Here is a 210,950-nt window from a genome sequence, read left to right as displayed (position 1 = left end):
GGGTTTGAACACAAACCCTTGGATTACAAATCCTGTGCTTGAGACAGAGAATTGCGGAAAAAGAAGGAGGAAGAAAGGGAGAAACATGGGAGAAGGGGGTGTCAGAAAAATAAAGTAACAACTTTCTCCAGGAATTCAGACCTGGGTCTGTCCTGCTGCGGGGCTGGGAGGAAGAGGAAGCTGGGGTAGGAATAAGAAGGGATGTTGCCGGCAGAGGCTAGGCGAAAGGAGGGTGCCACTGGGCGTGCATTTGGCTAGTAGGGAAATGAAGGGAACAGTGGCAGACATAGTTGGAAAGTGGATTCAACTGGATGAGCTTCAAATGCAAACCTTAGGCCTTGACGCTGAGTCCCAGGTCTCCATGGCAACTGTCAGTGGAGTCTGAGCTGCCTGGAATGGGAGGGGAGGATCAGGTGCAGAGGTTTGAACATGTCCCTCCAAGATCCCAGTGTTGAAAGTTACTAGCCAAGGTGAAGGTTTGCAGAGATGAGGTGTTTAATGGTGATTCAGTCAGGACTCCTCCCTTTGCACGTGGGGTTGAAGCCACAGTGTCCAGCCAGCTTGCTCTTTCACCTTCTGCCACAGGAAGATGCAGTTCACAAGGTACCATCTGGGAAGCAAAGAGCAGCCCTTTCCCAACCACTGACCCTGCTGGCACCTTGACCTTGGACATCCCTATCTCCAGATTATGAGCCATTAATTTCTTCTCATTATAAAGTGCCCAGCCTTGGATAGTTCACTGTAGCAGCACGAATGGACTAAGACATATGGCAGCGCAGAATCTGCTGCCCTTCACAGACACTTGGCCATTTGGCCCTGGTGTGGATCTGTTGATTCTTTGGCCCAGTTATCTTCTTTCCAGCTGCCCCTGCCCCTGCTGAGACAGCAGCTCCACTTGCCCACACAGCCACACTCACCTGCTCTCTGCCTCCACCCGGCCCCCTCCCAAGTGATCTTGTTCATGGCACAGTCGGGCCCCAGCATGCTCCTGCTCAAAACCCTCCAAGGCTTCCCAGTGCCTGGCGAATGCTCTTTCCCAACTCTTTCTCCCGGTGCCTTTACCAGATTTACCTCACCTCATAGTTCAATCAGGCATTAACCCTTCACGGAAAACTTCCTAAGCCCAGTGAGATTCCAGGTCTCTTCTGGGCCTCCACAGGGCCCCTCCTCTCCATCTGCTCAGCCTTCCCTGCCACCTGTAGGCAAAGTCGAGATCTCATCTTTCCACAATGCCATTGCTGCCTGGCTTAAAGTCCCCAGTGGATGTTTGTTGAATGACTATGTGACCAACTGATTGAGTTTTGGTGGGAAAGAGGTGGCCACAGCCTTTGGCTTTGATCATCCCTGATCTAGGAGCTGACTGAGTCCCAAAGCACCCAGGGAAGTTCTTTCTACTGTGGCCCCTGTGCGGGCTCCTGGGACTCATCTCACCTCCTTTACCTCAGTCACAGAAGGTAGCACAAGACCCTTATTGCAAAACAGTTCTCTCTTCTAGAACATACTCTGCCTGGAATCCCTCCTCTAAGCCCTGATAGCAGGAGGCTCCCAAAGGCTGCCAGCTACCGGGCACGAGAAGCCTTGCAGTGGGCCTCGAAGGCGGGTACCCCTGGGAGACCATCATGCAGAACACAGCACACTTGCCATCCACACTGAGAACTCTGGCCCAGCACCGAAGCCTGGGAGTCAGGAAATGTGGGGCCAGATCTGGGCCAGGGCAGGTTTGACCAGGGATCCCTGTGGGGCCTGTGGCCTTCTCCAGCCCCCTGGAGCCACCATAGCTCATTCCCAATTCTCCTCAGTGGGTAGAGGCCATTCCAAGATCACCAGCTCCTTATGGCTCTCTAACCACTAGCCCCAAGTCAGACCCTATGACTCTGCTTTGTCCCCAGGAAAATGTCCCAGGAGCTGAGTGGGAGTGAAAATGGGCTGACCACAATAGTGGCAGCCAGTGGGAAGCAGGTGGCCCTCTTACCACCTGAAACCCCAAATATAGGGTGCAGCTTCTACCAGACCATAGCAGTGGACACCAATAAGCAAAACCCCTTGGTAATGAGCAAGTCACCAAACCTAGTCAGTGCATCCATGATGATAAGTGCTGAGAGGGCAAATGAAGCAGGGAGGGCATCCTTGAGGAAGTGGCCATTGGACAAAGCCCTGAAGGAGTAAGGGATGAGCCATGTGAATGTCGGAAGGAGATTTCCAAGCAAAGGCCCTGGGGTGGGAGCACAGCACAGTGGAGCTGGAGGCTGGGAACTGGGTGAGTTTGACAGCTTGTAGAGACAGGGCTGAGTAACTGGAAGCACTTGGCTTTTATCTGAGTAAGGAGAGCATGGGGCAGAGGGGGTGCTGCCCAGAGGAGCAATGTGACCAGCTGGGTATCACAGGCTCTCTGACTGCCCAGCAGAGCAAGCTGGGACTGAGACGGTGGTTCGCATGTGTGGAAGCTCGAGCCCATAGGGTCTGAGGTGGAGAAGGACCCCAGTGTTTGGAAGGATGGAGATAGGGCTCCTGATGGGGAGGGCGGCCAGAACTGGGTTTTGTTTAAGGCCAGGAGAGATGCCCAGTGAGTGTCACCTGACAAAGAGGGCTGCTGTGGCTGCCTGCTGCAGGTCCCGCCCCACCCTGTCACTCCACAGGCAGGGGAGGCTTCTGGAAAACAGACGCATTAACGGGACTGTCAGCTAACATGAAGGTGTCAGAAATGAGCACACAACACCCCCCACTAAGCCAGAGCCGAGGGGCGGGCCCCTACCCTCGCTGCCCTGTGGGCCAGGTGGGCAGGGAGGGCTCTCACCTCACTGGGGTTCTCAAGCAGTGCTTCCAGCTGCATTGATAGCTGCAGACACGCCCCATTCTCTGCCCAGCCTCCCATTACTCCAGTGCCTGGTACATGCTACCCTGCCTATAGTGGTGCTTTTTAAAAGATTTATTTATTGAAGATGAATTTATTTGAAAGGCAGAGAGGGAGAAACAGAAGAAGGTCTTTGATCCACTAGTTCGCTCCCCCAAATAGCTTCAGTGGCCAGGACTGGGCCAGGCTGAAGCCAAGGCCCAAGTACTTGGGCCATGCTCTGCTGCCTTCCCAGGCACATCAGCAAAGCTTTGAGGGACTGAAACCAGCACTGTGATACAGAATGCTGACCTTGCAGTGGGTGGGTTAATCTGCCACAGCACTGCCCTCTCTAGCACCCCTTTGACGTGCTCGCCTCCCATACTGCTGGGGCGGGAGGAGGGCTAGTCTCCAGCTCAGAGCCTCCTGGGAGAGACAGTGTGTGCCTAGAACTTGGCAGTATAGCTTGTTGTCCAGCCTGTTGGGCAGTGACCTTGAGTTTGTAGCACAACATAGCGATAATAGGAAGAACACATCTGAGCTGAATTACAGATGGGCTGAGTGAAAGATGTCCAGTGAGTTAGCAGAGGAGGTGAACGATGTCATGGTGATGCGGAAACACTCCCAGGGTCACATGTCTGTGGGGTGCTGTGAGGCTTAGCTCGTGTTGGTCGTTTGGGTGGGGTCCCTTGCTGTGCCTGCTCCACTCCTCCTTTTCATCCACACACTTCCCCATAGAGTCGGGGGAGCAGATACATCCAAAGTCCCCACCCACCTGAGTCTGGTTCCAAGAACTCACCTGCCCTGGCTCCCATCCACTGGGGCGTGTTTACACTGGCTGGATCCGTCCAGACGGGCAGCAGCCATCTGGGCACACTGTCTCCTCCTCATCTCCCACAGTGGCTCCCAGGCCTTGGAAATAGCAGCAGAATTAGCTGTCTGTCTGACAGAGCTGTCCGTGCCCACCTCTTCCAGGATCCCTATGACACGGGCACTAGCCCCGTTCCCACTTTACAGTGGGGAAAGCAGAGATGTTCATGCAGGCTGATGTCGATGGGCAAACGTGTGGCTCAGCTGGGACAGTGGTTGCTAACCAGGCCTCTGAGCTCCATCAAATAGCCCCTTGGGAAGGAATGGGTAGGAGAAAGGGGACCGACAGGGGAATGAGGCCTCAGGTCTGGGCCTCTTCCCAAATGTGAGGGACAAAGTCAGATCCCCGCAAGTTGATGGTCTGCTCCTCCTATCCAGGGGTTTATGACCCCAATGCTGCCACTTGTGCCGTAAGGTGGAGGCTGCTGTGTGGAGCCTCTGGGTCACCATGTCCTCCTCCTCCATGCAGAGGTCAAGGCCCCATGCCAAACCCACTGTAGCTGTTAGCTCGCTGATTCTGCCTAGTGCTCCCCCCGTCGCCCGCCGACCCTAGGTGCCTTATCTCATTCCTCTGTGACGTTCCACAGCACATCAGTGACAGAGCCAAAAGTCAAACTCAGGGGATTCTGGTTAACCCTATCCAAAGCCACAGGCCAGGCCCACATAGACAGAAGCACCAAGACCACCAAAGACTTCTACAACTGCCAACACAGAAGGGCCACCCCCTCCTTACTAGCTGGGGTCATGGTCACAGTCACAAAGGCTCAGAAGAGCCCTGTTGGCACTACATCTCGCTTGATGCTGGCAGACCCTGCTAACTGCTCTGGTGGCATACTTGCATTCTGTGTTTGCACCCCTCCAGTGACAAGCACACATTCTCTCCCAGCCACTGGGGCCCTTCCTTCTCAGGGGAATCCCTCATAGCCCTCAGAATCCAGCCCCCAGTGGGGACCTGGAGCAACTTGGAGGATTCAGATGAAGGCAGTGCTGGGGGGAGATGGTGAGGGGGATGGGAAGTGTGTGTGTGTGTGTGTGTGTGTGTGTGTGTGTGTGTGTGTGTGTGTGTAAGAGGGACAGGGCTGCTGGGCAGGTGGATGCTTTGGGCTCCAGCCTTTCCCCTTTTGTCCTCAGTGAGGCCAGCACAGCACACTGACTCCAGGCTCAGGTCCTTTTAAATTTAGCTGCAGGAAAAAGCAGTTTGTGCAAGCCTGGAACGTGGAGACAATCAGCAACAGGAAAAAGTCATCCAAAGGGAGTTTTCAATGAATTATGGAGGCATTGTTCCTGTGGGTACTGCTGGCCCCCCAGGCCTCTCTGAGCCAGCTCAGAGGCTGCTGGGGCAAAACACTGCCTGGAGCTGCGTCAGGACAACACAATGTGGATGTCTGAAGGCCAAGAAAAAAAAAAAAAAAAGAGAGGGCCCAGAGAGGGAAAAAAATACTGGAAAGTCCCGTGTCCCAGTGATGGAAGTGCTTTCTTGAAAATCAACAGCCAGGGAAGGTTACTGCCCGGCCAGGCGGGGGCCTCAGGGAGTGCGAGGAAGCCACAAGCGATATTTTGAGATATTTTCAGTCTGGAGTGATGCCGGTTGGTTTTCCAAAACACGAGGCCTTCATGCCCGAGGGTGGGGCTGGGGTGCAGGAGGAGCCAGCGCAGAAACAGCAGTGACCCAAGTGGATAGCTCTGTAGTGCCAGATGGTGGGGGCCAGCTTGAGGCCCCTGCAACCCTGGAAGACTCAGGGGGTCTCCTGTTGGTCCAAAGACCCTTCTAGCCCCCCGCCTCCCCCCGCAGGGAGCTATCAGTGACTAGTGGGCTGGGCAGCTTTTGCTTGCCAGCCTCCCTAGCAGGCTGCTCCCTCCCTGTGAATAGCTGCTTCCACGGCTGCACTGCTGACAGAGAGACACAGCAGCAATGTGGATGGAAAGGATCCAGCCATGAACACAGCGAGAACCCCCGCCTGTTCCTGTGGAGGTGACATTCCAGCAGAGTGACATAGATGGCGTGCAAGATTAATCTAATGTGTAGTGAGCTGGAAGTTGCAGACACTATGAGAAGATTAAACAGGGAAATGGGGTAGAGGCAGGGAGCTGGTGGTGTGGCACGTGGGTTAAGCCACTGTCTGTAATGTCATCCTCCCCTATGGATTCAGGTACGAGTCCCAGCTGCTCCACTTCTGATCCAGTTCCCTGTTGGAAGTGCCTAGGCAAGCAGTAGGGGATGGCCCAAGTGTTTCGGCCCCTGTACCCACATGGGACAACTTGTTGGAGTTTCAGGCTCCTGGCCCAGTCCCAGCTCCAGCTATTATAACCATTTGGGGAGTGAAAGAGGAGATGGAACATTTCTCTCTCCTTCTCCTTCCTCGCTCTCCCCACCCCCCCAACTCTGCCTTTCTAATAGATAAATCTTTAAAAAGTTACCATAACAGGGAAGGGGGCAGGATGCATTTCAGATGTGGCTGTAAAAGAAGTGCTTATGGAGAAAACTCCTCTCCACTCCCAGCTGAGAATCACCCCGCTAAGATATCTCCTGGCCCCCTCCATCCTCTGGCCACACAGGCCCATCTGCTGCCTTGGGTCACACCTGCTCTGTTCCAGCCTGGTCTGGCCCAGATCCACTTGGGAAGGGGTTCCAGCCTTCTCAGATTTCAAGAGAGACCCACAAAACTCACCCCCTGTTTCTGTGAATGCCCCCTCCATTCTGGTGGCTGCATCCCTCCACTGCCTCCCACTGAACAGCCTCAGCTCACCTGTATGATCTCCATGCTCCCCTCCCTACCTACCCCAGGACAGGCATCTACAGGGAGCTGTGCTGTCACACAGCTGGCAGAGCCTGACACAAAGGCAGCCTATACAAGAGCAGACAGGGTTAATATTCTCAGCATGCAGAGGGTGCCCCAAAACCAACAAGACAAATACAAAGCAAAAGGAAACGCTCAGGGAGCTCACGGATGCAAATGGGCCGAGAACACAGGAGAAGATGCTCAACAGCTCTGCTGCCCCGGGGAAATGCAAATAAAGAGAACAGTGTGCCCGTTTTCTCCTATCAGATCAGAGGAACTATGAAATATGGATGATACCCAACAGCCGCACAGAGCCGGCCCTGAGCAGTTTTAAGGGACTGGAGGGAGGGTGAGCTACTTCAGTCTTTTGGGACAATATTCTGTAAATTTCGTATTAAAATTTAAAACACACATACCCTTTGATTCAGCAACTCCACTATGGAGAATTTGTCCTGAAAAATCACACATATAGACACAGAGGAGGATGCTTCTAAGGATGTTTGTGGCCTAAAGATTCAAATATGCTAAATGCTGATCAGTAGGACAATGAATGAGTTGCAGACATTTTCAAAAATGCCAGGCAGTAGATAAATATAATTACATATGTATGTGCAAAGGGACATCAGAAAGTTCATGGAAAATGAACTTAAAACATAAGCGTATTCTGGTGCAAAAACTTTTTTGAACTCCCAAAATATGAGGTCTGTTCTGTTTTGTGGAGAAAATGTATCTTGGAAAAGTATGAATTGATTTCAATAATTTTTAAAGTTATTTGAGAGGCAGAGAGACAGACCAGCTCCCTCCTGCTGGTTCACTTCCCAGCTGCCTGTAGTGGCTGCAACTGGACCAGGACCCGATCCAGGGCTCCCCTGAGCGTGGGAACATCACTTGCTGCCCCCCAGAGGCTGCGTTAGCAATCAGCTGCAGTGAGGCACTGGAGCCTGGACTCCTCTGTGGCATGCTGGTCTCTTACACAGTCTGCCCCTCCACGAACCTCCTGAAGCATCCTTAGTTACACACATGCATGTAGGAGACTAGAATGGCATTTAGCCAGCTGCAAAATCAGGCAGACCATGTGATCGTGTCTTTGTGAACACCTTTGAAAGCAAAGAGTGAACTGGGAAGAGAGCTTCCAGTAACTGCTGGCATTCGTGACTCCAGCGGGCCAGGCTCAAGCAGGAGATTGCTTCCATTTCCCCAGGTGCTCTCGTCTGACTTTGACCCGGACAACTTCAGGGGCAAATAGTCTTCCTTAAAAGTTATGTGTGAGCAGTTCTTACAGAGACTTGCTCATTGTGCCTTTATACCAAGCAGAGGCAGGGACCAGCTAATGTGTGGGAGGACAGCCTATCCTCTCTCTGTGGGGCTTGGGGGTCCCCCTCAGCTTAGACCTACCAGGCCTTATAGAGGCTCTTCAAGTACCTGTCCCTTCTCACCCTCACACCAGCAGAAACCCCACTGCTCTCTGAGTCTCCTGGGCTCAGTCTTGGTTTCCCATTTTTCTCTCGCATGTCTGTTTTTAAGATGTATTTATTTATTTGAAAGGCATAGCAACAGAGGTGGGGCAGGAGAGAATGAGAGAGAGACCTTCCATTTGCTGCATTTACTGGTGCACTTTCCACATGGCTGTGACTACCAGAGCTGTTCCATGTGAAAGCTAGAAGAGAGGAACTCCATGCACATCTCCCACATAGATGGCAAAGACCCAAGGACTTGAGCCATCATCTGCTCTTGTCCAAGCACATTATCAGCAAGCTGGCTCGAAAGGGCATTGCACTATATGGGGGCATCCCAGGTGGCAGCCTAACTCACCCCCTTCTCCCACGTCTTGCTCCAGCTTTTCTGTTCAGTGATTGATCTCTGTCCTAGAAACTATGTAGGAGGGGATCAATGATGTGGGGATAGTGATAACGCAGGCCCAGGACAGTAACCAGTCACTGTCCTGCAGTGGCAGAGGCAGCCAGTGGTACTTGGCAGAAAAAGGATTCTGAGCCATTTCCAGGCTCCCGCGGCAGGAGTGCAGTGATCGATGGCCATGTCCACGCTGGGCAGGGGCTTGTTTGCAGGAGTGTCCCCATTACTGATTCACTGTGCGCTGAGTCCCAGCCTGATATACGCACGGAATCCCTGGGGACCTCACTGGCATACAAATTTGGGTCCAACAAGTTGGGGCAGGGCCTCAGAGTCTCCTTCCATCTCTCCCTCCTCTGCTGAGAAGGCCAATGCAGCTGCTCCTAGGGACACCCTGGAGAAGCTGGGCTGGTGGGGATTAGGGATTGGGGTTGGGGGGCAAGGATCTTCTGTGGGTGCCCTCCATTCACAGCTCTTCTTCCTGGGCTGCTCACATGCTTGCCAATAGAAGTGACTGACCCTCCCCGACAGCCCAGCACTCCTTCAATGTGTCTCCCAGACTGCTGCTTGAAACAGCCCAGATTCTTATCTTCCTTGACAGAGGAAGTGAAGGGAAGAGACTCAAACCATCTCCCCTAGCCGTGGCTGGCAGACAGAGCCCCAGCCGCTGTCACACCCATCATTGGATCCAGAAACCAGCTAGGAGTGTCCTGCCGCTGCCCCAACTTGTGCCGCACTTGTGCCATCAAGAAGGCATCCTCAGCACTGCCATGGGCTGCCTCCCAGCTGGGGGTCTGGGAAGCCACGGAGGGAAGGGGAGCTCGGCCGACAGTGTGAGTTATGGGCTTGGGGAAGCCCATTAGTCATGAAGCGAGAGAAGCAAAGTCGAGCTTATTAACTCAAAACGTTTATTATTCACATTGATCACGCAGCCGACAGCCCTCATCCTGCCGCTCCCTCCCCCGGAGCTGGCCAGGGCAGTGTGAGTAAGAAGGAGGCCACATAGGCTGCCTGGGGAGTGTAAGCTGAGCACAGACAGGCTGCAGGGACCCAAAAAGGGCTTCTGGGCTGCCGCCCTGACGCAGATTTGTCACATGGTCGCTCAACCCTGTTCCAGCCAGACCCCAAGCAGGAACCAGGGGACCAAATCAAACACCATCTCTCCAGTCACAGGCTAAGTGTTGGGCAGGCTAGTGCTTAGCAGCCCAACCTCCAGGTCTGCCTAATTGGATTGCAGGCCTTGCCCCTCAGCAGGGCATCTGGTGTGTGTAGTCATAGGACTTCTCAGAGACTGAGGTTTGTCTTCTACAAACTGGGGATGCGGTTATTCAATGAACAAAGATTTTGGGCATTTGCTTCTTGCTGAGTAGGCCCTACGATGCTGCAATGAACAGCTAGGGAAGCCTGTGGTCCTGCTGGCCTTTAGATGCTGCAGGTGGGACCTGGCAGAAAGCCATGGAAGAAGATAAGCAGGCAGAGTGGTTCCAGACAGTGGCGAGACAGGCCTAAGTCTTGTGCCCAAGCGTGACTAGAACCATGGAGACTACATCAACAGGCAGCCCAGGATGGCCTCTCCAGGGAGGAATGTTCTAACGGAGGCCTCAGGCACGGGAGTCTGGGCTGGGACAGGGGCAGTCAGCTCCGGGCCCCAGGATGAAGGTTGTGAGTCGGGTGAGCATGGCGCAGGTAAGTGGAGATGGGATGGGAGATTGCAGACTGCTCCTGTGATCCAGCCTTAGTGCCATTGCCTGTTCACAGCTTCCAGCCACCCTTTTCTCTGAGCGCTGCTCTCGCTACCAGCAGGTAACGATGCTGGAGTTACACTTCCCTTCTGGTTTAGAGGGGAGGGGAACCTCACTTCTAGGCAGACTCACCCCCTGGCACTCCCCTGGCTCAGGCACTCCTGCACACTTTCTTCAGTAGCTCCATCACACCCATGTCCCAGCCTTGAGTTCTGCTTCTGCAGCTGACCCAAGTCACATGACTCAGATCACATGATGACGCTGCAGGCCAAACCCACACAGGCCACACAGTGTGTCCAGCATGTTCCTGTCATTGGGATGCTGGACCTCCCCAGAGAATGGCCTGATAAGATGCATTTGTTCACCCATTTACCAACTACCCCTTTATCCCAGGCTCTATCAATGCAGCCATGGGGCCTGTGCTCACTGGAGCCACAGTTTCATGGCAAAGTTATGTGTCATGAGATGATCCCCACAGCCTGTAGGGGAACTGACCCTGGCCTTTGGATCAGGACTGCCAGCTGGGGCTGGTGCCTTTGGGATGTCCCTTATAACAAGGAGGGATGCTTTAGACTGAACTCCCACCATGGGAAACTGAGGATGAGGAGGCCCCAAGCTCTGAACTCTCAGATGCAGAGGGAAGCTGTGAGAAGTGGTGCCAGGTCATCCCAGTGGCCATGCCCTGAGCTTCTGCAGACCCTATGGTCCCCACCAGGACTGGTCTCTGCAGCTCCCTCAGAAAACCCAAGACATCTGCCAAGACAAAGAGCTCTGTTGGGGGGACCCTCTGAGGCAGTCTCAGAGGCAATTGGGAATAATTTTAATAAAATACATTAAAGATAAATTGTTAGGGCTAGAGTTAGATTGTCTCTGAGGCAGCCAAGATGACCATGAAGATGATTAAGATTGCAGGGAAGCTCGCATAAGTCAGCAGGCCATGCAGTCCCACAAGGACCCACACATGAAGGTCTGTTGCTTCCATTTTACAGACAAGCAGACTGAGGCTTAGTGACTTTCCCAACATCATGCAGTCAATGGTTGGCATAGCAGAAGTGGGATCCCCAGGGGCCCCCTCTCCACAGTCACTGAGCCCTTCACCTAACTATGGAAAGGAAGACAGGCGGTTATTACTTCCCTCCTATTCCCTTCTCTGTGCCTACCCTTCTGTCCACTTTCCTACTTCCACAATCATCCTGCCTAAGCTGGACTCCACCATCCAGGAACTATGGGACATCTGTGTCATGAACTCCTCATCTTTCAAGATCATAAAATCACCCTCCTCAAACAGCTGTTGTGAAGATTATATGGATTTATGTGCCTGAAAAGCTTGTATCTTGACACATTGTAAATATCAGCTATTGGTTTTTTATTACTGTGACTAAGTGTAATGCAAGCCATAATAATAAAACACTGGAAACAACCCAAGTATCAAGCAGACGGGACATGATGCACCAACCAGGATTTATTTCAACAGACACAGCAGTCATGAAGACTCTGGTCTTGGTGCTCAAGAGACCAAGGGCACAGAAGGAAGAGTCTACAACTGGACCCCTGTGTGAGGAAGGACCAGATTTATGACAGTGAGATGCTGCAGCACAGTAGGAAAAGGGTGATGCCCTAAAGGAATGATGCTAGATCATCCAAAGATTCACTTGACAGAGAAAAATTCTCAATCCCTACCTCACATCATCCCGGCAGTTCTGTTCCTGTGACCACCTCAGCCACCTCAACCAGAACAGGGTCGATGTATCCAGTTACCCAGGCTGTGCATTTGAAGAAAGCAAGGTCGTGAGGAAATATGAGAACTTGAAATAACAGGAGCTCTTCAACTACGCACGCAGACCAAAGACACCAAGGAGAATTTCGGCGGTATACGTGACTCCAGGTGAGTGAAAACTTTTGGTGGGTACATCTGTCCTGCTCATAAAGCAAAGGCCATTTCTTTATTTGGAAACCTCTTCAACACATCTCACTCAATCCAAGATAATAGGGAGAAGGAAGATGGATCTAAGCAACAAGTCGTCAATAAGAAAGTTCCAATTTCCTGTAGAGAAAAAGGAAAACATGTTTTGTTGTCTCCAGACAGTGAGATGGAAAAAGAAAAATAAAATAACCAAGGGAAAAGTCACCCCCCACGCTTTCCTCGCAGTCATGGGCCGCCACCACCGTGGCGCCAAGAGGAAGCCAAAGGTGGAAGAAGCAAAACATGTTTTCCTTCAGCAGGACGCCTGTAGACCCATTGCAATCAATTATTGGAAAACACAAAAATAAACTTTGGCCCATGGTAAACACTCTGCTTCTTTCTGGGGCAAAAAACAAAGGCCAGGCCTGGGATCAGCATAGGAAGGCAAGTAGGCTAGTGGATGAGAGTGCGAGGCTGGAGGCAGGGACTGAAACACGCTGCAGGTGCTGCCATGCAACACAAGTGCCTACTTCACCGAGCAAAGCGTCAGACGTTGGTACAGTCTCATGTATCTAGCCATGCTTTCAGCCTCAGGACAAGAAATCATTGGCAGAACTGATGCCTTGAAGTGTTTCCCCTCTGGTTTCTTTCCCCCTAGCAATCTCAAGGTTCCAAGTCTTAGTCTTTCATGCTGCTTTTTGTCATAAGAGGCAGGGATCTGACTTAGTTCTCTGTATGTATGTGCAGTTTTGTCAGCACCATTTGTTGGGGGACCATCCTTTCTCCCACACATGTTCTTGGCACCACTGTCAAAAAGCAGCTGTCTGGATGGGTGGATTCATTTCTGGGGTTCTCTAAGGACAGTATATAGACACAGTCTTTAAAAAGCATGGCCTGTCATCTGCAGTACAGTGGATAGTACTGCAAGATGTCAAGTGCAGTGCAGTAAGCCTGACGAGGAAATACAAATACACATGTTTTCCCTCCCGTGAGGGGATCGAGGGAGTCGGCTCAGTGAGGCAGAAGGAGTACGTCCCTAGTGCAGCCTGCCGAGACGACACCATTCACAGATCACAGTACAAATCACAGTGCCCAGTACAGATCACAGGAGCAAATGGGAGAAGCCCGAACCTCCAGTCATGAGTGACATCAAAGGAGAGAAATGTTCGTTGCCCTGCTCAGCCAGTGCACAGTGTACGCATGGGCACAAGTGTCACACCATAGCCAGCAAACGTGCATGACTGTTAACTCAGCAGTTCTTGAGGAGTGGGGGTTGGCATTATGGCATAGCACATAAAGCTGCTGCCCACAGTGTTGGTGTCCCATGTGGCATCCCAGCTGCTCTGGTTCCCATTCAACTCCCTGCTAATGACCTGGGAAAGCAGCAGGAGATGGCCCAAGGGCTGGGACCCTGCCCCCACGCGGGAGACCTGGAAGAAGTTTCTCGGTCCTGACTTTGGCTTCATCCAGTCCCGCCCATCTGTTGTAGCCGTTTGAAGAGTGGACCAGCATTGGAAGAACACTCTCTCTGGCTCTCCCTCTCTCTTTGTAACTCTGCCTTCCAAGTGAGTGAAGGAAGGAATGAATGAATGAATCTTTTTTAAAAAACAATGATGTATTTTTATTCAAAAGGCAGATATTTCAGAAAGAAAAGGAGAAATAGAGATCTTCCATCCACTGGGTCATTCCCCAAACAGCGATGGATGGACTTAAGCTGATCTGAAGCCAGGACCAGCCTCTTCCAGGTCTTCCATGTGGGCCATCCTTCATTGCCTTTCCCAGGCTATAAGCAGGGAGCTGGATCAGAAGTAGAGCAACTGGACGTGAATTGGTGTCCTTAGGGGATGCTGATGCTTGCAGATGGAGGATTAGCTTACTATGCTACCACGCTGGTCCCCAAAATCAGTCAATCTGTAAGTACCTCACAAGTGGTACTGAGCAACACACTCCAGCACTGTTAACAGAAAGGACTGCATGCCAGCCACCTGGGCTTTTAGGTCATAGTAGGAGGCATGTGCAGTAGGTGCTAGAACTATCTCTTTATTTTACAGGTTAAAAAGGGGCCCCTGGAAGGGAAAGGGACTGTGCTGATGGGGCTCAAACCCCAGTAGCCATGCATGCCAGCAGAGCCCTGTGCTGTGCTAACACAGCAGGATTCATCTGTGTGGGCACGGGCTCCTGCCACCAGAAGATACTTCCCACACACTCCGGCTCTCACCAGGGAGCTACAGAGTTGCAAAGGATCGGGCCTCCATCCTGTGCCCCTCCTCCCATGCCACAAGGAAGCTTAGATGGAGGCTGCTGCTGCAGGACAGGTCCCCTGGGACTGCTATGAGCCACTGAGTGTTTTAATTCAGTTCCTAAGCTGGGCCCTGATTCATTACCCTGAGTGTCTGGGTTGGGGAAAGTTTCTCTCCCAGCAATTGATGGTGCCTTGACAGGGGGTCACACTTGCCTCCAGGGTCTTTCTCTGTGCGCAAGTGCCATGGCGGGACATGTGCTTATTAAGCTAATGAATACGGTCTTTCCAGAGCTGTCATCTCCTTTACTCCCTGTGCTGGGCCCCCAAGGAGACACCATCCCCCACGGGAGTGGAGGGGGTGCTATATTGTGCAAAATAAATCAAGCTGGCTCTGGAGGACTCACCAAATACTTCTGTATACATTACCACTTCCCTGATGCTTCTGGGAAGGTGATGTCGCAAAGCCAGCCCACCAGGGAGGGACCAGCCCATGAAAGACAGGAACTCCACTGCAGAGAAACTGACACACCTGTGGCTGTCCCAGGTGGGACGCAGAAGGGCCTGTTAGGCTCCCTGGCCACATGGCCACCCAGCTTAGCCTTGGACACAACTGATGGCCCACTTCCACATGGATGGGCCAATTGCCGCTTGGGCCCTTGGGCCAGAACAGCACTCCTGTGTTCCTCCCACCCCAGCCCCTGGGCATCTCCCCTAGGCCTCTGAGTGCCATGACCTGGGCCTGGGGATATGCTGGGACTTGTATCTGAAGCCACCCAGAAAAAGCTACAGATCTAGGAGTTTGGTTCCCTTGCTGGAACCACAAGTGAGGCCAGCTATGGTGATCCCATCAAGGCCTCTGAAAGCCAAATCAAGATGGGCACTTCGCTTGGTGGTGAGCAGCCAGTTGAGATGCCCACGCCCCACATCACAGTGCCTGGGTTCAAGTCCCCACTCTGCTTCCCATCCAACTTCCTGCTGCTGTGTGCCCTGGGAGGCAGCAGATGATGGCCCAGGGTTTGGGTCCCTGCCACTCACCAGAGAGGCCTGGCTTACTTTCTTCATCACTGGCTTTGGCCTGACCCAGGCCAGGCTGCTACAGGAAGCTGCGGGAAAGAACCAGCAGATGGAAGATCTCTGCTTCGTTCTCTCTGCCTTTCAAATCAAATGAAAATAGATTTTAAAACATTTTTAAGATGGAATTAAACGAAAGTTAAATCACCCTTGTCATGCTCTGCCTCTCATTCTGGCCTAGTGGGAGAGTGAGGGGAAAGGCACGGTTCTGGGCTTCTCTCCTGCACCTCAGGCACCAGACTTTGTTTTTCTGAGCCTCTGTTTGCTCGTCTGAAAGATGGGCCTTTCTTGGTGCCCATGTGTGGCAAGAAATGTCAATCCTTTTCTAGGGCAAAGGTTGCCGCCTCGCTCCCCTCACCCTGGCTGAGCTGGTTTCCTGCCTGTAGCAGATGCTGTTGTGCTGAGCACCTACCGGGCACCAGGCTCTGCGCACTACCCTTTCAGGGCTGGCACTGGAGCTGGAGGTGTGGGGGACCAACAACACGTAGGCACCATAGCCCCCTCCCACAGCAAGGAGCTGGAGGCTTCTCTCTCTGTGGGTTTGAACACGTCCTGGAAATAGTATGGGATGAATTCCAGAGATAAGCCACTCTTGCACATTAAACAAACAAAGATGTACTCATTTTTATTGGAAAGGAAGAGTTGAAAGAAAAGAGATCTCTCACCTGCTGGTTCATTCCCCAAATGGTCACAATGAATGGAGCTGGGTCGGTCAAAGCCAGGAGCTTCTTCTAGGGCTCCCACATGGGTACAGGGGCTCAAGGACTTGAGGCAGCCTCTGCTGCTTTCCCAGGCCACACGCAGTGAGCTGGATCAGAAGTGGAGCAGCCGCTACTCAAACTGATGCCTGCATGGCATGCTGGCACCCCAGGCGGAGGCTAGGCCAGATGCACCACTGCACCAGCCCCTGCAATGTGCACATTTTAAGTAGTGTTCATTACAGCTTAGGGTTAGAATTTTTCTACTTGCTTATCTGTTACTGTTTTCACTTCTAACAGTGCCGCATGCAATAAACATTGTCATGGGCATGTTTAGAAAACAAACCAGTGTACAAGGCACCTTCAAAGACTCCACGCAAAATGCCGTTTACAGAAAGCTGAGGCATGGGTGTCAAAAGTCCACTGCATCAAAAGAGGACTTTTCATAACATGAGTGACAAAGCAAGCTCCTGGCCACCAGTTGACTCCCTAAGTGCCCAAACTTTTTGGCAGGCCAAAGCTTGGAGCTGGAGATAAAGTACGGGTCTCTCACGGAGGGGGCAGGACCCCATGACCTGGGCCTTCACCATTGCCTCCCAGGAGTGCAGAGGCTGAGGCCAGGGAGGGAAAGCAGCTATTTGGGACACGGGCTGTGGAGGTCTGAACCAACACAAGGAAGGGCTACCTCACAGCTGATCTGTTAGCAACACAGCCCCTGTGTGAGGGCCCACTCATAGTGTGAGACTCTGAGAAGCATCTTAGAATGCATCCCCCGACTTGCCCCATTGTGGTTAAGGGGGAGACTGCCATATGTGGATAAACAGGTGTTGCCAGACACGGATGAGTGAGAGAAGGAGAGAAAGGAGGCAGGCAGCCAGGGAGGATCTTGGGGGGCAGGATTGGGGAGGTGTGACGAGGCATCTGTGGCAGACTGGGAGGCTGGGGACCAGCCCAGCCAGGTGAGCATGTAGGAGGGAGTGCTCTAGGGATGGTATGAGGATGGCAGATGCTGAGTCCCTGGAGCCAGAAAAGCAAGGCCAGGAGCCAAGCAGGGAGGCTGTGAGGAACGGGGAGCCCCCGTGAGCCTCCACCACATGGGAGCCAGTGCTGGCAGCTCTGTCTGGGGTATGCTGCACAGGTCTGGGGGACAGGCTGTGTCCTGGTGGGTCAGGGAGAAGTCAGAACTCCCGGCCAGTGGATGGGAACAAGGTCTCCATCTCCCTCAACATGCACACCTGCACAACAGCAGAGGGCGACCTTTCTCCTGAGGTTTGGGGGTCTCTCCTGGTCCCCCCAAAAAATCACTCTGTCACCATTCCCTGTCACTCTGAGTTGAAGTCCTCTCCCCCTCCCAGCACCCATAGCAGAGGGAACTCATTGAAAATGCAAAGCAGAACCTATCCCTCTGTGCTTTAGCCCTTCCCTGGGGCTGAACTGCTCCGAGAAACGGAGCTAAGCGCCTGTGTAGTGCGGTCCAGCCGGGAATGCAGGCCTTGGCCTCCACTGCCCATCCAGACCTCTGCACCTGCTGCTCCTCCTGGCTCTGGTGCCTCACCCCCAGAGCTCTGCAGGACAAGCTCCTTCCTGGTCCCAGGGGCCTCGCTGCGGGCTTTCCTAGACCCCCAAGCTGGAGAATGCCCTCTGTCTTCAGAGTTGGGGTGATGCCCAGAAAGCATTGCAGCTGGCTGCACCTGGGGGCTGGCTTTCTGCCCCCCCCATCCCGCTGCAGTACTGCTTGGCCTCAGTTTCTCTGCAGTACCATTGGGCCTGCAGTGCTCAGCGCTGCACTGGGTAGATCCATGCTGGCTGTATGCAAGACCCTAGTCAGTGCCATAACCACCCATTTCACAGGTAGAGTAACCGAGGCCTGAGGCAAGGAAGCTGTCTGCCTGAGGTACACAGCCAGGAGCCAAGAGTTCAGTGGATAGTCCAAGCCCCATACTTGTGCCCACCACCCCTGACCTACTGTGAGTTTAGGCCTTTGCTTTTCTTTGTTTCCCTCAGTATTCTCATCCATCCAATGGATCCAAAACCCAACCTCATCTTCCACCTTGGAATGGTAGAGAGACTTGGGGAGTGTCACTGAGAATGAATCCCTGTCACCTGCATTGTGTCACAGCCACTCTCTCCCTAGGGCTTGGCAAGACATGGCCCTGGGCCAGGCCTGTCCTGCAAAGGGTTAATGCAGCCTCATTGTCCTGTGGTTGCCATGGGGACAGTTCCTGTCCTTCAGGAAGCAGGGAGAGCAGTTTCCTGTTTTGAAGAAGGCTTGAGGGCTGTTTTCCTCCAATCCGCCTGCCCAGAGAGGGGCAGGAAGCCCAGGGCCAGCCGCCCCTGCTGCTGGGTGTGTGGCAGAGCCGTGCCCACGCCCAGCCAGTCAGGAGGGGCCCTGGGGTGGAAATGCAGCCTGGGGAAAAGCCAACCGGGCCAGCACAAGGAAGAAAAAAAAAAAAATGCCTGGCCGGAAGAGGGTGGCCGCTTCCTCCACAGAGCTCGAGTCCCACCCAGTGATAAAAGCTCCAGGCTCGCCAGGCCCAGCCCAGGCTCCCCTCCCCCAGAGCTCAGCCCTTCCCTGGAGCACCAGACAGCTGTTGGGCAAAGGCCCTGAGTGGTCCCAGGTTGCCCCCTTACCTAAACACAGCCCCACACTGCACACTGGAGGCCTGGTTCCACGGTGGGCAGTGAGCCAGTGCCTGCCCTGCCTGGCATGCTCTTCCTGCTTCTGGATGGGATACAGGCAAAGCCCACCTGCTCCTGGAAGCCCTGCTGGCATGCATAGGAGGCCCTGCAAGTACAGGTCAAGGACACTCTTGAATTCAACCCTCATCTTCTCATGGCACCTTCACCTGTCACATACCACAACTGTGTTATTCCCTTCTTGCTTGCTCATGCTGTGTGGTTCTGCAGCATCAAGCATCAAGTCCAAACTCTGGCCCAGCCACCCTGGAAGAATTTTTCCTCATGAATATCTGTGGGTGGTCACATAGTACCATGCCCATGCTTCTCTGCCCTTCCACCCTCCAGGCACCTGCTCAGGGTCTTCTCCAATCTCAGAATGGCCATGCCTACTCCTTCTCCTGGAACCCTGGCCCTGAGACCCAGCCCAGTGCTGCCGCCTCTCCCTTAGCACCCTCAGGTGTCCCACTTGCAACCCAGCCCCCACAGTGACCCCCAGCCCCTCATTCTGACCACAGTGGAATTCCAGGATGGGAAGATGGAGAGGGAGGAGAGCCAATGGTCATTTGAGTCCTCATGGTGGCCTGCAGAGATGCCTCACTTTCCCCATTTCACAGGGAAGAAAACCAAGGAGCAAAGAGATGCAACAAGTTGCCCATGGCACCTGAGCCAGGACAGAAGGAGCTGTGGCTCTCCGGGTGACTTGTTCCTCTCAGCTCTGGTGAGTGTTGTGCAGGAGGGCAAGGGTTAAACTGAAATTGCCTGATGTTCCTGTACCCAATGTTTGGTATCCCGGGAAGGATAGAGGCTTAGCAGAGGCTGTCTGCCCCAGCCAGCAGGTGTCAGCTTAAACTGGCCTCCCTGGAGCCAACTCAGCTCGATTCCAGGGCACAGGAAGCCCATAAGGCTAATGATGTCACAGCAGCAGGTGCACAGCCAGGGCTGCAAGGCCTGGGGGCTGTCCTTTCTGTTTAAATGCATTTTATCCCTGAGAACTCAGTGTAGGGATGCCTCATGGAAGGGGGACATGGCCTTAGGACTGGGCACCAGCATGGTGGGCAGCAGGGCCCTTGGTGGAAGGTCCTTGTGTCTTGGCTTAGAACAAAACGCTGGCTGTCACAGCCTTCTGACTGAGGTAGGCCCCGTGAGTGCCTCCCATTGCACTCAGCCCAGTATACAGAGGATGCTCAATAAGTGCTCCCTCCTGCTCTGAGCGGTCTGTGTGCCTTGGTTTCTGTTGCCCTGAGCTTTCAAACACTGAGCCTCAACTGCACCCCGGGCAAGTGTACGACAGTGCTGCCCTGCTGAGCACCTGCTGTGTTGGGCGTAGGCTCGCACAGGCAGGCGCTGGGTTTCCCACCGGAGAGGGCTGCAGACACAGACCAGGGCCCAGTGTGGAGCAGGCAAGAGAGCCAGTCCAGAGTCAAGGTCCAGGCCCCATGCTTGTGAGATCTGTGTTCCTGGGCAAGTGTTTGGGGTCCTCTGTACTGAGGTAGCCTTGGCAGACCCCTGTGCGTGTTACCGATGTCCATCTAGCTCATCCAAGAGTTTGTTTAGGAGGGGGTTAGCTGAGTCAGGGAATGTAAAACACAGTGTCAGCCTGGTGTGACTAGAGGGTTGGATCTCAATGACTTGGAGCTCAGCTAGAGCGAGAGGTGTGATGGCCAGAGCTGGGATTGGGGAGAAGGGGAGCCGGGGAGGGTTGGCTGGTTCTAGAACCCATCAGCACCGCACAGGGACAAGAAGGCACCTAAGGAGCTGGCAAGCTAGCACTCTCAGCAAGTATGTGACCAAGTGCCCACTGAGAGGCCTGCGTCTTCAACCTGCCTGGGGCTTGGGGAGGTGGGTGGTGAGCCAGTGCCTGGCCTGTGCTGGGCCTTGTGCATCTTTGGAGTACTGAGGAAGGATTGAAGTGAGCCAGATTCAGATCCTGAGTCGGCCTTGGTGTCTCAGGCGGATTCAGGGTCACACTTATCTCACAGTTGTGGGGACACACGCTAGGACCAGTGGGGGGTGGCACCTCACCTCCCTGACTCCCAATCTCCTCATCACCAATGCAAGGACCGAGTCAGAAACACAAAACTCCCTGGTGCTGTCAGGAGGAGCCCGCCAAGGCTCCGTCACAGGCAGCTGCTCCCTAGCCTCCGTGACTGTCACTGTCATTATTGCTGCTGTCACTGCCACAGCCCAGGGCTGATGCATCACTCCATCCAGTGTCTTTGATTCCAAGTCTCTGAGCTCTGGGGCTGCAAGGGGCTACTGCCTGGGTGCATCAGATCGGGTAAGATCAGGGCGAGAATGGTGGCTGTACCTCAGCCAGCCCCACCCCTGCTTCTACAGACATACAGGAAGGTGCTGCATTCTCACAAGTGGGTGCTGGTGGCTGCTCCCACTGTGTCCCTGTCACTCTCCCCCGCTGCTGAAGGAGCTGGGGAGAATGAGAGAGAGGAAGGGGACAAGGTGTCCTCAATGGCAAAGCAAGGGACTGCAGCCAATTCAGGAATGATGCAGGGATGACTGGGCTGGGAGACCTGCCTGGGCTCTCGGGCCATGTCCCTTCTCTCTTTGGGCCTTGCTGTTCCCATCTGTGACATGGGCATATGATTCTAAGCAACATGTGCTGTTGGTCACTCAGAACAGCTGTACCAATGATTCTCCCTGCCCTGTCACCCCCTGTCATGTCCTGTGTGGGTGCCAATGGTCATCCTGAATACACTGAATGGCTATGGCTCAGCTGATGCCACCAGCAGCGACAGCACCACACTTAAAAAACTCCACAGGCTTTAATATCCTTTCCCCCTATTGGGCACACTCTGGGTTCAGTTTGTGGCTGCAGCTACACACATGCAGGCCTGGGCTTGTCGCCTGCTGGCCCCGCCACCACAAGCTCTATACATGTGCTGGGCTCAGCCTCAAACCCCAAAACTACAGACACAGGAAGGGCTTCAGGTGCAGGAAGGTGGCACACGGAGGGCCCCACCTGACCTCTCGTCACCCACGGGAAGGGCAGCACCCGCCCCTTTCCTCACATGCTTTCTCCTGGGAGTCCTCTGGAGTCTGATTCTATGGCTAGTTCCCAGAAACAAGCTGCATTTAAGAACTCTTTTTTATTAACTATTGAAATGGTTTATCTGTTCATTTGTACTCATGTCCACACACAGGCTTCCCCCTCACCCCTCACCCTCTCTAGCACCAACTCTCCTGCCACACTCTCCACCTCCCCCACCTGCTTCACCTTTCCTGTCACTCCTTCACCTGACTCAGTCCATCACCCCCTCTCCTCTATCGCCACCCCATACTACTGCTACCTGCTCTTCCTCCCTTCTCCCACTTTCCCATCCCTGTCTCCCTCAGGCATACATCCATCAAGTTCCCTGCGTAAGGAACTCAGGGTTCAGCCACGGACTCTCAGTCACAATTCATTCTCCTTGAAAGCCTGGAGACGCGAGTCTGCCGCAGCTCAGGGTGGGCAGGCCCTCAGAGAGGGCTACCATTCCCTCCATCTCTGACATAACAGTCAGGCACCCTGAGGTGGCTCTGGGCCCAGCCAGCGCCCTCCCCCTCCCACCTGGAAGGCCCCTTTGCATGTGCCCTATTCAGTGTGGCCTGTGTGTGCCCGCCCCCGGCACCTGTCACAGACTAGCAGAACCATCAGACTAGAAACTCCCTGAGGACACAGGCTTGGCCTGGGTGGGGGGATGTTGAGGGCTGGGTGACAGGCACTGAGTCACACAGAAAGGCTTCTGAACCACCAGGCTGCCCTTTCAATGCCCCCTCCTCAGGGAGGCCCAGCAGGATCACCTACCTTCTGGGGTATTCAAACGTTAGCATGTATCAGAAGGGCTGGTGTGTGTGTGTTGGTGGGGCGCGGGGATGGACAGGGCGGATTCCAGTAAGCCTGTGGCGGGTCAACAAATGGCCACTTCCTACCTTCTGCTCGCTGGGATGCCCTGCTGTGCCCCAGCCCCGGGTGTTTTCTCACTCAGGGCTCCTGCAATGCACTGTTTGGCCCCACCTGTGACTCTTGTGGCCGCCCCTCCCATCCAAGCTGCCCAGTGCCAGGACTCAGGTCTGTCAGTTTGGGGCTCAGCGAGGATCCCAGGGCACGACTGAAGGAATGCCCAGAGATGGAACAGAAAGAAGGTCCCCTGGGCAAAGGGTCCCAAATCGTTGGGTCCTTGTCCCTTCAGCTTTGCCACAGCCCCTTTAAACGTGCACAGGGACACCTCGACCCTGGGCTCCCGATCCCTGACTGAGCAGGAAAAAAAAAAAAAAAAAAACCTTTCCTCTCCGGAGCGGGAGGAAACGTCTAGGAGGGGGCGGTGGCAGTGGCAGCGGTGGCGGCGGCGCGGCGGCCAGAGCGCAGCGCAGCCCCCTCTGAGCCCGGATCCCGGATCCCGGAGCGGACACGACGGCCCCCTCGCCCCCTCCCGGCCCTCGGCCTCGCCGGCGCCGCCCCGCCCCGCCCCGCGCCCCGGTGCCCCGCGCACTGCCCCCGGCCGCCTCCCCCGCGCGCCCCGCGCTCGCGCCCCCTCCCCTGCGCTCCCCGGCCCCGCCCAGGCCCGAGGCTCGCGCCCCGCGCCCCCACTTGCCCTGCGCGCCGCGCAGAGTCCGGCGCTCGCCGGGGGTGTGGCGGCCGCCGAGGGGTGCGGGCCCCGAGGGGCGGCCATGGAGTGAGGCGGCGGCGCGCGGGCTGGCGCTGGACCCGACAGAGCAGTGGACGCACCCGACGGACGGCCCCGGGCTCTGCGCTCTGGAAGATGAACAGAGCAGGTAGGAAGCTTGGCGCGGGCTCGGGCGTGAGGGACGCGCGCCAGGGGTCCCGGCCAGGCGCTCCAAGTTGGAAACCGCCGGGCGTCGCAAAATTGTTGCTGGGGATCCCGAGCCGGGAGGGGTTCGTGATCTCCTCACGGAGAAGGCTGGGATTCGGGGGTCTGACTCCGAGGTGTCCCTCCTCAGCCTCAGCGAGACCGCGCCCTGCCCACGTCCGTCTTTTTCCCACCTTGGTCCAGGGAGTGAGGGGCTTTTTTGCGCTGACGGGACTTGGTCGCACCCCCCGAACCCTCTCCTCTGCACCTCGAGATCCCCCGACGGGCCCTCACTCGCCCCTCAAGGGCCCCATCTGGCCAGCGTGCTGCGGCCGGAGCCCTCCCCTACACCGGGACCCAGCGTGCTCTTAGGACCGTTCCGACCCGAGACTCGGGATTGCTCTTCCACCTGAGGGACCAGAACCTCTTTAGAGTCTTGCAGTGCCCTGGCCCGAGGCCCCGCCTTTGTGCCTCCCTGGGGGCGCCCAGCCGCCCAGGGCCAGTTCTGGCTGAGGCATAGCGGCAGCACCTTCCTGGTGCCCACCCCCATTACCTCGCCCCAGGCCCTGTGGGTGGGACTCCCCTGGTTCGTGCCCCAGAAAGAGGGGTTCCGGACAATCCAAGCGTGTGTACGGAGGTTCCCGGAGGTTCCCCGGGTGAGTTTCTGGGATACCCATGAGCAGCTACGGCAAGTGAGCTGCAGGCGGGCAGTGCCTGGGTCCTGGCCCTCGGGATGCGGGGCTGGGTCAGGGGTGCTGAAAGTTCCCTTTGAGGTGGGAGGCGCCAGGGCGCAGGTCCCGCAGATCTCAGTACCTGCCCAGCGCGAGGCTCCACCCTGTTGGCTTGATCCTGCGGAACTGAGCCCAGGGCAACCCCCTGCCTGAGCAGTATCCTCATCCAAAGCCATACTCCCAAACACACGTCCCTAAAGAAACAGGAAGCCACCATTTTGGCTGGTCTTGGAACCATATCCTGCTAATGTGTGAGTGTGGTTACGGGTGGGGTGGGGGAGCGAGTGTTTTCATCTCATGAAACAGGAATCCTTGTCCTGGGAGTGGGGTGTGCTGGGATGTACTGCTCTGTCCCAGCCTTGGGTGGTGGGCAGCCACTGCCGTGTCTAGGAACCCACTGTGGCTCTGTATGGGGACACCTGGGTGTTCAGTGGGAGTCACAAAATTGGGGGGGGGGGAGGGGCAGGAACTAAAGCTGCTCCTGCTGCTTTGGGGCAGGGAGAGTCTGAACAGGGACCCCGCACCCAGCCATCCACCCATGAGAGGGAGAGGGTTGCCTCCTGCCACGCTGGCCAGGCCTGGACCCAGCTGAGCTAGCTTTTTCCTATGCTGCTAATAAAACTTGCTTGTAACAATGGTGAGAGCGTTTCCAGTTTTCCCACGTTTTCCTGCGTGAGGCTTGAGCAGGCCCTCCCTTCCCGGAGAAGCCGGGGATTGGAATGATCTGGAATCAGCTTAGGGGCAGGTGTAGTCCCAGGGAACTTTGCAGAAGCTGCTCCTGGCTTCTGCTGACCTGTGATTTGTCTCCAGTGTCTACCTGCTTGCTTTGTCCATGTGGTGGGTGTGACAGCAACCTGATGTGGTGACTTCTGGGTCCCCAGTGGCTCACAGATTCAGTGGGGCTGGACCTCAGAACCAGCAGGTCCTTGGTTCTGGAACCTTGGGTAGCCTCTTTCACCTCTCTGTGATTCTTTATCTGAGAAGTGGGATCGAATCATCTTTGTCACTGAGTACTCATGATTAAGTGACATCAAATGCAGAAGGTGCCTAGAGTGACGTCTGTCACATTATAAGAGGGCAGTAAACACCAGCTAATATTTATTGGATCCTTGTCATGAATCAGATAAGGCATTTAAGTACTGGACTTGCATTGTTTATTTAGTGTTTGCGGTGACCCTGAGGGGCGTGGTCTCCTGCTTGCTCCTGTTTTATGGATAGGAAAATGGAGGAGCAGATGATGCCCAGGGGCCAAAATGAATGGGAACACAGACTGTCCAGCATCAGTACCTGCTGTGCCCAGTGTCCAACACATCAAGGGATGTAATCTGGCCATGGATTCCGTTATTTCCCCTGGCCTGATGCGTATGAGGAAAGGAGGTGTTTTTACCCATTTTACTCCAAAGGAAAGTGGTATGTTCAGGATCACACAGATGACATGTGACTGAGCCAGATCTAGAGCCTGGGTCTGAGCCAACAACGCTGGTTCTTCTTGCTCTGTGCGTGGCCATCCTGTTAGGACGTGCCCTGTCATGGATCACTGGACTGGCTTCATTGCCGACTCATTAGGAGTCCTTGGACTATGCCTGGACATTCCAGCAGGCACCCGGGAATGAAGTTAAATTAAGATGCAATTGAAAGGTGAAATTGGAAGATAATTACTCCCATAGCATCTGGTTACCAGGGTTCCAGGGGGAGTGTAGTGAAGTGCAGTGGAGATGGCCTTGGGGGTGGCAGAGGGCATCATCAGAGAAGACTGCTGTCAGCCACGCAGCCCAGGCTGTGACTGCCTGGTCCCCTCCTCTCCTGCTAAAGGTGGGGAAACCAAGTTTGGGGAGAGGGAAGGGACTTGCCTAAGGTTGCTGCTCCGTGGGCGGCAGGGCTGGGAGAGCAGTTGGTCCAGCTTGTGCCTCCCTGTGTAGCGCTTCTCCTGACACTGTGCTGAGATGGAGCTTCTGCAGGCAGCCAACAGAGACGTGTGAGTGACAGAGGAAGGGAAAATAGAAACCATGCCAGGGGGCTGGCTGGGGGTGACATCCATCACCAGGAGCTGCATCCCTCATCGCTGGGGTACCCCCCCGCCCTGGTTGACTCATCCCACCTGGGCTCAGCCACCCACCATGAGCCCTGGGTGCTGAGAACGTTGTGTGGGCAGGGTGTGCCCCAGACTGTGATGTCAAGAAAGAGGAGGGCCATTTGGTGCCAGAAGCATATGGGTGAGGACAGAGGCCACCAGCTGTGACTGGCTGGGCCCTGATGACCAGAAATCCAAGCCTTGCCTTGGAGGAGATCCTGGCTCGAACATGTCCTTTGGCCCTCGCTAAAGAGCTGCTGGGCAAGCTGTAGGACAGCCCAGAAGGCTTGCGTTGCTGGTGCCTGGCTGCAGACCCGTCCCTTCTGTCTACAGTGCTGTAGCCCTCACATCTGTCCTTCTATGTTCTGTCCTTGTATGCTTCAGTGCTCTCTGTGGCCTTGGCCTTGGTGGAGGGGTCCCATGGTTCCTTTCGGAAGAGGGGCAGGGCCGGCTGCTCTCACACTCTGCTCTGATTGCATTCCCCTGGGCCTCCTGCCCCAGCTAGTGCCCCACCCTGGCCCCCTCCTGGCCCTGCCCTCTTCTCTGGCTGTTCCCGTTCGCTGTAATCTCACCTGGCTCATGCTTTAGGTGCCATCCCCAGCTGTATCTCTTTGACAGCTCCCCCGGGCACGTGACAGGTGATTTGTGCTTGACATCAGCAAGCTGAAGTGCAGGTTTCCTCCCAAACACCTGCAGCCTTTTCCCATTTGGTTGGATGGCTCAAGTTCACCTTCCCCATTACTCGGGCTCAAAACTTGGTGTTGTCCTTGGCTTTTCCTGTTAGGTTTGGTGTCTCAGCCATCAGCAGGTCCCCTCTGTCCAGTCTTCATGCAGGCATTCTGCTTTTCATCCCATCTTGCACTGAGCTGCCCTCATCTCCCACCTGGATCTCGATAGAGCCTCCCCACTGGGCTCCCGGTTGGCTCCTCTGTGCTTCAGTTCATTTCCACGTGTGAGAGTGCACCTGTGCATCTTCTCGGAAGCCCACAGTGGCTCCCATTCCTCCCTGGGAGGCCCCACAAGGTGCCCCTTGTGATCTGCTCGTCCTGTTGCCCTCCTGGCCTTTCTTTGCTCTTGCCCGGCTTTCTCACGCCCTGCCAGCCTTGCTGGCTTCTTTGCTGTTGCCTGGACTGGCCCTCACTTCTTGCGTGTCTTTGCTCTGAGGTTCTCTCAGTGAGTCCTGTCTCCATCCTTCTGTTCATAATGGCATACACCCTCCCCATCCCTCACTGCCAGCCTTTTGTTCTGTTGTGTATTGTACAGTATGCTTACCCTTAGCCTGCGGTGTCCCTCACCACCCCCCAAGACGTGGTCCCAAGCAGACAAGGGTTGGTGATTCCTGTATAAATGTGTCCTGAGCCTGTGGCAGGTGCACAGGACATAGTTACTTCTTGGAACTGGGCCAGTGGACGTAGGGTAGAAGGGAGTTAAAGTCAGTCATACAGCCCACTGTCAGTCAGTATTCTGAGCTCGGACCCAGCCTTCTCTCTGGCTCACCTGCCTACCTGTGGCTTCAGTTCCCCTGCATTTAACTCTTCTCTGCCTTACAAAGTGCTAGGACCCTTAAGTCTGCACTAGCGGGGAGAAAGGTCAATGGCAAAAAAGTAAAGGCAGAGGGTCAGGCACTGGACCATGAAGCCAGAAGCCCAGGGTCCCCACAGGGCCTGCCGAACTCGCTGGATGACTTCATGGCAACCGCTTGCATTTTCTGTGCCTCTCAGTGTCCTTTTCTTCCAGAGAGGGCTCAGCCTGGATGTCAGATGTAAACAAGACAAGCTCTGTGCTTTACAGAACTAGGAGAGCAGGTGGGCCTGGTACCTGCCATCTGCAGGGGCTCCAGTGCAGGAGGCATTTTCTTGCAGAATCACGTCTCAGCTGTCCACTGTAACCTTTCCTGTGGACACAGTGCCCGAAGATCAATAGCTTGAGTGGATGAAATACAGGATGAGGAGGAGGGCCATGTGGCCAAGGTGATGGTTATTTTTCATGGCCTATCTGTCCCTCTGTCACGTCTCCTGGCCTCTAAAATGCCACCTGTTAGAGATGAGCCATGAGAGGCTCCACCTCTGGTCAATGAGTCCGTGCTAATGCCCGAGCCCAGTGCTGGATGCTGGCTGTTGGCCACTGGTACTGTGTAGTAGTTGGTCAGCATGGAGCAAGACTTGCACCAGGGCAGCACGTGGCTGGCAAAGATTGGCTTTGGCTGCATGGGGCACAGCTGCTGCCCACTGCGTAGCTTAGAGTGTTCCCAAGTGAAGACCTCTAGATACTTCAGATACCAGGGCCGATGAATGGGGCTAGTCTGCCTGTAAGTGCATTGCAAATGGAAGATAGATTTTTTTGAGACTCAGCATGAAAACAAAATGCCAAAATCCGTGAATAAATACTATGTCTTGGTTACAGATGTGCCTTGAATGACAATGGGATGACACCCCAATGAACTCATCCTACTAGAAAATGCATTCAATGCAGCTGACCTGCACCTTGATATGCAGCCTCACCTCCCTTCAGGATGCTTAGAACACTCCCATTAGCTTCCAGTCAGGCTGAGCTATGCAGCCCAAAGCCCACTTGCTATGAAGTGTTGAATGTCTTGTGGAGTTGGTTGACTCCTGTTTTGAAAGTGGAAGCAGAACGATTGTAGGGTGTGCTTTTGTACCATCATAAAGCACAAGTTGAACTGTATCAACATGTTAACATTTGGATATACTGAGCTGGGCAAAATATGGTGTTAAAGTTATTCTACTTTTTTATTTTTATTTTATTTTGCCCAAGATTTATTTATTTATTTATTTATTTATTTGAAACCCAGAGTTACAGAGAAGGACACAGAGAGAGGTCTTCTACTGGCTGGTGCACTCCCCAGTAGCCACAGTAGCCACAGTAGCCAAGACTGAGCCAGGCTGAAGTCAGAGACCAGGAGCTTCTTCTTGATATACTGTATGGGTGGCAGAAGCTCAAGCCCTTGGGCTATCTTCTGCTGCTTTTCTCCAGTCATCAGCTGAGAGCTGGACTAGAAGTGAAGCAGCCAGGACTTGAACCAGTACCTGCATGGGATGCCTGAGTCATCAGCATTGGCTTATCCTGCTGTGCCATAGCACTGGCACCTTTTTTTTTTTTTACTTTTTAATATGTGTGCCTCTGAGAAAATCAGACATCACACACGTATAATTGTTTGCATGGCCCCTGTGATAATCCTGTGGCAGTGTTGGATGGGGTGCAACACAAGTGCTGTCAGAGGCTGCAGGGGCAGAATTGGGTGGAGGTGCAGGGGAAGAGGAGGGCTTGCTGGCATTCTGAGGCTGCTTTGTCACATCCAGGTGTTGATGGGGATGAAGCTGGGAGATGCAGCCAAGCAGAAGGGGAAACGTAGGTCTCCTGATGCTTGGGCAGTGGCATTCAGGCAGTGCTTTAGAAGCAGACATGTAAGACTGATTGGTCACCCTATGTCTGGGGAGCAGAGGAACCTTAGAGGCCAAGAGGCGGAAAGTCAAGCAGGCAAAGGCATGGGCTGGCTCATGCCAGGAGATGTGGTACTTGACAGTCATTCTCTTGGCCCTTCCTCCATTAGGATTCTTCCCATCCTGCAACACCTAGCTGAAGCTTGACTTCCATGGGATCTGTGGACATCTCCCCACCCAGACCTCTCTAGTTCATGTAACATATACAGCCTGCACTACATCTGGTCCCACTGTTTTGTAGTCCTCAACATCCCCAGGCAAAGAGACTTTGCACAGTAGCCCATGTTGGCAAATAACCATGTGGTTTCTGCCATGAGATTGGGGTTCTGGGCTGGTCAGATATCAGTGTGCCAATTTCAGACATGACCCTCAGCAGACTCATCCAGCGTTCTCAGACACCTTTAGCGTGTCATTCCCGGGGCCAAGGAGACCACGGCTGTCCCATTCTAACACTGTAGGGATCTGGCTCTATCCTTTGGTTGTTCTAACTTACCTGTGAACTCTGAGCAGAGGTATTCTGACCTGGACCCTGGAAGACCCCACTGTCAACAACTCTGTGCATCAGTGAAAGGCATCTGGTGTAGGCTCGTGTCCTAGCTTCTCCACTTGCTATCCAGATCCCTGCGGATGCACTTAGGAAAGCAGCAACAGATGGTTTGAGTCCTTGGGCCCCTGCCACCTGTGTGGGAAATCCTGGTAGAGTTCTAGGCTCCAGAACTCCACCTGTTCCAACTGTGACTTGACCCAACCTCAGCTGTTTAGGCGACCATCTGAGGCATGGAGCAGTAAATGAAATAGTTCTTTCTTTCTCCCTTCCTCTGTAAGTTGTTTTTCAAATAAATAACCACCAAATATTAAAAAAAAAAAATGAATAGTCATCAGATGAGTGAATGCAATGAGGGAGGTAGGGGTGGGGGATGGGATTTCATTGGGTTGATTTTTGTCTGCTGGATAGTTTATGGAGACACAGTCTGTTCATTTAGTTTATGAGTGAATCATCAATGGAAGGTCAGGGACAGAGAATCCCGAGCCGGAGCATAGCCCAGGTCAGATTTATTGGGGTTGAGGAACCCATCTGCAGAGTTCCCTTACCATGAAAAATAGGAGACTCTGAGTGGAAACCGAGTTAATTGTACTTTCTTTGTCCTTTCCAGATTCTCCAAAACCACCAGTTGCTCCCAAGCCAAAGACCACCCGTACCCTCCCTCCAGTGACCGCACCCAAGCTCCCTTCATCACCCAGACCCGACGGTCTTCACAGTCCGAACTTCATGTCCAGGGGACCAAAACCTCCCATCGCCCCCAAGCCCAAGCTGGCTGCCCCGAATGAGTGGCGAGCCAGCGTGTCTGTGAACAACAGCCTCAACAAGTGCAGCAATGGGAGGCTGCTCTGTGTAGACAGGGGGCTCTGTGAGGGCTTCCGGCCCAGCCTGGAGTGTTCCGAATCAGAGACAGACGAGGATTATATCGTGGCCCCCAGGGCTCCACCAAAAGAGAACAAGCCCGAGGATGGGTCCTGTGGAGAGGATGTGGTCACAGTGGCCCTGAGTGCCACTGGGGAAGAGGCACACGAGGAGGTAACCCAGGCATGCGGCGAGGAGGGGTTGCCGGCTGCTGACGACTCAGCAGGTGGAGCACTGAGCGGAGAGGATGAGGAAGGTGCAAATGATGAGGAAGACATAGACCACACCCCCGAAGACGAGGACAGCCCCCAGGACCTGGGGACCAGGGAGGAGAATGAGGAGCTGGCAGCCGAGCAGAACCTGGGCAGCCCAGAGGACAATGTGCTGTGGGACGGGGAGGGTGTCTCTGAGGGCGACATCATCCTAACTCCGGTAGACCCTGACGAGGAGCCCAGGCCCCCTGAGGCCCTCGGGGAGGTAGAGGAGGACGATAGAACCAGCTGTGCCAATATGGAGCCCGGGGGGCCAGGTGAAGACAACGCATGGTGTGCTGAAGATGACACGGAGGCACTGCCTGAGAATGAGGACTTGGCCACGGGCATCCAGGAGGCAGAGGTGACCAGGGAGAACTCCGAAGTCTCCGAGCAGGAGTGTGACGCCACTGAGGACCCAGCAGACGAGGCTGCTGGCCCTGACCCGGATGAGCAAACTGAACAGGAAGAAATGGTGGCCACCCCCACGGAGGCACAAGAGGACCTGCGGGAAGGGGAGGACGGGGAGCTGGCAGAGGATGAAGCTTCCGAGGAGAGCTGCCACATTGTCCCTTTTGAGAATGAATGTGTGGACGACTTCCCACCGTCACTCGCACAAAGTCCCTATGAGTTCTTCCCGACAGAGAGCACCTCGTTTTGTGGAGAGAGCTCCTCTCCTCTCCCTGAGCCAGCCAAAAGCTCCAACCCCGAGTGTGAACCGAGGTCAGGGCCCTGTATGGAGGAGGACCTTGTGGCTGGGGAGGGACTCTGTGTCCCTGACGTGGTTGTTGTGCCAGAGGAGGAGGGGGAGGACACCACGGACGATGCTCTTGCCAACCCCTACGTGATGGGAGTCATTCCAACATGCCAGGCTGACCCTGGAGAGGGCGGGCAGGAGGAGATCTCCGCTGATGGAGACACCCTAACTAGCTGTGGCTTGAGAGAGGAGTTGGATGCTGATGGTGGTTCACTCTCCATGGACAGGAAAAACCTTGTTGCCAGGGCCCGGCCCCACTCTGGGAAGGTGGCTGGCTCCGTGCCAGAAACTGTTCCTGAAGAAACTGGACCGGAAGCTGGCACATTAGCCAACAACATTGAAGAATGCCCTGAGCAGGTAGGGAAGACAGCGCTGTCATCGTTGTTTTCCGAGGGGAAGCCCATGGAGGTGGGCAGGGCTTTGCCGGCCAAGCCACGAGCCTTCACGCTGTACCCGCGGTCCTTCTCCGTGGAAGGCCGAGAGGTTCCTGCCTGCATGTCCAGGGAACCCGATGGCTTAGACAACCTCCGGATCAAGAGGAAGGATGACAACCTGTCCCTGCCTTGTGTCATCGGCTCCTCTGGGAGCTTCTCCCAGCGGAACCACCTGCCGTCCAGCGGCACCTCCACGCCGTCGTCCATGGTCGACATCCCACCCCCCTTCGACCTGGCCTGCATCACCAAGAAACCCATCACTAAGAGCTCCCCATCGCTGCTGACCGAGAGCGACTCCCCGGACAAGCACCCCAAGAAGAAGAAGTCGTCCTTCAAGCGGTTCTTAGAGCTGACATTCAGAAAGAAGACGGAGAATAAAGTGCACGTGGACGTCAATGTGTCCTCCTCCAGATCCTCCTCGGAGTCCAGCTACCATGGGCCCGCCAGGATCCTGGAGCTGGACCGCAGGAGCCTCAGCAACTCCCCTCAGCTCAAGGCCCGGCCTGGCAAGCTGCGGGCCTCGGACTCCCCCTCCTCGCTCATCTTCTATCGTGACAGCAAGAGGAGAGGCGTGCCCTTCAGCAGGACCGTGTCCAGGGTGGAGTCCTTCGAAGACCGTTCCCGGCCACCCTTTCTGCCCCTGCCGCTGACCAAGCCCCGGTCCATTTCATTCCCCAACGCAGACACATCTGACTATGAGAACATCCCGGCCATGAACTCGGACTACGAGAACATCCAGATCCCGCCCCGGAGGCCTGCCAGGGCCGGCACGTTCACGAAGCTGTTTGAGGATCAGAGCCGAGCCCTGTCCACGGCCAACGAGAATGACGGCTATGTGGACATGAGCAGCTTCAACGCCTTCGAGAGCAAGCAGCAGAACGCTGAGCAGGACGCAGAAAGGTACCGTGTGAGCTCGCTGGCCACCCCCTGCGTGGAAAGGAGGTGGAGGCAGTGGGCAGGGGGACTGGGTGGACTGGTCTCCATGTGACCTGGAGTGGACAGCTCTCCCAACCCCAAGCGTCATATGGGGAATGGGACTTGTGTCACCTCTGGGTACAAGTGCTGAGAAAGAATGGAGTAAGTCTTTAGGGTGAGGGAACTCCCCAAAATGCCAAATGCAGCACAGGAGGAAGCATAGGAGAGATCTTCCTCACATCTCCCAGATGGCTTTGCTGCTCCCCTGTGGGAAAGTCACCAGAAGAGAAGGTCCTGGAATCTAACCAAACTAAACATCTTTCACCATCAGGAAAATACCCTGAATTGAGATGGATACCCTTTACATTGTGTAAGCATACTCTGGGAGGTAGAAAAGATGGTTTATTTAAATTGTTTAAAGAAGTTGTCTTGCCCTGAGCTAAATTTCTGAATGGAAGTCTTTAAGCGGAGATATTTAAGCTGACATGTTTTTGCTGCACTGATTGACTTTGGAAGTTAGAGGAGGCAGAGCACTGAAGCTGTTGCACGATCGTGGAGATTTTTGTGACCCCACCTTGACTGAGTGGTCCTCCTGAGGAAGTTGTTGCCAGACCTCCCTGTCGCTCACGCTTTGTGGAGGCAACTTAGAGGCGATGAAGATCAGCCTCCACCATTTGCAGTTTTGGGTGTGTTGGGTCTAAATTCAGGAAAGGCCAAACTGGAGATGTTTCATTCTCCTCTCCCACTATGTGCAGGGACTTAGAACAGCCCTGCACAGCAGCTTTGCTGGATATTCCCAGGGGAGCCTGCCAGGACTGAAGGGTGCACCCAGCTCCCCAGCCTCACTCCACCTTCTCCCTGCCCCAGGCTGCGGCAGGGCTATCTGTGGGAGTCCTCGCAATGGTGCAAACCTCTGCTTTCAGAGCCAAAGTAAACGCCCATCCCGCTTGAGGACTGGAGTCAGGTTTAGAGAACGTGGGCTTGTGGGAACTGCGAGAGGGACATGGCTGCAGGGCACCCAGCCCCAGCCCACTGCCCCCTTTGCCCCAGTGCCCACAGAGCCACTCTGGGAAGCTGTCAGGTCTCCATGCTGGCAGCCACCTCCAACCTGTTGCCTCCAGCAGGTAGTCGCCCAGTCTGTGCTCCACTCCCTCAGGCTACAGCGAGCTCAGCACCTCTCAGGAGCTAGTGGAGAAATCAGAGTTAGGAACTCAGGTGGCCTGACTCCCGTTTCAGGAATTCGCAGTGACATGTGCTAGGGTGCCAGGTCTGATCAGTGGGTTGTGTGCTGGGCAGTCAACATCAAGGGTGGCTCTTACGTTTTCAGTCTGTATGTGCTACCCCCTGGAGTTGTGCCAGTGCCTTGATCTGTACGGAGTCTGTGAAGTAACAGGGTCTGGTTTCTTTATCCAAGTTTGCATGACAACCGGGTGAATAATATACCCAGCCTCCGTATCCTGTCCAGCATTCGGTGCCGCAGCCCAGTGAGTGGTGGAGGGCCCTGACCTGTCAGACCCCAAGTTCCAGCAGCACAGCGGCTGCTGTGATGCCACTCACCGAAGGGCAGGCGAGTGGGATCAGTCTCCCACGCAGGAACCACATCCCCTTGGACATCAATCAGTGGGGAAAGTTTTTTTCCACTTTCCTACGTGAAGCAGGTAGAGGCAAAAGGGAAGAAAATTCCCCACTTGGGGCTGGAACAGGTCTGGGCAGGGCAGATTTGAAACCTGTCAGAGTGAGAGGCACAGGTGACTGCCCTAGGGCGGTGGGGCGGAGCGGGTCCCTACTGTTCTTAGAGTGGGCGCTTTGCATCCCGGGTAGATGGAGGGTTGCTGCCGGTCTCAGACATGTGTGCACCAGACCTCGTGGTGGAGGGGGTGAGAGGGTAGGAAAACAGTTCCTTCCGGCCTCCGCTGCTTGTCCTCCCCCACACCTTGCTTCAATGCGAGGATCAGAGGCCAGGGCCAAAGCAAACATCAGCAGATCAAAAGAGGGCAGGACACAGAGCAACATGGGATAAGGATCCCTGTCGCTGGAGCCCCAGCCTGACCACAGGGTCCAAGACCAGCCGGGCCGGGGCTGCTCATATGGGAAACGGTGCTGTTGGCTTCTCCTCTGTCACCTCTTGTGTATCTGTTAGGCTCCTTATGCTATGCTTTTTTCTGTAAATCAGGCTTAAAAAAATGGGCAGGAAGATACTTTGTGTCATCAGTGACCATAAATAAAAGGTGATTGAGGGCTGGGTATTTGGCACAGCAAATAGGACATTTTCTGGGACCCCCTATCCCGTGTTAGAGGGCCTGGGTAGTTCACACTTGCTCCACTTCTGATCTCTGCTTTCTGGGACACAGTAGGTGATGGCTCAAATGCATGGGTGTCAGCCACCCACGGGGGAGGCTGTAGTCTTAAGTTCTTGGCCTCAACCTGGTTTACACATGGGTATTTGTGAAGTGAATCTGTGAATGAATGGAAATTCATTTTCACTCCCTTTCTCGGTCCCCATCTCTCACCTCTTTCTCTCTCTTCTCTCTGTCTTTCAAATGAATTTTTAAAAATGTAAGAAAAGAAGGCAATGGAAAAATAAGGTGGAAAGAAAAATAAAGTGACATAGATGAAGTCTGCTCAGAGGCCATGGCTTGCCGAGGTCAGAGCTAGAAGCCTGGTCCTCTTGTTGAACAGGGAGACGTGTTGAGGGTGTCGGACCACCAAAGACCTTGTCCTCGAGGTGATTGGAAGGACTCCAAAGGTTGAGGATGAAGCAGTTCTCCTGTGCTGGAATTCATTGTTATTTATTCCCCAGCAGTAAGAGGACTGTGAAACAGGGCTCTGTCATCTGTTATTCCTCATGTGGAGGCAAATCCAATTGAATCAGCAATACACATCAGCACCAACCCTGAGGCCACTTCTACCAAACATTGTGTCACAAAAATGTCCAAACTGGCTTGAAAAGTTAGCTTTGCAATGAGCGTCCATTGTCCACTGTTGGAATCACACCACTCACGTGTGCTGCCTGTTCTCTCTGCCTGTCTCCAGCCACTCATGCCTGCTGTCCTTGATGAGTTACAGGAGCTGTTTGTGCTGACAGATGAGGCAGGCTGGGAGCAGGTGCAGTGCATGTGGCCTTGTGGCCTGGATTTCAGGATGTGCTCTACCACCATGTAACCTGGGACAAGTATCTTACCTGCCGGTGCTTCGTAGTGTGTATCTGTAAAAGGGGGAGGGATAATTACACCTGACTCATTAAATCATTAAGAATAAACGCGTTAATACAGCAGACAGTGAAATGATTAGTAATTGCTGTTACAGATGACACAGCAGTCATGCAGTAGTGGATGCCAGATTTGAATTTGATTCCAAAGTTGTACAATCTTGGCTGGCATGAATCTGGTCCCTTTTATTGTAGGGTCTCTGTCCTCTCTCCTACTTCCTTTCCTTCCTTTTTCCTGTCTCTCTCTCTCTCTCTCTCTCTCTCTCTCTCTCTCTCTCTCTCTCTGACACACAGACGTGCATACACAGTTGTTCTGCCCTGGTTTCACTCATGGATTGGGAACGTCAGCTGTAGGATGAGATGAGAACAGGGCGGCTGACAGCAGCCTGAGCTACACCAGTGAGCAGTCCTTGGTTGTCTCTTACCCAGACAGCAGCCAGAGCTTGGTTGTAACTCTGCCTGTCTCTCTTGATGATTACAACTCACAGTTATGCAAGCAGGAGTTCCTGAGCTGTATTTGAAAGAGTTACTGAGACAGGGAGAGACAGAGATTTTCAACCCACCTTCTCACTCCCCAAATGGCTGGGAGTGGCTGAAGTTAGAAGCCTGGAACTTCATTTGGGTCTTCATGTCAGTGGCAGGGGGCCATCTTCCACTGCTTCCCCAGGCACTTCAGCAGGGAGCAGGATTGGAAGTGGAGCAGCTGGGAGTCAAGTCAGTGCTCTGTGGCATGCTTTCTCATAGGCAGAGACTCAGTCCCCTGCACAGTGGCTCAGTGGAAGTCACAGGACACCTGTCTCTATTTGCTGGTGGCTGGCTGGCTTTTCACTCTGCTGACCACATCTCTATAAGACCAGATTTCCTGGAATAGGCTCAGGAGGTGCTGGGTACCTTTCCCTGCCTGGGACCCCTGTGGAGACCTTTCGCTGCTGTGGTCAGCAGTGCCTGAGCTGCAGCCTGGAGTTCTGGGGGCCACCTCATGAGGTGAGGCTGCTTAGTAGGTGCAGCCAATGAGCCAGCCCACTCGGGAGCTGCTGCAGATGTCCCAGGTGGCAGGGGTCCCAGGTGCCTCATTTCACAGTGTTCTTCCTCAGCTCGGGCCGGGGAGAACTCGGGCCCTAGCTCAGGCTGCACCTGTCAGAATGCAGCTAGAAGTCAGTGCTCCAGTGACCTCACAAATCGGCATGCTTGCAAGGAGTCGTAGGAAGGAGACACCAGGGCAGTGAATGTGTGGTGGCAGTGATCATCCTGGGCAAGGCACAGGGCGGTGTCAAGTCAGGAAGGAGCAGGGAGCAGGGTGAGGCAAGCAGGTACCATCTCTGACCTGAGAGGAATTAGAGTCGCTGAGGGAGGATCGGAAATGATCAGGCTGGCTTCTGGGGCTTAGTGGGACCAGTGCGGGCAGGGACCCTGCAGGGAAGGCAGGGTTCCTAGAGACCCATGGAGGAGATTGGTATGCAGATGAAGCGAAGCAGGACTGTGATGACAGTGGCTAGAAAGTGCAGTGGGGCTGAAGGGTTCTGCGACCCACCACACTGTGCCCTTGTGTCTTAGTGCAGGACCACATGGCACCAGTTCCGTCAGCACACTCTGCTTACATGCCTTCCACGTCCTGTTCTTGGCAAAGAGGGATGTGGGGCAGCCCAGGAGTGCTGTCTGGATGGGTGGATGTACAAGCAAGCAGTCGGGCAGGTCCTCAGAGCCTTGGTTCCCAGCGCTGCCAAAAGCCCCCACTGCTGGGGAGATGTCTGCAGTGGCTCTGGTAGAGGAGCAGGAGTTGATGATGGAAGTGAGCAGACACAGGTGGGAGGAAAGCTGAGCCTGCGCGCGAGGTGGGTGTGAGAAGCAACCCAAGGGGTACATGGAAGGAGCTCATTGTGTGCAGGGTGATAGGAAGGCCAGCGGGGTGGGGTTGGTGTGTAGAGGAGGGGCATGCTGTGCTAAAGATGGGGGTGGATGGGGGGACATGGTTCAGAAGGCATCACAGTGGTCCCCCTGAGAGGTGATGAGTGATCTGGGGACCATGGCTGCCAAGGGACAGGAGGGCAGCTCCATCCCAGAGTGTGTGCAGTGCCCCTAGGCTTGTGTTGAGGAACCCTAGGGCCAGGTGGCATCTGCCTTTGCCTATCTCTTCTCATTTTTCCATTCCTCTCCCACAATCCTGGCTCAAATAAACATGAGTCAAGTTGGTACAACCAGAGATAGTAACTCAGTCTTTGAAACCCATGATCCAGGAGACAAGGCACATGGTTGAGCTGGGTGGGTGGTAATCTGCTCCAAGGCCCGGGACTATGTTCTTACTCTCTGCCACCATCTGGGCAGATGCCCCTTGAGTCCCCAGAGTGTCCCTTAGAGTGACAGCCACCTCCTTGGATAACACAGTGACTGGCAACTCTCCTGCAGCCGCCCTGTCATAACCCGGCCTCCTGCTGCCACCGGACTCCACGGAGCTGGGTGTGAGGCCCACCTGGTGTGGGTTTCCTGGCATCCTCGTGTCTGCCTGCAAGCCAGGAGCTTTCCTGGTATGACGATGTTTTTGACAAATGAACTCACGCAGAGCTTTCATTAAGTTTCACTTAAAAGAACCTGGAAATGCCATAAAAATTATTAGAATCTCCAAACCATCACATCCTAATGCATGTGGCTGTGCTGCTTGTTGAAATTGACTGATGAGAACATCCAGTTTTTAATTTTCCAACTTAAAATAAGACCGTCTGCAGCTGTTTCTTTTAGCAATAATTTTTAATTAAATGCAATAAAATTTTACAGGGAGGGGCCCTAATAAGAAAACAGTGTCAGGCAGGCACTCACTGAGATGTTACTGGCGCGATGTTAAGACCCCCCGACTACTTTTTTTTCTTTCGCTTGGGGAGCTATAACGAAGACAGAATTATGACTGAGAGTTCATCACAGTCAGGCTTTGCCTTCATAAAGTTAGCATTCTCTGCCCCTCCCTGCCATGGGAAGTGTGGAAATAATTCTCGCTAATAGGAGGCCATCTCGTCGTACGGGGGTCTTTGGTGCAGTGTTAGCAGTAAATCTCCCTGGCCGGCCTAGCCCCAAAAGAGGGCAGAGGCCTTTGCTCCAGCTGGCGACTGTGTAGGCCTCACCGCGTCCCACCTGTCAAGCGGGGAGGCACGTGTCTCACCTGGAATGCAGCCCTCCATCCGTGCGTGTCCCAGGCTGGTGCTGGGCGTGGCTGTGGCAGCTGATGTGCCACCATCGGGAGGAGAGGCAGCCAGGGAATGAGTGAGCCGGAGCTGTCAGTGGGGTAGTGCCAGACCAAGGGCCAGTGGAAGGAGCAACTTCTCTGAAGAGGCAACCAGTTTATTGTCTGAAAGATGAATTCTTTTATGGGAAAGTCAGAGACACCTGCCCAGATGGCCACTACTGCCAGGTCAGAGCCAGGAGTCATTATATCAGTGAGCTGTCATGAGGGGGGTGGGATGAGTGAGGTGTCACATCCACTGAGGGACTTGCTGAGTTTCCAGAAATCTTGTGCTTTACTGCCAGGAGCTGGGACACATGTGGCACCATGCCAGGTGCTGCCTTGCATGCCTCTGCTTTGGCCTGGCAACCCTGAGACACAGGTGGTGTTTTTTTCACCTGTCAACAGATGAGGAAACCAAGGTGGAAAGAGGCTAGTAAGGAAAGAGCCCAGGGTCGCAGAAATGGTCACAGGCAGAGCTGGGTTTTTTTTTTTTTTTAAAGATTTATTTTTATTATTTTTTTATTGGAAAGGCGGATATACAGAGAGGAGAGACAGAGAGGAAGATCTTCCGTCCGATGATTCACTCCCCAAGTGAGCGCAACGGGCCGATACTATGCCGATCCGAAGCCAGGAGCCTCTTGCGGGTCTCCCACGCAGGTGCAGGGTCCCAAAGCTTTGGGCCATCCTCGACTGCTTTCCCAGGCCACAGGCAGGGAGCTGGAAGGGAAGCGGCGCTGCCGGGATTAGAACCGGCGCCCATATGGGATCCCGGGCGTGCAAGGCGAGGACCTTTAACCACTTGCGCCACCGCGCCGGGCCTGAGCTGGGTTTTTAAGCCATGGGGTTCCTAGCACCTGTGCTGGAAACTGTGCTCTGAGAGTCCTTCTCTCTTTACCTCAGTATTTCCCTTAATTTGCTGTCTGTCTGGGGGTGTTTAGCCAGTTTTTAACTTAATCCTTTATGTTTTGAATTATGTAAAAGGCAGAGAGAGAGAAAGGATCTCTACAGCGGCTGCAGTTGGAGTGCATCAAGGCCAGAAGCCTGAAGCTCCGTCCGGGCTCTCATGTGGCTGGCAGGGACTCATACAGTTAATGAACCCTAACCTGCCACCTGCCGCGATATATGTTAGCAGGAAGAGGGAATTAGAAGCAGAGCCAGGACCCAAAACAGGCAGTCTATGGGATCTGGGCATCCCATTTAGGGTTAACCCCTGTGCCAAATGACTGCCCCTAGTTTTTATTTTTTCGTAATATTTTAAAAATTTTATCTGTTTGAATGGCATAGAAAAAGAGGAAAGTGAGAAACCTCCCATCTATTGGTTTTCTTCTCAGCTGCCTACAGTGGTCAGGTTTGAGCCAGACCAAAACCAGGTACTAGGAACTCCGGGTCTCGCATGTAGGGGACAGGGGCCCCATTACCTGAGCCCTGCCTGCTGCCTCCCAGAGTGTGAGAGGGCAGAGCTGGGCCTTGAAGCCAAGCCTTCCGATATGGAATGACGGCATCCCAAGTGGGGACATAACTGCTGCCCCAAACACCTGCCCCTCTCCTGCCTCCACCGCCCAGTTTAGTTTTCAAAAAGAAGAAACTAGTGAGGGATGGTGGCTTGGCTTAGAAGCTGGGGAATAACAGAGCCAGGAGCAGAAGGAAGGTCCCCTCTCTGGGTCAGCTCCTTTGACAGATTTCCCGAGGACACCGACCCCGCAGGTGTCACAAGTAAGGACACGCAGAGTGTGGCTATTCAGAATAGAGGTGTGCCTCTGATGGGTGTTCAGAATTGGGTGGCTTCTGGGGACCGCTTGCTTAGGTCTAGGAGCCCAGGAATGATACAGAAAATGTATACAGGCAGAAAGGCTCCCAGGCAGGTAGAATGGCACTCATGCAAGTGCCACGGCACCCACAGAGCCACCACAAGCAAGATGTTTTGCAGCAGGCCAGGGTTCCCTTTAAATCAGAATTTATCATCTGTGCCCCCAGTCCTGCAGGTCTACAGGACAGAAAACCCATCATCATTTCTGAGTGGTGAATTTACTGTGTTTCATATGGTAGAGAACATCTCCCAGGCTGTCCCGTGGAAGGCGGCTGCCCGAGCCCTGGCGTCGGGGAGATCTGAGACTGTAGTTGCTTTGCCGACTGGGAGAGGCCAGGTCTCTGGCTGCTTTCTGACATGGAGTTTTGGGATGACGTGGCCGGTCTCTGTGTAAACACTCCTGTTCTCTACACACAGAACCCCAAGGGAAGTTGCTCCAGGTCAGGGCACGGCCCGGGCACTTGCAATCTTGAGCTTGCTTGCATGATTTTAATTAAGAAAATAAGACAGACAGACAGACAGACACACACACACACACACACACAAACACGATCCTGCCTTGCAGCGTCTGCTCAGGGACCTCCATCAAGTTCTGCTGTGTTCTGGAGAGGCTTCCTGACCCTAAGTGGTGTGAACAGCAGGGGCCTCCTGTGAGGTGGTGAGCTCCCCATCATTGTCAGTCATTGAAAGCAAAGGGAGGTGATAGCAGATCTTGTGTCTCTGAGCTCCTGGAGTCCCCGAGAGGTTTCCAGGCCCCACGGCAGTGCAGAGGCCAAGGGAGACTCTAGTATATCTTGGTTCCGAAGGGGGCTTCTGAGGTGCCGACAGACTCACCCGCCACTGCCGAAGGACCACAGGCAGCACCCTGGGCTGCAGGCCGCCCCAGTGAGTGCAGAAGCGCATGTGGAGTCAAGGCCCAGGTGGATTGAAGGGAGTGACCAGGTGGTCATTTGGTACCCATCATGCCCCCTGGGGTCCCTCACACACTGGGACTTGGTTCTCAAACAACCTGCTGATGTGCAGGCTCCTTTCTCCAGTGAACTCTCACTTGGAACCCCAACAACTCTCTCTCTGTTCTAAGTTCAAATTTTCAGCAACGAATAGGGAGTCAGTCCCTGAGGTGGTCGTGATGAGTAGGAATGCCCGGGACCTGGTTGTGGGTTGTAATTCTACTTGAGCAGCCTCGTGAGGCGGGGTGCAGAGGTGTCCTGTGGCAGCCCAGAGTTGCCCTCTAGAGTCAGACAGCCCAGTTCAAGCCCTAGCTGTAGCGTATGCCAGCTCTGTGTCCTTGGAAATGCATCTCAGCACCTCCGTTGCTTAGAAAACATGGAACTGGGGGCGGATGCGTGACACATTGGTCATGACCTTCCTTGGGATGCCACTTTCACATCACAGTGCCTGGCTGCATCCTGGCTCTGTTTCTGGTTCCAGCATTCTACTAACATGTGGCAACAAGTGATGGCTCAACTACCTGGGCCTCTGCCACCCACATGGGAAACCTAGATTGTTCTCTGCGCTCCTGGCTTGGGCCTCATACTCCTGGCTTTGTGGATATTTAGGGAGTGAACCAACAGATGAAAGATCGCCCTTTTCCTTCTTCTGCCACTCTCCCTTTTCCTTTGCCTTTAAGATAAGTTTTTTTTTTTAAGGAAACCTCTAAGATTTATTCAATTATTTATTTTGAAAGAATCACAGAGAAGGAATGTGCGTGCAGAAACACTTCCATCTACTGATTCACAACCCTGCCCTGCCAAAGTGGCCAAAATGGCCAGGGCTGGGCCAGGCTGAGGCCAAGAGCTTCATCCAGGTCTCCAAGTGACTATCAGGGACCCAAAGCCTTGGGCCATCTTCCGTTTATTTTCACAGACCATCAGCAGGGAGCTGGATCAGAACTGGAGCAGCTGGGACATGACCTGGCACATACATGGGATGCCTTCATGTAAGCAGTGGCTTTATCAGTTACTCTACAATGCTGGCTGTTCAAATAAATCAAATTTATTTGATTTATTTATTAAGGGGGGGAGGAAATTGCATCAGCTCCCTCTAGGAGTTGTGAGGACAGAATGAGTCGATAGCCTTTAGGGAGAGGTTGGTGCTAGATGCATTTCAGCTGACACTAAAGCCGTAGTTGTGTCTGTACCTGTGATGGGTCTTGGCGAGTCCTCACTCACAGGAAGATGTGGATTTAGGGGTTATTGTTTTATTTAAAAGGCAGAGTGACAAGAAAAGAGATCTTCTATCCATTGGTTCACTCCCCAAATGACCACAATATCCAGACTTGGGCCAGGCAAACGCCTGGAGGCAGGAGTTTTATCCACATCTCCCGGGTGAACAGCAGGGACTCAAGTATTGGATCCATCCTCTGCTGCTTCTCCAGCATGGTAGCACGGAGTTGGACTGGAAGCAGAGTGGCCAGGACCAGAGTCAGCGCTCTGATCTGGGAGTCAGGGTTCTAAGTGACCCTTCCCCAGGAGCCTGTGGTTTGTGAGGAATGCAGGTCGACAATCCCACCTCACCTCGTATCATCTATCTTCTGTTAGTGAGAGCCACCTGTCAGGAAGCATATTTACATTTTTATCACTGGTACTATAATCACAGCTTTGTAGAACCCCATACTAGATCCCACAGGGAAGGAAGGAGAAGTGGCCATGCCTGTCTATCTTTCAGAAACAGGGCTTTTATTCTGTTGAGGCAGAGAAGCAGATGATGGAGGAAGTAACTATTGGGTCAGGGGCTCCTGGACTGTAGCCCCCTACCTCCCCAGCTAACAAGATGCTCATGATGCAGTGGGACAAAGGAAGCAGCACTGGGTGCCATGTTCACAGCGCTCATCCTCTCAGTTGCCATGCAAGACCAGGATCTTCAGCCCCATTTTGCAGATCAGAAAGCGAGGCTTCCAGACCTCACATGGCAGGGAAGGCAGGCACAGTCTGAGAGTCCAGCACGAGGCATGGCATGCCCACAGGACTAAGCAGTGCATCTCCTGCCACAGTTGACCCTGCTGTAGAAGCTGAGTGTCATCCTCAGGGGCATCTGGGTTGTAGGAGCTGAGGGGCACCCTGGTCAGAGAGGCTGTCCAGCAGGTGTCTCTTAGGGTCACAGAACTGAATTGGGAAGCCCAAAGAGTTCAGGAACTCACGGAATTCCTTGAGCCCCATGTTTTACAGCTGCAAGATTTATCTCTTTGAAACACAAAAAGGGAGAGAGAGAAATTGCTCTTCCATCTGCTGGTTTGCACCCCAGATTCCTGCAGTGGCTGAGTCGGGCCAGGCTGAGGGGAAGCCAAAAGCCTGGAGCTCCACCCGGGTCTCCCACATGGGCGGGAGCCAGGACACGAGCTTGGAAACTCTGATGTGGGGTGCAGGTGCCCCAAACTGCGACTCAACCCTGTGCTTCACAGTTTACAAAGCCTGTCTGTCATCTCCAGTGATTCTCAGTACTGCTCTTTGGAGTAGGCAAGACACCAATTGAAAAACGCATTGAAGCCAAGACCTGAAGAAGTGTGGGATAGGCAGTCGTTTGTCCAGTGAGGCCTTGGGGAAGCTATTTTCTTGGAATATTTCTGTTCCATCAGCTGCAAAATGGAGGTAACAGAGCAGCAGGCATCTCAGGGTTCAGAGGAACCCTTGCTGGGGTGCCTGTTGTGGGGCTCCAGGTTAGGCTGCTGCTTGATACCCCAACACCTCACATCAGCGTGACGGTCTGAGTCCTAACTAATCCATGTCTGATCCAGATCCCTGCCAAATGCACCTGGGTAGGCAGCAGAAAATAGTCCATGTACTCGGGTCCCTGCCGCCCCTGTGGGAGCACCAGATGAAGTTCCTGGCTCCTGCCTTAGGCCTGGTCCAGCCAGGATGAGCCAGTAAATAGAAAATCTCTTATCTGTATCCCCCTTCCTCTGTTGCAATCTCTCTGCTGTTCAGATGGAAACAACAACAAATAAACCCAAAAATCCATGCCGAGTGCTTGGTGTGTGAACTTGGGTTCTCAGTGACTGTGGTGATAGTGGTGGCTGGGACTGCATTGGAAGTGAAGAAGGGATGGGGGAGGGGTGCCTGTAAGGCTGAGCGCTTGGGAAGCCCCTGAGGAAGAGGAGGGATGAAGAGCAGAATGAACTGAGGGCTCTGGGAGTGCAGTGCAGGAATAACAGCTGAAAACAGCGAAGATGGACACATACCCCAGCGACGCCTGTTGTGAGAGGCTGCGACAAGAGCCATGTCCCTGGTACTACCCTGGGAACCACTGTGGCAGGTCACGGGTCACACCTGCCCTCCCACCCTGGGTGCAAACAGGGAAGAGTGATGTCATCTTCTTGGGATTGTTCTAGGCCAAGCTCCCCACCCCGGGAAGCTCCTTGTGGATGCTACATCTGGTTTCCAGGGAGGTCCCTGGTCCGAACCCAAGTTTCCTTACTGGCCTGAGGCCCGAGGCCCGAGGTCAAGGCCAGGTCTGAAGCCTCAGGCTGAGTCAGTAAGGCTCAGGAGTTGAGGCAGCTGCTCAGGCTGCAGGAGAGGACGCCTGCCCTGACCACAGTGCTGGGGGCTCCCGTAGGCACTGCCAGGGCAGACCCTGTGTCCTGCAGCCGTCTGCCTCGGCTCAGGGCTCTCTCTGTCTCCACCCTGACCCCCAGGCTCAAGGAGGAGGCTTATGTTCTACTCAGCCCATGGGAACCCCTTCACCTCACAGAGCCAGGCCTGGAGAGGAGTGCTGGTATTCAGCTGCTTGGTCAGGCAGGCTGCTGGGGGGCAGTGAGGACAGAGAAGAGGGCAGGCCACCCCAACAAAAGCATTCAGATGCCAGCAGGTCAGCACCGCCTGGTAGACCCCCAGGAGACAGATGCTGTTTGATGTGACTTCTTCCCCAGGGTTCCCGCCAAGGGCATCACCCCAGACAGATGGTCCTTGTGTACCCAGAATCAGACTTGGGGGACACAGCTAACACTCAGCATCTGTAGCATCAGCAGGTGTTTTCTGGAGGCTAAATCTCACAGGGTATACCCTGCAGGTGCGGAGCTGTCACTCCTGCAAAGAGAAGCAGGCAGCTACGGGTCCTGCCTCATGGACTCTGCCCAGAGGCAGGCATGAGCTACCCAGTTGCACAGGTTCTCAGCGTAGGTTCTGCTAGGTGCTGGACATGTCAGAGTAGCACAGGGAGTTTGAAGAGCTGCTTACAGGGGCCCGCAAGTTCTTTGCAGTCCAAGAAAAGAAGGCTTGGGCCTGGTCCTAAAATATGATGAGAGAGTCGGGGATAAAGTGCTTGGCCAGGGGAACACATCACGCACAATGACCCTGCAGGAAAGCTATGGTCACTGTGCCTGTTTTTGGAAGGAGGGAAGCTGGATTGGATGCAGGGGGGTGATGTTTCTGAGGCACCTGCGTAGCCAGAGGAGAAGCTGCAGTTGGGGTGCAGCCTTAGGAGCTTTCTCTTGCAGCTCTGTCCTGAGACCAGTGCTGGCTGTGGGACTTCTGGCATGCTTGACCAAGGCCCTAGCTTCCTGCTGGCCAGGGCAGGTCAGAGCCCACCTTGTCCCTTCCCCTAGGGGCTTCTCTATCCCCAGCTGCTTCTTCTGCTCATCTGCTCTGAACCCTGATCCTCTGCCGACATCTCTGACCTATGGAACCCCGGGACTCTGTTTCCCTGGCCACACACACACAGTGCAGGAGGACAGAATTTCTCAGACTCCAGACTCCTTGGCTCTGAAAGGCGAATTTAGGTAAGGAGCCTTCACTGGGCATCTAGTCCGTGCCAGGCCCCAAAAGATGAGAGTTTTCAGGATGAAGAAGGACAGGGACCTCTGTGTGGGAAGTCGAGGCAGAGGCCGAGAGCATTGGTCAGCAGGTCAGTCAGTTGGTGGCAGTCCCAGCTCGCCCTGCTCTCATTGCCTTCATTGGACAGCCTCTGACCCTTTTCTAAGCCTCCATGTAAACTGTCACAGACCATTGTCCCCCACACTTGGACAAGGGAAGGTGTGAAAGGAATCGGGTCTTCTGAGGCTGGAGTCTGGTCTATCTGTCACTTGTGCCTGGAAAGGTCACTCCTCAGCCCATTCCCCAGGGCTTCCTTCTCATGTGGCCTAGAAGACAGGCGTCAGCTAGCTTCCTTTGGAACTAGGAGCTGGAAGGAGTATGCTTCATGGACACAACTGCAGGGCTAGGTAGTCACATCACGTAAACCTGATGGAAAGCCTGTCTGCCCAGCCCATCAGCCCTCTCCCCTTCTCGGGCTTTTGCATGAAGTCCAGCCCTTTGTAGACAGAGAGGGAAGCCAGTGGGAAGCTTTTTCAGGCTCTGTGAGCCACCACGTCCAAAGTCATTACCTGTGGTTATTTGCATAGGTGATGCTGTGCTTGCTGGTTTGGTGTGTAGTCCTGGCTCTGAGCGTGAGCCGGTCCAGAAGGGGCCTGCATTTTACCCTGGAGTTCTCAGGCTCCCTGCCCCTCATCCCTTTTTGACTCTGTTTTGCTTCCTGGGTCTTGATTTTCCATTTAGAAAGCTGAGGCTTGAGCAGATTGATTTCTGAGATCTATCCCGTGTCTAACGCGATATCATCATTTTTGATTGCTCTAATTTCCCCAGAATTCTGTAGGCTGAGAACAAAATCAGAAGTCCAGTGAGCTCAATCAGGTTCTCTGCTTAAGGCAGAACAAGGTGCAAAATCAAGGTGTTGTCCGGCTGTGTGGGAGAGCTCACTCCTGGGGTCATGGAGCTGTCGGGTGATGGCCCTTCTCTGCGGGACTGAGACCCCATGTCCTTGCTGTCAGCCCCGGGCTGGCTTTGGCCCCTGTAGGCCAGCTTTGGACCCTGTAGGTCGTCCTCGGCCCTTGCAGGCCACCCCTTATGCCTTCCACACGGTAGCAGGAAGCTGAGTCTTCTGCATGGAATCTGTCTGATTGTCACCAGAGAGCTCTCTCTACTTGTCAGGTCTGGGTGACACCACTGGGCCTACCCAGACAATAGGATGATCTCCCCCATCTTACCAACCTTACACCACACCTGCAGATGCCTGTGTCATGGAGTGCAGAACAGGCTCCAGGGTCTGGGCTTGGGGCGATACTATTTTTGAGGGCCATTATCCTGCCTTAAGAGAGTCTGACCTCCAGTGAGTCAGGTCCATGCCCAGGGTGAAATGCAACTGGTCTCATCCTGTGACAGCGTCAGCTGACATCTTGCCAGTGCTGAAGTCCTGGCCGCCTTCCACACAAGTCATCTAAATCTGAGTGAGTATGACCTTCCTAGGGGTACAGTTCTCTGTTGGGGAAAAACTAAAGATAGCATGATGAGACCAGCTGTGGACATCTCTGTTCAAACAGGGAGAAAGTGGAGGTAGGCATTCCAGGGTCTCACTTCTCTCCCGCAAAACTGTGGGGAAAGCACAATGGAACCAACAAGTGGGTTTCCCACTCTCTTGACCTTCCTACCTCTGTAGGCAAAGGCTGGCTACGAGCCAGCTGCTTATCTCCTGGCCCTGCCTTTGGGGTCTCAGGAGAATAATGATGTCAGTGGATTAGAAATGATAAGAACTCTCATAATGTAGCAGAAGGATGTGGGTGAGGAGGCTTGCTAACACCAGCCTCCCCTTCCTTAACTCTGGGCAGTGCAACCCAAGGGCTTCAGCAGCACTTGCTCCATGGCTTCCTGAGTGGGTTGTGGCACGGAATCTGCCTCTCTGAGCTGTAGACGGCCTCCTCAGCTGTCAGATGAGGGGACATTGTTGACCTCACAAACGAGGGAAGACCAGAGAATAGCACGTTGAGTTTTGTAGACCTTAAGCTGTTTGCAGCTAGAAGCTGTAACTGAACATAGCCTTGGTTTGTCACCTTTGTGTATGTTGGGAAACAGGAGACCTCAGGAGTATGGGTGCCTTGGGGCTGCCTCCTCCTCCTTTGGGATGATCCCCTGCTGTTCCCCATGTGATCATCTGGTAAGTTTTAGAGGCCAGGAGGTGAAGTTTATGTTGTTTTGGGTGGCCCTATCCAAGGTCACAGAGGTGTCAGCAGTGGCCACATCTCTAGCCAGGGGGAGGCAGCAGCCCACCAGGAAAGACTGAGCCAGTCCACTGGGGTTCAGAAACTATAAAATGCATTAGAAAAGGCAATACATACTCCAAAACTTCCAAGTATTAAGAGAAAACTCACCTCTCATGCTGCTGAGCCCCCTCTTCCCCAGCCCCCCTCCCCACCCCAGATGTGACATGCATCTACCTACATCCTGTATCCATCTGAACGTCAGAACTGAAGCAAATATCCCCTCTCGCTATGCTGCCCCTCTTACTGTTTGCACTGGGTTGCATCTTGTTCTAGTGGTTTGAGCCCATGGTGCTGTCGCACATAAAATCTCTTACCTTGCTTATTTCATTTAGTTTTGTGTTGCGTCTGGTAGCCTGTATTATGCAGTGGCTTACTTAGTAACACTCGCCGAGAGAGTCCTAGGTAGGTAGGAACTACAGATCATGACAGAAGCAATTGTGCGTTGACTCGGACTTCAGCCATTGTGCTGAGTAGATGCGTGTGTACCCCTTGATGGTGAGTTTAGAGGGCTGGTGGTGCTTTTGGTGTTTTCCAAGGACCATCAAAGTGAATATTTACAACCAAAGCCTTGCTAGCAGTTGGGTTTATCACAGTGGTAGAGAAGTCAGGTGGAAGGATGTTACACGGAGCGGCCAGAATGTCGTGCCCAGGGGCTGCCTCGGTAGTCGTCCAGCCTGCCCAGCTGGCCCACATGAGCTGTGGCATTGCTGTGCTACCACCACAGGCAGTGAAGAATTCTTACAAAACCAATCGTTCGAAGCGCAGATGGTGGGTATTAACCTCGCTAGGCACTGCCATGGGACCGGGCATTGAGTTTCCGAGCCTCCCCTACGATGGTCAGGCTCGTGTGTTCTCCAGGATGAACACTGCCCTTTCCTAGTTTGTATCGGATCATGGGGGCGGGGGAGGGGGGCTGATGAGCAGAGATCCGTGGGTGTGAATAATTCAAGACTCTGTGTCGGAAGAGTTACTGGAAGGAGGAAGGAGATGGACAGGCTTGGTTAAGGAGTGAGATTTCAGGAAGATAGCAGAGAAGTCACCTCCAGAGCATGACTATCGCTGACAGTTGTCCTTTCTTATCCAGAAAGGACACAGGTTGGGGGAAGGGGCCCAAGCCGTCTCTCCCAGGAGAATGGGAGCAGAAGAAAGCAGTGTCACTGGACAGGATGACCGAGGGGTTCTTGTCCCCTCTCCTTCCTCCCCACACGGTCCCAGGGCTCCCGGGGTTTAGGCGTTCCCAGCCCCTCCGGCAGTGTTCCCAGGTCCCAGCCCCTGACTTTTCTGGTCTTTTCTTCCCGAGGAGGACTCAGGCAGTTTCTGAGACCCAGATGTTTGGCTTGCATCTCTGCTTGGCACAGCGTCCAGCCCGACAGTTAATTCTGGGTGTGCTTTTGTCCTAGAAAGGCATCCCGGCTTGGGCAGCTGCAGCCTTGGGGACCCGGCGAAATAGAACTACACCTCCCCATGTCAAAATGCCAAATTGTCCTTAAAGCAACTCGTGGGACTCCCAGCCAAGCCCTTCCACCACCACCTCCCTCCAGGGAGAGGAGGCCACAACCTCAGACCTCAGGACCATAGCCATGTCCCTCACCCTCACTATACCGCCAGGTACCTGGGGCTGGGAAGGACTTCACGGGGGAACCAGGAGTTTCCACATGCAGCCAGCCCTTCTGCCCAGGGAGCAAAGCACAGACACAGCCATGTTCACAGAGGCCAACCCAGTGTGACATCTGTACCCCTACCTGCTCCTGCCCGGGCTGCATTCCCTCAACCCCAGCTCTTCCTGGGTGAGGTGTCTGCACCTACTCCTACTCTTTCATCTTCTCTGCTCCCCTCTGTGGCCCCAAGGACCAGTGGTGAGGTGGAGTCCCTTACAGGTCCTAAGCTCCCCACTTCTTTGTGCTTGTTGGTGCTGTGCCCCATGCCCAGAAACCCCCAGTGGCCCAGCCTGGCCTGTTTGGAGCAAGATATCTAAACATCTTATGGCAGCTGGAGATACATCCTGGGTTTTCCTAGCACTTTAGCCATCTTCCTCAGGTATACTTGCATAGCTTTTGGAATTTCCTTCCAGTCTTCCTTGTTGTCATATTAGAGTGGTCCCTACGGGATCATAAACTGCTGGGGAGCGAGCACTTATCTCCCACTTCCTCCAGCATCTGGCAAGTGTCTCATCTGTGCTGGATTCGGGGTGGCGGGCAAGAGCACAGGTATTCAGACGCCAACCCCTCTGACCCGGGGTCGTCCTGGCTGAGACAGGCTCCGAACTGTGCCTTTACCCCACCATGAAAACAGAAAACCGAAAAAGAAAGAAAACAGAAAACCAGAGCCCACTTCCAAGTGTTGGATTTATCAGGTGGAGTTCTTGTTCTTAATTTTGTAAATCTTGTGAACTGGATGCTTTCATCATCCAGAAGAGAATCTAAATCAAGTTGCCTTCCCCTACCCCCACGTTTGGAACTTCACTCGTTTATTTTAGACTGTGGTCCCTGTCCCCAGCTCAGCACATCATTGGGTACTGGGCAGAGCCTCCCCAAGTGGGGGCCAGCAGTGACGGATGCCCCAAGCCATGTTAGCTGGGGAGGGAAGCCAGGCTGCTCTTTTTTATTTTTTTTTTAGACTCCCTACTGCCATCTTTTCCTTTTAGACTCAAAACTTGGGCCTGGGTTCCCCTGCTTCCCTCCCTAGGCACTCTCCAGGGGGTGCAGAAGCTGCCATCAGCCCTGGCTGCAGAGGGCCCCGCCTCAGGCCCGGCCCACAGAGCACCATCTGGATGCCAGGCAACCCCACTTGGATCCCCCGTGCCTTCCCTTCCCGCCTGCTGAAGGCGATGAAGTCAGAGCCAGCCCCTCCCAGCCAGCATAGTGTTGCCATGGGCAAGGCTGCAGTTTGGTGGCCATAAGGAGGCAAGGTGTGTTTGGGCTCTGCACATGTTCAGACAGCTTGTCCAGCCTCCTTGGATCTTCACAGCAACTCTGTGGGCTGGGGCAGGAGGGGGAGGGGAAAACTGGGGCTCAGAGATGAGGCAAGGCCCACCGGGGTTGCACATCTGACGGGACTGGGACTTACATTCAACTCCCCTTGCCTGTCCAGCTGTGGCATTCCACAAATCTTCACGTGCCTGAAACCAGAAAATAAGCCGGACCCCCTGAGAACACACATTTCCAGACCCTATGCCTAGGAGTGACTGATCCAGTGATCTGGAGTTCTCTGGCTCAGAAAACTGTGTGTGTGGCAAGCTGCCCCCTTCCCCCAGTGCTCCCAAGGGACAATTGCCTGTGGCAGGTGCCTCCTCCTCTGCACCTCAGCCAGGGGTCAACGGCCACGTGCGTTCCAGGGACTGTGGGGCCCCACTGAGGGCAGTGGCCACAGCCAGCAGTGCACAAAGTCTTGTTGTAGACTGCTGGGTCATGCGGGTTCGGGTTCCTTGCTTCGCAGGCTGACTGGGAGAGCCGGGGCATACCATATGAGGAGCCCCAGCACCACACTGCCAGGGTAAGGAAGCCTGGTTTTGACTCCACACCTGTCCCTGAGCCATGCTCTGTGCCCTCTGCTCTTCGGGAAACTCTCCAAGAACTGGCAGTCTCCTGAGGGGCAGCAGCTTATGGCTGCCATCTCCTCGCCTCCCAGGGTAGGCGAGGCAGCCCCTAGCCCTGAGAAGGGAGGGTTCCTCCATGCACAGGCCCTCTGTGCCTCCTCGAATGTCCTGAGTATCTCAGCTCACTTAGAGAATGCCCAGAGCTTCTGCGTTCCGGGATCTTGTTTTGTTTTCTTCTTTGGGTCTCTCGCACTTGTCTATATGCAGCAGCCCAGGGCATTTCCCATCTTAAGGGTCCAGAAGACAGATCGGGTGACTCTTCCATTGGAACGGCCTGCAGAAGAGGCTTCCCCCAAGCCCACTGGAGTTGCAAGAAAGGGCTTGGAAGGTTGGGGATGACCAGCCCTACCCCTTGCTGCCTCCTTGGAGTTTTATCTTTAATTCCGTTTCCTGCTCTGAAGAACTCAGGAAGTTTCTTCCTACCAGGAAATTGAGGAGTGAGTGGTGCAGGAATCTTAGAGGTAGCAGGAGCGAGCCTGGGATGGAAGGTGAGTTGGTTAAAGCAGAGCCCGGTAACACCCGAGGGTGGGCCCTGGCTTGGGTCAGAAGCAGCCTCCCTGCTGCCTCGGGCTGCCAAGTAGAGCTGTCCAGTGCCCCTGACTAGGAACATAGTAGCTGATAGCCTCTGAGGGGAGGCTCGACCCTAGAGAGAAGCATGGAAGGGGGCACATTGACCAAGGGTACACAGTCCGATCTTCATGACGAGCTGGGGGCTCCTCTGGGTGGGCTAAGGGATGAGGGAGGCAGGAAGGCCCTCCCGGGTTTCAGTCTCTGGCGTGTTCTATCCTGGCGTGTTTTGTCCCAGGCCAGCGTGCTCTGTGTGATGGGCGGTTTTCTCAGCCTTTCCTTGTCCCGTTTTCTGTCCTGGCCATGTGGAAGGAGGCATTGCCAGCTGGCGTTGCAGCCGAACTCTCAAAACCCATATTTCAAAGCAGTTACTGACCAAAAAAAAAAAACAGGCTCAGCCTCCAGCTTGTAAGTGTTTCCAGATACCCTACCCCGGGCCCCAGAAACTGCTCGCACGGCACCCTAGTCCGCCGGGGAATTACCCTACATGCCCCACCACCGCCTTGCTGGGGACTCCGGGGAACCTCCCAGCCCTGGAGCCAGAGGCCCTGGTCGGCCCAATGGCCTCCGTGGAACTGTGGTATACCCAGGCAGGCCTCATTCTTTCTCTTCCTGGGCGTAGCTAAGCCTGCTGCACATGGTTGTGGGAAGCCTTTGTGGTGTGGAAATGTGCGAAGTGTTTAGAGACTTCAGAGTGCTTCCCCAACCTCAGCCTCAGCCTAAGGCCTGCCCGCCCCCAACAGAGCCTCAGACAGTATGTGTAAGGTACATCAAAGGAATATGAAACATGGGAAGTCACATCCCCCCACCCGGTGGGCCCTCGGGTTTGTCACTCTGAGGGTCTCGACAGGCAGGATGCTCTCAGTGGACCCTGGCCCCTGGTCACAGACTGTAAGACTGCCTGCTGGCTTGTGTGGGAATGCCAGCCCCTCCCCTGAGACAGAGGCTGTGTGACCTAGAGGCCCAAGTTCAGGTCAGGGGCGGGTGGAAGGAGGGAACCGCGTCACGTCCGGTCTGTGTTCCCGGTGCTTTGTGTCTGACGCCTCGTTGAATCCTGGCAGGAGCCCTGTGCGATTGGTGCCGTCTTTATCTCCATTTTACAGATGAGAAAACCGAGGCACTCAGACAGCTCACCCAAGTCTGTACAGCTTGAAAACCCATCTTAGGAACCCACCTGGGCTGATTTCTCAAGCCTAAGCCACTAGCCGTGCACCATTGGGGCCCCATGTGTGGCAGCTGGGGGCCAGGCATGGACCTGCCTTGTGACATGCATGCTGTGTGCCCTGGGTCTGGTCCCCTCTCCTCTGCTCCCCCACCAGCCTTGTGCCGATCCAAAGCCAGGAGCTCTTCCAGGTCTCCCATGCTGGTGCAGGGCCTCAAGGATTTGAGCCATTCTTGACTGCTTTTCCAGGCCACAGGCAAGGAGCTGGATGGGAAGTGGGGCCACCGGAATTAGAACTGTCGTCCATATGGGATCCAAGCATGCAAAGCAAAGACTTTAGTCGCTAGGCTGCCCACGCGGGCCCTGGCTGTTCAGTTTTAGTGAGATGTGATTCTTATTCTCTGGTTGTGGGCAGACCTGGGGTGTGGAGAGGCCAGCCATTGTGTGCCGGGCCTGTCTGTCGGCCCTGCGGGTGGGGCTGCGGCCCTGCCAGGCCCTCCCCAGGGAGGAAGTGTCCGTGTTTACAGGAAATGCAGGACAAGGCCTAGGAGGTGGGTGGAGGCAGGGAAGCTGACCACCCCGAGCCCTGAAGACGTGTCTGGCTCTGCGGGGGCCAAGGGCGGGTGCCCCTCAGACCATCCGAGGGACGAGGCTGCCTGTTGTTGTGGAAGGGAAAAGTCCTGCTTCCAGGCAGCCCTGCCCCTGCTCGCACCGCTCCCCTCTGAGACTGCCCCACCCCAATGCCTCTGAGAGCCCCAGGACAGAGCGCCTGTCCTCTGAGGCAGCTCCCCCACCTCGCTCCAGTCACCCTGGTCTCTGCCTTTGTCCTGCCCCTGCTGGGGCTGCCAGCACACTGTTGCCTTGTGCACTGAGCTGAGGCCTCACCATGTTCTCATGGGCTGCTGTGCTGTGGGCCTTACTGGCCCAACTTGGGTCTATCTGCTCTCCTATTAGGCTGAGTACCTTCAGAGGGTTCTCGCCTTCTGGATGTCCCCAATGCTAGCCATGGGCCTGTGTCCAGTGGCTGCACCCACACCTGCTATGTCCTGGTGGGTACCCAGAGTAGGTATGGTAACCTCTGACCCAAGTCGCATATCTGTGTCTGCTCCCAGGGGTGACAGGGATGCCTCCGGAGCACACTCCTCACTGTGACTTTCATCAAGTCCCTGCTACATGCAGAGGGCTTTGCAAGTTAAACATGGTAGGCTGGCGAGAAGGAACTTGCACTTTGGCCAGGAAGAAATAAAACCTGTTTTGGAAAAAGCTAAAACCATGACCAGTGAAAGGTGCTACCTCTGGGAACATGAGCTTACAAAGGGAAGCAGGACCTCACAAGCAGGTGTGTGGGGGCAGGGATAGGATCAACAGCCCCTGCAGGCTGGGGAGCTTCTTTCCAAAGGACATCAGAGTGTCCAGGGCTGCTGCCAGCCTCCAGCTCGTTGTGACTGCAGCTTCCTGCTGGTGCAGACCCTGCTGGGCAGCAGTGATGGCATCAGCTGAGTGTCTGGCTTCCAGCTCCTGCTTCCCAGCCATTGTGGGCATCTACGGAGCAAACTACCAGATGAGAACCTATCGGTCTCTCTCTGCCTCTCCAAAATATAAATAAATAGGACCCATCATGATGACTTAGTGGCTAAATCCTTTCCTTGCAAGCGCCAGGATCCCATATGAGCGTCGATTCATGTCCCAGCAGCTCCACTTCCCATCCAGCTCCCTGCTTGTGGCCTTGGAAAGCAATCGAGGATGGCCCAAAGCCTTGGGACCCAGCACCCACATGGCAGATCCAGAGGAAGCTCCTGGCTTTGGACCGACTCACCTCCAGCTGTTCTGGCCACTTGGGGAACAAACCAGCAGATGAATATCTCTCTGTGTATCTGTCCTTTGGTCTGTACATCTACCTTTCCAATAATAAAATCTTTAGAAAAACATATATATATAAATTAAAAGATATATGACTAACAAAATAAATGAATCTACAGAGGAGGTAGAGTTTGAGCCAGGCCTCAAAAGAGAATTCTTCAGGTAGAGGAGCCTGGGCACGGGGAAACAGTAAAATCAGGAGCAGGGTGGGATAACAGAATCTTAAAGTCCCTTGGCAAAAAGTGGTGTTTTCTGACAATGCTTTCTCCCCACTTGGAACTAAAGGAGGTGGATGGAGTTGGGCAGACCCCCTCATAACCGGTATGGCGAGGGTGTATGTGTGTGTGTGTTACAGGGTTTCTCGGTCCAGGTCTACAGCCATTGGCTGGCTCTCAGCTCAGTGTGTGTATGTCTGACTGGCCCTCTGTGTCCCCCATTGGGCACCCTTCTCTGGCCACATGTGCTCACTCACCTGCCTGCCTATCACCAGTCACTCGTGTTCTGACATCTCTCACTTCATTCCAAGCCTGCCCCACTCATCTCTGTCCTCACCCTGCCCAGCACAGGGAAAGCAACAGAGAAGCACAGGAATGGATGCCTCTATTGAGGGCGGTCCAGCTGTAGAAAACAGGGACAGTGATTGAAGGCTCCCCTAGGATGGTCATGGGTCATACGCAACTCAGTGCCTGGTAGATGCTAACTGCTGCTGGCAGAAACAATGTAGCCTTGGCAGGTGGGAGGGTGGGCCTGAAGTTGCATTCAGATCTCAGCTCTTGAGTGTACTGTCCCTGATTGTCCATCTATAAGGCTGTGAGCTCCTCTGAGATGCAGGGGAGAGTCGCAAAGCACCTGCCATACTGCAAGGACTTGGCAATGCCTTTGCAATCTTGGTCTGCTATTGCTGTTGACTGCTGTGTCTGTGCAAACCGGAGGAATGGGAGAAGGGGATTGGTTTCAGGCCACCACACATGGAAACCACCAGCCCCCCTGCTGGCAGCCCTGGCAGCCTCTGATGTGGTGAGTAAATGAGAGCGGCCTGTGTAACTCTCTAGCTGCCCGAGGCCAAAGCCGCAGCTTCTCTGCCCTTCCTGCTTCCCCTGTGGTCCGGGTTGCTCTGCATCCCAGAGAGAGAGAAAGGCATGTCTGTGTACATCGCGGGAGGGGTCAGGGCCTGGGGCCCACAGGTATGGACACCATGTTGCAAATGAGGAAGGTGAGGCAGTGCTGGCCTTAAACTGTTGGCTGTCCCCAAGATAAGAGGGAGATGTAGAAGTTCAGGTGCCTGGGGAGATATAGTCACTGTGTAGTCGCTGATGGCAACACCTGCTGATGCCACCTTAGCTAAATGTACTGAATGCCTCTGAGCCTGTCAAGCCCTGCCACAGGAGGGAGAACCCAGGAGAGGACAGTTGTCCAACTTGTGTTATCATAGAGAACACAGACAGGTTCCTCAAGGGGCATAAGCAACCATGGTCACAGAATATAGTGAGAGCCCCTCCGCGGGGAATGACAAGGAAGAGGTGGTGTTTGGCTCAGACTGGGGACAGGGGCAGAGGGCAGTAAGTATGGAACAGGCAGAGAGGTGAGTCAGGTGAGGATTCTGGAAGGGTCTGTGACAGAGATGGGCCAGTGCAGCCATGAGCACAGCTGCCCAGGGTGCCTGGGGGTGCCAGAGGTGGCAGGGCTCACCGGCATAGATCCCTTTGTTTTCAGCATAAAACAAGAGACCCTCCCATCAGCTGCTTTCCAGGTGGTGAAGCAGACAGGGCAGTCTAGCAGCCTGCTCAGGGTCAGTGGGCAGAGAGGTGTCAGAGGCATGGGGGCATTGGGCAGTCAGACTCTGGAGCTATGCCTCTCATAGCATACTCTTCTGCAATCCCAGGAAAGAGATCCCAGTGAGGCCAGGCCCATGTGCCGAAAGGCAGACACTGCCCAGGCTACCCATACCCCTGCCCTGAGCTGGACCAGGGGCAGTCACTGTTGGCCCAAGCCGGAGTGCCCCACCCCCCGTCAGTTCCTGGTGGGTCAGACTTTGCAAAGTTTTCTTGCACATTCCCTCCTTGCCTTAGACTGTTGTTTTATGAGGTTTCTAATGATCTACAAGTTGTTTCCTCTGTCCCCCATATCAGGCCCCTGACCTTTCAAACCACACTTGATGAGCTTCTTAGTCACAATTTGTTTCTCCTTTTTTCTTTGACTGGAGGGAAATGGCAGCCTTTGCTTGGGATGGGAGGAGGTGGAACTGGGAATCGGTAAGCACAGACCTTTGAAAATCCCTGTAAAACCACTTCTGACCCACGAGGATGGCTGAGATAAAGACCTACAGTGTTGTCAAGGATACGTGGTCGTTGGCACAGGCAGGCACCGTTAGTGGGAAGTTAAGATGACGCAGCTGCTTTGGGACACAGCCGGCTGGCAGCTCCTCAGAATGTTCACATAGACTCACCCTGTGACTCAGCAGGTCCACTTGTCAGTGTCTGCCCAAGAGACATGAAGGCGCACGTGAGCACATGTACACCCATGTTCGTGGCCGCGTGATTCCTGCGGGTCAGGAACTGCCCACCCGCAGGGGAAGGAGTAAAGTGGGGTCTGTCCACATGGTGGAATAGTATTCGGCCATAAAAAGGGCACAATAAACTTTGAAAACACCTGCTGGAACTGGCACAGTCACAGAAGGAGGAAGTAGATTCCTGTTTTCCAGGTGCTCGTGGGTCTGGTAGGAATGTGAAGCCACTGCTGGAGTCTCTGGGGTCTGTTTCTGGGGCGAGGAAAATGTTCTGAACTTGTGCTAGTTGGACAACCCTCTGTGTTAAAAAGCTCTGAGTGGTGACTCGTACCTCTGCTATAGAAAGAACAACCCCTGTGACAACTGTGGACCCCGTTACAGTGGAGGGTGGAAGTTGGGGAAGGGAGTGGCGTCATGTCAGGAGTGCAAGGATGAACACCTGTTTCGGCTCAGGGGAAGATGGAAATTGAATGTTCCGTCTCCATGCTGTGTCTGAGAACCATGACAAGGCTCTTCCCTGACTGACCCTGGCTCTACGGTGTGCTCCGCTCCAGCCCGGCCTGGGTGCACCTGCTGTCCGCCTGCAGCATGCAACAGCTCCTCCATGCTTTGGCCCAGGGGTCCAGCCTGCACCCTCTAGTGTCTGGAGAGGGAAACTGAGACCCACTAGGGCAGCCACATCACCAAGGTCTTGCAGGAGGTGGGCTGACTGGCAGTGAGTCCAATGATCCCCAGACTCTTTGTGCTCTTCGCACCATCACATTTCCTCTGTGCCTCAACATCAAAGGTTCCTAGTATGGTACAAGTGACATTTATGAACACCAGGATAGTGTCGCCTTAAGGAGGTGGTACATGGGAGGGGTCAACATTGAGCACCAGGAAGTCATCAGGTATAGTAGGGGCTGCCTTGGAAGCCTGGAGGGCTTGCTTGGAGTGCTGCTGGATGCTGGGGTGGGGAAAGTGGGCAGGGCAGGAGGGAGTATCTGCAGGGTTGGAAGCCCCTGATTTTGTACCCAGCCCTCCCCTCTGCACCAACAAGCACCTCAGCTGCTCTGCCGGCCATGGTGTTCCTGTTCACCAGTCTCCGCTATTGTAAACTTTCCATTTCTCAGAAAGCCCAGCCCCAAAGCCCCTTCCCATGGGCAGCTGTGTTCCTTCTAAATGAGTTTACTGAGCTCTTTTGGATTAGTTTGCGGTCATGGCTCCCAGCGAGTGTTGCATAGGACGGAATTTCACAGTCAGAGTTGGACAGCTCTGGCCGGGTCATCCAGCACTGCTCTCCCCAAGTGGGGGCCCTTTCTTTTTACAAGTCACGGCTCCTCAAACAGGAGGATCATTTAAAGTGACCAGCTCTGGCAGCTTTACTTTCAGTTCCCTTTCAATTGCAGCTCCACTCCAGAAAGACCTGGGGGTTGGAAAATGGGCCTTCTACAGGCTCTCCTGGACTGGCCAGCAAAGACCTGCTCCATGCCAGGCAGTGGCCACTTCCACCATCACATTCTCATGGAGTCCCACAGTGAGCCCATATGATTATCTCTGCTCTACAGGGAAGAGATGGGGAGGTTGAGTGAGTTGCCTGAGGTCACACAATGCCTCTCCTCTAGCTAATAACTAAGTTCCAGACCATTTCCATTTGGTCACTCAGCTTGCAGTACTGACCCCCTGGTCCATCTGCCAGTTTTCCCTAGCAGTGATTCCCCAGTTGAATTCCTTGGATACCAGGACTAGCGACCATAAATCCAGGACTCTCTAGAAAGCCCCTGTTCAAGGCACAACAGCCTGTTTGTCCTTAAGATTGTTGAAAGGGTGCCCAGGAATTCGTCTCTGGCATCCACACTGTAACTCCCAGATGTCCTTTCTCACCTCCTGTTCGGTCAAGTGGCAGCTCTTGGTCCTAGTGTGACGCTTGGGAAGGCGTGGAGGCTGCAGTGAGGGAGCAGGCATGAAGGAGCCTGTAGTGTGTAAGGCCATGAGGAGGTGGCTGGGTTTTAAGCCACTCTCAGCACCAGCCAGCTGCAAGGGAGCAGCTGATGGCAGGATAAGGCCACCTGCAGTCTCACCATTCCAGCGAGCTAATCCCATCAGCTTATCCCATCTAATGCCGCCAGGCTATGGAAACACCATCACTAGCTAATGTCTTAGAGTATGACTCTCCATCTCTCTGTCTCTCTTTCACTATAGCTCCGACTTGCAAGTAAATTGGTAAATCAAAAAAAAAAAAAAAGCTGAGGCATGGAAGGGTTAAATTATTTGCTTGCAGTAGCAGAGTTGGCTATCAATAAAGCAGTCTGACTTCCGAGCCTACCTTCTTAATGAACCTTGGCACTGTTTGCCTTTTTTGAAGCCAGAGGTGCTCACGTCATCTCTCAACTGTTCCCTGTGTCAGCTCCATGAAGTGGGTGCTAATCCCTTTGAGTGGAGTTAGTGGAGGAATGTGTGGACAGCAGGATGGAGATGTGGGTGAGTGGGTAGGAAATGGACGAGTGGATGAATGGACACATGGCTGGATGAGGTGTAGATGGATCGTACACATGGAGATAAATGGATGAGTGGATGAATGGTTGCATGGCTGGAGAGTGTGTGACCATGTAGAAGGATGACCAGATGTGTACATGGATGAATGGATGAGTGAGTAGATGGGTAGGTGGAGGGTTGGATGGATTCGAGAGTGGACATCTGAGTGGATGGTTAATTGGATGGATAGATTGGTGAGTGAGTGGCTGAATGAGTGTGTAATGGGTGAAGTTAAGTGGATGAACAGGTGGTTGGGTTAGGGGACCTTCTTATGTATAATGTAGCATTGTGCTCAGAGAATCCAGCTGGAGATAACACCTGTAGGTATCACTATTGTGAGCATTTTTGCTAGTGAGGCCTGGGAACAAAGGGTCTGTTTGCTTATGATTGTGTTCCCAGGGCAGCCTGTAATAGAGAGGGCTCCTAATAGGGTTTGTTTTTTTTTTAATGGATGAAAAAGTAGATAGGTACCAGATAGAAAAAAACACTGTTCCCTGTGAGCTTCCTTAGACTGTATTAAGCAGCGGACCCTGCTTGAAGATTCACATTGACAAACTGGGGGGGCTGGAAACAAAATGTGTGTATGGGTCCCCCCGGGGTGTTTCCCCAAGGGAGGGTGACTACTTCCTGGGAGAAATTCTGCCAGAGGCTGTCAGAGCATTTGGGAAGAAGTTGCTAAGGAGACATTTCTCAGAGCTGCTTCTCTCTGAATTTGAAGACCAACAAGGTAGCCACACTCTGAGATCTGCAGGTGCAGCCCGTGGGGTCTTCACTACCATCAGCGTTTTGGTTTGTTTATTCAATTATGCCTTCCTCTAAGATAGGGCTTGTTGCTACAACTTTCTCCTTGAATGTGCAGACATTGATTAAACTTGCTCTTTTTTGCTATTTTACATTGTGACAGAATTGTATTTCTTTATTCATTCATTCATTTTGAGAGGCAGAGTTGGAGAGATTTAGAGAGAGAGAGGGAGAGAAAGAAAGAGAGAGAGATCCTATCTATTGGCTAATCCATTACTCAAATGTCCAAAACAGCCAGTGGCTGGAACTGAGAGCTGGGAACTCAACCCTGGCCTCCCACATGGGTGGCAGGAATGCAAATACTTGAATTACATTGCTGTCTCCCCTGTTACTCCCCCTAGCAGGAAGCTGGTGCCAGGCCCTCGGAGGTGAGATGTAGGCGTCCTACCTACCTGAAAGTGTGTTTTCAATCGGTGATTTCTCCCCATTGGTTGGGCTCACAGACCCCAAATAGTACAGTGAAATAAATGAGCAGCTGTTTTAGTGATCTTCATTATATATAAAAAAAAAAACCAGATGGCATAAACAGAAATATGCTAAGAGGAATGCCGTTGGCCTGGGCCACACTTCTGACCACGGCTGAAGTTGGGTTGAGCCAGGTGGCGAGTGGTTCAGAGCTAACCAGGTTTGTCTCTGAGAGGTCTATGTGTCTTCAGTGGCAAGCAAGGTAATGTAGTCACCCACACTGTTGGCGTTTGCTGTCTTCAAACTGCTAGAAGAACATAGACCTATGACCTTACCAGTCTTTTTTTTAACTTGGTGTGCATCCGAGTAAGTAGTCAGTGTTAAAAATTAGTTGATTTGGGAGCTAGCATTATAGTACCTTGGGTTAAGCCAGCATTGCATAGTGGGGCCCTGACCCCAGCTGTTCTGCTTCCGTTGAGCTTCCTGCTAATGGTCTGGGAAAGGAATGGAGAATGGCCCAAGTGCCTGGGCCCCTGCCACCCATGTGGGCATTCTGGGCTGTTAGCTTCAGCCTGGACTAGCCTCAGCCATTGTACGCGTTTGAGAAGTGAGCCAGTGGATGGAAGATCTCTCTCTCTCTGCCTGTCAAATAAATAAATAAATAGATGAACCTTTTAAGTAAAACAGTGGTGTGACTTAGGCAGCCATGGGTGAGCAGTGGTGGCAGGAGGAGCTGGCCCCAGCCGGGAGGCAGCCACACAGGACAGAGGGGGAAGGGGCCGGTGCTGACTGAGTCACAAGGTGGCAGATGCTGCTGAGCCTCCCGCGTGCACTCCCTGACTCCCTCAGCTGCCCTGTGCATTAGTTCCTGCAGAGGACTGCCTGAGGAGGTTCAGCAGGAGCCAACCAGGAGGAACCCTTGCAGCCCAGCTTGCCAACGTGGACCCTGTCCTGAAAGTCAGCTAACGACACACAGGATCCCAGTGCTCCTGTTTGCCTTTACAACCTGTGACCCAGAACCACATGTTCGTGCGCCAACAGAACCCTCCTATGCCTATTCCCTAGCATTTAAAATGAAACCAGGTAGCCCCAGTGCCCTAGCCAAGTGGCTAAATCCTTACCTTACATGTACTGGGGTCCCATAGAGGCACCAGTTGGTGTCTCAGCTGCTCCACTTCCCTTCCAGCTTCCTGCCTGTGACCTGGGAAGGCACTTGAGGACAGCCCACAGCCTTGGCACCCTGTACCCGTGTGGGAGACCTGGGAGAAGCTCCAGGCTCCTGGCTTTGGATTGGCTCAGCCCTGTGGCTGTTGTGGCCAGCTGGGGAGAAAAGCAGTGGATGGGGAATTTTTCTCTCTGTATCTCCTTTCTGTAGATCTGCCTTTCCAATGAAAATAAAGAAATCTTTTAAAAAGACAAAAAATGGAATCCGGTATGAGAAACAGCATGTGTTGGCCTGAACTTGGCACATGACCTTGAGCCAGCCTCTTCACACTTCAGGAAGTTGCTTCCAGGAGCTTCCTCTCCAGTGTCACCCACAGCTCTGCTCAGTGGCAACTACCCCTTCCCCCGACACACACTTGGCATGAGGCCTCAAGTCTGGCACTGTGATGCCCAGGGGCACCTGGGCCTGAGGAGATTTTTTTTAATCCATGCAAGTCAAGGACTTTGAGTACCAGGCTGCTATGCCAGGCCCTCCTGGGGAGAGTGTTAGAGCAACAGCAGGAGCCAAAGGTGCCCACCTTCTTCCCAAGCTCATACCAAGCTTTGTCCAGCAGGCTGAGCTATTGAGGCTGGATTCCTACAGCCCCAAGGTAGCCCCAGACAGTCTTCAGCAAGGATGGGAGGGCACATGGGCACGGTGGGTTTGGGTATAGTTACCCTGGCCTCAGATGGAGAGCAGGTTGGAGGCCAGCCTGGAAGAGAGGCCAGCCAGAGGGGAAGAGCAGCAGGGAGCTTCTGTGGCCCTCCAGGTGGACCTCAGGGGCCACTGGTGGTGGAGGTGTGAGTGGAGCTGGGAGATCCTGAAAGGTACCTTTGGGAGGAAGCAGGCACTCTGGCAATGTGTGTGGAGGCACAGGCTTCTGGCGTGCCGCCTGGGAGGCTTGGCTGGAAAGCACTTCCTCCCCCACAGCACACTCTAGGAAAGGCCTGGCACACACCTTTCTTTCCTGGATGAAGAGAAGGAGGGCCCAGGGTGCGGGCAGCGGCCGCATCCCTCACTGTGGCTCACTTTCAGACAGAGCGCAGCAGGCCCCAGGTCCACTCCTTCCCTGCCTGCAGGACAAAACCACGCTTTCAGGGGAGTTGGGGCTTTGGAAGCCTGGTCTGGGCAGTCACTTTGCCGAGTAGCTCCAAACTCTACCAAGCAAATGAGGAAGGATGAACCACCCTCCTCCTCGACCCCTGTGTGGTGCTGAGTGGCCCTCTAGCCAGCCCTAAACCCTGCATGAAGCAGGGGATTCGTACCTACGCCCTGAATGCATGTTCAGTGCTTAATGACCAGCAGTGCAGTGCCTGCATCCAGTCCCAGTTCCTTGGAGATGCAACAGCACACCTGCATTGGCTGTACCTCTCGCAACACCTTCAAGAAAGCGAGACAGGAGTCAGCATCAGCTGATGACAAGCCCTATCCAGAACCTGCAACCCATGCTTTGCCTGTCGCATGCTGCGTCCCTTGTCCAGGTCTGGAGGACACGGCAGCCCTGACTAGGTGGCCAATTGGACATCTCTCACCCTCCTTCCTTCACCCCTACAGCCTGCCTTAATCTATCAGGGAGTCATGTCTGTGTAAGCTTGTGTCAGGGCACTGAGGCAGCAACAGCCTGGCATGTGGAGGGCACTAAAAAGAGGCCAGTATGTTGGTGGGGGGACAGGGCCAGGAGAAAAGTGAGGTTTGTTCCTGGCCTGCTCACATCTGGTCCCTGCAGAGGGACATAGCTTTACCTGCCCAGCACTCATTGAGGTCCATAGCCGGGCCTCTGCTGGACAAGATCTGCTGACCCTTCCCTCCCTTCTTTGATGCAGCGCCTACACGGAACCCTACAAAGTCTGTCCCATCTCGGTGGTGGCACCCAGAGAGGACCTCACGTCAGACGAAGAGCAGAGAAGCTCGGAGGAGGAGGAGGAAGGTGCTCCCAGCCTCACCCACAAGGTAGGATGCCCCCCAGGATGTGGGTATTAGGAAGGTGAGGGTGGGAGAGGAAGAAGAGGCTGCTCTGCCGGTTGGTCCGTCAACATGAAGGGGTTGTTTGCACGCAGACTTAGGGTCCATGGTGGGTGAGTCCTGCATTCATGGTCACAGGGTCCCTGTTCCTCCTGGGTGTTCTTGGCTTGGAGTAGGGGGAGGGGCTGGGGCATCCCAGGATCTTTGAAAAAGGCAGAATAGAGCTACCTGACTGAGCCTAGATGGACCTTGTTCTAATGCCCTTGGATCCCTAGGCCTCAGCCTTGCCATGTTTATGAAGTGGGGATCATGAGAGTGGGGCGTCCTAAAGGATGGAAGCGAGTTTTGTTTGCTGGAAACAGAGTCTCAGAGTCAAAGCTGCCTTTCCCTGGCCTGCCCGAGGGCTGGGATCTTCAGGGTGGAGGTGGCCAGTGACACCCCCATGGCGGCGAGAACCCTGAGCTCCTCGCTGAACATGGGCGTGTCAGCACTGGTGCTGGGATGCCAGTGTTCCGCCAGGCTGCACCTGTTCCTTGATGCTCTCAGCCCTTCCGCACACACCTTCCAGGAGCTGGAGATTGCTTCCCAGGTGTCAGACTTGCCTGGGTGCTCCTGGCTGACAAGTCCCAGAAAGTACCACTGCTGCAGGGGACAGGCTAGGAAGGCTGAGGCCAGCTTGAAATTCTCCATTCCCCTCCTCAGCTTACCTCAACCTGTCCTCTAGACCTCTCCTGGAGGTAGCCAGGGAGACAGGGAGTGTGGCTGTCCACCCTTGTCCCCACAGCCTCCCTTAGGCCCCTTTCTCTGTGTCTCTCTTCTTGTCACACTGAACAAGGGTGTAGGTATGTAGATATGGATACACCTGTTTGATAATCAATGGAAATGCCACTGGCTTATTTCCATACTTCTGACCTCTATGCTTTATGAAGTCACCTAGCTGGGACTGTTGGAGACATGGCAAGGGGGCTGCCCACATTAGCCCCTTCTGCCCCAGCTCCGTCCCTGTCATACACTGTCCTGTTCCTTGCCCCACCCTGTCCTTCCTTTGTTCTCTGGAGTCTGAGCTATCTGCTCTGCTTGTCATTGCCTCAGTCAGATCTCTGCAGCACCCTCACAGTCAGCCCCGGATTCCCTGTTTCACAGCCAGGGTGCTGAGGCTCAGAGAGGTCACATGACGGCCAGGGTCATACTGCTGGTGAAGGGCAGGCATGGGCCAAGCACAGATCCTCCAGCTCCACGCCCAGGGCCGTTTGCCTCGCCATGTCCCAGTGCTGTCCCCTGCATCAATGAAGTTATAGTGTTGGTGAGCAGCAAGCGGCAGGGCTGCCGGGATTTATCCTCCTCCTGAAGCTGGAGTAGGGTCTGGGGGCCAGCCCTGGGAGGTGGGCTGCTGGAGCTGCAGCACCCCCCCATGTGCAGCTCTGTGCCCCACTAGCTTCTCAGGGGACCCCACCCGATTCTCTGTGGTGCCTTCCACCAGGGCCACCACCTCCTCTTCGCAGCATGTCGCTGCTGCCAGGCTCCCTCACTGTTTCAGAGCCTCTGTTTTCCAGGGCCTGACCCAGGGTACTGACTGCTGGGCCTCAGCAGTCTGGAATGAGATGTCAGGTAGGGAGGGGAGGGCCCAGCACTCCTGTTGTTTGCAAATGCAAGAGACACGGGAGGACGGGAGGATGGAGAAGGATACTGGCAGAGACTGCTGAGGACCACAATGGAGTCGTGGAGTCCCAGGGCCCTGGATGATGGTGGGCATCTAGTCTCCAGTCTGCTGCTGGGACGTCCCCAGGAGTGAGGCTGAGCTTGGCCACTTGCCAGCCATATGGCTTCCCCCAGCTCTACGGCGGAGATAACAAGAACGACACCTATGACATAGATCTGTCTGAGGAGAGGAACAGCTGTGCCCGCCCCCAGGGAGGGGCACATCTGGGTCATTGATGTGGGCCAGGCCACCGGCTGGGGTCAGAGGGGCCAGCAGGAACAGTGCAATGGTCACAGAGCTGAGGTAGGGATGCCTTGTGATTCTGAGAGCACCGAGCGGGGCTTCGGGACAGGGCCCTTCTCAACCAGGTCCCTGTGCCCTGGAGCCTCTGGACTTCTACCTGCCCAGGTCTCTATACACACACTCCTGATCCTGTGCCCTGATGGGTCACTGAACTGCACAAATTGATGCAGATTCTTCTGGAACATTTTCCCTTTTTTCTGTTACTATGAGTACAAGATGGAGTATACCAGGGGTTATTTCACAAGAGTTGTTGTAAGCTTCAGGAACCTGGATAGCTTCATTGGGTTTGTTCAGTCTCAGAGGTTTTCCCACAGCGGTTCCTAGAGCCTGGAGGTGAAAACATCTTCCTGCTGCCTTGCACTTCATTGTGTGGGTGCACCGACCATTCCTTAGCCACCCCTACCTGGAACGTTGGCAGTGTTTATAGGTGTGTGTATAGGGGTCCTGTGTATAAGAAGTGTGTACAGGTGTATGTACAGGTGATGTGTGTAGGAAGTTGTGCACAGGTGTGTGTATAGGAGGTGTTCCAGTTGTACACACACCTCCTCATGCACATACCTGTAAACACTTCCTGTACACACACCTCCCCTGTACACACCTCCTATACACACGTCCCCTATACAAACACCTGTATATACCCCCTGTACACACACTTCCCATGCACACCTGTAAACACCTCCTGAAACACCTCCTTATGCACACTTCCCCTATACACACACCTGTGCACAATTTCCTATACACATATCACCTGTACATACACCTGTACACACTTCTTATACACATCACCCCTGTACACACACCTATAAACGCCTGTACACACCTCCCCTGTACACACACCTATAAACACCTGTACACACACCTGTTCATGCACACACCCACCATACACACACTGCATGCATGTATGCACTTTCTTGTCCACACACCCCTCCTCGCACCCACCCTTCCTCTTGCACTCATGGAAGCATTTCCCTGAGGTGGATCCCAGAAAGGCCCCATCCACGTGTGAGGTCCTGGGAATGGAGCCCCCACTCCGTTTCCCAGCAGAGTCTTGGGTGAAGTGGGGAGAGAGATCATTGTCTTATTCTTTTGTTCTCTTCTCCACCAGAGAGTTTCCTTTTTCTGAAAAACAGAGACCTCCCTGTGCCTCGGTCACGTCATGGGGAAGGTGGGAGCAAGGCTGCCGTTCCCATCCACCCCAAGGGCACAGGCCTAGAGACGAGGTGGGGTCATGTGCTGGCCCCTGTCGGGCCTCAGCAGGCCTGCTTGGGCGTGTGGTAGTAAACCCTGTCCTGCCCCAATAGTGGGGTAGGGGGCAGCCAAGTCAGGAGGGGAGAGGCTCTGGGAACCAAACAAGAGGCAGAGCCCAGCTGGCTCTCCCACGCGTCTGACCTCTCCCTGCTTCCCACTTAGACACAAAGGATGTAGGTTGGAGGAGAGGGAGAGAAAAAGGAAAAGCAAGGACTTCAAATAATAGCTCAGGCCAGCAAAGGGAGACATTGAGGGCTGACTGGCCAGCTGGTCTCCCCAACAATAAGCCTGCTCTTCAGATTAATGGGGACTTTTCAAGTGAAAATACCAGCTCCCTAGAGACCAGGCCAGGATCAGGCAGCCCCTCCCAGGCACTGCCTCCCTTGCCTAAGCCTGGGCTGTGTTCCTCTGACCAGTTCACTGCAGCTCAGGCGGGCATCTGGCCTGGCTTCAAGAGCTGACCTGGCCCATCCTCGGCCTTCCCCCACCCTCACCCCCTCCAAGTGGGCTGTCTCCTGCACAGCAGAGCCCACATGCCTCCCCCTCCCTCTGCCCCCATCGTTGGACCACCTGCCTCAGGTCAACTCCCTCCCAGTTGGCTTCATCTCTCCCTCTCTTCCCTGCCTTACTCCTATACCCATCTCGCTCAACAGAAGCTTCCTCACCCAGAGCCACTCTGAGGACTGACAGGGTAGCAGCTACCAGTCCAGCCCTAGAGAGTTCCCCTAATCGAGATAGAGATGAAGTGCGGCCTTGAGCTCTCATGGGGTGAGCTAGTGGCCAGAGGAATGTAAATGCAAAGAGGACAAGCCACGGGCACCAGACCGAGCCCCCAGCCTCAGGGGTGGGGCCCCAGGTGCCCACGTCCTGTATTATAGTACCCACGTGAAGTCCCAGCCATCTGCCCCATTACACTTCCTGTTCACAGGCACCCTGGGAGACCGCGGTGGGGGCTCAAGCTCTTGAGTCCCTGCCACCCGTGTGAGGCCTGGATTGAGTGCCAGCTTTTCAGTCTGGTCCAGCAGCCATTGTAGATATTGAGGAAGATGTTCTCTCTTTCTCTCTCTCTCTCTCCTCTTCATTTCTCTTTTCTCTCTCTCTCTCTGAGATAAACAATAATTTTTTTTAAGTCATGGTAAAATGTGTACAAACCCGCTGTCCTACCCCTTCTTCAGCTCAGTGACATTCAGTGCCTCCTAGGCCTGCACAACCATCAGCACTGCCCAGCTCCAGATTTCCCAGGTGGACACTCTGTCCCTGTTGGGCACCAACACCCATCCACCCTTGCCAGGGCCTGGCACCACCATCCTGCTCTCCGTCCCTGTGGCCCTCACTACTCCAAGGACCTCGTGCAAGTGGGATTGTGCACAGTATTTGTCCTTCTGTGCCTGGCCTGTGTCACCAAGCACACTGCCCTTGCGTTCCTCTGTGCTGTGCCCTGAGCCAGAATTCCCTGCCTTGTCAAGGCTGAAGAACATTCCATTGAGTGGACAGAATGCATTTAGTTTATCCATTCACCCAGTGATGGGCACCTCAGTGGCTTTTGACTGCTGTGGATGGTGCCGCCAGAAACATGGGTATGCACATCTCTCTCTCTCTCTCTCTCTCTCTCTCTCTCTCTCTCGGTTTATTTCTTTGAAAGAATTAGAGTTAGAGTGAAGCAGAGAATTTCCATTTGCTGTTTCACTCCTCAGATAGCTACAAAGGCTGGGGCTGGGCCAGACTAAACCCAGGAACTCCACATGGGTAGCAGGGACTCAATGACTTTGAAACATCTTCTGCTGCTTTACCAGGCACATTAGCAGAGAGCCAGATCAAAGTGGAATATCTGGGGCTAGAACCAGCACCCATATGGGATGTTGATATTATGGGTGGTGACTTAACCCACTGTGCCACAGTTCCAATCCCACCACATATCTCTGCTTTCAGTTCTTTTGGGTGGAAGGCCAGGAGGGCTGGAGCTCCATGCAATTGGAGAAGGGAGATAAGGGCTGGAGAGGGGATACCACGGTCACGCAGCCTCCCCACTGCCCTGCTTTCTTGCTGCTGTCATTTGTTCTCCTTGACCTCCAGGAGCCAGCCCTCTCATGCTGCCCACCACAGCCCTGGTGGCTGACCTCTGGCCTGCCCCCTCTTTGAGTTTCTAGCTGCATTTTTGGGTCCTTCTCTGAAGCCTCAGAGGCACCTCAGACTAAGCACATCCCAGACCAAGCACCCTGCCTCTCCTCTCAAGATTGCTTTTCTGCATATGGCCCCGTCTTCATTGCCACATCTTCGTTTTGGAACTAAAAGCATTGTGAAAGACACAAGAATATATTCTGTCTATTCCCCCAGGCCCTCACGAGGCATTCACACTGCTGCTCCCTCCCTGTGAAGCCCGTTCCCACTCTGCACACTGTGGCCAGCAGCCCCAGCTCAGAGAGGCCTCCCTGCCGCCTTCCACGGCTGTATCTCTCCCTGGCTGCTCTGCTCCACTTCGCATGCGGTCCACTGTCCCTGTCAGAGGCTCCCTGGGAGGACAGACCCCTTTTGTGATGAGCAAGATTGCATCCTTGCAGCTTTGCACGTTAAAAAGTGTTCAGTGAATCTCCCAAAATAAAATCAAATAGATCAGTGAACACGTTACAGTTAGTTCCTGAATTCAAGCAGGAAAAAACAAGCCTAAATGTGCGACATTGAACTGCAAGAACACTGAACTGCACCGCCCCACATGCCTCTCTGAGGACAGTGCCTGGCAGAGCTGGGGCGCAAGCCTGCATCGCTTCTGCCTGGCTCCTCCAGCAGCACAGTTCCATGTGATCCAGAAACCAGAGGTGCTCCCAGGCGGGCTGAGTAGAGGGCTTGGGCAGTCTGGCGTGGCAGTCTGGGCACTTGAGCATTGACCACACTTTGAGCAGGTCTTGGAGGTCCTGGAGGCATTCAGGGCCAGCCAGCCAGGACTGCAGATGGTAACAGCCCCCTGGCCCTGGGAGACCTTGCTCTGTAGCTGAATTTCCTCTCTGCTGAGTCAGACATGCCTAGGGCCCCAGCTGGTGGGGATTGGGGATGATGGGCAGAACTGGCCGTCACTCGCTCTCTCTCCTGTCTTCACTCTGCTGCCCGAGAGCCATGTGGGCTGGATTGATGGGGAGAATGAGCAACACCACAGCACCTGGGAACTTGTCAGATCAGCAGTGGCACAGGCCCCACCCAGAACTGTGGAATCCAGACCTGTGTGTTAGTGATCCAGACTCCCCCCAGCACCTCATAACTGCTCCCAGAAACTGATGCCAGCCACCTGGTCTGTATGGGGCACCCACCACGCCCTCAGCCACAGGGGAGGCCAGGGAAGAGCTCAGCTTCCCCCCAACCCCATGGTAATCCCTGTGTCTCTCTTTCGTGCTTTTCTGAGTATCTCACAGTGTTGAAACATAGACAAAGGCTGTCCAGGAGAGGAGACAGTGGTGCAGTGACCCCGGGGCACTCAGCTGTGGGAGTTAAAGCAGGAACAGCACAAGTGTCAGGCACGTGGAGGTGTTCTTGTCGGCCAGTGGGGCGGAGAGGAGCGGGGTTTGTAGGAGGTCAGAACGATGCAGCGAAGACCTGGCCGCTGGCCTCAGCAGTCCTGGCTGGACCTTGCTCCAGCAGGAGTAAGTCAGGGAACACAGGAGGACAGTATCCTGTAGCCCTGGGCTGGCCTTTTGCTGCCACCAAGCCCAGTCAGGGTCACAGCTGCCCTGGTGGCAGGGTGCAGGGGGCGTTCCATCACGCAGGAGGTTGCATGTTTCCGGGAAGGGAAACCAAAAGCCCTCAGCTCCATGCCTTCTTCAGCAGGGACAGAGGCAGAGCGGACAGCTGAAGTCAGGCATCCTGAGTTGGGGAGCTGCCCACACTGGCTGCCTGCAAGAGCAGGTGCTGGCAGTGGCCACTGGGCCCGTACTGGGTCCTGCCACCCCTCCCCTGCTTTGTCTAGGGACTGCTGGGGTGGCCAGGAGCCCTGTCTCCCCGAGCTGCTGTCTCCAATGTCCTACGTGGTAGACTGCCAGAGCCCCTCGCTCCCTCTCCAGGTGCCCCAGCAGCCCCCATCCCTACCACACACTTGGAGTTCATCCTAACCATGTCCCTGGGGCATGACACAGCTGAGGAAGGTCACCCTGTCTCTCTGTCCAGTTGTGGGTTTCTTAGGTTGAAGAGGCTAGCACCTGAGAGCCCCTGTGTCCTCCACCCCACCCCCGGTGAGTGTGTGTCCCAGAGGCTGGCAGGGAGTTCCTGGAAAGGGCAATTGGATAAGCCAAAGAGCCTGAAGAATGCAGGGAAGCCAGAAGGAGTAGCATTGAGTGGGAGGTTCCTGGGAAGGGCCTTCTCACGGCCCCAGCGACTTCCTTCCATGAACCACCTGGGGCTGCAGGTGGCCACAGCAGGAGGTCCATCCTGGGGTGGGATGGGTTGCATTGGGTGAAGGCCTGGAGCCTGCCTCGGGCCAGGCAGCACTTGGGTTTGTCAAGGAGGTAGGGCTGGGGATTGATCAGAGGCGCAGGGAGACAGGTGAGAAGAGGACAAGACGGAGGCACAGGGATGTGGGACTTGCTCGGAACTGGTCGGAATGAGGGTGGAAGGAAGAGGCAGCTGCCAAGAGGAAGGACAGGAGGGGAGAGGCAGGGCTTGGGGGTCCCCATAGGACAGAACAGAACTTAAACTGTAGGGAACCCACAGACTGTTGGGGCCACCTGAGGGACGGATCCATGACATGAAACCTCGCTGTCCTGTGACTCTGCTGGTCCCTTGGGCTCCCTCTCACTTGTCCTATGCCAGAAGTTCTCAGAACATCTTGATCTCATATCACTCTGCCTGCTACAGTGATTGAAGGACCCTAACCAGTTTTGTCTGTGGCTCCCATCCCGTCACGGCTTGCCATGCTGGAGAGTACAGCCAAGAGGACTTTCCAGGATTTCTATTTGTTCCAACAATGGTGAACCCACACTGCGTGTCAACATAATGATGTTTGGTGGGGGAGGGCAGTGTGTCTTCTAAAATAAGAGCAAAAGTTAGAAGTGTGACTTTTTATAAGTACTAGGAATGCAGCTGGGTGCCCTGCTCTGAGCCTTGGGTGCTGCTGCTGGTGATTTTGGTCAACTCTAAAAGAGGAATATTCAGGGGACCTCATGGGAACCCAGTTTCTCAGATGGCATCTTAGAACCTGACATTCTAGGAAGGAGGCAGAACATGCCCACTTGACAACTCGAGAGACTGAAGCATGGAGACAACACCAGGTTGTTCTATGTCCCCCTGTTTAACCCTGAGGTCCCCTGGAGGGAGGACCGCCCCCCCTCGCCCTGCCCTGGTCCCAGAATAGCCATGGGTTGAACAGCTCACTGGCCTAGGGCCTGGGGAGGAAACCCAGGGGACAGGTTCGGCCGCCGGCTGCCGGCCGTTAACACCCACAGCTGAGTCTGAGAAATGCGATAGCGCCGGGCCCCGGCCTCCCTGGCCCCATGCTCCTGGGAGGAACCCTGTTCCCAGAAGTCTGTCCTGGACACTGCCGTCAACCTCGGAGTTCATTTCCTGGTTAAACAAACATCGACGTTCAATGGCCCAGTTGGGCCACGCCCAGGAGCAGCTCCTGAGGAAAGCCCAGTGCTGGGCCTGCTGGGCCACCTCCTCAGCCGTCCGGCAGAGACACATCCATCATGGGCCGTCACTGCAGCAGAACTGCCCGCATGGCCCACCCCGAGTCTGCCCGTCTGGCAGCTGGGGCTTAGGGGACGTGCAGAGCGGCCTGTGCTCAGAGCCTACTCAATGTCTGTGCCTGCTGGCATGCAGATTGTAACAGTGGCACCACGATAGCGCCCAGAGCTCAGAGAACACGGTCGCTGCCTGCTGTCCTCCAGTTGAGCTCTGCTTTGCACCTTTGCTGAAGGGCTGGGCATTTGCTGGCCTACCTGTGCAGACAGGGAGCAGGTGCTTCTCAGAGTGACCCCCTCTATCCACCGTGAGCAAGGTGTGAATTGCTGGCTGCTGGGTGCGTGTGCTCTGCTCTGGGCTCGGACACTTCAGTAGCAATGACCTTGGACAAAGGATACTTATTGGTGCTTTAGATTCCTCATCCGTGAAATAAACATGGTGCTACAGGTGGAGTGACCAATCCCTGGGATGCTTGGGACCACAAGTGTTTCCAGTTTGGGAATCTTGGCATAGACTTCATGGGTTGAGTGTCCCTAATCTGGAAATAGCCAAATTCAAAACGCTCTGAATTGCATAACTTTCTGACTGCCAGCGTCATGCTCAGGAAATTTTAGATTTCTGAGCAGTTCAGATCAGCCCACCTATAGGGTCTTACCACAAGAGTTGTTGGGAACAGGGGAAGAGATTCAAACAAAAAAAGCACGTGTGAGCACTGGGTGCGTGTGCAGTTCAGCATACACTAACTGGTATTTCATGAAGTGGGTTCTATTCCTGTGTGCAGAGGAGGTTCCAAGGCTAGGACAGGATGGGGGTCGGACAGAACTTTTGACCCCATGAACAGAGGGCAGGCAGTCAGTTGTAATGTGGTGTTCTTGGGACCCCAAGACACACGCACGTTTGCTGGGTCTGTTGGCTTCCCGCTGCCTTGGCTGCTACTGCCAGGGGAGTGTGAGGCGGCCCTCAGTGTGCAACAGAGGCCTTTGCTTTATTCGGATCGGTCTTTTTTTTTTTTTTATGACGTCTTTGCATCAGTCAGTTGCAGGCATGAACTGCCTCTGCAGCCAACACATACTGTGGTATAAGACTGGTCCCACTGACATGATCACAGCTGAGATGGTTACAAGTGCGATGGGCTATGGTCCCATGCACAGTGCCGGGGGAGGCCTTGTGTCCTGGCTTGAAGGGAAGGGTTTGTGTCCTGACTCAAAGGATGGGTGCAGTAACAGATTCTCCTATCCAGGAGGCGTACATTGAAACCCAGTGACGTAAGTGCCGGGCCAGTATTAGTAGTAACCGGCTTAGAATGTGGCCGCTCCTTGATGTTTCTGAGTGTCTTGCGCTCTGTAATGTTACACTTGGAGTTTGAGAGTTTTGTTTGCCACAGAACTTCTTGTAAAGTGTCCCTCTGTTTTAAATCATTTGCAATATGCTAAAAACAGTCTTTGCTAATTATAGCATCCACTGCACTGCCGCTTTATGTAGCTTCAATTACATCATTGGCTTTATGACTAAAAAGCAAATGAAACCATTCTTCCTCTGGACACATGGCTCTGTCTGCCACCCTCTCAGTTATAGAGCCAGCCGTGGCAACGAAGGCTGGTTTCTGTGGCATTTATCCTGTGTCAAGCACCGTTGCAGGTTAGATTGAAATCCGTGTTTTTTTTCTGTGTACGTAGAGACATCTGCTCATTGAACTCACAGTCTGTCTGAGTGCTAGATAGCATTAGGCTTGTGCTTCTGTGCCCATTGTACGGAAGAAAATTGAGACATAGAGAAGTTAAAAGATTTTTTTTTTTCATCCAGTAACAGCTGGAGGCAGGAGACCGCTGAGAGCCTCCATATGCTAGCTCACTGCCCAACCACCTGCAGCAATCGAGGCCAGGCCAGACCAAAGACAGGTTTCCAGGGCTCAGTCTGGGTCTCCCCCAGTGGGTGGAAACCGAGTGCTGGAGCCACCACCTGCTGCCTCCCAGGGGTGCACGGGCAGGGAGCTGAAGTCAGTAAGTGCAGCAGGAACTCCAGCCCGCTGCTTTGGGGTGGAACACAGGCGTCCTAGCTGGCGCTCGACTCCCAGTGCCAGCCTGCCCTCAAGCACTTACTCGGTACAAAGAACACTGATTCATCATGCAACCAACAGAGGAGAGCTAGACAGCAAGTGCTGGCCATGCATGGTGAGGTTTGCATGCTCCCCAGGGCACACTCAGAGGGGTTGGTTAACCAGCATTCCACTGACAGGGATCTGGAGAGGCTTGCTTGGAGGAGGTGGTGCCAAGGCACAGTCTCTAAAGGATCACTGGCAGTCAGCCAGGCAGAGGAGGGAGAAGAGACCCCAAGGGAAGGGCACAGGCCCAAGCCCTCATTCAGAGAACCACAGGTGTTCAAGGGTGGCACTTGCTGTGGGGTTCTTGACGGAGCATGAGCCCAGCAGCCTTCTGGCTAGTGGCTGTTGGGAGCCATGTGGATAAGGGAAGGTGCACAGAGGTTACGGCCTCGTGGCTGACCACTCAGGAATGAGCCCAAGCTGCAGGCTGAGGAACACCAGACGCCTGCCCTGGGCAGCGTGCTGACCCCTGCTGCCTCCTCGTTATGAGCGTGGCCAGGGTCTGCTCTCTGCCACCCATATCAGTGCCGCCCCTGCTCATTGCTCTGTTTGCTTCCGCAGGTGGAAGGACACTCCAGAGCTCTTGCCATCGCACAGGAACTGCTGTCCTCGGAGAAAGCGTGAGTCCCCAGGCGGCTGCCTGTGGCCTTGAGCTTGTGAGCAGAGCCTCTTCCCCCCTCCCGGCTCCCACAGGAGGGGAGCTCATGCACACGCACCCCTCTTTGCCTCTGCAGGTATGTGGAGATGCTGCAGCACTTGCATCTGGTGAGTTTCTCATTTGGCTTGTCCGTCAGCCATCCCCTTCTTACGGGGCTAGGATCTAAGGGGCAGGATTGCCCTGGGGACACAGGCGATTTCCACTGGTGCAGGTGTGGCAGCCGCCAGGCACTCACCAGGTTCTTTCTGGGAGGTGTGTCTCCTGATCCCTGGCTTCTGCAGGTGGAGAGCAGGGGCTCTCTGTGAGGTGTAACCTGCCGGCTACGGGGGTGGGGTGGGAGGAGACCAGCTGTTTCTAGGAGATTGGAGGTTTCCTCAGCCCTGTTGGTGAGGAAGGCAAAAAGACCCGGACCTGGGTCTGGGTGCTGCCGAGAGTATAGGTTCACGTGCGTGTGTGTGTGTGTGTGTGTGTGTGTGTGTGTGTGTGTGTGTGTGAGGTTGCAAGAAGATAATGGAACAGCCGTGGGAACTCAGAGCTTTCCCGGTCATCCCAGCACAGGAATAATTATTCCCAGCCATCCTTTGGTCTCTCAGAGGAGTGGGGGGGGGGCACAGATTTGGGGGCCGCATGGCTGAAGGGACTGCCCTGTCACGGCTCACAGGGCTGCGTTCGGGCTGACAGGCGTGTCTTCCAACCCTTGCTGTAGGAGGGGAGTAAGGAGGGAGAGGCAGGACCCACTGGGCTGTGGCCTAGTCAGGACTGAAGGCTTGTCTGGAGCACAAGAAGTAACTCCCATGTGGGGGCAGGCCGCCCCGAGGGACACCCTGAGTTCAGCCGTCCTGCTGAGCTGAATGCTGGCTTGGCACTGCTGTGTGTCACTCTCCATCCTAAGACGGCCCGGGGCCCAGCGTACACCCCTGACTCAATTCACTGTTGTCGTGAACTAGCTGGGTTCCCCCACCTACCCTAGGAGCACGTCAGGGCAGGGTCATGTGAGCTCCCTGCCCCAAACAGGCCTTAGTCAACAACAGGCGCCACTGACCTGGTGTCGCCATGAGGGCAGGGGCAGCCGCGTCTGTGGGGGCAGGGCGGGCACAGACTCCAGAGGTCTGGTGTGCACAGCCACTCATGCCCACACTCACGTGGCAGCTTTTTTCTCTGCCAACCCATGGCCCCCAGGTGAGATCCCCCCACAATGCCAGGGCAGCCAGGGGCCTCCTCCCATCCTCCTCTCTGTCTCCCTCACTCCTGGGCTGGCAGCATGGCCACCAGGCTGGGTGTTTTATCTGATGACTTGGTAAGAGTTTTTTCTGGAAAATGCTATCCACTATGAAAACCTTCCATAATAATTCTCTGTCAGTGAAGTACTGTTATGTGAGTACTGGAGACAAAAACTACTGTGGTGGTTTAAGTAGCTTGGGAGTCATTCTTTCACATAAAATAACTCCAGAAATAAGAGAGCAGCAGGGTCAGATGTAACAGTTCTGCCAGGTCTCAGGACCAAGATAACATCTGGATTTGTGCTGCCTCTGGTCCTAGGGTTCCTCACAAGCACAGAATGGCTTCGAGCCCCACAGTCGCATGACCCCTTCTTCCCCAGCCCTCAGGACCCTCATAGGAAGAGGGGTGAGGGTAGAGGAGTGGGGGCTCCCAGCACAGTGGAGGCCAGGTGGGTCCAAGTGGGGACCCCCGCCCAGCAGCCTCAATATCACCTGGGAGAATTGGTGAGGGATTTACCCCCTGGACTCCAGCCTGGAACATCTACACCAACATCTGCCCTCTCCTTGGTTGCGAGGAAGATGCCTGAGCAGGCAACTCCCTGGGACCCAGTGCCAGGTACACAGCAGGTGGCTGATCCTGTGGGAGGCCGAGTTTCCAAGGGCCTTGTCTTGCTCCAGATACATATGTTAAATAAATTAAGTCAGAGTAACCTGTGATTTGGAGTCCACTGTTAAATATGCATCATGTTTGAAGTATTTTAATTATGCATGCTAATTTAGGACTTCAAAGGCATTTCTGAGCTCTGTTGGTTCCCCACCCCAGGCTCCAGGTATCTGGAGGCTGCCTGGACTGACTGCTGGAGCAAAGCTGGAGGCCATCACCGCTAAGATTTTTTTTAACAGTCCCATCACCCCATGGACCCTTGCGTCCTGCTCTGCCCCTCCTCTCCTCCATCCTCCACGCCTCTTCCCTGTACCAGACCACCACCTGTCTTGTATTTTGCCAACTCTGAGTGTCTCACATAAGCAAACTGATGCATATTATGGTCTGTCATGATGGACCTCCTGTATGCGAGCGTGATCTGCAGCCACGGCCACGGCCAGGCCCTTCCTGTTCCCGGCTGAGTAAGATTTCCTTGCATCACTGCGTCTCCGCTCGTTTATCCATTTGTCACCTCGAGAATATTTGGCTTCTTCTCACTTTCTGGCTGATTTGAAAACACAGTAGTGAACACCGTGTGTGAATGTTTTCCATTCTCTTGGGTGTCTGCGGGGGTGTAGGTGCTAGGTCGTGTCTTTAGCCTTTACAGGAACTGTACCTACGTCATGTTACAGTCAGAGGTCCTGGGGTCTCTGCTTCCTGTGAGGCCCATTACTGCCTCTCTGGGTGGATGGAAGTGGATTCTTGTGTGTGTTAAGATTTATTTTTTAAAGGTGGAGTTAAAGAGAGGAGAGACAGCGATCTTCTATCCGTTGGCTTATTCCTCAAATGGCCACAGTTGCTGGGCCAGGCCAAAGCCGCAGGCTTCCCATGCAGGTGCTGGGCCCAAGGACTATCCTTTGCTGCTTTCCCAGGCTGTATTGGAAGTGGAGTAGCTGGGCCTGGAACTGGCGAACGTGTGGGATGCCGGCACCACAGGCAGTGGCTTTACCGGCTACAGCGCAGTGCTGGTGCCTCTCTGTGGTTCTGACTTTGGATTTTCCTGATGATTGACAACAGCAAGCATCTTCTCCTTCTTGGTTGCTTGCACAGTTTATCTCTGGAGATGTTTGTTTCCCAGATTGGAGGTGGGTTGTTTGTCCTTTCATTGTAATTCTGTACCAGGGGCCTGTCAGATACATGATTTGCAAGGGTTTTTTTTTTTCCCTTAACTTTAGGCTGTCCTTATTTTCTGGATATGATTATTTGAAGCACAGAAGTTGTTCATTTCAGGGAAGTTTGTTTTTTTTTCTTTTGCTATTTGTGCTATCAATGTCGTATTTAAGAACATCTTACCCCAAGTCACAAAAATTAATGTCTGTGCTTTCTCCTAAAAGCTTTATAGTGTCAGTACTTACATTTATATCTCTGATCAATTTTGAGTTAATTTTTAATATTGTCTGCATGATTGAGAGGGACGCATACCCTTGTGGGCCTTTAATTAGGGTGTGAGGATCAGGTATGGAGGAAGATGGGTGGGACGCGTGTTTCAATATTTCTTTTTCTCCTGTTTCTGCAGGGGAGGAGGGAGAGAAGGCTGCTCTTTGCTGTCAAACTACATCAGCAGCCCTGGATGAAGGGTGGTCCTTTGATGGTGCCCTAGAGACCCTGTCATAGGGAAGAGTGCTTCAGGGGTGTTACTTAAGTGGTTTTAACAACCCTAAGACAATATTGGTTTTGTTGCTCCAGGGTTGAGAAAATCTTTCCAAGGTGTACTAGTTAACGGAGTCCACCCTAGTGCATCCACAGGCCTAGGAACATGCTGCAAAGCTTGGCCAGGAGACTTGCTCGTCCAACCTGTTCTACTTTCCATCCTCTGGCGAGGCAGTTGAGAGGCAGATATAACCACTGGTTCACTTCCTAAATGTTTGCTTGGGCTGGACCAAGCCAAAGCTAGGAGCCTGAAACTCCGTCTGCATTTCCCACATGGGTATAGTCTTCCAGATGTACCCACCCACTTAAGCCGTTTTCCACTGCTTTCTCAGGCATTGGAACCAATGTTCATATGGGATGCCAGTATTACAGGTGGTGGTTCAACCCTCTGCAACGCCACACTGCCCTCACCATGTGAATCTTTTAACATGAAGTCCAGTCCATTACCTGTTTATTTCACATGATTAGTACTTGTTGTAGTCCCTGCCTGCCCTGCAGAGAATAATTTTCAATATTCCAAAGGACCCTCCAGTGAGTTGCCAAGCCAAGTGAGGTCATGCCTCTGAGTCAGCCTGTGACCTGCCAAGGCAAGATGGTGACGTGAATGGGTCATGGCCAGGGTTGGCCAGCCTGTGGCCAAATGGAATCTCAGTAAGTCCAATTTATCTTGGCCACAACATTGGCAGTTTGACCACTTATTGGAAGGATATCCTGGCCACCTTGCAGCTCAGCCCAGGAAAGGGAGGTGTGATGTGACCCAAGACACTCAGCAGAGGGTTTAGGGGAGCATTATGGTTCCAGGAAGTGCAAGGTACCTACTTCCTCTGCAAGTACCCTAGCTCCTCAACCTCAAACAAGTCATCTCCCTTTTCTAGAAAGACAACATCAGCCCACTGGCTGTGTAAGGCCTGAGAAATCAGCAGGTCTAGCCCTGCCGAAGCAACTGCAAGTGGGACTTGGCGTTCAGCAAGCCTATAGCAAGCTTGTTTTTAATTTGATAGTTTTGTGTGGCTCACAAGTGATGTGGAGTATTCAAACAGCCCTTGGGAGAAAGCAGGTTCCCCACTCTGGTGCAGAGTGATGGAGAGGGCTGAGACTTCCAAGTCTGGCAGCCCTGGGCTCACGTCCTGCTGCTCTGATGACCTTGACAAGTTCCTTGCCACCCCTAGACCCAGGCCCCTGGTTGGAAAGTGGACATAACCAGCCCAGTAGTACTGCTGCAAGGACAAAATGAGACACAAATGTAAGCGTCGTGTATGTGTGCTCAGCCACAGAAAACATTGTGGTTCTGGAGTGCCCCCTGGCCTGGTGCTGGGAAACAGAGATGAGGGAAAGAAGTATTGCTTAGCTCGCAAAGAAAATTGAACTCCCTTAAAGGTGAAAGTTGACCCAAGGTCCCATCAGTACCCCTACAGGAAGACAAGGGTTGTGCATTCTCCAGGCCTTGGCCTGTACAGGGCAGGCCTGTGAGGTTGAAGCAGGGACTCAGCAAAGTGTTGGGGAAGAACCAGGTACTCATATGCAGGCTTCAGCCTGGCCCTCTGGCATCATCCTGCTCCAGTCCTGCACTTCCTATGTGGGGCTCTGTGTACACACACACACACACACACATACACATGTTGTGCACTTCCTATAGGGGGCCTCTGTGTACACACACACACACACACACATAGTGCCCCCCAGCCTCTCTGTTTTCTTCTAGTATAGACTTACCCCCTGCTGGATTGCTCTCGCCTTGAGTCCATGTATCCATGGTCTCCATGTGGCTTTCCCAGGCCTGACCCAGGGCTCTCCTCTGCTTTGCCACACACCCTGTGCTTTTTCCTGTCTCAGCACAGGCTCTTTTGCTGAGATTGCCTGTTGCTCCCCCTGTGTCCCAGGACATCCCTGCTGATCCCACATTCCCCTTGTGGTTTGTGCAGAGCAGGCACTGAGTCTATAAACCACGGTGGGGGCTGAGGGCTTCTGTGAGGATGCCCCTGGGACCTCTGGGGGTGGCGGATGGTGCCCCCTGCACTTGGCACCTGCAGCTGGTGGAGTTGAGGCATGGGTGATTGTGGCAGTTCTGATTCTGCTCCTGCATCTGAAAGGAGTAACCTTGGTGATGGCCATCCACCCGGCAGGGCTGGGTGGACTCATGAAGATTAATTAGGAACGAGCAGCCAACATGCGGAGCGATTACAATTCCAGCTCCTGGAGTGTGACATGAATGCCGCCCTTGGCCGTGTCTTTCCCTCACCCATGGGCAGAGGCTCCTCCAGGACTTCCTCTCCTTTTCTGTGACGTAGGGGTCATACCAACTGCCACCCATGGAAACATCCCCAAAGCCCCAGGGAATGCCTGACCTCACGGACAGCACCAAGCACTGTGGGCACAGCTTCTGTGTGCATAGATCAAGGTGATGTCTTGGTCAGGTGCAATCAGAGATTAGCAACAACTGGTCATAAATTAGGATGAATTAGCATACTTTATAGTAAGTATGACACCTGTGCTGGGACCAGCGGGTGGTGACAGGGCACTGTGACACCTGTTCTGGGACCAGGGAGGGGGCGACAGGGTGCTGTGACACCTGTTCTGGGACCAGGGAGGGGGCGACAGGGTGCTGTGACACCTGTTCTGGGACCAGGGAGGGGGCGACAGCATCCTGACATCATGTGCTGTATAAGGAGGCAGATGGCGGGGTGCAGGGAAGGAGCTTAGGCCACTGTTGGTCTTCGTTGAAATGTCAGGAGGCTGGCCCACTCTGTCCCAACTGAGTTGAGAACTTTTACCTTTGACCTTGCCACTCACCAGCGTTGGAGGCCTTTGTTACAGAGGGGCTTCGGGACCACCGCATTCAGTCTCCCAGGCTGCCTCGGAACTGAAGGGTGGCTTGTGGGTATAACATGGATATGCTGGGCAAAGGGGATGATTCACTTCCTACTGGGATGGAACAGGGCCACATGGGATTTCATGGGATTTAGAATTCATGCATTGTTTGTTTCTGGAATTTTCCATCTAACATTTTCATACTGCACTTGGTCCCCAGTAACACTGTGAAAAGCAGAAGTGCAGGTGAGCGGACTGCCCTTCACTGGAGCAGCAGTTTATAGTCTGCAAAGGGGGTGGTTTTTTTTTTTTTTAAGATGATTTGTTTAGTTGAAAATTAGTTGAGAAAGAGCAAGAGAAAAAGAGACTCTTCCAGCCGCCGATTCACTCCCTAGATGGCCACAATAGCTAGAGCAGGCTGAAGCAGGGAGCTTCTTTCAGGTCTGCAATGTGTGTGGCAGGGGTGCAAGCATTTGAGCCACCTTCCACTGCTTTTCCCAGGCCATTAGCAGGGAGTTTGGTGGGAAGTGGAGCATCCAGGGCATGATCTGGCACCCATATGGAACACTGGCACCACAGATGGTGGCTTTACACACTATTCCACAGTACTAGCCCCCTTGCAAAGCAATTTTGATGGTGGGGATGAAACCCCACAGCCTCGTGCTGTCTCTGGTGGGACTATTGTACCACTTCACAGATGAGAAAACTGAGACCAAGAGAGGGGAGAGCTGTCTGGTGTAGGGGCAGAAGGCAGAGGACCTGCCCTGCACCAGACACAAGGCATGATGCACCCTTCGGATGGACGTGGCAGCTACCTTCTCCCTTTCCCAGCATACCAAGGTGGACGCTGCCCTGGGAGACAGGGGCTGGGGCCTGACCCTCAGGGAGACACCATGTGTGGCTGGAAATTCCTGCTCAAGTGGGAAACCTTCCCTCCAGTTCAGAATGATCCTGGCACCAGTAAGAACTATGAAATGGGTGTTTAGCCTGAATCCCCACCAAGTTCCCAGGCTCGATTGCTGATTCTTACTCCCAACTCCAGCTTCCTGCCAGTGTAGACCCTGGGAGACAGTGGGAATATCTTGAATGATTGGGTCCCTGCTACTCGTGTGGGAGCCTGGGTAGTGTTCCTGGCTCCTGGCTTGGACCCAGCCCAGCCCCAGCCATTCTGAGCACCTGGGAAGTGAACCTATGGCTGGGAGAGCTTGCTTGCATCTTCTCCCCCAATGCTACCACGGGATCAAGCCATCCTCCACTGCTTTCCCAGGTGCACTAGCAGAGGGGAGCATCTGGGTCTTGAACTGTGTTCATATGGGATGCTCACGTCGCAGGCAGAGGTTTAACCTACCACCTCACAACAACAACCCTGGAGATGCGCTCATTCATGGAGGTGGAGTTCTTTCATGTGACTTCTGTGAAGAGACAAACCTGCCTTCCCTCCAGAAAATCCATGCTTGTGTTCAGGACTCGGCCGCTGACAGTCTCGGGGCCTGGCGATGGGACCTTGGGTCGTGCAGGACTGGGGCCAGGCAGGAGGCAGCTTGGCCTCCCTCCTTGGAACTGTGAGCTTGGGGAGCCACAGAGCAGATCACAGTGGCAGATGGTCAGATAGGGCAGCTGAGCCCTGTGGGAGCCCTGTGCCTGCTGTCCTGTGTGGGCACCTGCGTCTCTGCCCGTGTTGAAGGGACAGTGCTGGGGACCGATGCGATGCGCTCAGGCCCTGCCTCACCAGCCAGGTCTCGCTCCCAGCCCCCGTTCCTCCTGCCTCTCTCCCTCCTGCTCTCCATCCCTCCCTTTCCTACCAACTGGTCTGCTTTGCCTCAAACCCACCTGCTTCCTTCACCCTGCCCCTCTCTCCTATCACCTTCCATCTCTCTCCCTCACTGAGTGAGGACCAGGAAGACTTCCCCGGGAGGGGCTGCCCCTCCTCTTGGCCTCATTCCACCTCCTCATTTTTGATTGATGACTTATCAAGTAGTGAGAACCCTCCAGCCCTAAAACACGCTCTCTCACATGGTGCAGGGCTCCCCACCAGGGACACCCCTGACCAAGAGAGACCATCCGTCCTGCGGGCTGTGGAGGCGGCCGGCTCTGCGGTCTGCCTGACACAAATGGCTCTGAAGTTCACGGTAGCAGTTTTAGGAGAAACACAGAGCTGTGCCTCTAAGGGCAGGTGAATTTAAAGATAAATCCAGTGGATTTGAAGATAATTTTCCAGTGAGAAAAGAATCTGATGTGATCATCTCAGTGTTGATTATTATGCTTGTTTTAATTTTGGAATAAAATGAACAACAATAGAGAACTTTTAGGAAAAAGAGATAAGAAGGGTAAAAAATGAAATAAGTTGTATGTAGTTCCCCATGCCAGACATATTGGCATTTCTTTCTGAGGATGCTTGACATATTGGTATTTCTTCTCTTTTAAAATTTTTTATTGTTTTTTTTTTTTTATTGATTTGAAAGGGGAGAAAGAGACTATTAGAGAGCCTTCATCCACTGGTTCAGTCCCCAGATGCCCACACCCACGGGGCCAGGCCAGTTCAGTCCGGCTCCCCCATGCTGGTGTCAGGGACCCAAGGATTCGAGCCACCCGCTGCAGCTTTTCAGGGTGTGCGTTTTCTGGAAGGTAGAATCAGAACCAGAGTCGGGTCTAGAACCCAAGACACCCCGTGGGATGTGGTGTCCTGGGGCACCAGCTGCCCTTCAGCCGCCTGCCGTCGTATCCTTTCTGGATTTTCTGTCAGTGTGGTGCAATCGCTTTACATCATCAGCCTTGTCAGGGACTGGGGTGGCTTTGGGCTTTGTTTTGAGACAGTGTAGCCCATGAGCCTCTAGCCTTGGGTCATGAGAGAGCACAGACACGGCGTGTCCTCGCAGGAGGAAGGACATGGCCGGGACCCCGAGCCACAGGCGGGAGTGATCTCTCCAGCCCCAGCAACCCACAGCTCATGGGTCTTTTGGGCTTCCAGGATTTCCATGGAGCCGTGCTGAGGGTCTTGGATGACCTGGACCAAGAGAGTGGAGACCCACTGGCCCACAAGGAGCTGAGGCAGGGCTTGGGCGAACTCCCTGCCATCCTTGACCTTCATCAGGGCATCTTGGAGGAGCTACAGGCTCGGCTGTCTGACTGGTAAGTGACACTTCCTGGGCCCAGCCAGCCCCCAGCCCCTGTAGTCTTGCAGGGATGCCCCCCCCCACCAGCACTGCCCTATGCACTGCTGGTCTCCCCCAAAGTAAAACAGCACCAGGCATTGGGCCGAGTTCCCCACCCAGGGCTCCTAACACTGGCCTACTTCAGGCTGAGCTCCTGCGCCCTGTCCCCCAATGCACAGGGAGGTCCAGCAGAAAGTGGCCAATGTCTTCCTGACCCGGGAGCAGGATTTTGACCACCACGCTGCCCACATCCTGCAGTTCGACAGGTACCTGGGCCTGCTCACAGAGAGCTGCCAGCGTGCCCCACAGCTGGCGGCTGCCATCCAAGAGTTCGAGGTGGGTCCCTGGTCCTCTGACAGCCTGCTGGAGGAGTGCAGGGCTGGGCTGGGCTGGGCATCATGGGACCTGTCGCAGACCTATGGGGTGTGTCAGGAGGTCTGAGGCTTGGGACTCAGAGGAAGAACCTCAAGCATTTCCCGTGTGCCAAGGGATGGCCCTTTGGGAAGCCTTGGCCTCAGGCTGGGGCCTCGGGCAACCCTGCTGTCCCAAACCAGGCTGGAGCCTCAGTCTGGGACAAGGTGGTGGGGAGAGCTGAAGAAGTGCCCGACACAGCCCTCCAACTGGAGACCCAGGTCCCACGCAACCAGATGGGAGCATGTCTGCGTCACGAGCATCAGGAGCAGGGCAGGGACGAGGCCAGCTCCATGATGGCCCTCAGCAGGGTTGGGGCATTCCGGGAGGGTTTCCTGGATGGGGTGGAGGACCTGGTTTGAAGTTGGAGGAGAAGTTGGGGTGGGACAGCTGGGTCGCTGACAGGACCTCCGCTTCCCTCTCTGGTGGCAGCAGAGCCAGCAAGGCGGCAGCCAGAGCGTGAAACACCGGCTCCTGAGGGTGGTTCAGCGCCTCTTCCAGTACCAAGTGCTGCTCACAGGTGGGCCTGCAGCTAGTCCAGTGGGAAGGGGCGGGCGGGGCAGGAGAGGGCGGGCGGGGCAGGAGAGGGCGGTAGGGCCCCCAAACAGGCCAGGCAGCAGAGGAGACACTGTGGGAGCAGACTCACCCCAGCCCTGCACAAGCTCCAGGTTCCCTGCCCACACCCGTTTCCCATGCCTAGAGGTGCCAGCGGCACAGCCGGAAGGGCATCACTAACTCCCTGTCCTGCTTCTGCCCACCTGCAGACTATTTAAATAACCTGTGCCCGGACTCGGCCGAGTACGATGCCACGCAGGGTAAGTCGCCGTGAGCCCACGGGGCCTGGGAGGCCTGGCCTTGTTTTAGTCCCCTGTGCGGGCTGTGCCTCGTGTGTGATACCTGCGAGTCTCCGGAGAGAAGCCCCATTTCCCTCCCACCCAGGAGCTCCCTGAGGAATGGGGGCACTGAGGCAGAGAAGGGGGTCCCCAGAACGCAGACACCCCAGGCTCCAGGTCCTGTGTGACTGTCCCTTCCCAGGGCCGGCTGGGGCATCCCTTTTATACTGTGCAGTGCACAGCCGGGGCGATGGAGGCACAGCACTGTAGGGGGCAGGAAGAGCCGGGATTGGAACCTGTGACACTGAGGCAGGAAGAGGCAGTGCCCCCAAGGCCCCGCTGCCACAGTGGTGGGGGAGGGACAGGGAAGGACAGGGGTGAACCCGACAGGGAGAGGTGAAGATCTCCGTGCTAGCCCGGCTGGTCCTCCCCAACGCACCCGGCTGCCTGCCTTCCTCTCCAGGTGCGCTGACCCTCATCTCCAAAGTCACAGACCGCGCCAACGACAGCATGGAACAAGGGGTGAGTGCAGCCACCGGCCCCTTCCCTCGTGGGCAGGCCCTGGGATCCGTCCACCTGCCCCGTGGTGCCCTGCCTCCTGCCCTAGGGGACGGCACAGAGCCATGGGTTCCAGCCCTGATGTGCGGTGAGACCTCAGGTGTGTCCCTCTCTAGGCCTCTCTGGCATACCCTGCCAGCCCAAACCTGGTAAGGCGTGCCCAGCTGTGGTCCAAGGTCACACACAGCAGCCACAGGGACTCTGTGCTCAGACCTTCCCCGGGCGGCGTTTGTGTGAAAGAGATGGCGTTCCTCATGGGCCCCGGGGGCAGACCACTGGAGATTGCACGTGTTACACCCTCAGCAGGTGCTTCCTGGATTCCTGCTGAGGGTCACAGACTTTATCTCACACCCAGCTCATACCAGCTCCATGTGTGTGGTCACCATTGTGCCGTGTGTGCAACAAGCTGTGGGTGTGCTAGAGCTCCATTGAAAAGGATTCTGAGGCTTAGTCCTAGCTCAGTGCGAAAGTGAGCAGGGAGCAGTTAGGCATGCCTTCCTCAGGCCTAGAAAAGGGGGTGATGGCAGCCCATGTGTTACCATGTTCCGCTTCGCTGTGGCAGAGGCACAGGGTGCCTTTGCAGTGGGCCATCCTCAGATGGGGCGAGTGGAAGGACCCCGTGTCCTGTGCTGTGCTAGAGGCAGCAGGTGGCAAGGTGGCTGGATGTGAAGCCCAGCCCTGAGGCAGTCAGTCGCAGCTCTGTGGAGCAGTTTCTGGTGGGAGGGTGTCCTGGGCAGAAATGACATTGGGTGGTTGGTGCTGGGTGGGTGCAGGGTTTGGAGAAGGGAGCTGTGCCTTAAGCTGCCGATGGGCAGGATTTGCAGAGGGACTGGGGGTACAGACCTTCCGGCTGGTTTCTCTGTACACAGCTCTCACCTCGTGCCCGTGGGGCCTGGCCCAGTGTCGGGCTCGGGGGACACCTGTGTAGGGGCGGGGTTTCTTATTTCCAGGATTGCAGGTGGCTCTGCCGAGGGGTGGAGGTATGCTCTGTGCACCCTGGGGTGGCTCCATGAGGGATCTGCGAGTGGCTTGAGCACCTGTGTTTCTAACCATGAGGTCTTAAGAAAGCAGATGGTCCCCAGCCACTGAAATTGGGGTGCTCCAGACCTAGCAGTGGGTGATAAGAGGAGCATGGGCCCAGAGACAAAATAGGAGCTTCAGATGTGGCCAGGCCCGTGGCCCCCAGGCAGGCGGCAGGCCCAGAGACCAGCCTGGCAGTCCACAGAGGCTGGAGTCCCAGTGCCACCATTCTTGGGAGTTTGAGGTCTGGATGAGGCCATTCTGGGCACACTGGGAAGCAGAAGCACCCCACCTCCCATATGGCAGAGACAGGACCCTTGAGGGGGCCCTGACCGTCTCCCCCTCCCTTCCCACTCTGGCCGCAGGAAAACCTGCAGAAACTGGTCCACATTGAGCACAGCGTGCGAGGCCAAGGGGATCTCCTCCAGCCAGGAAGGGTAAGTGCGGCCACCACTGCAGGCCGGGCAGAGCGGGGCGGATGGCATGAGGTGCCGGTAAGCTTCGCTGTTGGACCGGGTCACCAGACAGGCCTGGCAGCAGAGTGCGGGCTCCTGCCTGCAGCTTCCGGCTGCCTGCCCTGGCTTGCACGGCTTGCCTGTACTCGTGGGGTGCAGTGGGGTGCCACGGATGCTGTGCTGCTGTCTACACCAAGCCTGCTGAGTCCACGCTGGCTAGGAAAGTCGGCAGGAAGCTCTCCAGTCAGTCCTACACAGCCTGGTCCTCTCAGTCACCTCTTTGCTTTTACACTTTCTTATGGAAACACACACAACTTGGCTCAAAAATAGTGGCTGTGGCAGGTCGTAACTCCCAAGGGTCAGGAGGGAGGCAGAGGTGGGCGAGGTGTGCCCAGGGCTGTTGGTGGGGTGTGTGCAAGGACCAGGACCTCTTAGGCTGTGGTGCAGTCCTTGGCAGGCTCTGGCCAGGCCCGTGAGTCTGGGCATTCATTCTGAGCCGTCTGGCTGAGTCCTTCAGAGTGAAGGGGACCCAGCCACTGTCCATAGCCACAGCTGACTGAGCAAACCTTCAGGCCCCCTGGTCTGAGCGGATCCCTCATTGTGGCACACAGGGAGGAGGGAGTCATGGTGGGACTAGGTGGCCGCCTCGGCGTGGGCTGAGCTGGGCGCGCCCTGGTGTTGCCCTGTTCCTTGCGAGGCTCCATGATTTGAACTTGCCACCTCTGTATCCCTGACACAGCTGTCCGCCTCTGTCCCCTGCAGGAGTTCCTCAAGGAAGGGACGCTGCTCAAGGTCACTGGTAAGAACAGACACCCCCGGCACCTGTTTCTGGTAAGTCTGCCCCGAGTTCTGTGAGTTCCCTTAGTGCTAATGACCAAGGCAGGAGGGAGGAACAGAGCGGAGCCTCAGGCATGAGGAGACCCGGGTGCAGGCAGCCACCACATCCCAGGCTGCGGTGTCCCCGTGGGTAGCGGGAGCCAGCACAGTGACCCTGTCCAGGCAGCACAGGTGAACTTTATATTGAGGGTAAGAGACCCTTCTGGATGGGAGGGCAGCTAGGTCCTGGTCTGGTGGCCACTCGCTGTGTGGCCATCTCCTGCTTGCCTCTCTGCCTTCCACAGGCATAGAGGTCACGACAGGCCTTCCCCCACCCCTACTGTCACCCAGCTGGGGTACTCAGTCCTTGCTGCTTGCTGCCTGCAGGCCCCTCCTGGGTGCACTGTCCCTGGCAGGTTCCCTGGGGTCCATCCTTTGTCATTATGCCACACCCAGGGGACGCAGGCGAGCAGTGCCCGTTTCCTCTTGGGAGCTTCGCACAGATGTGAGCGCACTGCAGCTCCATCACGTCTGGCTGCTTCCAGTCCCTGTGGTTTGTGTGGGCAGTATGTGGCCTCTGCTTGCCGGGCAGAGTCCCAGGCGTAGACGCAGTGGGGCTTGTTGGTCCTGCCACCACGCAGAGCTGCTGAGAGCACTGTGTCCCTCCTGTGCCTGGGCGCTGAGCGTCCAGCATGCTGCCTCTGCGCACACACTCCCCCATGGGAGCCTCGGGGAATGGCAGGTGCCATGTGCCCTGTAGCCCCGGGGACTGCAGCAGAGCCCAGGGGACCGCACAGCCTTAAGGTGGATGGCCGAGCCTGCCTGTGCCGCTCTCTCCCCAGATGAGCGACATGCTCCTGTATACCTACCCCTTGAAGGATGGGAAGTACCGCCTGAGGAGCTCGCTGCCCGTGAGCGGCATGAAGGTACCTGGAGCTGGGCACTCGGCGGGTGGCGGGGAGCCTGAGGCAGGCTCGGGCAGCAGCCCTCCTCCCAAGATCACCCAGTGCAGCCAGCCCGCAGGCAAGGGCTGCAGCCAGGGCATGCCTCGGGCAGTCAGGGGACCAGGGAAGGAGGGACAGAGGGATCTGTGCCCTTGGGGGTACTACTAGACCCAACGTGGGATAGGGCAAGGGGGCACAATCCAGGCGGAGGAAAAGAAAGACCTGGAGGCGACAGCAAGCAGGGGTTTGGCGGTTTCACCTGTGGCTGGGCACGCGTGGTGTGGCGTGAGCCACCTGAAGTGCTGTGACACCTGCGGTTCATCCATGTGATGCATGCCTGGTGCCCGTCTCCGGAACGTCCTCATCTTCCTCAGCTGAAAGCTCCCTCTCCCACCACTTCTGAGTGCCTCCTTGGGGTGGCTGGTCTCCAAGCCTGGCCTTCTCAGGGCCTCTGAGCAATAGCCTCCCAACCTTGTCTGGGTAGACCCCACCATATCCACGGGTACAGCCATTGGGATACCCCTCCCGGCTGCTGTGCCCTGTGGGTCACCCCATGTAACCTGGTCAGGCTTTGGGACCACTGGGATTCTCCAGCAGTAAGAGATTTTAGGAGGTTAATTAGCAGACTGCAGTGGGAGGTGGTGGTGGGCTCCAGGGGGCAGAGTCGGGTGGCCACAGCGTACCTGGGGCAGCCGGGCGTCCCTGGGACGGCTTCTGCCATCACAGACAGAAGGGAACAGGCCTCTGCTCCCACTCTGAAGGGGGCTGCCGGGGGTCTTCCAGGTCAGCCGCCCTGTGACAGAGAAAGTGCCCTACGCCCTCAAGATCGAGACTCCCGAGTGCTGCCTGATGCTGTCTGCCAGGTGGGTGGGGGCAGTGGCGGGGGGAGCCTGCAGGGGCTGGCTGTGCTGTCTGGTCCTTGCTGTATGGCCTTGAACCACTGTCAGCAGGCGATCACCTTCCTGCTGGCCTGGCTTGTCTGCACTGAAGCTCTGGGAACGGCAGAATCTGTGCATGTGATGCTGACATGACTTCTGCCACCCTCATTCCAGCCAGGGCCCAAGGCAGACTGTGTGCTGATATGCAGGGTGGGGGGCGCCATCTAGTGGACACAGTAGCAATTTCTTCCTAGCTGCTGATTTCTTGCAGCGCCCAGACAGACCATCCATCCTTCTCATGTACAGATGTCTGGAAAGCTGTGTGGGAAGGTGGAAAGGTGGAGGGACACAGGGTTGCCCTTACCAGCTCTGCTTAGAGTGCCCAGTTAACCAAGAACCCTCCTAGTGTGGGGACCGCCTGCGCCTGCCTGATAGCCCAACTTTTGCCCAGTGCCTTGCTGACAACATGGTGTTCCCCTCACATACCTCATCTCAGCCTGACAGTTAGAGGATTGTCTTGGATGTCCTATGAAGAAGTGGGCCTCGGAGCACATGTCCACACTTACACGAGAGGGCAGGTGCCTGTGTGTGGGCGGGGCAGCAGGCATGGAAAGCTCATGCCGGCATGGCTCATTATGGCAATGCCCACAGCTCCTGCGCGGAGAGAGACGAGTGGTACGGCTGTCTGAGCAGAGCCCTTCCTGAGGACTACAAGGCCCAGGCCCTGGCTGCATTCCAACACAGTGTGGAGGTGAGTAGGCAGCAGGGCCTGCTGGCTCACCCTGGTGCGGCCAGGAGCACCATGTGCCCAGCTGCACCTCCTGCCCCCCACCCAGGCAAGCTGCCAGCACTGGGGTCCCCTGCAGCCAGCTGTCTCCTGGCCATGCTGCTCACTCCTGCTGCTTGTCTCCCCTGCTGCAGATCCGGGAGAGGCTGGGGGTCAACCTGGGGGAGAGGCCGCCCACCCTGGTGCCAGTCACCCACGTCATGATGTGCATGAACTGCGGCTGTGATTTCTCCCTCACCCTGAGGCGACATCACTGCCATGCCTGTGGCAAGGTGAGGCTCCCAGGAGTGAGGGTCAGGGATGGCCAGCAGCGGCTACGTGCTAGGCACAACTGTACCAGCCCTGAGTGGCCCTGCTGCACCGACCCCCTGAACCCTGGGCTCCCGAGCTGCAGCCCGTCACGTGGCCCCATCAAGTTTTCAGGATACACGTGGCAGCTTTTACGTTTGTGCTTCTTTGCGGGGGGTGGGGGGTGGCGTGCAGAGAGGAAGGGGTGGCGGTGTCCCTGTGGGCACACCAGGCAGCCTGGGCTGGGGGCTCCTGGAGGACATGGGGCTGGTGGGCTGGTGGGCGGGCAGAACCAGGACCCCTGCTGTCTGCCTTGTTGGCTGGGGCTCATGGTCCCCTTGGGCCTGCAGATCGTGTGCCGGAACTGCTCGCGGAACAAGTACCCCCTGAAGTACCTCAAGGACCGCATGGCCAAGGTGTGCGACGGCTGCTTCGGGGAGCTGAAGAAGAGGGGCGGGCCGGTCCCCAGCCTCATGAGAGGTATCCTGTGCTGTGCACGCCTCCTTCCCACAGGGCATGGGGTGGTGGTCCTCGGCCCCTGAGGACACAGAGGCTCGAGTCCACACTGGGGCACTTTTCCAAAGCACTGATTCTGGGGCTGAGTGGCCAGTGCTCCCAGAGGGTTCCCTGGGACCTTCTTCAGGATAGGAGCATACAGATGGGTAATGGAGGGACTGTGGATTGGGGTAAAGGGGCGCTGGGCCTTTGACAGAGGAACCTGCGGAGGCAGAGCCAACCATAGGGGCACTCGGGGCTTTGGGGCACAGCCATACCCAAGCAAAGTTGGTGAAAGAAGGGCAAGTGCACCCTGGGCCTAAGACTATGTCATTTCCCCTCCTTCCACGGGGGCCCAGCCCCATCCTTGTATCCCGAGGGCTTGGAGAAGAGCTGCCTGTGGCCCTGGGAAAGCCTTCCCTCCCAGGCGTCGCAGGAGGGGTGCGGCCGCCCCTGCTAGCCCTTAGCTAGCTCTTAGCTGCTTGCGGTCTCCCCACACAGAGCGGCCCGTGAGTATGAGCTTCCCTCTGTCGTCGGCTCGCTTCTCCGGCAGCGCCTTCTCTTCTGTCTTTCATGGCATCAACCCCTCGGCTTTCAAGAAGCAGAAGAAAGTCCCTTCGGCCTTGACGGAGGTAGGGCGGGCAGGACTGCCTGGAGGGGAGAGGAAGGGGAGCTGGGAGGGGAGCCTTTGGGTGTGGCAGGGTCAGGTCTGCCCCCGCCCCAGCCTGGCCTGTGTCTTTGGGACAAAGGATTCCTAGCAGGAGGCATTCTAGGGGCAAGGTCTGAGCCTGGCACCCCACATCCTGGACAGTTCTTGGGAACTAACCTGCCCCCAGGCATGCTAGGGAAGACACCGAGCTGGCGTCGGGTAGACCCTGATGTTGGCAGTGACCTCCCGCCTCCTGTAGCTCCCAGCTGCCTGCGCACAGCTCTAGGGCACCTCACGCCCACTGAGCTCTACTGGGCTCTCCCCCTGGGGCCTCCCGGGTGGACCCAGGACATCAGCCCTCTGGGACTCTGAGAACTCAGGACTGTGCAGTACAAAGGGAAGCAGGCTGAGTCTGTTCTAGCCCCTGAAGAGCTGGCGCTTCCCCACGAGTATTCAGGACCAGTAGCAGGTAGTCAGAGGTTCGAAGGATGCCAGCGGATGAAAACCCAACACAGGCACAGTTCTGTCCACCAAAGTTATGTTGGAAACAGCACAGATATGGTTTTAAAAAAAAATTGTATTTCCAAGAGACCATGGATGACAAGTGAGTCTCTTTTAAAGATGATTTCCTATTGGCTCGTGGGTGGAGTGTCACCACTCTGTAGGGCGTGGCTCTGCTACAGACAGGGGAAAGCCACGCCTCCATTCAGGTTCAGGTCAGTGGAGTCAGGCCCACAGAGCGGGAGCAGGCCACGGGTGGGAGTTTGAGAACCCAGGTCCCTGGTCAGCCCCCGCCAGCCCCTGGGGAACTTTTGTCCCCAGGTGACCAGCTGAGCGGCATTCAGCGGCCTCAGTAGCGTCTCCAAGAGGAAGGAGCCCATATCCCCCTGACCTTCCCCCTCAGGGGAGAGGACAGCTTCCCCACTAGGTTCTGCCCTCTGACCCTGGGCATTCGGCCTATGTCCAACGCTGACTCTCAGGACTGATGTCGGCGTAGAACTGCACGCCAGTTTTGTGTCCTGGTGCCTAAGCAGCTTACAGATTCCCTCCCTAAATCCAAGTTCGCCCAGCTCCCAGCACCATGTGCTGGGCAGAGGAAGGGCTGTCAGTAGGTCCCTCGGATCCCTGCCTGTAAAATGAGGCCGGGTGAAATGACTCTGAGACCCTGATTGTCTTGCTCTGAGTGTCAAATTCAACATCGGGGGACTTCCTGAGAGCCAGGCCCCCTACACCTGGCTCGTCATCTAATCCCCCTTTGACGGGCGAGGGAGCAGAAAGGCAGTTACCTGACACTCAAGCAGCACAGGTGGCCGGCTGCGGGTCATGGGTCACAGGTCACCGCTGCCCCCAGCCAGGAGCTAAGGCAGCAACTCCACGCCTTCACATCAGGAAGCCCTGTCGGTAAACGGCGCAAGGAGGCAGGTCCCTTGAGAAAGATAGAAGCTGGGGTGTGAGGCTCTATTCTAGGAGAAAGAACCCACAGCCCATGGTGCGGGGGCCCAGAGCTGGGACAAGGGGTCCCAGGATCCGAAAGGCCTCCCACAGCAGGGCACCCCTGGAGGAGGTTCTGGTGGCCTACAACCCTGGTCTCTCCACCACGGACCTTGCTCCTGGATGGGCCTTGCCCGAGCATCAGGTAGCAAGGCAGGGCCAGCAGGCCACCTGTAGTATCCAGTGTCATCTTGGCTGTGTTTCAGCTGTGCCCACCACCTGGGCGCTGACCGCTCTGCCTCCCTCCTGCAGGTGGCTGCCTCCGGGGAGGGCTCCGCCATCAGCGGCTACCTCAGCCGGTGTAAGAAGGGCAAGCGGCACTGGAAGAAGCTGTGGTTTGTCATCAAAGGCAAAGTTCTCTACACCTACATGGCCAGTGAGGTAGTGGACACATGCTCGCGCGCTGTCTCTTGGGTCGAGGTCCTGCTCAGAGGTCCCACCTGGGATCCACATGTGTCCTGCAGGGACAGTCCTCAGGGCAGTCGCAGGTCCCAGCCTGTCAGGAGGTCAGCGGGCCTGGTGTGCAGGGTGAGCGAGGTATGCCAGGGTGCTGCTCTCTGCTCGGGCTGCTTGGCACCCAAAACCTGCCTGGAGGAGGCACCTTCTCGCCTGCCCGTTGCTTCCACCAGGGTAACCGGTCACTGGCACCCTTGCTCCTGAAATGCCTCTATGTTTTTGCTGTAGAGCTGAGTGTTTGTAGGAAGCTGCCGTCTAAAACACAGGCTAGAAAGCCGTGGATGTCAGCCTGCTTCTGGGGAGCCCTGTGGGGGCATGTAGGGGGCTCCTCTCTCCAGGCTGCACAGCTGGTGGCTTCTAGAGGCCAACCAGCCTTGACAGCTGTCTCCCCCCCACTCCCGCAGCAGCACGACCTGGGGCAGAGAGCTTGTCCTTATTGAGGGCCCAGGAGAAGCAGGCTGGGGGAGGCACCCTTCACTTCCACATCCAGGGTGGGACAGGGCGGGGTCCTATGCCAGGGTGAGCTCTGCTGAACATGCAGAGGGGCTTGCCACGTGCTTGCCTGCAGCCCCAGCAGCTTCTAAAGTGGGCATCACGCCACAGGTCCTTGCAGGCTGGTGCTCCTGAGAGAGGAGCCCATGTCATGAGCCCCAGACAAGAAGGCCCACCTCTCGCGGGGCCTCAGGCAGAACTGTGCAGGACACAGTGAGGAAATGCAGGCTCAGTTATCTGTATGAGAGCTGGCAATGCCGAGGTGAGCAGCCAGGGTATGGCAGGGGACCAGCCCAGGTGCCCAGAGAGCCAAGCTGGGCTCCAGAAGGAGGAACAAGCTCGATTTCTCATGATGGGCAGAGCTTTTCCAGATCCTGCAAAGCAGAAGGCAACTTGGAGGAAACTGACGGGCAGGTTTCTTTTCTTTCTTTTTTTTTTTTTTTTTTTTGCAAAGTCAGATACACAGAGAGGAGGAGAGACAGAGAGGAAGATCTTTCATCCGATGATTAACTCTCCAAACGGCCATAATGGCTGGAACTGCACCAATCCGAAGCCAGGAGCCCAAAGTCTCTTTGGGTCTCCCCCTGTGGGTGCAGGGTCTCAAGGTTTTGGGCCATCCCTGACTGCTTTCCCAGGCCACAGGCAGGGAGCTGAATGGGAAACGGGGCTGCCGGGATTAGAACTGGTACCTATATGGGATCTCAGTGTGTGCAAGGTGAGGATGTTAGCTACTAGGTTACCACACCAGGCTCTTCTTTGTTCTTTTTCTTAACAGTCAATTATATTTTTAGTTTGAGAGGCAAAGAAGACCCTAGAGGTGGGCAGGGTGAATCCATGCTGACCATGGCTGAGACTGGCGCTCCTTCCAGGAAGGAACCCAGTGCAGGTCTGCCCCATGGATGGCAAGAACCTAACCACTTAGCCCTCAGCACTGTCCACGAGGACATGCGTTGGCAGAAGCTGCAGTGGAGGACAGAGGCAGGGATGCGGAGTGCCATGCAAGTGCGTCAGCCGCCAGGCCAAACGCCTGCCCAGAAATGAATCCTGTCACCGGTGAAGTTTATAACCGCCAGTGTTTTCTTTGATGGCTGTTTGCCATGTCCAGAGAGCCTTCTGTCTGCTGCAGGTCGGAGTGCACCATGTACTGAGGAGGTTGGAGGGTGGTCGCTTGGCAGTGCCGAAGCAGGCGCCACACAGAGGTGCTCTTCGTGCATCTTGGACCAAGGGGGCAGGAGTGCTGAGTGCTTGACACGGCAGTGCGGTGCGGTGTCTCATCCAGGCTCTGCCTTCTTCCCTCTGCAGGACAAGGTGGCCATGGAGAGCATGCCTCTGCTGGGCTTCACCATTGCCCCGGAAAGGGAGGAGGGCAGCAGCCAAGGGGGGCCTGTCTTTCACCTCTACCACAAGAAAACCCTGTTCTACAGCTTCAAGGCAGAGGATGCCAGCTCGGCTCAGAGGTACCAGGGGTTCCCCAGGCCTGTGTCTCCTTGCCTCTCAAAGACACTACCTGATATCGGGGCTCCAGTCACCCCTTTGTCGTGTTTCTCTGAGCCATAGCACAGCTACCAGTTCCTAATGGCAAGAGCCTGCAGACTCCAGTCAAGTGTCACGTTTACAGTGGTGGTGTCATGAAATGATAAAGGAGCTGGAGAGTGGCACCAGCCCACGCCACTACAGCCAGTCAGGTCAGGGTTAAGGAATTTCCTGGTGATCCTGGTGTGAGAAAGTAGGGCGCAGTAGCAGTGTATACAGATACTTGACTGCCACACCACCTTGCTGCATGTGCACCCCGCTTGAGGTTTGCATGGTGATAACCCTAACACTTTCTCAGATGTGTCAGTACTACGGTGCCTCTGTGCAGGCATGCATCGATTCCATAAACGTTTTCTCTGTGTCCCAAGCCATTTGCTAAACACGTAAAACATACTGAGAAGCAGAGATGAACAGGACTTAGTCCCTGACTTGCAACTAACAAGTAATCTAGTCTGGTCACTGCAGGTCTCTTCTGTCCTGCAGGTGGATAGAGGCCATGGAGGACGCGAGTGTGTTATAGCATCAGCGACTGGGTGGACTGAGGACACTGACATGTGAACCCTGGGAGAAGCTGGGCTCCTGCGACCGCCCCTGGATCCAGCCTGGGGTTTGAGCTTTTTGCCTTAGCCCTGCCCTCCCTTCATCAGTGAACCAGCAGTATTTATGGTCCTCTCCCCAGTCAGCAGCTATTTCCTTATCCAACAGCAACTTACAGCCTGCTAACAGGAAGCTGTGGAAACCAACAGGAAAGTTGAAATACAGGCCTTTCAGTAGCAGTGGGCTTTTCCACCTTCATGGTGTCTATCACGGTGCCGCAGGAGAAACGACCAACAGCCAGTAAGGAACAGCGCCTCTCAACAAAGCACTTTATTGTTTCCCTGAGCTGCAGCCTCCACTCTTGTTTTCCAAGTGATCCACTGGAGTCAGAGCAGACGTGGAGCCCGGGCACTGACCGTGGCCAGCCCTCTCACAGGGTGGACAGAGGCTGACTTGCGCAGCCCTGGTGGTCACCCCAGCACATAAAGAGCGTCACTGCGGAGGCCACGGGGAAAGAGCGTTTTCTCCTCCAGCTGACCACACTGTGAGCTGTAACCTGCACTTGCTGCAGGGCGCTCCCTCGTCCCACGCCACCCAGCACTGGGCATGCAGCTTCCAGAGGTAGCCTTCACTTGGTGTGTGCCTTCTTGTGTGGAGCCCACTTGAGCTACGGCCTCACACACGTGGAAACCAACCCTTATTTTAGATCCACAGGAATCCTTGTGCTGAATCACCCAAACGCTTTTACTTTGGGGAAGTGGGAAGAGGAGAAATGGGATCATGAGGAGCCGAATTCCTGTCTCCTCTGGGCACAAGGGAGCGCACACAGGGTGGCCTGAGGACGCCCCAGGATCCATGAAGACCACCTGCTATGCTGAGAAGGGGGTGTTGCTATGGGTTCCTTGCTACTCTGTTGCATTTTCTGATATCCTGTCCACATTCTGCTGCCCTGCCCCCTAAAAAAAGGTATAGGCTGACAAACCTTTTGTAAAAAATGATCATCTCAAGGACTTATTTACATTAAATATTTTCAGGGGAAATGTTTTTTTCTATTTTCTTTTGAAATGTTTGCATTAAATGTGCAATGAGTGACCGAGTGGCTAGCAGACCCTCCTGTTTCTTTGGGGGACTGGATTCCAATGACATATTTGTCATCTAGTATCTGAACGGGCCTCCCAGACCTGCTGAGCCTTCGGAAGCACAGCCGACTTCAGTACAACCTGCCCCTTATCTGCGGTGTCTCTCTGGGTTTCAGTTACCTGTGGTTAGCCGCATTTGCAAAATGACTTTGTTCCAGATAACTTCTGCTGCAGAGTGTTGTAACTGTTGTGATGACTAGCTGTTGTTCTCTTACTGTACCTAGCTTACCAAGCATGCATGTGTAGGACAAACAGTGGTACTTTGAAACATTTGTGGGAAAATGGAATTAAGATAACCTTTTTGGCGCAAAAATATTTTGAAATCCATGCAGTTTTTTTCATACTATACTCTCTCCCATAAATTCTGATGTGTGGATTTCAAATTTTTTTTACATCAAAATAAAGTTATCATGTAATTCCACTTCTCGTGTATTTCCTGAAGTTTGCAGCCATTGAGGGCTTGGTGTTACCGTTGGTCTCAGGATCCCCGGGGCTCGTGGAACACCCCCACCTGGCACCAGGGGAAACTGCTCTTGCTTCCTGCCCCTGCAGTCATGTGAATGTCTTTCACTGGCCAGTGTCTCCTTTCTGATGCTCCAACATAAGCAAGCAATGCCCGGCTCATAGAAAACAGACTAGATGGGGTGTGGCCAGCACTCAGGTTCCACAGCTAACTTGTCACTGGGCACACCCTGCTTCCTCTGGTCCTGTTTTCTCCTGTCCTTCCCGTGGCTCTCGAGAAACTCAACTGCCATTCTCTCGTCTTGCCCATCTCTCTCACCCATGCCAGGCACCTGTCTTTGAGTCATGGAGAGTGTAGCCATTTGGCCTAAGGGCACTTCACCCTGGGCTCAGATTCCAGTGAGGGGATCAGATGTTGACATCACGGTGATGCTACCCAAAGACACCTGTCCTGCCCTGCTCCGGGGTCATACCAGTACATTCGCTCTGTTCCACTGGCAGGGGCTCCATTTACTAGAAGAAAAGCAGTGCAGTGCTAAGGTGAAGGCCAAAGAGTAGAAAGCTCCTGTCCTGGAACCTCACCCCTTTCAATGACGGAGTTGGGAGCCCTGGTGTGTTTTGTCATGTGTAGATCATTCTAGCTGCTCCCTAGGGCTTGAGGGGAAAAGCACGGGCTGACCATGTGTGTAGCTCCAAACCCACCAAGCCAGTGGGCTGGAGGTAAAGCCATGTGCCCTATCAAAAGGAAGACAGTCCGTACAAGGCTCTTCCTCCTCATCAGTGACAATGAGAAGCCCCGAGTAACCAGGCCAAACCATTTGGTCATCACAGCTCCTTCCCTCCTGCCTGCTTCTTAGAACCAATGTGGGGTTTTACGGAAAGCAGGCAGCACTTTTTGGTTCCTCTAGTCTAGACTGCACTTAGTGGACCAGATTTTCTGGTCAAGGCCGGTAAGACAGATTAGCTCTCCCTCCCAGGCTGCAGCAGGATCCCAGGCTGCAGGCATGGTGGGGGGGCTGCCGCATTCCTGGAGCCTGGGGTATGTACAGGGCTGAGGACCCCGGCAGCCCTGCTGCCGCAGCCACCCAGGAAGGTGTGCCCAGTCCAGGGCAAGGGTCTCCACGGAGCAGAGAAGCCCTCAATGGGGCTCAAAGCAGTAGGACCAGGCCTGGAGCTGAGTCTCTCTCTGCCTCAGGACAGTCAGCACTGGGCTGGAGTGTCCCTCTTTTCACTGAAGCACCCAGTGTTTTGTGACTTCTCTCATCAGGGAGGCTTTATGTTTCTCCACATTCATGTTCAGTGCAGGGGACAGATACGCACACACAATGTCTCCTTTCAGGAGGCAAATTAATAAATTAGCTCAACAAGAGTAAGTCCAAAAGCAGGGTGGGTTCAGGATTAGCTAATATCCTCAACCGAGTCCTTGGGGTTTTTCTGACCTGCTGTTCACACTGTTGGTCTGATTCCTGGACTGGTTCCCAGGAAGTCAGCGCTTCCAGGCCTTCCTGGACCCAGAGCTCAGCCTCCTGGGGCTGGGAGTCCTCTAGGACTTCCTCACATCTGCCTGTTCCTCAGTCTGTGGCTAGAAAGGAGACCACCAGGACAGCCACAGACCACCAGCTGGAGGAGGGCTGGCTGCTGGGAATTCAGCCTCAGCATCCATCCCATGACTTGGCTTGCCATGGATTGGGGTCACCAGATGAGCACACTCAGGGCAGCTACCTGGGCGTTTACTATATATGCCTGCTATATACCACAGTATATAGTATAGTTGTTATTACTAATCCTTTAAGCTCTGAATCAAATGCAATTATGAAATCAATAGCCAAACACTAGTGGCCACTCAAGGGTCCTTAGGAGGCCCTCTGTGGGATGAAGTGCCAAAAGCCTCCATCTATTCTCCCTGGAACCCTCCAGAGGCAGGCTCATTATCCCCATTTGCATTACAAGCACAGAACCACTTCCCCCAGGAGCACACCCCAGCAAACCCAGAGGGGCAGATTCTGCAACAGGTGGGATGGAGAGCAGAGGTGAGAGAAAGCACAGCTCAGAGTGTGTGACTAACACAATTCAGTCCAGTCATGGGCAGCGATCTTGGTTCATCACCAGACCAAGACTACAGTAGAAACATTAATGTACAAATGGTGTGTTTTCACATTCTTGGCTGAAAAGCAATGAAACTCAAGAGAGCTTGCACTGGTGCCATAAGACATGACCCAAGACCTTTTCAGAATCTGACACCATTTGAAGCACTAACAACATTCTCTGGAAACAAGACCTGGAAGGATACTGGGAGCTCAGGGACACCAACGTGGCCAAGAGCAGAGCTACAACCCATCGCTGGAACAGGGCAGCTGACACTGCTTGCTCCACTTCCAAGCCTGATTGCTGAGAACTCCCAGGCAGGCAGAGTTAAATAACTCTGAAACTAGGGAACCAAGTGCAAGAACCTAATTTTCCATCCCTCCCAAAGGGGGTTCACACCTCCTCAGAGTAAGATCTGCGGCTCAGCGATATCTGAGCATACCCTTTCCAGGGCCAGGCACCCTGGGCTAAAGGACTAAAGGAAAACGACTCCCAGGAGGAAGCGAGGAAGGACAGTGCTTGGGGTGTCCCTGGGTCCCTGCACCACCAGCCCACAAGAACAATGGTCCTTTCTCTTGGGAAGAACAAGGGCTACTTACACAGCAGTTGAAACCTTTCCAAGTAGCCTGACGGCTGGGATAGGGCACAAGAAGGTGAGTAAAAAAGGATGCTGAGCCCCCGAGGACAGAAGCGGAGAACTAGGCAGAAGTACGAGATCTTGGAGAAGTGCTCCCTGTTTAGGCCTCACCCTTTTAGGCTGTAAAAACAGGAAAATACAATCTGTCTCACAAGGTTATAAGATAGGATAATGTGTAAGAAGCATGCAGTGTCATGTTCAAACAGTGTGTGTATTCAGATTCCACACTTTTTTAAAAGGTTAACAGTAACTACATGAGGCTTAAAAATTTACAATCATTTTTAATTATACAAATGATAGAAACAAGTCTGATGAGATTACACTATAAATACAGAAAAATGAATATAAATTTGTAGACAAACACACGTCTGGAAGATTACAAATTAACACTGTATTATGTACCCTGCAACTGCTTGTAGGGTTAACCACCACCTCCTGAACGGCCTCCAATGTGGTAAAGTGGTGGCTGGGTCCTTACACGCATGCCCCAAAGCCACGTCATAGCTGCTTCTCTTACTGCTCACCCGGCCAGCCCTCCCACCTCGGCCACACGCTGGGGCATCAGGTGAGGGGAACTGAACAACTCAGCCACCACAGAAACATTTAATATTTAAAAGTTTAGTGCAAATGCAATGTTCCCAAAGACCTCCTTGACACTGTATCTGGAAGCATTCTTTTCACAGTAAAAATCTGAACCAGTGCACATAACCCTACAGGAGTGCACATTTTCAAGGGTTTCTCCTCAAAATACTGTCACCGTACGCTCCTGACCCGGGAGGCCCCCACCCCAGCAGGGGCGCTGGAGGAAGGCTGGGGACACCTTCCTGCCAGGCGGCTTGGCCACAGCATCTAGAGGCCCTTCCCAGCTCCCTCATCACGGCACTCCCCAGGTGCAGCTCTTCCCCCATTTGGCAAGGCAGAACACACGGGAAAGGGAAACAGGTGCGTTTTAAACACTTCCTATCAAACATGCACTACGGACTCAGGACAAAATATTCAAAAGTTGGGAGGGCACAGTAATAAAAACCCCAAACGAGAACTACCAGGAAAAAAAAAAAACCCTACCCATCTCGCATGCGGCCGGGGTGGGGGGCCCGTCAGTACCCGACCTTGGCACGGCCTGGCCAGCACGCGCGGGCAGCCTGACCATCTCCAGGCACCTAGGACCACAACCCGCTGCAACTGCCGGGGCAGGCCGAAATCACACGCTCCGGGGAGTGGGGAGGGGCAAAGCCGCCGACCCACGTGTCCTACGGAGGGCCGCGGGGCAAGCTTGTCGCCCGGGAGCCCGCAGGCGGAGCAAGCCGCAGGGCACGAGTTCCCGAGCGCTTTCCCCGGCGCACCTGCCGCGGTTCGCGCCTTGCAAGCCACAGTCACAGCCGGCCTCCAGGGGAAGGCACGAGGGCGCCGACCCCGGCCCGGGCGCGCCGCTTCCCTCCCTGGAGCCATGCCGGGCGAGACACGTCCCCGGGCCGCGGTCGGGGCGCGCGGAGGCCGGGCCGCCGAGGGCGCGGGGAGGCCGGCCGAGACCCAGCGCTGCAGCCCGCGGCCCCGCCGCCCGCCGGCCGGATGGACCGAGCGCCGGCCGCGGCGTTCCGGTGCGCGCGCGCGCCTCAGCCAATCGCGTGCTCGCCCGCCCCCCGCCGCCGCGGCGAGGCTGGCGCTGGGAAGAGGAAGAAGAACATTCGCCCTCCTCCTCCCAGCGCGCGGGCGGCGGCGGCGGCGGCGGCGGCACCGGGGTCACGAACTCTGACCTTTCACTGACAAAAACAATAACAAACCCCTCCTTCCCCGCGACCCCGGCGGCGGCCCCGGGCCCGCCCCCGCCTCCACCTCGGCGTCTCGTCTCGCCCCGCCGGCCCCGCGAGCCCGCGGCCCCCCGGGCTCCCGCCATCCGCCGCCGCCGCCGCCGGGAGCCCGGCCTCGCCGCGCCCTGCGCTCCGCGCCGGGGGCCGCCGGCCGCCGACACGGGACCTGCTTCCAGGCCGCCTGGGCGCCACATCCTGAGGTGAGCCGGGAGAGCGGGGGGCCGGGGCGGGCTCGGGGCCGGCGGCGGAGGGGGCGGGCCTGGCGCGGACATGGAGGCGCCGCGGCGGCGGCTCAACCCGACCCTTTTACCTTTGCCACGGGGCGGCGGCACCGGGCGCTTTGCATAGTGGGCCGGGCCGCTCCCCTGCCCTCCCCGCCTGCGGCCCGGCCGAGCTGGAGGGCTCCCCCTGACCGGCCTGGCCGGCGCGAGGGCGGGGGCGCAGGGGGAATGGCCGCGGCCCCGCCTCGCAGTTGGCCCTCCGCCAGCGCCGCCATCTTGTTCTCGCTCGAGATGGCTGTGGCTGGGCCTGTCTCCCCTCCTCCTCCTCCTCCTTTTCCTCTTCGCCTTCCCCGCAGTCCCTCTATCCCCTCGTTCCCCGGCTCCCGGCCCCGCCGCTTTCCGCCTGCACTTGGCGGCCGCCCCGGCCCAACCGCCGGAATTTTCGCAAGGGGAGGGTGGAAGGGGAAGGAGGAAGGCGAGGACGGGGCGCGACCTCCTGAGCGATGCCTGGACCAGCCAATGGGTGCTCGGTTAGGAGGGCCGGGGGCTGTGGCTCCGCCCCCCGGGTCGCTGCTGATTGGCCCCGGCTGGCGGGGGCGGTCCCCGCGGGGCGCGGCGTGACACCGGGCCGGGGGCGGGGCCACGGGGGGCGCGGCCGCCGTGAGGGGGCCGGCCGTGGTGCGGGGGGCGTCCGTGAGGGGCTGGGCGCCGGTCGTGAGGGGCCGGCCGTGGTGCGGGGGGCGTCCGTGAGGGGCTGGGCGCTGGCCGTGAGGGGCTGGGCGCTGGCCGAGAGGGGCTGGCCGCGGTGCAGGGGGCGGCCGTGAGGGGCTGGCCGTGAGGGGCTGGCCGTGGTGCGGGGGGCGGCCGTGAGGGGCTGGGCGCCGGCCGTGAGGGGCTGGCCGTGGTCCGGGGGGCGGCCGTGAGGGGCTGGGTGCCGGCCGTGGTCCGGGGGGCGGCCGTGAGGGGCTGGCCGTGGTGTGGGGGGCGGCTGGGCGCCGGCCGGCTGGCGTGGCCGCTGCCTGACAGCAATCTTAACGCCCCTGAAGCGTTTGGAGTCCCCTGCGCCCCCTCTTCTCGGGGCTTTTGGGGCCGTAGACACCATTCAGGGCGCCTTCCCTGGTTTTCAGCTTGACTCCGGGCGAATCTCCTTTCCCAATGCTGTAGCCTGTAAAATGGAGAAAGGGCCAGACCCTCCCCTCTCAGTATTGTTTTAGAGGTTCTGCTCAGAAAATGGAGTCCAGGGCACTTGCGAGCCACCGAGAGATGTAAAAATGGTGTTCTTGTTGACGTGGGATGTAGAGCCCCCAGGGGTGCTCCGCGGGCGGGTGCGAGAAAGCTCGGGTCCCTGTGGTTTTCCTCAGTTCGTGTGTGAAGTGCGTACTCACATGGTTGTAGGCACTGGTGATCCGGCCAGACCACAGCTGGGCCTGTGGCGGGGACTGAGGGGTGAATGGGTGATGGCATCCAGAGAGTTCAGAATGGCAGATTGGGGGCTCGGGAGTGGAGGGTGTGCGCATTAGGTGGTCCAGGGCTCTGACTGGGCAGCCAGCAAAGGACTGTGGAGGGACAGCGGGGCCGGCGGCAAGTGGAAGGTGCGGGCTGGGACAGGAACTGTCCTGCCTCAAGGCCATGTTGGAATTGTGACAAAGGAAGTGGAAAACCAGTCAGGGAAAACACATCCCTCACGGGAACTACTCACGGCCTGATGAGTTGGGGAGGGAGCTCAGAAAATGAGTTTCAGAATTGAAATCCTTTGTTGGCCTCCTAGGTCCATCTGCAGGTCTTGAAGTACCTGCTGAGGCTGCGCTGAGAATGCAAAGGTGGCTGAGCCTCAATTGTTTGTGAAAATGACTCCAAGGGGCCTGTCGGGTCTTGCTTGCCCGTTCTCCACTTCCGACACTCCCTCTCCCACCCCCCATCCGGTACAGATTCTGTGCACACTAACATGTTTAAGGCAGGAGCTAATCATTGTGGAGTGAGCAGTGGCAACACTTACAAGCAGTTCAGGGTTTAGGACAAGTTCCTAATCTTGCTGAGCCTTGGCATCCACATTTGCACAGTAATGTAGCCTTCCTTCTAGAGTTGAGGATTCTGTGAGTTAATGTGAGTAAAAAACCTGGACTAAATAACTGGCACGTGGTGAATACTCCATGAAAGCTGGGAGTCACTGGTCATGAAGCACTAGTCAGGGACACAGTAATGGAAAAAACTGTGCTTTTCAGAATTTAGAAACATTAAATTCTCAAGTCCACTACAACCCACTCACGATGTTGAACCTGCTGTCTGTTGGAAGGCTTTCCTAGAGGTTGTAATTTTCTTAGCCTTGTACACCTAGCTGCCTGTGCTCAGACATGCTAGCCCAGCTAACTTCCTGACGGCCTGGCCTGCTCTGCACCCCAGGCTCACACTGTCGGTCCTCACCCTAAGGTTCTCAGGTGCTACCTTCTTCCAACCTCCCAGACTAATTGGCTGTGTTACTTTGTTTCAATAGAACTTTTTCCTCACTTTCTAATTGCATGCTCTATGATGTGATTTGTTTGATTACTGTCTGTCCTTACCACGCTGTTAGGTTTGAGAACACAAATCTCTCTGCTCACTGTTGTATCCAGCACTTAGCAAAATGCCTAACTATTTGTTGAGTGATTGAATTGTTGGTAACTTATGATACTACTGATAACTAAGTGGCAGCTGAAAATGGGTGCTTTTCTATGTGGACTCGTTTGGCAATTTAAATAGCTCTTTGAGCAATAAAATGTCCTTTACAGTGCCTGGAGAAAATTAAGTGATTCCTGGCAAGATCTCCACTGTAAGAAGATACTAAATATGGGTAAGATGACTAAATATGGGTAAGATGATCCATTTGAATCCTTTTTATGGATTATTAGATGATTAGATGGTGATGCTCCTTTTCAAAGGCAAGAAATAAGTATAATTAGGTGGTTTAAGTTCATTTACATGAAGGTCAGTTCATGTGTGAAGAAATGAATAGCCCAAATATAATCATACCATTTACTTTTCAAGAACTTTTTTTTTTTTTTCAGTTTATTTAAAAGGCAAAATGAGTCTTCCATCTTCTCATTCTCTCTCCAAATCCATGCAACAGCCAGGGCTGGGCCAGACCAAAGTCAGGAACATAAACTCCGTCTAGTCTCCCATGTGAGTCGCAGGAGCCTGAGCACTGCAGCCGGGGTGCACTGTCCTCTCAGGACGTGTGTTAGCAGGAAACTGGATGGAGCTGCAGCTAGGGCTAGGAGCAGTTCCTCCTGTGAGTGCTGGGCATCCCAAGGGCTGTGGCAGTCACTTGCATGTCATTTCCCTTCACTGAGAAAACCGGGTATAGTGTCAGTGTGATTATTATGAAATCAGAAATTCTAGTTTGGGGAGCCAGCGTTTGGAAAGCTTGGTTTTGATTCCCAGGTCTGTCCTGATTCCAGTTTGCTGCCGGCGTGGGTGCTGGGAGGCAGCAGGTTTGGGCTTGAATAGTTGGGTGCCCACTACCCACATGGGAGACCTGGCTTGAGCTCCTTGCTGCCACTATCAGCCCTGGCACAGTCCACGCTGCTGGAGTCTCAGAGAGTGAACCAGCAATGGGAGCCCTTCTGTCTCAGATGGTCTGCCCCTCAAGTGAAGCAATTTTTTTTAAAAATTAAGGTTTTGTTTTTCTGTCACAAGGAATAAAAGAGCAGGAGAGAATCCCTTAGAGGATTTGCAAAATGTTGGGAATTGAGTTTGACTTTTCATTTCAAATATTTAAAATCTTTGCAAAGATAAATTTATGCAGTGAAATTGCTGAAAAATCAGCTTTTAATTGTTTTGCCGCTGTCAAAGTATGTTCTAGAAAGTGTATGTCAAGCTTCCCCTGGGAAGAATGGTAAATAGAACCTTTGAATTGACTTATTTTGCATATCAGAAGTTTTTAAATGAGCAAGGCCCACTTGATGGAAGGGAGGCTGTGCGGAGCAGCCTTGCGGTCAGCCTCAGTGCTCAGCAGCTGGGCTCTGGGCCTGGCTCCCTGAGTGTCTCCTTGTAAGAGCCCTCCTCTTCGCAGCTGTCTTGCAGTTCTCTCCCTTATCTGCTGTATGCTCCTTTAAGGCCAGCGCTGCTTTCTCCTAAAACCGATCCAGATATGGCCTTAATGAACGCCATAAAGGAAGGGTTGGTGGAGGAATCCTGAGATTCCTAAGCAGACGCATCCTTACAGCCCCTCAGTGCCAGGCTCACGCTTGACACAAAGCGCACTGCCAGATTTTAGTTTTATCTCTTTAGTGTTGATAATGAGGAATTTCATAAAAGATTTACTTGCTTATTACTTGAAAAGCAGATTTATACAGAAAAGGAGACACAGAGTGAGAGATCTTCCATCCACCGGTTCACTCCCTAAATGACCACAATGGCCAGAGCTGAGCTGATCTGAAGCCAGGAGCTTCCTCTGGGTCTCCCACATGTGTGTAGGGGTCCAAGGACTTGAGCCATTCTCTACTGCTTTCCTAAGAAGAATCTGGGAGCTGGATCAGAAGTGGAGCAGTTGGGACAGGGCTCTACGGGTTGCCAATGCCTGAGGATTAGTGTGCTATGCCACTCCCCGATTAGGAGGAATTTAAATAATGCTGGTTTTTCTCTTCCATGTCTGATCATTGCCCTTCACTTAATGTAAACAATATGTAAAATATTGTCACAATATGTAAAAGTTCAGGTCTTCCTTATTCATTGTGGATGTCTACTTTCATCCTAATGTCCCTAGAGGCTGAGATTCTGTCATTCCTCCCATCCTGTATTCCTTTCCTGTGTCTCTTGTCAGCCACCTGCGCCACCCAGGTGGCAGGTGTGCTCCTCACATGCTGGAGAGACTTAAGCAGCAGGTGCCCCATTCCAGGGTGCCTGTCAGGGAACAGCAGTGATGGAGGGGGAGTGGACTGAGGGTGAAAGCTCAGATCCCGGCTTTGGGAGGGGATGTTCCCTAAGGACACTGTAAAAGCAGATTGAGACCTTTGGTGCAGAGCGGTAGGATGTAACTTTATTAAGATAATAAGAAGAGCTCACCTCCGAGCCCTAACTGACCTTTCTGATTAACTTCTGGACCCTAGAGTCTATGATGATGAAAGTCAGTGTTCGAGTCCCTCTTCCACCGTAAGAGGAGGTTGGAGTCTCTTCATACAAGGTAGAACCTTTTATTCCATAATTACTGACAATAATCCAAGAGGTTCTAATTCCTGGGACTGTTAACAGGTAGATAAAGGATTGTGTTGCAAGATTCCAAGTATAAAAGAAGATGTCATTTTCTCCTGTTTGGGTTTGTAGGAAAGGTGAGAGATGATATTGCAGTCTGGAAAAAAGGACTCCTGCTAATGAAGGGTGAGGGGCAGAAATGGAGGGCTGGTGGAGCAAGGCTCAAACTCGATGGCTCCTTGGTTTTACAGGGAGCTGCACGACTTAACCTTTATTGTGCACATAATGAAAGAAAGAGTGCAAGGGAAAGAAAGTTCCTGCCTAATGGTCTGAGTTTGCCCTCAGAAACTCCCCCCAGCTGCCTGCTCATGTTGCTATCAGCTCCCCTGAGAAAAAAACAGCTGCTTCCTGAATCCCCCCCCCCCCCATGGTTTTATTTCTAGGGAACTTTATTATTATTTGTGGCACATTTCAAAAGTGTCATTTGTACAGCTCTTTTTCAGAACCTCCCCCAGTCCCACCAAAGTAATGACATTGGACTTGGAAAATGACCTATTAATTGCTCTGTCAAGGCTAAAAGCACAGTATGTCAATGTTCAACTGTTAACTGTTTGTTAATTTTTGTTTTAGAATATATTTCATTTACTTAGAGTTAGAGAAGGAGAGAGCTTCCATCTGCCGGTTTACTCCCCTGATTATCACAGTAGCCAGGGCTGTGGCAGGCCAAAGCCAAAAGTCACAAGCCGCCTCCTGTAGGAGTACCAGGGGCCCCGAGCACTGCTTCCCCAGGTACATTAGCAGGAAGCTGGATCAAAAGTGGAGCAGCTGGGCCACAAACTAGTGCCCGTATTGTATGCTGATGTCACAGACACAATGCCAGCTCCACAAAGGTTTTTATTTTCTAATAAAGAATTTTTTATTTTGAGCCTGGCACATTGGCTATATTGGCTAATCCTCCCCTTGCAAGTGCCAGGATCCCATATGGGTACCGGTTTGTGTTCCAGCTGCCCTGCTTCCCATCCAACTCCGTGCTTGTGGCCTGGGAAAGCAGGGGCAGATGGCCCAAGGTCCTCAGGCCCCTGCACCTGCATGGGAGACCCGGAAGAATCTTGTGGCTCCTGGTTTCAGATTGGCTCAGCTCTGGTCATAGTGGCCATTTGGGGAGTGAACCAGTAGATTAAAGAGCTTCCTCTATGTCTCTTCTCTCTATAAATCTGCCTTTCCAATAAAAATAAATAAATCTTCTTAAAAAAAGAATTATTTATTTGGAAGCCAGAATTAGAAGGGGAGGGGGAGAGAGAGATCCTGAGACCAACCCTCCATCCATTGGTTTCACTCCACAGGTGGCTAGCATGGCAGGGGCTGGGGAAGGCTGAAGTCATGAGCCAGGAACTCCAGTGAGGTCACTCATGTTGGTGACAAGAGCCCAAGCCCTTTAGACATCGTCCCTTACTTTCCCAGTCAGCTTAGCAAGGAGAGAATTGTAACTGTTGTATGTGTGTGTTGGTAGTAATACATGCATATCCATTTGAATTTCATGAGCTTCTTAATGGTAATACATCTCCATTTTCCTAATGGTAACATGTTTTATTGAGAAAGTGAAAGCTACTCTTTCACCTTCTGCCACTGGTGGCTGTCATGTATTGCCTGTTATACGCTTGGCATAATACATCACTTTTATATCTAATCTTCCCAACAACGTCATATGGTCAGTAACGGAGAGTTAGCTTAGTGCCTTAATCTCACAACCCAGCATTCTTGTTTGAGTAAGGAAGTATCAAGATGGAAGATATTTTGGATGTTAACGTAGTCCTGGGCCTGTAAAACATAAACATGAATGATTTGAACCAGTTGATTGTGGAGGGAAGGCAGGTTCATGTGACCCTGTCAGTGAAGAGTTTCCTTGTTCCAGGGCTTGTTTGTTGCTACACAAGATACCAGCTCTTGCCTCTGCCTGTGGAGAGCGTGACTGGGCTGTCCTGGCCACTGGTGAGATTGAGAGACTTCCAGTCAGCCCAGTCCCTCCTGCAGTGGGACTAAAACACTATTTAACAAGGCTTAGTCAGCTGTCACCTTTGGCAAGCCTGGAAGAGTTGGTTCAGATTCACTGTTGTGTTTCTTATGCTTCTTTGCTAAAGGGATGATGTGTCCTTACATTTGGAAAACTTTGGGTTGAGGAACCTGCCACAGAAAGCCAGAAAGTCACTGATTTCTGCCCTCCTTTGGTCTCTACTGCATGTTTTAGTATATTACATAGTGTGTACTATCTAGAAAAAAAAAGTCACTAATTCAAGCTGAATTCAAGAATCTTCCCTCATCTCTGAGCTGACTGTGTCATCACTTTGTGACCAGCCCCCCTGGGGAACAGTATTGACGTTTGCCATCATCACACTGCTGCACAAGCTACATTTTTTGAAGATCCATACTTGATCATGTCATTGCCCTGCCAAGTTCCTGATACTTGTCCATTGGGTGCAGTGCCAGTCTTTCTCCTCCCCTTGACCTGCAGCAGTCCGTCACGGATTGCCTGCTCTCTCTTGAGTCTGCCATGGCTCTGTCGTGTCTCTGAATGCAGATTGTCTTCTTGGCTTAGAACTCTATGATCCCCCTTCCTTTGCTTGCTGAATCTCCACTCTCCCTGCAAGATCTCCTTTGAATATCTCTTGTCCTGTAAAATTCTCAGATTTCCCAAGACAGGACATGCTTCTTCCGTGAGGTGCTCATTGTAGCATTGGCACTGCATGGACACTAACTGGTTTCCTATTAAGTTTATCAAGGACAAAGTGCTCTTTTTTTTTTTTTCCTCTTCCCTTCTTATTTTGATGATGGTGGTATTAATTATCAGCAGATGGTTCATTGACAAGTTTATGCAGTTGCTTGGTAGGGTTGATAAAGGTGGTTGGGTTTGATTAGGTTAAGGTCGCTTGAGGAGGGCATTCCACAGCCTTTTCTGTACTGGGTCTTGTAGCTGTTGAGCAACAAATCAGGTTCTTTCCTGTGAACATTGTTACGTGTGGACAGTCTTTGGAGGCTAAGGACCAGAATGAGTCGAGTGCCAAATTTTAAAACTCCTATTTCTATGCCAAGAATTACTTTAGGATTCTACTGGAGGCGTGATAATGCAGTGCCCGGTGCACAGTGACCACTTTGTAAATGTTAATGTTAATGGACTTCATTGCAGCAGCCAGGAAGGTTGCTTTGTTTGTTTGTGTTTAAAGCTTTGTTTCTGCGGTTTGCCCCCTGCCCTTTCAGAGATCTCTGAACTTCTGTCTCACCAGGTGATGTTTCTGTCTCTAGGACCGCCTATGGCTGTGTTAGCAGTAAGCGAAGCTCTCAGGTGAGAGACTTGTCCCTGACGTGATCTTTCTGTTGTTTTTCTGGATACACTTTAATTGAATGATTCCCCCGCCCCTTCCTGACACCTCTTCAGAATTTCATCCTTACATGTGATATCCTGGAAGATACCTCTGGCTATGAAGATAGGATATGGTTTGTGACTTAAATATTTTCAAAAGTGATGAAATGAAAAAGTTTTGTAAAACTGCCTCTCACTTGCCCATTCTGATTGGATGTAAATCTTTATTGAAGGCGCTTGCTTTGTGTAGTACTCTCTTATTCTCACCCTTTGTCTCTGCTTGTTTTTTCAGAAGGTGAATACTTCTCCTTGCTCATTTTTAAGCAGCTTTCAAAGCTGCTGTTGATGATGCCTGAAGCTGCTTTGGAGGCAGAAAACCAACAGTGAGATCAAGAATTGTAAGAATTCAAGTGTATAAAGAAAGCTTGCTGCTCAGTTCAAGTGTGTAAAGAAAGGCGCTTGAGATGGTCCAGGAAGTTGGTGTGGGAGAACCAGGTGGGGGGCATTCGTCCTACCCGAGAGCAAGTCTTCTCTAGAGCTTGGTGATAAGAAAATGCTGGTGACAGAAAAATAACTACAACAGTAGTGGTACAGATAGAGGAGCTAGACTTGCATCCTTCCACATGTACAGGGAAACCAAGATGTGGCAGAGGTGGCCCTGCAAGTCAGTGTGGAAAGTTCAGGAAATGGTGCCGGAAAATTGATTGATCATAAAGTAAAAAATTAATTACTCCTTATCAAACTCAAGAATTAGTTGCAAATGGATTGTGGACCTAAGTATGAGGGAAAAAGCTGCTAAAATTTATAATACAAAAAGTTACTAAAGTTAAAACTTTTAAGGTAGGCCAACGGCAGTGTGGGCATCCCATATTGGAACACTAGTTGGAGACCAGCTACTCCATTTCCTGTCCAGTGGAAGCAGTGGAAGATGGCCCAAGTGCTTGAACCACCACCCGTTGGAATGCCTGAGCAGCTGCAGCCGAGTAGGGAGTGAACCAGCAGATTTCTCTCTTTGTCTCTTTTCTGTCAGCCTGATTTTCAAATAATCTTATTTTTAAAGATGTTATCTCTCTCTCTCTCTTTTTATTTATTTTTTTTTTTTTAGTGGAAAGGCAGATATACAGAGAGAAGGAGACACAGAGAGAAAGATCCATTGGTTCAGTCCTCAAGTAACTGCAACCATTGGAGCTGAGCCCATCTGAAGCCAGGAGCTTCTTCCAGGCTCCCATGCAGGCGCAAGATCCCAAGGCTTTGGGCCGAACTTAACTGCTTTCCCAGGCCACAGGCAGGGAACTGGATGGGAAGTGGGGCTGCCAGGGTTAGAACTGGCGCCCATATGGGATCCCGGTGGATACTAGGCAAAGATTTAGCCGCTAGGCTATCACATCGGGCCCTCAAATAATCTTATACAAGCAGAAAAAACTTAAGAAAGGGAAGGATTTTCAGAAAAATGTGAACTGTAAAAAATATTAATCAGCATTTTAAAATTTAAGAACTTTTGTTTATTAAGACTATGAAGGAAAAAAATGTCACAAAGTGACAATAATTGCAATGCATGCCTTAACTAAAGTTGCACATGTAGTGTGAAATTTAATCATTACAGACAAATTTCTGAAATGCTAACCCTGTTAAATAGATGATCACTAAAATCCATGTCAGCCAAAAAGTTGCAGGTGAAGCCTCTTCCCTGAGGAAAGCCCAGTGGAAGGGTTTGCCTTGCAGCACTTCATTGTTTCTGAAATGTTCAATAATATTTTCTTAACGTTTTTTCTTTTTCTACATTTTTTTCCTCAAGATTTACTTACCTACTTATTTGGAAGACTTTGACAGAGGTCTTTTGTTGCTGGTTTTCTCCCCAAATTGTTGCAACAGCTGGGGCTGAGCCAATTCAAAGGCAGGAGCCAGGAACTCGGTCTAGGTCTCCAGGTGCGGGAGAGCCCAGGCACTCAGGCTGGCTTGCTCTCCTTCCCAGGTGCCCTGGCAGGGAGTTAGATCAGAAGCAGAGCAGCCAGCATCAGAGTGCAGCTTACCCATGGCGCCACCACGCCAGCCCATCCTGACATTTACATTATTACACCGTGGTTAGTAACAGCATTAATTATGAAAACACCTCAAAGTGGTAAAATTATTAGTTGGAACTACATGTTTAGATTTTACATGTTGACTACACGTTTGATTTCCAGAGAATTTCTGTGTAATAAGGAAGTATATTAGAATTTGAGATATTGCACGTGTCCTAATTGTGTCTTAACAAGACAGTTGATTTTTCAGATACATTTGAAGTTATGCATTTCCCCTCCACCTTAGTTGGTACCAAACTGTAGCCAGAGTGTTTCTCTGGGGTTTTTCCTTTCAGAAACAAGAATTTAAAGTTACGATTATTAAAAGGTTAGATAACCAGAAACATGGCTCCACACAGTTTTAAGACCTAATTCTCTGCACTGGATCCCCTGTGCTCGTGGTCCGGTGCCACTGTGCTGGTACCTGTTTTGACGGAGTTCTGACTCACTGAAAGCAAGAGCTAGGTTATATATATATGTTACAGAGCTCCACAGACATCAGTGCCTAGTGATATTTCTGATTGAAACTTTGGTAAAGTGTTTTGTCAATTTTGTAAAATTTCATTGAATGACCTTCCAGTTTGTGATTCAAGAAGGGCAAATGATGAACTGTGCCTGTGTTTGCATATATTGCATACTCAGTGGGCCAGTAGTTTTCATATGTTAAGTCCTGGAAATAGACTACTCTAGAGCTTTGTTCTCCTGTGTAACTATGAGAATTCGATCTAAAGGAGACCTCTTTACCTCAAGCTCTCTGTGGTGGAGTTACCAGCAAGTGTTTAGCAGACACTCGGGCAGAAGTGTCCTGACAGGAGACCAGGGGGTCGGCTGGGTCAGCGGTGCTTGTCCTCCAGCGGACCTGCCTAGGAGACAACCACACTGTTTGGTCAGGAAATGTTTGTCCTTGATTTTTTTTTTTTTTTTATAAATGATAGCACTGGCCCCGACTTTTTAATAGTAAGAAGCTGGGTTACCTGGTTTTTTTTTTTTTTTTTTTAAGATTTATTTTTTTATTATTTTTTAATTGGAAAGGCGGATATACAGAGAGGAGAGACAGAGAGGAAGATCTTCCGTCCGATGATTCACTCCCCAAGTGAGCGCAACGGCCCGATGCTATGCCGGTCCGAAGCCAGGAGCCTCTTCTGGGTCTCCCACGCGGGTGCAGGGTCCCAAAGCTTTTTTTGGGCCGTCCTCGACTGCTTTCCCGGGCCACAGGCAGGGAGCTGGAAGGGAAGCGGGGCTGCCGGGATTAGAACCGGCGCCCATATGGGATCCCGGGCGTGCTAGGCGAGGACTTAACCACTTGCGCCACCGCGCCGGGCCCTACCTGGTTTTATATATATATATTTTTGAGAACTTTAAGAATAAATACATTCATGAGTAGTAGCATGTTATTAGCACACTTTATAATACAGTCTCCTAGTTTATTAGTGGTAATGTTTGCCTTTCAACCCTTCTGTGAGGTATATTAGCACCTGGGTAAGGTTTTGCTTCTCACATTCCCACTAGCACCAGGAGTATAGTTGATGATAGCAATCTAGCACTCCATGCAAAGTTGATCTTACACCTTTCTCAGATGGCCATCTTCAGCAAACAGTGACGGGGAACCGTACAGGCAGGTCCGTGTGATTCCCATCTCTGAGAAGTAAGCGATAAAGAATGCCTGGCCTGCTGGCTTTGTCACTGGTTGAAGGCAAAATCTGCAAAAAACAGTAGACAGACAAATTGTAATTACTAATATTTTCCAGTAGCCTGGTTTCTCCCCACCTGATAGAAGTTGCTGCATCTTTCCAAACAGGTTCTCTAATGATCTTGCTTCACCATGGCTACAAATATGGAGGGGCTGGTTCATCACAGAGTGGGGACCCAGCAGGTGGCTGAGGTGAGTGACAGGGGCTGTTGGCACGCTTGCTGGCACCCTTACCTTCAAAAGGAAAGAAGTCAGTGCGTTGTTCAATACCGTCCCATAGAAGTTGGCATGTGTTCCAAATCTAAAGGGGGATGTCAACTAGGAGAAAAATTAAAATGGCATCATTTATTCATGACATGTCTTTGCATGACCGGGGTGACTTAACTGCATATAAAATAGTGACTTGAAATTTTACCTTGACCCAAAACCAAATCGAATCTGGCTCTCAAAGTGGGTACAGTTTAACTCCAACTTCTGTCTTAGTTTCTCACACGCTTTAATACTTTGATAATACTGTGGGATGTATTGGCAGTCCTTGAGCATCTACCAGACAGCAGGCATTGCAGAGAAACGGAGGTCAGTGAGCCACGGGCTCCTCCCTTGAGTGACCTCAAGGCCTGGTCAGGAACAGTTATCAAGTAGGTGGAAAAGCGTAACTCCGGGAGAAAGGTGATACCCATTTTGTCAGACAGACCTGGATAAGTGAGGTAAGGAACTTCATGATGGATTGTAGGCAGAATCCTCAGTTTCAGAGCCAGAAACTTAAGTAAAAAGTGTGAGGCGTTAAATACCTTAGTACATACAGAAAACTTGAGTGTGCAGGAGATAGCCAGATCCAGATCTGAAAAGCGTAGCTAGTCTGTTGTCACCAGCAGAATATTGACTCTGTCCAGGGTCTCTGCAGGGACTCTGATCCTCACAGTGAGTGCTTGAGGCTTTTTATCATTCCCATTTCATCAGTAAGGAAACCAAGGCTCACAGGCACACTTGAGCAGAAATAAGATGCCAGCCCAGGTTTGTGCACTTGGAAAGCTCCTGAAATGAAGCGTGACTCATACCACAACCAGGAATCATCCAGAGGTTTCTAAATTGCCTGTCTAGATCATATTTCTATGATGAAGACACAAATTTAACAAACAATAGAAATTCCAAGAAAGGAATTGTTTTAGGCAAGAACTACAAACATACCAGTTTAACCCAATAAAAAGTAGTGGTCAAAAAAAAATGTTTTTTTCAGATCATAGATAACCATTAACTTAAAGACAATTATAACTAATTGCATTCCCTCGGCCAGTGATGATTAATATTAGCTGTAGAAGGAAACTTGGTTCTTAATGTGTGAAACGGCTGTCTGAACTGTAAACGAGTTTGAGTTAAAATAGCTGTGTATGCTTTGCTGCTATAGTTAGAGAGTGATTACCTTGAAAATAGTTGTGTTTTCTATGTTAATGATTATTTTGCATTTAATAAGGTTCCTGGTTGAGGGTCATTTGGAAACCAATGTATGAATGGCTGTCCTGAAAGACCATCCTTAATTAATTCTTTAAAGAAAGAGGTAATTAAGCATATGTACATTCAAAAATGTGCCAGTTAAGAATTTTCTGCAAAATACCTTTATTCCTTAAAGTAAAGAAATTCTGTGTATTAATTTAGTTTTGCTACTGAATCTTGCAGTAAAAGTATGTTTTGGGGGGACTCAATAAAAGCCATTCTCAATTTTGAATACAAAGGCAAACTTTCTATTTAAAATAGCCCTTTTAAATCCTTGCAGTTATAGTATTTGGATGTGAAAGTATATTCTTTGAAATTTTCATCTTAATAATGTATAATAGTGGATTGGCTGAAGAAATGAGAGAACCTAAACTTCATTATAAGGGGTAAGCAGGAGATGGCCCATACCAGAGGGGGAAAAAAAAATGACAGGCTCTTGGTAGAAAGGGGCTCACCGGAAGGAGCCTGTGGCTGTAAGATCACCTCTGGGGTTTAAATGCATGCCCCGTTGTTTGCTTTCTGGGTGATCTTGTGCCTCACTTTCCTCATCTGGAAAATGGAGTAGCAATAGTATCTATCTCATAGAATTGTGAGAATTAGGTGAAATAATAATGTTATCAACCTTATTCTCTCCATATAGATAAATTGGATAATACAGTTTAACAAAATGATGTCCCTGTAATGTGTTCAATTTTTTTCAGCTGTTAAGAGTTTAATGTAGTGGCCAAGAGTATTCCCTGGCACCAGACGCCTGGATTTAAGTCCTGACCTTAGTCCTTGTGTAAGAACAGTAATAATTTCTTCTCTTTGATTTGTAAGTCTAATAACTAATTGGAGTCTTTAGAATGGTTGAAATGAAAAAATCAAATGGGAAAGCATTGCTGAGGATGTAGAGAAATTCGAAAACTTTTACATTGCTGAGGGGAGTAAAACCCAACTGTTGCATCAGTTGTAAAGTTGCTATGAAAGTTGGTGTAAAACAATATGTTAATGTTTTTTTCAGGGGCATAATTGGCAGATTTAAGTATATACATACTGTGTGCTTCTTAGCCATTGCCGAAGAGACCATTTTAACTAGATGAGACGTTTTGAACCAGGAGAAATTTAGACATTAATTGGCAGGAGCCTTTTGGAGACTGATGGACAGAAAGGTCTCCCTCATACTCCTCAACTCCTGGTTACTCATTTGATCATGTAGTAGAGGTGAGGTGAATTGATGGGTCTTTGTCATGCTTTCCCTGATTCTTGGGCTCAAGGGTTCCTGTGCTCTGAACCAGGAAGGCTACAGCTGAGAAAACAGTCTATAACCCTTTATCATCAGGGTTTTCCTCTTCATTGCAGGAAACTTAAAGAGTAAGGCTTTCATGTAACAAAATGTTTAGAAACAAAGCTTTACTAGTTTTTAAGTAAAAATTCAATATTGACCAGGCCACATCTCCAAAAGAGGAAAAGGGGAGATATTGGTCAAGTTATATATTTCCAGTATCCTATAATGCTCAGTTCGTTGTGATTAAATATAATTCTGCTCTCTAACAGGGCATTTCAGTTCTCGTTTTTTTTTGGTCAGAATAGTGCCTGTGTATAGATTGAGCAGTTATCTGCTGGCTCGTTTTAAAACTGAAAGCTGCAGGTGCCTGAGTTTCCTTACCCTTTTTATACCTTGAAGTGTGTCCGCCTCTGTTCCTTTTTTTCTGGTATTTAATTTTCTGCTTCCAAAAATTCTACCCTGCTGCTTCTTGATTTATCAGCATTGGACATTGTGTGTTTCTGGGCAGGTAGTGTATTTTGTTTGTTTCTTTTGTAGCAGCAAGCATGCTAGTCAAGTTTAATTAAAACAAGTAGTGAAGAGATTATGTCTGACAGACCAGGTGACCATCTTGGTAAAGAACTGAGAGCCCAGTCTGCATTCACATTGGAATGTGTGTGTGTGGTTTGGGTTCTCTGTTTCGCCTCCCGTGTACACGTCCTGTTGCTGGGTGCAGGGCTTTCAGGGTGTGGAAGATGTAAATTCCTCCTGGAACTTCACCATAGACCCCTTGGTGAAGGACAGATGAGATTCTCTTAAATTGCCCTGGGAAGGGGACTGATACCCACCCAGCCAGTTTTGGAACATAGCAGTATTTTTAATAAATGCTGGTTTGTTGGTGCATTTTCCCCTCATTGTGTGTGTGTATATGTGTGTGTGTGTGCACGCGCACGTGCATTTGTGCTTTAGGCTTTACTTATTTGAAGTCAGGACTAAGAGAATCTTCCATCTGTTTGGTCACTTCACATATGGCTACAAAGACCAGCACTGGGCCAGGCTGCAGCCAGGAGCCAGAAGCTTCATCCATGTGGTTGACAAGGGACCAAAACATTTGGATTATATTCCGCTGCTTTTCCTGGACTGTTAGCAGGGAGCTGGCTCGGAAGTGGAGCAGCCAGGACATGAACTGGTGCCCATACGAGTTGTGGGCATCACAAGGCAGAAGCTTTATCTAGAGTACCACAATGCTGGCCCCTTTGTCCCTTACTCATCCACACAAATGACCATCTCAACAAGATTGTGGAGTAAGGACAGGCCTTCTGGTATTCTGGTATGTAAATGATGACCTGCTGCTAAGGTTTGCATCCTGATTCTTTGTATACAAATTCCTTTTTTTTTTTCTTCTTCTTTTTTTTTCTGTTTTTGCTTTAGCCACTTGGACTCACATAGGCTCATATCTACCTACCTACCTTAATATTGTCCCATCAAGACAGGTAATACAGTCTCATGGAGGTAACATGAATGAAGGTCCACTTTGCGTCTTCAGAGCTGACGTATGAGCGTACAGCAGCTGCTGCCTGTCCTATGGCTGTCCTATGGGCTTCAGAGGTGGCCTGAGGACTGATCCCATTAACCAGGATGTAGGCTGGAAGCCCTGTCTTAATCCATCTGGAGCTGGAAGGCTGTGTTCGCTGCTGTCCCTCCATTCCCTTTGTGATTAAAGATCCTCCTCTCAGAAAACTTCGGACGTGAGACAGTAGCAGTAAACATTGCTAGCCAAGTTTGATGTGAAGAGATAATGAAGAGACTAGATGCATGCTCCAGTAAAGCGCTGAGCCTGTCGAGAGATGTTTTTACATGTGCAGTTCAGTAGCATCAAGTCCATGTCACATTGTGCAGCTCTCCCCATCACATCTCTAGAGCTTGTTCATGTTTCCAAACTAAAACTCAGTAGACGTTAACTCCCTATTCCCCTCTCTTCTCTGTACTTCATGTAAATGGTTATAGAATATTTGTCATTGTATGACAGGTTTATTTTGTTTAGCATAATGCACTAAAGGTTCATCCATACTGTAGCACGTACCAGAATTTCTTTACTCTTTGAGGCTGAATAATAATCATTGGTGTATGCACACCACGTTTAGTGTATCTGTTGTTGATGGGTACTTGAGTTGTTTCTGTCAGTTGACTGCTCTGAGTAGTGGTACTGTGAACATGTGCACACAAGGATCTTTAAAACCATATTTTCGGGGCTGTCATTATGGCGCAGTAGGTTAAGCTGCTGCCTGTATTATGGCACCTCATGTGAGTGCTGATTTGTCCTGTTATGCTTCTGATCTAGCTGCCCGCTGAGGTACCTAGAAAAATGGCCCAATTAGTTGGATGCCTGCTGTTCATGTGAGAGACCTAAATGGAGTTCCAGGTCCCTGGCTTCACGCTGCCCAGGCCTTGGATGTTACTGCCATTTGGGGAGTGAACTAGCAGGTGCATCTCTCCCACACTGTTAATTCTGCCTTTCTTGTAAATAAATCTGGAAGGGATGGAGGAAAAAGAAAGAAAAGAAGGAAGAAACCATATTTTCAGTGTGTTAGGGTCTATTCAAAAGTGGGATTGTTGGAGCTTGAGGTCATTGTTTGATTTTCAAGAACCACTGAAGTTTCTGTGGTAGATGTGCCATTTTACTAACATTTCCACCACCAGTGCACATGCACACCATTTCTCCACATCCCAACACTGGTTGTTTCCTGTTTTAAAGTTCTTTGATAATACTTACACTAACGATGATATTCCATCTTGGTTTTGTATTCCCCCTTGTTTATTAATTTGTATGTATTGAACCATCCCTGCATACCAGGGATAAATCCCACCTGGTCTGGATGAATGAACTTTCTGATGTGTTGTTGGATGTGATTGATTAATATTCTGTTGAGGATTTTTGCATCTATATGCATCAAGAATATTGGTTCATAGTTCTCCTTCTCAGTTGTATCCCTTTTCTGGTTTAAGAAATTGAGGCTTGGGCCTGGCACAATGGCGCAGTGGTTAAGGTCCTCGCCTTGCACGCCCGGGATCCCATATGGGCGCCGGTTCTAATCCCGGCAGCTCTGCTTCCCTTCCAGCTCCCTGCCTGTTGACCGGGAAGGCAGTCGAGGACGGCCCAAAGCTTTGGGACCCTGCACCCATGTGGGAGACCCAGAAGAGGCTCCTGGCTTCAGATCGGCATAGCATCGGCCGTTGCACTCACTTGGGGAGTGAATCATCGGATGGATGATCTTCCTCTCTGTCTCTCCTCTCTATATATCCGCCTTTCCAATAAAAAAAATAAAAAAAAATTTTTTTTAAATAAATTTAGGCTTTCTGATTCAGGAAGGTGATGTTAGTCTCATAGGAATTTGGGAGGTCTACCTCCCTTTCTATTGTTTTGAGTATATTGTGGAAATTGGTGTTAGTTCTTGAAAGATTTGGTGGAATTAAGCAATGAAGCTATCTGGTTCTGGACTTTTCTTTATCAGGAGAGTCTTGATTACTGATTCAATTTTTGTTCTAATTATTGTTCTACTTAGAGTTTTTAATCTCCTCAGTATTTTGTGCATCCAGATGTCTGTCCATTGCTTTTAGATTTTCCAATTTATTGGCATATGGTTGTTGGTAAGAATTCCTAATGATTCTTTGTATATCTGATATTCATTGTTACATTTCCTTTTCATCTCTGATTTGTTGATTTGGGTTTTTTTTTTTTTTTTTTTGTTAGGTGGGCCAGTGTCATATCAATTTTGTTAGTTTTTTCAAAGCTCTTCAGTTTTTTTGCGGGGGAAAGGGGGTTCTATAACTCTTAATTTTTGGGTTTAATTTGCTGCTATTGTTCTAGACCCTTCAGATGTATTGATAACTTGTTTATTTGGTGCCTTTCTAGTTTCTTGATAGAGGCACTAATTGCAATGAACTTCCTTCTTTGCATTGCTTTTGCCATACCCCATGTGTTTTGATACATTGTGTTAAGAAGTTCATTCTTTGCCAGGAATTTATTCCCATTTCGATTTATTCTGTAAGCCGTTGTTCATTCAGAAGCGTGTTATTGAGCCTCTAGGTATTTGCATATTTCCTGGAGTTTCTCGGCTTGCTGACTTCCGACTTCATTCCCTAGTGGTCTGAAAAGATACATGGTATGATTTGGATTTGTTTCAATTTGCTAAGGCTTACCTTGTGGTCTAGAATGTGGTGTAGAATGGAGAATATTCCATGCACTGATAAGGTGTATATTCTGTGTAGGATGAAATATCCTGTAAATATTAAATCCATTTGATCCATGGCATAAATTAGTTCTGTTATTTCTTTTGAGTTTCTGTCTAGTCGGTCTGTCCACTGATGGTAATAGAGTGCAGATACCCCTAACATTATTGTATTGGAATCTGTGTCTCCCTTTAAATACGTTAATAATTGTTCTACAGAGCCGGTGTGCTGGCATTGGGTGTGTACACATTTAGTGCAGAAATGTCGTCTTGTTGAATGGACCCCTTGATCATTTAGTAGTGTATGATTTCCTTCTTTTGATGAGTAAGGTCAATCTTATGTTAAATCCATCTTGTATGTGTTCTGAGTAATCACAAAATTCAGTTTGATCCTAACTTACGATTTTTATATATAAACACACATTCTTGTATGTCACTTGAAAGGGAAAGATACAGACTCTTTAAATCCAGGTGCTCCGGTGTAGACCGTGGCACTTCACTGTTGGCCTGAACACCTGAAAGTTCTAGAAAGTGTAAATCCATCTTAAAATGATAGAAAATCATTAGGTCTGTTAAAATGGGTTTTCATTTGCACTGACTGCATATGCCCAGCTGAGTCTAGAACTCTGTCCCGACACATTGGGTGGTTGCCATTGAATGAGCCCAGTTATTCTTGTAGATTTTTTTGTATGCAGTGTAGCTCACATGTTGTTGCCTACCCTTTGAATGAGAGGAAACTTTGGAAAACATCCCATCTATTTTATATTATTTTTCTTTTAAGATGTATTTATTTTTGTTGCAAAGTCAGATATACAGATAGGAGAGACAGAGAGGAAGATCTTCTGTCTGATCGTTCACTCCCCAAGTAACCGCAACAGCTGGTGCTGCGCAGATCCGAGGCCAGGAGCCAGGAACTTCTTTCAGGTCTGCCACATGGGTGCAGGTTCCCAAGGCTTTGGGCCGTCCTCGACTGCTTTCCCAGGCCACAAGCAGGGAGCTGGATGGGAAGTGGAGCTGCCGGGATTAGAACTGGCACCCATATGGGATCCCAGTGGGTTCAAGGCGAGGACTTTAGCCGCTGAGCCACTGTGCCGGGCCCTATCCCATCTATTTTAAAAACACTAGCTTGCTGTCCTGTGAAATTGAAGATGCTGAATGCAGAATGCCCGAGCTCTGCCAATTTTCCCTCTATTCCTTGTACTGCTGAAGCTGTTTGCAGGAGCAGACATGGTGCTTGGGACTGAGTCCTGACTCTGCTTCCTGGTAACAGACATGGAGGCAGCAGGTGCTGGCTCAAGTGCGTGAGTCTCTGCCACCCATAGAAGATACACAGAGGGAGTTCCTGGCTCTTGATTTCCACCTGGCCTGGCTCTGACTGCTTCAAGCATTAGGGGAATGAACCAGTGGATGGAAGATCTCTGTCTCTGATCTGTCACTCTGCCTTTCCAATAAATAAAAATGAGGAAACACTATTTGGAAAGGGCCCGGCGCGATAGTCTAGTGGCTAAAGTCCTCACCGAAACTCGCTAGGATGGTCACCAATTCTAATCCTGGCAGCCCCGCTTCTTATGTAGCTCGCTGCCTGTGGCCTGGGAAAGCATTTGAGGACAGCCCGAAGCCTTCGGGCCCTATACCGGTGTCAGAGACCCAGAAGAGGCTCGAGGCTCCTGACTCCTGGCTTCGGATCGGTTCAGCTCCAGCCATTACAGTCACCTGGGGAGTGAATCATCGAACCAGAGATCTTCCTCTCTGTTTCACCTCCTCTCTGTATATCTGACTTTCCAATACAAATTTAAAAACCTTTAAAAAAAAAAAAAGGGTGGTATAGATTTGGCATGGTAACATTTTTGTGAGCCCTGTATTGAGGAAAGGTGATTTTGAAAGAGAGAGGATTGGGGGCTCAGCAAAAGTAAGTCTTGGTGAAGCCCAATGCATCTTTGCTAACAAGCAGTGAATTAGATTACTGGAGAGGCTGCTTCAGCATCTGGGGAAGCAGCAGGAACATGTCGATTCTGGTTACAGGGAGTGAGAGTGTACTTGACCTTCAGCAGAGCAGGGTCATAGAGGGGACATCTTTAAACAGCCTTGTCTGATTTTGGTGAATGGAATCTGCACTGACAGGGCTCAAAGACAGATGCCTGTGCTTTGCCTCAGTCACTCCTTGGCCCTTGGGATTGGACTGTGGCCTGGGAGGTTTCACAGAGCTACAGGGGACTATTGGCATGGTAAGTGTTTGAAGACCTAAGGGTGAGGACTGCAATTTTGAGTCCTCTTTCCTGGAGAAACTTCTTTGTGCTGCAGTGCGTTTCAATAGGAACTGGTAAACTAGCTGCAGATTTAGATACTTATTGAATATTTGAAAAACTTCACTGTAATATCATTGCTATGTTAAGTTCCTAGCAAATTGTTTCTTACAAACCTGTGTTCCCATTGTGGTGCATAAATTCTGGTGGGGCAAAAACTTAGTCTTTATTTTCTGTTTTCTCTCTTCCTCTCTATCCCTCTTTGTTCTCCTCCCCCGCCTTCCCTTTCTCTCTCTTAGACGTGTGCACACCAGAAAGTTAATGTGCCTGTGAACCAAGTGCTGCTCTAACACGTCGCCTTGTTCAGTACTGATTGTTGACTTTGGATCTTTGCTGTGTCAAGAAATTTAGGACAATTGTTTAAACTTTTTAAAAACTTGTTATCAACTGGAAAACTCAAAAACTGGTTGATTAATTCTGATATAAATTATGCTGGTTTATAATGTTTAGGTTTCATTCTTTTGTTAACTTTACCGCAAACAATAGTTAGACTTACAGATCATCAAGAGAAGTGATTCTTTGGGGTACAATGGGAGTTACAATGTCCTGATGCTTTATGTGAGGTGTGGGTGAGGCTGAAAGGCTGCAGCCTCCTGTGCATTCTTGCAGATGCACATTGCTGCACAAAAAAAAGTTCTTTTTTCCCCCAGTTATCCTCATCATGCTATTCCGTGGTTTTAAAAAATAAAATAAAAAAGGAGAATATAGTGTATTTCAGTTCAAGCTAAAGATGTCCTCTGCCTGAAATGTTTTACCTACTTAAACATTGACATTGTTATTTCTCCGGAGTTGTTTCTAGCTGAGTTTTGTAACAAATGAGGTTTTCATGATCTGCTCTGTCAGAATGTGAATCTGCTGCCTGCCAGTAACCTGTGAGAATGTTGCAGCCACGCCCCCAGGATGGGTTATAGCTAGATAGTCTTACTGTTTACTGCATCTTTCAGCAGAATGACTGCATGTTATCTATAGGTAGCTTTCCTGCAATTATTTCCTTTTACCAAGACAATGTTATGCAATTGATACAAACAAGTAGAGGGATCAAAGATCCTGAGGGAAGTCTGTCCTCCCACCATTGCTGGAGAACTTGAAACTTTTGCTGTACAATGGTGCCTGATGCCCAGAACCTACACCAAGTGGAAGCGGCCAGTGTGGCAGCCTATGGCAACCTACCATCGACTAGCAATATTATGATAGGATGCCATGGCAAACACTCTGACCCCTGGTTGTATATGTGATGTGATGAAACTTCCTAAAAGGACCAGAAAAAGGGCAGCCACCAATGTCCTGGAGGTCTCTGCCCTTTCCTGGGGAATTCAGCCCACAGCCCCACCTTCTGTGAATATTCCATTTTCCTTGTCAGATACAGCTCATTTTCACATGTGCTCTTTTTTCCTTTGTTGTACCTTACTTGGCCTGCTTCTACCTACTGCCCCTTCACCCGGCTCAGATCACTTAGTTTGCATTTTAGTGTAAATGCCTCACAGCACCAAGGTGTATGTTTTATCTTAGCTTGGGTGCTGGCACCTTGGTAGGAAAAACTGCTTGTGCAAAGGATTGTTAAACTGCTAGTCGAGAGACTCCATTTAGAACCATGTGTATGATAGTATGTTAGACATGGTCTCCAATTCACACTTTGTTGTTGCATTTTATATTTTTTTTCTTTAAGATTATTTTATTGAAAGGCAAATTTATAGAGAATAGAGACAGATTTTCCATCTGCTGGTTCATTTTCCAAATAGCTGCAACATCCAGGTCTGGGCCAAGCTGAAGCCAGGGAACTGACTTCGTCTGGGTCTCCCACATTGAGGTCAGGGACCCCCATGTTTCAGACACACACTGCTGCCTTCCTAGGTGCATCAGCAGGGAGCTGGATAGGAAGAGGAGCAGCTGGGAGAAGATCTCCTTGAGCCCAGCCAGGCTCATGTGGGTTGTAGCACTGCAGGCAAAGCTAAACTCGGGCCACAAAGCTGGCCCCTTCACATTCTTCCTGAGGTTTACTATGCTTGCCCACACATAAATGTTTACCATCTATTAAGTTGAAGAGAAAGCCTACCTATTCTGCTCAGCCCTTCCTGACCCTCCTATGAGCTCCCACAGTCCTGCATCCTGGTGCTCCCCTCAGAGCATTCGGTCTCTACAGCTACTTCAGAGGCCAGGAGGGAATATTTCCTGTTTCTCGTGGTCTCCCCCAAGCCAGGCCCACAATGAATGCAAAGCGAATGAAAACTTATTATGTTAGGGAATGAGTAACTAACACTGCCACTCTGCCTAGACCCTTTGTTTTGTTTTACTCCGCTCTTGAGCCTACATGCTAATCAGATATCCTGCAGGGACAGTGTGACTACTTGCAGCTTCATCTGTAAGCCACGGACTGGACTGCCACTGATACAGGTGGGCTTAGGAGGCTGACCATTCATCTATTTCCACCCTGAATGGAAACCTCTTTGTTCCATCACAATGCTGCTGGATGGCTCCAGTGCAAGAAGACATTTAGAGACCTTTCATATTCCTTAGCAAGTACTCCCTGCCGCACCTCATTCCTCCTCAACCCCAGGCATCCCTTCATTTATTGTATTGACTTAATAGATTTCTCTATGCTAGGCATTTCATATGGTCTTTTGCAGCTGGCTTCTTTTCCTTGACACAGTGTCTTCAAGGTTGATCTGTTCATTGCCTACAGATACTGCCTTGCTATCACTTGTAGGCTATTAGGAATGACCTGCTGCCAACATTGTGTAGCAGTTTTTCTGGGCTTATGTTTCTGTTTCCCTTGTGTACACACCTAAGATTAGAACACTGTTTTTAGTCCTGGGAGAAACTGCCATATTGTTTCTCTTGCCTCATTTTACATTCCAATTTGTCTGCTCCCTGGCCAAAAGTTGTTATGGAGTGTGGTTTTGATTGTAGCTATCCTAGTGGGAGTATTTGGTATTACATTATTTTGATTTGCTTCATAAGAGTTCTGATTCAAGTCTTATTTCAGTTTTTTGAAATTTATTTATTTTTATTGCAAAATCAGATGTACAGAGAGGAGGAGAGAGACAGAGAGGAAGATCTTCCGTCTGATGATTGACTCCTCAAGTAACCGCAATAGTCGGTGTTGCGCCAATCCAAAGCCAGGATCCAGGTCTCCCACATGGGTGCAGGAACCCAAGGCTTTGGGCTGTCCTCAACTGCTTTCCCAGGCCACAAGCAGGGAGCTGGATGGGAAGTGGAGCTGCTGGGATTAGAACTGGCACCCATATGGGATCCCTGCATGTTCAAGGCTAGGACTTTAGCCACTAGGCTACTGCGCCGGGCCTTATTTTGGTTTTTAGTTTGGCTTATGTTTATCTGTCCTATTGTTTGTGCTTAAAAAAAAAAAAGTTAAGCTTCTCCTAACCTAGGTATCATGAAGATTTAATTATACCTGTATTTTTCAGTTTTTATATATAATGTGAGGTTAAGCTTAGTAGCAAAAGACAAACACTTTATATGTCAATCTTCAAAGCAGTTTTCAGAAAATTTGTGATGCTTGCAGTAGCTGCTTTTTGCTAAACAGAATTAATGCTTACAACATTTATCGTCCTTTACAGCAGTAGTACTAGTGTGTCCATTTGGATTGGAGGAAATAGGAGGTTTGCAGTAGTTTGTTCAGGGTGGTATGCCTGCTTCAGAGCCTAGGTCTGTTGATTCCATCACGGGGAGGGGGGTACAGGGGACTCGGACAATGCTGATTCAAGTTTTGTTTTGTTTGTTCATTTTAATATGGAGTATTAAACAGCTGATCTTCGTATGTTGAGCCACATTTTCATTTCTGGGATAAACTCCATTTAGTCATGGTGTACGATTTTTTAAAGATTTATTTATTTTTACTGGAGGGGCAGATTTACAGAGAGAAGGAAAAATAGAAAAATCTTCCATCTGTTGGTTCACTCCCCAGTTAGCTGCAGTGGCCAGAGCTGAACCAATCTGAAGCCAGGAGCTTCTTCCAGGTCTGCCACATAGGTGCAGGGTCCGAAGGCTTTGGGCCGTCCTCAACTGCTTTCCCAGGCCACAAGCAGGGAGCTGGATGGGAAGTGGGGCTGCCAGGATTAGAACCAGTGCCCATATGGGATCCCAGGTGCATGCAAGCCAAGAATTTAGCCATTTGGCTACCCTGCCAAGTCTGATATAAAATCTTTTTTATGTACTCTTTGTTTGTTTGTTGTTGTTTTAGTAAGGATATTTTGTGCTTATATTCATAAGGAACATTGATCTGTAGTTTCTTTATGATGTCTTTGTCTGAATTTGGTATTAGATACTATTGGTCTCATAGAGTGAATTAGGAGGTAGAGTGGGGGTGGTGTTTTGGTTGTTGTGTTTTGTTTTTGTTTTTGTTTTTAATTTTGTGAAGTGCTAGCTCCTGAAGTATTTTTCTAGATATTTATTTATGTTGAACAGGGGGAAACAGAGATCTTCCATTCACTGTTTGACTTACCAGGGAGCTGTAAGGGCCAGTCCTAGACCAGGCCAGGTCTCTGATGTGATGGCAAGGGCCCATCCTCACCTCTTCCCAGGCCATTAGCAAGTACCCAGATCGAAAGTGGAGCAGCTAGGACGCAGGTGTCCACCTGGTATGCTCATTGAGTTGACCTGCTGCACCACTGTGGTGCCAGCCCCCTGAAATACTTTACATGGAAGAAATATAGAGTCTGCCTATTTCTGGTACCCACAGGATCACTAAACCCCCCACTTGGCCTTCAGTGGGTACTGACTGAATGCTAGTGATACCAAAGTGTTCTTGCCAACCTATCACATTGAGGCTGAAGAGTTACCAAGATCCTTTCAGAACTTCTGATGCCTGGAGTTTCCAGTGTAATCCCATGCCATGTTATGAGCTTTTTGCTGGTAGTTGTTTCATAGCTGCTTTGGGGCCAGTGGAAAAACTCAAACATCTATAGTTATTTTAGGAACTTTAATTTTATGTCTGTTGGACATCAAAATAAGTACAACCTCTTTACTACCTTAAAACTTTTCCTCAAGTTTATACTCATTATATAAGATTTATTCATTTTGGACCTAGCACAGTGACCTTGTGGCTAAGTCCTTGCCTTGCATGCACTGGGATTCCATATTGATGCCAGTTCATGTCCTGGCTGCTCCACTTCCCATCCAGTTCCCTGCTTATAGCCTGAAAAAAAACAGTAGAGGATGGCCCAAAGCCTTGGGATCCTGTACCCATGTGGGAGACCTGGTAGAAGCTCCTGGCTTCTGGCTTCAGATAACCTCAGCTCCAACCATGTGGCTACTTGGCAAGTGAACCAGTGGACAGCAGATATTCGTCTCTATCTTCTCTGTATAAATCTGCCTTTCCAATAAAAATAAATCTTTTAAAAAATTTGTGTACCATGACTAAGTGGAGTTTATCCCAGAAATGCAATTTATTTATTTTTACGGGAAAGGCAGATTTACAGAGAAAAGGAAAAAGATCTTTGATCCATTGGTTTGCTCCTTGAATGGCCACAATGGCTGGAGCTGAATTGATCTGAACCCAAGAACTGCTTCTAGGTCTCCCACTTGGGCCACCTTCCATTGCTTTACCTAGGCCATAAGCAGGGACCTGGAGGGAAATCGTGGCAACCCAGGAACATAAACCAGCACCCACATGGGATCCTGGTGCCTGCAAGAGGAGGATTAGCCAATTGAGCCATCATGACAAGCCTACTCATTATACTTTTAAAGTAAATATCTAAACTATTTCACATTATTGAGGTTGTTGTGAAGATTATAATTAAAAATCTCTTTGATTTTTTTTCTTGCATCTTTACATCATAAATAGCTATTTTCAGATTGTATTTGCTGGAATCATCCTGTGGCAGTATCTCACTGATACTTAGTCATTGGGGTCTGTTCTTCCGAGCTGTACAAGTGTGTCAGGGCCACAGTGAAGCTATGTGACATAGCCCTAGGCCATCACTGGGCACTTTTGTGAACTTCTTGTGACCCACTGCACTTGTTGCCTGCAGGTACCACGCACACAGACCTCTCGGCCGGAATCTCCAGGGATGACCAGCCCCTCCCCGCGCATCCAGATCATCTCCACAGACTCCACAGTAGCCTCTCCTCAGCGCATTCAGGTACTTGCACCGTCCCCTGCTCACAGCCAACCACCAGCAGCAGTACTGCCTGGAGTTGCCTTCCAGAGCCTCATGGGTGTCACATACAGCACACCACTTTACAAAATTGAAGTTTACGTTCATTTAATTTTTAGAGCAAACTTCTAAACTATTGTTTCAGACTATCAAAATGAAGTGCTGTCTTACTACTTACTTGTTTCCAGTTTGCAAGACATGCAAGACATTATAGCCTAGTAATTGAAAGCAAGAGCTCTGGAAGTCAGACTCAGTGCTCCACTGAATTGCTTTTAGACCCTTGGCTAAACTTTCTTCATTTGGAAGAGTGTATATAACATATCACTTACCTCATCATGGGTTTTCTGAGCAGCCAGAGGATATGGCTTATAAAAGACTCAGCAATACTCCTTGGCACATAATGCAACATGTGCTTGGTGCTTCAGAAAGGTTGGGGAGAGGCAGGCTTTGTCCTAGTGGTCAAGACTCCAATTAGGATGACTGTGTCCATGAAAGCATTTTGGGCTCAGCCTCCAGTCCCAGCTGCTGACTCCAGCTTCCTGTTAATGCAAGCTCCAGGACACAGCAGTGATGGCTCACGTGACTGGGTGCCTGCCAGCACATGGGAGGCTTGGTTTGAGTTCCTGGCTTCAGTAGGGAGCTCTCACTCCCCGTTTGTCACTAGTTTTTTTCTACTTATTTAGTTGAAAGACTCAGAGACAGAGATAGATATTCCTTGAGTTAATAATAGACCTGGGAAGAGAGTCAAGTTCTCTGATGTTTTAATGCACAACAGTGCTTACACCCCAAGTAGTGGCCTCTCTGATAAAGTTGAAAGGGAAAGATTATGGGAAAGAATGACAGGCTGGGCAACATTGAGGAACATTGGTTCTAAATGGAGCAGACCCAGGATCGTATCTCATCTCCACTCAGCCATGTGACCAGGGAATTTCCTTCCTAACTTCTATAGCTATGATTTGGTGATGAGAACAGTAAACTGTTTTGTAAAGTTACAAAAAAATGACCTTAGGTAATACCTATAAGCGTATAGGAAGCAAGCACCAATAGATGTTAGCAGCTGTGTTAATAGTGTCTTAATATTTTCTTTTTATATAATTTCAGATTTACAGAAAATATTACATGGAAGTCCTTTGTAGCCCTGTGCAGCAGTAGTTGCTCGCTGCCACATATTGAATGCATGTATGTCATTTTTTCGGAATGATTTGAGAGCTTATTGGAGCTATCACTCTTCTATACTGGTCATGCATGTATTTCCCGAGCACAGGAGCATTCTCTTATATAGTTATAACAGTTATCAAAACCAAGAGGTTTCATATGGACCATACCATTATCTAATCTATAGTCTGTGTTCTAAAATTTCTTTTTTCTTTTCTAAGGATTATTTTATTTTTATTAGAAATACAGATTTACACAGAGAAGGAGAGAAACAGATCAGCCAGAGCTGAACCAATCTGAAGCCAGGCACTTCCAGGTCTCCCACATGGGTGTAGGGTCCCAAGAACTTGGGCCATACTCCACTGCTTTCCTGGGCCATATGCAGGGAGTGTGGTGGGAAGTGGAGCAGCCAGGAACACTAGCTAGTGCCTAATAGGATCCCAGTGCTTGGGAGAGAGGATTAACCAAGTGAGCCATTGCATTGGCCCTATATTCTAAAATGTCGTCAGTTGTATTAGTCATGTCCTTTCTTTACAATGCTGTTTTCCATCCCAGATGGTTGGTACTGTTTGTAATCACAGTAGTGATCAATCGAGTGCCAGTAAACACAAGACCGAAACCCAGGGCTTGCAGGCATTCGGGGTGGTTCCAACAAGCAGGACAGGTACTGGAGGAAATGAAGGAGTCAAAAAACACTAGTTTAAAGCATCTTGGTTTTTAGTCCAGCTTTAAGAGCCTCTTATTTGGTGACTTTCACGTGTTAGTTTACCAGTGTGCTCCGAGACTGCTGTGTTTGCTCTATTTGGGATAGCCCTGGAAAGAGGTTCTTTTGCCATCTTTGTATTTTGAGGCTTTTCTGAGATTTTTTCCCCCATACTCTTTCCCACTTCAGTAGAGCATCATTATATTCATAATTTTGCTTTATGTTAAATAAATGTTTAAAGTTTATAAAACATAAACAGATTTATGTACTATAAAATTTTTATATTTTGATATTTCACATTAAAATCTGGCTAGAAAGGACTTTTGTAGTTTACATAGCTATTAGAAGTTTGAAATCTTCATTACAATCCTCAGAAAGGCCACTTAGACTCTTCCGTCTTCCTTCCTCTTCTCCTGGCTGCTACTTGTCTGATGCCCTTCACACCCATTGGTGTTTCCATTCTCACTGTAATGTTCACCCCTCATTCCTCTCCCCCATCCTGCACTCACAGGAGTTGCTTGTTTGTGTGTATAGGGTAGGTGATGCGTGTTTGCCATAACACAGCAGACAAGGTGCAGACTAAGAACAAGTCTCCTGCTGCTTCCCATAGGCGCTACTGTCTCTCCCAAGAGGTGGTCAGAGTTGCCATGTTATGTACAGTGTAAACACTTGCATCCTATTTCTACACAAGTGTAGGCATTCTGTGCCTGTTGTTCTTCCCCTTGCTCCTTTTTGGGAGATGATGGCACATAATACAATCTAGAACCTCCTCTCTGTTGTGAGGGACTGTTTGATAAGCTGTTCTGCCACAATGCTGTTCAAAGGTTGTAGAAATTTATGCTCATTGACGCAGTGTGGGCTAGTCCCCATCCACATACTCAAGTGTGTATTATGCTATTCGTGTGAGTCTTTTGTCATTTTTGCAAATGAAATGGTACATTGCTGCAAAAAGCACTCCTCCCTACCTTCGCTGCATCCCTACCTCATTTAATTTTCAATTAAGAGACTTCAAAACTTGTGTCTAGTTAAATTCTTATATTTAAATATACTATTTGACCCAAGGGATAAATATTAGGTCTTTTCAGAACCACTGCATTGAAATGTTCCAAGTCAGTCAGCTGGCTGTGCATCTGTTTTATGGAAGACCTGCCAGGTCAATATTAAACTTGAGGGGTCAACACTATAGCAGAGTGGGTAAAGCCTGCAGCAGCAACATCCATATGGGCAACAGTTTATTGATTCCTGGCTACTCCACTTTCAAACCAGCTCCTGCTAATGAGCTCTGGAATGCAGCAGAGGATGGCTCCTAGTTCTTGGACCCCTGTACTTGCATGGGAGACCTGGATGGAATCCCAGGCCCCTGGCTTCAGATCACCTCCACTCTAGCCATTGCATCCATTTAGGGAGTGAACCAGCAGAAGGAAGATATGTCTGTCTGTCTGACTGTCTGTCTCTCTGACTGCCTTTCAAATAAATAAATCTTGTTCTTTCTTTTAGTTTTTTTTAAAAATTGAATTTACAGACTACCTATAAAATAGGAAATAATTACAGGCTTACCTGGATGGGGATCACTGTAGTCCTTCTGATCCCCTTGAAGGGCTGGGTTTCTCAGGGTCTATCCACTAAGCCTGGGCTTTCAGTGTCTTTATATGACCCCCCGCCAAGCAGATCTCTGGGGCGTAGACTTCAGTTTGGAATGTTTTTAAAAATTAAGACATTTCAATTGAACCATGTTTTGTTGTAAATATATTGTTTAATTTACAGATACTGGTATTTTCTAGCTATCTCTACTAAGCTTTTGCTGAATTCCTCTTTAATTCCATCAAGGTCTAAAAATATGCTTTGTATTCCTGAGTTCTTTGTAGCACTGGTTGAAATCAGTTTTATGACCCAGAATTGCTGTGTTTTAGTGACTGTTCCATGCAGGCCTCAGAAAAAATGTATTCTGCAGGTGTTAGACAGATTGCTTCGTAAATGACAGTTAGATTGAGTTGGTTGATTTTGGTGTTCAGGTCAACTCTGTCCTTACTGATTGTTCTTGCTTACTGCATCAGTTGTCAGCAGAGAGATGCCGACCCCTCAGCTGAAATTGCGGATTTCTCTTTCTAGTTAAGTTATGGGTTTTGCCTCCTTATCTGATACCTTGTTCTTAGCGGCATACATTTTTAGGTTTGGTTTATTACTGTTGAGAACTGACTCTTCTCATATACCCCTCTGCACATCTAATATTGTCCTTATTCTGATGTTTACTTAATATGAAATGAATGTAGTTATTTTAATTTTGTTTGATGAATGTTAGCACGGCCTTTATGCATTTTCATCTTTGTCTTTGAAATGTAAAATGAATTTCGCATAGGCAGTATAAAATTAGGGCTTCAGTTTGTTTACCCAGCTGACAACCTCTGTCCTCCCCTTACTGTGCATAAAACATTGACATTTAAAGTATATCCTCATTACAGGAAGGAAAAAAGAGAATATGGAGACAATGGTCTTAACCACTTTGCTATAGCCCTTGACCCTTTGAGCCCTAATCAACTATATAGAGATCATCAAAAAAATTTTTTTTAAGTTTATAAAAAATAATACTAAAGTACATCATCATTAACATATTTGGGTTAATATTGTCCATCTGTATAACTGGATCCTGTGGGAAGCTCCCTTTTTCCCCTCCTAGCTATGATTCCTATGTCTCTCATCTTGGTGTGTCACATGTATCCTAAACTCCTATGTTGTAATTTTTTTTAAGATTTATTTATTTTGGGCCCGGCGCGGTGGCGCAAGTGGTTAAAGGTCCTCGCCTAGCACCCCGGGATCCCATATGGGCGCCGGTTCTAATCCCGGCAGCCCCGCTTCCCTTCCAGCTCCCTGCCTGTGGCCTGGGAAAGCAGTCGAGGACGGCCCAAAGCTTTGGGACCCTGCACCCGCGTGGGAGACCCAGAAGAGGCTCCTGGCTTCAGATTGGCATAGCATCGGCCCGTTGCGCTCACTTGGGGAGTGAATCATCGGACGGAAGCTCTTCCTCTCTGTCTCTCCTCTCTGTATATCCGCCTTTCCAATGAAAAAATAATAAAAATAAATCTTTAAAAAAAAAAAAAAGATTTATTTATTTTTATTGGAAAGGCAGATATACACGAGGAGTAGCAGAGAGGAAGATCTTCCGTCTGATGATTCACTCCCCAGGTGGCCGCAACGGCCAGAGCTGAGCCAGTCCAAACCCGGAGCCCAGAGTCTCTTCCTGGTCTCCCAAGCAGGTGCAGGGTCCCAAGGCTTTGTGCCGTCCTCGACTGCTTTCCCAGGCCACAGTCAGGGAGCTGGATGGGAAGTGGCAGACCTGGGAACACAAACTGGCACCCATATGGGATCCTGGCAGATGCAAGGTGAGGACTTTACCTGCTAGGCCACCACGCCAGCCCTCCTGTGCTGTATCTTATGTTATCAGTTGTGCGGTCACCAGAGTAGTCTCCCCAGCCTTGTGACATGGCTGCCATTCCTTTCACTGGTGCACATGCTGTAATCACCCAACACATTGTTACTCTTATTCATTTGAACAGCTACGTTTTAAATCTGAACATTTCCAAAGCAAGATTTCTTTGTCCTTTGTTTATTCTTTCTGTGACATTCCCATTCTTCAGGCAGATCCAAGGCCAGCATGTTTTTCCTTCTGCCCAAAAACTTGTCTCACAGGGTAGCTGTGCTGGTGATGAATTCCTTTCTCCCTAACCTCCTCCCCCCCTTTAATTGGGGTTTTAGTGTTATTATTTAAATGTATCATAGAGTAACAGATGGATCATCCTCAGGTAGCACATCGGCTGAATCCAGCGTTAGAAAACTGGTGTCACAAGCAGGAGCTTAACCTGTTGTACCATACTCTTGTATCCCTCCCCCATTGAAATTCATGTACCATGAAGTCACCTACCTCTTGCTGTTTGTTCTAACTTGCTACTAACACACCCATGGCCACATGGGACAGCTATACGAAATGCTGGGCTCCTGGTTCCTGGCTTCTGGCTCCTGGCTCTGGCCTGGCCCAGCTCTTTCTGTTATGAGTGTTTGAGGAATGAACCAGCAGAAGGAAGATCCCTCTCTACCTTTAATAGAAAACTAAAAATAATTTAAAATGTTTTAATGGGTTCTTTTTTATTTTTTAAGATTTATTTATTGAAAAGACAAATTGACAAGGAAAGTTACCAAGTTTTTGATGCACTGGTTCATTTCCTAAATGTTCTCATTAACTGTGGCTGAGCCTGGCAGTCAGTCCATTTCTCTTACGTGGGTTGACAGGGCTCAGGTGAGCTGCAGCATACTAAGTAAGCACATTAGCATGAAGCTGGAAATACAAGTGGAGCCAGGACTCCATCTGGGATGCAGATATTCCAAGTGACGTTTTGTCTGTTGCACAAAACACGCCGCCAATTTATTTGAATCAACCAACATTATCTGATTTTTTTTTTTTGAAGATTTATTTTTATTGGAAACTCAGATATACAGAGAGGAAGAGCTGGATGGGAAGCGGAGCTGCCGGGATTAGAACCAGTGCCCATATGGCATCCTGGCGCATGCAAGGCGAGGACTTTAGCCACTAGGCTACTGCACCTGACCCTATTGATCTTTTATATTAGACAGCAGTAAGCTATTGTGTTGAAGAGTTTGTTGTTTGAACCTTGGAGTTTGTTTTCACAAAGTCTATGAAAAGGTAATACTGTGCCTGCCTATACACATATTGTGGAACCTAGTTCAGCCCATGGTTTGGCCCCTTTCCCCTCACTGATGTTTTTTGTTTGGTTGGTTTGGTTAAAATTTTCAGTTCTTTTGACTCTCCTGGTCTGCTCATGGGAGTAGGAGGGACAGTTCCGTGCTGTCAAGCTACCATCACCCAAGAACAGGGGACAGCTGTTTGATTTCTCCTTAGAGACCCCAGTGTGGGGAGGAGTAGTCCAAGGGTATTACTTGAGTGGTTTTGATAGTTGTGAGACTAGTTGGCTTGGTTTCACTAGAGTTGAGAAAATCTTTCCAAGATATGTTGGCTGACCAAGGCCACCTTAGTACATCTATAGGCCCAGGAACAGGTTGCAAAGCTTTGCCAGGAAAGTGGTCCATCCTGTTCTTCTTCCCATCCTCTGACAGAGCACTCAGTGTTTTCTACTAACCTAGATAAACTGGCTATCATGTCCCCTGTGTGCATCTGGGCATGCTGTGCACTGCACAGACATCAGCAACTTAGGAGGCTCAGATTCAATGCATGACAATATATACTATGATTTTCCCTGCAGCCGGTGATTGAGTCCAATAGTCCCACTGGGGAATACCCCAAGAAATCGTGCCTCATATTTTACTCTGTTGTGCGCTAGCTGGTGCAGGGTCAAGTTCGGTCCATCACCTATATCAGCCAATACACATACCAGTAGATATGCCAGTTGCCTCGTCAGTCCTGCCCCCAGTCCAATCTCATGCAAACTGATGGGTGCTGTGTCCTAGCCCAGACACCAGCAGGTGCTGCACCCCAGTCAGAGTGACCCCAGTAAATCTCCACCAGACCCTCACCCAACCTCAGCTTTGGCGTGGGCCACATGTGCTGAGGCCTAGCCTGGTCTGTCCTTTATCCATCTGGCTCTTGTACACTCCTGTTGGTGCTGCAGCTTAGCTAAGCCCAACCTACCCCCAGACCCAGCCTGCACATCCTGACAGGTGCTGCTACCTTGACTAGCCTGACATGGCCAACCCCTAGTCCTGGCACTCACCGCGGCTGACAGGTTCTCTCTCAGTCCTGGCCTTTGCATGTGCCAGCAGGTGCTGCCACCTGGCCCAGCCTGTCCTCCCAGCCTCAGTTCCCATGAGTGTCATGTGAGTCCACTATCCAGCGGGACTCAGCCATCACCACCCCTAGCTCTCCGTGCAAACTGCTGGGTGCTGTGGTTCCACAGAGGTGAGCCCACCACTTCTTCTGCCAGGATAAGTATTATTTGAAAATGACACACTTGTCAGGTGTATTATTTATTATCAACTTCATTTCCTATCAGAAAGGATACTTTTGTTAATATTTAATTATTTTTAAAACTATTTAATTATTTACTTGGAAGGCAGAGTTACAAAAAGAAAGTAAAACATCTTTTCTGGTTAGCTGCTCAAATGGCTGTTATAGTATTATAATACTTGGGCCATCTTCCACTATGTTTTTAGACACATTAGCAGGGAACTGTTGGAGCAGGTGGAAGTAGAGCAACTGGCCATTACTTGGAATCTGCATTCATGGGATGCCAGTGTCACAGACGGCACCACAGTGCCATCCTCAGGATATTTAAATCCTAAAAGTGTAGGAAATATACAATCAAAATCAAAATAGCTGTGTGGAAATTTATTTCTGCAAAGCTCATTCTTATTTTTTTCTCACGTCACCATGAACTGATGAAATTGCATCTTAGACTGGTGTTAACTCAGGCACCAACATCTGTTATTGGTTACTTTGGGGTACCACCTCCAATTACCCTATGACAGCAGCCTCCATGTTGTGTCTTGTAGATTGTGACTGACCAGCAGACAGGACAGAAGATCCAGATAGTCACAGCAGTGGATGCCTCTGGATCCCCCAAACAGCAGTTCATTTTGACCAGTCCAGATGGAGCTGGAACCGGGAAGGTGATTCTGGCTTCCCCAGAAACATCCAGTGCCAAGCAGCTCATATTCACCACTTCTGACAACCTTGTGCCCGGCAGGATCCAGGTAACACCTGTGGGCAGCTGTTTGAGCTTTTCTGCTACAAGTATTGTTCCTGACCTGATCTGTTATTTGATTGAAAGGGCCAGTTCCAACTCTAGGTGGTCTTTGGGGGGACCTACAAGTGTGGCATGATGATTCTTGCCCAAGATTTAGAAACAATATCAGAAGCCAGCGGGCGGTAAGTACCAAGGCCCAGAAGGCAGCCAACTTCAAATACTTTGGTGGTCAGGGATGTGGAGGCTGAGCCAGAAAAGTTGGTGGCCTACTGGGGAATAGTGTGAGCAAGCTGGTGCTGAAGCACCTGGAGAACTGAATCGAACTAAGGCTGTGCAGCAGCAGCCCTTGGCCCAGGGCATCCAGAAGGCTTCACCCAGGGCTGCCCACAGCTGCTGAGAATCAGCTTGTTCTTGACCGGCTGATCTTGTTCAAATTGTCAGATTCTTCATTCATTGTGAGCTGCCAGCTCTGAACCCTGTCTGTACCCTACTTTTCCTGTACTCTAACAAGGGAGGGCAGGGAGCAGCCTGGTGAACAGGTGCCGAATGATGATCTGGGATATGGGAGCACTGACTTTCCAAAACCAGAGATTTGGGTCCTTGTCCCATAATGGCCAAGCATATTTAGGCTCAAAGCGACATCCTTATGTACGTGTTTCTAATGTTTTGTAATTTACAATTTGTGGTAAGACACACCTATTTCCATCTAAACGCTAGGTATACAGTTAAGTAGCATTAAGAGCATTTGTTTGGTGCATCCATGACTATGACTTTGTCCTCAAGCTGAAACTGTCTTCCCCAGTGGTTCTCTTCACTCCTCATCTGTCTCTATGAATTTGACTATTCTAAGTACATCATAAATGAAATCATGCAGTATTTGTTGTTTTGTGACTATTTTACTTAATGTCTTCAAAATTCACCCATTTTTAGTACGTGTTATAGTTGATTTTTAAGAATTCTGTTTAATGTATGCACAATGTTTACTTCCACCTTCTGGTTGTTGTAAATAATGTTGCTAGAAATTCATGTATTTTGGGAAGGACCATATATATACACTGAGAAAAATACTTAAGGAAGGAAAAAAAAATGTTTCCTGGGGTAAGTGGAGAACACCACCATTTAGCTAGTAAAACTGGACATTGGAGGAGTAGGTCTTTGCAGTGCAGTGACGTAAGCCACTGCTGTGACACATCTCATGTGGGAGTGCAGATTGGAATCCCTGCTGCTCCACTTCTGATCCAGCTTCATGCTAGTGTGTCAGGAAGGCAGTAGCAACATGGGAGACCCAGATGCAGTTCTTGGCTCCTGGCTTTTGCATATTGCAGATCTGTGCGTTTGTGTGTGTGTCTTTGTGTCTCACATGTGCACACATAAAGAATTGTACTTTGTTCTTTTTTTTTTCCCCCTAAGGTTTATTTACATGAAAGAGTAACAGAGACAAAGGGATCTTCTGCCTGTTCGTCACTCCACAAATGGAGGTAATGGCCAGGGCTGGGCCAAGCAGAAGCCAGAAGTCCAGATTTTCAGCCAGGTCTTCAACATGGGCCGTAGAGGCCCAGTTAATTGGGCCATCTTCCACTGCCTCCCAGGCACGTTAGTGGGGAGCTGAATCAAAGTGGAACAGCCAGGGCTCAAAATGTGCTCCGATGCCAGCATCATAAGCAATAGCTTGAACAGTGCAGCTTAACCCTCCATGCTACAAAAGCAGCCCCTGAAGAACTATACTTCTTAAGCACCTTATACTGGAATTTGTAAATACTATCCCATCCTTCCCCACCACAGTGCATTCCTGATCATCTGAAATCTTCGGTTTCACAGCAGGTGATTCTGTATAATTTCTCTGTGTGTTCACACTATGCATAAGTCATTTAATAGCTTATTCTTGGCTCAAATTTAAGTTCATTTTTGCAGTAACAATTGCTTTCTCCTTTCTCATATTGATGTTACAAGTGTGTCCTATGTTAGGCCAGGTGTAACTTAAATTGGCTAATCCTCCCTTTACAAATGCCAGTATCCCCATATGGGTGCTGGTTAGTGTCCTGGATACTCCACCTCCCATCCAGCTCCCTGCTTGTAGCCTGGGAAAGCAGTCAAGGATGGCCCAAAGCCTTGGGACCCTGCACCCATGTGGGAGACCTGGAAGAAGCTCCTGGCTCCTGGCTTCAGGCTTCAGATCGGCTCAGCTCCAGCCATTGTGGCCGTTTAGGAGTGAACCATCTATCAGATGGAGGATCTTTGTATATCTCCTTCTCTGTAAATTTGTCTTTCCAATAAAAATAAATAAATCTTAAAAAAAAAAAAAAAAACAAAGATTTCCCCCAGGTCAGTAGTGCTGTTTCAGGGGAAAGAGCCATTTTCAGTCTTAAACCACCAGCTGTCTCAAGCAGAAGTCTAGTTATTTAATTGGCAAGCTGGGTTTATTTCTGACAGGTATGCCTTTTGGCAAACTTTCAGATTGCTGTGTGAAAGCAGTGAGGCAACCAGAAGAATCTTTTCAGGGGGAGTGGGAACGTCTGTGTGTGATTCCCCCTACAAGGTTCCCAGCCTTGGAGGAGGTGCCAGAGATGAGGGCAAACCTATGCTGAAGGGGGGTAGTCCAGGAGAGTTTCTTGGCAATACCCTGAGTTCTGCTTAGGAACTCAAGATTAGGGATTTATAGTTAAACATTACTTTGCTTCTTAATCTCTTAGATCGTCACGGATTCTGCCTCTGTGGAGCGGTTGCTGGGCAAGGCAGATGTGCAGCGGCCCCAGGTGGTGGAGTACTGCGTGGTCTGTGGCGACAAAGCCTCTGGTGTGTGAGCCACTCTGCTGGGGAAATGTTGTGGCCCAACAGCAAGAACCAGCTGTTGTGGGCGGAGCCAAGAGCAGGATCATCTGGGTACAGGTGGATGGAGCAGTCAGCCCTCCGCTGTGTGCTGAGGGTGCTGAGGTCAGGCCATTTACTGGCTCTTGAATAGCATCTGAGCATCCTGACTTCGATAAACTACCTTGAAGACTAGAGAGAGGGGCTGGCTCTGGGCACAGCAGGTTAAGCTACTATCTACAGTGCTTATGGACACTGGTTTGGGTACCACATGTTCCATTTCTGATCCAGCTCCCTGCTAATGTGCTTGGAAAGCAGCAGGAGATGGCCAGGAGGTTGGGCTGCATCCCCAAATTCCCCAATGAGACCTAGAGGAAGCTCCAGGCTCCTGGATTCATCCTACTCCAGCCCCAGCCGTTGTGTCACTTGGGAAGTAAACCAGTGAATGGAATATCAATAGCAAGATCTCTAACTGTTTCAAATTTAAAGAAGGATTAGCTGTAGAGAAAATATGTGGGAGGTCCATGTGGCCATAAGCTTGGAGCTGACATTACCCACATGGCCAGCAGCATCTGCCAGCATGCGCCCCAAGTTACTTGGATAGGCTCCTCTCCAAAGCAGGGCCTGTGGCAGGTCGCCTCATCTCTGAGCTAACTGCTGGTGCCTTTTCCTTTCAGGCCGTCACTATGGGGCTGTCAGTTGTGAAGGTTGCAAAGGTTTTTTCAAAAGGAGCGTGAGGAAAAATTTGACCTACAGCTGTCGGAGCAACCAAGACTGCATCATCAACAAGCATCATCGCAATCGCTGTCAGTTCTGCCGGCTAAAAAAATGCCTAGAGATGGGCATGAAGATGGAATGTGAGTAACAGAATTGAAGCGGCCTGCATCAACAGGGAAAGAGGGCATGGGATCTGTTCAGTAAGGTGTCTGTATGTGGCCTTTAAATGCTTCAGGGAAAATCTCACCCACTCAGTCTTCGTTTTGGTTTACATTTTGGGTCAGCTGGGTGATTGAGCCCCGACAGTCGGTTCCCATGGTGTTTGGAAAGTTGAGGCAGCAGAGCAGAGTGGGCTGCACACAGCTTGGGAATAAGCTAACATCAGCACACCCAGCTCTACCAATGGGGAGACAGGTAGCCTCTCGGCTGCAGGCTCTGAGAGTCAGAATCCTTGGCCTGCTGCTGCTGAGAACGAATGCCCTGCCTTCTGCCCACTGTGCTTTCCCTCACTCCAGCCTCTGCACGGCTGAGGTTGTGTAGTGAGGGCTGTTGCCACAGGGACAGTCAACACGTGGAAGTCTGCTCTCGCAAGTTGTGCCATCCTGAAAGCAGGAATCCAGGAGAGGCAGCAGAGGGAAATCCAAGGGGAGGGCAGTTGACTCTGGCTGCTGTGGGAGATTGGAGGATAGCAAAGGAGGACAGGCACTTGACTGGTGCCATGGATCCAGGAGAACGGGCTCTCTCGGAAGACCGAGAGGTCATGGTGATTGCAGTTCCAGAAGTGGGAACTGGGTGGGGGGGTTAGTAGAAATCTATTCTTTGAATAATTAGAAATAGCAACCCAACTTTTGCCAGCAACAACTACTGTTTCCCCAGAGTGAATCCAGACATCGCTGGTTTGGCGTTGGACTAACCAACATTGCCAAACTGACCTTGTTCTCAGTGAGCAGTAATTTTATTCATTGTGGTAGCTTAAATCTCTGTGAGACAGATCGTAGCTATACATAAAAACCTAGGACCTAAGTGGTGATTTCAGTTAGTACAGTGTCTTAATGCTAGTTACTAGGATCCACCACTTCTTTCTTTAAAACAGGTCTTACTTTTCCTGTTTCTTTGACATGTATCCCTGTTTCACACCAGGTTCCTAAAGGGAAAGATTGCTCGTGTGATATAATGGGCACTGAACAGGTCACAGAAGCTGGAAACTGACTTGGAGTTGCAGTGGTTCCTCTGTTATTTGTGGCTCAGGATAGTCTTTTCTTTCAACAGTCCACCAGAAAAGGAGTGTTTTCTTAGGCAAGAGTTCATTTGGTCACTGGTAGGAAGTATGTGCCCAAGGGTGTTTGATACAAAGGAAAGACACTATTTGTCATGCCCACGTCCCACTGGAGTGTTGAGTCAAGCCCCCATTCTGCTGCTTGTTCTAGCTTCCTGCTCATGCACCTCCTGACAACTCAGTAGTTGAGTCCTTGCTGCCACTCCTGTGGGAGACCCATAGCCTGGCCCAGCCTCAGCCGTGTCAGGGATGGAATGAGGCAGGTGAAGCTGTGTATGTCTCTCTCTTGCTGTGCCTCTAATACTTACAATGAATTGATGTTGTAAAGGGAAGTGAAGGCCCTGAGGGCTCAGTGTGGCCCCTAGAGACTACGCAGTGTGCTGCTCCAGCTTCTTGGCAGGCAGCAGCTGCTCCCTGGAGCTGTTTTTTGCTTTTAGGTTTCACGTGGCATTGGTGAACTATGAACCCTTCTCTTTGAAAAGCACCCTGTAGCAACTGAGCTGGAAGCATCTAGTACCATCACATACATCCCTGCAGTGACGGTCTGAGCAGGAAGTCCTCCTTCCTCGCAATGTTTGAAGGGATGTGGGTGTTCGTGAATTGGATCTGTGCTCTAAATGTGAACATTTATGTTATGATTTAAGCTGTGCAGAGTGAACGGAAGCCCTTTGATGTGCAACGGGAGAAACCAAGCAATTGTGCTGCTTCAACTGAGAAAATCTATATCCGGAAGGACCTGAGAAGTCCCCTGATAGCCACCCCAACATTTGTAGCAGACAAAGATGGAGCAAGGTCAGTTCCCGTTCTCACAAAGGGTGGCACTGCCTCAGCCCTTGGAACTGATGAGAGGCAGCATGGCCACTCCCTGGGCAGGGGTCATGTAGCTCCTGCCTGCCTGCTGAGTCGTACCTCCAGACAGGCCTGAGGATGCAGCCTTGGGATGGATCTGAAATTCTTCTGTTTTGGGCTCAGAGTTTGTCCTACAGTTTACACCATCAGGCCTGAGAGGAAAATGGTTGCTTGTAATTGAGTACTGTGGCTTTTTTTCAGTGCAGACAGGTCAGTCAGGCCCTAGAAACCACCACAAATATTTTTAATTTAATCCACTGAACTTACTTCGAAAGAAATAGGGCAAACAAGAAGTCTAAAATACTTCTTGAAACTGGCGTGAAGGATGCCTCGTGGTCCTCAGAAGAGCATGTTAACATTCTTTGGCAGGATGGCCACACTCTTCAGTCAGTGCGGAAAGCTCTGTGCCCATCAGAAAAGGGGCTCATTTAGTCTCTTGGTGGCTGAGCCTCGTTGGGGCTTTGCTGCTCTGCAGGTAGCTTTGCACGCGTTGAAGGGGCAGATGAATGTGGTATGATCATACTGTGTATAAAATGTTGGAAGCTACTCTGGGTTTCTTTATGTCTTAAATAGACAAACAGGTCTTCTTGATCCAGGGATGCTTGTGAATATCCAGCAGCCTTTGATACGTGAGGATGGCACGGTTGTCCTGGCCACAGACTCCAAGGTGACGTTTCTTCCCCTTGCTCCTCTGCTCCTCAGTGTTGCCACTGCAAGCTGGTTTCCCAAATGAGTGTCCTACCTTCTTGACCTTCAGAGAGCACAGCACAACTTGACCTTGGCATGTCACTTTACTTCTGGTTGTGATCAGGCATACTGGGATTTGTTTTGGGGTTGCCTTTTCAGAAACCTCAGTTGGAGCTGGCTAGTTACAGTCATCAAATCATGTCAGAGTCTAGACTTCAGCTTAGTGAATATTCTGTGGTTCTGGGCTCTGAGATTAGCATATTAGCAAGCTGTCTAGCTGTTTACTACTTATCCTGCAATAGCCTTTTCCAAAAACCCTCAGTCCTTTTTCCTCCCTTAAAAGATTAGTTTATTTATTTTGAATGTCAGAGTTATAGAGAGGAGAGATGGCAATCTTCCATTTGCTGGATCACTCCCCAGAATGCTGCAACAACCAGGACTGGAAAAGGCCAAAGCCAGGAGCGTCATCCTGGTCTCCCCTGAGGTGTCAGGGGCCAAGCACTGGGGCTGTCATCTGCTCATTTTCCTAGGCCATTAGCAGTGGTGGGAAGTGGAGCATCTAAAACTGAAACCAGTGCCCATATGGGATGCCAGCATCGCAAATTCTTTACCCCCTATCTTATAATCCATCCCCACCCCAGTCTGTTTTAGTTAGGTAGCCTTTAGGAGGAAGTTTACTCAGATGTGGTTAAGCTCTAGAGCTGTGCTACAGCAGATCACCACGGGAAGTCAACCTTACTGATGACAGTGCTTGCCTTCCCATGACAGTTTCTAGGAGGAAATCCAAGGAGGAATTTATGCAGCCCAGGAAACCCACTGCTTTTCTCATTTTGTTGTTCCTGATATAAACTTAGGAAGTGAAGAATTAGCAGCAAGCCGCAGCACTGCAGAGACATCTCAGTAGCCTAGAGCACTGGGTCGAACCAGGCCTGCAGGGTCCCTGTCTATTTACACCTGTCACGTTAGGGAATGAACAAAGCTGTGAGAACCCTTGGCTGGGCTGAGGAGCCACCCTGCCCCGTGGGGTCCTTGGGCTGGGCTCTGGGCTTTGCTCTGTGCAGCACATGAGCTGATGGAGCACACCTAGTTGATTATCACCAGAGGCAGTTCAGAGCCGTGGTTCTGACTGCAGGAAGATATAAGGGAAAGAAAAGTTCCAAAGTTGGGCCTGAATAACCTCAAGACTCCTGGTCACCTGAAACTTACACAGCCACTCTAGGCACCATCCATGCAGGAACTGGCTCAGAGTGCCAGCTTATCCTCACAGCAGTAAGTGCTGGCTGTTGGGAATTAGTGACTGCTCCTGGAAATGCAAAAGCCTTGTAGTCTGCAGTGAACACACTGCTATCCTCCTGCCCTCAAGGGGGAGCACTAAGACTCAGCTGAGAAGCACATTTGCATAATACAACACAGCACCTGGGATAACAGTTTGCAGAAGCTGTTTTTAAAATTTTTACTTTGAAATCATTATACGTTCAAAATAGTTCCATTTGAAAGAAGTGCAAAGCTGTAGAGTTCCTGCTTACCCACCATGCAGATGCTATGGGAGATGCCGTGGTCAGGATTTTTAAAGGTTGGTTGGTTGGTTTGTAAGGCAGAGTTAGAGCCCTTCCTTCCACAGATTCACTTAATTGCCAGAGGTGGGGCACGGTGAAGCCAGAATCTAGGTCTCCCATGTTGAGGACAGGGAGCCCAGTACTTGGGCCATCTTTGACTGCTTTCCCAGGGTGGACCAGAAGTGGAGCAGTAGGGACTCAATCCAGTGCCTGTATGGTATGCTGGCATCTCAAGCGTGTCTTAATTAACCCACCACCATGCCTGCCACTCTAACTCAGTGCTGCTCCTGACCACCTGACCATCAGATTGGGGCGTAGTGAATAGCATTGTGCTGATTTTTTTCCCCTCTTCTTTATTCCCCTTTATTATTCTTTGCTGCTGTGATGGCTTCCACCCCCCAGCAGCTGCACACAACCTCCTGTGACTGCGACTTACTGATCAGTTCTCTTTTGATTGTAGTTTGTGTATCTGTGTCTTGGTTTATGCAAGTCAATCTCTAGCTTTCTCTTTTTTTAAGAAATAGAAATATAAGTTGGATACCAGTTTATCCTTTGAGAGTATAATTTAGTGAGTTTTAGTATGATCAGGTTTGCAACCATTATCCCTATTTTCAGATTGTTTTTGTCTCCCCAGAAGAAGCCCTTAACCTCGCTAGGAAGTCACTCCCCTTCCCTCACTTCTAGAATCTGTCACCTCTGCCCTAGTTTCTAACTGCATGTTTATGTCTATTCTGCAGGTGTCCTCATGAAAACCATGTAATCTGTGATTCTTTGTGACTCAGGGTAAAGCAGGTTCCGCCCTGGTAGCATGTGTTACTAGGTCATGCCTTTCTGTTGCCAAATAATATGCCACTGTGTGGGTAAACCATAACATTTGTTTACCCACTTAACAGTTGATGGATGTTTGAGGTGTTTCTACTTTAGATCAGAATTGCTGGTCAGATGGTAACTCTTAGGGTTAGACCTTTAAGGAACAGCCAGATAGTTCTGCAAGATGACCACATTGCTTTACATCCCTACCAGCTTTGCACAAAGGCTGTGATTTCTCTACTTCCTCACAAATACTTGTCCATCCTAGTGTGTGTGAAATGATATCTGCTTGTTTTGATTTGCATCCCAGTAATTCTGAGCATCTTTTAATGTGCTTATTGGCCACTTTTGTTTCTACATTGGCAAAAATGTTGAAATCTCTTGTCCGTTTTTAGTGTTGTCTAGACTCTGACATGATTGGCATTTGTGAATTATGAAACTACAGCCACAACTGAGATACAGGAAACTAACCCATCTCCACAAACATTGCCTTCCCACTGCCTTGTGGTCACACCCCCCTAGCTAACTGTTCTAGAACCATCATTACACCTTTAGGGATAGAGCTGACTTGTGTGTGTTTGTATTTAATATGACTATTTTTTTTGTTGTTTAATAGGCAGAAACAAGCCAGGGGGCTCTGGGCACACTGGCAAATGTTGTGACCTCCCTTGCTAACCTAAGTGAATCCTTAAACAATGGTGACACTTCAGAAATCCAGCCAGAGGACCAGTCTGCAAGTGAGATTACACGGTAGGAGCCCAAGATGGGACACCTCCCCATACACACTCAGAGCTGTGGGCTGGGGTAGATTGTGACATCCTGGCATCTGTCCTGGGTTTGGTCAAGGGTTTTAACTGCCACAACGACCCTGCACGGAGTCCTCTTCCAAATTTTAGCTGTGGAAATATTGCCCACTTACATTACATGATATAAAATTCAAAACTGCTTTTCATTCCAAATAATGTAAAAGGAAAAGCAGGCAACTCCATATGAGAGGGGAGTCGGGGGAGGCTTTCAGTGGGCACATCTGTTCGTAGTGATCAGTGTTGAATGCCCAATGCATGGTAACAATGCATCCTATATCCTGCCTCCCATGTGGCCCATTTTTCTCATGTAAACTCTTCTAGGTAGTGAGTTACAAGGGTAGCTACATGTATGTTGGCTGACGGAGCACTGGCAGGTCCTGGATGCTATAGATCTTTCTCCTCTGCAGCTTGGTACTTGGTGTGGCTTCTTCCACTCTGGCCTGTCTTGCTCAGCTGGCCAGGTGCATGGCAGAGGAGAACACAGGGTCCCTGGTCCCCATGGTCATTTTCAGCCTGAGAAAGAAAGTAAGATCTAGATCCAGTGGAAAGAGGGTGGATTTGAATTAAGTAGAATTCTGGTTCTATCACTTAACATGAATGATCTTAGGAGAGTTGACACCTGTAGCCTCAGTGTTCTCATCTGTAAAACAGAATTTCTGCCTGTGGAAATACATTTCATTATTTCAACTAAAATGCTTGAGAGGAGCAGTTTAGAGAGCAATAAGCTTTATTTCAGTTTATAGCTCCAGAGGTTCACAGTTGAACATTGAGCAGACATGTTCACTCCATCTCCAGTGAAGCTGAATGACAGAGGGCCAGGAAGCACATGCTGCTTACATAATGATCCATCTCACAAGAACCACCTGCTGGGGGAGCCCCTGGCGCCCTGGAGACCTCCACCCAGGCCCACCTCCCAGTTCCCATAATTAGATCCAGTCTCTATCCTTCATCCATCCATTAACCACTAACATAGAGCTTTGAGGTGTAAACATCTGCATGAATTCATGAACATCTGTAAATCCTGTTTAAACCATAATAAAAAGCAAGTTATGAAGAAATTTTATGGGGAAATAAACATTAGGGAGCTCAGTCCTGCCCATGGACGATCCACAGATGCTCTGAGTGTTGGCCTTCCCTTGGTAGGCAGAATTTAATTACCTGTTCCTCAAAGCATTGCTTTTCTGAAGTACATCTCAGCTAGAGCTCTGTGCCTCCCAAGCTATAGATTCACAGCACTTGCTTGCTTCATTTTTGCTCACAGGGCATTTGATACCTTAGCTAAAGCACTTAATACCACAGACAGCTCCTCGCCTCCAAGCCTGGCCGATGGGGTAGACACCAGTGGCGGGGGGAGCATCCATGTCATCAGCAGAGACCAGTCAACACCCATCATTGAAGTGGAAGGCCCTCTCCTTTCAGACACACACGTCACATTTAAGGTGAGTGTGCCCACTGACCGCATGTCCAGCCTCTCAGCCTGTTGAGAGGCTCTCTGATAAAGCTGAGCTGCAACCCTTAGCATGAGCTCATTTTTTTTTAAAGATTAATTTATTTACTTGAAACTCAGAATTACAGAGACATGGAGACTGTGTGAGATCTTCTATCTGCCGTTCACTCCCTAAATAACTGCGTCAGCCAGGGCTGGACCATGCCAAAGCCAGGAGCTTTCCTCTGGGTGCTGGAAGTGGATGGCAGGTACCCAACTTTGGCCATCCTCCACTGCTTTCCGAGGCACATTAGCTGGAAGGTGGACTGAAATGGAGCAGCTGGGACTCAGACCAGTGCCGATGTGAATGCTGGCATCACAGGCAGTGGCTTATCCTTCTATGCTAAAATACTAGCTGCCGCATGAGCTCATTTTCATGTTATACAGCATGTGACATCAGGGCCTCAAGCAGGATCTTGTGTTCCAAAACAGCATTTTCGCTGTAAAACATTTCACATTCTTTTGCTCACCACAAATAGAATTCTGAAGGTAAACTTGATGAGGGTGTGGCAACATCATTGCCAAGACTGGCCAGTGTGGTCCCAAAAGATGAGGGCTAGCTGTGCCCCCACAGCTCTAGCAGAGGTCTTCTCTGTCCACTGTAAGCCTCCCTACCAAAATCTCACCAAGCAGCCAGCTCACCTTGGTTCTGAACCATAGAGCCTGACTACCTTGTCTCCCGCCCTCAGAAAGTATACCATAACCATCCTGGAAGGAACTGGTGGTCCACACAGGCTTTCCTGTGCACGCCTGGCCTCCTGGTACATGCCATTCCAAGGCGCTGAGGTCTTCTCTGTCCTTGGGTCTCCAGATTGACTATCCCTATTCCCAGTATGTTTGCTGGAAAGGTTTAACCACTCACTCAGTCACAAATGTGGAATCTCTGCCCCTAGTTGGCCAAGGCTGCCCAGAATCTAGGTCAATGGTGAAATTCCAGCTTCAGGGGCATTGAAGGCCCTTCTAGACAATGGAACGGCAGAGCCCTGGCCAACATTCAAGTGGAGGGAGTCTTCCTCTTACCATGTGGGTTTCTCCTCGACTCTCGCCTCTGTTTCCTGAAAGTGACCTTCCGTGCCTACCAGCCCATGAATGTGGCCCGCATGTTCCCATCTAAGCTGAAACACATTTTGAATAGGATATTTTGATATCCATAAGCTAGGAAGTCCCCTCAGGCCCATCAGCCACATCAAGGGCCATTAGATTGAGCATGAAGACACAGGGAAGCAGTACAGGACTCCTACCATGAAGTTGGCACCTCACTAAAGACAGGCCCCAAGCTGCTACTGTTGAAAGAGGTCAGAGGTGCATGTGGGCAGCTCAGCTGTCCTCAGACTCCTTCACCTCTGGCTCTGTGCCCCCTGTTTTCCAGCTAACAATGCCCAGCCCGATGCCAGAGTACCTCAACGTACACTACATCTGCGAGTCTGCGTCCCGCCTGCTCTTCCTCTCCATGCACTGGGCCAGGTCAATCCCAGCTTTTCAGGCACTTGGGTGAGTGTTTTCTTGGCATATGTCCTTATAAGGGGAGGAGCATGCCACACCTCTGCTAGAAATGGCCTGGAGAACTTATGAGAGCCGCCTCAGTTTGTTCTTAAGACTTTTTTCAAGATTTCCCCCTCCCCAAATTTCTTAATACAGCAAGTAGCCAGTAGCAAGGGACCCTGTCATCAGTGTGCAGAGTTCCTCAGACATTTATGGAACCTCCCACCTGTGCCACAGACTCAATGCTAGGAGCTGGAGCTGGGGAAGACCAGCAGGCAAGGGTGAGCCCCCAACCCTGTGCTGTTTACAGTGTGACCCACAGACAGAGCCACACCAGCAGCTGTGTCCAGGCCTTTGAGGAATGTGACTCTACTATGCACTCAAGAGTGCTGGGTTACCTTCTCACACACACACCTGACCGCACTGACCAGTCCCGTGAGTGGTACTGCACCTGGGGTCCTCTCTGCAGCTTGCTTGCTTATTCATGCATGTCTGAGTCATGTTGTCCACCTGAATGCCAGCGGCAGCGCTGCCCAAGTGCTAAGTGCTGTACAGCCTGTGTGTGCAGCAGTGTGCCCGGCAGCTGCCTCACAGCCAGCTGAAAGATAACCACTCATATAAACATAGGCATGCGGTGAGAGGTAATGCACATTGCAGAGAAATCTTTCTTCAGTAACACATAGAAAACTCCAGAATGGAAGGCCAGATTGTTCTGTGGTTTATAGCACTGACTTGCCAGCTGTGTTACCTTGTGCGAGTCATTTCCCCTCAGAGTCTTGTTTCCTTACAGTGGGACTTTCATACAGGCCTTAAGGTCCATGAGGTCTTACTGAGTGTGTGGCACTTAGGGCCTGGCCTCACCTACCTCAGTGGAAGGTGGTGGGGTGTTGTGGTTCACATCCTGAGCAGTAACTAGGAATGTCACAGTCTTCCTCCACTGAAGGAAAGAGACAGGATTGGCTCCTTGTGGAAAATTGGACAAGCAGGGCCCACTGAGCAAGCATTATAGGTTTATTATTCATGGCAAGCATGGTCTGCCGCTTGCTGGCATCTGGAATAGCTGGTGTGAATTCAGGCATCCCCATTGTTATTAGTACTATAGTGGATAACCAAGTTGATTTTTTTTTTTGTTTTGTTTTTAAGATATAGTTTATTTATTTGAAAGGCAGTGTTACATAGAGAAAAGGGAGACACAGAAAGAAACATCTTAAATCTACTGGTTCCTTCCCCAAATAGCCACAACAGCCAAAACTGGGAGAGCCCAAAGCCAGAAGCTTCCAGGTCTCCCCTGTGGGTGCAGGGGCCCAAGGACTTGGCCATCCTCCACTGCTTTCCCAATCATATCAGCAGGGAACTAGATAGGAACTGGAGCCACCAGACTCAAACAGTGCCCATATGGAGGATGTTGGCATCCCAGGCAGCAGTTAATCCACTATGCTACAGTGCTGGCCCCATAGCCAGGATTTTCTTTTTAAGTTTGAAGTTCAAAAGTGATGTGCTGGGGTAGCAACGCGGCATAGCAGGCTAATCCACATCCCATGTGAGTGACAGTTCATGTCCCAGCTGCTCCATTTCTAGTCCCTCTCCCTGCTGATGACCTGGGGCAGCACAGAGGTTGGCTGAAGTCTGCCTGCATCCACATGGGAGACCCAGAGAATGCTGGTTGCCAGCTTCCGACTGGCTCAGCTCTGGCTGTTGCAGCCATTTGGGAAGTGAATCAGCAGATGTAGGATCTTGATCTTTCTTTCTCTCTTTCTCCCTCTCTCTGTTTCTCTGTCTCTCCCCCTCTCTGTTAACTCTTTCAAGTTTAAAAAAAAAAAAAGAAAAGTACAGTAAACACCATATCACTTAAAAAAAAAGTTTAAAAACATGGTGTTCCCACTGTCCCAAATGTATTTTTTTCTATATCATCTGGAACCCTCCCCTGTTTCTTAGCCAACTTAGAATTTTCTACCGTGTTTAAAGTGCTGTCAGATCTCACAAGTTAATGTTCAGCATAGGATCCCAAAACACGAGGTACAAATCTGAGGTGGATGGCCATGGCACAATGCCACAGAGCTGGTTCCATTGCCTTCCGGTGGCTGGGCCATCCTTGAGATGACCAGGGCGGTGCACAGCCTTGTCAGCAGTGTTTCCAGCCTCCCGATGTGTCAAGGTACAGGAAGGGATGGATGCTGCATCTGGGACTAAGAGCAGGTGGATTGCAGCAAGCTAGCCCTGCCGGCTGACTGGAGAAACTACCCAGGGCAGGGCTTCAAGCCGACTCAGCTGGACACTTGCCCCCTCCGTCGGTCCCAGATCCAGCTGCAGAGCAGGGTCTGCTCCTGTGTGCTGGAGTGACAGACTGTGCTTCTGCCCTTCAGTATCCACTCACCTGCTGTCCTCTGATCCCTGCCACTTCTCATGACTCAGGCCGAGGACCTGAGACACAGATCTCCTGGGCCAGAGCCCAGCCACGAGTGCTGAGGACTTGGAAGACTGTAGGAAATGATGGTGTCCCAAACTAAGTAAAGAAGCTGCTTTAAGAGAGTAATTTATTATCAGACAGCCTTTTGTTAAAGCATTCATGGAGTTGATAATTTTGGGAATAACAACCCTGGACATTCTAGAGACCTTGAACAAACACTAGCTGGATGTCCTTGGTGGGGAACGCTGGAGCTTAGTGCCTGTGTACTGGAGAAGTGCATCACGTAGCCACACTCAGCCTTCTTTCTCTGTCCCCAGGCAGGACTGTAACACCAGCCTAGTGCGGGCCTGCTGGAACGAACTATTCACCCTGGGCCTGGCCCAGTGTGCCCAGGTCATGAGCCTCTCCACCATCCTGGCCGCCATTGTCAATCACCTGCAGAACAGCATCCAGGAAGGTAGGGCCTGGAGCATGGGGTGAGCTGTGTTGGTCCAGTCTGTTGTTGTGCAGTAAAGCCCAGTCCTTGGCTAGAGACCCAAGTCAAAGACACTTCTGAGCCAGGCTGCCTCCCTAGGCATGCAGGCTGGTCTCAGTGTCCCACCAGATCTGTCATTTGAAGAAAGCTGAACTGTTGACTCATGGGCCCATTCCCAATCCAAGTATTTGAGTTTCTGTCAGACTGTCTAGTTTCATACAGTAAATATAAACAAGAAGAAAAAAAAAAAGTCCTGCTTCCTAATGGGTTCTCAGCATTTTCAGAATTAGCAGTTTCTGTTTCCATGTGTAATAGTTTACAGATCCCCACTTCATGAAGTAAGGACTGTATCTCCTTCTGTCTTTCTCTAACTCTTTCAAAAACAAAAACAAAAACAAAAGTTTTCCCAGCCCAGAGGCCTTTGTGATGTCAGATTGTGTGTCAAGGATGGCTTCAGGCATATTTTTTTTCTAGGTTTTATTTACTTATTTTATTTGAAAGGCAGATTTACAAAGAGGCAGAGAGAAAGCTCTTCTGTCCACTGGTTTACTTTCCAAATGGCTACAATGGCCAGAGCTAAGCGGATCCGAAGCCAGCAGTTTCTTCTGGGTCTCCCACGCGGGTACAGGGGCCCAGGGCTTTGGGCTGATCTCCACTGCTTTCCCAGGCCACAAGCAGGGAGCTGGGTGAAGTAGAACAGCCAGAACACAAACCGGTGCCCACATGGGATGCTGGCACTTACAGGTAGCAGATTAGCCATCGTGTCAGCCCCCAGATAAATTAAAAAGAAGAGAAAAAACTAATCATTCACTTGCCATCTTACAAGAATTCATGTAAATTTGTGTAAGATTTGTTTTTATTTTACAGTGATAACAAAGGAGGGAAAGCGCTATCTGCCAGTTCACTCCGCAGGTGCCACAGCACTGAGGCTGAGCCGGGCAAAGCTCAGCGTGGTCTCCTACATAGGTGTTCGGCACCCAAGTACTTGCACCATCATGTTGCTTTTCCAGGCACATTAGCAAGAAGTTGGATTAGAAGTGGAATAGCTGTGGCTCAAACCAGCGTTCTAATATGGGCTGCGGGCTTCACAAAGCAGTGTAGTTTGATGCGCACAGCATACCTGGGCCATAGTGCCTGCCACTCATATGTGAGTCTTTAGCAAAAAATTAGAAGAATCAATAATGTATACCTATAAGGCAGAGAGAATGACTACTCTAAGGGTTAATTATCAAGTAGAATTTTGGTGCCCATTGCTACTTCATCAGCCTGGAAATTAGATTCTTGTTTAATTAAAAAGTGAAATCTTGCACTTCTTACTCTCTCAGGCCTCGCAAAGAAGCTGGTTGTATAACTGATACCTGCCTTTTTCAAAGGATCTGTGATGTTGCTTTCTAGATAAACTTTCTGGCGACCGGATAAAGCAGGTCATGGAGCACATCTGGAAGCTGCAGGAGTTCTGTAACAGCATGGCGAAGCTGGATATAGACGGCTATGAGTACGCATACCTTAAAGCTATAGTTCTCTTTAGTCCCGGTAAGATATGCGGTGGGGACTCGTGACACTTTTTCTCCTGTGGCTACTGATTTATCTGAGCGTAAACATGTCAAGGATAGAGCCCTGGCAGACTGTATATGACCTGGAGTTCTCCTGAGAAGTGCTTTGTTCCCTAATGTAACTATGTAGATTCTCATAAACCTTGGCTCTGTAGTCCCTGAAGAACACCAGTGCCTGGTGATGGCATGGACTGACTGAACCATCAGCCAAATTATGCCACACAAGAGAGCACACCCCCATCCAGGGGCCTTTTTTCTTCCCTTTGGTTGGTTGGGTTTAGCTCTTTGCCCACTCCCAAGTTCTGTTAGGATAGACTCCAGTCTGCACAGTTCCCCAGTCTGCGTGTGGAGGAGCCACAGTCACTGCAGGTTGTACGAAAAGCACTGCTTGTCGGAGGTGGACAGGAAGCAGCCAGGCCTTCTGGGGGAAAAGAAAGGACAGTAGGGCTGAGCTCGCTTGCTCATCCACCCTGGTCCTTCTCTGGAAGCTTCTAGGGAGGGCACGTGTGCTCACCCTTGACCTTGACCGGGTTGATACAGCTTGACCTTTCCCATCCTCCCTAATCCTACTTATGAGTAACAAAATGGCTAATAGAAAGGTGGGAGACATGTAACTGAATAGCTAAGAAGTTTTTTAAGAAATGGCTTCTAATTGCACACAGTAGCCTTAAAAGGTGTGTTTTACGGAGCAGTAGGAAGCCACAGGCCCAGAACAGCCCAGAGGGGTTGCACAGGTTGGGGTAGCCACTCCGAGTCGAGCCCCTTCCCTGAAGCCTTCAGGCCTTGGTAGCAAACAGGAGAAGCCTACTAACAGTGACATCTCAACTAGCTCAGTCTTGGCTTTTTTTTTTAAAGATTGCTTTATTTGAAAGAATTCCATAAAGAGAGAGGCAGATCCTCCATCTATTGAGCTTGAGGGCTTGAGTTCTAAGAAGTTTGATTTTTTTTTTTAATCATGAAGTCTGCAGATGAGACTATGTGAACACAGAGGGGAAATTGGGGGGTACTTTCTATTTCAGATCATCCAGGTTTGACCAGCACAAGCCAAATTGAAAAATTCCAAGAGAAGGCACAGATGGAGTTGCAGGACTATGTTCAGAAAACCTACTCGGAAGACACCTACCGGTGAGGCACATGAGCACATGCTTTGGCTTGGAGCAGGAAGAAGTGTGGCTAGAGCAGCCATGTCCTAAAACTTGTGTTGGCCTTCCCGTTGCTCCTGGCCTCTAGCGCCTCCCGTGGGTCACACTAGAGTCCCGCAGTTGGATAAAATGTGCAAGCGTCAGGCCGGACGGGCAGGACTGCCAGGTCGCCCAGTGTTCCTGTGATCCTGGGCGAGCTTCCTGGCTGCTGCTCCTCCACTTGCAGGGTTGTGGAGTCGATGTCGTGTGGTCTCTTCAGGGCTGATGCTCTAAGGCTTGCGTACCTATGGAAAATCTCTTGTCCAGAATAATTTGAGAGGTGTGCCCCTCTGCTCAGTTACTCTGAGCCCAGAGAAGGCCTGGCGAGTTGTGTTCAGGATGCACTGGCACACATTTCCCCCCAAAGGTAGATGATCTTGCTCCCTTCCCATGACCACTTGTGACCCTTTGAAAGCAACAGCTTTCTATTTCCCTTCTCTTTTGTCCCTTAAAAATATATGTTGGGGCAGACATGCCAATCCAGGAAGACACACGGTCCCACCTCCCCACCATGTCTTCTGCACAGACCACAGTAGGAGCAGAGCACCTCGGGCTCCCTCTACCTCTCCGAGAGGGGATTTGCCCTGAGACGGGGTGACCAGCTCTCTGATGCTGAGACAGTTGCCAAGCACCTGCCTGGTGTGAGACAGTTCACCTGTTTCAGCACACCTCTGTAGTCCAAGTTCAGTTCCTGTCGAGTAGGCCCTGTTGCCACTGGACTAGCAGCCCTCATGGCAAATGTAGGATAATCCAACCCCGAAATGGGAATATCACACCCAGACTGCACATATATGTAACTAGGTCTGTCAGCAAGTTGCTCTCTGCAGAAGTTGCAGGCCTAATCCCCAAGTTCCCATGGCCAAAACGTGACTGGGACTGGCCCTGTGAGCTGCTTGGCAGAACGACAGCACGCGCTAGGGAGAAGTCCTGTCCAGAAATAACTTCTACTAACTTTATATTTGCAAAAATTTCTTGTGTAATGGGGACCGTAAAATATGACAGGATTTACAACCTCTTGCTCTGTACCCTGAGGGGGCTCACACTTCCCTGCCAGTGGAAAGGTAGGTGGCTGCATGATGGGCCAACCTGTCCCAGTGTCAGTTCCTGGTTGGGTAACGGCCTGCTCACAGGACACACTCTGGATGCAGTGTCTGGTGGAGCTCCCCACCCCCTGGGCAAGGGCATGGAGTACCCTCTCACCAGGATTTCCCCAGAATTAACCCTTTCTCCTATAGAATGCTGAATGAACACTTGAAATCAGAGCTCTGCAGCCAAGGTTTCAGTGTCTGTATTTAGTGATTAGCAGTGTTTGAAATGAAGACGCTGTGCTTCAATGAATTTCCAAAATTTCTTCTTCTTGGTGGGTGAAAGACTTTGTTTAAAACATTGAAGAGAATGTTTTATAATGCCCATGTCTTATACCCTTTGTATATTTTTTCTCATGATAAATTCCTGGAAGAAGAAAAAGAGGGGGCTGGAAAGTGACTGTTGTGCTCAGTACTGCCCAGCGCAGACAGGGCCTGGGAGCTGGCACTGGGCTGAGGCTCCTGTTGTCTAACGCCGTTCCCTCTTGCAGATTGGCCCGGATTCTCGTCCGCCTGCCAGCACTCAGGCTCATGAGCTCCAACATAACAGAAGAACTTTTTTTTACTGGTCTCATTGGCAATGTTTCAATAGACAGCATAATCCCCTATATCCTCAAGATGGAGACCGCGGAATACAACGGCCAGATCACGGGAGCCGGCCTCTAGTGCAGCCCCAGCCTGCCACCAGGAGGTAATGCCATGCAGACATTCCCCGTGCTGGCCATCCCCCACCTGGTGTCCCCAGTTGACCACAACTAAGACTCGTACGACCCCTCCCTGACCCCAGACGACCGTGACTAAGACTTATAGGACCCTCCCTGCCTTGGAGACGTTCTCATGCCTTTGGATGAAGCAGACTTTGGAACAATCTTTTAAAAACTCAATTTGTATTTAGGAATTCTCAAAGGGCAAAAAAACAAAAATGAAGTTTTATAATGTCAGATTAGTATTAAAGAAAACTAAAAGAAACTAAGAGAACAGTATGTCTGTAAATATATTAAAAATGTCCTTGGAGCTAATAGCTACTAATTACCAGGGTAACAATATTAGCACTTTCTGAGCACTTCTTATCCATGTTAGCAGCATCTTGCCTGTGGGCAGGGCAAGTGGAGACTGTATGTTAGTGTTTTGCTGAAATGCTAAGGATTCTGTGAGAACTCCGAGGGTACAGGAGACAATCATTTCTGTGTAAGAGAAGGCAGCATGATTCCTAAGTGTATGCACACATCAGTGATGTTGGGCTCAATTCCTGTGACTGAGAAGGTGACTGGCATCATGTATTGCGGGGGAGTAGCACTAGTACAGGTGGGGCACCCAAACTGGAAGCTCCCCACTGTGGAGCTGGCACTTGCGGCACTTGCCACAGCCCCTGACCTGTCTAGGACTGGTGCGTGTGGGCTCCACCACAGCCTGAACTTTCTCCCTGTGGCTGCCTTCTGGGATGAGACTGCCAGACAAGGCCTGCAGCGCCTCCATGTCCATGGCAGGTGGCATCTGAGCAGAAAGCCTAAGTAGGCATTCTGAACCCTCAACAGCACTTCTGACAGGACAGGTGGCTCCGTGCTGTCCAGCCGGAAGGACATGGCCTCCTTCCCGCCCCGAAGGTTTCTGTTCTTGATGAAGGGCTCAAACCCCTGCAACCATTCAGAGCTGGGGTCTGGCCTAGGACTGTGCCACAGCAGAAGGCGAAGGTAAACAGGTTTCAGGATTTTTCTTTCCCCTGTTGACCTTAAATATTTTACAATGTCTCCAGACTCCATCTCCCTCCCGGCAATTGTCACAGCCTTTTGGCACACTGCACACTTTGGCTCCCCAATGTGTGCCCGCCTATGACCCGGGCATTTTACATGATGGATACAGAGCAGCAGGCTGCCCATTCCTTAAAAAGCCAGTCCCATGCCCAAGATGCTCATTTTGCCCAGACACAGACAGTGACCGTAAAGCACAGGAACGGCCCCTGAGCGCTCTGGATATAGATAAGCATTGGGTTTTCCATTTGAGAAAGTGACATGCAAAGACTCTGCTGAGTGAGTGCACTGTTTGCTTCTTAAGAAGGCCAGATTCAGAACCTGTATCAGTGTAAAGCTAAAGGTGCACTGCTCAACCTGTTGATTGTATGGTATGCAAAAAGGTATCAGTTCTGTCCCCTGCCTCATGGGCACTCAGCTATGGGCAGGACGGATGCTGCCAAGGGCTCAAGGCAGAATAGTGTTTTCTCCTATGTGGGCAGCACTCTGGCAGTCGCTGTTACAGACAGCGAACTGGGCAGTATCTGCAACATAAGGCCAGAATTTAACCACAGTTTATAGTTAATGTATTGAACACAAGTACTGCAGAGTGGGAGAGGTCATTAGAAATAGAGGGTTTTATTCTGCCAGTTGCAGTCGTTTGTTGTCCAAGACAGTAGCGGTTTCATTCCTGCTGGTGAGGGGCTGTGGTTTAGAGGGTGTCTAAACCTGCACAGAGAGGGGGCCTCCTTCAACTTTGATTTTTGAGCATGTGCATGTTGGCCTTGTCATAGTTCCTGGAAATGCGTGTTTCACAGCTTTCAGAGCCCAGCACGCTCAGCAGCAGGACCTGGAGGCCTGCAGCCACTCAGCACCCAGGCTCAGTTTGGGGAAAGAAGCACCTCGCCTTGGGCACGCCCGGCCCAGGATTGGTTCTGCCTTGCAGTTGCTGATTCTAACCTTGGCCTGCTTCTGCTGTCCCTTGGCTGAGGGTGGCTGACTCCAGAGCAGTGGCAGCGGGCTTTGTACTCCATTGGCTTCTCCACCTTGAAGTGACCTTGTTTTAAGGATCACATTTACAAAACCTGAATGCTTGCCTCAGATCCATCCCATCTCCTGTCAACCTGCTTCAGAAAAGCCAAACTAACCAATGAAGAGAGAACCGACAAGGCGTTTTCCCCACGTTAGTTGAATGAGACCCAGTCATGGCCACCAAGTTCTGGGCTGTTGCGCTGTGTGAGCCCACTGATGCTGCTCCAGCAGTGAGGAGAGCACGCGGGCTCAGGGGAAGCAGACGCTGCTGTCATGTTCTGGTTATGTGAGCTCTTTCCCAGAGGAATCTCGGATAAGGTTAAGTGGTTACATGTTGGAATTTGTGGAGATCACTGGTAGGAGCATAAAACAAAGACTTAGAAAAAGACCAGATTATTTAAGCAAGTAATATTTTTTAAGTCACTCCTGGAAAATGTTTTTAAAGAAGTAGTGTTAACTATCCTTGTCCTTTGAAAGTTCTCTGTGGAATCTGGAAGACTACATTCCTTATTGCCTGCTTTTTGCCGTGGGCTCTGGCTCAGGTCGCTGGGCTTCGGTGTTTGATTGCAGGTGTAGTCGTTTGCTGTATGTTACGTGCTTGCCCTCCAAAGGGCCTGCGTGCTAGCAGGGCAGTGTTACAAGCCAGGCCACCACTGTGGTGACCAAGCTAGCTGTGTGTGCTTCCGCCTGGAGCAGCAACAGCCTCACAGCGTGACACATGGACTTGACTCTTGAGTCTGGCCCTTCCCCTCTTGGGATGGGCACTTCCTACAGAGCAGCCCCACGCCCAGCCCACCCTTGCTGGCAGTTCATATCCAGTTTCTAGGGTCCTGACCTCACAGGAGCCCAGAAACTATGGGATTGTGGGTACACTCTGTCCTCTAAACCCAGGCCACAGCAGGTGTCACTGTGTGACATCCCTCTCCCAGGGAGGCCCCTGGGAATGTCTCGGCCTGCACAGCGTGCACCCACAGGCTGCCTTTGCCCAGCTCCCACTGTGTAGATGGTATGACTCTGAAAACATCCTAGCTTTGATTGATGCAGATTTCTGAAGCCAACTCGTGGAAACAGGGTTCTGGACTCCCTCATTGTGTGCCTCTGCCAGTGTGCCCTGCACATGGCCATCCCTGGGCCCGTCGGCAACATTGTGGGTGTACAGGTGTGCAGGCCTGTGTGACGGACTGAATGTATGCGTGTCTGTCTCCCCTGTGCAGTGTGTATATAGTCTGTGTGTACATAAGTGTATATGATGTATACAGCCATGTAGCCACCTCGCCAACTTTGCTTAGGTCTAAAGAGTTCATGGTAGTTGCTAAAGGGAAGCAGATGGTGTGAAAGGTCCCTCAGCAGGAAGCACTGCCGATGGTTTCCTAAACTGCTTCCCTTTGAGTGAGCCTGGCTGGGAGGGCCATGAAATCAGAATCCATTCTGCGTAAGGAAAATTCTAGACAGAAGTTCTGACAGGATGCCATTCTTGTATTTTCTCGAGGTTCAGACAAGGGCCAGGAAGTTTGGAAGTTTTTCCTAAAGCCCAAATCTAAGTGAGGACTCTTGGTCTACTTCCTGCATGCCTCTGGCCCAGCTGGAAGGAAGCTGCAGTGAGAGCCAGCACCTTGCCCAGTACGGCAGCTCTTCTGTGGGGTCCAGGGTCACAGCATGGCCTTGGCAGCAGTCCCTGTGCCCGCTCAAGACCAGGGCATTGTCCTGTGACCCATCTCCCATCTCTGATGCCGGCTGAAAAACCAACGATCCACCCAGTATTCATTTTAAATAAGCATGAGTGTTGACGGCTAAGACTTGTGGGGCGCATAGCTGCAAGTTTTAAATTGTCTAGCTGCAGGCATGCGATTGAAACCCACAGATTTCACTCCTTTCTGTAAATGGTTGAAATTGTCTCAGTACAAATTGTTATTTTTGTGCCCTTCAAACTACAGATGCCAGACTTTCCCTATCCAGCTCTTTCCTGATGAATTTTAACCCTTGATGAGGCTTTAAACTGAGACATGGCACTCAGGAGTTAGGGCTGTGGCTGGAACGTGGAGAGTCCACCCGCGGAATCACTGGCGAACAGCAAGCACTCGCGTAATCCACAGGTCACTCACGTCCTCCTTATACCAAGCTCCCGGCCGTCTGAGAGCACGTCCTGAGACCAGAGTCCTCAGTGCCTTCTGTGCCCTGGGCCGTCAGCCCTCCACTCTCCCACCTGGACGCTGAGAGAAGCTGCTCCCTGGCCTCCCCCTGCCGTGACTGGGCGAGCGTCCTCATGCCATTGCCCGTCGTGACAATCACACTGCTCAGAGCGGCTCTCCAGGTCAAACACTGAGGGAGGCGTGGTCTCCACAGGAAACCTTTCCCACATTTCTTTTGGGGCTATTTATCTTAACAGCAATCAGAAAAAGTAAAGGAATGTCATGTTTTATCCCAGCTGTACATGTTTAAGAAGCCAGTAACTTTGGTATCTCAGTATTTATACATAAAACAGAAAACAATACTCCACACTCATCAGTTGACAGACTGTGTTAATGTTTGGCTAATTTTCAGTAGATTTTTACATTAAAAACAAGCTTTTCTTAGCATTTTTTCAACAACCATCACATTCATGGACTTCAATGCTGCCGCCACGTAAAACACAAGTGCTGAAATATTTTTCTACAGTTCCTTGTCTCCCAATTAACTTGTAACCAGTGTTCAACTAGTTTTATAATGGGAAAACTGCACATTTTTCATAGTGCCGACCATAGTTTTTATCTGTAGTGTGGATTCCTCCTTTAAAAGGTAGCTGTGAGTTACCGGCCCTTTTAAAATTGGGGTTTTAGGTTTTCTTGGGACCGTTTCTGCAACCTCTGCCCTTCACAATATGAATGCCATTACATTCTAATTCCAGGTTTAAAACCTGTCAAAAGCTGTAGCTTTACACAGCGTTCTTCCCTGTGAAATCAGCTTTGTTATGTGATGGCATTTTAAAATGGCATGTACTTTTTAAGCTGAATTTTATATCTAATCAGTGTCTTCAGTCCTGAAGAAGATTTGCATTGTCATGTTTGTATATAGAGAATTGCAGTGCATGAATTAGCTTTATGCATTTTATTAAATGCTGTCTCTGTGGCATTGTGTGGCTTACTCCTCCCACCTGCGTGAGGTTTACCATTAAAGTGACTGAAAGACTAACGTGCCCCTTGCTCATTTCTCCCCAGGACAGCAGAGCTGCAGCGTGGCAGCTCCTGTCTGCAGCTCTGCCTCACGCCTTAGCAGGAGGGCCACAGCCTTCTGGTGCTCCTGCCCTGGCAGATACCACTAGTGGAACCACGAGCAGGATGAGCTCCACCCAGCAGGGCAGCACCTTGGTCTGCAGCTCAGGAAGCTTCCGGACAGGGTACAGGTGGGCTGTGGGACCCTGGGATCCAGGCCTGAGACCAGCAGACTCGGGGTGGCTGCGCCCCTGGGAGAAGCTCTCAAGTTGCTCAAGCTGGGAAGGTCTTAGTGCACTGCCACCTGCGCTCTCCTGCTCCAGCTGGACTTCAAGTCCCCAACCTCGCCCAGAACCCAGAACCCATCAGCAGAAGTTTGGGGAGCACATGGCATTTGTGAGGAACAGGCCGATTCTAACACACTCATAGTAATCTTTTCTCCTATTTATGTACATTTCAAGCCTGTTTTTCATCACAACTAAACAGGAAGAGATAGAAATTTAAGGTGGTGTTGCCTTGGAAATTTTATCTGCCATGAGGAAGGCTGGCACAGCAGGATCTGTCAACAGCCCATCACACCCATGCCAAGCCTCACACCCAAGTCTTCCATTCCTGCTGGGGTGATGGACACCTACCTAGACTGAGGCGGGGGAGTCGCCCCCACCAGGAAGGGGTACTCTTAGGGGTCACCTTAGCTATGGGGACCAAGATGGTAGCAGTGAGGACCAAGGAGCATAGGGCAAAGAAGCGATCAGCTGGGTAGGCGTGCAGGAGTTATGTGGGCAGTTAACAGGCAGAGCAGCCCCGCAGCCCCACAGACCCTAGCCGGGCTCACATACCCCTGCCTCCCCCAGAACCCCATAAACCCTCACCCTTGAACATGAAACCACTGTCAACCAGAACTTCAGCATCCATGTGACAGGCTCCAAATCCACCTCGTCTCCACAGTTAGAGCACCACAGTTCCCATCGTGGCACTGCCAGCTGTCTGTCCCCACTAAAGAGAAGGCACCAGATAAGAACCCAGAGCTTGAGCACCCCGTCCCAGGCCACAGCACCCTGTCATTCCTGCCGCCCCTTCCTGATCCTGTAACCACTGTGCACGATGCTCCCCCCGCCCAAGTCCAGCCTCCCTAGCAGAGCTTAGTTACGCCGGCCCTGTGGGTTCTGCTGCTTTCGGAGAGCTGAAGGCAAAGAACAAGAGACAGTGCGACAGTAACGTCACTAACCTCTCCCAAGTCTCCGTCTCCAGGGCACAAGGTGGCCGCAGGCACACACCTGAGCTCCCAGCCAGTGACCCCCCTTGCCACCAAGAAGGCTGGCACCGGCAGTATGAAAGGTCCACATGGCACCAGGAGTCGCCTTCAGGTTCTGCACCCAGTGACCTCAAGGGAGGACTGGCCACACTGCCTGCTCGAGCCACCCAACATGGCAGCCCTTGGACTCTAAAGGAAGAAGCGCAGGCTGCAGAGCCATGGCCTGTACCTTCCCTGGCCAGCCTCTGGCCACACCACTGACTGACGTGGCCAGTCAGCAGCTCAGCTCCAGACACTCGCCTCATTCTGTAACAGAACCTTTTATTGCAAAAAGGTTTCCAGCAAGTTCGAGAGAACCTGGGGCCATAAGAATCCCATTCCACCTGCCATTCCGCTAAGGTCAGAGCCGCCACTCCAGGCAGAGGGGCCCTGGCCTCAGTCCTGGGCACTGGCCTTCAGAGCAGCTTTGTACTTCCCTGTCATCTCCTTGGGTAATGGAACCAGGCCTGGGCAGGGCACCTGCCCTTCCACCTCACACATGCACTCCCGCAGGCAGTACTTCCGGGGGCCAAAGTTGGCTGGGTGAGAGAGCTGCTTTTTCTCCTGCTCCTCTTTCTTGAGGGTTTCCCTGGCAAAGGGCAGAGACAGCACCAAGCATGAGCAGCAGGGTGAGGGCCAGTGGGCAGAGCCAGGGAGACCTGGATCTTGAGCCTTCTAACCCTTCTACTCCAGGAGCCTCTACCCCAGCCTCCCCGTCCCCACCACCACACACATTCCCGAGACTAGGAGGAAGGCCTGTACAACAAGGGGGAAGGGCACTGGGAAGCATCTGCCTGCTGCCTGGCCTACACAAGAACAGCCCAGTTAATGGGGACAACAGGCCCCTGGAAATGCTCCCCAGGGTTCCCCAAGGGTACTTCTGGGCTTCCTTCCCTTTCTCCCCTCATGGGAGGCATAGGGGACGATCCACGTGGGGGTGGGGGGCAGGGTAGACGTCTGCACATCCCAAGAAAAGCAGCACAGAGTCCCCAAGAGAGAAGCACTCTGGCCTCCCGCCAGTACCCCTCTCCCCCTGCACTGCCAGGGGCGCTCAGGCTGTGAGGCTGTGGGGAGGGCGGCCAAGCCAGAGCGGAGGCAAGGCAACGGCCAAGGCTGTTCGCACCCACAGCCTGTACAGGCCCAGCCCAGTGTGGGTCCCCTCCAGGGTCACCCAGGCAACTCACTCGCTCTTCCCCAAGATCCTTCGGATGTGTGCCATAATTTCCTTATTGCTCTTGGTTTCCACGTCCACCAGGACCTGCTCCCCAGAATCTGGAAACAGACAAGGAACAGGCTGCTCAGTGCACACCCGCAGACTGCATAGGGATGCAAGAGCAAAACACAACAGGACCCCTGAGCAGCCCTATCTCCTCCTCCGCCATGGAAGAACTGAAGCTTAGAAAACTTATAAAGGCATGTACAATTCTTAAGATTAAATTTTTAAAGATTTATTACTTTTATTGGAAAGTCAGATTTAGAGACAGAAGGGGCGAAGAAAGATATTCCATCCGCTGGTTCACTCCCCAGTGACTGCGCCAGGAGTTTCTTCAAAGCCAATCAAAGCTGGCAGCTTCTTCCAGGTCTCCTGCACATGACTGCACAACCCAAAAACTGAGGCCATTTGCTGCTGCTTTCCCAGTCACCGCAGTGAAACAGCCAGGATACAACCCAGCACCAGCACAAATGGGATGCTGGCACCACAGGGCAGGGGAACAGCATGCTGCACCACTGTGTTTGCCCCAAAACCATGTGTGATCTTACCAGAAAGAACTTAAATCCATAGATAGCCTCCGCACTAAGCATCCCCCCACAACTGATCTGGAAAAACAATGCATTTCCCATCAGCCTCACAAACATAAACCGACCCTCAAATTGATCAGAAACACAAGGGACCCGAAATAGCCATAATGATTTTCTAAAGGAGAGCCAGAGGAGAGAAAGCCCTTTGACCCTTTAGTTCACCCCTGCAATGGCTGCACTGGCCAAAGCCAAGAGCCTGAAACTCAACCCTGGTCTCCCACATGGATGCAGGACAAGGACCAGTCACTGTCTGCTGCTCTTGCACGCTATTAGGAACTGGAAACTTCTATACTCAATAGGACACCAGCCTGCAGACACACCCATCTGACCTCAGTGGAGAGGCCGACACACCCCAGTGAAGACAGGTGTAGGGACAAGCTGTGCTCCACATGCAAGAAGCAAAACACTCTGCCCGGGCCTGGCAGCGTGGCCTAGCAGCTAAAGTCCTTGCCTTGAACACGCCGAGATCCCATATGGGCGCCAGTTCTATTCCCAGCTGCTCCATTTCCATCCAGCTCCCTGCTTGTGGCCTGAGAAAGCAGAGTAGGACGGCCCAAAGCCTTGGGACCCTGCACCCACGTGGGAGACCTGGAGGAAGTTCCTGGCTCTGGATCTGCACAGCACCAGCTGTTGTAGTCACTTGGGGAGTGAATCATCGGACAGAAGACCTTCCTCTCTGTCTCTCTTCTCTGTATATCTGACTTTACAATAAAAATAAACCTTTAAAAAATAAACACTCTACCCTGCAGCACAAAAGAAAGACCTGACGACCCCAGAGACCTCAACAGAAGAGGTGAAGTGTCTGTAAACCTCCACTTAGGCAAACCTAAGGGAAAATCAGCGCTCTACCTAAGCATCTTCACACACATTTAAAACAACCCATGAAAAATCCAAAGTTGGGCCTGACACAATGGCTCAGTGGCTAAATCCTCACCTTGCACACACTGGGATCCCATTGGGTGTCTGTTCATGTACTGGCTGTTCCACTTCCCATCCAGCTCCCTGCTTGTGGCCTGGCAAAGCAGTCAAGGACGGCCCAAAGCCCTGGGACCCTGCACCCGCGTGGGAGACCTGGGGGCGGCTCCAGGCTTCGCATTGGCCACTTGGGAAGGGAACAAAAAGAGGATGGAGGATCTTTGTCTCTCCTGGTCACTGTATATCTAACCTTCTGCATTTCCATTGAAAATAAACCTTTTTAAAAAAAGAAACTCATACCCTTCAGATCAAATGTAACTGGCCAAAAAGCATATGACACAGCACCACGAGTCTGGTGCTGGGTAAGGCACTCCCTTCTCAGAGTGCTCTGGGGCAAGTCCTGGCTGGGCTCTGGGGTCCACCTTCCTGCCACTGCACACCCCAGGAGACAACAGGTGATGGCTCAGGTCTTTGGGTCGCTGCTACCAGATCCAGACGAAGCTGCAGGCACTGGAGGTCAGGGACAGCACATGAGAGTTCTGTCCCAATAAAGACAGAAAGACTTGGAGGAAACAAAGTGAAGCTTCACTGAGGGGGCCAATATTGTGGCCCAGCCCAGCCAGCTGCCACCTACAAAGCCAGCACGCCCCAGCTACTCTGCTTCCCATCCAGCTCCTTGCTAACATGCCTGAGAAAAGTGCAGGCCCCCTCCACCCACATGGGACACCCAGTTCCAGGGTCCTGGCTTCCCCTTGGCCCAATCTCAGTCACCTGGCCATTTGAGAGTGAACCAGCAAATGAAAGACCTCTCAGTGTCTCTCTTGCTTTCTTTAGAGCATTGCCTATCAAGTAAATAAAACAACAACAAGAAATCTTCAATGAGAAAAGCCTACAGAGGGCCTGGTGGCATGGCCTAGCAGCTAAAGTCCTCGCCTTGAATGCGCTGGGATCCCATATGGATGCCGGTTCTAGTCCCGGCAGCTCCACTTCCCATCCAGCTCTCTGCTTATGGCCTGGGAAAGCAGTCGAGGACGGCCCAAAGCCTTGGGACCCTGCACCCGCATGAGAGACCCGGAAGAAGTTCCTGGTTTCTGGCTTCGGATCGGCTCAGCACCAGCCGTTGTGGTCACTTGGGGAGTGAATCATCGGATGGAAGATCTTCCTCTCTGTCTCTCTCGTCCTCTCTGTGTATCTGGCTTTCCAATAAATAAAAATCTTAAAAAAAAGAAAAGAAAAGCCCACAGAATGGCTCAGATTTCAGACTTGGGGAAGACAGGGTGACAGTACCCGAAGGAACCTGGGAAAGACCTACAGATGTGACCACAGCTAAGGATCCTGAGATGGGTGGATCACTCAGCACCACCCCGCCCGCCGGTTTTGCCACACGGAACGGCTGCGCTGCTTGTGGCAGAGAGCGAGGTCCAGAAACGGCCCCGCCCCCGCAGCCTTCCCGGAGGAGGGCAGAGCCGACCAGACTTCCGCCCACGGGAACCAAAGCCAGTGCACCTGCGCTGGGTGAAGCACCAAGCACACACCCAGCAGCACAGCCAACCCCGCCTGCTCACCAGGGCACTGCTGGGTGAGGATGGGGGCCATGAGAACCACTCTGCAGGTGGCAGTGTCAGCAACACCACTATTACAGTTTCTCAAACTAGTAAGTGCCGGGCTAAGGCGCCCCTGTCCCCCCTTGCCTCCACTCGCTGTGACCTCACAAGAACCCTCCCCCAGGCCACTGAAGCCTTCCTTCACTGCGGCTTTCTTCTGCACAGTCAAAAGCCAGACAAGCCCTTCAGCAGCCATGCAGGCACCACTTGCTTGGACTTCTAAGTGACCCCAAAATTCATGTGCTAGTGACTTAATCATCAACTCATAAGCTGGCTGTTTAGAGGGAATTAGAATTTAGAATTAGTCTTTGGGGATTAGAATTTAGTGTGGCCCTGAGCGTGTAGCCCCCACAGCAGCATCTGGGGCCCAAAGCAAGAGGAAGGGAGTCACAGCCAGCGGCTGGTCGTCCACTGCCCCCACCAGGCCTTCAGGAGGGGGAGGATAAACGTGGGGTCTCCCAAGCTCCTTCGCCTGTGGTACTGGGGCAGCCAACAGCTCCTCAGATTGGGTCACGGGCCAGGGCTGCCCACCCAGACCACAGCTGGCCAGCATCCTCACAGCTGCCATTGGCTCTCTGTTCCCACAGCGCCTCCCCACCTGTCAGACCCGGGCTTGCCCCGCCTCCACCCCTTCATCATTCCTATTTCAGCATTGCCCACAAGGCCAGCTCCTCAGAGGGCAGCGCAAAAACGGGACAAGCAAAAATGAGTTGGCAATAGGCGATGGGGCCACGGGTGAACCTGAGGGAATGGGGGCACCTCGGCACCACCATGAGTGACATGGTACTGGCTCGCCAGCAGCCGCTCAGAAGCCTGACAAGGCACCCTGGCAGGGGGTGGAAGGGGGAAGATTAGGCACTAAGGAATATTATGACTCAGGCAGAACAAGGACCAGGCCTGCGACACGGCATTGCATTATGGGTGGGAATCATACCAATAAAATTCATTTTCTTAAAACTCAAACAGGGTCTGGCATTGTGGCTCAGTAGGTTAAGCCACCAGCTACAACGCCAGAATTCAGTACAGGTGCCACTTCAAAACCCAGCTGCTCCTCTTCTGATCCATCTCCCTGCTAATGGGAAAGCAGCAGAAGGCAGCCCAAGTGCCAGGACCCACAGAGAAGAAAAGGAAGCTGCTCCTGGCACAGCCCCGCCATCATGACTACCTGCGGAGTGAATCAGCGGATGGAAGAGTCTGCCACTTTCTTTTTCCCTGTGTACTTTTGCCTTTCAAATAAATCAAGCTGTTAAAAAATATCCACATAAACCATCACCAATGGCATGACCTGCCCTGCCCCACCAGCCTGGCTCTGCCACTGTCCTGCCCGGCCCACATCTCCTCAGCCCCCAGGAGACACACAGCAGAGCACCTCCCAGGGACACTTCGCTGTGGCCCCTTACACGGGGACCTGTGCACAGGATGATGGGGCAGACAGTGGGGCCATCACTTGTGAACAAGGGGAAGCACATGGAACAGACACACACCCAGAGGCTGTGCCAGGGTCAAAACCAAGAGGAAGTAGCACCCAGACAAGTCCCAAGGAGGTCTCGGGGCCCAGGCACCAGCATTGGCAGCCCCAGCACCAATGTGGAGGCCATCGCCCAGAGAAGAGCAGTGCAGAGTCCAAGAGGCAGACAGGGTCTGTGGCGCCCCGCTCCTGGGGGAGGGTGCCTGCATGAGGGCCCAGAGCACCCAGTGCTGCAGGCGTGTTGGGTGTTGGGTCAGCCGAGGAGCCGAGCCAAGCCCCAGGTCCACGCCGAGAGACTGGGACCCCGTGCCAGGGGAAGCTCCCTGGGGAGCAGGTATGAGGCGATCTGCTGGCCCAGCACCAGTCACTGAACTCGGAGGAAGATTCCCAGAGGCCCCGGCAGCATCACACCCTGGCAGCCGACCTGGCGGCTCCCGCAGACACGCACGGCCAGTGCCAGACTGGCCACCGGGGACCGAGCACTCCTACAGGGCCGGTGCCCGCCGCCACTGGTGCCAGGTGGAGCCCACAAGGCACTGCCCTCTGCCCTGGCAGGAGGACCACACCAGAGAGCACCTCATCACCACAGGCAGGGCCAGGGCAGCCCAGGCTACCCCAACTCCTGTTCCCTGTGCGTAACTGGGCCTGCACAGAACACCACACGCCTGAGGCTGGCTTCCTGTGCATCTGTGGCAATCCAGAACCTCAGGTGGCACAGATCTGCGAGGGAGACAGCCCCCACGGCGCCATGTGAGGCAGGGGGAGGGCCGAGGCCACACCTGGGCCAGCCCAGCGTGCCCAGCCCGAGGACGCTGAGGGACACGAGTGGCAACAGAGGGGCCTGCACCCTCACTCACCCAGGTAGAAGCGCAGGAAGGGCGACGGCGTCATGTTCTTGAACATCATGATCTGCACCCAGGGGTTTCGGTACTGGATCTGGGGAACGTTGAAAAACACAAACTTCCTGCAGAGCAGAGAAACGAGCCTTCAGGAACAGGGCTACCCTCAGATGGCGGGCACGACCCCAGAAAATCCAGGGTTTCAGGAGCCCCTGAGGAGGCCAGGAGAAGCCACAGGCCAGGTCAGCACCTCCTGGGTGCTGGGACCCCAGCTGTCATGTGCGCTCTCTGCTGGAGCTGGTGCTTGGGGCCACCAGCAGAAACCGGAACCAACACCCAAACGGATGTCAGCTCTGCGGGCAGCAGCTTAATCCCCTGCACCCCAAGGACAAGCAGAGTTTTGGTGGTGCCGACTAAGCATTTACACACATTGGCCTTCAGAGCTCTCAGCCCCCAGGGTGGGGAACTCCCCGCAGGGCTCCAGCAGCATGGCTTCTAAGGCAAAAGGGGCAAGTCAGCTCCCACGGCCTTCCGGGATGCATGGGCCCTGACCTTGGGGTAGGCACGGCAGCTTGGCTGCGCCCCAGCCGGCAGGCTCCATCTGCAGGCTCCCCGCCTCACTCTCCCTCGCTCCTGCAGGCCTGGGCTCTCCCTGTCCCTGGGCGGCCGCCTTTTCCCACCGCTGCCCTGGCTCTGCTAAGCAGTCTTTAGTTAAAGGCTCCGCCAACGCACCCTTGTTTGCAGCACGAGGCTGGGTCTCGGGGCCGGCAGGTGTGCTGGCTCGTGGGCCACAGGTGGCTGCTGTATGCCTCCTGATCACTGCAGGAAGGTGGCAGCCATGCAAGACTAAATCTGCCAGAACGGTTCAAAACCATGGGAGGATAGAAAGTCTCAGATGTCCACAGCTGAAAACCATCAAGGACAACGAGCCCTGCAGGGCCCGGCACTGAGCAAGCGACACCAGCGCTCACATTCAACAAGGGATCTGCCCAGAGGCAGCACCCACTCCCCGGGGAAATCGGGGTTGGTGACCTCCCACCCGGAGGTCACCAGGTGTCCCTGCCTCGCTGCTCGCACCGCACCCCGCCATGGGCCCCGGTCCTCCCCGCTGGGACACCCCGCCCGGAGCCGGGGCCAGGGGGCTGCGGGGTCCTCCTCCGCCACGCCGCAGCGCACAGACGAGCGGTCCCCGTCCCGCACCCGCCGTCCGGGCCCTCGGCCGTGGAGCGCGTGGAACAGCCGCACCCGCCGCGGCCTCCCCGGGGCGCCCACTGACCTGGCGCCCTCGCCCAGCGCCCCGTGCGTGTTGTAATTCACCGTCATGACCTTCACCGAGTCCTTGAACACCACGTCGCCCTGGCCCAGGTACTGCAGGGTGCGGCGAACGGGGAAGCGGCCCTTCATGGGCATGGCGGCGGGGGAAGCCGGCCGCGAGCCGGGCCGAGGCGGACACGCGGACCGCGGCCGACGGGCGCCCAGGCCGACCTCGCGTCGCCTCTCCCGGCAGGCCTCGCGCGCGCCGCGGGGCAGCCTGGGACTTGTGGTCCCGGCGGGCCGACGCAGGCACACCCACCTGCTGGAGTCCCGCAAGTCAGTCAGTCACTCGCACACGGGAAGCTATTTCAAAGGTTTCTAGGTGCAGACACAGCTCGGTATCTCTCCCAGCTTTGCAGTTCCAAAATGAGCACTTTCAAAAGCGAACCGACTTGCTAAAGGGAAGGAAAAAAACCGCTTTCGGATCCTACTTTAGCTGCTCACAAACAGGCGGTGGAGAAGATGTACCCTGAAGAACTCTGGTCACTTTAAGAAACTTTTATTTCTCCAAGCTGGAATGATTTTCCAGGTACAGAATACTAAGTTGGCGAGGTGTTTGTGCTTTGGGCTTTTTTTTTGTACTTTGTTTTTTAAAAACCCTAGCATTTGGGCCCAGTGGCGTGGCCTAGCAGCTAAGTCCTTGCCTTGAACGTGCCGGGATCCCATACGGGTGCTGGTTCTAATCCCGGCAGCCCCACTTCCCATCCAGGTCCCTGCTTGTTGCCTGGGAAAGCAGTCGAGGACGGCCCAAAGCCTTGGGACCCTGCACCCACATTGGAGACTCAGAAGAGGCTCTGGGCTCCTGGCTTCGGATCGGTGCAGCACCAGCCATTGTGGCCACTTGGGGAGTGAATCATCGGATGGAAGGTCTTCCTCTGTCTCTCGTCCGCTCTGTATATGAGTTTCTAACAAAAATAATAAAAATAAATCTTAAAAAAAAAAAAAAGAGCACTTTCAGCAGTGACCCACACCTGCAGCTCGGGCAGTTTAACCGCCATCTTCCCGTTTCTCCATGACTGATTGAATGTCTATATTTCAGTGGCCATGTTCCCCTCGGCTATGTAACTTTTCCTTTTTTTTTTTTTCCTAAGCTTTTTTCCATCTTCTATGCCATCTGAGATACAGGGGTGTAGATCTGGGAGACTGAATGAAGGCCACAGATAACCTATGATGTGGGTCTAATTGGCCACTAGCAAGCCGAAGTACGGGACTCGAACCTGCCTGTGCAAGTGCTCAGGGCTCCACAGCCTTACCAGTAAGGCAGGGAGGGACCAGAAAGGGGAACCGTGGATGGGGCAGCTGCCCACCAGCAAGTCAGCTCTTCTAAGAAAGCAGGAACTTAAAAAAAAAAAAAAAGACTGCCAAAGAATAAGATGAGGAAGCTGCCAGGGAGAAGGGGAACCTCCAGAGAATCCTTCCGCGGGGCTGGCCCAGGCCAGCATTCCATGTTTCCTTATCTCTACTTGACCGTTTCCCTTCAGATCTGACAGTTTTGGGTTCAAATATTTCCTCTTCGTCTGGTGTTTCTCCTGCTGAAAGCCTGCCTGCACACACTCTGCGTTGGGGGACTGTCCGAGCTCCCGCATGGTGTGTGCTTTGCCCTTTGCATTTCTCAGCACTTCCGTCTCCCGCATCACTGGCTGTGTCCGGCCTAGCCAGGAACCCACGCAGGCATTCTCCCTTTGTCACGCTGCCTGCATCTCCAGCATTTCCTTGAGATTCTTTTCCAGTTTCCTCATCTGCTTGCATTATTGAGCTTTTCTAGCAATGTTTTTACCATTTGAACAACAACACGCCCGTTGTGTTTCACATTTCCTGGTAACTCCGGCCTCAAGGTCTGATGCTTGCTTTCCCCCGCCTTTTCCCGCCCTTCAGTGTGCTTGCAATTTTCTGTTGGCAATGAGGTGAAGTGAAGTTCACACGAAGTAAAGTTCAGCTTTTTATTTATTTATTTATTTATTTATTGGAAAGGCAGTTATACAGAGAGAAGGAGAGACAGAGAGGAAGATCTTCCACCTGCTGGTTCACTCGCCAAGTGGCTGCAATGGCCAGAGCTAAGCCGATTCAAAGCCAGGAGCCCAGAGCCTCTTCTGAGTCTCCCATGTGGGTGCAGGTTCCCAAGGCTTTGGGCCATCCTTGACTGCTTTCCCAGGCCACAAGCACGAGGCTGGATGGGAAAGGAAGCAGGGCCACTAGGATTAAAACCAGTGGCCATATGGGATCTCGGCGTGTTCAAGGCAAGGACTATAACCATTAGGCTACTCTGCCAGGAGGTGAAATTCAGTTGAATATGAGAGGCAAGTGTTGTGTGTTCCCTAAAGGGTTTTGTCATAGAGAATGCATTGTGTTTCAGTGACCAAGTCCAATCTCCAGGGTCACCATTTAGAGCCCAAGGCTGTGCGTGGACTGTGCACACGCTTGTTCTTTCATTCGCAGCCTCCAGCAGGGACCCTGGTCAGCAGTGAGCATGCCAGCGGCTGCATCCAGGGCTTCAGCTCCAGGCCTTGGGTCCGGTCCGGCTGTGTGAAGCTTGGCTAACCTTTCTTCAGGTTTCAGCATGGCAAACCCAATTATCTGATGGATCCATGAAAACTTACACTTCTCTAGCTTATTCTTGTTGTAAGGACAAAGTGACAAGGTCCATGCTCTTCGTGTGTCTGAGCTGAGACCACAAGGAGAGACCTGAAGCTTTAGGAAGAGTATTGGTTTTTCAAGTCCACGGGAGTGTCTCACACCTGGGCTTCAATACCCAAGTCTTCACTGACTCTGTGACCCAGGCCAGGCTGATCCAGCCAGCACCGGGCCAGGCCACAGGAGCCAGAAGTTTCATCTAGGCCTTCCACATGGGTAACAGTGACCCAAACAAAATAAACCATTTTCTTTCTCTCTGTCTCTCCTTCTCTTTGTATATCTGCCTTTTCAATTAAAAAAATAATCTTTAAAACAAACAAAAGAGGGCACAATAGCCTAGTGGCTAAATTCTCACCTTGCATCTGCCAGAATCCCATATGACCACCAGTTCAGGTCCCAGCTGCTTTAATTCCCATCCAGTTGAGAACACTCAAAGCTTTGGGACCCTGTATCTACATGGGAGACCCAGAGGGGCTCCTGGCTCCTGGCTGCAGATTAGCTCAGCTCCAGACATTGTGGCCACTTGGGGAGAGAACCAGTAGATGGAAGATCTTTTTCTCTGTATCTCCTTCTCTCTGAATATCTGCCTTTCCAATAAAAAAATAATAATAAAACAAATCTTCGAAAAATAAACAACAAAATGAGCCCTTTTCCACTGTTTTCCCCAGGCCATTAGCAGGGAGTTAGATCAGAAAGCAGTGGTAAGAACTCCCATGGGTGCCCAAATGGGGTACCAGCTGTCAACGCATGCCCCTCCATCTGCCAGCTGCTGCTGAATGAGCTGCTCCTGGGCCTGCTCCAATGCAGACAGGAAGGCCTGGGAATGTGGCTCAGTGGCAGGCACAGGCGGTCATGATGGATTAGAAAAGGCTTTCACACTGCACTTGAGTAAAATGGCTCTTTAACCAACACAGCCGGGATACGAGGAAAGGACAATCTCGGGGTCCATCTTTATCCCTTGGTCACTCCAGTGACTGACTTGTTGTCTGGAGCCCTTAATCAACACACAACACAGGAGCTAGGTCTGCCTTCTGATGCTCCAGGGGAGATGTTACAGCTGAATGGCACCTGCAACACAGGTGCACACACACTCAACCACTAATATCTGTTATTTTTTAAAAAAAGCTTCCATACAAGGCCTCAGAGTGCATGCCACTCAGTGACCCTCCAAGGGACAGTCAGACTTCTGGGCGGCCAGCACCATCTGCTGCTTCCAAGACCAGCTGCCCTTCGGGGCCCCTCACTCAACGGCGCCAATGACTAACACGGCACAGGGCTCACGATGACGCAGGAACATTTTAGTAATTGAATAGTAACCACACATTGAGCTGCAAGCACAATGAGCAAGTGTCCTTAGCGTATCGGGAAAATACAAACGAACAAGGCGGAAGGGAAGGCAGACAAGCGGCTTCAGGAGAGGCCTGAATGGCCACCCTCTCCTGCGTGGGACCATGACCTCCGGCTGGGGGCCTGCCGATGCCACAGCAAGGGTGGTCATCCAACAGGGCACAGAGTGGGCTGCCTTGAAGGACTGCAGGTGAGTAAACGGTTCCATAAGGCAAGAACCTGGAATTGTGTTTACATCGCACAGGCCAGCTTGCCCTGCTGTCTACACGGGGGCGGCGCAGCAGAGTGTGCAGAGGCAGACACAGCCGGAGGAAGAGCCACGAAGCCGCAGGGATGGCAGTTTGCGTCAGTGTATCCCGTCAGTGTCAAGCACTCTGACAGAGGCTGCTGGTGCGCCCCTCATGCATCTGCTCATCACTCACAGATGGCTGCCTGGGGCTGCTTTCAGGAAAGCGCCATACCACATGAGGAGGAAAGCTTGGGTGGCGGGCAGCATCAACCCCCAAAACTGCCCCATTGCCAATGAGGGCTGTCTTTCCAGCGAGGGGGCCAGGGGGCCAGGCAGGAGCGTGAAGCTCATGGCAGGCAGAGCGTGACTTCGGGCACTGCTGCCTTGGCTGCCCAGAGCCACCGTACCGGCAAGGGCAGGCCGGCGGCACCAATCCACTCACTCCCCAGTTTGTGACTAGAACCCAGAGGCCAAAGGTCCTTGCAGGCCCGGCCCCCTCCCTGCCCCCACACCTCTGCAGAGAAAGCCCCAGTAGATGCTGCAGAAATGAGGCTGCAGCCCCAGACCCATCCACCCTGAGTTCAGCCATTCCTACCCTCCACAGGCTCTTCCCCAGAAGGCAATGAAGGAATCCGAACTCACTCCAGAAAGCAGTCAGAATGTGGCCACGAGTTAGCTGGGGGGTATAAAGTGATCAATGGTCAGTTAGTTTAAGTTCAGCAATCAGTGAGTATAACTACAGAAGCCGCACGGAGCGCCGACACACTCAGTTTGCAGGATGTCAGTCAGGGAAGGGTTTTCGGGGTTCCTGGAAACCACAGCACCACAGTTCATCTAGCCACTTCCCTTTCCATCCCTGCTAGCAAAGAGGTCAGCTGTTACAGAGCCAGTGTGACGATCCTGGGCTGGTCCTCAGCCAAGAGGGACTGGTCCCCCACGGCCCGTGGCCCTCTGCCGAGGCCCAGAGCGGAGCAGCGGCGCCCACACCCTGCAGGGAGGGCTCTCTGGGGAGGAACAGTGTCCCTCGGAGTGATGTTGGGATAGAAACTCTTCTCCCCAGGACTAAAGCCAACCACGGTGTTAGCCACACCTGTTTCCTAAAAAGAAACATGATCTTGATCACAGGCACCGAGCCACCTGCACTGGGAGCTGAACTTTCTGAAGGAGGCAGATAACGCACACCGAGAGCCAGTCAGACGGCAGCAAAACACACCCAGGGTCCTGGCCCTGGACTCCTCCCCTCGCGCAGCACCAGGCCAGTGGGGCCCAGGGGTACTAACACCCACCGGCCTGCGGGCCAGAGCACGGAAGGCTAAGGGCGCCATCGGTGGGTCTCACCTAAGGACAGGCCTAGGGAAAGCCGCCCTCTAACACAGCAGCAGAAGGGCTGCGGGTGCATGGCTGCTCCTGCCCTGAGCCAGCAGAGGTTCATTTAGTCACACTGAGCAGTGAGAATGTGCTGGCCCTCTGAAAGGAAAACCTCCAATTTACCAAAAATGTGAAAAAACAGCAAATGCATGCTGATTCTTCCTGTACTGGTTCCCATTTAATTATTCATCTAGAGTGGAAACACCCTCAGGTGCACAGCCCAGAATAGCACGGCTCCCATCCTCCCGCGTGCCCCTCACACCGTGCGCCCTGCTCCCCAGCAGCCCCACCTGCCCTTCTCCTGCCACGCTCAGGCAGGGCCGCCCTGCTGCCTGGCCAGCGTGCGCCTCAGCTCCCGCAGATTCTGCGTCAGGACCTCCACCTCATCCAGGCGGCCGCTCTGCTTGGCATCGAAGATGTAGGCCTTGATGTTGTCGATCTGCTGCAGCAGCAGCTCCTCCTCTATGCACTCCTCGGCCTCGGGCCCGCTGTCGCTGTCCACATCGAAGGGGTTGGGGCCGGCAGCTTCCTCAAAGGGGTTGCCGGGGCCAGGAGGGCTTGCCGGCCGCAGCGGGGGAGGCCCATCCTCCTCCTCCTCGAAGGGGTTGGGGGCCGGGCTGTCTGGGCTGGTGAAGGGATTCCCTGCCACGACCTCGTCCTCATCTTCCTCGAAAGGATTGTACTCTTTCGGGCCGCGGGCTGCAGGGCTGAGGGAAGCTGCTGCAGCAGGGCTGAGGGAAGCTGCTGCGGCAGGAAGGAGGGCAGTGTCCTCCTCCATGGAGCTGGAGAGCTCCTCCTCCTCAAAGGGGTTCCGGGAGGGCACCTCGTGTGGCTGCGCTGTGGAGGCCGGGGGAAGGAAGTCCTGGCCGTGGCTGGGCTCCCAGGCTGGGCTGGGGGAAGAGGTCTTCGGAGCCACGCCGCTCTGCTCTAAGAAGGGGCCCAGATCCAGAGCACGCTCCGGGGCGGCGCGAGGCTCTCGGCCGGACTCCCGCTGGAAAGGCCCAAGTTCTCCAAAGTCCAGGGACCGAGTGCGCACATGCAGGGACGCGGCCCGGACCTGCTCCTGCTCCCGCTCCCACTCACGCTCCCTGAGCATCTGCAGCTGCTCCCGCTGCAGGTCCTCCTCCTCGGCCTGCCTCCGGGACAGTTCGATGGCCTTCTCGGTCTGCTGCTGGTCATAGGCATCCTGCAGCTGCCGCAGGTTCTCCTGCAGCGTACGTACCTCGTCGCTGCGGCCGGCAGCCTGCGCCTGCGTGATGAATGACGTGATGTTACGGATCTGCTGGAGGAGCGGATCGGGGTCTTCAGTTTGCCCCTGACTCTCTGACAGTGCGAGCCAGCCCTCAGCCTTTCTCAGAGGGGCAAGGCCCCCGCGGAGAGCAGCCAGCTCTCCATTGGCCATCCGGGAGCTCGGGCTGTTGTGCCTTTCCTGAAGTTTATGCCGGGACTCAAGGGCAACCTGGGGAGACACCAAAGTCAAGGGTCAGCACAGTCACCAAGCCAAGAGCAGCCCCTCTGCCAGTCCCCCACCATGGCCCTGCCCAGCCCCGGAGTCCCCCACCACGGCCACGGCCCTGCCCAGCCCCGGAGTCCCCCACCACGGCCACGGCCCTGCCCAGCCCTGGAGTCCCCCACCACAGCCACGGCTCTGCCCAGCCCTGGAGTCCCCCACCACAGCCACGGCCCTGCCCAGCCCCGGAGTCCCCCACCACGGCCACAGAGCTGCATAACCCTGATGTATCCAACTGCTGAAATCAAATCATGCTGGGATTTTTGCTTTGGTTTGCGGGGAAGGGGAATGACATGAAAGGTGCCCCCTATATTTTTAAAGGTAAAGTTAGAGGCAGCGAAAGAAACAGCAGGAAGGAAAGATTTTCCACCCATTAGTTCACTCCCCAGTGGCCATAACCACTGGCTATGCCACGCCAAATCCAGGAGCCCAAAGCTTCCTCCAGGTCTCCCATGTGGGTGCAGGAGCCCAACACTTGGGCTATCCTTCACTGCTTTCTCATGCACATTAGCAGAGAGCTAGATCAAAAGTACAGCAGCTGGAGCTCAATGCCAACACCACAGGCAGCACCTTAACTCACTGTGCCACAGCACCAGCCCCAGACACCAATTTTCAGAAAGAAATTAAGTAATCACAGTAAATGAGGGAGTAAGCTCTCTTCAACCCCAGGCTCACTGGCCAGGCCGCGCCCTTAAACCTGAGGTCCATTACCGTCACCCACACCAGAATAACGGCATCACTGCCTGCTGAGCAGCGCACCCACAGCTCCTGGAAGGGCCCTTTGAACGCCCCAGCAGCCTCAACCAGAGGGACCATCCCTAGGGAATTCCGGCTCTGACAGAAGCAGCAGGCTCCGAAGGAACAGGACCCAGGGAGAAAAACAAGCAAGGAATCTGATTTCCACAGAAGAGCATGAGGCCAGGCCCTAAATGGTAAAGAAAGTGAACTTGAGAGCCATAGGTTCCAGCATGGCCCGCGGAGCCCCCGAGGCCTCGAGGCTCACACAGCCCAGCTCGCCTGGGGTCACGCACCTGTCTCTCCTTGAGCCTCTTCATCTCCAGCTCCTGCTTCCTTTTCTTCCTCAGGTTCTCAAACTGTTCTTTGGTTGGCAGTGACATTAAACCAAGCAACTTTTCCTGTAGGGAGTTACAATGTCACACTTAAACTTCAAGGGTTGGAAAACAGGAATTTAATCCCGGTGATGAATCCCATGTTGAACGTCCGCTTAAGCTAAGCCACTCTGCTCTCAGGAGAGAAATTAAAGTGACGGGAACAAATGAGGAAGGAACCCTTTCACAGGCGCCAGGGTGCTTCCAAACGAGCCCATCTCTGCCTTGTGAAATGGTCAGCGTGGACAGTCCAGGTCCTCACGGCTCCAAGAGCAGCTTCCTCTCGGGCCTCTCCTCCACCATGCCCGCTGCAGACAGCTCCTCCAGAGCGCCGGCCACCCTCTCACAAACTGTACTTTAGCTGCTTACTGTCTGTCCCTCTCTCAGAAACTTGACCAACAGGAAGTTTTGCCCTTTTGTTCACGATAGGATACCCTACAATCTGGCCCAGTACACAGCAGGCATTCAATAAACAACTGCTCAACAAAAGACCAAGACCTTGTTCTCTGCACTACAGCGCTAGGTTTGTCAGTGGGTTTCCCGGCTGCTGGGACTCCCTGGGAAGGACAACACAGCCCAGACCTCATCACCCAGGTTCGGGCTGTCCTCGAGCCACCAGCTTCCACCATACAATCAGTGACCCAGGTGAGTCCGTCAGGAGTTTTTTGGATTTTGGATTTCTTTTTTTTTTTTTAAGATTTATTTATTTTTATTGGAAAGGCAGATTTACAGAGAAGGAGAGACATAGAGAAAGATCTTCTATCCACTGGTCCACTTCCCAAATGGTCACAATGGCCAGAACTGAGCTGATCTGAAGCCAGGAGCTTCTTCTAAGTCTCCCATGTAAGTGCAGGGTCCCAAGGCTTTGGGCCGTCCTCTGCTTTCTCAGGCTACAAGCAGGGAGCTGGATGGGAAGTAGAGCAGCTGGGATACAAACTGGTGCCCATATGGGATCCCAGTGTTTGCAAGGGGAGGATTAGCTAATGGAGCCATCATACCTTCCCTGTCAATTTATCCTTTCTTATTCTAAGAAAGTATGCCTATCATGGCAACACTTCTAAAAGCACAACATGAGAATCTACAAATGCCCACTGCAGGGGGCTGGGGAGATAGGGGTGCACAGACAGTCCCAGCAGGATCTGCAGGCAGTCGAGGGCAGCGGGAGTGCTGTGCATAAAAGTATTCAGGATATAAAAGTCAGTGATGAAAACTAAAGACACAAACTTGCCAATACGTATTAATTCAAATACCAGTTATTTAACAGTTAGGGCCAGTGCAGTGGCACTGCAAGTTAATCCTTTGCCTGTGGTCCAGCATCCCAAAGTGACACTGTTTCTAGTCCTGGCCGCTCCACTTCTGATCCAGCTCCCTGCTAATGGCCTCAGAAAGCAGTGGAGGACAGCCTAAGTGCTTGGGTCCGTGCAGCCATGTGGGAGGCCTGGATGAAGCTCCTGCCTCCAGCTTCAGGTCAGCTCAGTTCCAGCCACTGCAGCCACTTGGAAAGTGAACCAATGAATGGAAGGTCTCTCAGTCTCTCTCTGTAACTCTGACTTTCAAGTGCAATAAATGTATCTTTTAAAAATGCAGATAGAAATAAAATGAGGAAAATTGCCAGAATGACAAGTGATCATTCTGAGGACCCAGGATTCAAAGTAGTTTTGGCTATGTCTGAAATAAAAATTAATCTCCAAACATGGCATGATGCAGTCATAAGCTTATGAAGTAACCAGCGCATAAACAGGAGACAAGCCACGAGCACAGGTCTGCTTGCTAAGAGGTGGAAGAGCAGGTCAAGCCAGGTGCCTATGTCTGTGCCACTCCAGGACAGCTTTACCTGCACAAAAAGTGTCGCAGAGTATCTGATCATCCTCTGCAGCCTCAAGGTATTTGGATGTGGTGGAGGGTCCTGGTTCAAGCCCAAGGTTAAGATCTTCTTACTGGATTGGAAGAAACACATCAATGTAACAGGTACTGCCAGCCTCAGAAACAAGGGTGAGGTCTGTGGAGGTGCCAGGCTTTCATGCCAGGAAGATGTATGGAAATAGCTAAGTGAGGCCACTGAGGTTTCCTTGAAGGCCAAGCCTTCTGGCCATCCCCAAGGTCCTGACCTTGACACAGGCTGTGTGCAAAATGCTCTGTCAGTGAGGGACTGAGCACAGAAATGGCTTCACAGGTGAGCCACCCGTCCGACACTGAGAAGGCCCCTACTTGGCTTAGTGCTTGCTGGTTGTTTCCTTAAGCTTCATACTAATTTCTGAACAAGAGTCAGTATTTTCCAGCCTTGGGAATTAACACAGCCAGCCCTACAAGTCTGATGGTTGGGTATTCTTCCTGGAGTCCCGGTACCCCCACAGCCCAGGCTGATTGCACCCCAACAGCCACATCGTGGTTTCACAGCAGCGGAGGGGCTGACAACAACCTGAGTTTCTTTCCCCTCAGCTCCACCACCTGTGCCAGAGGTGGTACATGGCCTTCCTGCGAAATGGGCATGCTGACCCCTACCTCCCAGAGCAGGTGGGGGCAAGTGAAGCTCTCTAAAAGGAAGCAGAGACTGACATGCAGTCAGTGTCAGTTCCAACTCCTGGTTTTGTTTTTTGTTTCTTTGAATAGTAACAAACACTAGAAATTTTTAACAAAAAGTAAAAAGCGCTGAGTGCCGGCCTCCTCCTCCTCCCCACACTTCACGCACACACAGCCGCTCTCAGCCAGAGGCAGGACCTTACCTTAAAGCATCTATGAGCTCGTACACTTTCTGCACCTCCAGTCGTAAGTCACTTGCATGCTCCAGGCTATAGGTCGTCTCCCCGGCACTGAGAAGAAAACACAGAACACACGGTTTAAGTTTCACAGCGGTGACTGGAGACAGGTAGACACCACACGAGGCAAACGCGGGAACACTCTAAGGGGCAGCCTAGGCTCTCGGACCTGATGTGCAGCTCACTCCTTGGCCCAAACTGGTCAGCTGGCAGCCACTCTTCAACCTGCAGATGCCACGGGGACAGACCTGTGCTTGGTCCCAAGGATAACCTTTAAGTTCAATGCCAAAACAAAAGCAACTGGACCTACTCCAGCTCTCTTCTCCACAATTTCACTACCCACAGTAAGTTGTACCAAGTGTCTTACTGAATGAGTCACCATTTGGCTTCCATCAGTCAAGCCTACCCAGCAAGCAGAGTGACAACTGGAATGCTGCTGCAGAGTCCCCAAAGGCAGGCAGGCCATGCACGTGGGGCACCACCCGGGTCTCACAAACAACCACTCTCTGTGTGAAAAAAGCATTTTCGGGCCCGGCACGATGGCGCAGTGGTTAAGGTCCTCGCCTTGTACGCCCGGGATCCCATATTGATGCCAGTTCTAATCCCGGCAGCTCCACTTCCCATCCAGCTCCCTGCTTGTGGCGCAGGAAAGCAATCGAGGACGGCCCAAAGCTTTGGAACCCTGCACCCGCATGGGAGACCTGGAAGAGGCTCCTGGCTTCGGATCAGCATAGCATCGGCTGTTGCGCTCTCTTGGGGAGTGAATCATCGGACGGAATATCTTTCTCTCTGTTTCTCCTCTCTGTATATCCGCCTTTCCAATAAAAATAAAATAAATCTTTAAAAAAAAAAAAGCATTTTCATGCCAACATGCCAACCCAGCAGGAAGGGAGTGACTCTGCCCAGGGTAGAGTGGGCATTATAAAGGAAGCAGATGGGGCTTAACTCGGGTCTCAGCGGCCTTGTGGTGGTTACGCTGGGATACGGAACTGCTCACTTCCAACCTATGGGCACCCCCGGAGTGCCAAGGGCAGTGATTACAACTTTCCATCTTTACAGCTTCAGGGACTTACTAACGGGCCAAGGAAAACACTTTAAGCTGTTAATTCAGCTGCAGCAATGGCCACTCCCTGTCAAAGATAGCAGTAATTTAAGCCAAATAAACAGTTGCTGTCTTCACCTATTTTTTTTCTACTTATACAATGTGCTAGCTGGAAAAATCTTGGTGCATCATAGAAAGCGAGGATTTGGTAAGGTAGTGTCACCACCTCTCACTACCTGGTTTACAAAAACATCATCAGACGGGCAAGAACACAGGCTTCTCCTCGAAATCTCCAGTCACGCGAAAATGACAAGGTGCCTCTAATCTGAAATGCTTCCTCTGGTCTCAGCTTGACCACATCAACCAATTAACAGTTAAAAGCCTGAGTGTGCACCAGGGAGAAATGAGAATATGTCCATAGCACTACAGAGAACCGTAGGGACTACTCACAACAGCCCAAGACGAAACCAATGAAGATGTTCGTGATGAACGGGTTAACAAAAGACGGCACAGCCACACCATGCTCTCAAATAAAAGGAAAGAAATACTGACAAATGGGAGACACCCGAGAACACCACACTGCGTGACAGAAACCAGACATAAACGATCACATACTCACGCTTCACGCTCAGGCAACGCCAACACCAGACAAACCTATGGAGTCAGAACCCAGCCCAGCGCACCAGGGAGGGAGTGAACAATGAGTGTAACATTTCTACCAGGGTCATGAAATGTGTGCTTTAAGATAAAAGGGATATAGGCCTAGCAGCTAAAGTCCTCGCCTTGAATGTGCCGGGATCCCATATGGGCGCTGGTTCTAATCCTGGTGGCTCCACTTCCCATCCAGCTCCCTGCTTGTGGCCTGGGAAAGCAGTCGAGGACTGCCCAAAGCCTTGGGACCCTGCACCCACGTGGGAGACCCGGAAGAGGTTCCTGGTTTCTGGCTTCGGATCGGCATGGCATCAGCCATGGTGGTCACTTGGGGAGTGAATCATCGGACGGAAGGTCTTCCTCTCTGTCTCTCGTCCTCTCTGTAGATCTGACTTTGTAATAAAAATAAATAAATCTTTAAAAAAAAAATAACAGGGATGGTACAACTTTGCAAAAATATTAAATTAAATACCACGGAAGGGATCACTTTAAAAAAGTGGATCTAATAGTCTAATGGTAAACTACAGCCACTTTAAGGGAAGTGGAAAGAAGGTTAGACATGCCCTGTGGGCTGAAGTCGGGCAACCCCTGCTTTAAAGGGACAGGGCTCCCAGTCCTCTTCTCTGAACAACTGCCACTTGAGTTCCATCATCCAATGGACCTTGATAATTTGGGGTGGGGAGACCGCTCTAGGACTCAGATCTCAATACAAAGTTTCCATTCCAAGGTGGAGCAGAGGGCATTCAGTCACCAGGACGGGTGGAGGAATCAAAGGAAAAGGGGTGTCCTCAGCCCTGGGCGGCTCCTCGAGCCTGAGGCCCGCTGCCCTGCCCACCTTCTTGCAGGGCTGCACCTTTCCCATACCCGCTCAGTCACTGAACCTGCCTTCCTGCTGTACCAAGCTCCTATGTGCAACGTGAGACCCACTTACTATAGACAGGAGGAAAATTCTTTCAGCTGGCCACAGTTAAAAAGGCTGGCTAGAGCTAAGATGACCCTGGAGAATTCACCTAAAATGTCGGAAAGCAGTCAGCACTGGGCTGGAACAAGAGAACAACTTACTTTAACGATGCTGCCATCCTAATGTACTCGGGGGCCTTCTGGTCAACCTTCTCCATGCAAAGTTGCAATTTCTAAGAACAAAACAAATGGTGAATGGCACTCTCCAGATAGAGGCCCTTCCCAGAAGCAAGGCTCCAGGACAGATGCATTTTAAAAGCTCATTCTCCAAAAATGAGCTTTTAAAACTTTGTCAATTTCCTAGCATAAACCTGATTTCTCAGCTGGAAACAGAGGAAGGCAGAACTTGGAGCAGGGTGTCTATGAGAGGGCACAAGCCAAGGTGACCAGCAGACAGAGACAGGAACCAGCTGCCGCATTCCTTCTCTGCCCACGACACCAGCACAAAGCACTGCCAGGGCTCACCTCTGAGCACCAGGAAGCAGTGAGCACGGAGACTGTTTATAAGACTCCAGCAGTGGGCACGTGGGGCAGCTGCCCACCCTGTCAGAGTGCAGGTTCAAGACCCAGCACTCCACTTCCAATCCAACTTCCTGCTAATATGCCTGGGAAGGCAGTGGATGATGGCATAGGATCCTGGGTGCCCCTGCCACCTCTGGGGAAACCTGCAGGAAGTGCCGGGAATTGGCCTGGCCCCACCCCGGCTGCTGCAGGCATTTGGAGAGTAAACCTAAAAGTGGGAGATCTCGAGCTCTTCCTCTGTCACCCTGCCTTTCAAATACATAAACAAATCTTGAAAGCAAAGCATAAACAACCTTTTTTTTTTTTTTGAAAAATGAGGTACCAGGGCTTAATGAGCACACTTTTAGCTTGAATATTTGATAGTTCTAGAAATACGGCCATTCCAGCCTACAAAACCACAGGGGCCACATGGTGACCATCAGACAAAACGCACGCTCCCTCTGCTCAGGCCTCCGCCGCCCTGGCACAGCCCTCCCCAGCCACTCCGGGCCGAGCCAGTCTTGCTCTCCGCAGTGCAGCGCACACATTATTTCCTCCTGAAGTCTGTATCTACCAGGGGGCTTTGGGATCATGCATGGTGGTGAGTACTGGGGGTGCCTGAGGGAACTCAGGTTGCCTGTAAGAGGAAACCTACAGAGCCTAAAAACCAGAAACACCTTCTCCAACTTGTGGAGCTTCCAACTCCCAAGTTTCCCTGACCTTTCCCGGCGTGCTGCTCACAATCACCAGCTCCCAGCCTCCCGAGAGCTTAGGCATGGCCCTTGCTTCCCTTCCCCTGGACCACCGCCTGCGCCCCACCGCACCCACCCCGCCTCTCAAGTCAGCAGGGAAGGCTGAGGCAAGGCCGACTTCCACAGGGCCTGGCCCTGCAGCAGGAGTGGAAAGGACTCACAGGAACAACCTTGCCTTGCCCGGCACCTGCAGCCTGATGCCCCGAGCCCCGTGTGCCCACTGTCACCTCGTAGAGCTTCGCGATCTCAGGCGTGCGTTCCTTCTCGTCCATCTGCTGCTCCCTCTTGAGCAGTGTGTCCTTGCAGTGCACACAGCAGCGGATCCGCTCGTCATCCTTCTCGTCCAGGACCGAGCTCACACTGCTCACACTGCTGATGCTGCCCCGGCGGGAGCCGTGCACACTGTTGGGCGACTGGTTGGGACTGGTGTGGGTGCTCAGGGAATCCTTGCTGGCACTGGTGAGCTTGTCTGTCAACACACAGGACAGGCAGCGATGGTTCCCACCACATCCAATTATCCCGCCACCCACAGGCTTCTGTGGAAGTGACTCAGTCAGGCGTGGCCTGTGGCTGTCTTTCTACCTTTCTGGGTAGGACTCAGTGGGAAAAAGGGCTCCCTGGGCCTTCCAGACAAGATTCAAATAGCCTAGGAAGTTATGTAGCCCATCCCTAACTTGGCCTTACCAGCTACAACTCTCCTCCTTTAGCCCTATGCTTCAGAAAGACCCAAAATCTTCCATGTAACTATCTCCAAAAATCCAGCTCCTTCCCTCTCCAGAGCTCAGCTGGCAAGGCATGTCCTCCAGGAACTTCTGTCCTTCCAGCAGTTCCCCACCACCAGTCTACGTCAGAGCACTTTCCACTCCTTTCCCTGTCTACAATCACGTGTGCACCCGAGGGCTGGCCCAAGGACCCTGTGTCCTTTCCACATTTACACCCCAAACAGATCCAGCAGGACTACCCAACTGCAGCTGCCCAACTGATGCTGGCACATATGTCCAACACAAGGCAAATGGTGCCCCAAAAATGAAGCTTGTGAAGCTTTGGGGAAGAGAAGCTGGTCTCAGGGAGAAAGGGAGAGGATTAAGGTAAAGTGGGCCAGGGGTAGACGTGGGAGTCAGTTTGACAGGCATTTGCATTTGCCCCCAGCTTATCCGGTCACACTGTGGCCAACAAAGTGCAGAGTCAGCGGTGCTCTCCAGGGTCACAAACCCACCCCAACCCCAGTGAAGTCAACCTGAGCATCTGACGCCACCAGCCACGGGGCACAGTCTGGAGCATGCTGTTCCCTCCAACCTCTGCAGCCTCCTGCCACTCCACCCATGCAACCTGCCCACCTAACCTGCCCCAGGGCCTCTGCATGCACTCTCATACTAACCCTCTGCCGGGCACTCCTACTCCTTGCTCAAGGTGCTTTCCAAGCACCGCCTCCCGCCACAGCTACACACCGAGTGAGAACTTGGCCCTGAGCCCCCTGTAGCACTCAGTGTCCTCCACATCAGACATTCTGGTCTTTCCCACAGGACACAGAAGGACTAGGCCAAGGCTCGTTTCACAAGATGCTCTTTTCAAAGCTTCCTCCACCACGGCCAAGCAGAGCTGACCGAGAGCTGCACAGCCTCTCCCAGGTGACTGGCCATACAGATCTCTCTGTAAAGCACAGATCCCTCTGTGTCTCCAGCTCCTGTATCTTAGGTGCTGGACTCCCTGGGAAGGAAACTCAGGTGAGAAAGTGAGGACTCAGTGAGCCAAGTCCAGCCAGTAGCTGGTTTTCACAGAGTCCTTAAGTCAAGGATAGTTTTCACATTTTTAGAAGGGTATTTAACAAAAAAGAAGAAAAGAAACATCACAGGGAGCATATGTGTCCCACAAAACCTGAAGCATCTACTCCCTTTTCAAAAACATGTTTGCCAATTCCTGTTCCAAACCACCAAGCCCTGACCAGGCTGCCTCAGGTTGCATGAATCAACACACGAGTCAGTGAGGAACCCATGGCCCACGCACAGAAACAAAGGGGTCCCACGGTCCTGGGGCAAGGGGGCTCTAGCGCCCTTCTCGCCATCACCTACTTGCAAAGGGGAGGCTGATGAGCTCCATGCACTTCTTGCACATGATCGACCCGCAGAGGCGGCAGTGGTGGCGGCGGTTACGGATGCTGAACTTATTCCCACAGTCTGGGCAGAAAGGGACATCCTGGTCATTGACCCAAGGCACCACGGACTTTTCTATTGCTGTGGGAAGAAACCAAAAAGCAAGCAGCAAAGAGAGTCAATTATAAAGAGAGATTTGGAGAAGGAGAAAGAGAAAGAATAGAATGAATGTGAGCAAAACCCTGGTTACCTCGAATTTTTGCAGACTCAGTATTCGCTCTGTCAAATGCAGTGAGCTGCCCGGGGGGAAAACAGGGGCAGAAGAAATTAACCAGGTGATATTTACAGTCACTGTCCACGCCTGCCACTACTCAGGCGCCAAGCAGGAGTCAGCACATTTCCATTGTTTGGGTTTCCTGTGTCTGAACCCCACAAAGCTACACAACCAAGTTCACCTGGGACACAGGATTAGTTATGGATTTGGAAGGCACCTCCTTTCCTCTGACCTGAATCCAATCTCTTTATCGGCAGTTACCACTTTGTCAATAATCTGGAATGGGCAGAGCCCGAATCTAGAAGCAAAGGGAAACTCCTGACCCTCCGCCGTCCTGCTGGACACTGAAACAGACCACAGATCTGTCCTACAAAGGCACACCCAAAGAGCTGTGCCTGTGGCTGCCCCCAGGCCCACCACATTCACTCCCCAGGTGACACATGGCACTCGCTCTCATATCCCAGGACAGGACATCCCACGCTGGCCCTGGCTCAGCAGTCCTCACAGACCTGCTCGCCATTTCTCCATCTGCCATCAGAGGACATGACACACTCTGTTCCACTGAGCGACACTGCCTGGGACACCCAAAGCAGGAAGATGCTGAAGGCAGGGAGGTCGCCAGCAGCCAACGGCCTTCAGAGATGGGAAAAGGAGAACCGGCCTATAGGGAGCTTGTCACCAGGGTCACCCCTCTTCAGGGAAGCCAGCCTCCCAGAAGTGCTCACCACACCCCATGCAACCCTCGGGCACCAGATACATACGACGCACTTAACACGTTACAGAACAGCACTTTTTCCACATAGAAAATTTGTACTTGCAAAAAAAAAAAAAACTTTAAACAACAAAATTTACCTTCTCTAACCTGATTATTAACTTATTGACTTCAACGACATAGTGGTCAATTCGGGCAGCTCGGTGCTTTTTGAAGTCAGAAAGATGGCTTCTCACAGCACCTAGGACAAGGGACAAGAGAATTAGGACGACGCTGCTCTGCGCATGTCACTCCACCTGGCTGCTGTTAGTGAATTTCAAAAACAAGCAGAGATCCTGGGACTCCAAAGCCTCACTGAAAAGATAAACTTAAGAAAGCAGATGGAAGGACACCGGCTGAACTACGAACACCATGGCTCTCGGGGGCCACACAGCACAACACGAGAAGGTGTGAGATGCAGCCCATGAGGACAGGCAGCGCGCAAGCCTCAATGCTGCCACACACTGTGTGACCTTGGACAAGTCACCTGGCCTCTGTCACCTAAAGCCCTCATCTATAAACTGGGAATAATGTGACAACTTCATAGGGTGGTTATGGGGACTAACTGCACAGGAATGTTCATTAAATAGAAAATAAAGTAATGCTATGAGTAATTTTTTTCTCATATTTCTCTGCACTTTCTAAAGTTGGCACAATAAACACAATTCTCAAAATGGCCAAAAACCTGGATATGATAACTGCATGACCTTCATGATCTTTCAAGGGTCACGTGTCCCTGAGTCCAGCATCCAAATGACAAACGTGCAGGAAAAATGTCCCCAACACATGTGAACCACAAGCCCCTACCCCAATGGGCCCAAACACCTGCTGTCCCACCTCGCCCTCGCACACCAGCACTGCGCCCTCCCTGGCCCCACAAGCACTTGCTGCTCTTCAGTGAGCGCTCACAGACTGCATTAAACCCGGGCTTTCTCATGTGCTGCATTCTTCTTTGTTAAAAAGTAATAATAATCTCTTTCTAAGCTGACAAGTAAAAATTATACAAGAGCAAGCATTTGGCACAAGAGTTAAGTCGCCTGGGGCCCAGCGGCGTGGTCTAGCAGCTAAAGTCCTCACCTTGAACGCACCAGGATCCCATATGGATGCCGGTTCTAATCCCGGCAGCTCCACTTCCCATCCAGCTCCCTGCTTGTGGCCTGGAAAAGCAGTTGAGGATGGCCTGAAGCCTTGGAACCCTGCAACCCCATGGGAGACTCAGAGGAGGCTTCTGGCTCCTGGCTTCGGATTGGCTCAGCTCCAACCACTGCAGTCACTTGGGGAGTGAACCAGTGGACAGAATCTTTCTTTCTCTCTCCTGAGTCTACATTCCCAATAAAAATAAATATATCTTTAAAATACATACATATTTTTTTCTTGATTTTAAATACAGGGTTACAGAAAAAAGAAAGAGAAAGATCTTCCAACTATTAACTAGTTCACACCCCAAATGGCCACAACAGCAGGTCTGGGCCAGCTGAAGCCAGGAGCCGGGAGCTTTTTCTGGGTCTCCCACATGAGAACAGGGGCTCAAGGATTTGGGCCAGCAGCCACTGCTTTTCTAGAACAGCCAGGAATTGAAACAGTGCCCACACTGGATGGCAGCACCACAAGCAGAGGCTTGAATTACAATGCCACAATGCTATCTTTCAAATTAATAAATAAATCTATCTTTTTTTAAAAAAAGAATGCATCCTTATTATAATCACCATGTCACATAACACGCCTCTGGAAGCTATTCCTCCTCAATGAAATGTTACATTCTTTGACCATTATCATCACATGCTAAACTCAACCACACATGTGTCTTTTCCTCACCCTAATTAAAGTAAATTAAAGTATAATTAAAGTTATAATTCTTAGAGCTGACTATTAATGCTAACTTCTAAAATCTGCCATTCACTTCATTTTCCATAATTAGTGCCTTCCTTCTATTGTTCAAATGGACACATTAATCAGAAACACACAGGTCATCTGATACTGGCAGTCAGGAAGCACGGTAGTAAGAATTCACATGTCTACAATTTCTTTCATTTCTAGTTGTCTTTCGTGTGTAATTCATCATTCCATAGCTATATAGTATTATTTTTAAAGCAATTTTCACCCTGCAATGGCAAAAACTGCTTCCACTTCCCAATATAATATCCAATAACCATAGGTGGCTACCATATGGCTGAGCAAATGACTTTTACTTCATTTTTAATTTATTTTTACATAGTCATACAGAAGTAGGAACTATCAAATTAACATAGTTCTGGGACTTTACTCACTGAAAAAGACACCTTCTGTGGTAGCTGTCAGGACAGCCCGTGCCCTGGTTGCCCACCCTTCCTTCCTCTGAGCCACGGCTTCCTGCCCGACCAATAGCAAGTGCACATCACTACCCGCTCAGCCTCACAAGGATTTTGTACAAGGTGAACAAGATCATGAAAATAAAAGAAAAATAAAGCATGAAGAAGCGATCACTATTTATCCATTTCATGGCCAGAAAATATTTTATTCTAATAGTGATTATTATCATTTAACCATTAAATGATACATAAAATTAGCTAGCTCAACTTGGTGTGTGGCATGACCTTTTTGATAACATCTTTCTTTAGATCTAATTCGTATACCTACAAGTCACCATTTAAGATACAGAAATCCAATGGCTCTTACGACACTCACAGTAATATCACATTATATTTTAGACCTTCATTACCCAAAATGGCCATTTTGAGAGAGTAAGCACATGGTGCTATAACCATGCATTTCAGAAATGTAAGCCACACAAAGCACACCTCTCACCAGAAAGAGAGCGGCTGGCCCGTCAGTGAAGCCAGCCCAGACGAGCACGCGGCCCACCAGCTGCTCAGCCCGGCAGGCTCTTGTGGGTGCAGCGAGGGTGCGATGAGACCACGTGCACTGAGCATGAGGCAGAGCACTACCACAGAACACACACAGCTCCTCTTTCACCTCCACCCCAATACGGTCCTCCAGAAGTTGGGGCCGCTTTGACTTACTCTGCCTCCTCCACCACCTCAACCACCCAGAACATGCTAGATGTCCGACAGCCGTTTGCTCAGTGAGTGAACTGATTTTCTTACCAAGCTCCTGGGGTTCCCACATGTAAGGATCAACTCCGCCATAGCTGAAAGACTCGTATCCTTGGGTCCCTGATTCTGCTCGATCGTCACCGTCTCGTTTCAACAGCTTGTTCTTTGCTTTCCTAGCCTTCTGGACAAGACCTTTAAACACACAATACAAATGGACTTAAGAAAAACACTCCGAAATGCATCAAGGGAAATCTCAAAAACAAGAGTTTATACAATAAATATTTAGAATCAAAATAAAATGCAGCAATACACATATAAACCCTATTACAAATACCACAGAGCCAAGCCTCCTCACAGGCTCAGAGCAGTGGACAGCATAACCAGATGCACATGGAGGACATGGCAGTACATCGGAACCTGCAGAGGACACCTGGTACCACACAGGGGACAGAACAAATCAATAACTACCCCAGCCATATGTTGGCAATGAAAAACTGGGCAAATGGATTCTCTAAGATGGACTACGACAATCAGTGGATTCTGCAGCGACTTTATCGTGCTTGGAAAGATGAGACTGGTAGCAATTCATAACTATCAAAACCACTTGAGCAAGACCCTTGGAGCATGCCCCACATTGGGGACCTGGGATGGGTGGGAGGCTGGGTGGGGCTTCTCCCTTTATCTCCCCCTTTATTCCAGATACAGAAAAAAAAAGAGAGAATGTGGAAATAATAGTCTTACATACTTTCCTGTAGCCCCTAACCCTTTGTGCCCTAATTAACCATGTAAAGATTGTCAAAAATAAAGAAAAAAAAAAAAAACAGTAGAAAATATAAACCTAATAGAGTTCTGATTTTCCCCAGGATTTTACCAAGTTGTGAGCAATTGTCAAGATAAAAAAAAAAAAAATCCACAGAACTAATGCCCAGTATTAAATTGGCCTATGTGACTAATACATAAGCTCACTGCCAAAACTAAGAGCCCTGTTAAATATAAGTGTTAAAACTAAATTTAATGAAGGAACCAGGGTGTCGGTATATTAATTGGGATTGCAGTTATATGAGTATTGATGTTTTCCAAAACTTGGTGTACACTGAAAAAGTTACGGATGGGGGCTGGCATTATGCCACAGCAGGTTGCTACTCACAACACTGGCATCCCATATCACAGTGCCAGTGTGACTCCCAGCTGCTCCACTCCGCATCCAGCTTCCTGTTAATTTGCCTGGAAAGGCAGCAAAGCATGGCTGGCCTGCTGGAGCTTCTGACTTCGGCCTAGCCCAACCTGGATGTGGCAATCCCTCATGGAGAGAACCAGCACACAACGCCTCTCTCCTCTCCTCCCCTCCCCCTCCCTCTCCCTCTCCCCTCCCCTCTTCCCATTCAGGCACTGGTATCCCATTTGGGCAATGGTTCATGTGCTGGTTGCTCCACTTCCCATGCAACTCTTTGCGTGTGGCCTGGAAAAGTAGCAGAGGATGGCTCAAGTGCTTGGTCCCTGCACCTATGCGAGAGACCCAGAGGAGGATCCTGGCTCCTGGCTTTAAATCAGCTCAGCTCTAACCACTGTGGCCGTTTGGGGAGTGAACCAGTGGATGGAAGGTCTTTGTCTATGTCTCTCCTTCTTTCTACAAATCTGCCTTGCTTAGAAAAGAAAAAAAGAAGCACAGTTCATGCTCGCAGTCTCCTAAGGCAACGGAGAGCCCTACCTACAAATGAGGAATGATGCAGATGCGGAAAAGTGCTTCTGTCAGAATTACAAACCTCATCCGCAGGAGGGCTCAAAGTGAACACCTCCTGTGTCTGTCCAAGAGCCCCAGGGCTCCAGCACCCATTTGCAAAGGACGTTTCTGGGTCACAGGGAACCCACCACCCACGCCGAGCTCCTGTAGGACCACTGTTAAAATCCAACAATCAACTGACAGGGAATAAAAATAATTCTCTATCCTGTCACCAATGTCCTTAAATACTGGGTGACTGCCATCCCTTTCTTCTTCCTTTTTTTTTTTAAGATTTATTTATTTTACTTGAAAGTCAATGTTACAGAGAAAGAGGGAAACACAAAGAGAGAGATCATTCAGCCATTGGTTCACTCCCCAAATTGTAGCAATCAAAGCCAGGAGCTTCTTTCGAGTCTCCCACATGTGTGCAGGGTCCCAAGGCCTTGAGCCATCTTCCACTTCTGTCCAAGGCCACAAGCAGGGAGCTGGAGGGGAAGTAGAGAAGCCAGGACATGAACCGCACCCATATGGGATGCTGGTGTCACAGAGAGGGGATCATTAGTCTGCTACGCCAGTGCTGTCCTCAACTGCTATACCATCCTACCCCAGGGATGGGCAACCTGTGATCTGCCAAAGGTCATTTGCATATTCATGACATCATAGGTCCATCCAAAATCATTAACTTAAACATTGACTAAATTGTCAGTCCCACATGTGATTTCCCCAGCAGAATGCTGCCCACCCCTGCGAGACTCTAGCAGAAAACATCACATTTAATACAAATCATCATTGCTGTCCAGGATCGATACGCTACAGAGTTCTTAAGACCCTAACACGTCCTGCCACTTGAATGACGTTAGTTAGAATCCTAAATAAACGCAACCTGGTGGGGCCAGGGTACAGAATCCAGGGGAGTGGGAACACCACAGCTGGGTCTCTGTCAGCCCAGTTAGTTCCCAGAGTACCAGCCACTCCAGGATAGCTTTTCCAGCTGGAAAAACACCAGAGCTACAGCACATTCTTTAAAATGTGTTCAAGCAGTCTTTTCCAACAATAGGGAAGAGGAAACTGCTGGATGTTAACAAAGGGTCTAGCAGACAGGAAACAGGAGTTAGCAAACAACAATTCATTTTTGCAAACAAGACTAAATTGTGTCAAGTTAAACAAGTAGTCTATGCCATTTCATCACTTTGGAAGATAGGGAAAAACAGGCTGGCAGCAGGCCCAGTCTGGGTGGAACCCTTCAAGAGCGCCAACTAAGAACAATCTCCAAACCATACACTCACTGAAACGCAAAGCAGGAGCCACAGCCCATTTTCTCCCATTTACTGTAAATGGCTGAGCTGAGCTGAGCCGGGATGGCACCTAGGACCAAGGGTCACTCTGAAGCAGTAACCAGGTCAGCCTTCTGCACTGCCTCCAACACCTGAGGCTGAAATTTTCTTGTTGGTGTTTAACTGACACTGTCAATGCCTTAAGATTTCTAAGACTCAAAAGACCTAAGAAGTTACCTGCTTTCAAAGGGCTTTTCAAACACTCCTTGATGTCAGTCTGTAAAACTTCAATTACCTAATTCTGAAACACAGCAAAGTGCGACACAATCAAGAATTTCTTCCTGACTGAAGAAATGAACATTGGTCTAAAGGAATCGTCACTGTTAACCCTTCTGGGTCTGCATTTTATGAAGACTCGAAAAGCACTGGGGAGAGCGGTTAATGTCATTGAAGCCACAGAGCCCTTCAAGGTCATGGGAAACCCCAAAGTGCTAATATAAAACATCAAAGTATTGGTACCATTCTGTACCGGGTTCTAGTGGCAGAAAGACAGCAATCACTCAAGGTTCAGCCAGTAATGAGAAAGCAAGTTAGAACTGAGAAATGTCAAAATGTTTCCTTGCAAGAAAGAAAATTTTCATTTTACCTAACATTTCCTAGAGTCCCTCATACTTCCCCTTCTAAAAGGGCCATCACGGGACTCGGCGGACAATCTCTCACTTGTCCACAGGCTGGCGGCAGCAGTCTCAGACAGCACGGGCTAAGGCAGAGCTCCATTGCCACTAGGACTGCAAGTTCATTCAAAACCACGGCAGTAAAGAGAACTTAGAGGAACCAGGCTGCCGGGCTTCTTTTTTCCCAGAAGCTGTAACACATGCTGTGGCCAGAACGTGTCCAGGGCCTCTCATCTCCAGCGATGCCACAAAGCAGGGGACATGGAGGCTATCTAATACCCAGATGCATGGCTTGCTCCGCCCATTCCCAAGTGACCTTGGAGAAGTGATTATCTCAGGAGTTCTCTCAGATCTATGAGACCACCCACATGCCTGCAGGGTCCCAGTCAGTCAAATAAAATAACAATGCATGTGAAAGGGCCCAGCAAGATAGCCTAGCAGCTAAAGTCCCCACCTTGAACACGCTGGGATCCCATATGGGTGTCAGTTCTAATCCCGGCAGCCCTGCTTCCCATCCAGCTACCTGCTTATGGCCTGGGAAAGCAGTCAAAGACAGCCCAAGGACTTGGGACCCTGTACCCGCGTGGGAGACCCAGAGGAAGTTCCTGGCTCCTGACTTCGGATCGGCGCAGCACCGGCCATTGCAGTCACTTGGGGAGTGAATAATCGGACAGAGGATCTTCCTCTCTGTCTCTCCTCTATGTATGTCTGACTTTGCAATAAAAATAAATGCATGTGAAAGACATTCAAAGACTGGGTAAGCACAGGCTCCCAACAGCCACGGCTCCGGCGCACTCTCGCAGGCAGAAGCCACTTTGATGACCCCCAGGATCCCAATCCTATTTGCCCGTGTCGTGTCTGTGCAGAAACAGGACAGCTGCTCCTTTTCCAGCAATTTTTTTTCCCTCAAGTGGAGAGCTGGAGTGAACTCTAGGGACAGCCATGATAGCCAGGTGCTGGTGACTGGCGACTCCAGAATGTCGCTCAGGGTCCCTTCGTTCTCACGCACACAACAAAGACAGAGACAGGCATCCAGTCCTTTGGGGTCTCCTGGCTTCAGAGACGCTACCAGGCACAGAAAGCAAGCCAGCTAAACAAGCACAGAGGTGAGTTCCACAGGAGCAGCACCTCCACTGGCAGGTTAAAAATGAAAATCTACCAATAAAATGAGTATACATGGAGTCAAATTCCAAAAAAGCCTTCCTAAAACTTTCCAAGATCTGAGATCCAAACCCAAGGTTAATTTTTTGTTTTGCTTTGTTTTGAACAGCACTTGGTTTCCTGGGTTGTGAAGGGCAGGCTTCACTCTGCGACAGGCACACAGGTCACCGTGCGCCTCGACCTTCAGGGCAGAAGGAATTCCTTTCCAAACCCTCTTGGACTGGTGCTTCGGGAACGGGGCTAGCCCAGCACGAGGCAGCAGACGGCAGCGATTACAATCATTCTATTCAAACCAGGCTCTGCCAGCAGCCAGCTTATCTCCCCTTTCTTTGTCTGGTGCCCTCATCAGCAACATGAGACTCCCACTCGCATAGCTACTGAGACAAATGAAGGAGATAAAGCAGGGGGAAGGTGTGAACAACGCCTGGCACCGGGCAAGGGCTAGATATCCGCTGGTGACTATTCCCACCCCAGCGGCAGCCTGGCAACCAAGGACAACCGTGCCCCGAACGGTGGCGCTCACTGACCAAGCCTCGTCTCTTACTTCTGATTTGCCCTTTGACATCGCGGTCCTCCCCATAGTGCTCCTCCTCGTAGTGCGACTGCAGCTGAGACAAAGACTGCAGGTCCTTGAGGCACAGCGGGCACAGGAAGCCCTCCCGCACTTCTCCGGGGTCATCCAAGGAAGCCATAGCAGCGCCCCGTCAACTCCAGGAGGGCCGGGGCCGCATGCCGACGGGGGCTTGACTCCTGCCCCGGGCCCCGGGCTGCAGCAGGGGCGTCAGATTAACCAAGCCACACCAGATGATGGACGAGTGGCCCCCTCATGGCCCAGGCTGAGGTTTCCTCTCTGCAGCAGGAGGAGCACTAAGAAAGACAAAAGGGAAAAGGCCAGGTCAGCTCATTCAGCAACAACTGACAGCTTTTTTTTTTTTTTTTGCCCCTCACAATTCAAGAAAGGTGCTCAGTGAGCCTGGTGGCGTGGCCTAGCAGCTAAAGTCCTTGCCTTGAACGTGCTGGGATCTCAAATGGACGCCAGTTCTAATCCCGGCAGCTCCACTTCCATCCAGCTCCCTGCCTGTGGCCTGGGAAAGCAGTCGAGGACGGCCCAAAGCCTTGGGACCCTGCACCCATGTGGGAGACCTGCAAGAGGTTCCTGGCTACTGGCTTCGGATCGGCATAGCATCAGCTGTTGCGCTCACTAGGGGAGTGAATCGTCGGACGGAAGATCTTCCTCTCTGTCTCTCCTCCTCTCTGTATATCTGACTTTCCAATAAATAAATAAATCTTAAAAAAAAAAAAAAAGAAAGGTGCTCAATGTTTAGTCCCAGGTTGATGAAACAAACTGTTTCCCAAATCCTTACACTGAAACAGAAAGATGGACAGACATCACCAGGCAGCAGCAACACTCTGGAGCAGAAAGCACGGACTCTTCGGTGAGGCAGACACAGGGTCAATCACTGTCACACTCATTCCATGTGGCGCGACCTCCTCATCCACAGGCACCTCAGCCACCGAAGGCGCTTCAGTGTTTATCAACAAGCAGAAGTTTCTATCTGACTCTACACCTTGACCATCTAGTGAGTCACACTCACAGAGTATGCTGGTAAGCAGCCTTCGCTACAGATGCACGCAAGACCTCAGCTGCAGGCAGCTGACTGCACCTGGGCAAGCGCTACACAGATGGCATGGTTTCTGTGCAAATCTGCGTTAACTGTACCAGAGTGCCAGTACAGCTGCCCCCCCCCGCTGTTTTAAAGATACGTGGGGAATAGACATGGGCATGCTGGCAGACAGGGTCTGGACCACAGGACTCAAAACTCCACCTACAAAACTCCACCTCCAGGGAAAATTACAGGATTTATGGTCTGACCGTGGAGTGCATGTGTCAGAACTGCATCTCCTTGGTTGTTGAAGCCTGCGCAGTGGACAGCATGCCCAGATACACATGGGCAACATGACAACATGAGGCCTGCAGAGGACAGAACAAACTGGACAGCTCTCCCAGCCAGGCTCTGTTAGCGAGTATCTGGGTGGATTGAGACTGAGGTGGACTGTGTCAGCTAATGGACCTTGAAAGGATTTCCTCAACCCTGGAGCAATAAAATGAACAACATCTGAGAACTGTGAAAATCCCTTTAACTGCATCCTTGGAGTATGCTCCACTGGAGACCCTGGGACGATATCGCTGGGTGGCTGCCCACCCTCATCAGTTGAGGACGGCCCAAAGCCTTGGGACCCTGCACCCACATGGGAGACCTGGAAGAAGCTCCTGGATCCTGGCTTCAGATCAGCTCGACTTTGGCCACTGGGGCCACTTGGGGAGTGAAGCAGCAGACGGAAGATCTTTCTCTCTGTCTCACCTCCTCTCTGTAAATCTGCCTTGCCAATAAAAATAAATAACTCTTTTTACAATATATATAATACATGTATGTGTGTATATATATTTTTGTGTATATATATACATATATATACACACACACACATACTTAATTTGAAAGTGAGAGAGGGAGAGACACAGAGAGATTGTCCATCTACTGTTTCACTTCCCAAATGGCTAATATGACTGGGGCTGGGCCAAGTTAAAACCAAAAACCTGGAATTCCACGTGTGTCTCCCACGCAGGTACAGGGCCACTTAACCACAGGCTTTACAATGTCAGCCTCTGAGTTAACTAACAAGAAAAGATGCAGTACTTCCACACTCGAGGGTTTAAGAAGTTACGCAGGAGGACTTCCTGAGGCATGGTAAAGTCCCTTCCAATGTCACCTCGGGGAGAATCCTCACAAAAACTAACTCCACAAAAGCTGAGAAATGTCTTCTCTAGAACCTGAGCCAGAAATCTCGGAGCCGCGTGTGCCCTTCAGCTCGGACGGGCTGACCAGCCCGAGAGGGGACAGCCTGGTCCTCAATGCCCAGCTTTTCCTGTTCCTCAGCCAGCTTTGTCCTTTCTGCTGAAAACCCAGAGCACACCCCAGCCCGGACCCCCCTGCTCCCTCCCGGACCCATCCCTTCGCACCTGCTCACCCAGGACAAATCCAACCCAAACCCCGCACCTCGCCGGCTCCACGCCAGCCCGCAACGGAACATCTGCCTGGCCCCCGAGTCCCGCCATCGGGATGCGGGTCACGCAGCCCCCAACCCCGAGGTCCAACATGACACCCGCAGCAAGGCTCGGGGTGCGAACCAGAGAACCCAACACATCATCCAGGACGCCATCACAACCTATGGCAACACGCCCCCAAGATTATGTACTAAATAAGAATCCCTACCCGCAAGCTGCTCCCCCGCACCCCTAGCCGAGCTGCACTCTCACAACGACAGCCGCCCCCAACCCCACTAGGCACACGCCGCGACACCAAGGACCTGGACAATGTCACACACCGCATCGGCGCCGCACACAAACGCCACCAACACCTCCACACCAGCCGAGAAGCGCAGCCTCAAATCCGGCTCGGGCTCCGGGCCCCCAAGGTACCTCACGCAGGCTAGGCCGCCATCTCCCTCGGCTGCTCGGCGCTCAGCAGGCGCGCCTGCGGCGGCGCCGACCCCACACGCCAGGCAGACAGGCGAGCGCCGAGTCTTCGAGCAGGGACCGCCGCGCCGGCGATGCTTCTGCGCAGGCGCAGCCAGGACGGGGCGAGCCAGCCTGCAGATGCGGTTCGGGGGCAGGTGCGTCCCGGGGGCGCAGGTGGGAGAACCGAGGCTCGTCGTTCTTGGGTTCTTGACCAGTGAGCGCCAAGAATAGGACAGCCAGGGAGTTGTAACGCCTCCTAACACGCTCCCAGCTATATTTCTAAATTAATACAAGGATCACAGCCGTGGCAAGCGCTGCACAGGATCAGGGACTTGGAAGGGAATGGGGCTGTTGGGGTCAAGGCCATGTTTTCAAGAAGGAATGACTGAGGGGTTAGCACCTTCTCAGTGCCCTGCACCTCCAAGGACTTCAGGGTGTGGACACAGGGCTTCGTCCCAACCCCAGAGACCTGGTTGCTTTGCGCCCTCTGTATGTCCTGGGCTTGCACAAGGAGCTGAGCTGCCGAGGATCCTGCGGAGCCCCTGGGTTTGGTAGGTGAGCTGAGAGCTCCGGAGCCCTTGGCGATCCTGAGTGTCTCCCACTGCTAACAGCTGTCGCCTCCCCCTCTTCCTCCTCCTCCAGTAGTGAAAATGATGGATATGGAGGGGGGTTGGAGGAGTGAAAGGGGGGGGGGGGGAGACCTGCGCTATAACTCAACAGGCTGAACTTCCACCTTGCAGTGCCGGCATCCCATGTGGGTGCTGGTTCGTGTCCTAGCTGCTCTGCTTCCCATCCAGCTACCTGCTTGTGGCCTGGGAAAGCAGTTGAGGACTTGGCGGTCTCTGTGTTAAACCTGACGTCCAGTTTTTCTGGTTTGAATTTAGCAATGGGGCCTGTGACTCCCCTTTGTGTCGGCACAGATAAGAGTCTTCCCGACCTTTAGGCAGCCAAGCCTCAGGCCCCACTCTTCCTCACTGCTGAGGGGCCCCAAAGCAGGACTGTGTAGGCTGGGGCCACGCAGGTCCCATCAGAGCCCCACTCACGGGCTCTGATTTGCTCAAAGAAGCAATTAGGGGGCAGGTTTGTGTCACAGCTGTTAAACCCACCACACTGGTACACAGTGCCCTTTCTGAGGAGCCAGTTAAGCCTCCATCTTCCGTGCCGTCCTCCCTTATGGGTGTTGGTTCAAGTCCCAGCTGCTCATCTTCTGGTCCAGTTGCCTGCTAACACACCTGAGAGGCAGTGAATGATGGCCAAGTACTCAGGTTTCTGTCACCCACGTGGGAGAAATGGATGCAGTTCCTGGCTTCTGACTTCAAGTTGGCCTAGCCTTAGCCAGTGTGACTAAAACAGAGGGAATGACAGAGCTGTGCAAAATGAGGTCTGAGAGTTCCTAAGGCCAGGGTGGGCCTACGCTGAACGGGAAAGTTCCAAACTCCTGAGTACGGCCTGGGGCAGGACTGTTGTGGGCATTTGTGGAGAGTTAAGCAAGACTTCTGCCTTTCGAATACAATGAAACACATAAAGACATTGGGGAAAAAAATTTTTTTTTTTCAGTGCTAAGTGTGATTCCTGAATGTTGGCTGTGCACCTGCTGAGCCGAAGTACGGGCGCAAGGAGTCATGGCAGCCACCAGGGGGCGCCGTGTGGCCACTTACGAACCGACTCCTCGGAGGTTTCCGAGACCCAAGTGGTTCTTGGTGAGTTGAAGAACTCCCTTTGCAGGTACCTTCCAGCTTAGGAGGTGAGCACGCCTGCAGCCTAGGCTGGAGAGTCAGTCTTTCCCACCAAGCTGCTGCCCTGCTGACCTTAACTCCAGCCCTCCTAGAGCTCCAGACACAAAGCCTGCCCTCTCTCCCCCATATCCTGCTCTTGACCATCAACAAGTCATGTCTCATACGAGCTGCTAGCTGCCACCTCTTACCTGGCCGGGCCTCCTGTCCCGGTCCCCGCCTCAGCCCTAGCTCGACCAAGTCCTGCAGCCTGTATCCCAGCAACAGAAGAAACCCCAGGAAATAACAGGTCCCTGGCACAGGGTCCCACCTTCTTCTGCTCAGCCCCCTCGCAACTGCTGGCAGTTGGTTCAGCCAGGGAGGCCCAGACGCTCCCGTGCCTGAGTGCTCTTGTCCCAGAATTCCACATGTCTCCGCTCACCTGCTCAGTCTCCCCACACTCCTGGGGGGAGACCTTCCAGACCTGGCATTCCATATGGGCCAACTCGGGTCCCATCGGCTCCACTTCAGATCCAGCTCCCTGCTCATGTCCTTGGGGACCAGTGGAGGATGGCCCAAGTGCTTGGGCCTTTGAACCCACAGGGAGACTAGGATGAAAATCCCAGTTCTGACTTGGCCCAGCCCTAATCCTTGGGGCCACTGGGGGACTGAACCTGTGGCTGGAGTTCTCTCTCTTTCTTAAATAAATAAGACAAAACCCAGCTAGGCCTTGCCTTTCAGTTGCCTCCCACACTCCCACAGGCCTCCTCTTAAAAAGAGCCCCCAGACTTCCAGTAAGCTCCTGTGCTTCCCCAGGGAGGCCCCCACATCACTGATGTCCAGGGCATCTCCTGGATGAGGGAGGCCCATGTGAGCCAAGAATTTGAGGCAGGAAAGTCAGTGGTTACAGAAGTGGTTGCTATGTGTGGACCCAAAACCCCCAAGTTTTGTGGCTTAAAATCAGAAGCACTCGCTTTTGCTGAGAGCCTGTGGGCCAGCCAGCAGTACCTCTGGTCTTGCCTCCAAGCCTCTGGGGACCAGGAAGGGACCAAGGATGAGGGCAGAAGTGGGGACACAGGCAGAGGCCGGGCTCACTCACATGTCTCAAGGCCAACTGGTCTGGAATGACCTTGATCGGCTGCAGGAGCTGTGCTCTGTGTGGCCTCCCATCTCCCTGCAGGCCAGCCAGCTCTTGTTCACAGAAACACAGCAGGCTGACACAGCTCAGGGACCACATCTGGCATGGCTGGTCCCTAAGGCTCGTGGTGCGGAAGCGTGGTTCCCAGGAGGTGGAATCCCTGAGAGCCGAAGCCCAGTGGGAGAGGATTGCTTCCCAGGGGGCTCCGCCCCCGGTTGGCTTCACCCCTTCCCTGCATGTTGTGATGTCACGGGATGGAGGTTGTTCAGACAGGTGTCAGTCCGTTGTGACCTTCCAGCCAGCACACTCATGAGCCAAGATACACCCCTTTGCTTTGTCTGTCACCCAGGTACTTTGTCATCATTGCAACAGAAAAGCACACTGGACACAGGACCTGTAGGTGAGAGTGGCCACTGTCACTTCTGCCCTCTAGCCTTCTTCCAGCCCAAGCACAACACGGATCCGAGGGTGGGGACATGGGCCCACTTCTTTCTGGAACTGTGCCAGGGACTTAAACCTCGCGTGTCTGTCTGGAGGCTGGAGGCGCACGGTCAGGTGCTGGCCGGGCTGGCTGCTGCCCCTGCCTCTCTCCCTGGCTCAGCCACAGTTGTCTTCTCCCTGCGGCTTTGCGTGGCCTTCCTGGTGCGTGTGTCCACGTCTGTGTCCATGTCCCAGCAAGACTCCTTCCTAACGACCTCATCTCACTCCTCCACCTGCTGGGGTACCGAGGCTGAGGCCAGGAACGACGGGGAGGGAGGGAAGGTGCTTCAACATCAGAGCTCCTGGGAGCCACATCTCACTCAGGGTCAGCGCAGTGAGTATGGGCTGTCCTGTTTATTGTCCCCCTGCACGCTGTTTTGTTACGTGCTGCATGGGTAAGCACATGAATCACTCCAGACCCTTGCCTCTGGAGGCTGCACCTTGTGCATGAGACCGGATAAGCCTTCCACGGGGAGGAAGGACATTAAGGATTTTTTAATTAAAGTTTCCTCTGTGCCCCATGCTGCCTACAGATCCTATTTTGGTTTGGGGCTAGGTGACGTTTGGAGAATCAGAATTTGGGACATCGTCTATCTGCCTGTGTCCTGAGCTGGGGCGCTAGATCCAGTGACCTCCCCCGTGGCCCCCTGGCCGCTGGCTTTAAATAGCCTATGGCTCCTTCAGTCTGTAGGAAGCCCGAGTGCAGCTTATGTAAGCCGCTATGACCTGCAGCCAGCAGGGGTCGCTCTCAGGAACCCCTTACTCTTTCTCGGCTACTGGACAGAATTCACAAGGCCTGTGGGCACAGGGGGCAGAGCTAGGACCAGTCAGGGTGTGCCAGGCTGTCACAGGCCACAGAGTCAGCAAATGCTTCCTTCAGACAGAGCAGCTGATGAACAAGACTGCTCCTGAGGGGGTGAGGCTCCCATCCCCGGAGGCATGCAAGTGTGCCAGAGAGGTTGACAAGAATCTTCTGCACACATTGCTTCTTACATCCTGTGATCCCAGCTTGCCGCCCCAGGCCCCCACCTTGTTCGCTTTGGCTGGGGGGGGGTGTGAAACTAGAGGGAAAATGGGAGGTCTCCCCTCCTCGGCCTTCGCACCAGCTCCTTGCCTCCCAAAGAAGATCCCAGCGGGTCAGATGCGTTCCAATGGGATGACTGGGGGCCCTGTTC

The 210,950-nt window shown here is 52.0% G+C and overlaps 4 protein-coding genes across 12 annotated transcripts; 2 read left to right on the top strand and 2 right to left on the bottom strand.

Moving 5' to 3' along the window:
- The first annotated feature begins 23,315 nt into the window (after positions 1-23,315).
- Positions 23,316-100,150, top strand: FGD5 (FYVE, RhoGEF and PH domain containing 5). Its single transcript, XM_040995246.1, has 22 exons — positions 23,316-23,436; positions 30,889-31,880; positions 31,917-33,478; positions 66,183-66,309; positions 77,895-77,953; positions 78,068-78,098; positions 87,341-87,501; positions 87,704-87,860; positions 88,368-88,455; positions 88,700-88,750; positions 89,232-89,290; positions 90,712-90,783; positions 91,564-91,632; positions 92,460-92,543; positions 93,345-93,424; positions 94,091-94,190; positions 94,361-94,498; positions 94,865-94,994; positions 95,511-95,641; positions 97,402-97,530; positions 99,400-99,554; positions 100,114-100,150. Exons 1-22 carry the CDS (start codon positions 23,424-23,426, stop codon positions 100,148-100,150), a joined length of 4,425 nt encoding a protein of 1,474 aa, XP_040851180.1. The 5' UTR covers positions 23,316-23,423.
- A 6,246-nt stretch (positions 100,151-106,396) lies between these two features.
- On the top strand, positions 106,397-167,842 carry NR2C2 (nuclear receptor subfamily 2 group C member 2). 8 transcript variants are annotated; one of them, XM_040995252.1, is made up of 17 exons: positions 106,453-106,498; positions 114,983-115,022; positions 115,333-115,755; positions 118,899-118,982; positions 134,047-134,157; positions 142,547-142,747; positions 145,431-145,533; positions 146,223-146,402; positions 148,183-148,330; positions 148,961-149,054; positions 152,057-152,190; positions 153,508-153,685; positions 155,102-155,223; positions 157,939-158,078; positions 159,492-159,629; positions 160,669-160,774; positions 162,407-167,842. In XM_040995252.1, the coding sequence occupies exons 4-17, from the start codon at positions 118,923-118,925 to the stop codon at positions 162,579-162,581; spliced, it is 1,890 nt and encodes a 629-aa protein (XP_040851186.1). In that variant the 5' UTR covers positions 106,453-106,498; positions 114,983-115,022; positions 115,333-115,755; positions 118,899-118,922; the 3' UTR covers positions 162,582-167,842. The 8 variants fall into 8 exon arrangements, with proteins under 8 accessions (XP_040851190.1, XP_040851188.1, XP_040851186.1 ...); XM_040995251.1 differs by lacking the exon at positions 106,453-106,498 and adding an exon at positions 107,511-109,346; XM_040995254.1 differs by lacking the exon at positions 115,333-115,755 and having other exon boundaries at positions 106,448-106,498.
- Positions 167,843-169,429: 1,587 nt separating this feature from the next.
- On the bottom strand, positions 169,430-177,287 carry MRPS25 (mitochondrial ribosomal protein S25). The gene is made up of 4 exons (XM_040995257.1): positions 177,059-177,287; positions 175,801-175,907; positions 170,341-170,428; positions 169,430-169,745 (listed from the first exon to the last, which is right to left on the bottom strand). Exons 1-4 carry the CDS (start codon positions 177,190-177,192, stop codon positions 169,553-169,555), a joined length of 522 nt encoding a protein of 173 aa, XP_040851191.1. The 5' UTR covers positions 177,193-177,287; the 3' UTR covers positions 169,430-169,552.
- A 3,717-nt stretch (positions 177,288-181,004) lies between these two features.
- Positions 181,005-206,439, bottom strand: RBSN (rabenosyn, RAB effector). 2 transcript variants are annotated; one of them, XM_040995247.1, is made up of 13 exons: positions 206,407-206,439; positions 203,473-203,795; positions 198,151-198,291; positions 195,169-195,269; positions 194,293-194,338; positions 194,022-194,183; positions 192,180-192,421; positions 190,802-190,872; positions 188,014-188,100; positions 187,125-187,227; positions 185,213-185,317; positions 182,934-184,130; positions 181,005-181,979 (listed from the first exon to the last, which is right to left on the bottom strand). In XM_040995247.1, the coding sequence occupies exons 2-12, from the start codon at positions 203,618-203,620 to the stop codon at positions 182,982-182,984; spliced, it is 2,355 nt and encodes a 784-aa protein (XP_040851181.1). In that variant the 5' UTR covers positions 203,621-203,795; positions 206,407-206,439; the 3' UTR covers positions 181,005-181,979; positions 182,934-182,981. The 2 variants fall into 2 exon arrangements, with proteins under 2 accessions (XP_040851181.1, XP_040851182.1); XM_040995248.1 differs by lacking the exon at positions 198,151-198,291.
- Positions 206,440-210,950: the final 4,511 nt, after the last annotated feature.

This window comes from Ochotona curzoniae, unplaced genomic scaffold (assembly GCF_017591425.1).
Source record: "Ochotona curzoniae isolate NIBS_2020 unplaced genomic scaffold, NIBS_Ocur_1.0 contig_908, whole genome shotgun sequence".
NCBI classification, from domain to species: Eukaryota; Metazoa; Chordata; class Mammalia; order Lagomorpha; family Ochotonidae; genus Ochotona; species Ochotona curzoniae.
Note: the sequence above shows the minus strand (reverse complement) of the source record. Positions and strands in the feature narration are given on the sequence as shown.

Bases quoted from the DNA above. Each gene is read 5' to 3' on its own strand.
- FGD5 (XM_040995246.1), top strand. The intron at 88,751-89,231 runs GTAAGTCGCCGT...CTTCCTCTCCAG, and splicing joins CGAGTACGATGCCACGCAGG to GTGCGCTGACCCTCATCTCC. The intron at 97,531-99,399 runs GTAGTGGACACA...TTCCCTCTGCAG, and splicing joins ACACCTACATGGCCAGTGAG to GACAAGGTGGCCATGGAGAG.
- NR2C2 (XM_040995254.1), top strand. From the start codon at position 118,923: ATGGCTACAAATATGGAGGGGCTGGTTCATCACAGAGTGGGGACCCAG. The intron at 134,158-142,546 runs GTACTTGCACCG...TGTGTCTTGTAG, and splicing joins CCTCTCCTCAGCGCATTCAG to ATTGTGACTGACCAGCAGAC. The intron at 148,331-148,960 runs GTCAGTTCCCGT...TGTCTTAAATAG, and splicing joins GCAGACAAAGATGGAGCAAG to ACAAACAGGTCTTCTTGATC.
- MRPS25 (XM_040995257.1), bottom strand. From the start codon at position 177,192: ATGCCCATGAAGGGCCGCTTCCCCGTTCGCCGCACCCTGCAGTACCTG. The intron at 175,908-177,058 runs GTCAGTGGGCGC...TCTGCTCTGCAG, and splicing joins GCGCTGGGCGAGGGCGCCAG to GAAGTTTGTGTTTTTCAACG. The intron at 169,746-170,340 runs GTGAGTTGCCTG...GCCCTTTGCCAG, and splicing joins AGGATCTTGGGGAAGAGCGA to GGAAACCCTCAAGAAAGAGG.
- RBSN (XM_040995247.1), bottom strand. From the start codon at position 203,620: ATGGCTTCCTTGGATGACCCCGGAGAAGTGCGGGAGGGCTTCCTGTGC. The intron at 192,422-194,021 runs GTAGGTGATGGC...GTGTGTTGACAG, and splicing joins CATCAGCCTCCCCTTTGCAA to ACAAGCTCACCAGTGCCAGC. The intron at 185,318-187,124 runs GTAAAGCTGTCC...AACTCCCTACAG, and splicing joins CTGCGACACTTTTTGTGCAG to GAAAAGTTGCTTGGTTTAAT.